General features: G+C 42.7%; 3 protein-coding genes and 1 long non-coding RNA gene across 6 annotated transcripts in view; 3 read left to right on the forward strand and 1 right to left on the reverse strand.

Annotated features, from left to right (window-relative positions):
- Positions 1-49,264: 49,264 nt before the first annotated feature.
- Positions 49,265-54,029, reverse strand: LOC140463800 (uncharacterized). Its single transcript, XR_011954782.1, has 3 exons — positions 53,903-54,029; positions 52,337-52,506; positions 49,265-51,099 (listed from the first exon to the last, which is right to left on the reverse strand). It is a non-coding gene; the product is annotated as an uncharacterized lncRNA (long non-coding RNA).
- A 164-nt stretch (positions 54,030-54,193) lies between these two features.
- LOC140463801 (growth factor receptor-bound protein 2) lies at positions 54,194-191,830 on the forward strand. The gene is made up of 5 exons (XM_072558132.1): positions 54,194-54,397; positions 143,315-143,412; positions 183,014-183,136; positions 185,411-185,579; positions 187,382-191,830. Exons 1-5 carry the CDS (start codon positions 54,320-54,322, stop codon positions 187,565-187,567), a joined length of 654 nt encoding a protein of 217 aa, XP_072414233.1. The 5' UTR covers positions 54,194-54,319; the 3' UTR covers positions 187,568-191,830.
- A 15,008-nt stretch (positions 191,831-206,838) lies between these two features.
- On the forward strand, positions 206,839-232,810 carry slc25a19 (solute carrier family 25 member 19). 2 transcript variants are annotated; one of them, XM_072558134.1, is made up of 6 exons: positions 206,839-206,961; positions 215,192-215,347; positions 216,059-216,229; positions 219,950-220,133; positions 226,053-226,183; positions 231,452-232,810. In XM_072558134.1, the coding sequence occupies exons 1-6, from the start codon at positions 206,842-206,844 to the stop codon at positions 231,668-231,670; spliced, it is 981 nt and encodes a 326-aa protein (XP_072414235.1). In that variant the 5' UTR covers positions 206,839-206,841; the 3' UTR covers positions 231,671-232,810. The 2 variants fall into 2 exon arrangements, with proteins under 2 accessions (XP_072414235.1, XP_072414234.1); XM_072558133.1 differs by lacking the exon at positions 206,839-206,961 and adding an exon at positions 207,508-207,683.
- Positions 232,811-258,515: 25,705 nt separating this feature from the next.
- The window catches only part of LOC140463804 (MIF4G domain-containing protein B-like), a 31,775-nt gene continuing 1,932 nt past the window's right edge, over positions 258,516-288,358 (forward strand). Inside the window, exons 1-6 of one of the 2 annotated variants that reach the window (XM_072558138.1) lie at positions 258,516-258,768; positions 272,293-272,388; positions 278,527-278,651; positions 279,175-279,284; positions 281,616-281,771; positions 285,468-285,560. In XM_072558138.1, coding sequence (XP_072414239.1) covers positions 278,570-278,651; positions 279,175-279,284; positions 281,616-281,771; positions 285,468-285,560 — 441 coding nt within the window. In that variant the 5' untranslated portion in view covers positions 258,516-258,768; positions 272,293-272,388; positions 278,527-278,569. The remainder of the gene's footprint in view (positions 258,769-272,292; positions 272,389-278,526; positions 278,652-279,174; positions 279,285-281,615; positions 281,772-285,467; positions 285,561-288,358) is intronic. The other variant, XM_072558137.1, reaches the window with a different exon arrangement.

Here is a 288,358-nt window from a genome sequence, read left to right on the forward strand (position 1 = left end):
TCTGCTCTTATTAGCAGAGATTGAGGTGATTCCATTATTTTTGGACTGTTATCCAGAACAGGCTGAAATAAAATGGCTGGCTTTCATGGTGATGTTTCTAGGAAGTTGAGGTAGCTTTATAACTGTAGTGTGCTGTTTACAACTTGCATAATATTAACTCTGAGAGACAGACAGCATGGTGAAATCATGTAGGTTTGCCGTGGTTCACCATTTACAAACTATCTTGACAAAACACACAAGGATAAAACGTAATGATTTTCAATGTATTTTTCTTATTGGAGGTTTCAATATTGATCTTCCCTATATCCTTAAGTGCCCAGCAAAGCTTCATAAAATACTGGCAGGCACAAGATAATTACTGACAGTGTTTATAAATAATCTGTGCCTCACCGGCCTGACGACTAAACAACACATTAGCAAAATTGGCCATAATAACTTTCTTCAGGCCATGGATTTGCTTACATATTAAAGTTTGCTGGCTTTTCATTTCTTATTGATTTCTACAAAGTAAATGTATCAACAGCAGAAAAAATTTTGGCACACTGTGATGCTCCAGTGTCAGATATATGGATTTAAGATTTTTTTTTCACTTTCCTGATAATTTTCCCAAATGTAGTCAATAAGTTAGTGAGGCTTGAAGATAATACAGTTGAATGCATAGCTAAAGAGCTGATGCAGGACAGAGGGCTTCAGATACTTGGATAACTGAGTTTGTTCCAGGGCAGGGGGACCTTGTATAAGAAGGGGCACCAATATCCTTGCTGAGAGATTTGCTCATGCCACTCAGGAGGGTTTAACCTAGTCTGATGGCAGGGGTTGGTACCAAAGCAGCAGGTCAGCATGTGGAGTGATAGTGGAGAAGGCAAAGATGAAATCAAATCAGAGGAATAACAGGCAGGTCCAGGTTTGTGATCATGGCGGGATTGACGGTCAGAAGTGAATTTATTTCAGTGCAAGGAGGTGCACAGGTAAGGTAGATGAGTTTAGAGCTTAGATTAGTACATGGAATGTTGTAGCCATTACAGAAACTTGATTGAAATGGCAACTCAACATTCCAAAGTTTAGATGTTTCACACGAGATAGAGAGGGATGTAAAAGGGATGGAGGAGTTGCATTACTGATTAAGAAGCATGTCACAACTGCATTCAGAGAGGAAATCTTGGAGGGCTCATTCAGCGAGGCCATATGGGTAGAATTTAGAAATAAGAAAGGTGTAATCACTACGATGGGGTTTTACTACAGGCCACACAATAGCCAACAGGAGGTAAAGGAACAGACGTGTTGGTAAGTCATGTTGCAGCTATATTGAACTTTAGTCAGGCCACATTTGGAGTGTTACGTGCAGTTCTGGTCACCATACTATAGGCAGGATCTTGAGGCTTTGGAGAAGAGGTTTCCCAGAGATTGTCTGGATTGGACTGTATCAGTTCCTTTCGGTCATGTATCTGGTTCCATTCTTTACCCAGCACTTTCGGTGGGATATGATTTACATCTGTTACTTTCTCCCCTATCATTTCATGAGAGATAGGCATTGCTGGCAAGGACAGTATTTGATGCTCATTCCCAGTTCCCCCTGAAATGATTGCTCTGTCACTTTCAAGGGCAGTTAAGGGTTAACCACATTGCTGTGAGTTGGAGTCACATGTAAACCAGACTAAGTAAGGACTGCACATTGCCTTCCATAAAGGAGATTAGTGAACCAGGTGGATTTTCATAACAATCAACAGCAACTTCACAGTTACCGTTACTGAAACTAGCTTTCAATTCCACTTGATATAAACCGTATCTCCAAAGAATTAACTTAGCTCTATATTACTTGTCCAATGACATTAACTCTATGCTAGAGTTTCCTTGGACTCATACTGGGGTGCAGTACCTTCCTGTATGGGACTTAATTCTTCATGTTTCAGGACTCATGAAGGATACCCATTGCACTTTGTAACATTGTCCAAATTTAATACTAAGGAAAGATATGGAACCATGAACAAAGATGCAAAAAGATTTGAGTGTAAACTTAGCAGAAAATGATGGGGTCTCTTTTTCACTTGAAAAGTGAAGGTTGAAGAGAGACCTAATCAAAGGGTTTAAAATTACTCACTGGATTTCACTGCTCCCAGCAGGTGCATGTTTGATTGGTGGAGCACTTAAAATATATCGGTTGGCGAGCCCATCTCCTGACAGAATCATTGGGTCCTGGCACTGGAGAAACTGTTGGAACTGTGGCTAATCTAACTGGCCAGCTGTTCTCAAGACATGGACTTTCCATTCACCGAAGAGTTGAAGTTTAAAAAGGGAATAAGGTAAAAGGCAGAAAATTACAGACCAATTAGTCTAACCTCAGTTGTGGGTAAGATCCTGGATCCCACTGTGAAGGATGAGATTTCTGAATACTTGGAGGTGCATGGTAAAATAGGGCAAAGTCAGCATGGTTTCATCAATGGGAGGTCATGCCTGACAGATCTGCTAGAATTCTTTGAAGAAGTAACGAGCATGTTAGACCAAGGAGAAACAATGGATATTATCTATGTCGACTTCAAGAAGGTCTTTGACAAGGTGCCACACGGGAGGCTGTTGAGTAAGATGAGAGTCAATGGTGTTAGAGGCATGGTGCTAGCATGGATAGAAGCTTGGCTTTCTGGCAGGAAGTAGAGAATAGGAATAAAGGATCTTTCTCAGAATGGCAGCCATCAACAACCAGGATGAACAGCCAGTTATTTTGGTGCACATTGGCACCAATGATATAAGGAAAAAATGAGATGAGGTCCTGAAAGCAGAATTCAGTGAGCTAGGAGAGACGTCAAAGAGGAGGACCTCAAAGGTAGTCATCTCGGGATTGCTACCAGTGCTATGTGCTAGCCAGGGTAGAAATGAAAGAATAGGCAGGATGAACATGTGGCTTGAGGGATGATATAGGAGGGAGGGATTTGTGGGACATTGGGCCGGTTCTGGGGAAGGTGGGACTATTACAAATAGGATAGTCTACACCTGAACCAGACTGGAACTAATGTCCTTCGGGGAGTTTTTGCTACTGCTGTTGGGAAGGTTTTAATGTGGCAGGGGACTGGGAACTAGAAAAAACTACTAGACAGTGAGGCGGAAACTGGAGACTGTAAGAATCACAAAGTTAGCATTACCAAGGGGAAGAGTAGGCAGTGAGCAGATGAACGCAAAAGAACTGGTGGCCTGAAGTGCATATACTTTAATGCAAGGGGTATAGTGGGTAAGGCTGACGAACTTTGGGCTTGGATTGGTACCTGTGAGTATGATGTTATTGCGATCACAGAGACTTGGTTGAAGGAACTAAATGTTCCAGGATATAGATGCTTCAGACAAGACAGGGAGGGAAGTAAAAGAGAGGGTGGAGTTGCATTGCTGGTCAGGGATGATGTCACGGCTGTGCTAAAGGAGGACACTATGGAGGGCTTGAGCAGTGAGGTGTTATGGGTGGAGCTGAGAAATAAGAAGGATGCAGTTACATTGGTTAGGCTGTATTACAGGCCTCCCAACAGTGAGCATGAGATAAAAGAACAAATAGACAAACAGGTTATGGAAAGATGTGTAGGCAATAGGATGGTGGTGATGGGAGATTTTCCCAACATTGACTGGGATACACTTAGTGTCAGAGGTCTGGATGGGGTAGAATTTTTAAGGAGCATCCAGGAAAGTTTTCTAGAGCAGTATGTCAATAGTCTGTCAAGGGAAAGGGCCATATTGGACCTGGTGTTGGGGAATGAGCCAGACCAGGTGGAAGTTGCAGTGCGGGATTTCTTCGGGAATAATGACCACAATTCCATAAATTTTAGAATACTCATAGATAAAGATGAGAGTGGTCCTATGGGCCTAAACTGGGCCTTGGCCAATTATATCAAAATTAGGCAAGAGCTGGGAAATGTGGATTCGACACAGCTATTTGATATGTGGGAGACTTTCAAAGATAGGTTGAAGATAGTGAGTGATAGGAAAGGCAAGATTCGTGAACTGAGGATGACAGGAGAAATCATGCGACTAGCCAAGAGGAAAAAGGAAGCATACATAAGGTCCAGGCAGCTAAGAACAGAACTTGCCTTGGAGGAATATTGGGAGAGTAGGACCAGTCTTAAATGAGGAATCAAGTGGTCTAAAAGGGGTCATGAAATAACTTTGGCGAGCAGAATTAGAGAGAATCCCAAGGCCTTTTATTCTTCTATAAGAAGCAAGAGGGTAACCAGAGAAAGGATTGGTCCACTAAAGTATAAGGAAGGAAGGTTGTGTGTCGAACCTGAGAAAATGGGTGACATTCTATGTAATTACTTTGTATCAGTGTTCACTGAGGAATGGGAGGTGATGAATGCTGAGATTAGAGATAGAAGTTTGTTTACTCTGGATCACGTTGACCTAAGGAGGGAAGCTGTGTTGAGTAGGCTAAAGGATATTAAAGTGGACAAATCCCCAGGACCAGATGGGATCTATCCCAGGTTGCTGAAGGAGGTGAGAAAGGAAATAGCTGGGGCCCTAATAGATATCTTTGTGGCACACTTAAACACAGGTGAAGGGCTAGAGGACTGGAGAGTTACTAATGTTGTCCCCCTGTACAAGAAGGGTAGTAGGGATATTCCAGATAATTACAGACTAGTGAGCCTGACATCAGTGGTAGGAAAGTTGCTGGAGAAGGTACTGAGGGATAAAATCTATTGATATTTGGAAAAGAATGGGCTTATTAGTGATAGTCAACATGATTTTATGTGGGGGAGAACATGCCTTACCAACTGAATAGAGTTCTTTGAGGAAGTGACCAAGTTGATAGATGAAGGAAGGGCTGTAGATGTCATACACATGGACTTTAGTAAGGCTTTTGACAAGGTTCCCCATAGTAAACTAATGGAGAAAGTGACGTCACATGGTGTGCAGGGTGTTCTAGCTAGGTGGATAAAGAACTGGTTGAGCAACAGGAGACAGAGAGTAGTAGGTGAAGGGAGTTTCTCGAAATGGAGAAACGTGACCAGTGGTGTTCCACAGGGATCATGTTAAAATTGTACAAGATTTTGGTTCAGCCGCAATTAGAATACTGTGTACAGTTCTGATCACCACATTACCAAAAGGATGTGGATGCTTTGGAGAGGGTGCAGAGAAGGTTTATGAGGATGTTGCTTGGTATGGAAGGTGCTGGCTATGAAGAGAGGTTGAGTAGGTTAGAATTGTTTTCATTAGAAAACAGGAGATTGAGGGGAGACCTGATTGAGGTCTACAAAATCATGAAGAGTATAGACAGTGTAAATAGAGATAAGCTTTTTCCCAGGGTGAGGGATTCAATAACAAGAGCATTCAAGGTGAGAGGTGAAAAGTTTAAGGGGGATTTATGCGGCAAGTACTTTACACAGAGGGTGGTAGGTGCCTGCAACATGTTGCCAGCAGAGGTAGTAGAGGCAGGCAGATTCATTTACCATGAGTAGGTGGGGAGCAGAGGGATACAGACACTTAGGAACTGGGCGATAGGTTTAGACAGTGGATTTGGATCGGCTCAGGCTTGGAGGGCCGAAGGGCCTGTCCCTGGGCTGTAAATTTTCTTTGTTCTTTGCTCAAGTCGTGTCCCGCAAGGGTCAGTGTTGGGACCACAACTTTTCACTTTATAGATTAATGATCTAGATGAAGGAGCTGAGGTCATTCTGGTTAAGCTTGCAGATGAAACAAAGATGGTAGAGGGACAAGTAGCGTTGAGGAGGCAGGTAGGCAAAAGAATGATTTAGACAGGTTAGGAGAGTGGGCAAAGAAGTGGCAGATGGAAAACAAAGTGGGAAGGTGTGAGGTCTTCCTACTTTGGAAGGAAGGAAGAATAGAAGCATGGACTGTTTTCTAAATGGGGAGAAAATTCAGAATTCTGAAGTGCAAAGAGACTTGGGAGTTCTTGTCTCGGATTCTCTCAAGGTAAACTTGCAGGTTAAGTCAATAGCTAAGAAGGCAAATGCAATGATGGCATTTATTTTGAGAGGAGTATAAAAGCAGGGATGCACTTCTGAGGCTCTATAAGGCTCTGGTCTGAACAGATTTGGAGTACTGTGCGCATTTTTCGGCCCCATATCTCAGGAAGAATGTACTGGTCCTGGAGCGTGTTCAGAGGAGGTTCACGAGAATAGTCCCAGGAATGAAAAACCTAACATATGAGGAGCGTTTAAGGATTCTGGGTCTAGACTCGATGGAGTTTAAAAGGATGAAGGGATAGCTAATTGAAACTTACAGAATACTGAATGACCTGGACAGAGTGGATGTTGGGAAGATGTTTCCATTGGTAGGAGAGACTTGGACCCAAAGAACGGCCTTAGAGTAAAGGGAAGACATTTTAGAATGGAGATAAGGAAAAACTTCTTCAGCCAGGCAGTGATGAGTCTATGGAATTCACTCCCACAGCAGGCTGTGGAGGGCAGGTCACTGAGTATATTTAAGATGGAGATAGATAGTCTCTTGATTGTCAAGGGGATTAAGGGTTACAGGGAGAAAGCGGGAGAATGGGGTTGAGAAACTTATCAGCCATGATTGAATGGTGGAGCAGACTCAATGGGCTGAATGGCCTCATTTCTCCTCCTATGGTCTTATAGTCTAAGTCTGACTCACAGCTTGGTATTGGAGTAAATTCAAGTCTCTACTCGAGTGTATCAACATTATCAGGTCTTACTGAATGTAACAGGCCATCTCTGGAACTATGCAGGCCTGGCTCCAGTGTCATACAGCACAAATAAAGACCCTTCAGCCCATTGAGTCTTCACCAACATATCTACCACTAAAGGCGTGTTAATCCCAATTTCTTGCACTTGTCCCATATCCTTGAATGTTCTGATATTTCAAATGCTTATCCAAATATTTTTTAAAGATTGTAAGGTTTCTGGCCTTCACTACTGTTCCAGGCAGTGCATTCCCACCACCCTCTAAGTGAAAAAGTTCTTTCTTCAATCTCTTCTGAATCTCCTGCCCTTTACCCTAAAACCTCCTTGTAATTGGCCTCTCAACCAAGGGGAACTGCTGCTGTCTATTCACCCTGTCTATACCCCTCATAATCGTATTCACCTCAATCAAGTCTCCCCTAAGCCCTTTCTGCTCAAAAGAAAACAATCCAAACCTATCTAGCCTCTTCTTGCATTTCAATTTCTCCATCCCAGGCAATATCTGGTGGATATCCTCCACACCCCCTCAAGTGCTATCACATCCTTCCTGTAGTGAGGTGACCAGAAATGCACACAGTCCTCCAGCTGTGGCCTGACCAATGTTCTGTACAACTTCAACATTACCTCCTTGCTCTTATACTCTGTTCCAGAAATGATGAAAGCAGGTGTCACATATGCCTTCTTAACTATCCTACTTGTGCTCTGCTGATTTCAGGGATCCGTGAATAATTACTCCAAGATCGCTCTGTTCCTCTGAGCTACCCAGTTCCTGCCATTCATTAAATACTCCCACATCTGGTTTCTTCTTCCGAAGTGCATCACCTCACATTTATCAGGTTTAAGTACATCTGACACTCCTCTGCCCATTTGACTACCTCATCCATATCTTCCTGTAACCTACAACCATCTTCTTCACTCCGAACCACCTTATCAATCTTGATGTCATCTGAAAACTTGCTTAACATTCTCCCAACAGTTTAATCTGTATAATTTGTGTATATAACAAACAATAAGGGTCCCAGCTTATTATGGCATCAGCTGGACCGGCCTCCAGTCACTCAAATAGTCTTCTACCTGTCCTTGTGCTAAGTCAGTCTCTGATCCATCCCACCAATCCCCCATGTGAGACCTTGTCAGAAGTTTTCTTAAAATCCATGTAAACTACATCAACCTAACTTCCTTCATCCACACACTTAATCACATTTTCAAAAAATTTGAACTAATTTGCTAGGTATGATCTCCCACTGACAAAGCTATGGACTATCCCTAATTAACTCATGCTTTTTTGAGTGGAAAATTCACTCCTCCAGAAATTTCTCCAATAGCTTCTCTATCACTGGTGTGAGACTCACCGGTCTGTAATTTTCTGGTTCATCTCTATTATCTTACTTGAAAAGTGGAACAACATTAGCCAACTTCCAGTCCTCTGCTGCCATGGCCAGAGAGAAATTAAAAATTTGTGTCAGAGCCCTGGTAATTTCCTGCCCTGCCACCCACAAGAGCCTCGGATGCAATTCATCTAAACCACAAAATATACCTATTTTTAAGTCCTAATGCCTCTCCATTTCCTGCAAGTTCCTTTTGGTCAGTCACTGCATCTCTCATGTGGCAACATATTTGCTCCTCTATTTTCCACTGACACTTTTGGGGCCTATATTAGTTTCAGCAGACTTCTGGATATTGTGGGTTACAGAGGTACATAGACACGATGGAGAGCTGGGCTAAGAAGTGGCAAGTGGAGTTAATGCCGAAAAATGTGAGGTAGTTCACTTTGGAAGAAATAACAGGAATGTAGAGTACTGGGATAATGATAAAATTCTTGGCAGTGTAGATGAACAGAGAGATCTCGGTGTCCTGGTGCATAAACCCCTGAAAATTGCCACCCAGGTTGATAGGATTGTTATGAAGGCATTTGGTGTGTTGGCATTTATTGGTCAGTGGATTGAGTTTTGGAGCCACGAGGTCATGCTTCAGCTGTGCAAGACACTGGTAAAGCCGTACATGGAGTATTGGATGCCGTTCTGGTTACTGCATTATCGGAAGGATGTGGAATCTTTGGAAAGGGTTCAGAGGAGACTTACTAGGATGGTGCCTGGTATAGAAGGAAGGTCTTACAAGGAAAGGCTGAGGGAACTGAGGCTGTTTTCATTGGAGAGAAGAAGGTTCAGAGGTGACTTAATCTAGATATTTAAGATAATCAGAGGGTTAGATAGGGTGGACAGGGAGAGCCTTTTTCCTCGGATGGTGAAGGCTAACACGAGGGGACATAGTTTTCAATTGAGGGGTGATAGATTTAGGACAGATATCAGGAACAGTTTCTCCACTCAGAGAGTAGTAGGGGCATGGAACTTGGAGACGTTATGTGCATTTAAATGGGCATTAGACATACATACGGATAATAATGGAACAGGTGTAGGTTAGATGGGCATCAGATTATTTTCACATGTCAGCATAACATTGAGGGCCGAAGGGCCTGTACTGCACTGTATTCGTTGCTCTTGATGTGGTCTCTTCTAGGTAAAAACAATGACTGCAGATTCTGGAAACCAGATTCTGGATTAGTGGTGCTGGAAAAGGACAGCAGTTTAGGCAGCATCCGAGGAACAGTAAAATCGACATTTCGAGCAAAAGCCCTTCATCAGGTTTGCCCAAAACATTGATTTTATTGCTCCTCGGATGCTGCCTGAACCACTAATCCAAAATGTGGTCTCCTCTACATTGGGGAGAAGGATGCCAACTTGTGGAACAGTTCAGAGAACATCTCACACACCCAACAACCCCACTGCTCTGTGGCTGACCACTTGAAAGCCCTGGGCACCCTCCACTGCCAAATCCAAGTTACGCGATGCCTGGAGGAAGAATGCCTCATTTTCCGCCTTGGGACCCGCCAACCACATAGCATCAATGTCAATTTCACCAGCTTCCTCATCTCCCCTTCCCCCAACTTATCACACATCCAAACTTCCAATTCGGCACAGCCCTCTTGAACTCTCCTACCTTCCTTCCCATCTATCCGCTCCACCCTCCGCTCCGATCTGTCACCATTATCCCCCACATTCATCTACCTATTATCTCCCAAGTTACCTTCCCCCCAGCCTCACCTGTCTCCCATTCAACTCAGCCTCCTTGGGCGCCTGCACATTTCTGATGAAGGGCATATGCTTGAAACGTCAACTCCCCTGCTCCTCCAGCACCACCCTTTTTGACTCTGGATTTGCACAAGGCATTCAATTAGCTCTTGTTCATTAGACTATTTAATAAGATAACAGCCCATAATGGTGGGCGGCACAGTGGCTTAGTGGGTGTCACGGTGGCACAGTGGTTAGCACTGCTGCCTCACAGCGCCAGAGACCCGGGTTCAATTCCTGCCTCAGGCGACTGATTGTGTGGAGTTTGCACGTTCTCCACGTGTCTGTGTGGGTTTCCTCCGGGTGCTCCGGTTTCCTCCCACAGTCACAAAGATGTGCAGGTCAGGTGAATTGGCCATGCTAAATTGCCCGTAGTGTTATGTGAGGGATAAATGTAGGGGTATGGGTGGGTTGCGCTTTGGTGGGTCAGTGTGGACTTGTTGGGCCGAAGGGCCTGTTTCCACACTGTAATGTAATCTAATCTAATGTTGAGGTAACATTTTAGCATGGACAGAGGATTGGCTCACGAACAGAAGAGAGTTGGGATAAAAGGTGCATTTTAAGGATGACAACCTATAACTAGTGGAGTGCCAGAAGAACCAGTGCTGGGGCCACAATTATTTACAAAAATATATTAATGACTCATGACAAAAGTTTGCAGATGACTCAAAAATAGGTCAGAAGGCAAATGTTGAGGATTATGCAAAAAGTCTGCAGAGAGATAAATACAGGTTAAACAAATGGGCACAAACTGGGCAGATGGAATATAATGTGGGAAATGTGAGGTTGTACACTTGGCAAGAAGAATGGAAGAACTGAATATTGTTTAAATGGAGAAGAGTGAAGAAAGCTGCAGAACAGAGGGATTTGGAGTCCTTATGTATGAATCACTAAAAAAACCCTCATCTAAATTCAGAGGGTGTTAGGGAAGGCAAATCTCATGTTGAAATTTTTATTTATTTGCAAGAGAACAGAGTATAAAAATAGGGAGGCTTTGCTTCAACCACATAGTCAGACCACATCCAGAATACCGTGAACAGTGTTGGTCATTTTTCCTGAGGAAAGATATGCTTGCATTAGAGACAGTCCAAGAAGGTTCACAGGCTAATCCCTGGTATGGAGTGGTTTTCTTATAATGAGAGATTGAGTAGTGCATTGAAGCTTAGAAAAATGTGAGGAGACCTTACTGAAGCATTCATGATTGTTAGGAGCCTTGAAAGGGTAGATTGAAGAGCTTATAGAGTCATAGAAATGTACAGCCCAGAAACAGATTCTTCAGTCAAACTCATCTATGCTGACCAGATATCCTAGACAAATCTAGTCCCATTTGCCAGCATTTGGCCCATACCCCTCTCACCACTTCCTATTCATATACCCATTCATATGCCTTTTAAATGTTGTAATTGTACCAGCCTCCACCACTTCCTCTTGTAGCTCCTCCCATTTTCTGCATGAAAACATTGCTGTTTAGGTCCCTTTTAAATCTTTCCCCTCTCACCTTAAACCTATGCCCTCTAGTTCTGGAATCCCCCACCCTGGGGAACAGACCTTGTCTATTTACTCTACCTATGCTCCTCATGACTTATAAACCTCCTTAAGGTCACCCCTCAGCCTGCAATGCTCCAGGGAAAACAGCCCCAGCTTATTCAGCCTCTCTCTATAGCTTAAACCCTTCAACCCTCACAACACCCTTGTAAATCTTTTCTGATTATTGTTTCCCTTTGAGAAAAAGTCTAGGACCAGAGGTATAATCTCACAGCAAGGAGTTATCCATTTAAGAGAGAGATGAACAGGATTTTTTTTCTCTCAAAGGGTAGTGAATCTGTTAAATTCTTCATTGCAGAGACCTGTTGAGCCAGGGTCAGTAAGTATATCCAAGACTGAGATAGACAGAATTTAAGTCTGGAAGGGAATCAAGGGTTATGGGGATAAGGTAGGAAAGTGAATCTGAGGATGATCAGATCAGCCATGATCTGAATGAATGGCACAGCAAACTCGATGGCTTGAATGATCTACTTTTTGCTTCTACAAGTTATAGTCTTATGTCCATATACATAGATGTCACACGATGCAGAGAAAAACAAAGGGATTTGCTTATGAATTCATCTATTAGCCCAACATCAATAAAGACATTAATCAACCGATCACGTGAGAACACGTCAACGCCATCAACTTCAGCAGTCAGAGAACTCTTCGTTCCAGATGAGATTCTTTCTGAGCCATGATCCAAGATTGTGACTGACACTTTCCATACCCAATGACAATAACTGACACTTTTAACAAGATCCCTTTGGGTGACTAATCTACAAAACTGCTCGTACAATGGTTGTGACACATTCCATGCCATATTTACCACATTTGGTGTTCGTCTACAGATCTGGTCCATCAACAACCTGCAGTACCCAAACGCACACTTTGAAGACATGCAGGAAGTATGGTATTCAACAATGTAGCTCCTCTCATTGCTATTCCCAAATAAAAACTGAGGGTTACCATACACACAGCAAGAAAGGAATGTAATATATCTCGCTGAGCCAGTTTAAAAATATCTCCAGTATAACTGAAACAATGGAAGTCCAATCTGACACTCCATGAATTTCTGAAGTTAGGGGAATACTTTTATGCACCACGTTTTTTATTTAAAAAAAACAAATCAGCTAATTAACCAATTAAGCAACTAATAATTAACACACTGCCCACTAGGGCAGGCACAAGAACAAAAAAGGTGGGGAAACAAAGGAAGGAACTAAACCAAGATAATGATCGAGACAGAGATAATGCACTTCAGCTTATGCAGCATTTAGAGTTGAGATATAAATATATGTTAAGCTATTCAGACCAGAGATTGCATTGTTCTGGTTATCAGCTAGATAGGTAGTTAAGTCAGTGAAACTCATACATGAAGTGGAGGAGGAACAGCACATTTATATGAGAGTTCAATTCCAGTTCAGGGAGAGCTGGAAGAGGATGAAATTCTTGGCTTCTAACAGTGGCTTGTTATTAGTGAAGAAGATCTATTCATGGTGGTGTTTAGGAAGGAAACTGATAAGTGTTATGACACAAGGTAACTCTCCTGCTTAATTTAAAATCAGCAACACAGAAAAGGTTTATCTCGTGCAGTAATCTGTGAAAATTTGAAAGGCCAATAACTAGTTAAAGCAAAAATTAACAACTCTATTTCTTAAAGTATAACAGAGAATAATTAACTAACAGCTGTTTACAATTCCTTACTCTAACCGATCTGTTACCTTGCTTTCTTTAATACTAGTCCAATAAAACTCCCAATTACTATTTACAAAACAAAACTTCTTATCACAAAACCAGGCAGCTTTTGTTTTCTCTGAATTCCAGTCTTCTTTTCTTCTTCTTAGGGATTTCTGCTTTACAGGTTACTGGTCGATAAAAGTATGTTTTAAGAGAACTATTTTTTCAGGAGTCTTTTTACAGAATGGGGCTTTGCAGTTCTCCTCTCAACTGTTCAATTTTCCCCGGTCTTATACTTCCAAAGCATCAGATTCTGTCATTGGCTATTAATATTATCAATATACTAAATTCAACCTGGATTGGAGTTTGGTATTTTTCAGGTCATAATTTATGATTGGCCTAATTCGAATCTGTTTTGTTGCTTCTAGGCAACCAGCTAATTGAGTTGCTCAACCAAATGTTACATTATATTTCTTTTGAGAACACTTGGTTCTGTCAGGTCGTTCTGCTGCTTTTAACTCTCTTAAAAGGTACAGTACACCCACATCTTCATAACATAAGACAGAATATTGATAGGTGATACTAATCAGAAAGGTTGCTACTGGCATCAGAGCTGTCTCCTCTCAGATTCACCAATGGAATACAAAAAAAAGTCAGAAACCCAACAGTGTCACCATTAGAAGTGGCCAGTGTTGAAGCTGCAATGAAGGGAAGATGGAACCTCTGTGCTGAGGCCCAGCAATCAGAGAGGTGAACCCTCCATTGATATGTTCCAAACGGTGCTGAACATTGTGTTAAAACTCCTCGCGGGGATCTTTATGAAAAAAGGAAAAGTCTTTGATGAACAGCTACTGTGAGGAACTCCGGCAGAGGATTCCTGCAGCTGAGATTATTGGACTCTACCAACCACAACCATCTTCCTTTATGTTGGGTATGACTCTCACCAGCACAGGGTTTCCTTCCGATTCCCATTGACGCCGGTTTTGCTATGGAACTTCGATGTTACACTCAGTCAGATGCTGCATTGAAGTCAAGGGCAATCACTCTCAACTCACCTTCTGAAGTTCAACTCTTGATTTATTCATTCATGAGATGTGGGTTTCACTGGTGTTTATTGCCTATCCATAACTGTCCAGAGCATATTGTGGGTCTGGAATCACATCTCAGCAAGCGTTGATAGGACAATAGATTTCCTTCTCTAAAGAGTAAGCACCATATGGGTTTTTAATACCAATCGCATGTTGCAAGAGGGATACAAAAAATTTAGAGAAAGATAGTGATCGATTAAGTGAGTAGCCAAAACGTGGAGCATAATGTGGGAAAATGTGAAATTGTTCATTTTTGAGGGGACAACAAAAGTACAGGGTAACATTTATTAGAGAAAAACTGCAGAAAGCTGCAATATATAGGGACTTGAGGGAACGTGTGCATGAAACATAAAAAACTAGCACAAAGGTGCAGCAGGTAATCAGAAGGATAATAGAATTTGGCTCTTATTTCAAAGGGTCTGGAGTATAAGAGTACAAAAGTCTTATTGCAGTGTCCAAGATGCTGGTGAGACCACATCTGCAGTACTGTGAGCAGTTTTGTCCCCTTATTTAAGAAAATATATTAATTCATTGGAGGCAGCTCAGAGAAGATGAACCTAGATGATACCTGGTCTGGTGAGATTGATCTCATTGAAACATTTAGGATTCTTTCGGAGCTTGACAGGGTACCCCTCATAGGAGAATAGACAACCAAAGGGCACAGACTCAGAATAAAAGGGTGCCAATGTAAGACTGAGGTGAGAAGAAATTCCTTCTTTCAGTAGGTTAACAGTCTTTGGAACTCTGTGTGGGCAGAGTCCTTGTGTATATTTAAGGCTGAGATAGATACATTTTTGATCAGTTGGGGAATTAAGTTGGAGATGAAAAACACAGAAATTTGGATGTGAGGAATGTTAGATTACCCATGATCCTTATTGAATAGCAGAGCTTTATGAGGCTGAACGGCTTACTCCTGATTCTTATTATCTTATAAAAACAATTGCGTTGTTCTGAATAGTCTACTTTGTTCAAATTCTAACCATCTTCCATGATGGGATTTGAAATCATGGCCCCAGCTGGGTTTCTTGATTACTGGTCCAGTGACATTAACATTACATTACTATCATCACATACCCATGACAGATGACTATCTGTTTCATTTTCTCCTAAGTCCTCGGACACTGACACTAAACCTAGAGACCGTTCTGATCTGTAACATTCAGTAGCACAGCATTTGTACTTCAGGCCAAAGCAGAAAAGACTCCGGAATTTAAAACACACAAAGTCTTACTTACTGAACAATTCACAAATCCGCAGGGCAGACAGAGTAGAGTATTTGACTTTGGTTACAACATTATACAATATTGGCCAATCTGTCTTTGACAGTAAACAAACATTAAAGAGGGTTACTTCAGCCACAAGAACAATAAAATCAACTATACTGACAGTCACTCAATAATTCTATGCTGATTTACCACTTCTTGTTATTGGAGCAGTGTGCCTGTTCTTTGTCATGATATTGGGAGCCTTTTCTAACAGTTGTCATGTTGACTCAATGCTCAGTTAATTTCTTTAGTTATCCCTATGGTTTGTTTACTATAGTTAAAAATCACACAGCATCAGACTGTAGTCCAGCAGTTTTATTTAAAGTGCAAGCTTTCGGAGCATTGCTCCTTCATCAGGTAGCTAGTTGGGCAGGATCATGGGACACAGAATTTACAATAAAAGATCAAGGTGTCATACAATTGGTACGATGTATTGAACAAACCTAGATTGCTGTCAAGTCTTCAATCACTTAGAATGGGGATGCAGGTTTTGATTGATTAATATGTAAATCCCAGAATTTCTTTCAAGTCACAGCCCTGAGATAACTTAAGGTTTTATCAGTATATTAAAAAGAACTAAAATCTCAGCTCAGGCAATGCTTTGAGGGTGTGAGGTTAGAGTCTGTCTGTATTCCAGCCTTGAGTCACGCCTGTTCCATTTCCAAAGTAGGAATTTATAAAATGTCACATTGATTGACTGCCTACAGATTGTTTTTCGAACAAATAGAATGTATCTGCAAATACAATTCTGCAACTGCAATTTCACCCCATACACTTATAAGTGTGCGTGTGTGAGAGAGACGGAAAACGTGTGTGTGTGTGTGTGTGTGTGTATATGTATGTATGTGTGTGGGGGGGGCAGAGGGAGAGTGAGGAGGAAGAGAGAGAGAGAGCATGTGTGTAGGGGAAAGGGAGGAGTGTGTGTGCTTGATACAATGTGTGTGCATGTGTTACAGAGTATATGCCTGTGAGAGGGTTTGTGCGTGTGTATGTGACAGGTTCTGTGCGAGTGTGATTGTGTGTGTGTATGTGTGCGTGTGTGTGTGTATCTATGAGAATGTATAGTGTGGTGGGGTCACCTGTAGTGTGACATGAGCCCAAGATCCCAGCTGCCCAAGATCCCAGCTGATGCCATCCTCATGGGCACCAAACTTGGCTATCAGCTTCTGCTCGGCGACTCTGCGTTTATTGCATAAACTGAAGTCCACCTCAGAGAATAGACACCTGAAGATCTGAGGCCGAATGTCCTTGATTGCCGAAGTGTTCCCCCAGCAGAAGGGAACATGCCTGTCTGGCAATTGTTGCATGATGTCTATTCATCCATTGTCATAGCTTCTGTTTGGTTTTGCCAATGTACTATGTCTCAGAGCATCTTTGCCTGCAGTGTATGAGATAATGTTGGCCAAGTCACGTGAGTACCTGCCACAGACGTGGTGGGTGGTTTCCCCACAAGTAATAGTAGTATCCATATCGATATTCTTATACGTCTTGCAATGGTTGCTATTACAGGGTTGTATGGAGATGTGGTAGATGTTGTCCTAAAGGCTGGGCAGTTTGCTGCAAACAATGGTGTGTTTAAGGTTTGGCAGTTATTTAAAGGTGAGAAGTGGAGGTGTAGGGAAGATCTTGGTGAGGTGCTCATCCTCATCAATAATGTGCTGTAGGCTGTGAAAAACATGGCGTAGTTTCTCCCGGGAAATGCTGGACGACGAAGGATACCCTAACGGTCATATCCTGTGTCTGTCTCCTGAGGAAGTCATTACGGTTTCTCACTATGGCACGTCAGAACTGGTGATTGATGAATGGGAGCATTGTATCCTGCTTTTATGAGGGAATCCTTCAGATGTGGGCGGCACGGTGGCACAGTGTGGGCGGCACGGTGACACAGTGGTTAGCACTGCTGCCTCACAGCGCCAGAGACCCGGGTTTAATTCCCGCCTCAGGCGACTGACTGTGTGGAGTTTGCACATTCTCCCATTGTCTGCATGGGTTTCCTCTGGGTGCTCCGGTTTCCTCCCACAGTCCAAAGATGTGCAGGTCAGGTGAATTGGCCATGCTAAATTGCCCGTAGTGTTAGGTAAGGGGTACATGTAAGGGTATGGGTGGGTTGCGCTTCGGCGGGTCGGTGTGGACTTGTTGGGCCGAAGGGCCTGTTTCCACATTGTAATCTAATCTAATGTCTGTCATGTTCCTCCTCATCCGAACAGATCCTTTGTATGCGTAGAGCTTGTCCGTAAGGGATGGCTATGTTTAAGATGGAAGCTAGGGAAGTGCAGCATTATGAGGTTACCCATGGGCTTGCAGTAGAGTGGGGTACTGAGATGACTATCCTTGACGGAAGTGCATATGTCTAAGAATGAGACTGATTTTAAAGAGTATGCTCAGTCTCATGATGAGATTAAACTTGTTGATATCACTGAGTAATTCTTTCAGTGACTGAGCTGAGACATCATTTTTTTTTAATATCATGAGAAAAACCTTAAGTTATATCAGGGCTGTGACTTAAAAGAGATCTGGGATTCCCACATTAATCAATCAAAACTTGCATCCCCAAACTAAGTGATTAAGGACTTAACAGCAATCTACGTTTGTTCAATTCATCACATCAGTTGTATGACACTTTGACCTTTTACGATAAATTCTGTGTCCTATGATCCTGCCCCACTAACTACCTGACAAAGGAGCAGCGCTCCAGAAGCATGTTCTTTCAATTAGACCTGTTGGATTATAACCCGACGTGTGATTTTTAACTTTGTCCACCCCAGTCCAACACCAATTCCTCCACATCTTGTTTACTATAGACTAGCTGTTTGGTTCTATGTGACCAGACCCTGTGGTACCTTCACAAATGATCATTCACTTCCCTCGGGTGCCTCCATTCCAGTTTGGGAAAAGCAATTTGTATTATTTATTTGATTAGAGTGTTTAGTAGATGTTGAGTTGCGGGATACATCTTAGGGCAAACAAAACATTTGAAATTCAATGCCCAACTAACCATCATAATTAAGAAAGATACCCATCATTGGATTCTCCTCTCAGTTCAAATACAGTCAGTGCAGGGGTTGCAATTCAATCTCAAACAAAGTCTTTGGTGAGGCATAGCATTTTCTTGGTGGGATTCCCATTTCCAATTGGCTGGTATCTTGTCACATGTTCCCATTGGTACAATTGCTGCAACATTAGAAGAGGCAGCTGTGTGAATAGAGTAGCTGATGAGGCCCAGGGAGGATGGGGAACTGCAGATTGATGCCTCTACAGCTATGTGAGGGCCTATGTAGTGTTATAGAGTCACTTATAATGCAGAAGACAAACATTAAGGTGGAATCTGGACAAGAGCAGCATCATCAGGTCATCCATGGGCTTGCAGTCGAGTGAGGTACTGAGGTGTCCGTCCTTGATGGAGTTGTGTATATTTAAGAATGAGTTCAAGTCCATGCTGGTTCTCCTGGGAGTGATCACTCCTATTCCCCTACTCCATTCTCATGCCCCTAAAAGTGTACTTCCTTTAAGTGCCCATTCACTTCCCTTTAAAAATCATTGATTGATTCCACTTTCATCACCCCCACAGGAAGCAAGTTCTTGGTCATTATCAACTGCTGCATTAAAAAAAGTTATTCTTCACATTCTCCCTGCATCTCTTTTACAAAACCTTAAATCTCTGTAAACTAATCCTTCAGTGGATGGGGGAACAGTTTATCCTGGTCTATCACACCTGTCACAAAAGGGCATACAGAGTCAAAACAGGTGGAAGGCTGCCTCACATTCAGCTCCTCACCCTTTCTGTGGCAAGCATCTTGACCCTGAACATGGCCAAGGAACTGGTTCAGTGGTGACTTTTGATTTATGTGCCAGCACTCCCTGACCAAAGGCTAATACCCGACTTGACTAAGACCCAATGATTACCAAGACAAACTTCTGAACTTTGTGTCTGTGAGGCAAGGTAAGACAGAAGAAATATTAGCCTGGTATCTAGGAGGAAAGTGTAAAATGTCATGGCAAGGCAATGTAAGCAGGGATACTAGGACCATCCAGGTAAGTTCAGGGTGAATATGCGCTATGGTAGTGAGCAAAGAGCCTGGATTTGCAGTCTCGTCAGTCCATGGACCAATGTATGTCCTCGATTATTTGATGTCCTTGCAGCGACATTATAATGAAAGTTGTCAGTGCAGCTCAAGGTGCAACACTGAAGTACAGATGCGTCAGTGCTCAAGCCCAGTATCTATGGCTGGTTTCCTGAGATGTCAGTGCCCAGTGCTCAACATTGACATCCTTTGGAGCAAGTAGCAAGCTGTATTCATCAAGAAATCCCTCTGATTTCCATGATGCATTTTCTTGACATCTAGCTTGTTTTTGCAAGTGTGGTAAGGTCGCTGAATGTTAAGAAGGTGAGTTGAGCTATCAACAAGGGATTTAACAAGCAATAATCTTCCTAAATTGGTTTACTGACTGATACAAAACACTCAGACTTAAAAACATTAAAGATAATTTGCTCAGATTAGTCTTGAGTTTAGAATGCTAAAGAGTGAATCTATTTAAGGCTGTTAAAGAATGCTTATAAGCTAAATAGGACCTAGTGGTTCTGATAAGAATAGAACAAGAAATGTAACCTTAAAATTACATAATAGCCATTGATGGTCATGTAAGAAAGCATATCTTCATACAAAGACTAGCGAATCTGGAACTCTTACAACAAACAAGTTTCTGAGACTGAGGACCAACTGAAACTTTCAATACAGAAAGGCTTTTATTGGATAAGGGTATTAAGGAATATGAAATCAAGGTGGGTAAATAGCATTAATACATACATCAGCAATAATCCAACCAAATAGTGGAAGAGATTTAAATGACTGAATACTTCTTTCTGTTTCAATATTCCGTTAAGAATCCTTCTGAGGATCACTGGACCCAAAACGTTAAGTCTGATTTCTCTCCACATATGATGTTAGACCTGCTGAGCTTTTCCAGCAATATCTGTTTTTGTTCTAAGAAAGAAATGTTCTTTGAACAGTTTTTACTTAAGAATATGCGGTATCAGAAGTGCATGCATCCAGCATCTATAATGGTTACTTCAGCAGTGAAGAAAAGATAATATGATTGGGAGTGAGGGAGTGTTACCAACTCTGGTCACCTGTATTCCTGGAAGTTTTTTTCCCCCTCAGACGGTTACATGTCTTCCTTAAAATAGAATATACAGCAGTACAGCTCAGTTCAGGGCCTTCGGTTGTGTTGGCCTTTCATCCTACTCTACATCTGCATCTTGTGAAACAAATCTTTAAGTTAAATTTTAAAAGTCCTTTCAAGATGGAAGCCTCAGCAGACAATAATGGGTTACATTAGGTTGATTCAAAACCTATTAAATTGTGTAATCTCAGCATTAATTAAAACTTTTGAAAAATGTAATGTTTCTTCTAAAGGAGTCAGAATTCAAAGCTTCTGGAAGACTAAGAGACAGAAAAAGCCCTTAACATAATTAGTGTATTTACCCAGTGGAACAATTGCTGATTTGAAGTTAACTCAGCAACCATTTTGCTTTGATTGTCCTGAAGAAGGGTTACACCGAAACATTGACTTCTCCACCTCCTGAGCATATCATCAAGCTGCCCGGCTTGCTGTGTTCTTCCAGCCTCCTGCTTGTCGACCTTGGTTGTAAATAATGATAGGTTATGAAAGATCCAGGAAGAACTTTGAGGGACATTGTTAGAAAGAGGATTCTTTGCCAAAAGGACCATAGGACATTCAGCAATAAACTCAGACATCAAATGCTGTAACCACAAAACTAGTGAGGAACAAAAAAAATCTCTCTCTCCCAAACTTCTGCTGATCTGAGAGTGTACCTGTACAGGTAAACACCAATTACTCAACAACGAAACCATTGTAGTTGCTGAATCTGACTTCAAATTTCAACCATTTCACTTTGGAAAGAGAAACTCCAAGAAGTAATAACCCTGCAATAATCTCTGAGAAAGATCTTACTTTAATCTGTAGAAGCATCTTTTATCATTACATACTTTTAATGTTTGTGTAAGTATTTTTGCACTCTTCTGCAGACAGAGTAAAAGCTGTCATAAACCATAATAATCAAGTGCACTAATCAACTTCCCACTTTCCACAGGCTGCCCACCATCCAAAGCAGACTGTGTTCCTAGTGAGAAAGTCTAGAGCCTTAAACTTGTCTTTAGACATTTAGACTAAAATGCAATGCTGAATTACAGAACACATTTGCTGCACACTGGAAAATAGACAGGCAGGAAGGTTCAGAAAAAGGGGGGGATCTCAAGGTATGCAGAAGATAAAAACATCTGTGCTCACCAAGTGATAACAGGATGCCTAAGGGAATAAAGAACATTTGCCTTAACATCAGTGAATCTGTGTAAACAGGACACCAAGTGATAACATTCCCGGCTGTTCCCTTGTGAAATTAATGAGTGTTTGATTCTGGCCCTAAAACAAAACTCGGTACTATCAAAAACCTTGTAATTGACGGTCCGGTCCTGTCAATTATAATGGATTCTTACCACCCCTTGCAAGTTGGGCTCACAGACAGAAAAAAAATCTTTGCTGTTCCAAGACCCTGACTTGAGAGTTCAAAAGGATACTAGAGAGAGAGAGAGAGACCATTTTAGTGCTGAGGCTGTTGAAGCCAGTAGAAAATTAACACTCAGTGCTTACCTGTCAGGAATTGAATTTAATTACATTTTGGGACTTTATGATGAAATTGAGTAGCCATTACCAGTTATTAAATACAAATCTATAAAAGGTAATATTGATGGTTCTTGCAGACCACTCCATCGACCTCACAGACTGCCCTACTGTCAATTTTAACTAATCAGACCTTATGTCTTATTTGAATTTGAATCACAACCCTGAAAAAAAAGCATGTTTAATTCAAAGACTAATGAATCAGTTTAAATGCAATCTTACAGTAACATTTCAGCCTCAGGTACAGAATGATTCAGTGCTTAAAAAGCAGGAGTCTGCTCCTAGCTTAGGAATTATTCTAGGCCTAACATTGAAGAGATTCTGGCACAATGTGTCAAAAAGCCACTTTATGGTCAAATGTTTGCCCTTCTTGCTAAGAAGCCATTTTGTAAAATAATTCTATCAGACATGAGAGCTGCGCAAAGTTACCTTATGAACTCTCCAATTAGCTCAGACTGGTACCGCTTTATTATAGGAGTTTATCTCGCTAGCAGGCACCTAACTCAGCTGGGTATGTTTTTCCTACCTGATGAATGGCTAAGGGCCTGTAGGAGTGATTAGTCAAGTGTACATAGACCTGTCAATTAAATTTTCTTCCTTACAAATTATTGTCTTTCACTGTTATCTGTCTCGTTAAGAACATGCAATGTTTTTGTAAACTTTTGTACAAAGGAAGCCACTTTGTATCAGTACATCAGAGTAGCCTGCTGGGGCGCGTGAAGAGCTGGTACCCTACTCTCCTAGATTATTAGAACCTAGTTAGTTTAGATAGGTATCAGTGTTGTACCAGTGATGCTATTGGTAAATAAAGGGGATGACTAAAATTAAGCTAATCCGTATGTAAGAAGTTTTTTATTCCAAACTTCCAAAGAGTACGATCTCCGGGACGAACCGAGAGAGGCTTACAGGTCTGAGTCCATAAGGGGTTCCCTTAGCTGTCTCAAAATTTGAACTTTAACACTAGAGCTGGACTCTTAGATTAAATTCTCTACAGTACTGAAACAGGCCCTTCAACCCAGCAAGCTCACACCGCCCCTTCAAAGAGTAACCCACTCAGACCCATTCCCCTACCCCTGACTAATGCACATAACACTATGGGCTATTTAGCATGGCCAATTCACTGACCTGCACATCTTTGAATTGTGCAAGGAAACCGGAGCACCCGGAGGAAACCCATGCAGACATGGGGAGAACATGCAAACTCCACACAGTCACCCGAGGCTAGAATCTAAGCTGGGTCCCTGGTGCTGTGAGGCAGTATGCTAACCACTGAGCCACCGTGGTTGGCCGCCATCTGGAAGAATGGATTGGAAGGTGCATTGCTGCTGCTAAAAATAGTTCTAATGGCCAAAACTGTTCCAAGTCACAAAAGTCTGCCCAATGTGACTCGACTCCAATATGATCCTTGCGTTTCTCACAAAGATCTCAAATTTCTCCTCAATACCTTTCCATTTTCGATTCCTGTAATGTACAATCTAATACCAATATCCTGTTGCATTTATACTTTCATCTATTTCCTTTCTCTTGTTGCTTATCAACATCACTGCTCCTTTGGGTCCAAGACCTCAATAGGTTAGTGGGAATACAGGTTATTGAGAATACAGTAGGTTAGTGGGAATAAGTTCAGTTGCAGCCAAACTCCTGTTCTTATTTTTGAAGATATCATTATCCAGAACATAGTGTCATACAGTCATACAGCACGGAAACAAACATTTTGGTCCAACCAGTCCATGCGGAACATAATTCTAAATTAGTTCCATCTACCTGCTCTTGCCCCAAACTGTTCCTATTCACGGAGCTATCCAAATGTCTTTTAAACATTGTAATTGTACCCACATCCACCACTTCTTCAGGAAGTTCAGTCCATACGGAAACCACTTTCTGTGTAAAAACTTGTTTCTTAACGTCTTTTTTAAATCTCGCTCCTTTCACCTTTATAAACTTCTATCAGATCACCTCTCAATCTCCTATGCTCCAGTGAAAGGAGTCCCAGCCTATCCAGCCTTTCTTTATAATTCGAACCTTCCATACCTGGCAACATCCTGGTAGATCTCATCTGAACTCTCTCCAGCTTGATAACATCCTTCCAATAACAGGGTGACCAGAACTGAACACAGTATTCCAAAACAGGCCTCACCAATGTCCTGTACAGCGTCAACATAATGTCCCAAATCCTATACTCAAAGAACTGAGCAATGAATGCAAGAGTGCCAAATATCTTTTTAACACCGTGTTTATATGTGATACAAACTTTAAAGAATTATGTGCCTACACCCCTAGGTATTCTGTTCTACAGCACTATCCAAGCCCCTACCATTCATTGTATAAATCATACCCTTGTTTTTTACACCAAAATGAATACCCAACTTTTATCCACATTAAACTCCATCTGCCAATTTTCCACCCATTGACCCATTTGATCAAAATCCCTTTGGAATCTCAGGTAACCTTCTTCACCTATGCCACTAATTTTGGTAATCATTATTTGGAGATGCCGGCGTTGGACTGAGGTGTACAAAGTTAAAAATCACACAACACCAGGTTATAGTCTAACAGGTTTACTTGGAAGCACTAGCTTTCGGAGCGCTGCTCCTTCATCAGGTGGTTGTGGCATATAAGATTATAAGACACAGAATTTTTAGCAAAAGTTTACAGTGTGATGTAACTGAAATTATATATTGAAAAAGACCTGGATTGTTTAAGTCTTAAGGTTGTTATGAGACTTAACAAACAATCCAGGTTCTTTTCAATATATAATTTCAGTTACATCACACTGTAAACTTTTGCTATAAATTCTGTGTCTTACATCTTATAACCTTCCCGTGAAGCCTCTTCCAAGGATGTCCGCTTGTAGAAGTTCTCCTCCTCCCTCCACAAGCATCCCCCAGCCCCACCGCCTCCCATTTATCTCTCAGACCCCTTGCATCCCACACCCACTGTACCCCCATCCTCTGATGCTGCCTGGCTGGCTATGCTTTTCCAGCACTACACTTTTTGACAACTTTACTAATTAGTCTACCATGTAGAACATTGTCAAAGGCTTTACTAAAATCCAAATAAACATTATCTACTGTTCTGCCATCATCAATCTTTCGGTAACTTCCTCAAAAAAGTCAATCATGTTTGTGAGACATTATTTTCCTCACACAAAATCATGCTGACTATTCCTAATCAATTTTTGCCCCTCTAAATGTCCATAAATCCTACCTTTTATAATCACTTCCAACAATTTACCCACCACCAAAGTCAGACTCACAGGTTTATAGTTCTTCAGTTTCCTCTTACAACCTTGCTGAAACAAAGATACAACATTGGCCACCCTTCAAGCACCTCACCATAGTTAAAGATGATACAAATATTTTTGCAAGGCTTCTCGTAATTGCCTCCCTTACTTCCTACAATCCCACACTTTCTAAGTCAGGTCCTGGAGATTTATCCACCTTTATATTCTCTAAGACCTCCCAATGTTCCACTTCTGTAATATGAACTGTTTCTAAAACATCTAAGTTTATTTCTCTGCATTCTCTAGACTCCATTTCTTTCTCCACTGTAAAAACTGATGTGAAATATTCAGTTAGTATCTCTCCCTTCTAATGAGATTCAACACAAAGACAATCTCCTTGATCTTTTACAGGCCCTAACCTCTCTCTGGTTACCCGAATATATTGTTCCCTTTCCAATTCACGTTACATCTTTCTGAACAGGTCTTTTCTATCCCAAAAGACATTCCAATTGCCCAAAAACCTGAATCCCGAAACAATACACCAGCTCTTCAGCATTGATTTATCTCGTTTAACTTTTTATTTCTTTCTCGTTTGAGTTTGGCATTGAGAGGAAACCAGAAATTAATCAGATTCTTATTAGATTCTATTTTTTAATCTTCTACCTAACCTCTCAAATACATTCTGTACTGCTTTAACCTGTTCCCTAAAAATGTAATTCCTACCAATGTGTACAATACTTTCCGGCTTCTCAACCTTATCTTTAATAATATATTTGAAACATTTAAAGATGTCCTTAATCCTCGCACCAGGAAAGCAACAAACAATCCTAAGTTTATGCTCACTGCCAGAATCTCCTGTCTATGCCCATTACAGGACAGGCCCCATAAAAATAATTTTATTAAATCTTGTCAAACACTGCTTGACGTAAAAATCGTTCCAAATGTCCAAAGACTGACTGGCCCTTCCATTTTCCTCAAAAACACTATCCTCTTCAACAGTTCCAAAAACTGAATATCTATTTGATAAAGGAATATTCACTGGAGACTTAAAATACCTTCTCACCTTTCCTAACAATCACCCAGCTATCTGACTGATGCTGCTTTTTTATAGATATTTTTATTGAAAAAATAAAACTTTTTAAAAGATTTTTTTACAAAATTACAAAAGTAATGTGGGCAGCACGGTGGCACAGTGGTTAGCACTGCAGCCTCACAGCGCCAGAGACCCGGGTTCAATTCCCACCTCAGGCGACTGACTGTGTGGAGTTTGCACATTCTCCCCGTGTCTGCGTGGGTTTCCTCCAGGTGTTCCAGTTTCCTCCCACAATCCAAAAATGTGCAGGTCAGCTGAATTGGCTATGTTAAATTGCCTGCAGTATTAGGTGAAGGGGTAAATGTGGGGGAGTGGGTCTGGGTGGGTTGCGCTTCGGCGGGGCAGTGTGGACTTGTTGGGCCGAAGGGCCTGTTTCCACACTGTAATCTAATACAAGTATAAACACCAATATAAGTTTAATAAGAAAAAAATTAAATAAATACTGAAACGACAAACAAAAAGTGAAAAACCCAACTAACTACTGATCTATCCTACAAACAACCCAAAATATAAAATAGGATATCAAACATTACTAGCAATAAACAACAAAATAATTAAATAACTAAGTACATGCTCAAATTAGATTTACATCAAGTCATAATAAATATAATATATTTATATGGGATTCCTCCTCCCAGGGGTCCCCGGGCCAGCCAGAACCACTACCACAGACAGACAAAGGCCCTGGACAATATGGCTGAAATATCTGTGTCGATATAGTTCAAAAAGGGCTGCCATGTTTTATAGAATAATTCAGTTTTTTGGTGCACCATATTTGTAAGGAAGTCAAGGGGGATATATTCCATGATTAACCTGTGCCAGTTTGGGAGTCCTGGAGAGCCTTCAGCTGCCCAATTCACTAAAATATTTTTCCTTGCACAAAAGAAGAGAATGGAAAATAGTTTTCTCCCTTGCACGTTCAGGGAGGGAAAATCTGGAAAGCCCAACAGTAGAGACACTGCATCCAGTTTAATCTCCGTACCCAAGATCTCTGACAAGGTATTCGCTACTCTGTCCCAATACCTGTGGATCTTATGGCATGTCCATAGACAATGCGTGCGTGCCAACTTCTATTTTGTATTTAGGACACATTGGGGATGCTCCTACCTTAAATTTTGCGAACTGTTCAGGTGCTATATGAGCCCTGTGGAATATCTTTAATTGAATAGCTTGAGCTCTATTACAAATAGAGACCTTTCTGGCATTTTTCCAAATAACCCCCCACATTTCTGAAGAGATTTCTAACCCCAATTCTTGGTTCCATGTTTTAAATAATCGTTCCATATCTTTCGATACATCCTTATGTAATGAGTGACAAAGAGTACTGACCGAGTGGGGCCCCATCAGTCATAGCACTCTTCTTTCCCCATCTGATTTGTAGGATTGACTATCAGTGTAGTGTCCTTCTGTATATAATCTCGTATTTGGAAATACCTACTTTGATAAGGAGTCGTCTATGATTCCAGCAAAAGAAACCAAGCCAGCCGTGGTGTTACATAACGCCAATCTTAACAACATTAGAGGAAGTATTCTCATGGGATATAGAAGACGAGGTAGAATATTCATTTTAACGAAGGCTACTCTGCCTAACCAGGATATTGGAAGATCTCCCCAGCGTCAAAGGTCGTGCCTTATTTTCTCTAATTGGTGCACAAAATTGGCTTTATACAGCTGACCAAATACTAGGGTGATAAATATCTAAGTATAGAAAACCTTCCAATGACCACCAAAAAGGAGAGCAAAATCCTTCCAGTAAGTTAGATATACTGGTGAGACCACCCAATGGCATGGCCTCCAATTTCATAAAATTAATTTTGTAGCCTGAGAACAAACTAAATAGATTGACCACTTGAATTAAGTGGGGCAAAGATATCAAAGGATCACTTCAGAAAAGGAGGACAACATCTGCATTTTATGTTTACCAGAACCAACCCTCGGGGCCGTTATGCTAGGGTCAGTTCGTATAGCTTCTGTTAGTGGTTCAATTACGAGCATGAATAATAATGGTGAGAGAGGACAAGCCTGACGGCAGCTCCTACCAAAACTGAAGCTATCCGAACATAGACCATTGGTGATCACAGCAGCTTTGGGGTCATAGTATAATACTGAGACCTATTTAGAAAATACCTCTCCGAAACCGAACCTTTCCAGTGTATAAAAAAAGATATGGCCATTCTACCCGATCAATGCCTTCTCCACATCCAAGGAGACAATCAACCCTGGTATTCTTCCCTGTTGATAGGCTTGTATCATGTTTAAGACCCTTCTAATATTATTAATTGATCTGCGGCTCTTTATAAGCCCTGTCTGGTCCTCTTTTATGATGTATGGTAAGAACCTCTCCAATCTTAAAGCTAACATTTTAGAGAGAATTTTGAAATCCATGTTAGCAGATATATTGGTCTATATGATGAGCAATCTTCTAGGGCCTTTCTTTTTTAAGAATGAGAGAGATATTTGCTTCTCTCAACGAAGGTGGGAGGCGGCCCTAACTATATGAATAATTATACATATTTACAAGTGGCCCAACCAGTTCCCCTATAAATTCTTTATAAAACTCAACCTGGAATCCATCTGGTCCAGGTGCTTTGCCACTCTGGAGCTGTCTAGTTGCGTCGAGAATTTCCTGGGTAATCAGGGGGACATTTAATATTGATACCTGCTCTGAGATTGGACTCGGAAAGGCCAAGTTTTTAAAGAAGGACTCCATCTTCTCAGTTCTATCCTCACAGTCCTGCAATTTGTACAGTTCAAAACAGAATTTTCTAAAGGCTGCATTAATCTTTTTATGATCACAAGTCAAGGTACCAGCATTTTCTTTAATGGACATAATAGCTTGAGGAGCCTTTTTCTTCTAGCAAGGTATACTAGGTATCTACCAGGCTTGTTGCCATATTCATATAATCTCTGCTTTGCGAATAATATTCCCCTCTTTGCCGTTTGGGTAAGTGCGGTATTTCAAGGCTGCCCTAAGGGCTGTGATCCTTTGTAGCTTAGTAATAGAGGGCCTGTCATCAAGCGAGCTTCGAGCAGGCCCTGTTGTTCTCCCTTTTGTCTTTTCTGGGTCACAGAATATGAGATGACCAAACCTCGCGCGTAAGGCTTCATGGTCTCCCACATCGTCAACGGGTTACCGGCCTTACCTAGATTAATTTCCAAAAAGGTTTTGAATTCCTGTGAAAAGTGTTTTATAAATTTGTTATCCTTCCATAAGAAAGGATCCATACACCAATGTCGGGGGCCTATCCTAACTTCCCTAGTCTCGACTTCCAAGTAAACTGCGGCATGATCAGAAATAGCTATTTCACAGGAAATAACCTATTTTACAGGACACTATGGAATTCAGAAGGGTCGAGGGGGAAAAGAAATATCAATTCTGGTATGGCACTTATATGGGTTAGAGTAGAAAGTAAAGTCTCTACCCTGAGGGTGAAGGCAGCTCCACACATCTACTAGCCCTAGCTCCTTATTCAGATCTGCCAGTTGTCTAGACCTAAAAGATATACCCATAGTGCTCTTAGGTATCCTATCTGTCTCTGGGTCCATAATGCAATTAAGATCTTCTCCTATAATTGTATGGCAGGCCCCAAAAGCTATCAACTTAGAAAATGCTTCTGTTACAAATTTAAAGGGGTGTGCCTGGGGCAATAAAGATTCAAAATTCCATATTCTTCTCCATATATTAGGGCTTTGATCAGTATGTACTGTCCAGACTCATCTTTTATCTGGCTTAACATTTGAAAAGGAAGATTCTTCTGAGTGAGAATAACTACTTCCCTACTTTTTGAACTGAAAGATGAGAAAAAAGCCTGATCAAATCCACCCTGTTGTACCTTTCGATGCTATTTGTCTAGTAAATGTGTCTCCTGTAAGAGAGCTATATCGACCTTTTCTTTCTTGAGACTTGATAATATCTTTTTCCTTTTGATTGGCGAATTACTCCCCTTGACATTCCAGGTGCACCACCTAAGTTAATGGCTAGCCATGATCATCCAGGCAAGTCCAAGACTCCCCGGGAGGAAGAACCCCACCCAAGATACCTTGAATGAAAACAATAGAAAATTCACAAATTAAAGAATTCTTTAAAATATTTACACCAACACAATTAAAAACTATTCCTAAGTAAAAAAAAACACAAAACATATTTGAAGGGTGACTTTCCCCCTTGCTCCCAGCAGACGTGACTACCTGTCAATAATCCCACCATAACCTCTCCTAACTAGGGCCCTGCCCTTGGCCCAGGTGTTATAGAATGGAGGAGACAAATTCAAGTGTTCTATAAAACCAAAGTTAAAAGTGAGTGGCCCATCCCCCCCCACACCAACACCTAGGTGCATTTAACAAGTGTAATACAAAATATGACGATATAAAACGACAAAGTTACAATCCCCGCAAATATTAGGTGACTGGGTAAAATGACAAAAGAAGAAAACCCCACGCTAAAGACAGATAAAACAGAACAAACACCCCCCCCCACACACACACAAATCAAGTATGTCACATGACCTGTGAAAAAGAAACAAAAAAGAGAGAGTAAAGAACAAGACCCCCCCCCACCCCAGGGAAGAAAAAAAAGAAAAAAAAGAGATAAAGAAGGAAAGAAGGGTAGACAGGGGAAGGCAATATAAAATTGTTATCCATACGGTTTAAGTCCCGCAGTCTATTTAAGAGAGTCCAAGAATTCTTTAGCTTTGTCCGGAGATCCAAAGTTATATATGGATCCTTCGTGGCTGAAGCGCAGCATTGCCAAGTAACGCATAGAGTATGGAATATTTAGGTCTTTTAAACGCTTCTTTGTCTCGTCGAATGCCCTCATCATGCGGACCACGGTTGGAGAAAAATCCTGAAATAACATTATCCTGGAACCCTAATATATCATGGCCTGGGGATCCTTCCCAGAACTCTGGAGGCTTCCAGGAGCATTTGTTTATCTCTATAACATTGGAGCCAGAATAGAACTGGGCTGGGGTGCTGGTCCGACCAGGGCCTGTGTTTAGCAACCCGGTGGGCCCACTCCACCCGTACCTGGCCTGATCCCAACTCCAACGTTAATATTTGAGGGAGCTATTGCTCCAAAAAGACTGCAAGCTGGCCTTCCTCTTCCCGTTCGGGAAGACCCAACAACCGAATTTTTTTTGACCGTCCCGATTGTCGGGGACGTCGATGCGCTCCTCCAAGGTCTTGATTTCGCTGCTCAAGAGCACAGACCTGACCCACAGATGACTCGGCAGCAATCTCAGAGGCCGTGGCCCCTTGCTCCGCCCCTCCAACACGCTGCTCAAGTTTTTTCGATTTTTCGGTTATGCTTCTGCAGCATGACCGAGAACTACTCCCACCTGGTCCTGGACTCTTCAATGAAGGCATTGATCTTATCTTGGAGTTTGTCGATCCCGGAGATCAGGCTCGTCTCTGCAGACATCTCTGCTGCTGTGGGAGGGGGTGGGGGGAGGGGTCCCTGCCTGTTGCGAACTGCAGGAATTTTTGCCCTTAGTCATTTTAAAAATAACAGCAAACTGTCCAAATTTGATGTAAAATGACTAACTATGCTGGGCAAAAGCTACCTAATATGATTTAAAAGGGTGTGGTGAAGACGGGTACCCCACTTTGCCTGAGTTTTAGGCAGAGCACTACAGACTCAGACTTGCTGGGTCATCGCCATCTTGAATCCCCCACTGATGCTGCTTTGATAAATAACTTGTATAAATCTACTGTCCATCTCACTCTGTTCCTCATACATGCCTTAATAACATTAAACTTAAAAGAGCATATTTCAAAAACACCTTATAGATAAAATAAACTACCTTTCATTACCTAAAGAAAATGTTAATGAAAAAATTACAAATATATATATATCAAACATATAAAACTTAGAATCAACCACTTAGCTGATTAACTGAATAAAAAAACTTCTCTTCAATCAATTCCTCAAAGAAAAAAAAATTTCTCCAGAGCAGACCACGCGTAAGAATCTCCGAAATGAAAAAACGAACTTTATTTGTTTTCAAAACAGTTCATGATTGCCTGCCAAGTTGGTTTTTGTTGTTAAAGTTGTGTCCAAAACTCTTCACACCAAAAATAACAAATAAAACTGCTCTTGATCGCAGCCTGGCTTATCAGGATTTTTATCAAAAATCCTGAGACACAAGCCACAAATGCATTACTCTGTTGATATCTGGCTTTTGGTTGTCACAGAATCTTTATATCATAGGAGGAAGCTATTCAGCCTGTCATGCCTATGCAATCTCTGAAGAAGCAATACTTGGTGCCCTCTTGTGACCTTTTCTCTGTAACCCTGCAGATTGTTTCTTTTCAGATAATGATCCAATTCCCTCTTGACTGCCTCAGTTCAACCTACCTGCTCCATGCTATCAGGCCGTACATTTCAGAAGCTCCAAATTCGTATTTCATAACTTCTCCAATCTACCTTCATAATAGAAGTTCCTCATTTCTGGAATTATTTTCATGATTCTTTTCTGTACAATCTTGAATGTTTTCACATCCATTCTGAAATATGATGTTAATAACTGGATTAAATAACTGGTGAATGAATATTTTACGTAAGTTTAACTTAAGTTCCTTGGCTGTCGTATTGGGTGCTCATATCAATAAGACTTCAAATACTGAGTGCTTTATTAACTGCTTTCTTTATGTGTCCTGCCAATTTTAATGACCTAAGCACATACAATCCCATGTCTTCCTGCTTCTGCACATCATTAGAGTTGTACCCTAAATTTTATACTTACTCTGCAAATTCTTCCCACCAAAATGAATAACTTCACACTTTTGTGCATTGAATTTCATGAAATCTGCTGATTAACTTTCCACCAAGGTAGTTGGATCACATGAATTCATGAATAATGTAAAATGATGAATATAACGTAAATTTCATCAGCGTGGTTCTGGACCCAATTTCAGTTCATCTTAAGAAAGTCAATGGCTTGTACGCTTTGCATGTTTTAATTTAACTTTATTTTATTGCAGTTCAATGTATTCCTTGCTTACTGGCAGCACTTCATCAGGGATTCCTGTTTCTGATCACATGTTGTCCCACACCTTTGGTCAGCATCATTTCCAACTATCTCTGATCTTCAAGTTCTGGATAGATTCTTTAGGCACCCATACCCTTCTGTATTTTCCCAATAATCCCAAGCCTTATTTCTTCATTTCTTGCATTGTACAAAAATCATCCTTTGCATCTGCAACTATGAATAGTTTTGCATTAATTGATTTCAGGCAAAACATATCTACAATTCGAAGTGGGTATCATGTGATACATAAGAAGCTGAGAGGATCATGCACAAGAGGAACTTTAATTTCCCTTAAGAGATGCAGATAGCTGAGACATTGGCATCTTCTAATGTGATTTTTGACAAGCTTGTTCACAGTTATCCAGAGTTTACTCTCTTATAAATGTTCAGATCAAATGAGTTCAAACCTTTTTTTGCTAAACTCTCTTGGGGGACAATTGAACCTAAAACTGTACTCCCTCTTTTTAAGAAACAGCAGGAATAAGTTATTCTTCAACACTCCCCCAATACATGTGTGACATTGTTAATACTTCAAAGCAGAGAGAGCAAGAGTTCCCGTGAGAAAAGAAGATTCTCAAGCCAGGATTCTACTCTCTCTTTCTCTCTCCTACTCTCCACAGCAGTGTTTATATAATCAGATTCCTTTTGTCTCATGGTTTGTTGGATGTGGTGCTACTACATGGCACAGTGTGTGAAACATTATTCTCATGGAGTGATGTCAATTCACTCCTTATTTAATGAGGACCTTCAGAAAGGCTTTCTCTGTCCACCTTGAGATTGGGTGCTATACTGACTTAATCTGCACGTTTTTGGAATTGCCTGTAGTGTTAGGTGAAGGGGTGAATGTAGGGGAATGGGTCTGGGTGGGTTGCTCTTCAGAGGGTCGGTGTAGACTTGCTGGGCCGAAGGGCCTGTTTCCACACTGTAAGTAATCTAATCTAGGTGGTGGTGGAAGCAGATACAATAGCAGCATTCAAGAAGCACCTGGACGAATACATGAATGGGAAGGGAATAGAGGGATATGGATCCTGTTAAGTAATGACAGTTTTAGCATGGAAGAGCAAACTGTGTTGGCGCAGGCTTGGAGGTCCAAATGGCCTGTTCCTGTGCTGTACTGTTCTTTGTTCTAACAACAGCTGATGATCATAGAATCATACAGTATAGAAGATGCTCTTCAGCTCATCGAGTCAATACTACTAAAAATACACGCCTACCTATATTAGTCCCACTTTCCCGACCATAGCTTGAGGAGTTGACGCTTCAAATCCCCATCCAACTAATTTGTAAAGATTGTGAGATTAACAGTCTCAACTACCCTCACATGTAGTGCATTCCAGACCCCAGTGCCCTTCTGACACGTAGTACTGGAAGCCATTCAAACAGAGAAGCAAAAAGGAATATAGTTGCAGTAAGGGACAGTATGGTCAAGGGATAGACATTGTTTTCTGCAGCAAATAGTGTAAATCTGGAAAGCTGGTGTCAGGGTTTGAAACATCTGCTCAGGACTTGAGAGGAACGTGCAGTGACAATGGGAGGATCCACAGTCATCATGGTCCATGTAGGTACCAATGATACTGGTAGGACAAAGGAGGTTGAGTTAAGTCAGAAAGAGGAACGAAGCACCAAACTAGGAAGAAGTCAAATGTTATAATCACTGGATATTACACAAATGCTTTGCAAATTGACATAGGGCAAATAGAGAGATGAATGTGAGGTTCAAGAACTGGCAGGGAAGAAGTGGTTTCCAGTTTCTAGAGCTCTAGCACCATTACTGGGGAAAGTGGGATCTGTACCATTGGAATGGTCACCTAAAATTGGTGGGCCCAATTTTCTTGCTAACAATATAACTCGGGAAGTACAGAGGATTTGAAACTGAGTCTTAGGACAAGGAATCAAAGTTAGGAAGATATGATACATCAAAGAGTAGAGACAAGGCAAAAATGACAGGAAATGGTAAACAATAGGGATAGGACCAGATAGAAAGTACAAATCTAAGAGCAAATCAATAGATAAGGCCAGAGCTTACAAAAAGAATATGATTAAAACTAAAGAGCCTTCAAATGTCATTTGCATTCAGACACAAAAAGATAAATTCAGAGCACAATTAGAAACAAATAGATACAATCCGTAGCCATTAAAGAAACATGACTGCAGGTTTACAAGGATTGGTAAAAACTGAAAGAACTGCGGATGCTGTAAATCAGCAACGAAAACAGAAGAAGTTGTTGGAAAAACTGTGTTCTCAGGAAGGGTCACTGGACCCGAAACATTAACTTTGATTTCTCTTCAGATGCTGCCAGACCTGCTAAGCTTTTTCAACAATTTCTGTTTTTGTTCCTGATAGGATTGGTACCTGAATATTGAAGGGTACAGGTCAATTAAGAATCATAGGGCACTAGGAAAAAGTGAAGTAATAGCTCTGTTAGTTAATAATGTTTGCACAATACTTGGATAATAAGGTCAGGAAATCAAGCTGTGTAAACTGTTGGGGTAAGGTTGTCAAATTATAAAGTAAGAAGGGGAAATCATAAATAGATTCTCTAACAGTAAACATACAGTAGTTCAAGGCATAAAAGAAGAAACAGCATGGTGGCTCAGTGGATAGTACTGCTACCTCATAGTGCCAAGAATCTGGGTTCGATGCCACCCTCAGGGTACTGTTTTTGTGAAGTCTGCACATTCTCCCAGTGTCTACGTGGGCTTCCTCTGACTGCTCCAGTTTCCTTCCACAGTCAAAAGATAGGGGGATTGGCCAAGCAAAATTGCCCAGAGTGTCCAGGGTTGTGCAGGCTGAGTGGATTAGCCATGGGAAATGCAGGGTTACAGGTATAGGGAGGTGGTCTAGGTGGGATGCTGTTTGGAGAGTTGGTGTGGACTCTACGGACTGAACAACTAGTTCCACACTGTATGATTCTAAACAATGGGAGTCTGTTAGAAAGGCAATAATCCTGGGAGATTTTAATCTACCTCTTTACTGGAAAAGTCAGAGAGGCAGAATTAAAACCTGGATGAGTTCACAGAATGGTTTGGGATAACTTTGAACAGCACAGTCTGAAGCCAACTGGTATCATGTAGCAAGATAGGAGAAATTAACCATCAAGTACTGAAAGTGCCCCTAGCAGTGTACTATAAATGACTGAATTTAATATTTTAGTTTGAGAGAGAGAGAGAGACCAGAAAGGGATAGCACTGTTTCTGCAACTTAAATAAGGGCAATTTTGAGGGTGTGACAGCAGAGCTGGCTAACTGAAATTGGGAAATTAGAGTAAAATTTAGGTCAAAAGTGATATAATCTCAGAATACACAGAACTGATACATTCTAATGAGTAATGACTCACCATCTGTGGTGATGTAGAAACGTTAAGGAGGGTATAATTCTTATAGAAAAGCATGTCATTGTTCAAAGAAGGTAGATCAGACAAATGGATGAAACATACAAACAAGCAAAGGATGACCAAAAATTAATAAGGAACAATTAGAAATTCAAGTGAAAGCCAGCCAGAAATCATGCAGCAAGAGTTTCTATGAATAGTTTAAAAAGAAAAGAGCTAACAGTGGGTCCTGTATAAAGTGAGTCTGGAAAATCAATAACTGGATTATTAATTCAGGGGAATTTATTAAGTGGGGGAATTAGCTCAAATGATACAGCACTCACTTAGTATACGAGAGATAGTGGGATTGTTGCCCACATTCTCCACTTTGTTTTTTGTTGGGAACAAAATTCAGACACAATTGGTGTGTGTCATCAAGGGAACAGGTTCACATGTCTCCAAAGTCTTTGTTGACATGCTGCTGCACACAACAGCTGAATGGTTGGTATATTCCCCTTGTAGAAAGAAAAAGGCCAAGTGTTACGGCAGCACAGTGTTTAGCACTGCTGCCTCATAGCGCCAGACACCCAGGTTCGGCTTCAGCCTTGGATGGCTGTCTGTGTTGAGTTTGCAGATTCTTGCCAAGTCAGCATGGGTTTTCACTGGCTTCCTCCTGCAGTCCAAAGATGTGCAAGTTAGGTGGATTGATCATCCTAAATTGCCCCATATCGTCCAAGGATGTGCAGGCTAGGTGAATTAACTATGGTAAATGTAGGGTTACGAGGATAGGGTGGGAAATTCTTCAGAGGGTCAGTGCAGACTCAATGGACTGATTGACTTCTTTCTGCACTGCAGGGATTCCAGGACTCTATTCTATTCCATGAAAATAATTAGCTGATCTATGAATTGATCACATATTTTACATCAGTCCTCATCATAGAGAATGTAAGTAACCTCCCAGAGCAAAAATCAATCAGGAAATGAAAGGGAGGGAAGGACCTAAAAAATTATAACCACATAGAAGTGGTACAGAGTAAATAGTTGGAGCTGTTGACTGACAAGTGTCTAGGTCTGATGGGTTTAATCCTAGGGCCTGAAAAGAAATGGATAGTGAGATCGGGGAGATGACGGCCTAGTGGTATCATTGTGAAACTATTAATCCAGAAACTCAGCTAATGTTCTTCAGGGACTTAATGATTTGAATTCCACCATATATGTTTCTTCAACGCAAACTGGCTTTAATGTGATTGAAGACTTTAGACCTGTAGACCACCAACCTTTCTTACCTGCATTGGCTATAACGCGATTCTGGTTCCAGTAGTTTAAATGGCACAGCTATTGAACAATTTTCTTATAACACGAGATCCTTCAACATTGGAAACTATCACGTTATATCAGAACCGACTATATCTGCAATTAAGAATCCAGTGATTACCATGAAACCATTGTCAACTGTCGCAAAAATAAATCTGGTTCACTGATGTTCCACATTAATATCTAGGGGCTAGCGCCAAAATTGGGACAGCTGTCTCACAGACAAGTCAAACAACAGACTGACATAGTCATACTCATGGAATCATACCTTACAGACAATGTACCACTATCATCATTTCTAGATAGGTCCTGCTCCACCGGAGGCACATCGTCAGGAAGGGGTTGCCCTGGGAGTCCTCTAAATTTACTCCAGACCCCATGAAGTCCAATGGCTTCAGGTTAAACATGCGCAAGGAAACCCTCTGCTGGTTTTGTCTCACCGTACAATGAATTTGTACTCCTCCATATTGAACAACATTTGGAAGAAGCACTGAGGGTAGCAAGGGTACAAATTCGGGGGTGATTTCAATGACTACTACCAAGTGTGACTCGGCAGAACTACTACTGATTGAACTGGTCAGTTCCTAAGTGATATAGCTAGTAGACTGGGTCTGTGACAGGTCATCAAGGAACCAACTACAGGGAAAACACGCTTGATGTCATCCTTACTAATCTGCTGGCTGCAGATGCGAGAGTATCGGTAAGAACCTAGATTCGAGTGGTGCTGGAAAAGCACAGCAGGTTCCAGCATCTGCAGTCCTTGTCTTTACCTAGTATCAGTAAGAATGACTACCACATAGTCCTTAGGAAACAAAGTTCCAACCTCACTTTGAGAGCACCATCCGTCATATTGCGTGGCACGAGCATCAAACAAATCTAGTAACTTGAGACAGGGCACCATGAGGCACTGTGGGTAATCAACAGCATCAGAATTGTACTCCAGCATAATCTTCAATATCACAGCCCAGCACATCCCCCACTCAATCACTGTCACCAACCTAGGGGATCAACGCTCATTCAATGGAAAGCAGAGGTAGGCATGCCAGGAACGGCACCATGCATACTTACAAATGAGGTGTCAACTTGGTAAAGCAACCAAACAGCATAAGCAGCAAGTGAGAGACAGGTCAGTGGTGAGCACTACTGCCTCACAGCTCCAGGGACCCAGGTTCGATTCCAGCCTCAGGCAACTGTCTGTGTGGAGTTTGCACATTCTCTCCATGTCGGCGTGGGTTTCCTCCGGATGCTCCAGTTTTCCTTCTATTACCCAAAGATGTGCAGGTTAGGTGAATTGGCCATGCTAAATTGCCCATAGTATTCAGTAGGTTAGGTGCATTAGTCAGAGGCAAATGTAGAGTAATAGGGTAGGAGAATGGGTCTGGGTGGGTTACTCTTTGGATGGTCAGTGTGGACTTGTTGGGCCAAATGGCCTGTTTCCACATTGTAGGGATTCTATGGATCAGATCTAAGCTATGCAGTCCTGCCACACCCAGTCATGAATGGTGGTGAACAATTCAACAACTCACTGGAACAGGAGACTCCACAAATATCTCAATCCCCAACATGGAAGAGCCCAAAACAGTAGTTCAAAAGATAAGACTGAAGCACTTGAAGCATTCTTCAACCAGAAATATAGAGTGGATGATCCACTGCAGCCTCCTCCAGTGGTCCCCAGCATCACAGATACCAGTTTCAGCCAATTTGATTCACTCCATGTGGTATCAAGTAACTGTTGGAAGCACAGGATACTGCAAAGGCTATAGGCCCTGATATCTTCTAACAATAGTACTGAGGACTTGCTCTCCAGAACTTACTGCTCCCTTAGCCAAACTCTTCCAATCCAATTAAAAATCGAGAGTGTGGTGCTGGAAAAACATAGCAGATCAGGCAGCATCCATGGAACAGGAGAATTGATGTTTTGGGCATAAGTGGAAGGAATGGTCCTCACTTTCTCCTTGTTGCTCTGATCTCCAGCATCTCTGGTTCTCACTTTTTCCTAGTTGAGACCATTCCCTCCACGACTCCCTTGTCAGATCCACACAACCCCACCAGCCCACACCCCACTCCTGGTACCTTCCCCACCACTGCAAGAAGTGCAAAACCTGTGCCTACACCTCCCCACTCACCTCCATCCAATGCCCCAAAGGATCCTTCCACATCTGACAGAAATTTACCTGCACTTCCACAAATGTCATCGACTGTATCCATTGCACCCAATGCGATCTCCTCTACATTGGGGAGACAGGATGTCAACTTGCAGATTGTTTCAGAGAACATCTCTGGGGCACTCGCACCAACCCACCCCACTGCCCCATGGCTGAACACTTTAACTCCCCACCCACACCATCAAGGACATGCATGTCCTGGGCGTCTTCCATTGCCAAACCCTAACCACCAGACACCTGGAGGAAGAGTGCCTCATCTTCCACCATGGGATCCTGCAACCACACGGAATTAATGTGGTTTTCACCAGTTTCCTCATGTCCCTTCCCTCCCCTTATCCTAGTCCCAAGACTCCAACTTGGCATCGCCCTCTTGACCTGTCCGTCATCTTTCCCATCCATCTGCTCCACTCTCCTCTCTGACCTATTACCTTTTCCTCTATCTTCATCTATCAATTGCATTCTGAGCTACCTATTCCCCAGTCCCACTCCCCCTCCCATTTATCTCTCAGCCCCCCAGCCCACAAGCCTCATTCCTGAAGAAGGGTGTATGCCCAAAACGTCGGTTCTCCTACTCCTCAGATTCTGCCTGATCTGCTTTGCCTTTCACATACTCCTTCTGACAGAAAGCAATATAGTGCAAGTACTATGACGCTGAGAATAAATAGTGAATAAATAGTGCTATAAATTCTGTGGAGGAACCATAAACCCAAATACTCAGATTTATTAAATGATCTCTAAAAGAAATTACAAAAAGCTTCTCATTTTTTGTAGCTTTTAATTTCATATGAATCTGAACCAATGCAAATTAGACATTTAATAACTGGCCAATGATACTTTGCAAACTTCACTTCAAATAGTCAATACAAAATGATATATCTTAAGCAAACACAAGCACACTCCTTACTCCCCGCAGACTTGTGGCACCATATGCTGTTCTGAAGTTCTACAACTAGGCCTCTGCTACACAGAATTTGCTCACTCTATCAATTCAGTGAATTGTGTTCACTAGCAGCAATATTCTATAAAAGGAGAAGTATGCAGAACTGTCTGTCCAGGCTGGGATGAACCTATATATGACGTGAGTAGTGGCTCTGTTTTGCTGCTCAAAAATAAATGATGTTCTATGCCAGTCAGGCTTTTAATAAACCTCATTAAAATATTCGGTCAGCTCAGATAAAATTCAGCAAGCCCTGCTTTAACCCTATCTTTGGCTTTCTATCCTGCTTAATACATACACAGCTCCTTATAAATGTGTCTTCTCTTTTGTCCCCTGTGCTACAGCTCTCCTTTGCTGTATACAGCAGTAACTTCTTTTTCTGTCCGCACATAATTTCTGTATTTAAAATTCCTTTTTATTGATACTGCTTCCAGGACAAGGGTTGGCAGAGCACATTATCTAAGAAAATTGCATTTGATGCAACTCTTAAGTCCTTTCCAAACATTACTTCAAGAAAACCTCAATGTCACTAACATTTTAAAGAAATTACATTTTATTTGCTTTTGCTCTGCTATCTTTATCTTCGCCAGTGGGTTATGTCAGTTAGTTACAAAATTGCAGTTGGATTTTGGAGAGCTTCAACCACAATCATTGAAGCTGCTTTTATATTGTTTTCTAATTTCTGTAGGTGAAGAAAATCCCACTTCTCTCTCGCAATAAAATACAGTGAACCAATAAATAAGGATTTCAATAGCTCTTTGCAAAGCCCTGCATAAACTGAACTCTGACACAAAGTTACATTGAATATCAATGCCAGTCAGCAAGAAACTAGAAAAGATTTAATCATCTTGTCCAATACTTACTTCTCAACTCGCATTGCTAAAACTACAGATTATCTGGATATTATCACATGGCTTTTTGAGGGATTCCACTGCATGATTTTAGCTGCTGCATCTCCTGCATTACAATAGTGACTATATAATACATCATTGGGTGTAAAATGGTTTATGACTGAGTATTTGCAGTTTCAAGTTAAGAAAGCCTACATTATTATTCTGTATAATTCTAATTTAGTTTGTAATTGGCATAATACTGAAAGCTATGTGTGATCTCTGCAGTTGCTTTAACAAGGTGTTAACAAGATTTTCCATGAAAGACGAGTTTGATTTAATAGCTGAAACTGGATCCTCATTAAGAGAATCAGGTAGGCTTTTTTTAATCTCAGGAGCATATAAAGCGAGCTAAGTTAGGGTGACTTAGTTCCTGACTTATAATAAAATGCCAGAGTTATTTAATTTAGACAGTTCAGGTAAGGAAGAGAAAGAGGAGTTCTATTGCTTTATTCTTCATAACCATCCCTGGGCTCAAGAAATTATTTTTACTTGTTATGGGTGAGGAAACCAGTCATTTCTGAGTACCTGGGAAGTTACTAATGTTTACTAAGATTCAAGATAGTATAGCAACGGATGGTAATGTTAATAAAATGTGAAAAATAACTGAATATATAATTGAATTCAATAATAAGTAGTTCCTCTAAAGATATTAAGGATGGCAGAACAGGAAATGTGTCAGAGTTGGAACATGTGGGTGTTCCTCATTGCAAGTTTGGTCCACAGCAAATAGATATAAAGCCAATGTTTGAAGTTCAAGCAGCTTCAGTTCAGAGTTTATGAACTGAAGGCTGGACTACAGACATTGTGGTGCATCAGAGACAGGGAGAGTTACATGATTCATTGTAACAGTAAACAGTCACATCCCTTAGGATGGTGTCTTCTGATATGGTCAGTGATAGGGATTCTGTGACTGTGAGTAAGGCAGGCAAAGGGACCGAGAGGGAAGCAGTGCATTAACCTCAACCTTTGCAATTATTCAATATGCTTTAAGTTATTTTACTTTGTGGTTAACAATGAAAGCAGAAGTGTGGATGAGTTCATGAAGGCACCATAGTACAGGAGGCCCACTCAAGAGGGAGGAGTAAGAAATAATGTAATTTCAGGAGGGAAGAGTACAGTCAGAGGATGCATATGATTTTCTGCTGCAAAGAGTGACAGTCCAGACAGCTATGTTGCCTGTCTGGTGCAAGGGTTTGGGATATCTGCGCAGGGCTGGAGTGAAAACTGGAGTGGAAGGGGAAGAACCCAATTTTCATATTCCATCTATGTACCAATGGCATAAATTGGACAAAGAACAAGACTATGCATAGGTAGCATGATAATCTCGGTGCCAAATTCAAAAGCAGAACCACAAAGGTCATAAGCTCTTATTATTACTCGAGCAATGTGTAAATTGGTATAGGGTGAATCAGGTTAAAGAGATGAATGTACAGGTCAAAGGCAGTTAGGAGAAGTAGGCACCAATTGATGGGGCACTGGTACCAGTAGTGGAGAAAGTAGGATCTTGCTGTTGGAATAGTTACCATTCGAACTGTGTTTTGCCCACATTCTTGCTAATGCATGACTAAAGAGGCCAAGGAGGAAAACAAGAATGAAAAGTACAATTCTGTAGCCACTGATACGTAGCTACAAGATGGCATGGATTAGGACCTTAATCTTGAAAGAGTATAGAACATTTAGGAAAAGATGGATGGTTGCTCTGTTCGTTAATTATGTATTAGTACAATGGAGAAGAATAACAAACGTAAGTTTGCTCGCTGAGCTGGAAGTTTCATTTTCAGATGTTTCATCACCATACGAAGTAACATCATCTGTGAGCCTCTGGTGAAGCCCTGGTCCCGCTTTCTATTTATGTGTTTAGGTTTCCTTGGGTTGGTGATGTCATTTCCTGTGTTGATGTAATTTCTTGTTCTTTTTCTTAGAGGATGAGGTAGATGGGGTACAAATCGATGTGTTTGCTGATATAGTTCCAGTTGGAATGCCATGCTTCTAGGAATTCTCATGCATGTCTTTGTTTGGCTTGTCCTAGAATGGATGTGTTGTTCCAGTCGAAGTGGTGTCCTTCCTTATCTGTATGTAAGGAAACGAGTGACTGTGGGCCATGCTTTTTTTGTGGCTAGTTGATGTTCATGTATCCTGGTGGCTAGTTTTCTGCCTGTTTGTTCAATATAGTGTTTGTTACAGTTCTTGCAAGGTATTTTGTAAATGATGGTCTTTTTGCTTGTTGTCTGTATAGGTTCATTAGCTGCTGCTTTTGTATGTTGGTGGGTTTGTGGGCTACCATAACACCAAGAGGTCTGAGTAGTCTGGCAGTCATTTCTGTGATGACTTTGATGTGGGGGAGAGTGGTTAGGGTTTCTGGGTGTATTTTGTTTGCGGAGAAATGGGCAGACTGTCTTCATTGGGTACCCATTCTTTTTAAATATAGTGTATAGGTGATTTTCCTCTGCTCTTCATAGTTCCTCTGTGCTGCAGTGTGTGGTGGCTTGTTGAAATAATGCTCTAATGCAGCTGTGTTTATAGATATTGGAATGATTGCTTCTATAGTTCAGTATTTGGTCCATATGAATGGATTTCCTGTAGACGCTGGTTTGAAGTTCCCCATTGACTGTTCACTCTACTGTGACATCTAGGAGTGGCAGTTTATTGTTGTTTTCCTCATCTTTTGTGAATTTTATGCCAGTAAAGGTATTATTGATGGTCTTGAATGTTTCCTTTAATTTGCTTCGTTCAGTGATGACAAAAAATTGTCATCCACATAGCGGACTCAAAGCTTGGGTTGGATGGTTGGCAGAACTGTTTGTTTGAGTCTCTGCATTATTACCTCTGCTAAGAACCCTGACATTGGAGATCCCATGCGTGATCCATTGGTTTGTCTGTAGATTTTGTTATTGAAAGTGAAATAGGTGGTAAGGCATAGGTTCACTAGCTTGACAATGTTGTCCTTGCTGATGAAGTTGGAAGTGTTTTGTGTATGTGTCTTTGATTCTCCTAATAGTGTAGTCAGTGTTTCTTTGGCCAGATTGATGTTGATGGATGTGAACAGGGCTGTTATATCAAAGGAGACCATTATTTTGTTCCTCTTCTATCTTGATGTCTTTGATGGTGTTCAGGAATGCTTGGGTGGAGTGAATGGAGTGGTGTGAGTTTTCTACTAAGTATTTTAGTCATTGGTCTTCCAGATAGTGAGACTATGGGTGTGAGGGGGGGCTCCTGGTTTGTGAATTTTGGGTAATTCATGGCGGTGTTGGATCCGTCTGGTTTCATTTTTGAAAGTCTGCTTTGTTTAATTCTTCAGATTTCTGAAGTTTTTTGAGTAAGGCTGGGATTCGGTTCTCTCATTGTGGGGCAGGGTCTATTGCCACCTGTTGGTAAGTGTCAGTAATGTGTTTGCTTTCTCAATGTAGCCTGTTCAGTTTAAAACGACTGTCAAGTGTCTATGCAGGTAGGATAACAATGTTTTTGTCTTTTTTGAGTTCTTCTAGTGCTTTCCTTTCTTGTATATGAGTCTGTTTCCTTCCTTTTTTCTGTTTAAGTGGTGCAACTGTCTGATTGTTTGCAGGGTTTCTCCTGTGAATTTGTTGTCTTTCAGTGTTGTTCCTAAGAAGAAAAACCTAAATTCAGGAAACCAAGATGTTGAAACAGTTTGTTTCAAAATGAGAATGAAAAAGGCAAGAAATCATTAGTGGGAGTGCGCAAACGGCAATCATAAGATCGGGAGGAGCACAAAGGAAGAAATAATGACAGTTTATCAGAAAGGGATATTAAGAATCTTAGGTTATTTTAATCTCCATGTGAACTGGAAAAGCCAGATGGGTAAAGATAGCCTGGATGCAAAGACGATTGAATGGTTTTGGGCTAGTTTCTTAGAACAGCACATTCTGGAGCTAATAACAGATCAGGTTACAGTGGATCTGGCATTGTGCAATGGGGCATGGGGAGTTAATGATCTGACAGTGAAAGTGCCACTCGGTTGCAGTGATCACAATATTATTGAAAGTTTACCTTCAGAGAGAGGTACTTTTAAACTTTAAATTTAGGATAGAAACAGAGCATGCTAAAATGAATTGGGGGCACGGTGGCTCAGTGGTTAGCACTGCTGCCTCACAGTGCCAGGGACCAGGTTCGATTCCAGCCTTGGGTGACTATCTGTGTGGAGTTTGCACATTCTCCCCATGTCTGCGTGGGTTTCTTCTGGGCACTCCAGTTTTCTCCCACAGTCCAAAGATGTGCAGGTCAGATGAATTAGCCACGGTAAATTACCCATAGTGTTAGGTGCAGTAGTCAGAGGGAAATAGGTTTGGGAGGGTCACTCTTCGGAGGGTCGGTGTGGACGTGTTGGGCCAAAGGACCTGTTTCCACACTGTAGGGAATCTAATTAATCAAAATTAGGTTAACAGAGATGCAATGGCAAGCATTCAAGGGGATAAGTGAGAATGCAGAGAGTAGGTACATGACAACAGGTAAAATAAAATTCCAAGGATTTCACCCATCATCCAGAGGTGACTCAATGTTAAAGGTAGTATCAAGCTAAAAGAAAAAGTATATAATTCTGCAAAGGCAGGTGGTAGGTCAGAAGATTAGACAGAGTATAAAAAATAGCAAAGAATGTCAAAAACATTAATAGAAGACAGGAACCTTTGAGTGAAAGAGAAAACTAGTGAGGAACATCAAAACAGATTGTGAGAGTTTAAATAAATATTTAAGGGAAGGATAAACAAGTTGAGTGTGGCGAACTAGTGGTAGAAAATAAGCAACGGACAGATAAATTATACAGGTATTTTGCATTAGTTTTCAACTACAGAGCAGAAAAGCAACATCATAGATAATGCATTTGTTTTAATTTTGTAAAAGTCCATTGATTTGGGGATGGTCCCATTTGATTGGAAGATGCCAAAAATATATTCTAAAAAGGGGAGAGAAAGCAGGAAACTACATTCCAGTTCATGTAACATCAACCGTACAGAAAATGTCAGAAGCTAATATTAAAGTTGTCATTGCTGGACACTTGGATAAGTTCAACGTATCAGGCAGAATCAACATGGCTTTGTGAAAGGGAAATCATATTTGACCACTCTTTTGGAGTTCTTCCAATGGTATAACAGATGCTATGTGTAAAGGGGAGATTTTCAGAAGGCATTTGTTAAGGTGCCACATTAAAGATGACAACAGAACATAAAACCTCAGTGTAGGGGTAGCATATTGGCATAAAAATTTTAGCTGGCTAACAGGAGTAAGAAAGTAAACATGAATGGGTCTTTTTCAAGTAGGCAAGATGTAACAAATGGTGTGTCATTCTGTGCTGGGAGCTGAATTGTTTACAATTTATATAAATTACTTGACTGAGGAAATTGAAGATATGGTTACCAAAATTGCTGACAGTAGAAAGTGTGATTGGAAAGTCAGTTGAGAAGAGCAAATGAGAAGGCTATAAAAAGATAGAGATAGGTAAAGGACTTTACTGGCAAAGACAGTGGAGTGGACAAAGATGTGGCAAATGGAGTATGATGTGAGAAAATGTGAAATTTTCCATTTTAACAAAATATAAAAAAGCAAATAATATAAATGGTGAGAGATTGCACAGGGAATTGGATACCTTTGTGCATGAATCACAAAAGGTTATGCAGGTAAAGCAAGTAATAAGAAAAGACAATATTATATTATAATTTATTGAATACAGAAAGAGGTTATACTTCAGTTATACAGTGCACTGATGAGATAATGTCTGCAGTACTGTGCACAGTACTGGTCACTTTATTGAAGGAAGGATGTAAATACATTGGAGGTGGTTTAGAGTCATAGAGATGTACAGCACAGACCTTTTAGTCCAACTCATCTATGCCAACCAGATATCCAAACCTAATCAATTCCCACCTGCCAGAAACCCTGCCAACATTCTTGTAAATCTTTTCTGAATGCTTTCAAGTTTTACAACATCACTCCTATAGCAGGGAAACCAGAATTGCATGCAATATTATAAAAGTGCCTAACCAATGCACTGTACAGCTGCAACATAACCTCCCAATTCCTGTACATAGTGCACGACCCAATAAAGAAAAGCATACCAAATGTCTTCTTCACTACCCTAGCTGCCTGCGACCACTTTCAAGGAACTCTGAACCTGTACTCCAAGGTTTCTTTGTTTGGCAAACTCCCCATTAACAAAGGTGGAAGATTGTCAGGAATAGGGGTGAACGTGGTTTTGTGGTTTCAATCATACTAATGGTGGAGCTAACCCGAAGGACTGAATACCATAGTCTGACCCCTAATTCGTTTACATGTTTGTTGGACGCACTGTGGCTATGAAAGTTGATGTACAAATACAACTCAGTCTTTTTGATAATCAGGCTTGAAGAGTTCTGTTAGGCATTTTGTAACATACTTCAAGAGCGATAGTACAATTATTGTCTTAAAGGGCATATTGAGAGCACAGTAGTTATACATAATCCGAGATGTTAATGTTTAACATTTCACTTCAGTACACCATCCACTCTGTAACTAAACTGCTGGCATTCTGTCTAGGGAAATTGTGATTGCAATGTTGGCAATTGTTTACAGGAGGGAATAGCTTGGCAACAATACTAATCACTATTAAAATCTATCGGTTATTCTCCCATTAAAAGAAATAGACCAGACACAGAGGCGACACAGTGCAATTGGTCTTCGTTCTGATACTTGATTCAGTTTGAACTAAACTGATCCCTGGCCAACAGAACTCCATGTCAGACAGGAACCAAAAAAAACAGTTTGGCTGTAACTGGCTTGCTATTGCAAAGACCATTGCATCCTGTTTAGTATCTGCTGTGTCCCATTGCTGACTTTAATATTTATGTCGGCAGGGAAAGTCAAATTGGCAGAAGTAGCCAAGGTGAAGAACTCATCACATGTATTCAGGACCATTTCCTAGATCAATATTTGGGATCTGGTAATGTGAAACGAGGCAGGTTTTATACAAGATCTCAAAGTAAAGGATGCCTATGTGAACAGTGACCATAACACATTAAGATCAAGAGAGAAAATTTGGTCAGAAACAACTGTGTTAGATTAGGTATCGGTAATTACAAAGAAATGAGAGCAGAAGAACTGAAGTGGACTGGTAAAGGAGTTTAGCAGCAAAGAAAGTTGAGCAACAATGGCAAACATTAAAGAAAATAGTTCAAGTTGTTGTGGACAAGATCAAATTCCTCATATATATTAAGAAAATAGTCTGGATCCTAACTTTTTCTTATTATAAGTGTAAGATGTTACATTCCAGACACAATTTGATTGGTCAAACTGCTTGACTTTAAGCAAAACAAACTTTATTTTTATACTACAATTAAAATATAGCCAAAATAAAAATAAAAAGAATTGATATAACTGTAACTCTATTGAAATGCTTAACAAAACACTATCTATCTAACATATAAAAACTACTACGAATTAACTGTTCCAATATAGTAACATGCTGTAAACACACCCTTAGCGAAGGCAAATCCAGTAAAATATACTTAGCTCATCTGCAATTCCAGCAGGAAGAGAACCCCAGCTTTTATTTGTAACAGAGAAGAATAAGGGCTTTCACATCCAACTTCAAGATCCCAGCAACTGCTGAAAGCTATGACTAAAAATCCTGATTCTGTGGGAGCTTGACCCCACCCATTCAGGCTTGTTCTATTGTTCCAACCTTAAAAACAAAACCCAAGGCCTCACAAGCTGTTTACATTATTGGCACGGAGCAGACTGCTCGGTAACCTCAGCTTTAACCATTTTTCATTAAAGAGAAAGGATAAAATACACCCTGTAAAGCCATAGTATTGTTACACCTCCCCACTCTTAAAAAAAACCCTATTAATAAAGTACAATACATATACATTATATTAATCATGCAAACATTCACTACAACGGTCCATTTCAGCCAGTTTGTTTCGGCCACTGAACGCCTCCTTTTTGCAAAGTTGTGATCACGTGTCAGCAATTACAATCTCTCATCCTGCCCTGTAAATAGTTTTCAAATTGAATGGCTGCAATAATAAGCTCCATCTAGACAGTCTGGAAATTTTATCCTTAATTGTTTTACACAAAATTTAAGAGGTCATGTTCAGTCTGTATAATTATCTCAGATATACTACTATCAATGTAAATGTTGAAATGTTGCAATGCAAACACTAAACTCAAGGTCTCCTTCTCAACTGTGGAATATTTCTGTTGATGATTATTTGATTTCCTGGAAAAAATCCAATAGGTCTTTCTATCTTCTCCTCAGCTTCTTGCAAGAATACAATATCAACACCAACATCACTTTTATCGATAGCTGCTTGGAATGGCTTTGCGCAGTAAGGTGGCTATCACTGGGAGAGTGGTCAACACAGCTTTCCAGCCGTCAAATGCCTTCTGACATTCCTCCGTTCACTGAAACTTTCTGCACTTCTTTAACAAATCAGTCAGTGGAGCAACACACTTCTAAAATTCAGTACAAACTTGTAATAAAAACCACTCAATTCCAGGAATCTTAGTACTTGCCTCTTCATTTGTGGTTTGGGAAATTCCTCTATAACCGTTGTTTTCACATTCTTTGGGGCGATTTGTCTATGTCCAACAGCATGGCCCAGGAATATGACTTGAGCGTTTGCGAAATCACTCTTAGACAAATTTATCACCAAGCTCATCTACCAAAATTGATCAAACAATTCTGAAAGATATTCCAAATATTCCTTCCACAGGAGTAAAAATCGTCGCATCTTTGAGGTACACCACACAATTAGGTAATCCTAAAATGACATTATTCGTTAGTCTTTGAAATGTGGTTGGAGCATTTTTAATACCAAATTGCCTGACTTTAAACAGATACAGTCCATTCTGCGTCACGAAAGCCAAAATTTCCTTCACTTTTCAGATAAAAGTACATACCAGTATCCTCTGAGTAAGTCCAGAAATATAAGTTGCATGTCCTATCTTCTCAATACAGTCTTCCAAACATGGAATAGGATATGTATCAGATTTTGTAACTGCACTGACTTGTGATAGTCCACACATAATCATTGGGTACCATCTGGTTTTGAACTATTAGTAAAGGTGTGCTCCATTCTCTGCAACTCACTTCGATTTCTTTGAGTATGCGTTCCATTTTCTTTTTCAACCTGTGCCAATTTTAGAAGATTAAGCCCATAAGAATGTTGCTTCATTGGAACAGCATTTGCCATACCTACATCATTAAATTAGTAATTAGTAATTCAATTAGTAATTACATTAGTTCTTGATCTTCTAGATGCTAGTGTCATCAATTTCGAAAGTGATGCCTAAGGATCGTTAACTGCTTTTGCACTGCATCTTGTGGATGGTCAGATCTCTAGCTGGTCTACATAGAAAAGCTTGCTAGTAGAACAAAGAATAGGGTCAATTTTGTCATTCCAGTAATAACAACTCCTCAAGGGAAACAAAGTAAGGTGATAATGGTCTGCAGAATCTTTCCATTTGCAGGGAGTGAAGAAGCATGCCTGCGGGTCTACAGGTGGAAGTAACGTTTGAACTAGGAGTAGCAGTAGGTAATTCAACTTTTCAAGCTTGCTTTACTATTTAATACCATCATGGCTGATCTCACCGTTACCTTGAGTCCTTTCCTGGACACAAATGAATGTTAACCTCGGGTTCTAAATTGCTAGCTCAATGATATTACTGATTTGCCATCACTTCCCTAAATTGGAGCAATGTAAGGATGTTTTATTGATTTTACTCATTCATGGGCTGTGGGTATTACTGCCAACATTTATTACCCACCCATAATTGCCCAGGGAGCAGTTAAGTGTCACACATTGTGGGTCTGGAATCAGGTGTAGGTGTAAGAACAATTGTTTACATCCCTGAAGGACATTAGTGAACTGGATGATTTTTTCCAACAATCAACAATGAGATCATGGTCATCATTAGGCTCTTAATTTCAGATTTTTATTGAATTCAAATTCCACCATCTTCTATGGCAGGATTTGAACCCCAGTCCGTAGAATATTATCAGGGTCTCTGAAAGTAACACTGTTAAGTAATTTTTGTTAACATGTTAGTAAAGTACTCTTCCTTTATTGTCTTTGATGATTAGAGAGAACAGCTGTGTCTGTAAACATGAATTCTTGTAAGCTGGATGTGATTGAAATGTCATTATTAGATAAGTTTACATAATTTATAATATATACATATTCACAAACAAATTTAAATTTGCACATGCACAAAAATGGCCAGCTTAACTGTCTCACAATTGACTGGTGATCCCCTTCACCACAGGAATGTAATTATCCCTGCACAATGGTAATTGCCAACCGCTGTGCATTCCCTAGGTGTTTCACTACATCACGCAACAAAACAGAATGAAATGTCTAACTTTACCTTTGTCAGCCAGCGTTTCCACTAAAATACCAGTTTCCCATTCAGCCTTCATCAGCATTGTTACTCATTTTCCACGGGTTGGCAAATCCCTTGAAACCATGGGATGGGTTATTGTCAATCCTCTAAGATGTTCCTGAGGTTACCACGGATCCCAACTGATGTCCAAAGCTCTGCAGCAAGCAACATGTGAGAAATATCATAGCTTTTTTATTTTTGTCTAGCTTTTTGAAGTTTTGTTTATTTTGTATAAAAACGTTGGAGATTGGAGAAACATACTGTTTGACAGATAGATAAGATTCAAAGAAAAGTTTGGTGACTTCCTAATTGACCAAGGAAGGTACTACACTGGCAAAGATAGGAAAGAGCAGGCAGAGTAGTTAGTGACAAGTCATTTTATGATGAAGCTTTGGGGCCTCAGAATCAGAGCTAAAGACAGACAGGAAACAAAGGAAAAGAAATTTTAAACTAATATGTGGGACAATCATTAGAAATATTCTTGAGGTTGCAACAAAATATGAAACAAGATGCCAGAGGAAGTGGTAGACGCATGTACACATACAACATATAAAAGACATTTGGACTGGTACATGAATAGGAAGGATATGGGCCAAATGCAGGAAAAGGGGACTAGTTCAGTTTAGGAAACCTGGTCAGCATGGATGAGTTGGGCCAAAGAGTCTGTTTCTGTGCTGTATGACTCTAATAATCTCACATCATTAGTGAGAAACACTCCCGAGAGCTGGTGTGTGCTTGGTTTATGTTATCTGTTCTTGCTTGTCCTTTTCCGTGTAAACTTTAAATGCCTGTGAAGTGGCTTGCTTACTTATTTCTGGAGGCAAGTTTTTTTTTCAATCTGTTTGGTACTTGGTTTGAAGCAGTTTAGATATGGACAAAATTGAAAGGGAAAATGCAGTAGATGTTATACCTTGTCTGACACTTGTATGATGTGAATGTTTGGTGTTATCCAGATCTTGCTGCATTTGGATATGGACTGCTGTTTCAGTATCTCTTTCAAATTAGAGAAGGGAGTTCAGAAGAAATCACTTCTCACAATCAGCAGTACAAATCATGCTAAATGTGGGCTTTCCATTTCAGCTCACAGGAGGCAGCAAGGCCAGGAATCTGAAAAGATTCAGATCTTATTTTTACTTGTAAATGTTTGCAGTGAATATAAAGATTTCAAGAGTGGAAGAGTTAAAAATGTGAGTCCTTCACCGTTCGAAAGAATGAGATCTTTGATCACAATTAGTGTCAATGTTGAGTGGGATCATCAGCAATAGCGTGAAGTTGGATAATAGGTCGTTAATATAGAAAAGCTCTCCATCCAGTCCAAATGCAGATGGTGGCAATGAGCAGGCTCACAGCACCTTCCATTCAAGTGGTCAATGAGTGAGGTTCATTGAAGTTTGCAAACACTATGTACTTTCAGAGGAACTGGCCATTCCAAAGCACAGGTGAAGAGAAGAGTGAAAATTCGTAGAGATATACAAGTTCCTCTTCCAACACAAATCAGAAAACCAATGATACAGCCCTTCATCCAAAATCCAATTCGAGGACGAAACCTACTTTGATTTCAGGTCCTAAGAGAATCACTGAGGTAAAAACAATGACTGCAGATACTGAAAACCAGATTCTGGATTAGTGGTGCTGGAAGAGCACAGCAGTTCAGCAGTTCATCCGAGGAGAAGCTCCATGAACGCTGCCTGAAGTGCTGTGCTCTTCCAGCACCACTAATCCAGAACCTGAAGAGAATCACGCAGAGCCGGGTCTGACGCAATGTCCGGTCCGTGCCTCGCTCTCATGTGGATTGCCGATTGGCCAGTGTATGCGCACGCGCAGTGAGCGGGAGCGGCCAGTCGCAGTGCGCACGCGCAGTGGTTCCGGGCCCAGGCGACAGTCGCACGCTGGCGACGGACAGGCCCAGCCCCAGCCCCAGCGCCAGCGCTAGAGCCAGTTGGAGATTCAGATCAACGCCGCGCTGACATGGAGGCCATCGCCAAGTACGACTTCAAGGCCACGGCCGACGATGAGCTGAGCTTTAAACGAGAGGATATCCTGAAGGTGAGGCTCCGGGGCCGATATGGCGGCGATAAACGCACCAACCCGGAATCTGGAGCGACGAAGTGGAGTAAGAAAGAGAGGAGAGAGCGAAAGAGATACATGGAGGAGGGGGGGGAAGAGAGACGCAGACGGGGGTGGGTGGAAGAGAGAGAGAGAGAGAGAGAAGGGGTAGAAGGAGAGAGGAGAGCGAAAAGAGGGAGGGGGGAGTTGAGGACGGAGAGGAGTGGGGGGGGAGGAAGAGAAAAAGGGGGCGAGGGAAATGGAGGGGAAGAGTGGAAGATTAGTTTAGATTCCTTACAGTGTGGAAACAGTTACAGTGTGGAAACAGGCCCTTCGCCCCAACAAGTCCGCACCGACCCTCGGAAGAATAACCCATCCAGACCCATTTCCCTCTGACTAATCCGCCTAACACTACGGGCAATTTAGCATGATCAATTCACTTGACCTGCACATCTTTGGACTGTGGGAGGAAACCCACGCAGAGACAGGGAGAATGTGCAAAATCCATACTGATAGTCGCCCGAGGCAGGAATAGTACCTGGGAAGTGAGAAGAGTGAATGGGAGGGGAGGGGGAGAGGGAGAGAGAATTGGGGGTGGAGGGGGGAGAGAGAAAGAGGAGGAGAGAGAATTGGGAGCGGAGGGGGGAGAGGGGGTTGGGTGTGGAAGGGGGGGACAGGCGCAGGGAGCTGTGGGGAGTGAAGATGGCAGAGAAATGAGTAGTTGGGGTGGTCAGGAATGGAGAGAGCGCTAAGTTAGGTGGAGAGGGAAGTGGGTGACCTTTAGACACTGTCTCACTTAATGTAAGGGCACCGTCCACTAAACATGAAGTCCGTGCGATCTGTACAGGCAGAAAACTATCGAAAAATAAGATTGTTGAGGAAAACCCTCTGGTTTGGGTAAAATCGAGTTTTATTTAATGTGATAATGAGGTTGCTGGGTCTTTACTGCGATGCCAGAGGAGGTATTCATAGAATTATAAATCTCAGCACTAAGGTTTACTGGCTCTGAATGGCTATGTGAAGTCACCAAGTTTGCTTATTTACCCTTTTTGCTCTTTGCCTATCTCCATTTACATTTTTATATTGTGTGTTTGGTTGCATTCTGGTCGATGATACATCTTACATTTGATTCTTTCACAGGATGGAGTGTCACGAGCTTTGAAAAATTTAGATTTTTCAAAGGGCATATAAATGAGGTTACTACATAAGAGCTCATGATATTAGGGTGGGGGTAACACATTAGTATGGGTAGAGAAGTGTCTCGCTAACAGTAGGGACAAACAGGTCCTTTTTATGTGTATTGTAGCAACGTTCATTGATCGTACATAAGTTGGGGAGGCAAGGTGTATGGAGGACATAGTAGGAGTCCGCAAAGGGATTTAGGAAGATTAAGTGCGTGGGAGTAAGTTGGTCTATGGAATATAGTATGGGAAAATATGCCGTGACACTTTGGGAAGAATAGAAAAGCAAAGTTGTTTAAATGGAGGGATATTCTTGCATGAATGTCTTATGAGGACATTTTGAAAAGATGAGCAGATACTTAGTTCAGAAGGAATTTACATGATTCTGAATTGACTTGGCAGGATAAATCTTGACAGGATGATTCCCTTTAAATTATAGGGAATCCACAACTAGGGGGCAGTTTTATGAATAAGGTGTCTTTTTATCAGAGATAGAGGAATTTCTTCACCTTTGGAATTCTGTTTGCTCATGGATGCCAATGGAGACTTGGGTAATTGAATATATTCATATCTGAGGAAGGTTTACAAGAGAATCCAGGGTTGTGGAGTACAAGCAACAGATTATAGACTGGTGGTACAGGCTTGATGGGCCAAATGGCTTAATCCTGTTTATGATCTACTTCAGGCTGTGTGAAGGCCATGTAATGCATTGGAATATTCAAGTGTTTTAAACCTGAATGGCAGGGCAGGATTTCCAAAGCCACTGACTGGATGTTTGGAAGGCCCATTGTTACATGTGTCCAAGAATCAGGCATTTCTTGTGCAGTTACAGATAACAAAACCTTCATGTGCAAATGCTTTCCCAAAGGATCTTGATTGAATGGGTCAATGGGCAGTTTGGTACAATAAATAAGGGTAGGGTTTATACAGTTAATGTTAGAGCTTAGTGTATAGAAAAGAGGTACCTTGGGGTGCACGTACATACCTTTTTGAAGTTTAAAGAGGGGGGGTTAAAAAGGAGTTTGGCATGCTAGCCTTCATTACTCACGTCTTTGAGTATAGGAGTTGGAAAGCCATGTTGAGGTTGTACAGTTCATTGGTGAGTCATTTTCTGTGTCCAGATCTGGTCACCCACTTATAGGAAGGATATTATTAAGCTGGAGTGGTGTTGCTGAGTATGGGACATTTTTCACTAAAGTGTAAGAAGTTGAGAGGCGAGTTGATAGAAATTTATAAAAATAATGAGAGGTATAGGTGGAGTTAATGGTAGTTGTGTTTTTTCTTGGGATGGGGTATTTCAAGACTGGGGGCACATTTTTAAGGTGAGAGAAGAGAGATTTTAAAAAGACATGAGGGGCAACTTTTTTATAGAATAAATTCCTGAGGAAGTGATGGATGCGGGTACAATTGCAACATTTAAAAGACGCTTGGATAAATACCTAATTAGGAAAGGTTTTGGGGGTCATGGGCCAGGAGCAGGCAGATGGGGCTAGCTTAGTTTGGAATTATGTTTTGAAAGATTTGTTTCCATGATGTTTGACTGTGACTATAACTGTACATGCTGGAAATCAGCAACAAAAATGTAAATTGCTGGAAACTCAACAGGTTTACTTAGATTACTTACAGTGTGGAAACAGGCCTTCGGTGCAATAAGTCCACGCTGAAGCGCAACCCACCCAGACCCATTCCCCTACATTTACCCCTTCACCTAACACTACGGGCAATTTAGCATGGTCAGTTCACCTAACCTGCACCTTTTTGGACTGTGGGAGGAAACCGGAGCACCCGGAGGAAACCCACGCAGGCATGGGGAGAATGTGTAAACTCCACACAGTCAGTCGCCTGAGGTGGGAAATAAACCCGGGTGATTCTGTCAACAACTGTGCAAATAAATCAGAGTTAAAATTCCAGGTTTCGGAGCTAAGCTTTGTCATGGTCTACAGGAGGAATGGAAGTGTGACTCCCTGTACTATCTTCCTCTGGGGAAATGTTCCTGTTTGTTCGCCACCTCTGAATAGCCAACTCCTGCACCTATTTTCAGGTAACTGTGGGGGTCAGTGGGTTTATAAAAGATACTAGTGGCCAGCTTATCCTCCGAAATGGAAAGAGATGTTGAGCAAGGGGAGGAGTCAGAGATGGACCAGGTGAAAATGCGGCCAGGGTGGAAAGTAGATCCAAATTGATCATTTTTTCCAGTTCAGAGTAAGACAGCAATGCAGAATTGATATTGATTTATCAGAGAAAGAGTTGGGGGGAGGTGCCCCAAGTAGAATTGGAACAAGGAATAATCCACATACCCACAAAGAGACAGGCATAACTGTGGCCCATGTGGGTACCCATGGCCATACCTCTGATGTAAAAATAGGGGAAGCAATGGCCTTGTAGTATTATTGCTGTGAGATGTTAAGGGGTGAATTTGCTCTGACCTGTAAGAAATTGGATGTCTGGGGGGTAGGGTGGTATGTTTCTCTATCTTGCTGGTATGATATGAAAGAATTTACATTATCATTTCCTATTATTCAGAGTTAAAGGATTTACATGATCATCTATTCAGAATCAACAAGAACATCACAATTAAAACTCTGACCATATCCTGCAGTTAAAAAAATGATTTACAACAGATCTTGCCATTAAGGAATGATTTACATTGCATTGTTTCCGGCGATGATCAGTTCACTGCATTGTATCTTGGATGGCTTGTGGCTGGGAGTTGTCTTGTGAGCATTACTGACTGTGATGTAAAGATCTTGTTTAAAGGAAGGGCTGTTCCTTTGTTCAGAGAGCCTTGCTTGACACGCTTCACAAGCATCGTGAAGAATGTTAAATGATCTTCTGCCGTTGAATCATGTGTGTAAGAATCTCAAGAAAAAGAACCGAACAGCTGGACTGTTCACCCAAAGACCCGGGTAATGTTCTTGGGATCCACGTTCAAATTCTGCCATGGCAGATGGTGAAATTTGAATTCATTAAATATAGAGTCATAGGGATGTGCAGCTTGGAAACAGACCCTTCGGTCTACCAGATATCCTAACCCATTTGCCAGCACTTGGACCGTATCCCTCTAAACCTTACTATTCATATACTCATCCAGATACCTTTTAAATGTTGTAGTTGTACCAGCCTCCATCTGGAATTAAAAGTCTAATAAATCCATTGTCAATTATCAGGGAAACCCATCTGGCTCACTAATGCCCTTTTAAGGAAGGAAACTGATATCCTCACCTGGTGTGGTTTACATGTGACTCCAAACCCACAGTAATGTGGTTGACAATTAACTGCCCTCTGGGCAATTAGGGATGGGCAATAAATGCTGGCCTAGCCAGCAACTCCCTCATCCTGTGGATCGATGAATTAAAAAAAAACTCAGTCACCGTCAGCTTCTTATATCTTTCAATGAAATTGCCTACCGTTCTTCTAAACTTTCTGTTGACTGGAATCTGCACAGTGATTGCATCTTGCAACAAGACACTGAACCTTGAAAGGATTGACGCAAATGATTGCGAAAATGGCATAAATTTAAGAATTGGACAGCTGAAATATCTGCAGTACACAGATCTGTGTGTGTCAGACTGTATGTTGAGTTGAGGATGCTTGAGTTCTGATAGAGCTTTTCATTCATGCTTTGTCCCCTCTCCATTAATGCACTGTTGTGTACTTCAAGTATTTTGCTTTGTATAATGTAAGATTTGTTACAGACTTCTTTTTATGAGACTGTTATACTTCATTGAGCCTAAAAGACATGACAGAGCTATAGCTCTTTGTCGATGCCATTAGCTGTGGTACACTTCCCCTATTAAGTAGTTAAAGCAAATTAAATTGCTTTCTGGCAGTAAAAAGAGCTGCATGAGGTAAAATGGAGGTGGATATGGAATTCTCATGTGAGCCTTACTTATATTCGTTCTGGCAGTGTTTGTAAATGTTCGATAGTCATTATGGTCGTATGAAATGACAGAGTAAAGCACTTACTGACTGTGGTGTTACAGCTGGGAGCAAATTTACTGAGTGTCTGCTTTTGCAATGTTGTGTTATTTTCTATAATCAGCCTCTGCTGATTTTCAGAAGAAAAGGAGCTTTACTCTCTAAGGGAGGGTTATCCCTCAAAAGAGTTTGATTTCAAAGACTTAAATATGTCCCTGATTCAGGCTGTGATGAAGTCACACCTCTTTCAATCTTACTGGTCTCCAATCTCAATTCTGAAAGGAGTGCATTATTTAAGAGCTTTGGGATGGGAGCAGAGGGGTTAATCAGACTGTTCTTGCACTTCTGGTCCTGGCACGGTTAAACATATGGACTTTGAGTTGTTTTGAGTGAGGTGAAGTTGCAGTAGTCTATCTGCTTTTGTCATCTGTTGCCCTTTCAACTTCAGGTACAGAAATGATCCATAAGAGTGTTCCAGTATTCAGTTAGATTGCTCTGAGTAAGAGGAATGCAGTATAATCTTTACTTTGACTATCTTTGTGTCATTAAGGCAGCATTTCACAAACCTTGTACCTGCTCTGACACTTCAAAATTAATGTGACCCCAGCAGCCAATAAAAATAAGTCAGAAGTTTAGTATCTTTCAGGAATAGTACCATGGAGGTCAATTGTACACTAAACAGCCCTCTAGCCCATCAAGTGTGCTGAAGAAAAGCAGCCAACTAACCATGCTGAGGCCATTTCCCAGCACTTGCCTCATGGTCTGTATGCCTTGGTATAGTAAGTGAACAGCTAAATACTACTAAAATGTTTTGATGGTTTATGCCTCCACCACCCATCATTCTCTGGTTGATCAAAAAAATCCTTGACTCTTACCATTTGCATACAATGTATGTTAACATACGAGAGTCTGTATTTTGAAGCATTTTGTGAAAATGTTATCTTATCTAGCTATTCGGATTAATGATGTGTGTGGACATGTATGTCGTGACATTGTAACACACTCAAAATCTAGCAGTATGGCTGAAGCCACAGAACCTACATCCAAACATGATATGCAGAGTTGTTTGATATCACAATGTAGACAGGGTGTTCAATTTAGCTTCACATAATTACAAGCTGGCAAAGGATGACATTATTTTCATTGTATCTAATGTGATCTCAGGATATTCAGTCTTATACAACCAGGATTCTGTCAGAAATTCTCCAAATTATTTTTGTAAATATTGATGGAGTGAAGCCCAAGGCTTCAAGAAAACATTGAAATGGACTTTGGACCTAATTGAATTTTGTCACATCTGTATCAGTAGGGGAAGATGTCAACCTCCAGGCTGATCAGTGACCATGTGAGTATAACCCTGATATGGCTTTATTTGTCACATAGAAGCTTGGGAGGTTGGTGAAAGTATTAGGACTTATGGAGTCAGAGTCCTGTAGCATGGAGACAGCCAGTTGGCTCAAACTGGTCCTTGCTGACTAAAATGTCCTCCCATTCAAAGTTTGGGAGAAGATTTGTAGCTTGGGTGCTCGTTGTTGTGGTTCTGTTCGCTGAGCTGGGAATTTGTGTTGCAGACGTTTCGTCCCCTGTTTAGGTGACATCCTCAGTGCTTGGGAGCCTCCTGTGAAGTGCTTCTGTGATGTTTCTTCCGGCATTTATAGTGATTTGTACCTGCCGCTTCCGGTTGTCAGTTCCAGCTGTCCGCTGCAGTGGCCGGTATAATGGGTCCAGGTTGATGTGCTTATTGATTGAATCTGCGGACAGCTGGAACTGACAACCGGAAGCAGCAGATACAAATCACTGTAAATGCCGGAGGAAACATCACAGAAGCACTTCACAGGAGGCTCCCAAGCACTGAGGATGTCACCTAGACAGGGGATGAAACGTCTGCAACACAAACTCCCAGCTCGCCGAATAGAACCACAACAATGTCCTCCCATGCTAATCTCATTTCCCTGCACTTGGCCCATATCCTTCTAAACCTTTCCGGTCCATGTATTTGTCCAAATGCTTTTTAAATGTTTGCCTCAACCACTTCTGATGGCAGCTCTTTCCATATGCGTACCACCCTCTGTGTACACAAACAAGTTGCCCCTTTTATCCTTTCCCCTCAAATCTTAAACTGATGCCATCTAATCTCAATTCTTCAACCCTGGGGAAAAAGACTGAATGCATTCACCCTATCTATGCCTGTCATGATCTTATACATTTCTATAAGATCCCTCCTCATTCTCCTATGCTTGAAAGAAAAACGCCGTAGCTTGTCCAAACTCTCCCTAAAACTCAGGCCATTGAGTCCTGGCAACATCCTTGTAAATTTCTTATGCACGCTTACCAATTTAGTAGCATCCTTCCGAAAGCAACGTGACCAAAACTGAACGCAATACTCCAAGTGCAGTTTCACCAATGTTCTGTGTAACTGCAAAATAACTCAATGCCCTGACTGATGAAGGCCAGTATGCCAAAAGCCAGCTTTTCCTGTCTACCTGGTATTTCACTTTCAGAGAACCATGAACAAAACTTCCAAGGTCCCTCTGTTCCACTACACTCCTTAAGGCCCTGCCACTGACAATGAAACTCCTTCCTTGATTTGACTTTCCAAAATGCAAGACCACACACTTATCTATATTAAACTCCATTTGCTGTTTCTCAGTCCACTTCTCCAGCTGATCAAGGTGCAATTTCTGATAACTGTCTGTGATACCTCCTATTTTAGTGTCATCTGCAAACTACTAATCATGCTTTATACCTCCTCATCCAAATCATTGATATAGATAACAAACAGTAATAGGCCCAGCACCAAGCGCTGAGGCATTCCATTGGTCACAGGCCTCCAGTCTGACAAGCATCCTTCCAATATTACTATCTGCTTCCTATCAAACCAGTTGTGTATCCAATTTGCCAGCTCTCCCTGGATTCCATATGCTCTGACCTTCCAGAGCAGTCTACCATGTGGAACCTTATCAAAGACCTTACTGAAATCCATATAGACTACGTTTACCATCTTGCCCTTGTCAACCCTTCTGGTCACTTCATCAAAAAAACTGTAATAAATGTGTGAGGCATGAGAGGATACTGATGGATAGGATATATATCCATTTGGAAGAAAATGGACTTGTCAGTGATAGGCAGCATGATTTTGTGCGGGTCTTACAAACTTAATAGAATTCTTTGAGGAGGTGACAAAGTTGATTGATGAAGGAAGGGATGAAGATGTCATATACGTGGACTTGGCGTTTGATAATGTTCCCCATGGTAGGCTGATGAAGAAGGTGAAGTCGCATGGACTCCAGGGTGTTCTAGCTAGATGGATAGAGAACTGGTTTGGCAACAGGAGACTGAGTAGTCGTGGTGGAAGGGAGCTTCTCACAATGGAGACCTGTTTGTGATATATATAAGTGATCTGGAAGAATGTGTTGGTTGCCTCATTAGCAAGTTTGCAGATGACACCAAGATTGGTGGGGTGGCAGATAATGAAGGAATCCTGATAAAGGGCTTTAGCCCAAAACATCGATTTTCCTGCTCCTCAGATGCTGTCTGACCTGCTGTGCTTTTTCAGAAGCACACTCTTGGCTCTAATCTCCAGCATCTGCAGTACAGTACTCACTTTCACTCCGGGAGCAAAAGGATACAGATCTTTCGGAAATAGGTGACAGGTTTTGTTAAAGGAATTGGATTGGCGCACGCTTGGAGAGCTGAAGGACCTTTTGCTGTGCTGTAATGTTCTTTTTTCATGATCTCCCACACAAAGCCATGCTGACTATTCCTAATCAAACCATCTTTCCAAATACATGGGTGTATTATCTCTCAGAATCTTCTCAAGTAGCGAACCTACCACAGATGTTAGGCTTATTGGCGTATAGTTCCCAGGTTTTTCTTTGTAGCCCATCTTGAATAAGGGTACAACATTCACGACTCTCCAGTCTTCCAGAACCTCACCTGTGGCTAACGATGATGCAAACATATCAGCCAGGGCCGCCTCAATTTCTTTAGTTCTTGCAGTTTTCTTGGATATATTTGGTCAGGATCAGGAGATTTAACACCTTCATACATTCTAATACATCCAGTGCCACCTCTATTGTGATATGGACTATCTCCAAGTCTTCATGTCTTTCTCCATGGTAAAATTTGCAGGAGAAATTTGCATTGAGGACCTTGCCCATTTCCTGCAGTTCCACACGTGTCAAATATGGTCCTTGAGTGGTCCTATTCTCTCTCTAGTTATTCTTTTTCTTCAATTTATTTCAGTAAGTTGCTCTTATGAAAAAGGGAAGTTTGAGAGTTGATCACTCAGTTGAATTTTTCTCATGAATCTGAAACAAATCACTGGAACAACTCGAAATCTGGCAACGTTGGTGGAGAGAAAGCAGAGTACAGTGCTATATATGCTGACGACAGGGTGGTGGGGAAGTGAGCAGGTACACAGAAGCCCAAAGAGCAAGACAAAATTTGGTAGAGAAAGAAAAATAGGCAGACAAAGGGATGGTTGAGCGTAATGCAGGAAAGGAGAAAACCTGTTAACAGGGATCATATGTTGATGAAAATGATTGGCTGTGCTGAAAATAGCCTGTGTCCCCTCAGGGGTGTGGAAGTGGGGAAAAGACATGTAAGGAGGTGTTCAGATTCTAAAACTATTGAACTCCGTATTGAGTCCTAAAGCCTTTTGGGTCTCCAAGTGAGATGTTGTTCTTCCACCTTGCACTGAACCTCACTGGAGCACTGCAGCTGGCTCAAGACAGAAATGTTGACCAGGAAACACATTGGTGTGTTGAACTGAAATGCAACTGGAAGCTGTGTTGAATATCCAGTTTAATTAGTTTCCCAAATATGACTGAATAAGGACCTATATCAAGTTTTGATTATAGGTTCTGTCTTTTTTGGAAACCACTGATTGCAGGGTTCGAAACATTCCTCTTGGCATCAGAGGACCTCCGTATGAAGCAACGTGCAATCAGACTCTGTTCACAATATACAGTGGGTCAGGATTAATAAAATTCAGTTGATATGATCTGCTATAATGCTGCACCTGGCTTTCTGTTCAGGTCATTAGTTGCTGATTATTCCCTGTGAGTCTTTAACTTTACAAATATTGAATGGAAATACCATAGTTCGAGTACTTTAGATGGGTCAGATTTAGTCCAGTGTGTGCAGGATGGTTTCCTGATACAGTATGTAGGCAAGCCAACAAGTGGCAAGGCCACTTTGGATTTGGTATCGCGTAATGGACCTGGCTAGATGTTAGATTTGGAGGTAGGTGAGCACTTTGGTGATAGTAACCACAATTTGGTTATGTTTGTTTTAGCGATGGAAAGAGATAGGTATATACTGCAGGGCAGTTATTGCTGGGGGAATGGCAATTATGATGCGGTTAGGCAAGATTTAGGATGCAGGGGATGGGGAAGGAAACTGCAGGGGGTGGGCATAATTGAAATATGGAGCTTATTCAAAAACAGCCACTACCTGTCAGGCAGGAAGTGGTTGAACAAGGGTGCTGTGGTTTATTAAAGAAGTTGAATCTCTTGTCAAAAGGAAGAAGGCAGCTTACGTTAGGATGAGACATGAGGCTCAGTTAGGGTGCTTGAGAGTTAAGAGTTAACCAGGAAAGACCGAAAGAACTAAGAGGAGCCAGGAGAGGACATGAGAAGTCATTGGCAAGGAGGATCAAGGAAAACCCTAAAGCTTTCTAAAGGTATATCAGGAATAAAAGAATGACGAGAGAAAGATTAGGGCCAATCAAGGATAGTAATGGGAAGTTGTACATGGAGTCTGGGGAAATGAGGGAAGTGCTAAATGAACATTTTTCGTGAGTATTCAGTGTAAAAAGACAATGTTGTTGAAAATACTGAGATACAGGCGACTAGACTAAAGGAGATTGAGGTTCACGAGAAAGTATTAGTTACTAGTTGTGTACTGCAAGGATTTGGGGCCATTGCTGTTTGTCATTTTTATAAATGACCAAGACTAGGGATTAAAAGGAAGGGCTAGTAAATTTGCGATGACAGTGAGGTTGGTGGAGTTGTAGATGATGCTGAAGGGTGTTGTAGGAAATAGACATAAATAAGCTGCAGAGTTGGGCTAAGAGGTGGCAAATGGAGTTTAATGCAGAAAAGTGAGAGGCGATTCACTTTGGCAGGACCAACAGGAATAAAGAGTTCTAGGCTAATGGTAAGATTTTGTAAGTGTGGATGAGCAGACAGATTGTGGTGTCCAGGTACATAGATCCCTGAAAGTTGCCACCCAGATTGATAGGGTTGTTAAGAAGGCATGTTAACTTTTATTGGTAGAGGGATTTACTTTAGCCACGAGGTCATGCTCTAGCTGTACAAAACTATGGTGCGGCCATACTTCGAGTATTGCATACAGTTCTGGTCACCAAATTATAGGAAGGATGTGGAAGCTTTGGAAAGGGTTCAGAGGAGATTTACTAGGATGTTGCCTGGTATGGAGGGAAGATCTTATGAGGAAATGTTGAGGGACTTGAGGCTCTTTTTGTTAGAGAAAAAAAAGTTGAGAGATGACGTAATTGAGACATAAGATAATCAGAGTGTTAGACACGGTGGGCAGTGAGAGCCTTTTTCCTTGGATAGTGATGGCTAGCACAAGGGGTCATAGCTTTAAATTTAAAGGTGATATTTGTAGGACAGATGTCAGAGGTAGTTTCTTTACTCCATAGTATGTGTGTGGAATGCACTGCCTGCCTCACCAACTTTAAGGGCATTTAAATGGTCATTGGATAGACATATGGATGAAAATGTAACAGTGTAGGATAGATAGGGTTCAGATTGGTTCTACAGGTTGGTGCAACATTGAAGGCCGAAGGGCCTGTTCTGCGCTATAACATTCTGTTCTATGAGTCATGCAGAGAATCCAAATAGCAACCTTCTTTATCAAGGCTTGCAGGCCTAACTAGTGGCTGCCAAAGATGGAACACCATCAGTACACAATCCCAGGGAATGTTTTTGTTCTCCACTAAAGGCTGTAACTCTGAATGTTCACTCTGCAATTTTTGATACCAGAGAGTGGGAGACAATATTTTCAAGAATATTCTCCATATGTAGTGCAGAAAAAACAATATCTTTGTCACCTGCAGTGCTCACATCAATTTGAAGAACAAAAGCAGGTGTGTTTCAGACTCCCTCTGCTCTTGTGAATTCCTGATATTTCTGGACAGCTGTATATGTCAAAATTGCCAAGTGACTTTTCACGGAGGGGTTTACTGCAGTGGGATTGAGCTGGCTGTAGCACAATGGTAATTCTAGCCTTTTATACGCTGGCTCATAGTTGATGATTATCCTGTCTCATTTCTTGTTTATGTACATAGCAGAACCATCAGATTGCAGGGAGCTGTTGCTTTTTTGTGTATTTATTTTGGAGGTGGAGTTGTAAAGGGTGGTGATTGGTGACAGTTCAGCAACTGAATTCTTAAGATGTGGGTGTTTTTCATTTTGGCATTTTTATGCTAAGCTAGGGCAGATTACAATCTGAAAATATCTGGCCAAGTAGAACATTTTAAGATCATAAATGAACGATGGAATCGTTTGTGTTGTTGTACTCTGTCTTTCTGTCTCCCCTCTTTTTGCTTATGTTGGCCAGTGGATGAGAGGTTTAGCCCCTCCATGTCTGAATGTGTAGCCTCTGTTCACAAGATCCACAAGCCTGACTACCTGGCCGGCCTATTGTCTCAGCCCGTTCCTGCCCCGCCGAATTCATCTCCACATACCTCAATACTGTCCTATCCCCTGGCCCAATAACTCCCCATATATGTTTGGGACACCACCCACGCTCTCCACCTCCTCCAAGACTTCCTTTTCCCTGGCCCCCAACGCCTCATCTTATCGCCTCTTACCCTATACACTTCCATTTGCCAAAATCAGGGCCTCAAGCTCTCCATTTCTTCCTCGCCTGACGTCCCTGCCAGTACCCTTCACTGGCACGCTTATTCGCTCGGCTGAACTGGTCCTCACCCTTAACAATTTCTCTTTCGAATCCTTCCACTTCCTCCAGATGAAAGGCGTAGCCATGGGCAGCCGCATGGGCCCCAGCTATGCCTGTCTCTTTATCAGCTACGTGGAGCAGTCTATCTTCCGCAGTTACACTGGCACCACTCAACCTTTTCCTCCACTACATTGATGACTGCATCATGCTCCCACGCGGAGGTTGAACAGTTCATCAACTTCACCAATGCATTCCACCCCAACCTTAAATTCACCTGAACCATGTCTGACACTTCTCTCTCCTTCCTGGACCCCTCCATCTCCATCAATGGTGACCAACTCAACACTGACGTTTTCTACAAATCCACCGACTTCCACAGCTAACTGGATTACACCACCTCCCACTGCCTCCTGCAACAATGCTGTCCCTTATTCCCAATTCCTCCACCTCTGCTGCATCTGCTTCCAGGAGGACTAGTTCCACCACACACCACACCAGATGGCCTCCTCCTCTAAAGACTGCACCCTCCTAGGTGATGGTTGATGCCCTCCAGCGCATCTCATCCACTTCCCACGCCTCCACCCTCAAACCCCACCCCTCCAACTGCAACAAGGACAGAACCCTCCAGTCCTCACCAACCTCTGGAAACATCACGTCATCCTCCACCATTTCCACCACCTACAAACAGACCCCGCCACCAGAGATATATTTCCCTCCCCACACCTATCCGCTTTCTGTAAAGATCGTTCCCTCCGCGACTATCTTGTCAGGTCCATGTCTCTCTTCCCCGCCCTCCCCTCCCAGCACCTTTCCCTGCCACCGCAAGAGTTGCCAAACCTGTGCCCACACCTTCCCCCCCTTATCTCTGTCTGAGGCCCCAAAGGAGCCTTCTACTTACATCAAAATTTGACCTACTCTTCCACACGCCACTTACTGTAGCCATCACTCCCAATGCGGTCTCCTCTACGATGGGGAGAGAGGATGCCTGCCTGCAGAGCGCTTCAGAGAACATCTCTGGGACACCTGCACCAATCATCTTGGCTTCCCCGTGGCCCAACACTTCAACTCCCCCGCACAATGTGCTGAGGACATGTAGGTCTTGGGCCTCTTCCAACACCACTCCACTCCATTACCATCCGATGCCTGGAGGAAGAACGTTTCATTTTCTGCTTTGGGACCCTTCAACCCCAGGCCATCAATGTGGACTTTGCCAGTTTCTTCTCTCCCCCTCCAAAACCTTACCCTAGTTCCAGCCTTCCAGCTCATCACCGTCGTGATCTGTCCATCTTCCTTCCCATCTATCTGCACCATTCTCCCCTCCAACCCATCACCTCCATCCCCCCCTATTGTGCTCTCAGCTACTCACCGCCCCCGCCTCACCTTCCTCCCATTGATCTCTCCACACCGAGGCTCCCAGCCTCATTCCTGATGAAAGACTTTTGCCCGAAAACATTGATTTTCCTGCTCCTTGGATGCTGCCTGCCCTGCTGTGCTTTTCCAGCACCACACTCTTGACTCTCTAATCTCCAGCATCTGCAGTACTCACTGCCCATCTCACTGCCTATGTCTAGAAAGGTTGAGGGGGTGTGGGAGGGGCATTGCTTTCCATCCTGATTTTATCCTCCTGCTCCCCCCTCTTCTCTCTCTGTCTCTCTTCCTGCTCCAGTGACTCGGTTCAGTGCAGTGATGCAGTGTTGTGGCTAAATATTACTCATGCAAAAGATGACCTGATTGATTTTTGGAAAGGATGAGTAAATTATGAACACTTTATTGCTAATGCATTCATTCTGTCTTGGCTCTGTGGATTTAGTTCAATTGGTATGGTTTTGATATTGCTGCCATTCACTATTCTCAATCGCAGCTGACTTCTGATTTTTTACTGGGCTGTGTGATGAGGGCTGGAAAAGTGTGAAATCCCATCACTTTGAACTCATCCAAAACTTTGTGTATCGTAACTCATTCCACGTCTCCCATAAACTCTCTGCTTAAAGAACTACACTGACTCTTGACCAGCAAGACTCATCCTTATTTTAAAATCCCCCATGAGTTCTACAGTGAGTGTTTTACATTTCCTGTAAAGGGATTTTGTTAAGAAATCTTGCAAAAGATCAGGAATCTTTGGTAGCTGCTTGAGTTTTGACATTGGAATAATGCTTCATCAGCATGCTCCTTGTCTGTGATCCTTTAATGGCATGTGTGCTTCAGCCATGTTAGGATGTTTGCCAGTGAAGGCCCTGACTGCATGACTTGACAGAGAATTAGGAGAGATTAGAAGACAGTAGTTTCTGCATCCCTTTGGGTTTATTCATTCATGGGATTTCAGCAGCCCTGGCTAGGCCAGTATTTATTGTCCTTGAACAGAGTGGCTCGCTTAGCCATTTCAGAGAGCAGTTCAGTCAACTACACTGTTTGGAGTTATGTAGATTAGACCAGATTAGGATGGCAGTTTTCCTTTCCTAAAGGATATCAGTGAGCCAGATGAGTTCTTATAATAATTGAGTAGTTTCATTGTTATTGTTTGACTTCTAATTCCAGCTTTTTATTGAATTAAAATTCTACCATCTGTGATGGTGGGCGAGAACTCTGATCCCTAAGACATGATCTGGGTCTCTAGATTACTCGCCCAGCGCAATAACACCCGGACATTCCTCCTTCAATTCTTCCATTGAATTGAAATGTTGCAGCCAGTATTTGAAGTGATATGTGGTAACTGCATCAGTGACTGCTTGAAAGATTGTGTCGTCATTTTTGAGGCTTTAGCCCCACCATCCCTCAAACCAGTCAATGGAGCCTTAATAGTACTGTTAGGTCCAATAGTATAATATAATAATATTTTTCTGAATATTCCATCACCAAGTTTCCTTTTCTGCATACTCTTCATTGAATTGTCTTCCAGATCCCACCTAACTGTTCCTTGAACTATTTACACTGGCACTTCAGTATTGTTTCCTTGTGATATTCTGTTGCTTGATTCTATTAGGTGTAAAAGGTCTTCATCCTCACTTCTAACTTGTTTACCTTAATGTGAACCTCTCACCACCATGAGCAATTTGTCTGAATCAATTTTATCAACTCTTATTATCAGGTAAGCGGCCTCTGCCAACGTGGTAAGCTATTAAGTATGCTTAACTTTTCTCCATGGTTAAATTCCTGATAGTTGAGGTCATTGTTTATTTCCCTTAATTTACAGTTTGTTTCTCTTTAATGTTACTGATCGTAGGCAACTAATTTAGAAAGTGCTTTCTCTATATTCCAGATGGAGAGTAGTATCTTAACAACAATACATTTACATTTACCCCAGTGCTATTGCAACCCAATGCTCTATGCGGCCTAAGTAACAGTTTTGCACAGTGCTGTGAGATGTTAAACTGAGACTCCAACTACATTCACAGCTGGGCTTTTACATGTTCTAATAACATTATTTTGATCGAAAGGGAGTTGTCCTTAGTGTCCTGACAAATGTTTATCCCAAAACCAACATCTCTAAGGCAGTTTAATGGTTGCATTGCAGTTTGGGTGCTTGTTATGTACAGATTGGTTGTTTTGTGATTATACTCCTAAAATACTTCATTAGCTGTGAAATGCTTTGGGAAGAACTGAGGTTGTGAATGATGCTACACAAATCCAAGACCTTTCCTCTTTTTCATTAATTGCAAAACCTAGTCTACTAACCTTTCTTTGTTAGTCAAATCACTTAATCAGGTTCCAATAAATGCCCTCTGAGCCACCTTCAACATATTTACATCTTTCCTGAAATAAGGAGACCAAAACTATGCATAGTATTTGAGGTGTGGTGAAATCAATGTTCTGAGCAACTGAAGCATGATATCCTTGCTTGTTGTTCAGTTCCTCTTGTAATATGGGTTAGCATTTCATCAGCTGCCTTCGTTACTTGTACCTATCTGCAAAGTAGGTTTTTGTGACTCGCACATTAGAACGCTTGGATTCCTTTGCACTTTGGAATCCTGCTGTCTTTCTTCATTTAAGTAACTTTTTTTTATTCTTCATGACAAAATGAAGAACTTCGTGATTTCCCATTTATACTCTATTGGTTGGGTTTTTTCCCCATTCACTGAACCCTTAATGCTTTCTTCACAACATACTTTCTTGCCTATCTTGTGGAACTTGCAAATTTATCTACCATATCTTTACTCATTTAAATCATTGATATAAATTTTAAAAAGTTGAAGGCTCAGCACAGACTCCAATGTACTGAAGAGGCCCAATATTTGCATATTCCATTTTCAGCCACCCAGTCGATTTTCTGTCCTTAACTGATGTTACCCTGATATTGTGAGATCCTGTTTCATACAATTTGTACTTTTTTAAATCAAATGCTTCTGGAAATTCAGCAAGATTATGTCTACACCTTTTATTTATAGCTCGTGTTACTCTTTCAAGGAGCAATAATAATTTGGTTAAAACATGATTTGTTGTGACTCTGATTCCCATGTGTTTATTTATGGGCCAATTATGCCTGCCTCAATAGATTCAACAACCTTCCCATGACCAACATCAGTCTAACTGGTCAATATATCCTCTAAGCAGCGCTGCTATGCTGCAGGTCCATGCACTATATGATATAGGAGCAGAGTTGCCCAATGAGTGTGCTGCATCACTCAATTGCAGCACATATTTTTCTGAACCCCATTGTTCTGATATCTCCCAAGAGCCCTTGATTCCTTTACTAATGAAAACCTATCAATTGCTGTCTTAAATGTGCTCAATGACATGGCTTGCACAGCCTTCTGTGGAATTGAATTCCACACATTCACTACCCTTTAGCTGAAGAAATTCCTCCTCATCTCTATTGTAGTTGGTTGTCCTTTCACTCTGAGACTGTGCCCTTGAGTCCTAGTATCTCTCTCTAATGGAACTATCTTCTCTATGTCCACTCCATCCAGGCCTCTCAGTATAAGTTACAATCACATTTCCCCCACCCCCCATTTTTGTAACTCCAAGTACAGACCTAGAGTCCTCAATCACTCCTTGTTTGATAAGCTGTTATGTTCTAACCAACTTAAAATGAATGCTATCACTGCATTTGCCTAACTGCTAACTTAACCTGCATGCTAACCTCAGGAGAATCCTGAACTAGGACTCTTAAGTCCCTTTGTGCTTCAGATTTCTGAAGCCTTTCCTCATTTAGACAATAGTCTGTGCCTACATTCTTCTTTCAAAAGTGCATAACCTCATTTTTTTCCTATGTTGTATTCCATTTGGCCCACTCTTTTGGCCTGTCCAAGGCTGCCTATAGCATCCCTCAATGCTACCTGTGTCTCCACCCATCTTTGTGTCATCTGCAAACTTAGAAATAATGCCCTCAGTTCCTTCATCCCGTTTGTTAATGTATAAAGTGAATAGTTGTGGTCCCAGCACTGACCCTGCGGAACTCCATAGTCACCAGCTGCCATCCTGAAAAAGGCCCCTTTATCCCCACTCTCTACCTTCTACCAGTCAGCCAATTCAGTATTCATGCCAGCACTTTGGCTCAGTCGTTAGCACTGCTGTTTCACAGCCCCAGGGTTCAATTCTACCTTCAGATGACTATTGAGTTTGCACATTCTCCCCATGTCTGTGTGAGTTTCCTCCCACAGTTCAAAAATACGCAGGTTTGGTGAATTGACAATTGCTAAATTGCCCCTTAGTGTCCAGGATGTGCAAACTAGCTGGATTAGCTATGGGAAATTCATGATTACAGTGCTGGGGTAGGTGCTTGGGTCAGGGTTGGATCTCTTCAGAGGGTTTTTATGGATTCGATGGGCTGAGTGGCCTGCTTCCATGCTGTAGGTGTTCTATTATTTTAACACTAGGGGCTCTGATGTTATTTAGCAATCTCCTGTGCAGCACCTTATGGAATCCAATTAGATCACATCCACTGGTTCTCCTTTGCTTCTTACCACCTCAAACAACCTAACAGGCATGACTTCCCCTTAGCAAAGCTATACTGACTAAACTCTATTTTGCTATGTGTTCCAAGTACTTTGCAATCTCATTCTTAATAATAGACTCTTAAAATCTTATCAATGACTGAAGTCAGGCTAACTGGCCTATAGTTTCCTGTCTTCTGCCCCTCTCCCTCCTTCTCTCCCTTAAGTGGATGTTGCATTGTTCATTTCCAGTTCTCTGGGATCCTCCCTGACGCTGGGTGTTTCCTGAAAGATTACTACTAATGCCTCTACAAACTCCTCAGCTATCTCCTTCAGAACTCTGGGGTCAGTCCATCTGTCCGGGTGATTTATCTGCCTTCAGTCCTTTCAGCTTCCCCAGCACACTCCTACAAGTTCTACTGCCTCTTCTTCCCTTCCAGATTGGACAAAAACAACACAATTGGAGGGATTGTCATAACTGGCCTATGGATTCCTGTTCTCTGCCTTAGTCCCTTTAACAGAGGGGGTTATAATTTCTACCTCCAAGTCTCATGAACCTTCTTGGAAATATTTGGAAAATTAACAGCATGTCCACTACCTTAGCTACTACTTTTGAGATCCTTGGATCAAGTACATCATTACTTGGGGACTTGCCAATCTGCAGTTCCATCATCTTACTCAGTAGCTTCCCAACTGATGAGAATTTTGCTCAGTGCCCCTCTCCCTTCCATGTTTTGATATTCAGCCACTATTGAGCATGACATTATCCTCGTTAATTCTCTGGTACCAACTTTGCTTTTTTCCTAATTAAATGTGTGTAGAAACTCTTGTTATATACTTTTTATTTAAGGCTACATTTGCTGTAGGTTTAAATCATCATTTGGTTCATCTGCAAATATAGCCATTTTGTTTACATTAGCCTCATAGGGCGCTCAAATATTTAATAGGTTTTCATGCACGTACTCTGACTTGGAGTTACTAGATCATTTATCCCTGTTGTACTGAACAATGTCTGGTGAGTCCAGGAAAATATCACTTCATAAGTTGATTGTACACTATAACTATGCAAGTATCAGCCTCTGTGATGCCATCCTCATTGGAGACAGAAGATTTCAGAATTAAAGCTGCTGGCCAGATCTTGAGCACATGAACTTGACTGAACTTTCACAATACTTAGGGGGTAATGCCCCCTGTCTTGGATGAGGTGTTAAATAAAGTTGCTGGCTGCAGTGTAGTTGATTTAAAAGATGTCATGGCATAATACTAAGCATAGGGGCTTTCTTCCAGTGCCTTGGCCAGCGTTTATTCTTCAACCAGTATCAATCACATTAACTGATCATTTACTTCATTCTGGGTGTTAAATGTTACAAGATATCTATCATGCTCCCTACACAAGTAACAGCAAATCAAACAGCATTTGTTTGTGGAACTTGCTCCATTAAGGCTGGTATCCTTAACCTTTAAAATACCCTGTCATTCTAACTGTTATCCTTTCGCAGTGAGGGAGTGATCTTTTTCCAGTTTCCGCCATGTAGAGGGAACTACATTCCTCATTTCAATCGCATGCAGTGGAGAGATAACTGAAATGTGCTTATCTACTTCCTGGCTACAGCTTCTATAAGCATCTCCCAAGGCACACTTCTTTTATAAGCTGCAGCCTCCCAATCCCTTCCGCTTTTTTGTGGCCTGCTTAACTTCCCCTTTCCTTCTCTCAAAGTATGCATAACAAGGCACAACAAAGCTAAATGGCAGGTTTCTCCTTCCACTGCACAAACCTCTAACTTTATATTTCAGCATCTCTAGGGAAGTGGGCACAAAGAGAAACTGATCTGGGAGATGGAAAAGTAACTCAGATACTCTTGAGAGGGGTGAAACGGAGAGAGGTATAGACTCCAATGAAAGGTATGAGCAAAAGAAAATTCTTGAGAATAAAATGTTTGAGTATATTTATTCAATTAGGAGGAGAGGTACAGATTCAAGCTGTTGGGAACACAAACAACATCTAGAGGTGAAGCTAGAGAAATCCTGAGGAGGAAGAGGACCGTTGTTAGAATTTGTACTCATGTTGTGAAATACCATATCCTCAGACAGTTGAGAAACTCAGCAGGAAGTTGACTCGAAAGTTAGATCTAGATGAATATTTAGAAACCTGTACATTTTTCTGAACTTCCTGCCATGAGCTTTTTTTTTTGCATTGTCTAATTGCGTGATAACTGATATTCTGAACTCATTTTTGCATCTGATTATCTTATATGCCGTTTTTCTTCCTGTGCCATTATTTAACCAAACATTTTGCATCTGATTTACGATACAAATGTCTTCCAAAAGGAGACAAAACGTGTTAGTGCACTGTGTACAGTCATATTCCCCATTACTAATTACTTTAACACACGATTCATACCTTGGAGTTAGTGCACTTTCTTTACGAAAGAGAGTCCAGTACATGAACAGCAATCTGACTTTAAGTACAAAGAACCTTAAATTACTGCATCTTGGAGAATAAATTATGCTCTAGTTTCAGCTTGTAGCTCAAAGATTGATGCAGCAAGATTTAAACTACAGCTATAAACCTGGATTGTTCTGAAGCAGATATTGTCGCTCTGCTGCAGAATATTTGCAGTCTTCATTTTGAGATAATAGTTTGTTAGTTGTCAATCTGTTAAACTTCACCTGGTGTGGTTCTGGCTTGGTAGTCTCTCCTGCATTTGCTATGGATGAGAGGATGCAGGTTCGTTGTCTTTCATTGGGCCCTGTTAGCTGTCATTTTTGTGTCTCTCTATGTTCCTTCTAATAGAGGTATGGATGTAAAGCATCTTGCAACTCTGCCAGTTCACCATTCAGAAAGTCCAGGTTGTCATCCATCCATTGAATATTGTTGAATCAGATCAGGCATCGGTAAGCAATAGGTCTAGCTGCAGGTCCTTTCAATTGATGGATTTGTACCATTGGATTTCTTGGCAGGACATCTGCACCAGGCTGCCACTGTTCTACACAGTCCTATTCCACTCTGATTTAACTGCTGCTTTCAAACGTGTGGTGAGCTCAACTGCTGGTGCACTGATGTAATCAGATGTCTTGTGGGCCATAATTTTCTTGGCATTGTGTTTAGCATTATGTCGACTCATTGAATGAGATGCATTTAAATGATGTATGGTGTATGGCAAAGCAATCAAAGTGCAGACAGCCTTTGGTGTATTGTATTGAATTGACTTTAAAATTTCCCAAACTAAGTCTTGTAAACTGGCAATTTTAGTTTAAACTCCTGCTTAATCCTAATTCACAGAACATTGAAAACCTATGAGAGCAGCATTTCTCTCCTCAGTCTCAAGCCTTTTCCAGGTGTTAGTGGGGAACAGACGTGGCTGACTCTCAACAATAGGATCTGGTAAAAATGAGGCTCCTTTTACCTTTACCCTGTGTGCTCACCAGTGATATAGGGATACATGTCATTCATGCTTGTCAAACACACTTTGGGTGTGCTTTGTTTTTTTTAAAAGACTGGCTTCCAGAGAATCCCTAAATTCCCTTCTGATCTCTAGTTCTGTCCTCAAATTCAGAAGCTATAATGGTACTCAGACATATTTTGCAACCTCTGAAGCTTTTGTTGTTTATAAGTGACCTTGGTGGGGCTAGTGAAATCAAGATCCTTAAGCAGACCTCACCTTGTTCAAATAATACACTTAGTATGATATGATTATGCTTCTGTGAAGCGTCATGGGATGATTTAACAAAATATACAAATACAGCTTGTTTGCTATGGTGCTAGAAATAATTTTTGCGGAAAATATTTCAACATGATTGCACTGGAGATGAATTGCCATTAAAGCATTGTTTAATTTGATTGTAGTGATCTGATTTGCACTTCTGTAAGTCTGAAATTTTGTATGACTGGATGTTGCTGCATTGAAATTCTGGCTCAGAATAGCACTACCTCTTAGATTAACCTTCCCTTTTAATACTCCTTTCTGCTGGGCAAATGGCAGCAAAGCAAATACTTCATCAGAAATGATCATTGGTGAAACAGTGTGAAATTAAGGTCATTTTTAGTTTGCCTTTGGTAATGAAAGGTTTATTTTGGTGTTATCAGAATGGTGTTTTTGATGTGCAAACACAGTCAATACTGAAGAAAATCCAGTCTATTAACATCTGTGGAAAGTGAAACAAAACGTTTCACCGGACTCAACATTTAACGGTTTCTCTTTCCAGACCTGTTGAGTTTGTGTTTGTCAGATTTTCAACCTTCACTGGATTTTGCTTTTACTCTGTTCTTGATGTTTTAGTTATAATTTAGATAAGTAGAAGCATAACTTCAGTTTCTTGAGACCTGTCGTTAATTAGAACATTCATGAACATTTTTCCTCCTGTTCCAGTTCCCCTTCGTACTGCAGGTTTTCCAACGTGTCAGATGTCCACAATTACCATTAACTGGCCTGTTCTCCTTGTGATGCTGACTGACCTGCTAACTGCTTCCAGCTTGCTTCCAATCGCATTTGCAGTGAAACCTTTTAAATTTGCTGGGATTTTTGCATTGCTTAAAATTATTCGTTAGTTTATTCAATCAGTAATTCTCCAGGCAGTGACTCGACAAGTCTTATGGTATTCTATAATTAATTTGGTAAGCCCAGTGCTGTGTTAACACAGGTTGCAGGAGTAGACATTCAGTCCCTTGAGCCTGTTATGGAATTCTAGATCATGACTGACCAACTCCCTAAATGCCATATTTCTACATTATCCCCATATCATTTGCTGTCATTACTGAATAGCAGTCAAAAATCTCTGTCTTGAACATAATGATTGAACTTTCATGGCTTTCTGGGTAGAGAACTCCAAAGATTCACCACTCTGAAGAAATTCCTCTTTGGCCTGAGACTGTGACCAAGATATTGACCCACAGCTGAAGGAAACAATATGTCTGCAGGTACTCTGCCTATCCTTTTAGGAATTTGCAAGCTCTTGAGATTCCCTCATTCTTCTAGACACTCGAAAACAGGACCAATCACACCACTTCAGAAATGGGTCTGGTGAACCTGTTATTCCTCTGTGGTCAGAATACCCTTCCATTGACAATGGGCAAGGACTCTGTATAATACTCCAGATGCAGTCTCAGCAGTATGCTGTGCACTTAAAGCATTACTTAATTGCAAGAGAAGTTGAGTGTAGGTGCAATATAAAGTAAAATCCCTACAGTGTGGGGACAGGCCCTGCGGCCCAACAAATCCACACCGACCCCACCCAGACCCATTCCTTGTTATCCTTTATTTAACCCTCACTAATGCACTTAACCTACACATCCCTGAGCACTATGAGCAATTTAGCATGGCCCGTTCACCTAATCTGCACATCTTTGGATTGTGGGAGGAAACCAGGACACCCAGAGGAAATTTACGCAGACACGGGACAATTTGCAAACTCCACACAGACAGTCGCCCAAGGCTAGAATCAAACCTGGGTCCCTGGCGCTGTGAGGCAGCAGTGCTAACCACTGAGCCACCATGTCGCCCCATATAGGGTTACAAACCATTTTCATTCCAAACTATTTGATATATTTGCATGTTAGCTTTGTCTGTTATAAACAAGGACACCTAGGTCCCTTTGAACGTAAATACTTTCATTTGTCTCAATTTAAGCTAAGAAATAAGCAAGGGAAGGTAATTTATTGGAATCGTACTCTAGACACCCAAATAGTCAATAGGGGTTAAAGGAACAAATATGCAGGGAGACTGGGGAGACCTCCAGGAGCAATAGGGTGTTCATGGGGGATTTTAATTTTCGTAGCATAGACTGGGACTGCCAGAGTTTAAGGGGTAAGATAGAGTGGAATTTGTTAAGTGCGTTCAGGAAAGTTTCCTCAAGCAGTATATAGATGGTCCTACTTGAGAAGGGGCAAAACTACCTACTGTTGAGAAATAGGGCAGGACAGGTGACAGTGGGGGAGCACTTTGAGACTTGTGACCGCAGTTCTATTAATTTTAAAATAGTTATGGAGAGGGACAAAATTTGTCCACAGGTTCAAGTTCTAAACTGAGGCAAGGCGAATTTTGATGGAATTAGACTGGAGCTTGCGGGAGTTGATTGGTGAATTTATTTGCAGCAAAGCTCCTTCTGGCAATTGGAAGGTCTTTAAAAACGAGATGGCTGGGGTTCAAGCTCTATGTTCGTGTGAGGATGAAAGGCTAAAGAGAATATCTTTGATTGCACAAATCCATGTTATCTGATGACTACTCCTATGTAGAGTGAAATGCTAACATTGGGATGGATTTATGTGAGATGAAATCACCTAGTCATTAATACTGCCAGAGGGGAATGGAGAAATCACAATCTAGTCAAGATCTGGCTTCTTGCAGGCATTATATTTCACTGAAGTAGCTGGCAATGGAATTTATAGCTGACTCAGTCAAAATCACTGAGGCCTGTTTGCTGTTGTCACAAGATGAAGGCTGAGGATCATTTGATCCAGTTATACCCATCCATTCAGCGTGGAAATAGTGCATCATCTAGCTAACTCTTAATTTCAAAGTTTTGATTACTGCTGTAAGCATATCCCACGCCAAGTGTTTGTTATTGATTGTATAACTTCCTGATATCAGCCCTAAACCTGGTGATTTCTGCAATCTTTGTCGTGTTCTCAGTTTGAAATCATTTCCTTTATTTAGCTTCGCCAGATTTAATTCTATATAAGGTCATCCCGGAGTAAGACTGAAAGGCCAACCTACATCTCATCTTCCCATATCTCAGACGGATGACACTGGGTGGCTCTTCGCGCTGCCATTAGCACTTTGGGTTCTGACTAATTTCTTCAGACGATTGTTCGGGGGGCATTCAGACTAGACCACTACACAGATGGTATTTGTTCTCGGAAACCCCTCAAAAAAAAATTAATCGCAAGCAAATTATTCCATTCCTGAACAAAGGCTGCAAGTCTTAATTGTTGAAGGTGTGAATCAGCTGATGTAACCCAGAGTAATGCATGCTGTTAGAGGATCAGTTCTGGGTCCACTGCTTTTTGTCATTTATGTAAAATGTTTTGGATGTGAACATGGGAAGAATAGTTGCTAAGTTTGCAGATGACACGAAAATTGTTGGTTTAGTGGACAATGAAGAGTGCATCAGACGGACTGATGGTCTGAGAGTGACAGAGTTTAATTTAGTTTAATGTGAGTGTTGCATTTTAGTAAGGCAAATTAGGGTGGAATTATATACTTAATTCTGCCCTGATGTCTCTGAAACCAATGAAAGCTACATCACTGAAGTAAACCCCTCGGCCATCAGGTAGCCATGCAGGATCCCTTTCCATGTTCCCAAATGTCCCTTCAACCCAGTCTATGCCGTGAGGCCCGTTTGGCTCATGAACCATCAAGCAGTCATCCAGGCATTCCTCTTCTGTCCACCTGGCAAGTCACTACCCCCAGTTCACATCACAGTGTCGCCGCTCAATGTTGTAGAGCTTAGTGTGTGGTACCTTCCAGTCTTACATGCTATGTATCACTCAGAAAGGTACTCTAATTTAGTTTTTATTGGATAGAACAGGAGTCTGAATAAAGTAATTGCTGGAAATACTCCATATCTGCGGAAAGAGATGAACAGAGGTGTCACTTCAGGTCACTAACATTTATTAGTTGAGAACAGTTTGAGATACAGTAATGTTGAAGTGATTGCAGAGACAGTGGAAAGAGAATGGAGTCATTGGTGGGACAGTATGGAACAATGGTTAGAAGATTAGAGATAGTAAATGGCAGTTGTGCCATTGTATCCCTCTTGTCTGTATCTGTATGCAAGCAATACATTTCACCATTAAGATTTCTCTGACAAGCTCCTACCGCCACCACTATTCACCTTGGTATCTGTCTCTCTGTAAGGTTTATTACTGGCCCCTCAGAATTTTCTCTCTTAAATTTCTCCCCCTCTTCTCCCCTTTGTAAAACAACTCAAATATTTTCTCATTGCAGTGAAAATGCACTCAATAAATCATTTTCATGTGAACTGAGTGTGCAGATCCCCATGTTTCTGTACTTTCTGCTGTATTCTCTTCAGGTTGTTAAGGGCTGGTCGGTAACTGAAGGCTTGGGAACCTCTGAGAGATTTGAGGGTGGGTGATCTGTGACCGTGCCATATGTGCATTTTGTTTGAAAGGTTGTTGTGAATGGTGCAGTTTTTAAAGTTTCTGGGGAGAAAGTTCAACCTTTCACTGAGGAATTAGTGAGTAACTTGTTTCTAGGCAAATTTCCTGTAGGTTAGTAATAACACTCTCTGCTCTTTGACCCATTACAATGCAAATTTTGGAACAGTTACTATGTTACCGTGAGCTGTAACAAAGAAAAACTTGGGCTTTGTTGATTGAGCTGCATTTCTATGTGCTATATGAATATTCTTAAGTTTTGTCCCAGTTGATGTATTCAAGACTTTGCTGTTCCCTAACAGTGAATAGTGACTGTCACAATGATTCAGTTTTCCATGTTTATATCATCTCACCAAACCACAACCCAAGTTCCCAGGATTGTATAAATTGAGAAAGGTGACCCCTTTTATGCCAGCACAAACCCCCTGTGTCCACCATCCAAACGATGTGTGCAGGGATCCCATGAATCTGCTGTAATATACAAATAAAAAACATGAACCTATTAAAGAAACTTGCATTAAAAAGCGATAAACATCCCAAAGTGCTTTTCTGAAGCATAATAAAACAATGCAATTGAGCACATAAGATATTACGTCAGGTGACTGAAAGCTTGGCTAACCAGGTAGGTTTTATGGATTAAAGGAGGAACGTGGGTAAGAGTGTTGTCGGGAGAAAATTCCTGAGCTGAGGGCCCAGTTATGAAAAGCATGGCCACCAGCGTTGGAATGGTTAAAATCTGAATGTTCAAGGCGGTGCAGTTAGCAGAACACATGAGTGCTGGGAGAGATTACTGAGCTTGGGCAGAATGAGGCTGACCAGGGATTTGAAAGTAATATTGACAATGACAAAATTCACAGCATCCTCAACTGGACATAAGAGCAGAAATTAGGCCATTTAACCCATCGAGTCTGCTTTGCCATTCAATCATGGCTGATAAGTCTCTCAACCACATTCTCCCACTTTCTCCTTGATCCCCTTGACAATCAAGAGCCTATCTATTTCCATCCTAAATATACTCAATGACCTGGCCTCCACAGTTTTCTGTGGCAGTGAATTCCATAGATTCACCACTAAAGAAGTTTCTCCTTCTCTCTGTTCTAAAAGATCTTTGCTTTATTCTAAGGCTGTGCCCTTTGGTCCCAGTCTCTCCGACCAATGGAAACATCTTCCCAACATCCTCTCTGTCCAGGGCATTCAGTATTCTTTAAGTTTCAATTATATCCCCCCTCATCCTTCTAAACTCTATCGAATATAGACCCAGAATCTTCAAATGTCCATCATATGTTAAACTTTTCATTCCAGGGACCATTCTTGTGAACCTCCTCTGAACTACTCCAGGGCCAATATATCCTTGCTGAAATATGGGGCCCATTGAAAATAATGAAGTTCCACAAACAGCAATGAAACAAATGACCTTTCTATGACTCTGATTATGGTGTTGATTGAAGGATAAATGTTACCTGCCTATTCAGATTGCATTTGTTTGAATACTGGCATGGAACCTTTTCCATTCACCTGAAAAGGGAGGCAAAACCTTGGTTAGCAGTTAGGCAAATAATGCTGAAGTCCCTCAGTATTGCACTGGAGTGTCAGCCTGGATTGTGTGGATGAGTTACTCTTTGGAGGATCGGTGTGGGTTTGTTGGGTCGAATGGTCTGTTTCCACACTGTAGGGAATCTAATTCTGAAGTAGAGTTTGAACATACAACCTGAATCTGGTGGAAATGCTGACAGTAAGAGAATGCACCTTCAACGATGCAGTGTGGCTTCAGTGCTGGACTGGAAGAAAATATAGCTTTGAATTCTGGAGTTTGACAAGCAAAATGAATGACATTAGAAAGCTGATGCTAACTCTTAAATATTCCATTGTTAGATCTGAATTATTTGGATCGCCATCTTATTGAAGAGAGTCAGTGGCTGAAGTGTCTTGGAGTTTGACCTGAATGCTTTAGCTGATCCAGACATTGCTCTAAACTGTTGTGGCTCTCTGCAAAAGGGAACAGATCTTTTTATTACCCTTCATCTTTCACCAAAGCTGGTTGAGGTATTTGAGCAGTGTGATCTAGTGTAAGATCAATCGGTCATCTAGCATTCGTGTTTTCATTTGAAGTTGCAGCCAAATCTGAGCTATAAATTGAAGTCAAATTGCAAGGCATGTTGTGTGTGTAAATTGAGTGCTCAATGAAGCATCGTTTGGATATGATGAAGGCATTGTGTTGGTGAAAATTTAGTTAAATTAGAACTAGGGGTAATAACAGTCCAGGATGCATGACTGCATTTTTTTGGTTGTTTTTCAGATAGCTTTTTCTATGAGTAGTAAACGAATTGTATCCAGCAGCATTTCAATCAGCCAGTAAATGAATTGATTCATAAACTCTTGTGTGAACACAAGCTACCATGGTCAGTTGTGCTGCTGATGTATTTGCATGATTAGGTAGCACTCTTTGGAGGTGCAAATTTCTGACTCATCCCTTTGTTTTTCTGTTGATATTCAGCCACTATTTGTGGGGAGAGTGTAGAATAATGGAATTAGTTTTTAAATATTTTTATGAAAAGCTGGCTGAGCAGCAGGACCTCTTTTTTTTTTGCGGTGTAGACTTCTATGGGCCTGTGAATTTGTGGACTCTCTTGACTAGGCCAAAATTTGTAATGTGATGTTAGTGCAAAATCAGTGTGTCAACTAAGATGCCACTGGTTTCAAATTGGACATTCTCTGTCATGAAGTGTCTTCCAATTCTGCATCTATCCTCTTCTATAAAACAGGCTGAAGCTTGTTCCTCCCACATTTCCAGGCTGCAGTGGACGCTGTCCAAAATATTTTTCTAAGCCTTTCTGCTTGCTTTATTTTTCAATAAAATGGTGACATTGTGAGTGGATGACTGATCATATAGAATCCTTTGCTAGTGGTCTAAGTACAAAGAAACTGTAACTATAAATACTCATTCTTGATTTCATATTTAACATTAGGGTGATTCACCAGGGGCTTCTATTGGAGCAACATGTGAATAAATAAGTAATCTTAGCATTTATTAAGCTACCGGCCAGAATCGAGCTCTGGCATTTTAGCTATTTTTAAACAGGAAATATTTACTAAGTGCCATACGAGGGTATGCCAAAAATCAACTCCGGCATATTTTACACAGGCAATAAATGCATGTTAGTTGGTCACGTGTCCCTTACTTTGTCCTATAAACCATATCAGGTTAACATGCTAGAGAGGTAAAACAAAATTTGACTGTGTCCTAAACAGTTGAATGCTTGGCTTTTCAGTGGAGGGATATAAGAGGCCACAGACAAAAATGTTGAGTTTGAGAGAGGGACTGGGAGATGTAATGGGGCAGTTTTAGGACTGGAAGATGAAACAGTGATTTGAAGGGGCAGAGAATAAAATGCAAGGTGCATTTTTGATTTGAGGTATCGGGGAATTGGGAACCAGTATATCTCCAGGATGTAAGTGTCACAGTTATGATCAGTTGGTTTGTTTAGAAAATAACTGTTAGCGGCTATATAAGTTAATCTGACTATAACTGGGAAAGAAATTGAAAAACATGACATATATAAGGCACCTGACTATATTGCTGCCTGCTCTGAGACACATACTCAGACATATAAAAACTCTCGCCTGGAAGTTAACCAAGTTCCTTGATGATTCACTGTCAGATTATAGATTGGTCATTGAGATCAACAGTGAAAAACTACAAGTGAGCTATGCCTAAAATGCCTTTATTGGAACATGACTTAATTTTTAAAATGTATGTCATATGGTTCCTGAAGAAGGGCTCATGCTCGAAACGTAGATTCTCCTGCTCCTTGGATGCTGCCTGACCTGCTGTGCTTATCTAGCAGCACATTTTCAGCTCTGATCTCCAGCATCTGCCGTCCTCACTTTCTCCTCATATGGTTACAGTGACCATCTTAGCTTGTTGACCAAGAATAATTGATTTGAAAGACTGGATATCTAGACCGACTCCCACCTTCAATCAAGAAGAAAACACTTCGACAGAGAAAGCGGGTTGGGAGTGCTGCAGGTAGACTCACAATACCATTAGAGAGGAATTTCGGGATTTTGACCCAGTGATACTGAAGTAACTGACACTTCCAAGTCAGGATTGTGATTAGTTTTGAGTGGAGTTTGTAGGTGGTGGTTTTCCTATGTATCTGCTGCCCTTGTGCTTCTAGATAGATGTGGTCATGGATCTGGAAGGAGCTGTTTAATGATCTTTTGTAAATTTCTATAGTGCATCTTGTAGAAAGTACACTTTGGCACATCCACAAGCATCCACTCCTTCCAGTTTAGTGGGCTGCATTGTCCTGAATGGTGTCAAGCTTCTTGAGTGTTGTTGAAGCTGTGCCAATCCAGGCAAGGGGATTGTGCCTTATACATGGACAAGATATTGGGAGTTAGGAGGTGAGTTACTTGCCACAGTGTTCATAGCTTCTGACCTGTTCTTGTAGCCACCGTATGTATATGGCAAATCCAGTTGAGTTTCTGGTTTATAGTAATCTCAGAATGTTGATAGTGGAGGATTTGGTGATGGTAATACCATTGAAGGTCAAGATGCAGTGGTTAAACTGTTCCTTAATGGAGATGGTAATATCCTGGCATTTGTGTGGTGCAAATGTTGCTTGTCACTTGTCAGCCCAAGCCTGAATGTTGTATAATCTTATTGTATTTGAATATAGACTGCTGAACACTGTGCAATCATTGGTGAACATCTCCACTTCTGATGTTATGATGGAGGGAACATCAGTGATGAAGCAACTGAAGAAAATTGGGCCTAGGCCACGACCCTGAGGAATTCCTGCAGAGATGACCTGGAAGTGAGATAACTGACCTACAACAACCTCAACCTTCTATGTGCCAGATATGACACTATCTACTGGAGAGTTTGCCCCGTTTTCCATTGATTCCAGTTTTGCATGGGCTCCTTGATGCCACACTTGGTCGAATGTGACCTTCATGTTTAGTTACAAGAACATAAGGAATGGGCTGTGCCAGTATACTGTACAGACATATTGGGCTTTCTTTTTAGAAATATTACTTTTGTCTTATCAATACTTATTTTGACCACTTTATCCTTAACCCTCAGTCATAATCTGTAATAAATGAATCTTTAACATGTTTAAATAAAAGCTTGACTGCTGGTCTGCTTTAAATTGAGTTCAAATGATTTACAAGGTACAACAATCTAGAGTTAACTGACCACATGGTGTCAGTTGTAGTCATATATCTGAGATGTAATCTATTTTGAAGTTAGCTTTTTTCAAATTCAGAGGAAGTTACAGCTCAGCAAGGGTTGAATGTGAAAAACCTGAATTGGAGAGTTTGAAATGTGGACCAAGAGTTTATTGTTATTGATATGAAAGTGTTGCAAAAAAAAAATGACCGTAGGATGCAGGATTTGTTGTCTTTTGTCTTGACCCTGTTAGCTATCATCTTTGTATCTTTCTGTTCCTGCTAATATAGGTATGGATGTAAAACATCTTGCAACTCTGCTAGTCGCCATTCAGAAAGTCCAGGCTGTCAACCATCCATTGAATGTTGTTGAATCAGATCGGGCAAAAGTAAGCAATGAGTGATAGGTCTAGCTGCAACTCTTTTCAATTGATGGCTTTTTCCTGCCAAGAAATCCAGTGATACATCTGAGGCAACAAAGGTGGAAAATGTTCAGCCTTTGCACTCGGCTGCTGCTGCTCTAACACAGTCCTATTCCACTCTGATTTAATTGGTGCTTTTGCAAACGTGTTGATTACACAAAGTAACAGTCACTACACTTTAAATGAATAAAACAGTCTTCCAAAGCAAGGCATCTAACCTCTCATGCACTTGTATGCAATGTTTATAGCTTTCATTCAAGATCTTTAAGATCCCCTGACATACACTGAATATGGCCTTTTTAAGCTTGAAAAAATTGTTTACATGTTCCGATTGTTGATATCTGTATCACTTTCTCAGTTGCAAAGAAGATATCTTTGCATTTTTTTTGGCTTTGGGAAGGTGGCAATTTTGTGTTGCTTTACCAACATGCTGTACACTTTTGGTTCATTGTCTTGGTTAACCTTGCTCAGTCAAACAGTACCAAACCAAGTTATTGCTTGCCATTTATTTGTAATGCATAAATTGATTGTTACTTTTGCTCCAGGAAATGGTTACACTTCCTAACGTAACCAAATGATTGTGAAATGCTTTGGGATGCGCAATACACAAATTTTTCATTGTACTCTCAGTTCAGAGCTTGTTTGTATTTCAAATGAAAGTTCAGCTTCCACTTGTAGACTTGAAGTCTTTGCTGACACTCCTGTGCAGTGCTGAAGGCGAGTGCAGCATGGTCAGAGATAACAATTGATTGTAGAGAATATGATGTTCCACTGGATGGACATGGGAAGATTAGATGTTTTCTTGTCCACTCCTTGTCAATGTGAATCCTTCAATCAGCGTCACTTCAAATATTATCTAGGAGCTTGTGTGCACGTTTGCTACATTATAACAACTGCCACAATTCAGAAGTATTTCATCAGCTTGAAAACATTTTAGGATGTCATGAAGTTGTGAAAAGTGTTTCAAAAGTACAGTTTTCTGTTTTTCTCAAGCCTGTGTGTAAATTTTAATTTGTGGAGATATATAGGGAGCTGGTTTTGTAGTTAGTTCTCATTAACTGAACTGCAGTTTCAGAGTAGTCATTGATTTTTCTGGAGCAAAGTTAAAGACAAACAGTTCCTGTACCGTGCTGTAAAAACAGTCAGTGATTCAATGAAACGTTGGCTGCATGACCTCACTGGGGTAAAGTGAGCATAGGTTGACCTTCACGTGGCGATAGGATTAGATTAGATTCCTTACAGTGTGGAAACAGGCCCTTCGGCCCAACTAGTCCACACCGACCCTCCGAAGAGTAACCCACCCAGATCCATTTCCCTCTGACAAATGCACCTAACACTATGGGCAATTTACCTGACCAACTCACCTGACCTGCACATCTTTAGAATGTGGGAGGAATCCGGAGCACCCGGAGGAAACCCACACAGACACGGGGAGAATGTGCAAACTCCACACAGACAGTCGTTGGAATCGAACCTGGGACTCTGGTGCTGTGAGGCAGCAGTGCTAACCGTGCCGCCCCCGAGAGTTAAATTCATTGTTTGTGATCATGGCTTTACAATTATATCCACGTTTTAGTCAGCCAAATGGACTTCTGCCAGATCGTAGAATCATAAAGTTCAGAAAAGGCCCTGAAAGTCTGTACTGCCAAAAATATACTACAATTTACACTAATCCCATTTTCCTGCACAAGGCCTGTAGCCTTGTAAAGTAGACTTAGAGTAAAACTCAGAGAAAAGCATACTGGCAGTGTGAAAAGTCCCTTGTAGGCTATCATTTGGCTTTTCTAAAATTGCCATTTAGTGCTGAGATAGTGGGTTTTCTAACATGGGCACATGTGTCAAAGTGACTAGTTTGAGACTTTTGAGCCTTATTCACTAATGCCACCCAGTTCTCCTATCACATGTGTGCAGTAATGTAGTTATTCTGATGCCTTTTAGTCAGTCTGCTTGTTTTCCAGTTGAAAAGATTTATCTGTATGATTGTGTGCATGTGGACATTGCCATCCTTCCATGTTGTGTGGCAGTAATTCTGTCCCAATTGCCATCTTGCCGTATCCTTTGGACTTTGAAATGTGATGACAATATGGACATATTCATACTAATTGTGTCAAATGAGGACAACAGTACAGTTAGGCACAGTGGCTCAGTGGTTAGCACTGCTGCCTCACAGCTCCAGGGACTTAGGTTCGATTCCTGTCTCTGGCAACTGTCTGTGTGGGGTTTGCACATTCTCCCCGTGTCTGCATGGGTTTTCTCCAGAGATTGAGATTTTAAAGTCTGCGGGATATAAATGGAATGAAGGACTGAGGGACCGAAAGACTTGCGTAGTTTTGAGATCATGTGAAAGCATAATTTACACCAATAAGTCTTAAAACAGAAACTGCGTATAGGAGTACCGAAAACTGGAATTCCAACAATGGTAACAACAAGGAGGTTCGAGGAGGATTTGTGTATTCGTTCTGTCTGTCAGCTTCTCCAGTGTAAACAGTAGTTAAATCTGTAATCTTGGCAGAACAACCGCTAACACTATTGACTCTTGCTTCAAATGTTCTTCTGTAATGTTGTCACATAGGTTACACTTGCTGAAATCTTCATACACTTTTCACTTTGTGTTGATCACTTAAGTTTTACCTTACCAAGTTTCTGTGCAGTTTATTATTTAATTTCTTAAGGTGTCCACAAGTATTTCATCGCTGACAGATTATTTTTGAGTTGCATTTTTGATATTGACAAATTTAATAAGCAATTGAGCGACTGACATCGGTAGTGGCAAGTTGTTGGAGGGAATCCTGAGAGACAGGATTTGGAAAGGTTCGGGATAGTCAACATAGCTTTGTGCCTGGAAAAGCATGCCCACAAGCTTGAGATTTTTGAAGAAGTACCAATGAAGATTGAGGGCAGAGTGGTAGATGTGCTCTATACGGGCAAGGCATTCGACAAGGTTCCCCATGAGAGACTAGTTAGCAAAGTTAGATCTAATGGAATACAGGGAGAACTAGCCATTTGGAAACAGAACTGGCTCAAAGGTAGAAGAGGAGGGTGGTGGTGGAGGGTTGTTTTTCAGACTGGAGGCCTGTGACCAGTGGAGTGCCACAAGGATCGGTGCTGGGTCCACTACTTTGTGTTATTTATATCAATGATTTGGTTGTGAGCATAAGAGGTTTGTTTAGTCAGTTTGCAGATGACACCAAAATTGGAAGCGTAGTGGACAGTGAAGAAGGTTACCTCAGATTATGATAGGATATTGATTTAGATGGGCCAATGGGCTGAGAAGTGGCAGATGTCGTTTAATTTAGATAAATGTGAGGTGTTGCATCTTGGGAAACCAAATCTTAGCAGGACTTATACAGTTAATGGTAAGGTCCTCGGGGAGTGTTGCTTCTTAAAAGTGGAGGCGCAGATAGATAGGATAGTGAAGAAAACATTTGGTGTGCTTTCCTTTATTGGTCAGAGTATTGAGTACAGGAATTGGGAGGTCATGTTGCGGCTGTACAGGACATTGGTTAGGCCACTGTTGGAATATTGCGTGCAATTCTGGTCTCCTTCCTATCAGAAAGACGTTGTGAAACTTGAAAGGGTTCAGAAAAGGTTTACAAGGATGTTGCCAGAATTGGAGGATTTGAACAATAGGGAGAGGTTGAATAGGCTAAGGCTGTTTTCCCTGGAGCATCGGAAGCTGAGGGGTGATCTTATGGAGGTTTATAATCATGAGGGACATGGATAGGATAAATAGCCTTTTTCCTGGGTTGGGGGAGTGCAGAACTAGAGGGCGTAGGTTTAGGGTGAGAGGGAAAAGATATAAAAAAGACGTAAGGGTGGACTTTTCACACAGAGGGTGGTATGTATAATGGAATGACTGCCAACGGAAGTGGTGGAGGCTAGTACACTTGCAACATTTAAAAGGCATCTGGTTGGGTATATGAATTGGAAGGGTTTGGATATGGGCCAGGTACTGGCAGGTGGGACGAGGTTAGGTTGGGATATCTGGTCAGCGTGGATGAGTTGGACAGTAGGATCTGTTTCCGTGCTGTACATCTCTATGACTGGAGTCAGCAGATGATGACGGTCTGGTGTTGAGCACTGTAATGGGGAAAAGAAACTTGCATTTGTACAGCCCCGATTAGAATGTTCAATGTACTTCACAGCCAGCAAAGTATGTTTGCTGTAGCTCCTGTTATGTAGGAAGGACGAAGTGCAGCTCTCTTCTGAAAGTGAAGCTTGCTGCTAGTAACATCATTGTCCAGTTAACCACCTTTAATAATGAGTCAGGCAATTCTCATGCCTACAGAAATTATAAAATTAGCAGGCCTCAATGCAGCACTTTCAACAAGTTGCCTTTTGAAAAGCATGTTGTGGAGTTAGTTTATCTGTTGGCTCATCTAGATTGTCTGCTAATTAAATGTAATTGCCTAATTAACTATCATTAATTCTTTACTTGGCTCTGTTAACTGAAGGCTAGTAGCTGGTTTATGTCAGTCAGTCCGGGTGTGTCTGTTTTCACCACGTTGGCAGCCAAAAGTACTGTTTATATTTGCATTCAGGCTTTGGAAAGATGGGCAAACTGCACTGTTTTTCTCATTGTCATGCAGAAAATGTAGCCATTTGGTCTGCAGGCCACTGTACAGTGATTGTGTATTGCTCAATGTGATATTTTGCACAGTATATGTGCTGTAATATCCAGGCATTGAGCCCACAACAACGAATATCAATGTGTTTACATGCTGATGCCATTACTGCTGCAGTAGTACCTAACCTCAAGGGAGACTCGGCACTTCTAAAGCATTTATTTTGTAAAAGGGTTCACAGGGCATATGGTTTAGGAAAAAATATTACACATTAATCTGGATATTGGATACATGAGAAATGTAGTTACTGGAATTGGCAGCTGCAGCACAAAAGACCAAGTATTTTCTGTCCAGGGAACCATTAGACAGGAATTTTGATTTTACTGAGCAGTGTGTAACCCTTCTTTAAGTTGTTTGCTATACAATCAAGTTATTGAATCATACAGCACAGAAGCAGACCTTTGGCTCTACTGATCCATGCCTACCAGGTTTCCTAAACTGAACTTTGCCTGCATTAAGCCCATATCCCTCTAAATCTTATCTATGTACCTGTCCAAATGACTTTTAAATGTTGTAATTGTATTCACGTCTACCTCTTCCTCTGGTAGCTTGGTTCCATATGCGTTCCACTCTCTGCCTGAGAAGGTTGCCCCCATGTCCTTTTTAAATTTCTCTCCTCTCACATTAAACCTATGCCCTCTAGTTTTGGATTCCCCAACTCTCCGGAAAAGTCCGTGGTGATTCATCTTATCTCTGTCCCTCATGACTTTATAAACCACAATAAGATCACCCTTCAGCTTCCTACTCTCCAGCGAAAAAAGTGCCAGCCTATCCAGCCACTCCTTATAACGCAAACCTTCCAGTCTTGTATTAGAGGTAAGCATTCCAAAATGTTGTTCTGGAAATGTAGCTACTGTTAAATTAGCAAAACCAGTGATTCACGTGCAAAGCAAGTAAAACAACCTTTCCTTTAGTTATAGGTCTCTAATTTCCTATCATTAATTCCTTGGTTTTTTTTTGTTACAGCTAATTGATTAGGGAGATGGTCTTGGTTTTGTACCTGATAAAATGACAGCAGGCCCAATGTTGTAGGACTCAGTCAGTAATGCACTAAACATCAAACCAAACTCAGCTGAACTGTCAGTCTGCTGTCTCGGGTATGCATGTCATCAGCTGAGCTGCTCTTGTATCAGTTCTGGAAGTTCACCACAGTGAGTAGTCCCAAAAGGTGATTGTGACTACATTCTTAGAGTCAGAGAGATGTGCAGCACAGAAACAGACCCTTTGGTCCAATCCATCCATGCCCACCAGATATCCTAACCTAATCTAGTCCCATTTGCCAGCACTTGGCCCATATCCCTCTAAACCCTTCCCAGTCATATACCCATCCAGACACTTTTTAAATGTTGTAATTGTACCAGCCTTCTCCATTTTCTGTGCAGCTCATTCCATGCATGCACCACCCTCTGCGTGAAAAAGTTGCCCCTTCGGTCCCTTTTTAAAGTTTTCCTCTCTCTCCCCCTCTAGTTCTGGGTTCTCCCACCCCAGGGAACAGGCCTTACTCTATCCATGCCCCTCACTTTTTTTTATCAACCTCCATAAGGCCACCTCTCAGTCTCTGACGCCCCAGAGAGAACAGCCTCTCCCAGTAGCTCAAATAATTAAACCCCGGCAACATCCTTGTAAATCTTTTCTGAACCCTTTCAAGTTTCACAACATCCTTCTGATTGGAGGAAGACCAAAATTGAACACACTATTCCAAAGGTGGCCTAACCAAGGTCTTGTACAGCCACAACATGACCTCCCAGCTGCTATGCTCGCTGCTTTGACCAATAAAGGAAAGCATATCAAAAGTCGCCTTAACTATCCTATCTACCTGCGATTCCATTTTCAAGGAACTATGAACCTGCACTCCAAGGTCTCTTTGATCAGCAGCACTCTCCAGGACCGTACCATTAATTTGCCTTTGCAAAATGCAGCACCTTACATCTTTTAAAATTAGAATGTACAGAATGGAAGCAGGCCCTTCGGCCCAACAATTCCACACCGATCCTTAGAAGAGTAATCCACCAAGACCCATTCCCTTACCCTATATTAACCCCTCACTGGGAGGAAACTGGAGCACCTAGAGGAAATCCACGCAGACACGGGAAGAATGTGCAAACTCCACGCAGCCAATCATGGAGGCTTGAATGAAATCCGGGTCCTTGACACTGAGGCAACAGTGCTAACCACTGAGCCACCATGCTGTGGCCCACAATTTATCTACATTAAACTCCATCTGCCACTCTGCAATTTATTGGCCCATCTGATCAAGATCCTGTTGTGCTTTGAGGTAACCTCCTTCGCTGTCCTCTACACCTCCAATTTTGGTGTCATCTGCAAACTTACTCGTGTGCATGTTGTCAATGCAGACCTTGCTAAATGCAGTGATATTTTGAAGTTGAGAGCATGAAGCATGCGTTTTTTCCCAAAGCAGTCCTGCCTCTGATTCAAAAAGAAGATATTGTCCCACTGCAGTGATAATCTAATGAATGGTTTATGGAAAACAAAAATGTCATTGGAAGAGAGGGGGTGTGGTATCTATTGTTGATTCAGTTGCCAGCTAATATTTTTGGAAACAAGGAAGTAGAACTAGAGTCGGAGTTCTGCAGCACAGAAACAAACTCTTCAGTCCAATTTGTCCATGCCAACCAGATATCCTAACTTAATCTAGTATCATTTGGCCCATATCCCTATGAACCGTTCCCATTCATATACAGATCCACATGCCTTTTAAATGTTGTCATTGTACCATCCGCCTCCACCACCTCTAGCGGCTTGTTTTATACATGCACTACCCTTTGCGTGAAAAAATTGTGCGTTAGATATCTTTTAAATCTTTCTCTTCCTATCTTAAACCTGTGCCCTCTATTTTAAACTCTCCCACCCCAGGGAAAAGGCCATGTTTATTTACCCTATCAATGCATCTCATGATTTTATAAACCTTGAAGATCACCCCTCAGCCTCCGATGCTTCAGGGAATATAACCCCAGCCTATTCAACCTCTCCCTATAGCTGAAACTCTGTAACCCTGGCAACATCCTGGTAAATCTTTTCTGAACCCTTTCAAGTTTCACAACACCCTTCCAATAGGAGGAAGACTAGAATTGCGCACATTATTCCAAAAGTGGCCTAACTAATGTCCTGAATAGCCACAACATGTCCTCCCAACTCTTATACCAATAACGGAAAGCATACCAAACACATTCACTATCCTATCTACCTGTGACTCTACTTTCATGGAACTTTGAACCTGCACTCCAAGATGTCGTTGTTCAGCAACACTTCCCAGGACCTGAAAACAACAAATGCTGGAGATCACAGCGCGTCAGGCAGCATCCATGGAGAGAGAACCATATAGCATTTGGAGTCGAGATGGCTCCTCTTCATCAGAGCTGAAGTGAAGTATGCAGGGGCAGCATTTATGCTACAGTTCGGTGGGAGAGGGGGTGAGGTATGAGGGTGCTGGTGGAGAAAAGACGTTAGGCGGAATGTGAGAATGGCAGAACAATGTGTCTTCTACCAGACATGAAAGGACAGTAAGTGGTATGGCTGAGGGAAGGACATGACAAGCTAAAAGGAAAGGAAATAACTAGTTCACCATTTAAAGATGTTGAACCCAGTGTTAAGTCCAGAAGGCTGTAAAGAGCCTACTCCCCAGGACTTACCATCTAGTATATAAATCCTGTCCTGATTTGCCTTTGCAAAATGCAGCAACTACTGGAGTAATTAATTCTCTCAGCATTTCAGCATGCTCACTATGATTAAATGAGTGCAGAATCATCTTTCTCAGCATACTTGGGTGTACCATGCAGAATATTGCTAGAGTGTTTCCCTGCTAGTGATAGAGCTGTTAGCTAAATTCGAGGTTAGAGGTAGGGTGTGCATTTTTGTCAATCCGCTTTCATCCTGCATGTACCAGGACTGAAATATTCTTGCTTTATTGTGTGATTTGCACTTTGCTGCTCGATTATTGATGTTTCTTTTTTATTCCCATGTGGCTCTTTTTAAAAAAAAAACTTGGCAATAGAATGCTTTACATGACAGCTATGCAAAAATCCAGTATTGAAGATTCATTGAGTGAACTGTAATGATAATACAGATCCACGTATTCTGTTCCTGAGAACTGCTGCAAATGATATTTCTAAGTGCCGAGCTCATTCAAAAGTAGGTTAAAATAATTTTAAAATTGCAGATAAGTGTGATTTTTACCAGCAGATGTTGATTTTCGTCAATTATTTTTTGGTGTGGATAGGCAAATTGCAATTCGTGCTTTTGCAGATACAGAGCATTTACTGTGATGCAAACAGTGTCTTATCTGATAAAACAGCCTGGGATATTAGATCAGTGCTGCAAAGACATAGGGCCTGGAAAACATTGCTTTCCCTCCTGAGCCTTTTACACCAAACAATGTGATCATGACTGATCTGATTGTGGTATTAATTCCTCTCTCTTGTCTGATTCCCAAGAAGCTTTGACCACCTCACATAGAATGATGTCAGACATGGTCGCAATTATTACTGAATAAATAGTATTTTGGTTCAGCAGAGCCTGAGTATTGTTGGTACAGACCTGTTTTATCAAAGTTCCTCACCTTGCACTCATCAGGAGGTTGTGTAAAAGTACCAGTTCAAGGCAAAAAACAATATTTGGCATGATTTGAAAGTGCTACCAATCATCATGTTCTTTTTTCAGTAAGGCATGGATATGGTAAGGTAGACACTGGTTGGTGGTGAGATTATCTGTGAAATACAACCTGGGTCAATTTTGGGTCAAGAATTGTGTAGCTGAAGTATGAATTGCAGGCATCAGGGAGACGGAAGGTTGCCTGGGAGGTTTTACAATATGAGATTTGACAGGGTTAAAAGGGTAGACTTTGAGAGATTTGTTTCCGTTGGCCAGGGAATCTTAAGCACTAGTAGTCTTATGATAAACAACTGATCACTTCTGACTAAGAGCAGAAGAAATTAATTCACAAAGTTATGGATGCTTCATTGAATACATTCAAGGCTGGGATGGGCAAATGTTTGGTCTTAGAATCAAGCAATTTGGGGAGAGTGTGAGAAAACTGAGTTGAAGTTCAAAATCATTATATTGAATAATGGGCAGGCTTAATAGGCCGAGTGGTCTACTATTTCTTGTGTCTTCGTATTGCCTCAGTATTTTGTTCATGGAAACATTGCTTCCTTTGCATTAAATATGTCGTCCAGGGATGATTGATGTAAACAAAAGATAAGATGAGGCATTTGTTGCATCTAGGAATCTAAAGTAAGCATGTGTAGATAACAATAAAGATTATGTTTATCATTAATGTATATGAGGGAGACAATGATGTTTATTTGTTTTGCCAAAGAATTCTAAACTGTAAATGAGCTAATGATGAACAGTTGAGATTTGCTTGCCCCACCAATGTAGGGATTGTGCAATGTGAAATTAAGACCTTCGAACTAACTGAACTTTGAGCTCCAATGTCACAATACTGTCTATAACTTGTGTTTATTGAGTTTTGAGAAGGTTTGTAGCTTAGGTTGAGGTTCTCGATGTAGGTTTGCTCGTTGGGCTGGAAGGTTTAGTTTCAGGCATTTCGTCACCATACTAGGTAACATCCTCAATGAGCCTCCGGATGAAGCACTGGTGGTATGGCCCGCATTTTTTGTGTTGAGATTTCCTTGGGTTGGTGACATTGTTTCCTTTTCTTTTTCTCAAGTAAATGGGATCCAAGTCAATGTGTTGGTTGATAGCGTTCCGGTTGGAATGCCATGCTTCTAGGAATTCTCGTGCATGTCTCGGTTGACTTGTCTTAGGATGGATGTGTTGTCCCACTCGAAGTGGTGTGCTTCCTCAACTGTATGCAAGGATATCAGTGAGACTGGGTCATATCTTTTTGTGGCTAGTTTTCTACCTGTTTGTTCAATGTAGTGTGTGTTACAGTTCTTGCAAGCTATTTTGTAAATGACGTTAGTTTTGCTTGTCTGTATAGGTCTTTCAAGTTCATTAGCTGCTGTTTTAGTATGTTGGTGGGTTTGTGGGCTACCATAAGTAGTCTGGCAGTCATTTCTGAGATGTCTTTGATGTAGGGGAGAGTTGGTAATGTTTCTGGACATGTTTTGTCTGCTTGTTTGGGTTTGTTGCTGAGAAATTGGCGGACTGTGTTCTTAGGGTACCTTTTCTTTTTGAATGTGCCGTTTAAGAGATTTTCCTCTGCTCTTTGTAGTTCCTCTGCTGCAGTGTGTGGTGGCTAAAATAATGTTCTAATGCAGCTTTGTTTGTGGGTGTTGGGATGATTGCTTCTGTAGTTCAGTACTTGGTCTGTATCTGTTGTTTTCTAGTAGATGCTGGTTTGAAGTTCCCCCATTGGCTGTTTGCTCCACTGCGACATCGAGGAATGGCAATTTGTTGTTTTCCTCCTCTTCATGAATGTTACGTCAGTAATGGTTTATTGATAGTCTTGAAGGTTTCCTCTAATTTGTTTCCTTTAGTGATCACAAAGGTGTCACCAACATATTGAAACCAAAGTTTGGGTTGGATAGTTGGCAGAACTGTTGGTTTGAATCTCTGCATTACTGCCTCTGCTAAGAACTCTGATATCGGAGATCCCACGGTTGTTCTGTTGGTTTGTCTGTAGGTTTTGTTGTTGAAGGTGAAGTGGGTGGTAAGGCATAGGTCCACAAGCTTGACGATATTCCCCTTGCTGATGAAGTTAAAGAAGATCAAGGGACAAATAGGCAGAAAACTAGCCACCAGGATACATGAACATCAACTAGCCACAAAAAACATGGCCCACTATCACTGGTATCTTTATATACAGTTAACACCACTTCGACTGGGACAACACATCCAGTCTAGGACAAGCCAAACTGAGACACGTGTGAGAATTCCCAGAAGCATGGCATTCCAGCTGGAACTCTATCAACAAGGCACATTGACTTGGATCCCATTTACCACCCCCTGAGAAAAAGAATATGAAATGACATCACCCCAGGAAATGACAGCACCACAGGAAATTACAACCTAGCCCAAGGAAACCTAAACACGCAAATGAAAAGCAGGCCATACTACCAATGTTTCATCTGGAGGCTCACTGATATTATCTCGTATGGTGACGAAAAAATCTGAAACTGAACCTTCCAGCTCAGCGAGCAAACCTATATCCAGAAATTGTTTATAACAGCTAACCATTTATAGGAGGTAGTGGTGAAATTATCTATCCTTGGACACCAAGAATTTCTGCTACGGTCATGGACTTGAAACATTTATACAATGAGATATGCAAATTCACAGTTGCTGTTTTATTTGTGGCACTCTGTTCCAAGCCTAGGATAGAAATAGTTCAAGTAATGTGTGTAATTTCAGTCATCGCAACATATGCTCAGCCTTGAAATTCTAAAACCTTATCTACTCTTTTCTCCTTGCAATGTGGTCCAATTAATCGCAGTACATTCTTGGTCACAAATAGATCTGTAGCATGCCTGATTGCTAGTCCTGTAAATAAGGGGGAAATGTCTGGAAAATACAGCCAACTTGGAGCCAGTAGGCTTGACAGAAGCTCGGAAGCTGAGTTGACAAACTATCCATGTCTTAGGGCGGCACGGTGGCACAGTGGTTAGCACTGCTGCCTCACAGCGCCAGACATCCGGGTTCAATTCCCGACTCAGCTGACTGACTGTGTGAAGTTTTTACATTCTCCCTGTGTCTGCGTGGGTTTTCTCCGGGTGCTCCGGTTTCCTCCCACAGTCCAAAGATGTGTAGGTCAGGTGAATTGGCCATGCTAAATTGCCCGTAGTGTTAGGTAAAGGGGTAAATGTAGAGGAATGGGTCACTGTGGACTTGGTGGGCCGAAGGGCCTGTTTCCACACTGTAAGTAATCTAATCTAATCTAATCTTAAATGCAGTATGAAATAACAACTCTCATTCCCCACATTAAACACTTATCTGATATAAACAATTCCTACCACCTCAACACGTAAGGGTGTAATTCTGGGCAGTTAGCTTGACTAACCCTTCCTCTCAGGACTAGGTCCCCCACTTGGCTCAAAACTGGGTCATTCAGGGTAGTGTTCCACACCACTGACAGCAGTGCCTTGTCTTCCTGGGAAAAGTGAGTAATTTTCAGGTTCCAGTCGGAAACACTGTATTCCCCGGAAGTGACAGCCTAGACAAGGCATCTGCATTGCCATACTTCTCTGTTTGTATCTGATTTCATAGGCACTAGCTCTATCAACTTGCTTCTATCTCTGCAGGCACAGTGCCATCATTGGTATTCTTGTATATGGATCAAAAATAGAGGTTAGCAACCTCTGGTCAATTAGCATCACAAAGTGCCTGCCATAAAGGAACATTTCTGTATGCTGAAAACCATGTCCAGTCTACCTCTTGACTTGGACATATTTCTCCAATTTTGATTGTGATCATGATGCATGTCTCCCCTCCATTTGGTAAGGTGTGTTACAGTACAGCTCCAACTCCATAAGGCAAAGTGTCACACAAACACTCACTAGTGTTAACTTCAGATCAAAATGAGTTACAATTCTGACCTTTTTTATGGCTTGCTTCAGCTTCCAATAAGCCTCCTCACAACCCAAGGTCCATTTCCACAGCCGCCCTTTCCCCAGTATCCAGTGCATGAGTTTTAGCAGTTGCCAGATCCAAAATGAATTTGATTTAGTAATTGACAAGTTCCAATAATGATCTCATTTGGAACACTGATGGCCTCCATCATCTTGGGTGCCTTGTGTAGTTCCTCACCAATGGCTACATGGCCCAGCTATTTGATGGAGTACCTAAAAACCTCACATTTCATCCTTTTTACTTGTAGGCAATGCTGTTGCAACCTTTTTAGGGTTTAATTGATGTTTCTCAAATGCTGTTCTTCAGAGGAGCCAATGACCAAACTAGTGTCCAGATTACATTGAACTCCTGGCAACCCACTTTAAGTTTGATAAATGGCCCTCTGGAATAGAGCAGGCACTGACTTGATGCCAAAATGAAGCTGCTTGTATCAGAAGAGTCTCCCCGTGGTCATTGTTGTCAGCGGAGACTGAGACTCCTTTGTGACGTCCATTGTAGGCCCGCAACAAATCCATTTTAGAGAATTTTTCTCTGCCAGTCCACTTGAATAAGTTTCCTGTGAGTAGAACGAGGGGATAGATCCGTATTCAGGGACCTTAAAGTCACTACAAATACTCACTGTGCCACCTGTTTTTAAGATCAGAACGATTAGAGTGACCCACTGGTGGTTACTGGTTCCAGCACTCCCAGATTAACCAATTGTTCCAGTTTCAACTTTAGACCAAATGGTGTCTGGTACCGTTGCACCTTCAAACTCCACAGTGGTTCAGGGATTAGTATTGCTGACTTGCAGCACTGGGGATCTAGGCTCAATTCCAGCCTTGGGGGACTCTGTGGAGTTTGCATGTTCACCCAAGGATGTGCAGGTTAAGTGCATTAGCCGTGATGAATGTGGGTTTGCAGGGATAGGGTAGGGTCTAGGTCTAGGTAGGTTGCTCTTTGGTGGGTCAGTGCAGACTCGATGGGCCAAATGGCCTCTAAACATGCAATAGGGGTTCTATGAATCTACGATTCTGATAAGCCTCCAGCTTCTGCTGAATTTTAACTTTCATTTCCTCCTAGGGTTCCCATGAAGACATCTTTACACTTGTACAGATTTTTTGCAAACTCATATTTGAGTCTGCCAGCCTGTTAACCATGCCCAAATTCAACTTTAAGTTTTGTCACCGAGAGCATCTGAATAATGCAGGCTATTCACCTCTTTGCCACGTTTGTAACCAATTCTGCACACTGCTCCCTTTACAGTATTTTTACCATTATGTAGCCCTTCAGTGGTACCATTTGTTCTTTGTACATCCGTAGTATAATCTTGGCAGACTTCAGTGATTGTGTCCTTATCTTCTCCCTATTGATTTTTTTTGGGAATTAGAGAACGTATCCACTTCCATCCTTACCTCCTTATTTGCGAAGAATGCAGAAATGATCAGCTTCACCCTTTACTGACAGCATGCTTAACCAAAACTCTGAATTTGGCCCTTCTGCTTCTGTAGACTCAGCTGACTCCCTGCCTACTTGCTGGTGACGTAACACTTATGCCTTATTCTCAGGATTATTTCTTTTTGACTCCCCTTCTCTTGTTTGAGCTCTAACCAGCAATTTTGGTCAAGGCGGCCCAGTTTTTTTACTTTCTCAGCTGGGGTTCTCAAGTCTAACACATTGACTTCTTTTGGTCAACCTTGCCACGTCAGCGGCATTCTGCTGCTGGTACTGCACTCTGCTGAATTTTGGCTATTTTATGCACCTGAGCACCGACGCTGCTGTAAAATCCAGGTCTGTCTTTGTTAGTAGGTTCTGTTGAATGGCTTCCCAACTGAGGCCATAAGGCATCCTGGAGGAGCCCTCTGAATCTGCAACGTGCCACTAACCCCTTTGAGATGGATTCTCCTTCCTGATGTACCCGTTTATTTAAAATAAGGCAAGCATGAGGTTTATAAAATCATGAGCATGTATAGGGTAAGTAGACAGTCTTTTCCCTGGGTTGGGGGAGTCCAGAACTAGAGGGCATAGGTTTAGGCTGAGAGGGGAAAGATATAAAAGAGACCTTTGGGGCAAATGTTTCATTGAGGGTGCTACGTGTATGGAGTGAGTTCCCACAGGAAGTGGCGGGGTCTTGTACAATTGCAACATTTAAAAGGCATCTGGATGGGTATATGAATAGGAAGGGTTTAGATATGGGCCAGGTGCTGGCAGGTGGGACTAGATTGGGTTGGGATATCTGGTATGCACGGATGAATTAGACCGAAGGGTCTGTTGCCGTGCTGTACATCTCTATGACTCTATTCCATGATTTTCAGTGGCTTTGGTGCAACATTACTTTCCAATACTTCACATAGTTCTTTATAGGACTTCTCTACTACTTTCTTTGGTTGCTCCAGCTTTCTTAGATTTGCGATAGTCTTCCTCCCAATGGTGCTCAAGAAAACCAGTATCATTCCCATTGCTGGTGGAAATTTTTCTCACCACTTGAGTCTAAGTAGCCTGTAGACTTTTGCAGCTTGAGACCCTCTGTGACCGCTCTGTGCGACAATTTCTGTAAACTCCTGGGTGAGAGCTCCTGTTTTCAGTCATTGATTGCAGCCCGACTGCCCTCACAACAGTCTCTCTTCGCCCACACCGTGAGGAGCACCCTTCTTCTCCAGCATAGATTGCAGACTGAGTGCCCTTGTAACAGCTTCCCTCAGTGTTTTGGTCTGTCTTCCAGAAAGTCTGCCACGCTACTTTCTCCCCACTCTGTTTTCAAAGTCTGGGCAATGATTGATCTTCTCCCTTCCTTAGAAAACGATGGTAACTAGTTAGCCATGATTCACTCTCGTTGCCAGTTATTATGTTCATATAAATTAATAAATTATAAAAAGACCTGGGATCAGCCTGTAGAACTTGATCAAGGAACAATTTGTTGCATGCCTTTTCAGCTGCACAGTCAGATCTAGATGACCCAAAACTCCCCTTCTGAGTCATCTGACCTCTTTTTTTTAAAAGGGGTAACACGCACCCCTCCAACTACATAACATTGCTATTAGCCACCTAGTTTCTCACCCGGAAAGATTGGGTTTACTGTTGGGTTAATCGGCCAATAGGTTGCCTTTAAAATGTTTTTTGTTTTTAATTTGTAATTTTGTTCTGTTTTGTTCTACTTTTCTTGGTTGGCTGCGTATACTTTCCAAAATATTGCTTTGTTTAAATGTTCTATTTCGCAGCAAAATATTGTGTCACTTCCTGGAAAGCAGCAGTGTGAAACATTAGCAATAAAACAATCTCCTGATTACTACTGAACTATCTTCGTTTCTGCTGCAAAGCCACATTTGGCAAGGACTGAGTGTTGCAGAGAGGCTACGTCATTGAAATATTGCTGTTGCACAATTTCTGCTACAAAGTTGTGCTTAGTTTCGTCTAAATAGCAGAAAGATTTGTGCAACATAAAGTTGAACAATCGATACTGCTCGCAAAAGTGTTTGCAATGCTGTGTTTTTCCTTTTAAATGGTTTGTGCCCAATGCAGAGCTGAGGAAATGAAACCTCGCAACTCAAGTTGTTGCCTTTGCAGTTTGCACAGTGCAATATGGCCATAGACATTTCAGCCTTTCACTGCCAGCATAGGAGTCGTCATGGTGGAAGCAGACCAGGAAAACTTCCCTTTCCTCCAATCAATTGTACATTACTGTCATGCTGGCTGCACGAGTTGGTAATTTGGTATATTAGAGTGGAGTATAAATCCTCCTTATCTCAGTTTTTCAAAGAAGTAAGCAACTGGCTGGATGTACATCACAGCATCTCAAACATGAAAGTATTGAGGTTATCTTTGATCATTCATGAAGCTTGTGTTTGCATTTAAATTCCCTGCTTTGTTTTGTTCAGTGAAGTGATAGGTCTCTCTCTCTCTCCCATTCTCTCCCACCCCCCCCATTAGTGTCTTCACTTTTTTTTAGCAGTTCAAAGACCATCCCACAGATCGATTTAGCTGGGAATGAGCCAGTTGGGATGCCAGTTAAGTCCTCGCTGGTAGCTGTCCCTCCCCAACACACTGCAGTGCATTTTTCCCAGTTACTATGTGAGAATTGGTGGGCTTCCACCAAGCTCCATTATCTGGCTTTTGCAGGAATGCATCATTGTGGCTGAATCACTTTGCCTGAATTCTAATAATAATTATGGGAAACAGTTATGAATTTTACTAATTTTTAATGGCAGCATCATCCTTCGATAAGTTAACTTGGAATCCCTGCAAATTATAGTGACATCTGCACAAGGTGTACTCTCCTTGGAGGGAACTGAGAATTGCATGGTAATTATTCTGTCTCTGGTAATTCTTTCCTTCGGGTGATGATTGGCCTTGCCTTGAAGTCTGACTGAGAAATCAGCACAAAAACTAGTTTGTGTTGCGTAGAAATTTGTGTAAGTTCTTGAAATGGCGGAAATTCCAACGGAAGCATTTCTGAAAAGGAGGTGCCCTTCACTGTTCTGAGATCAAGGAGCAGACAATGAAGCAGGCACAGCACTGTCATAAAATGCTGAGGTTGCATCTTCTCTAAAGTAGTGACAAGGTGAACAGTAGGCCTGTCATACACATTCAATTTTTGACCTGCTCATGCCAGGTGCTAATTGATGGTTCCTCTGATTTACTGGTTGAATAATGCTAATTACAAGTGTTCATACTTTGCAAAATACTTCATACTTTGGAAAATTGTTGCACCTTTGAGGCAGGGGGCTGAGTAACAGGAAATGAATTATAAGTGTGGCTACTTGGTTTCCCATATGCAACACCCTTAACACTCATTACGTTCAGTCATACAATATAATTCATCAGATTGGGTGATGCCATCTATAAACGAATAGCTCACACTTATACACATCTGTACCTTCATAGGATGTGTGTGTTACTGGCAAGGCCAGTATTTATTGCCCTCCTTTACTTGTCCTTCCAATTTTACTGATTTGCCTGCTGGAACTATTGTAGTCTGTCCAATTATGAAGGAAGTTCCATGAATTGTCACAGCTAGTAAGGGGATTGAAACAGCATTGTTTATGCCCCACTAGCCAACAGAGTTCGAGGGTCATGTGTTTTGAAAGTGCTGTCAAAGGAACTTAATTGGTTGCTGCAGAGTCCTAGGCCCAGCTGTTATCTTGCCGAATCAGTAACTGCCCCTCCGTCATAAGACAGAAGTGAGGTTTGCTGCTGATAGTGTTCAGCACTACCTCAACAATATCTCAAAATACTGCAGCTGTGTGTCAATACATAGCAAGACTGCGACAGCATCCAGGGTTGGGTCTGATAAGTGGCAAGTAACTCAGCGACAAACCTGAATATTGTTGACCATGCTGGGACTACAATGAATTGCAAATGGTACTAAACAGAATACAGTTATAAGCAAACATCCCAATTTTGACTTTGATGTACAGAAGGCCATTAAAGCAGCCGAAGACACTATCCTGATGACTGTGGATTCCTGTGAAAATGTCCCTTCCTGGGTTCAAAAGGTGTGTAATAAGATTTTTGAACAGGATGATTAGGAAAATGTCTACCTCGATGACCTGGTGTTCTTATGGTGTAGTTGCAGAGTCATTGCCTCTGAGCCGGGAGACCCGGGTTCAAGTCCCACTTGCTCCAGCGGTATGTAATAATATACCTCTCACAATATCAACGCTAATAATTTCCCAGGGAACTGTTATAGAGGCATACAGCACAGAAGTAGACCCATTGGTTGGCGGAGAGGAGTTGGACCAGACATCCCAATGTGACCTAGTCCCGTTTGCATATCCCTATAAACCCTTCCTATTCATATATCCATCCAGATTCCTTTTAAATATTGTAGTTGTACTAGCCTCCATCAGTTCCTCTAGCAGCTTGTTCCCCACACATACAATCTCTGCATGAAAAAGTTACCTAAGTTGGCACGGGTGGCTTATTGGTTAGCACTGCTGCCTCACAGTGCTAGAGACCTGGGTTCGATTCCAGCCTTGGGCGACTGTCTGTGTGGAGTTTTCACATTCTTCCCATGTCTGTGTGGGTTTCCTCCCACAGTCTAAAGGTGTATAGGTTAGGTGAGTTGGCCATGCTAAATTTCTCATAGTGTTAGATATATTAGTTGGGGTAAATATGGGGTAGGGGAATGAGTCTGGGTGGGTTACTCTTCGGCAAATCAATGTGGGCTTGTTGGAATGAAGGGCCTGTTTCCATACTAGAGGGAATCTTTTTTTAAAAAGTCATTTTAACATCTGACCACTTTCACTTTTAAACCTAGGCCATATTGTTTTGGACTCCCCTACCCTAGGAAAAAGATTTTGACTAATCACCTTATCCATGCCCCGCATGTTTTTATAAACCTCTACAAGGTCACCTGTCAGCCTCTGATATTCCAGGAAAAAAGCCCAGCCTACTCAGCCTCTCCCTATAACTCAAGCCCGGCGATATCATCCTTACCATAGAAGGGTGACCAGAATTGCACCCAATATTCTAAAAGTGGTCTCACTGATGTAACATGGCATCCTAACTACTATGCTCAATATTCTGACCAATGAAGGCAAGTGTGCCACAAACTACCTTCACCACCATGTTTACCTGTGACTCCACTGAACTATGCACCTGCACCCCCAAGTCTCTTTGTTTGGCAAAAGTCTCCCAGGCCCTATCATTAACTTTATAAGTCCTGGCCTGGTTTACCTTAACAAAATGCAACACTTTCATTTATCTAAATTAAACTGCATCTGCTGCATCTTGGCCTATTGGCCCATCTTATCAGGTTCCATTGTATTCTGAGATGACTAGCTTCACCTTCCTCTACACTACCTATTTTGGTGTCATTTGCAAATTTACTGTGCCTCCAATATTCACATCCAAATTATTGATATAAATGACAAAAAGCAATGGACCTGGCATTGACCTTTGAGCATAACACTGGTCAGAGGCTCCAATCCGAAAAGCAACCTTCTACCACTACCCTCTGTCTCCTACCTTCATGGGCCAGCTCCCCATGGATTCCATTTGATCTAAACATACTAACCAGTCTATCATGCAAAACCTTGTTGAATGCTTTGCTGAAGTTCACATAGGCAATATCTACCACTCTGTCTTCATCAATCATCTTTGTCACCTGTTAAGTAAACTCAATCACGTTAGTGAGACATGATTTCCCACGCACAAAGCCATGTTGACTATTCCTAATCAGTCCTTGCCTTTCCAAATACATACAAATCCTGTTCCTCAGAATCATGTCCAACATCATACCCACCATGGATATAAGAGTCACCAGCCTATAGTTCCCTGGCTTTTCTTTTATAGCCCTTCTTAAATAATGGCATCATATTAGCAATCCTCCAGTATTCTGGCACCTCGCCCTGGCTGTTGATAATATCTCAGCAAGGGGCCCAGCAATCTCTTTCCTAGCTTCCCACAAAGTTTGGGGTACACCTGATCGGGTCCTGAGGATTTGTCTGCCTTCATGCTTTTTAAGAATCTTCAACACCACCTCTTCTGTAATATGAAGTCTTTTCAAGGAATCACTATTTATTTCTCCAAGTTCCCTACCTTCCACGTTCTCTTCCTCAGTAAATACTGATGCCAAATGTTCACTTAGTATCTTCCCCCATCTCATGTGGTTCTATACATACATGGCCGTAGAGTCAGAGATGTACTGTGTGGAAACAGACCCTTCTGTCCAACTTGTGCATGCTGTTCAGATATCCTAAACCAATTTCGTATCATTTGCCAGCACTTGGCCCATACTCTTCCTATTCATCCAGATGCCTTTTAAATGTTGTAATTGTACCAGTCTCCACCACTTCCTCTGGTGGCTCATTCTATACACACACCACCCTCTGCGTGAAAAAGTTGCCCCTTGGGTCCCTTTTTAGTCTCTTTCCCTCCTCCCCATCACCCTAAATCTATGGTCTATAGTTTTGAACTCCCCCTCCACAGGGAACTGACCTTGTCAGTTTACCCTATACATGCCCTCATGATTTTATAAACCTTTATATTGTCACCCTTCAGTCTCTGACGCTCCAGGGAAAAAGCCCCAGCCTATTCAGCCTCTCCCTTTAGCTCAAACCTTCCAACCCTGGCAACATCCTTGTAAATCTTTTCTGAAAGCCTTTCAAGTTTCACAATATTCTTCCTACAGGAGGAAGACCAGAATTATACACCATATTCCAAAAGTGGCCTGATCAGTGTCTTGTACAGCTGCAACATGACCTCCCAACTCCTAAACTCAACGCTTTGACCAATGAAGGAAAGCATACCAAATGCACCCTGCACTATCCTGTATACTTACCACTCTATTTTGAGGCCACATTGTTCTTTAAGGACCCCTATTCTCTCCCTAGTTACTCTTTGGCCCTTAATGTGCTTATAGAATCTCTTTGGATTCTCCTTAACTTTATTTGCCAAAATTATCTCATGTCCTCCTGATTTTCCTCATAAGTGTACTCCTCCTGCCCTTATACTTGTCTAGGGATTCACTAGATCCCAGCAGTCTATACCTGACTTAAGTCTCATTTTTCTTCACCAGGGCCTCAATTTCTCACATCAACAGCATTCCATACACCTACCATCCTTGCCCTTTGTACTAACTGAAACATGCTGTCTCTGAACTCTCGTTATATCATTTTTAAGGGCCTCATACTTCCCAGCAGGCCTGTTACCTGCGAATAGCCTCCCACAATCAACTTTAGAAAGTTAGAATAGCGCACTATACAGCACAGGAACAGGTTATTTGGTATGGTGTACCAAACATGACACCAACTGAAATTAATCCCTTCAGCCTGCCCTTGGTTCATATTCCTGCATTTTTTGCATATTCATATGATTATCTAAGAGTCCCTTAAATGCCTTTATCATATCTGCCTCAACCACCACCCTTGGCAGTGCATTGTAGACTCCAACCACTCTGTATTTTAAAAAAAAGCCTGGCCCCTCACCTTAAATGCATGCCTCCTACTATTCAACATTTCAATTTTGGGAAAAAGATTCTGACCATCAACCTTATCTATGCATCTCGTAATTTTATAGACTTCTTCAAAGTCTCCCCTCAGGCTGTGCTGCTGCCGAGAAAACAACCTGAATTTTTCTAGCCTTTGCTCCTAACTCATACCCTCTAATCCAGGCAGCATTCTGGTCAACCTCTTCCGCACCCTCACCAAAGCTTCCACGTCCTTCCTGTAACGTGGTAACCAGAATTGAATGCAATACTCTACATGTGGCTTCACCAAGTCTTATAAAACTGTAATATGATGTCCTGATTCTTGTACTCAATTCTTGGACCAATAAAGACGTAACCACTTTCAGGGACTTGAAGCCCAAGAACCTCAGTACATCAATGCTGTTCAGAGTTGTGCCATTAACTGCATACTTTTTTAAACAGTTGATCTCCCAAAGTACAGCACCTCACATTTACCCAGATTAAACTCCAACTGCCATTTCTCAGCCCAAATCTGCAGCTGATCTATATCCCGCTGTGTCCTTTGACAATCTGCCACACAATCCACAACTCTGCCAATCTTTGTGTCATCTGCAAACTTATTAACCCACCCATCTATATTTTCATCCAAGTCTTTTATATAAATCACAAACAGCAGAGATCCCAGTATGGATCCCTGCAGAACACTACTACTCGTGGACCTCTAGCCTGAAAACCACCCTTCCAGTGGAGTGCAGTGCACTGGCTCCTCAGCCAGGAGCTCTTTGCTTATGTACTCTGTTCACCTTTACTATTTTTCCTTTTCTGATTTTACCGTTTATCAATTAATATAGATAGTATTGGTAATGTCAAATTCATCATATCTGCATTTAAAAGCTTCAGCCATGAGCTGCTTCTAAGTGGTAGTTACTTCCAGTGGTCCGAAGGAGCAATCTTTCTCAGCACGTTCCACACGCTGAGACCAATCTGAGCAGTTTGTCCCTGTTTGAGATCTCGACGGTGGTCCAACTCCATCTCAATCTTCAGCCAGTGCATCCAGCTTGGTGTTCCAACATCTGGGCGGGGTTGTTTTATTCATGGGTGGCAGTGTTGCCCCCGCCTTGTGATCTGATGGCCCAGTATTTTTTTTAAAGTGGCATTCTTGGCAGTCTAATGTAGTGTCTTGATGTTTTGGTTCTCGGCGTTGGGAGTGTTCTCATTCCGACTGTGTCTGTCATTCTCTTGATTGACTTTCTTCAAGACCAAAAGCCTTTAAATGGACTTTGAACTTTGATTTATGTTTACTTTTTGTGGGTTATGATTTTATTGTAACTTCTGTCATTAATATAGGTGCCATGGCAGGGTGACTTAGATCACTTTTCATTTGTATTTATATTGTAAAAGTACATATGACAAAAAAAATTCTTTGTCTTCTTTGGGCAAGCCAATTCTGAGTCCATGCAGCTAAGTCACCATGGATCCCATGCAGCTTAATCTGGATGAGCCTACCATGAGAGACCTTGTTGAAAGCCTTACTAAAATCCATGTAAACAACGTCAACTACTCTACTCTCATTACCTCTGTCATCACCTCAAAATTCAATCAAGGTAGTAAGAGATGACCAACCCTGCACAAAGCTATGCTGACTGTCCCTCATTTAGCCATGCTTTTCCAAATATGCATAAATCCTATGCCCTAAGAATTCTCTCCATTAGCTTCCCAACCACCAATGTGAGACTCATCATCTACAGTTTCCTGGAAATAGTTGTAGTTGTCTGTAGTTTCCCTCAATTCCTGTCTAATACCATCAAAATTGGCCTTACTCCAATCAGGTTTTGATTAGTTCTGTCCTTTTGATCAGTTCATCACAGCCAGCGTCTTTTGTGTATGGAATGGGATGTTCCCCCTTCAACAAGCTGATTTGCTTTTACCTTGGACCTGCTTCAAAAGAGAGCCTTGCATTTATGAATGAGTTTTACATCCACTGGACTTCGCAAAGGAACTAACAGCCAGAAAAGTACCCTTTGAAGTGCAGTGTTGAAAAGCACAGCAGCCAATGTTTGAGCATAACAGGCATCCACAAACAGGAGTGTGATGATGACTAATAAACTCTTTTATTGACGCACATTGAGGGTTCTAAGTATTAACCAGGACATCAGGAATAATTACCTTCAAAGTTGATGGGGCTTTAGGCTAATTTGTCCCAGTGCAACCTCTCAGATGTCTCAAAAGAAATTGATATGGTTATGTCAGTATTTGATAAAAATTGTGTTCTATGTAAGGCTGCATCAAACCTAATGCTTGTGAAGCTGGTGAGACAGCATCCAAGGAGCAGGGATATCAACATTTTGGGCCGAAACGCTTCATCAAGGCTGGGGAGGGGAGCTCAGAAGTAAATAGAGGGACTGGAGTGGGGATGGGGGATGGGGGAAGGGGGAATGGTAGGTGGGATGGTTGACAGGTGGATGCAGGTAGGAGGTTATTGTAGTTGGTCAGTGGGAAGGGTGAAGTGGATGGGAGAGTAGGAAGATGGACAGGTTAGGTCAGGGAGGTGAGGCTGAGGGCTGGACAGGTATAAGGCTGAGAGTTAAGGGATTTTGAAGCTTGTGAAGTCCATATCGAGGCCATTGGGTTGTAATCTCCCCAGGTGGAGGGGGAATTAAAATGGATGGCAATCGGAAGATCGGGTTGGTTGGACGTTACTAAATGGGGTGAGAGCGATTAGATGGCTGAATGTGATGGGGAAGATTGGGAGAGAGGTATGTGTGTGCTAGGGATTGCAGGGATGATCTTCTGTTACCAAGTAATAAGAGAACTTGGCTTAGAACTTTCTACGAAGTACTTTGAAACTGATTTTCATGTTGTGTTGATATGAGAACTCTAGATACAAAAAAAGTGTGCTACTTTAGTGCTGTTAAGTTTTTTCTTGGCATCTGGAACTTAATTTAAGTTTTTTGACCCTGGGAATGGATGTCACTAGCACTTTTTTGTCCATCCCTAGTTGCCCTTGAAAAGCTGGTGGGGAGTTACCAGGGGTCACATTGGAAATGGTTTGCAAAGCACAGCTGTAGACCTTCACTTGACATGTGCATAACCGAGGAAGGTCATGTTTCCATTGTTAGTGTGGACTGCATCTCCTGTATTGCACACACTAATTGCACTCTGGTGATTTCATAGTTAAATTGGTTCACAGTTTGATTGGATTATAAGGTAAACAAAGGGGAAACTAGTTACCTTGAAGCATTTATATTCATTCTGATCATAAAGAGAGATGATTCCATGTCTCAAAAGATTTTCAGACTTTTTTTTTGTGTCCAGCCACCAATTTTCAGTTCTTTTTGTCTTTGGCCATTTTCACCTTGGTAATTTACTACTTATGGAAAGATTTTGCATGCTGTCTGCGAAACATCCTTGGTTCCTTTCCTAGTTAGCAGTTTCTCCTCTTAAATATCATTTGCTTTTGCATTTAAATGCACATAACTTCAACCGTAATTAAGCTTGAATTATTTCTTGCTGTGAATCCTTTTGGGGATTTGAGCCAAGGTGTGCTGTAGCTTTAGAGGGTGCTCAGTATTGCATGGCAGCTTCACAGACAAATGGAAGGATCAGTTCAGATATGAATTGAATTTACTTGCCTGTCATGAGCTTAATTGAAGCCTGTTGACGGTCCATTCTTGTGCTATAGTTCGATAGCTGTTAAAACGAGATTTAAAATACATCCAGTAAAATTCTGGCTCAAATTTGCTCACCCTGTATTGCACAAAACAGAAATGTGTTCTGGTAACTGATTTATCATTCAGAAAGATGAACTTTTGAGTCATGAAGCCAAATATATCCATGAGTAAAGTCTATTAATAGGCTGTGTAAGCAGTCACAAGATTTTGCAACATCTTTCCCATCCAAAGCTGTTAAGATAGAGCAAATAAGTACGCAATTCAGAAACCGCTGTGGGCCACACAATTCTAAATGTAAATGTAGACTTAGCTGATCCAGCTATGCTCTTTATAAACAACAGCATCTATTTATGATCTTTTCTATCACAAAATGTGTATAAGTGCTTCATTGAGTTTGCAAAGGTTATGGTTGATAAATGACCAAAAATTGATCAAAGCTATGAGTTTTGATGAGGAATTTTAAAGAAAGGACTAATAGAGAAAAAGCCCTGCTTTTAGCTGCCAGATGTTGAGATACTGGCTCCTGATTGAGCAGTGCAAACTAGTGAGCGCAGGTGTCATGAGTAAACAGGACCTCTTGCTAGTTAATATATGGCAACAGAACAGTTGGACAGGAACTATTTTGTGGAGTTAAAAACACTTCAAAACAGTGCTTTGGAAAATTAATGGGCTTGTAAGTTTGCATCCAATACAAAGATTGGTGGAGTTGTGGGTAGTGTAGAGAATTGCAGATATGGGTGGAGAAATGGTAGATGGGATTTAATCCAAGTAAATATGAGGCCCTGCACTTTGGGAAATCAAATGTTAAGGCAACATATACAGTTAATGGCAGGAGTCTGAACAGCATTGATGTACAGAGGGATCATAGGCTTCAATTCCATAACTCCCTGAAAGTGGTCACGCATGAAGATGGGGTTGTAAAGGCGATCCTTGCCTTTTTGGTTGGGGAATTGAGTACAAGAGTCAGGATGTCACGTTGCAGCTTTGTAAGACTTTGTTAGGCCACATGTAGAGTATTACACTAATTCTGGTCACCACATTAGAGAAAGGGCATGGGGGCTTTGGAGAGGGTGAAGAAGAGGTTTACCAGGAAGCTACCTGGACTAGAGGATATGAACTAAAAGGAGAAGCTAGAAAAATTCTGGTTGTTTGTTCTGGAGCAGCAGAGGTTGAGGGGAGACTTGATAGAAGTTTTATAAAATTATAAAATCCATAGATTGGTTGATGGTCACAATCCTTTTACCCCAGAGTTGAAATGCCTAACACTAGTGACTTCGCTTGATGAAGGATTAGCACTATAGAAGCTTGTGCCTTCAGATAAACATGATGTCATGTGACTTCTGACTTTGTCCACCCTAGTCCAACCCCACCACCTCCACTTCTTAGTTGAGGTACTAAATATAGTATCTCCAAGTTTGCAGATGTCTCAAACCTGGGTGAGAGAGTGAGCTGTCAGGAAGATGCATAGGTGCTTCAGTGTGATTTTGGACAAATTGAAAGAGTGGGCAGTTTAATGGCAGATTTATGTGAGGTTATTCAGTTAGGTAGCAAAAACAGGAAGGTAAGTTATTATCTGAATGGCAATAGTTTAGGTAAAGGGGGGGACGTGGATATCCTTGTACAGTCACAAAGTAAGCATGCAGATGAAAGTCGTGGCAAAGAAGGAAAACATTGTATTGGCAGTAATAACAAGAGGATTTGAGTAGTGGAGCATGGTTTCTACAACTGCAGAGGGCTTCGGTGAGACCACACCTGAAGGATTGTGTACAGTTTTGATCATCTTATTTGAGGAACAATATTCTGGCACCGGGAGGACTGAAACAAAGGTTTACCGGACTGATTCCTAATATGGCAAGACTGTGTGAAGAGGGGATAGATCGGTTTGGGCTCTGTTCACTGAAATTCAGAAGAATGAACTATAGAAACTTATAGAATTCTAATAAGTTAACAGAGTGAATGTAGGAAAATATTCCTGATGATTGGGGAGTTGCAGAACCAGGGTCATATATAAGCATATGGAATAAGCCACTTAAGATCGAGTCGAGAAATTTCTTCATCCAGGAAGTGGTGCGCCAGGGATATTGTCTGCCACAGATTAGCTTCCAAGATGCACCTGGTTTTCCTGTGCTTCATACAGCAACTGTCTTTTTGCGAAAGCTGTTGCAACTGCTGTCCTCCGACTCACGTGAGTTTCTGTCAAAGCTTCCCCCTTGATGGCAGCTGGATTGCATGGACTTATCTTTGAGCTGTGCTATTGATTAGAATTCTCTAGTTTCCTTTGAATTAAAAGAGTGTTTCGAAATAAAATTTTGTAAAATCATGTTCATGACAAGATGCTCGACAATCTTGCATGTTTCACGTAATCCCATCAAGTTTTAGTGTTATCCTTAGCATTTAAGCCATTTAAAATGTATAGTCAAATCGGAGTGAATCAGGAAAGTTGTCTTGACTACAAAAACAGAAATTGCTGGAAAATGTTAGCAGGTCTGGCAGCAACTGTGGAAAGAAAGCAGAGTTAATGTTTTGGGTCCAGTGACCTGAAGATCTGAAGAAGGGTACTGGACCCGAAATGCTAGCTCTGATTTGTCTCCGCAGATGCTGCCAGACTTAGTTTTTCTAGCAATTTGGGTTTTTTCCTGATTTCCAAAATCCATTGTTCTTTTGGTTTTTTGTTTAAGCAGTCTTGACTATATTGATAAGACAGTGAAAATGAGATAAGATGTGAGATAACCTTAGTGAGATATGACAGCTGGTCTATGAAAATTCATCTCATGCACAAGCCAAAACACACCATTTTTGATCACTATATCCTGATAGAACTTGTACAACATGATGAATACGGTAGATTCCACGTTCTAAGCTCTGCAGCTCTGTGATAGTCATAGAGCTTGACAGCGTGGAAACAGACCCTTTGATCCAACTCATCTATGTCAACCAGATATCCTATATTAACCTTGTCCTATTTGCCAGAATTTGGCCCATAAGCCCTGTAAGCCCTTCCTATTCATATACTTATCCAGATGCCTTTTAAATGTTGTAATTGTACCAGCCTCCACCATTTCCTTTGGCAGCTCATTCAGTACATGCACCACCCCATGTGGAAAAAGTTGCCCCTTAGATCCCTTTCAAATCTTTCCCCTCTTACCTTAAATCTATGCCCTCTAGGCCTGGACTCCCATTCCAGGCAAAAGACCTTGTCTACTCACCCTATCCATGCCCCGCACAATTTTATAGACCTTTATAAGGTCATCCCTCAGCCTCTGACGCTCCAGGGAAAATAGCCCCAGTCTATTCAGCCCTACACTATAACTCAAACCCTTCATTCCTGGCAACTTCCTTGTAAATCTTTTCTGAACCCTTCACAAAATCCTTCCTACAACGGAGATTAGAATTGAATGCAGTATTCCAATAGTGCCCTAACCAATGTCGGATACAGCTGCAGCATGACCTCCCAACTCTTATACTCAGTGCACTGACCAATAAAGGCAAGCATACCAAATGCTATTTTCGCTATCCTGTCTACCTGCAACTCCACTTTCAAGGAGCTGTGAACACACTCTGAGGTGTCTTTGTTCAGCAATACTCCCCAGGACCTTACCATTGAGTGTATAAGTCCTGTCCTGATTTGCCTTTCCAAAATGCAGCACTTGACATTTATCTAGATTGAACTTCATCCACCACTCCTCTATCCATTGGCCCATCTGATGAGGGTCCCACTGAATTCTCAGGCAACTATACCTCCAGTTTTGGTGTCATCTGCAAACTTACAAGCCATACCTCCTATGTTCACATCTGAATCGTTTTTATAAATTGAAAAGCAGTGAGCCTAGTACTGATCCTTGTGGCACACTGCTGATTTCAGGCCTTCAGTCTGAAAAGCAACCTTCACCACTACCCTGTGTCTTCTGCCTTCGAGCCAGTCCTTGGCTGAAGTATTTTCATCCATCTGCAGCCAAAATTACTGAGTGCATAATTCATTTTGGTGTACTCTTGGGGTCCAGAGCATCAGAGATAAAAGATTTTTGTATTTTTTATTCACTCCACATGATGTCAAGGAAATGCTGAGCATATTGAATATTATCCATGTTTATAGGCTGACAACATCCCAGCATTGCACTGAATACTTGTGCTTCAGAGCTGTATCTGTATATTGCCAAAGTGTTCAGTATAGCTTTGAAACTGGTATTTCTGCAATTTTCCAGTAGTGTTTGAGTTACATAAGGCAGGCAATGATTTTCTCCAAGAAGACTATGTTCTAAAAATAAAACTTCAACCTGTTTGGCATGTCTTAACACACCATGGCTCAGGAACATGCAGCTGGGATTTAGGGGATGCACGGGTTTACTGAAGATGGAAATTAGGAAGGTGAAAAGAGGGCACGAGATAGCCTTGTCTGAGAAGATTAGGGTGAATCCAAAGAGGAGCTTTAAGTATATTAAAGTAAAAGAATAATTAGAGAGACCATAGGGACCCCCTCAAGGACCAAAATCGGCATGTATGTGTGGAACCACAGGAGATGGGTGAGGTCCTCAATGAACATTTCTCCTCTGTTTACCATGGTGAACTTGGATTATTGTGTTTAGTTTTGGTCACCTTGCTATAGCAAGGATGTTGTTAAACTGGAAAGAGTGCAGAAGAAATTTACAAGTCTGTTGCTAGAACTCAATGATCTAAGTTATACAGAGAGATTGTACAAGCTAGGATGTTTTTTCTTTAGAGCGCAGGAGAATGCGGGCGGGTCCTACCGAAGTGTTTAAGATCATGAGAGGCATGGATAGGGTGAATGTACTTAGTCTTTTTCCCAAGGTTGGGGAATCAAGGACTAGAGGGCATCAGTTTAAGGTTAGAAGGGTAAGAATAAAAGGGAATTTGAGGAGCAATGTTTTTACACTGAGGATGGAATGCATATTGAATGAGCTGCCAGCAGAAGTGGTTGAGGTGGCTACATTAACATTTAAAATGCATTTGGACAAATACATGGATAGAAAGGTTCAGAAGGATATGGGTCCCAGGGAAATGGGGCTATCATGGATGGACATTTTGGTCGGCATGGATCGGTTTGGGCCAAAGGACCTGTCTCCATGCTGGAGAACTCTGACTCTATGACCTGTAGGACAGGTGGGACTTTAACCAGGAACTTTTGACTCAGAATAGGGACCCTATCACTGTGCAACAAGAAGACAAAGTCTAAATGATTTTGCCATAATGTTCAGTTACAGTACTGTGGTTGAATTCTCCACCATTAAAATCCTGGACTGAGTGGTTACCATTGCCATGGAACTTAGACTTGGAAAAGCTATAGAAGTACAAGAACTGGTCAGATACACTATCTGAAAAACACAATTGGGAATGTGATGGAATACTTTCAATTACTTGGGTGAATGCAGCCCCAACACATTTCTCCGGGTGCTCCAGTTTCCTCCCACACTCCAAAGATGTGCAGGTCAGGTGAATTGGCCATGTTAAATTGCCCATGGTATTCGGTGCTTTAATCGGGGGGGGGTGGTGGTGGTGGGATGCTCTTCGGAAGGTCGGTGTGGACTTTGTTGGGCCGAAGGGCCTGTTTCTACGCTGTAGAGAATCTAATCTAATCTAATCAACATAGAATATTATAGTGCAGTACAGGCCCTTTGGTGTTGCGCCACCCTGTGAAACCAATCTGAAGCCCATCTAACCTACACTATTCCATTCACATCCATATGCCTATCCAGTGACTATATAAATGCCTGTAGAGTTGGTGAGTCTACAATTGTTGCAGGCAGTCCATTCCATGTCCCTACTATTCTGAGTAAAGGAACTACCTGTGACATCTGTCCTGTATCAATCACCCCTTCAATTTGAAGCCATGCCCCCTTATGCTAGCCATCACCATCCGAGGAAAAAGGCTCTCACTGTCCACCCTATCTAACCCTCTGATTATCTTATGTTTCAATTAAGTCACCTCTCGACCACCTTCTCTCTCCTCATAAGACCTTCCCTGTATACCAGGCAACATCCTAGTAAATCTCCTCTGAACCCTTTCCAAAGCTTCCACATCCATCCTCCCGAATGATCTGAAGTTCGTCCACCTCCAGCTCCCGTTCCCTAATGCGGTTTTTGAGGAGCTGAACTTGGGTGCACTTCCCACAGAGGCAGTCAGCAGGGCCACTAGTGGTGGTCCTTACCTCCCAAGTTCTCCAGTGTCCTTTAGGGCACCAGAAATGGCTGAATTATCACCTCATTCAGCACCTTAGATGTGCACCTGGGTATTACAGTGCAAAATTGTAACTCCAGTTGACAATCTGAGGTGCACAGCAGCAACTTTCCAATGTTACCTCGACAATACTTTTCAAATCCACAGCCTCTGGTGCCTAAAAGATTGAGGTGGCAGATGTGTGAGAACGCCACCACCTCAAAATTCCTATCTGAGTCACACCACCACACTGTCATAGAGTCATACAGCATGGAAATAGACACTCCAGTCCAACCAGTCTTCTGTCAATAGATCAAAATCCTGGAATTCATGAGCTAACAGCACTATGGGTCCATTATAGCTATGTTGGCCAGGCAATGCAGAATAGAACTGGAGCCTTGTTATATTTAAGTTTTAATTTCCAGAGACTTGGAGTTATACAGCACGGAAACAGACCCTTTGGTCCAACTCATCTGTGTCGACCAAGTTCCCAAACTAAACGAGTCGTACTTGCCTGCATTTGGCCCATTTCCCTCAAAACCTTTCCTATTAATATACCTTTCAAATGTCTTTTAAATGTTGTAACAGTATCTGCATCTACCACTTCCTCTGGCAGTTCATACTACATACGAACCACCCTTTGTGTGAAGATGTTCTCCCTTGGTCTCCTTTAAATCTTTCTCATCTCACCTTAAATCTATACCCCTAATTTTGAACTCCCCCATCCTAGGGAAAAGATTTTTGATACTCACCTTATCTATGATCTCATGATTTTATAAACCTCTAAGGTCACCCCCTCAACCTACGCACAGGCAGAAAAAAAACTAACCTATTCAGCCTCCTCTCTAACTCAAAACCATACAGTCCCAGCAACATCCTGATCAATCTTTTTTTTAACCCTCTCCAGTTTAATAATATCCTTATAGCAGAGCAACCAGAACTGTACACAGTACGTCAAAAGTGGCTTCACCAATGCCATGTACAACCACAATATGACATCCCAATCCCTACATCAATGGTCTGAGCAATGACGGCAAGCATGCTAAATGTCATCTTGACCATCCTGTCTACCTGTGATGTAACTTTCAAAGAACTGTGTACCTGAACTCCTAGGTCTGTGTTCAACAACACGACCCAGGGCCCTACCACAAACTGCACAAATCCTGCCCTTGTTTGTCTCCTCTTTGAATTAAACTCCATTTGCCGGTCCTCAGCCCATTGGCCCAATTGATCAAGAACGCTTTGTAATCTTAGATAACCTTCTGGACCACCAATTTCGGTGTTGTCTACAAACTTACTTGCCATGCCTTCTAAATTTCTAATCCAAATCATTTACAGAGGAACCTCGATTCTCCGAACGCAAGGCCAAGGTGTATTTTGTCGGATAATCGAATGCCAGATAACAACACGGTTTAGCCAAGCATCGGCATCTTGCTGGATAATTGAGGTTCCCTGTATATAAATGAGAAACAACAGTGGACTTAGCACCGATCCCTGCTGGTCACAGGCCTCCTATCCAAAAAAAAAACCCTCCATCACCACCCTTTGTCTCCTACAGTCAAGCCAATTTTCTATTCAATTGTCAAGTTCTCCCTGAATTCTGTGATCTAACTTTACTAATCAGTCTGCCATGTAGAAACTTATCAAAGCCTTCAGTCAAGTCTGTTTAGACTATCTCTATCCCTCTGCAGTCAATCCTTTTGGTTGCGTCCTAAAAATCTCAAATTTGTAACACAGCCATGCTGACTATCCCTAATCAGTCCTTGCCTCTCCAAATAAATGCATGTAGATTCTATCTCTCAAAATCCCCTCCAACAAGTTTAACCACCACATCCTCAGGTTTATAATTCCCAAGCTTCTCTTTACAGGCTTTCTTAAATAAAGGCACAATATTAACCACTCTCCAGTCCTTTGGCTCCTTGCCCATGGCTGTTAGTGATACAAATATCTCTGCTAGGGGCATTGCAGTTTCTTCCCACAAAGTCCTGGGATACATTTGATCAAATCCCAGAGATTTATTCACCCTCGGTTTTTAAGACCTCCAGCACTTCCTCTTCTGTAATGTGAACTGTTTTCAAGACATCAATATTTATTTAGGAGACAGTGAGTTCTGCAGATGCTGGAGATCAGAGTTGAGTGTCTGTTGCTGGAAAAGCATAGCAGGTCAGGCAGCATCCGAGGAGCAGAAAAATCGACATTTCGGGCCGGAGAAGGGCTGCTGTGGTTCCACATATATACGACCTCGTTGATTTTTAAGGGGCTGTTTGCTCCTAATATACTTGTTGAATCCCTTTGGGTAATCCTTTGCCAGACTATCTCATTTTCCCTTTTTGCCCTCATGATTTCCCTCTTAAGAATTCCCCAACACTCCCCTTCCAAGAGGTTCGCTTGATCCCAGTTTTCTATACCTAACATGTGCCTCCTCCTCATTCTTGACCAGAGCTTCAATGTCTTTATTCATTCATTGTTCCCAACTCCTAGAGCATTTTCCTTCCAACAGGAACATATTGCCTCCAATCTCATTATCTCGCTTTTGAAAGCCTCCCATTTGCCAGTTATCCCTTTACCTGCGAACCATCTATTCTAATCAACTTTTTAAAATTTGTCTCATACCATTAAAATAGTTTCAGCCTTGTCCTTATAGTGTTCCTGCATGAGCCTGAGAATTCCCCTTGTCTGAAGGTGGCACCCAAGAGTAATGAAATACTTAATTGCTATAGATTAAAGGTGTACCTACACCTTATTCCCCATAGTGATTCACTACATTTTCGCAAAGACATTTCTGGATGGGCAGTAAATATTGGCTTTGCAAATGAACCAGTGCTTTTATGGCATTGTGTTATGGTCTTTATCTCTAGGCAGAAGGTTCAGTTCAAGTCCCTACTGTGAAGAGTCATAACTTTGCCTCTGACTCACATTTCATGGTTAAATTTTTTTAAAATGCAGGCTGAATTAAAATTACCCATCTTCACAGACTCTGTCAGCAACAGCCTTCAAATACTTGAATTCATTCTTTCAAGTTGCCTGGATTTCTAGATAATGAGGTAATATTTTTGATTTTGGTTTTACTGTGTGGTTAGGTATTTGACTCCCAGAGTCTAGTGTCCTGTCAGTTATTTGAGACTTTCAGAAGCTAAAGAGCAAAAGTGATGCTTTACAATTTTGAAAACCAGATGACTGTGTGACCACAAACTTCGGACTTAGTTTTCTGGCTACATTACTTTAAGCAAGGGCCTGCAAGCCATGAAGCACCAGAAATCTCAGAAGTATACAACCCATGGTCGAGCAAAGCCATTGAATCGTGTGGCTGGAAGGGAAAATAAGCAGTTTGCTTATTCTTGTCATCTGGCATTGATTAGACCTTTGTGGGGCTGGGGTGGTTGAGGGAGGCGGATCAGTTTAGCTCAGTTTGCTGGACAGCTGCTTTGCAAGGCAAAGTGATGCCAATGTTATTGGTTCAATTTCCATACTGGATGAGTTTACCATGAAGGATTCTCCTCCTCAGTCTTACCTGAGGTCTGAGACATGGTGATCCTCAGGTTAAACCTCTGAGATAGCAACTCTGGTGTGGTGTGACCATGCTAACTTTATTCTTACATTTGAATGGGGCATGGGGAACACCTTGGGTCTCTAATGTCCAGTTGTAATTTGGGATGAAGGCAGCAGAAGGTGGTGGATTGACTGAACAACTGTGATCATGATTTGCATTTTACGGACAGGCTAGATTTTACTTAAGTTACTACAGAATATTAGTTAGGTTAGTTGGTCGTTGACTGTTGCTTTGACATGGTGCTGTCGGAAGGCTTGTGATAATTATACTATGTATGCGGGCAACATTCAACAGCCAACTTTTCTTGAATCTTCAGCTACTTTAAGAAGCAATGCAAACAGTTTGATTTCTTCACTATTATTGAATCCTAATGGCTTTGACAATAATTAAAACAATGCAGACAATGCACACCGCACCATCTTAAAGCTTTATATACTCCAATTACTCGGTATAATACTTACTTGATGTGTTCAATTGACTAGTTATAGGTGAGGTCTCTTATGGCTATGCAAATGAATTGGCTAAAATATTAATGAGTAGGAATACCGGCACCACACAGAAGTTGTCAAACATGGCTTCAATAGGCCTGAACACGTTGCGCTGTAGTTTCAGTCCTATGTGGAGGGAGTGTTGCACTATCTGTGACTGTCATTTGGATGACACATTAAACCCATACTCCATTGTCCCCCTCTGATTGAGGAGTAGTGCTGACATTTTTCACTTTCTCATTATGCTGGGGGGGGGGATATAGATGCCGTTTCCTTTAGCTACTGCAGTCCTTGTGATAGTGGTGATTAATTTTGAGATATTTATCCAGCATTTATTGCCTGTCCCTAGCTGCCCTTGAGAAAGTGGCGGTTAGCTGCCTTCTTGAACTGCTGCAGTTCACCTGTGGGTTGACCCAAAATGGAATTCCAGGATTTTGACTCAGTGACACTGAAAGAGCAGTGATATATTTCCAAGTCAGGATGGCGAATGGCTTGGAGAGGAGTGTGCAAGTGGTGGTGTTCCCATATATGATTAGATGAGATTACTTGCAGTGTGGAAACAGGCCCTTCGGCCCAACAAGTCCACACTGACCCGCCGAAAAACAACCCACCCAGACCCATTCTCCTACATTTACTCCTTCGCCTAACACTATGGGCAATTTAGCATAGCCAATTTTTGGACTGAGAGGGGAAACCGGAGCACCCGGAGGAAACCCATGCAACACTGGGAGAATGTGCAAACTCCACACAGTCAGTCGCCTGAGGCAGGAATTGAACCCGGGTCTCTGGCGCTGTGAGGCAGCAGTGTTAACCAATGTGCTACCATGCCGGCCACAGTAGTTAGCACTGCTGACTCAGCACCACAGGCCCAGGTTTGATTTTACCCTTGGGACAACTCTGTAGAGTTTGCACATTCTCCCCATGTCTGCATGGGTTTCTTCCAGGTGCTCTGGTTTCCTCCCACAGTCCAAAGATGTGCAGGTTAGGTGGATTGATCATGCTAAATTACTGTAGTGTCCAGGGATGTGCAAGCTAGATGGGTTAGCCGTGGGGGTGGAATGCTGTTTGGAAGGTTGATGTAGACTTGATGGACCCAGTGGCTTGCTCACATGCTGTAGAGGATTCTGTGATTTATGTAGTGCAAATCAAGTGGGTTGCTTTGTCCTTTATGGTGTCAAGCTTGGTGTTGTTTTAGCTGCATTCATCCAGGCAAGTGGGGTTTTTTTTAGATTAGATTATTAGATTAGATTACTTAGTGTGGAAACAGGCCCTTCGGCCCAACAAGTCCACACCGCCCCGCCGAAGCGTAACCCACCCATACCCCTACATCTACATCTACCCCTTACCTAACACTACGGGCAATTTAGCAATGGCCAATTCACCTGACCTGCTCATCTTTTGGACTGTGGGAGGAAACCGGAGCACCCGGAGGAAACCCGCGCAGACACGGGGAGAACGTGCAAACTCCACACAGTCAGTCGCCTGAGGCGGGAATTGAACCCGGGTCTCTGGCGCTGTGAGGCAGCATTGCTAACCACTGTGCCACCGTGCTGCCCACGATACACCCCGTGCTGGGGTATATTGCATCACACTGATGTATGCATTGTAGATGGTGGCAAGCTTTGCGGAGTCAGGAGGTGAATTACTTGCCGCAATATTCACAGCTTCTGGATGGCTTTTGTTGCCACTGTTTTGATGTGGCAGGTTCAGTTGAGAGTAGGGGATTCATCGATGTTCACACCATTGAATGTCAAGAGGTGCTGGTAATTGATGTAGGTTTGATTGCTGAGCTGGAAGGTTCACTTTTAGATGTTTTGTCACCATATGTCCAGTGAGCCTCTGGACAAAGCACTGCTGGTGTTTCCTGCTTTCTGTTTATATGTTTGGGTTTCCTTGAGTAGTTGATATCATTTCCTATGGTGATGTCATTTCCTGTTCTTTTTCTCAGGGGGTGGTAAATGGGATCCAGGTCAATGTATTTGTTGATAGAGTTCCAGTTGGAATGTCATGCTTCTAGGAATTGTCGTGCATGTCTCTGTTTGGCTTGTCCTAAGATGGATGTGTTGTCCCAGTTGAAGTGGTGACCTTCCTTATCTGTACCTAAGGATGTTGTGAGAGAGTGTCATGTTTTGTGGCTAGTTGATGTTCGTGTATCCTGGTGGCTAGTTTTCTGCCTGTTTGTCCAATGTAGTGTTTGTTACAGTTCTTGCACGGTATTTTGTAAATGACATTAGTTTTGCTTGTCTGTATAGGGTCTTTCAAGTTCATTAGCTGCTGTTTTAAAGTATTGGTGGGTTTGTGGGCTACCATGATGCCATGGGTTCTGAATAGACTGGCTGTCATTTCCAAAATGTCTTTGATGTAGGGGAGTGCTGGTAATGGCCTAGTATTTATGTGAAGCAGATGTTGCTTGCCACTTGTCAGCACAAGCTTGGAGGTTGTCCAAATTTCATTGCATTTGAACATAGACTACTTCAGTGTCTGAGGCATTGCAAATGGTGCTAAACATTGTACAGTCATTGGTGAACATCCCCATTTCTGACCTTATGATGGAGGGAGGGTCATTGAAGCGGCTGAAGATGGTTGGGCCCAGGACACTACCCTGCGGAACTCATGCAGAGATGTCCAGGAGCTGAGATGATTGATCTCCAACAACCACAACCACCTTCCTTTGTACCAGGTATGACTTCAGCCATCGGAGAGTTTGCCCCAATATCTATTGAATCTAGTTTTGCTAGATGGTGCACGCTGCTGTTACAGCATTTGTAATGAAGGGAATGAATGTTGAAGATAGTGGATGGGGTAGCAGTCAAGTGGGTTGCTTTGCCCTGGGTGCTGTTGAGCTATGTGTGTTGAAGCTGCACTTAACCAGGCAAGTGAGGATTCTGGCATTATGTTCTGACTTGTACCTTGTAGATGGTGGACAATCTTTGAGGAAACAGCTGGTGAGTTAAGAATTCCCAGCCTGTAGGACGCTCTTATAGCTATGCATTTATTAGGATGGTCCAGTTTAGTTTCTAGTCAATAGTAACCCTCAAGATTGCTGCAAGGCTGAAGATCTTGAAGTCAGCTAGCTAACATGCCACAGCACATCATGTAAGTCTGATGGCACGTTGTGTCATAATGGGTTCCAGTGGAAGAATTGACTGTGCTACAGCTTGAGGAAGACAGACTTGCATTTATGCATATTTAAAACCTTAGAGTCCCAAAGTGTTTGTCAGTCAAACCACTTGAAGTGGATTCATTGGCTGCTAATATTTCCAAGTTACACCAATGTGTGCACAGCAATGGCAACAATATAATGGCTAAATAATCTGGCTTAGTGATGTTGTCTGTGAGATAAATATTGGCCAGGATTGAACTTGCGACATGAGACAACACCTCCCAAACTCTTTCCCAATTGACTCAACTGAAGACTTGAAAATTGACCCGCAGTGAGAACTGTAGAGGTGTGAGGAAATAGTGAGAGGAGTGTGATGCTTGATGTTGAGATAGAAATGTATTAAATCTTCAGTTAAAAAGCACAACACCAAGTTATAGCCCAACAGATTTATTTGGAAGTACAAGCTTCAGAGTGTTGCTCACTTGTCAGCTAGCTACCTGATGAAGGAGCAGCTCTCCAAAAGCTTACACTTCCAATTAAACCTATTTGACTATAACCTGGTGTATGTTTTTTAACTTTGTTCACTCCAGTCCAACACCAGTACCTCCACATGAAATCATCATGATACTTTAACATCTTTAGTTTGAAGTGGCAGTTGGGTCTCAATTTGTACACACACTCAGGTTCACAGTGCCGTCTGATCCTTCGGTGTACTGCTTTTTATGGGAACATTTGCGTTATTCGGCCTGAGGTTACAAACTGAGCAAGAGTTAAATCCTTAGCTTATCATACAGGAAGTGGATCAGTATGCAGGGGAGTTCTGCTCTGGAATGAATAGCTCACTGATGTGACTGATATCCTGTGCCTCTGACTTCATACAGTCTGATTCATGGTGCATGTACCTGGAGCAATTACAATTATTGTCCTTGTCCTTTGGCAGTAAAAGGTGGTGTTCAGAAAGGATGGGAGTGGAATTCTGAATGCAGTCCAAATATCTTACGTTTGAATGGCTACCTTGGGTGGATCATGTCTTGTAAAATATAAATCTCTCCACCCTATCTCTCTCTCTCTCTCTCTCCCTCTCATCCTTCGCAGGCATGCTTCTGTACTCCACCCTTTCATTTTCCTGACAGCCTCATCCTCCACGCACATGTAAATTTCTTCCCCACCCTTTTGGCCTTTGGAGATTCGTGCTGTTTAATCCTGCCAGATGTTGGCTGCGCACTTCATCACGTTTTCCTTTACTGAAGGAGACACTCCTCAACTTTCCTACAGTGACTGAGAGGCAAACCTGATTTCATTTGTTGCTGCTGGGTGCTCAGCAGTTAATTACAATTGCACAGCAGGGTGTTAATTTACTTAACTGCCTGACAATATGTCACCGGTTTTCAATCGATCTGTTCCAAACATCATTATTTGAATGCAGACCTCAGAAGAAGGGGCTCTACCTCTGGACTATACTGCTGAGCTACAGTCATTGTTAAATTAGTCATCGTTGAGTGAGTGATGTCAGTATTAACTGCATGTTAATATGTGGCAGGTGAGTTCAAGTAATATTCCTAGATCACAGTACTAGCTTTAAACAAATATATTGGTTGTGAATGAATCAGATCCGTTGATTTGTTGACTCAGCCCAAGTATGCTGGCCAGAGGATGTACAGAGGGAAAGACAACCGTTGGCCAACTACCCCTGTTGGATTATTAAATAGGACACTTCAACAGAAATATTTTACAAGACGCTGGTACTAAATTTTTCCCTGGGGCTCACCACACTGTCAACATAATCAAGATCCCCAATGCTCCATGGAAGCAACCCCCTCCCCCAAACAAAAGTTTATTCTGGAATGCTGCAGTGATTAACAGAACGTGTTAAAAATAATGATATGGAGATGCCAGTGTTGGACTGGGGTGCACAACGATAAAAATCACACAACACCGGGTTGTAGTCCCAGCAAGTTTAATTGGAAGCAATAGCTTTTGGAGCACTGCTCTTTCATCAGGTGGTTGCGGAGTATACTCTGAAAACTCGTGCTTCCACTTAAACCTGTTGGACTATAACCTGGTATTGCGTGATTTTTAACTGTCAAAAATACACCTTTTAATTACCCTGAGGGCCAATTAAAGATGTTTCTTCACATTACCTGCAGTAATATTTATATATTTGTACCAGTGTGTTCACATTACAGAATATGCCCCTCACCGTATTTTGGAATTCATTGGCATGGTCCGATAGGCTCGTTTACTTAAGCCTTTTTATCCCCCCTCCACAATCAATTAAAGGTGCAATCCTTAGAACTGTGAAACTGACTCAGGGCTGTTTTGTGCATTGGAAATGCATTGACCAAATGCTAACTGTTTATTCTGCTGGATTTCAATCCATGCATTGTGTTTGGATTTATCTACATAGTTTTCGGGTTTCTGGCTTGGGGCCCCCATTGTGCTCAAACTGCACCCCTTAAGGCAACTCTCAGAACGTGGGTATCATTGGCAAGGCCGACGTATGTTACCAATGACTAATTGCAGTTGAACCACTGTCTTTAAACCGCAATAGTCAGTGTGTGACTATGAGTATGTTGAGGAAGATTCTAATTATTGTTTTCATCACCTTAATCTATGCCCTTGCCTGAGACATGGTGACTCTCCGGTTAAACTGAGCACCGGTCGTATCTCTCTAATAAGAGAATAGCCTTGGGGCCCTGGGACTGTGACAACTTTTGCTTTCTTTTACTTTCATTAAAGAAGATTGAGCCCTTATCAGAATTTTTGGCTTTGTTTTAAATTAAAATCAATTTAATATAGCACCACACATTAGTGTCCAAGAATGGTCCTCTGGAATAACAATGTCTCATTGTTCATGCCCATGGTTTGATTGAATTGCTGGTCTAGACTAACACAGATGATCAAAGGCCTTTGGGCACTTGCTTGTTCTGGTGCATCAAGCTTGGCAGACAGTATACTTTGAAACAATACAATGTACAGTGGTATAAAATTTGCTCTTTTCACCCTTTACCCATAATTACTTCCCATATCATTATCCATGTTTCTGTAATCTATATCTGAAAGTATTGAAGTAACACAGTTCCACTTAGAAATCTTACCATAAGTGACTGTAGTTCACTTTGAATTTTTGTAAATTGTTTTATCGGCCAACTCATAGACAAACCTGTTTTTGTTTTCGCTTGTGTACCTCGGCCATCGCTAGTGATTGGGTAACATACATTAGAGTTCTCCCTATTTATCCAGGTATATGAACTCACTTGTAAACTCTACCTACTTTTTGACTGCAATCCATAACTTTGCATATTTTAGATACTGAATTGGGGATCTTCCTGCCTTCTACTTGAGGCATATATTGCTCTGAGACAAAAGGTATGAGGAGATCTCAATCATTATGTGCCTAGTACATTTCTGAACTTCAGCTGGCGTTCCACCCCGCCTCACATCCTTTGCCAAAAAGAAAGGCAATGGCTTGGTGGTATTATCACAAGACTATTAAACCAGAAGCCCAGGGTTCTGGGGGACCTGGCTTCAAATCCCGCCATAGCAGATGGTGAAATTTGAATTAAGAGTCTAATAATAACCACAAAACCATTGTCGATTGTTGGGAAAAGTCTACCTGTTTCACTAACTCCTTTAGGGAAGGAAACTGCCAGCTTTACTTGATATGGCTTGCAAGTGATTCCAGACACTCAGCAATGGAGCAGCACAGTGGCTCAGCAGTTAGCCCTGCTGCCTCACAGCACCAGGGACCTGGGTTTGATTCCCACCTCAGGTGACTGGAGTTTGCACATTCTCCTTGTGTTTGCGTGGGTTTTCTCCAGTTGCTCCGGTTTCCTCCCACAATCCAAAGATGTGCAGGTCAGGTGAATTGGCCGTGCTAAATTCTGGATTAGTGGTTCTGGAAGAGCACAGCAGTTCAGGCAGCATCCAAGGAGCAGCGAAATCAACGTTTCTGGCAAAAGCCCTTCATCAGGAATCCCCATAGTGTTAGGTGCATTAGTAAATATGGGGTTGGGGAATGGGTTGCTCTTTGGCCAGTCGGTGTGGACTTGTTAGGCCGAAGAGCCTGTTTCCATACTGTAGGGAATCTAATCTAATCTAATCTCAATGTGGTTGATTCTTAACTGCCCTGTAGGCAATTGAGAATGGGCAATAAATGCTGCCCTCGTAAGCCACACTGACATCCTGTGAATGAATTTTTAAAAAACTCAATATTATCAAACTCACAAGGCATTAGTCAGACTGCACCTGGAGTACTGCATACAATTTTGATCCCCTTATTTGAGGAGGGGTATAGGTAGATAGATTGTAAACAGTTCAGAAGAGGTTCACTAAGTCAATTCCGGAGATTAGGGGTTTATCTTGGGAGGAGTGAGCAGTTTAAGTATATACTTTCTTGAGTTTAGAACAACGTGAGGAGATCTAATTAAGGTGTATACTATGCTAAAGAGAGGATGTTTTCTTGTTGGGCAATCTAGAACAAGAGGTCATAGTTTTAGCATAAGGATTAACAGATTTAAATCAGATGGGAAATTACTTGGAATCCATAGAATTCCTCCAGTGTGGAAGCAGGCCATTCAGCTCATCGAGTCCACACTGCCTCTCCAAAGAATATCTTACCCCCACCTAACCCTCCAACCCTGCATTTCCCATGGCTAATTCACCTACCCAGCACATGTTTGAACTGAGAGAGGAAGCCAGAGCACCTGGAGGAAATCCAGGCAGATACAGGGAGAGGATGCAAACTCCACACAGATATTTGTCTGAGGCTAGAATCGAACCTAGGTCCCTGGCACTGAGAGGCAGCAGTGCTAGCCACTGTGCTGCCACTTTTTCTCCTGCTAGCTCGGATGTAATGAGCCATAGTGCTGAATTCCTATCTGGCTTTTGTGGCTCAGTTACAAATACCTTTAATACTTCTCAAAAAAAATTGGTTCTGAATCTGTGAAGTGTGGTAGATACTGAGTCATTGAGTAAATTTGAAGAAATAGAAATTTTTAAATTCGTAAAGAGTTTAATGGTTATGGAGAGTGGGCAGGATAGTGGAGTTGAGGCCATGATGAGGTCAGCTGCGATCATATCAAATGGTGGAGCAGACTCGGTTAATTGCCTACTTCTACTCCTTGTTCATATTCTGAAATTGGGCCGTTGTCAAAGAAAGTTCTGAATTGAGTGGATTTAATTTTTGTCTTCCAATCTTGAGTTTCCAACCCTAGAACAACTTCATGAAGACGACCTGTTTCAACTCCAATCCATGGGTTAGTGACCATATCTATCCTTTCAGGAATCTTTTGAGAATTTCCCTGGGAGTTTTCTATTGTGACTGACTTTTGAATAGAACATTTGCAATTTGTATTTGGTATTGGCTTGGGAAAGAATGCCTTGTTGAATTATCCTTGTTACTAAAAGATTTAGAGAGTCTTGCAAAGGTGCCACTAATGGTACTTTGTCAAAGCTTTGAGGTGGTTGCAAAAGGTTATCCAAGTCTTCAAAAGGCACAGAGACATGTGGATCACTGCAGCAATGCCTTTAGCTTCAAGGTAGTGATTCTGGGTCTTCACTTAGCCAAAGGCTGAGTTGGTGTTGTGAATTTCATTATCTACATCTGCCTTTCTGAAGAAGTTTCCAAGTTATGGAAAACATGGAAGGTATAGGGAATGCTGGATGACTAAAGAAGTTGGGGGCTTGGTTAAGAGAAAGAAGGAAGCCTATGTCAGGCATAGACAGGATAGATTGAGTGAATCCTTAGAGTATAAAGGCAGTAGTCTACTTGAGAGAAATCCAGAAAGGCAGAAAGGGAACATAGCTTTGGAAATAGAGTTAAGGAGAATCCAAAGGGTTTTTATAAATACAGGACAAAAAAGTAACTAGGGAGAGAATAGGGCACCTCAGAACTCAGCAAGGCAGCCTTTGTGTGGAGTCGCAGGAGATGGGGCAGATAATAAATGAGTATTTTGCATCAGTGTTTACTGTGGAAAAGGACACGGAAGATATAGAATGCAGGGAAATAGATGGTGACATCTTGAAACATGTCCATATTACAGCGGAGGAAGTGCTGGATGTCTTGAAACGCATAAAGGTGGATAAATGCCCAGGACCTGATCAGGTGTACCCTAGAACTCTGGGAAGCTAGAGAAGTGATTGCTGGGCCTCTTGCAGAGATATTTTAGATTAGATTCCCCACAGTGTGGAAACAGACCCTTTGGCCCAACCAGTCCACACCGACCCTCCGAAGAGTAACCCACCCCATTTCTCTCTGACTAATGCACCTAACACTATGGGTAATTTAGCATGGCCAGTTGACCTGAACTGCACATCTTTGTGACTGTGGGAGGAAACCGGAGCACCCGGAGGAAACCCACGCAGACACGGGGAGAATGTGCAAACTCCACACAGACAGTCGGCCAAGGCTAGAATCGAACCTGGGACCCTGGTGCTGTGAGGCAGTAGTGCTAACCACTGTGCCACTGATTTGTATCATCGATAGTCACAGGTGAGGTGCCAGAAGACTGGAGGTTGGCTAATGTGGTGCCACTATTTAAGAACAAGCCAGGGAGCTATAGACCAGTGAGCCTGACGTCAGTGGTGGGCAATTTGTTGGAGGGAATCCTGAGGGACAGGATGTACATGTATTTGGAAGGGCAGAGACTGATTAGGGATAGTCAACATGGCTTTGTGTGCGGGCAATCATGTCTCACAAACTTGATTGAGTTTTTTGAAGGAGTAATGAAGAGGATTGATGAGGGCAGAGTGGTAGACGTGATCTATATGGACTTCAGTAAGGCGTTCGACAAAGTTCCCTATGGGAGACCATTTAACTGGTTCACAGGTAGAAGACAGAGGGTGGTGGTGGAGGGTTGTATTTCAGACTGGAGGCCTGTGACCAGTGGAGTGCTACAAGGATCGGTGCTGGGACCACTACTTTTTGTCATTTATTTCAATGATTTAGATGTGAGTATAGTTAGTTTGCTGATGACACCAAAATTGGAGGAGTAGTGGACAGCTAAGAAGGTTACCTCCGATTACAGCGGGACCTTGATCAGATGGGCTGAGAAGTGGCAGAATGAGTTTAATTTAGATAAATGTGAGGTGCTGCATTTTGGGAAAGTATATCTTAGCAGAAATATACACTTAATGGTAAGGTTCTAGGCAGTGTTGAACAAAGAGACCTTGGGGTTCAGGTTCATAGCTTCTTGAAAGTGGAATCGCAGGTAGATAGGATAGTGAAGAAGGCGTTTGGTATGCTTTCCTTTATTGGTCAGAGTATTGAATACAGGAGTTGGGAGGTCATGTTTGTGGCTGTACAGGACATTGGTTAGGCCACTGTTGGAATATTGCATGCAATTCTAGTCTCCTTCCTATCAGAAGGATGTTGTGAAACTTGAAAGGGTTCCGAAAAGATTTACAAGGATGTTGTCAGGGTTGGAGGATTTGAGCTATAGGGAGAGGTTGAATAGTCTGGGGCTGTTTTCCCTGGAGTGTTGGAGGCTGAGGGGTGACCTTATAGGGGTTTACAAAATCATGAGCATGAATAGGATAAATAGACCAAGTCTTTTCCCTGGGGTAGGGGAGTCCAGACTAGAGGGCATAGATTTAGGGTGAGAGGGGAAAGATATAAAAGAGACCTAAGGGGCACCTTTTCCACATAGAGGATGGTACACGTATGGAATGAGCTGCCAGAGGAAGTGGTGGAAGCTAGTACAATTGCAACATTTAAAAGGCATCTGGATAGGTATATGGCCAGGTGGGACGAGATTGGGATGGGCTATCTAGTCGGTATGGAAGAGTTAAACTGTAGGGTCTGTTTCTATGACTCTATGAACCATTTTCCAACATCTCATTGATCTCAGTCGAAAAGGGTAGCACTGGAAAAGCACAGCATGTCAGGCAGCATCTGAGGAGCAGGAGAGTTGATGTTTTGGATGTCAGCCCTTCATCAGGAATGTGGAGGGGTGTGGGGTTGAGAGATAAATAGGGCTTGGGGCTGGGAGAAGGTAGGTGGGAAGGTGATAGGTGAATGCAAGTGGGGAGTAATTGTGATAGGTCGGTGTGGAGGTTGAAGTGGAAAGATGGGAAGGAAGACGGACAGGTGAGGAGGGTGTTGCCGAGTTGGAGGGCTGGATCTGGGATGAAGTGGGGGGGAAGATTTGGAAACTAGAAGTCGATGTTGATGCCATGTGATTGAAGGGTCCCAAGGCAGAAGATGAGGTAATCTTCCTCCAGTTAGTGGGTGGCTTGGGTTTGGCGGTGAAAGCAGCCCAGGACTTGCACGTCCTTCATCCCCGATCCAACCCTCCAACTTAGCACCACTCTCTTGTCCTATCCTACCCGTCCATCTTCCTTCCCACCTATCTGCTCCACCCTCCGCACCGACTTATTGCAATTACCTCCCCATCTGCATCCACTTATTGCCTTCCAACCTACCTTCCCTCTAGCCCATCCCCCTATTTATCTTCCTGCCCACTTCCCCCTTCACCTTCTTGATATGAAGAGCTTATGCCTGAAACGTCAACTCTGTTCTTCGGATGCTGTGTGACTTGCTGTGCTTTTCCAGCGTCAGCTTTTTCGACTCTGACTGTCCAGTATCTGCACTCCTCACTTCCTCCAAAGGATGGTGTTGGAACTAAATCCACCTGGAGTGCTCAGTCAAGTTCTGGAGTCAATCTTTCAAAGGAGAAGTGTGCAAAGACTGATGTTTTAATTGGTCCAACCTCTTCTTCATCGTTTGAAGTTTCTTCATTAGCCAGACAGGACACAAACTCCACCCATTTACCTTTGAGTTTAATTTCTGTATTCTGGAGCTTTGCTTCTGACGAAACAATCTAGCAGAGTCATACCTAGGCAAAGAAGGGAGGACTGGACAGAGCGAGATGCAGAAAGTTCCCTTTTGTGTCGTTGTAGATGACATTTGTATTCTGCCCTTCAGCCCAGCAGTTTGCAACTGGGGTGTTCGAGCTGTGATGTGTGAGAGGTTTCCTCTATTGTTTGACAGTATAATGTAGACTCATCCATTTGAGGAAGGATGTTTCGTGCAGTGTTTCCTCTGCAACATCCCTAGTGATTTTATCGTGTTGAGTTAGACTGACTTGGCTTCAGAATGAAAAGTTCCCTGCTTAAACCTAACCTCCAGAAATATGGCCAGCTCCTTGTCCTTTTAAATTTATTTTTAGACCAACCTCACTTGATATTCTATTTCCTGATGCCATTTTCCTCATTTTTCTTTTATAAATTTACTTGAAGTTAAAGGGAGCAATGTTCTGTTTAGGTAGTTGAGAGAATGCGAGAAAGCTTTTTTTCATTGGTTTCAAGGAGAAATAAAACAAACCAACAAGACTGTTCTTCTGGATGCTCTTAGAACGTGAATTTCAAGTACTGAGAGCATCTGAGTTGCACCAGATCATGAAATTAATTTTGATTTAGCATTTTAGACCAATGTTGCCAACAGAAGTGCACTAGAATGTTAATTAGTCAGGTTTTTTTTGACTAACATGAGTCACCGAGATTTATTTACATTCCAGATTATCCCCATAGTTTAATGTTTGAAGATTGTAACAGTTAAACTCCATTTGATTTGTTCTGGCAAATACATTGTGGGAGAAATAGGCTGACACACTGATATCCAAATACCTGTTCCATTTGTACCTTGTGAATCCCTCATCTTTGCCTGAAAAGGGAGATATGGCCTTGGTTTTGATCTTGTCCATAGAGCACACCTGTAAAACTGCAGCACTTTTAGCATTGCACCAGCTTTTTGGAAGCAGGAGATCTGTAATTGATCTATCAAGGTTCAGACTGGGAATATACAGTGAGGATTTTGACCTAGCAATGTGAAAGAGTGGTGAAGTAGTCCTAAATTAAGATGGCGTGTAGCTTAGAGGAGAACTTTGAGGGGTTTGCTGTTCAATCTGAGATTCCTGGTAAAGATAGATAAACGTTCAACTTTGTGCGTTAATGTTGTCAGATTTAACTCATCAATAGTATTCTCGTCTCTTGTTTTCCGGATGAAACCTGGCTCCAAATACTAAAGACTTGAGCACACAGTTGATGATGGGGGAGTATTATGTTTTCAGTGGTAACATCTTTCAAATGAGGTGCACAATCTGCATGCAGATTGATAGTTTCCCTGATATCCCTGAAGTTGACCTTAAGAAAATGCTCTCGATGTGGAAAATAAAAATAATACCATTACATGTTGTGTGCAGGTATACAGTTGAGCAGTGTTCTATGTTTGCAGTAACTTGCATCACCCTTAACGCAACCTTCATTCGATTTGTACTGGAAATGCACATCATAAATGCATAAGTCATTCCGTGACATGAATGGAACTCGAATTTGTTCAGGTTGTAACTATACTAAATTCTCATCTTCACTGCCCATGTTGCAGAACTGCATGCACCAAAGAATGCCCCACCTTTTCTGGTTTCTGTCCATACATGTTTGAATTACTATGAATCAAATCATTGACTTCCTACAGTCCAGGCTTTGTCTGCAGATGGAAGACTAATCCATCAATCTTAACTGTCTTGTTAATTTTTAAACTAAATTGTTTCATAGAATGTTGCCCAGAGTGTGGAAACATTTCTGGCTTTGTATAATCATCTACCTTGATCATGTATTTCATTGAGACTTAAGATGAGAGTATTAGAAGATTTTGGAATGTTTTAACATCTATTTTCGATTGTGCTTTGCTTTTCATTAACTGAGAACAGACTTCGGTTGTGGTAACTTGAACTTTCTAGCGTTCTAAAATGATCTACTTCCACAAGAGTTGCCATTTCCTCTATTGGAAGATTATTGTGCCTCTCTCCTAGAAGTTGCGGTGTTGAATACACCATTGGCACATCCCATCTGTGTAGTTCAGGTGCGACTGATACTGGAGTCTCTGTAATGAATTACTGGTAAACATAACAATATGACGACTCTAAAGTATATATCTTTAAACTGCACCAGATAAGCAGTTTGCTTGGATTCTTGGGTATCAATGATTAGTTGATTCAGTTTTTGTGATTCACATTTAAGTTTCAAGAAAAAAGGATTTTCTCTGAGTATCTTAAGCTGTTCCTGGAAAGGAATTCTTTGATTAGATTCTCCATGACTGAACTTTTGCTATTCATTTCTCTTCTTGAATTGTCAAAGCGTTGACAATGTATCAAATATTCAGCTATTACAAGGAACCTGACTGCTTGTTTGAAAGGCTGCACTTGCCATTGCTCTGGTAGTATTCAACTCCTTGTTCTAATTGGTTGTAGTTCACGATGGGGTGCTGTCAATTTTTGGCTGTATCTGCTGGTTTTATGTTGTTTCCAGTATATTATTACCACTGATATGACTGCTGAGCAGGTCAGATCCCAAACTAAAGTCTGGGTTGAATTTGTACATTTAAAATAGAATAAACCAAGCTAATTTACATTTCATACAGCTTGAACTGTTTCAAAATCCAGTAAAAATACAATATTGCATTTATTCCAACGGCATCCTTTTACAGTACTCAATGCAGTACACATTTACAGATTCCATTCAATTCTTGGTCTTTGGAATCTGAGCCTCTTGAGTATTTGCACAGCTGAGCTTTCTCAGCTCCAAATAATCTCTTCAGAGCTCTAACCAAACACTTCTGTTCTGGAACATTCAGATTAGAATTTATTAACTTTTCTTGAAATAATTCTTTTCTCTGAGAGAAAATGATTTAGATTAGATTACTTACAGTGTGGAAACAGGCCCTTCAGCCCAACAAGTCCACACCGCCCCGCCGAAGCGTAACCCACCCATACCCCTACATCTACATCGACCCCTTACCTAACACTACGGGCAATTTAGCATGGCCAATTCACCTGACCTGCACATCTTTGGACTGTGGGAGGAAACCGGAGCACCCGGAGGAAACCCACGCAGACACGGGGAGAACGTGCAAACTCCACACAGTCAGTCGCCTGAGACGGGAATTGAACCCGGGTCTCCGGCGCTGTGAGGCAGCAGTGCTAACCACTGTGCCACCGTGCCGCCCACATATTTAGATATGAGTTCAACCACACTTCTGCAAACTGAAACCAGAAGCTTTTAAGCTGTAAATATTTCCCCAAGCAAAACAAAATAAATTCCTAACTGAAGACAAGCCAATGCCGTTTTGTGTATACTCTTCATGCTTGTAAAACTCTCCCAATGCAACAAATTCCCATTGCCACTCAGTGTTACTCTGATACTGGTTTAAAATAAGGACATCAGAAAGCCTGACAAGTTAATAATTCAACATCTTCAAAGACACACACCAAAAGCCACATGCCACCAGTTCAAACTCCAAATTCTAAAGTTAGTTAGATTAAAATGCATAGCTTTTTGCAATTTGTCGGGTGTATTATGCAAAACTCCCAGTGCTGCAATTGAGAAGATTGTCAATTTAGCTGATTTCACTTTGAAAAGCTGTCCTTCACCAAGTTACCACCAGACCTTCTAGCCTCAGGAGCCTTGGAGCCCCATAGAGATGGGTTGACTTTTTATCGATGTAAGTTTGGATTTTCTGTATCCCTTCTCACGTGCTTACACTTGCTGTCTTATTCCCTCATTTATTTGAACTTTCAGAGGCACATGAAGAAAATTAATAACCATTCTGAGCTAATCAGGTCCTTGACAGGTGAATCAGTCGAGACAGTGTTGTGCAAGAAAATAAGAAAGATGTGCATTTATCTAGTACTTGTAACCTCAAGATATTCTAAAATGCTTTATGGCCAAATGAACATTTATTTCACATTTTAGTGATGGAGGAAATGTGTGCATCAAGAACCCTTGAGCAGCAATGTGTTAATGATCAGAGAGTCTGTGGTGTTGATTGAGGGGATAGCTATTAGGTGAGATACTTGTAAGAATATTGATGCTCTGGAATATGTGGAGTTGAGATTGTGATGTGATCAGTCATGATTTTGAATGGCAGAGAAGACTTGAGAGGTTGAATTGCTGCCTACTGCTGCTAGTTCTTGTGATCTAGTAACACTATTACATCAAACTCAGGGAGCAAGTGTAACTCCGGTTTAACATATGTGATTCAGCACCACCAACATTGCAGTTTTCCATCGTACTACACTGAATTGTGGTCAAGTCTCTGTAGACGAGGTTGATCTCCTCATCTCCTTTCTTCGTCTAGCCTTGCTATTCCTTTGTCAGCTGCTAGGGACTATTTTGAACAAGCAATGATATCAGTTTGGCATTGTTACAATCGCCAACCATACTACCACATATGTTGTGACCTGGCAAGTGACCGATTAAATTTTTTCAAAAGGTGGGCAATGAATTCCAAGCCCCTGGCCTATATATAATCACATTTGTGTAGCTGGTCTCAGCTGTTCTAGTCAAAGACAACCCCTCACTCCATCCCCAACCCCAAAGTTGTTGATAGTTGGGTGTCAGCAATGGTAATGTTATTGAATGTCAGAAAATAAAGAAATATGGGAAATAGAAGCAGGGAAGTAGGTCGTCATGCCTGCTGCACTATTCAATATGATCAAAGCTGATCATCCAACTCGATTCCCTTTGATCACTTTAACCCTCGGAATCATATCCAACTCTTTGAAATCACTCCATGTAGTAAATTCTACTCAGGCTTACTACTCAGAATTTTCTTCTCATCTCAGTCCTCAATAGCCTACTTTGTATCCTTTAGACACTGGCATCAGGAACATCCTGCGTTTCTCATCCTGTTAGAATTCCATAGGCTTCTGTGAGATTGCCTTTAATTTTTAAAAATATAATTCGAACTGATCCAGTCTCTCTTCATACTTAAGTTCTTCCATACCAGGCATCTGTGTGGTAAGCTGTTGTTGCACTCCCTCCATTAGGAGAACAATGCATATAATATGCCAGGTGTGATTTTATCAAGGCCCTGCACGATTGCAGCAAGACATCTTTGCTCCTTCATTTGCCTTCATTTGCTATGAAGGCCAGTCACCTGAATCTCCATGCTTGCTTCCAATGAATGGTGTTCAAGGACACCCAGATCTTGTTGCCCCTTTCCTTTTCCCATCTATCTCCATTCAGATAATCTGCCTTCCTGTTTTGGTAGCAAAGTGAATAACCTCACACAACTTTCTAACAGCGCTCACTCCCACCCAGCTTTGTGTTATCTGAAAGCTTGGAGATATGACATTTCATTCTGTCATCTAAAACATGATGAACATATTTTGTATACCTGGGGTACAAGCACTGATTCCTGCAGTACCCCAGAAGTCACTGCCTATCACTTGGAAAAAGACCTGTATTTTCCTGCTCTGTTTCCTGTCTGTGAACCCGTTCTGCATTCATGTCAGTACAATATCTTTTTAATTTTCTATGCTAATCTCTTACGTGGGATCTTATTGAAAGCATACTGAAAATCATTGTAAACCATATCCACTGGAACCCCCATATTAACACTACTAGTTGCATTCTTGAACAGTTCCAGTCGAATTGTTAAAGTCTCTTGTGGGAAATGATCGTTGCATGGCATTTGAAGTGCATTGAAGTTTACTTGACATTTATCAGCCCAATTCTGGATTTTGTCCATGTTTTTTGCAGCATATGGACACTGACTGCTTCAGCATCTGAAGTCATAAATGGTGTTGAACATTTTGCAAGCATCAGCAAGCATAACTAATTTTGCATTATAATACAAAGGGCATTGATAAAGTAACTGAAGATAGATGGACTAAGGGCACTACTGAGGAACTCCCTGCACTGATGCCCTGGGACTGAGATGACTGGCTTCCAACAACTGTGATTATTTTTTCTTTGTTCTAAGTTTGACTCTAACCATTGGATAGTTTTTCCCTGATTACCAGTTAGTTCAGCTTTAATCAGGCTTCTTAATGCCACACTGTCAAGTGCTGCTTTGATGTCAAGGACAGTAATGCACCTGACCTTTGGATGTCAGCTGGTTGTCTGTGTTTGAACCAAGTCAGAAACCAAGTGGTCCTGGTGGAGCCTGAACTGAATGCCAGTGAACAGGTTACTGCTTTGCAAGTGCTGTTTGATAGCACTGTCGATAACTCCTTCCATCATTTGACTTCAAGTAGTCTGATGGAGTGGGAATTGGCTGGTTTGGATTGTCTGCTTTTTGTATGCAAGATGAACCTGGGCAATTTTCTATGTTGGGTAGATACCAGTGTTGTAACTGTACTGGAACAGCCTGGCTAGGGGTAAAACAGGTCTAAAGCAAATTTTCAGTGCTATTTCCAAAATATTATCAGGGCCCTTAGACTTTGCAGCATCCAGATCTCCAGCCATTTCTTGATATGTGAAGTGAATTGAATTGGTCGAAGAATGGCATCTGTGATGTGGGGGACAAATAGATTTTAGACTGTCTTTTTCAAAACGTGTTTCTCCTCTCAGTAATAGGTTGTGCAAGAGGCTGCACAGTTGGTGGGGCATAAGTCTTGTTACTGTGTAAATGGGGCACAGTACTGATGGGAGTAACTCAATTCCATTGTATAATGGTGTAGTACAGATGGGGTCAGTTCTGTCATGTTGTAACATTGGGGCATGGTATTGGTGGGCAGTGTTCCTTCTAATTTATTTTTCTTCTGCACGGAACTCCAGTGTCTATAGGTGACAGCAACTTCTGGAACCAGAAGTCAATGCTGTGATCCATGTCTACACATCAGTTGTATGCACAGAACGTCAGAACCTCTAGGTACGTTGCTGATGAATGCAGGTCTATCACGGCATAACACTCTGGTTTGCCATGTGTCTGATAAACTCTGTGGCTGCTCAGATAGATGTGAATCATTCTTTAGCACTAAATGAACATCTTTTATCCTTCAAACTTGTTTCAAGTTTTTGTCATTCTCTTATACTGTTAATTGTGATGAAAAGGGAATGTCAAACGCTGATGTAGAGTATAACACTGCAGCTTCACAACAGTGCAATGCAGGTTCTGGAAATCGACAGTAATATGAATAACACTGGTAATATTCAGCAGGTCGGACATAATTGTGAAGAGAGAACCGGTAATGTTTCAAGCCGTTGATCTCTTCTGAGAACTTGTGAAACAGCTCAAGATCGTCAGCACCACAGCAGATAAATCAACCTATTTTATATGTGACCTTTACCAAAATCACCAGTCCGATATATCAGTCCTGTTCACCTTGGACATGAGGATGTCAGTGAAAGGGTGGTTAGACTTGCTGATTTATTCAATAAGTTAATTTTCAAAATGGCTTGTGTGGGGGAGATGATTCTTGCTGACCTCATTCAGAATAGGCTGCATGTTGTAAGATTAGGGAAGATTATATTGCAGCCACTGTTATTAAAGCCACAACTGAGTGCCAACCTTCATATCAATAGGCTAAGCTCCTACAGCCTATATGGAATTAAAGCTTCATTGTGCACTGTTAATGTTGATGGCGTGTTTGGTCAAAAACTTGGCAGACGGAATATAGTGTGGAAAAAGTGAGGTTTTGCACTTTGGCTGGAGAAATAGAAGAGCTGAATATTAGTTAAACGGAGAAAGGAAATAAGAAGCTGCAGCACACTGGGTTTCAGGGGCCTAGTGCATGAATCCCAAAGTGTACTTTCCGAGTTCAATGGGTAATAGGGAAAGTAAATGGAATGTTGGGCCTGATTTGAAAGGGAATGGAGTATAAAAATGCTAAAACCATGCCAGGCAGTAGACAGACCACAGGTCTGAATGGTTTTGGTTATAGAATCAGAGATGTACAGCATGGAAACAGACCCTTTGGTCCAACCCGTCCATGCCGACCAGATATCCCAACCCAATCTAGTCCCACCAGCCAGCACCCGGCCCATATCCCTCCAAACCCTTCCTATTCATATACCCATCCAAATGCCTCTTAAATGTTGCAATTGTACCAGCCTCCACCACATCCTCTGGCAGCTCATTCCATACACGTACCACCCTCTGCGTATCTCTTTTATATCTTTCCCCTCAATATGCTGGAAATAACTGGGGGTGCAGAGAGTACAAAGGCTTTTAGTAATTAGGTAGCAGCTGAGAAAAAGAATTCCATGTTTCAGTTGAATTTTGCCTTCATTGAAAGCCTCAAACTTATCCAAGACACCCTTGTCTGCATTTATTCTTCCTGTTTTGATAGTTTATGACTGTTTGAACCTTTGTTGAAACACATCTGTATGACTTCTGTTTTTAGTCCTGGTTCGTTCGTTCTTTCTTTCTTTAACACTTTTCTGAAACCTGATTTCAAATATAGTGAAGCAAGTTGCATGCTATCATACATCTGCTCATTGCCAGTATAACTTGTCTGTGTTATCTCTATAGGTTTTAAATGAGGAGTGTGACCAGAACTGGTACAAGGCTGAGCTGAATGGAAAAGATGGCTTCATCCCCAAGAACTACATTGAAATGAAACCGCACCCGTAAGTGAGATTGTTTGCCGAACCTTCCCCAACGCTAACAACATGTGGGTATTTGTGATCTTGTGATGGCATTTGTTGGCACAGCATGAACTTTGTAAAGTGTCCACCAGATGAAGTTCCAGACTAGACATGGCTTGACTTAATTTGTGTGGGGCAAAGTTCTAAATTATTTACTTGAATGTTGTTTCTATATTTTAAGGAGGTGGTGCTGACAAAGTACTTAAAGCGGCAGTTGTGCAACTGAATAACCTCATTTCTGTGTGTGATTTGCAGTTCAATTTCTTGTTAAGAAGGTTAAGCATTACCTAATCTTGAGGTAGATACAGGGAAACTATCCCTCTGGTGTAACCCAGAACAAGGACACACTGCAAAATTAGAGAGATCTTTTAGGGCTAAAATCAAATGTATGACGGACTCAAGGATCAGACTGGCTGCCTTGGTTTTATTCTTGCAAGAATGTTATCCGTCAATAATTACTCTTGAACTAAGTGGCATCAGGCCATTGCAGAGTACAACCAAGAGTAAAACATATTACTGTGGAGCTGGAATTGCATCAGGCTTTGCTGAGTAAGGATGAAAGATTTCTTTCTCTAAAGGATGTTAGTAAACAAGATCTCCTTATGACAATTGACAGTAATTGGATGACTGCTATGAGACAAGCTTCATTTAATTCCAAATGTTCTTGAATTGTAATTTCTTCTTCTGTCATTCCTCAGAATTCTTCCTATCTCTAGAATGTTAGCATGGGACTCTGAATTATCAATCTAGTGATTTTTAGCCTGTACCTCTGCCTTGCCTATTCTCTTCCTCCCTCTCCTCCAATTCCCCCTACCAGTGGAGGGGCCTCTTTCCTTTACTCCGCACTCAGGCCTGTGTCTGGGGTTTGCTGATTACTGTGATGGTCTCTCTCCAGTAGGCTCTGAAACTTCAAAGACCCAGAATGCCGCACTAGGGCAACTCCACTGGAGAGAGAGCGCTGAACCGAACTCATCGTTTCTCACCTGACCAGCGAGTTGGAATTTATACCCACACAGTAATCCCGGCCGCCACTAATGCCTGGGTAATTCCCTCTCTTGTTGGTGAGACAATGGTCACCAGGTACCTATCTACCCGAGCAGTACCCCAGACAGAAAAAGAGATCAAACTGCCTGTCCTGGCCAGATATCCCCCTTGAGTGGGCGGTTCGAATCACCAGGATCACAGACGGACTCAAATATGAGTTCAAAATTACCAGTGAACTTTATTACAGAAAAAAATTCAACTTGCCCAATCCATACAATATTTCAGTGAAACTTCTACCCTATACTATGATATAAAATATAAGAAAACTGGAGCAGACACAACGTAAATCTTTAATCTTACACAATTTACTTTAAGAATTACAAAATCACCCTCCCCCTTACGCCAGACCAACTACTCCAGAGTAAGAGTGTCCCAGGTCTGAAAAGGATTCTGAAGAGGAACTTGTCCACTCTTTGCCTTGGGTGCTGTTGCGGACTTCCGAAGTCCGAGGTAGCATGCAGGTTGATGTGTTCAGCCCCAAAGGGTTGGGTTAACTGTAACAGTCCTGCCCTGATTTGCTAACTGACAAAAATAAGCTGAAGGAACTTGGTAGTAAGGTATGAGTCCTGTAAACTACAATTATTGAAGACTGCTACAGTTGCTGAAATCTGCTACATTACATCTGAGAGATTAGAATAAACTGACAAAAATAATGCAGTCTTGATTGGAGTGCTCCAACAGTTCTGAATTTTACAACTCAGTGGGTAGTCAGTTGGCAGTTAGTGCCTGTTGGATATCCAATCCCTCTCCTCCTTGACCTTCATCTCCTCCCCCACTCACCCATTGTACTCTATGCTACTTTCTCCCCACCCCCACCCTCCTCTAGCTTATCTCTCCACGCTTCAGGCTAACTGCCTTTATTCCTGATGAAGGGCTCTTGCCCGAAACGTCGATTTCGCTGCTCGTTGGATGCTGCCTGAACTGCTGTGCTCTTCCAGCACCATTAATCCAGTTAGTGCCTGTATCCTGCTCTTTAATGAGAGCCAATTATTCCACTATGCACAGTCATACAAAATTGTTCCTGTTCAAATATTTATCCAGCTTCCTTTTAGGTTACTATCAAGTTTGCTTCTAATACTCTTTCAAGCAGCGCAGTCCAGATTCTGATATCTCCCAGCAAAAGAGGATTTCGTTGTGCTACCTCTGGTTCTTTAATAAACTACTTTAAATCTATGCCCTCTAGTGACTGAACCCACTGTCACTGGAAGCAGCCAGTGATGAAAGTGGACTTGATGTGAGTAATACCAGCTGAGATCAGAAACAGGCCATGTGGGGCAAATTTGGCACAAATCTGTTTCCTCTGATGGGAACAAGGCCATTTGGCTCAGTAATCCTGCTCCATCAAATTACCATAGTGAGTCATTTGTGATCTTAATTCCTTACCTATTTTCCATATCACAGAGAACCCTTGCTTCCCAAGTGAGCACTAATCTCCCTTTTCAGTAGCTCAATTAATAGTTTATCAGTAGTTCAATGTTTTAGAGAGACAGAACCTTGGCCAGGACATGATTCTCCTGGATTTGCTTTTAACCTGGCATAGTTTTAATTCTGAGATGTTGCCTCCACACCACTCTGTTCTTTCCTGTCCCTGCCTGTCATCTCTTTATTATCAAGTAATATTCTGTCCAAAATATATTTGATTAATAAATCAATTGAGTAATAGATGCCTCAAAGTTTTTTTTTACATGGTGTATGTGTAGAACTTTAATCGTTTGTGTTTGGTAAAATGGTAGGAAAGGAAGCGAAGTGTTTGCGATTGTTAGACTGGTTTACTCCATTGATAATGTCATTGTACATTGTTGAATAAATACACAGATATGAAGTGTCTCCTTGGATCAAGTGAGTACAAGAGGTGCTTTCTGCTAAAATTAGTGCATATGATGTCGTTGTAGCCTTCTATTGGACAACTTTCTTCTACCAAAGAGGTAGAATTTTGCATTTATCCCATCAAATTGCATAATTATTTTAATGTCTTGATCAGAAGAACACACAACCTCATCTCTATAACTCAAGTTTATCCTTTCTCTCCTCATTACTCAGTATCTGGCAGCCAAAGCTGAACACAGTACTGCAGATGAGTTCTGACTGACATGACATTTACATTCTCTGATGGAATCCATTATACTTGTGTATGGCTTTGAGATGATTTTGCAATTTTAGTGTGTTTGGACTCTGAAAGCCCCAACAACCCAAGCGTCTCTAAAGTCCAAAGTGTTCAGTGTAGAACTCCAGAGTGTGCACCACTTGGTGGAATGGAAGAATAGGTGATGGATGAGGCTGACTATAAAAAAATGAGGGAATACATTTTGGGAGGGAAAATGTTCAAAGACAGTGTAAAATGGGGGTTTCAATTCTAAAGGGGATACAGGAGCAGAGGGACTAAGTATGTATATATACACACAGATCACTGAAGGTGAGAAAGCAGGTGGAGAGAGCATAAAGTAAACCATACAGTGTCTTCAGCTTTATTACTAGGGGCACTGAGTACAAGAGCAAGGAGGTGATAAAGACAGATTCAAATCTCACACCTTTAATGCATTGTCTGAGCTAAGGTGTCACTTTTATAAAAAAAACCTTGTTATCTCAAGACTGTGACTTGAAAGAAATTCTGGGATTTACATATTAATCTATCAAAAACTGCACCCAGTTCTAAGTGATTAAATACTTAACAGCAATGTAGGTTTGTTCAATACATTGCTTCAGTTGTGTGACACTTTGATCTTTTATTATAAATTGTGTCCTATGATTCTGCTCCACTAGCTACCTGATGAAGGAGCAGCTCTCTGAAAGCCAGCGCTTCCAAATAAACCTGTTGGACTATAACCTGGTATTGTGTTTTTTAACTTTGTTCTAAATTGCCACAACAATGTGCTTCAGCCCAACTACAAGATTGTAATTCTGTCCTTTACTGAGCTAGATATTTTAATTTCCTCCTCCAGTCACCTACACTGATCTCTTTGATTGCACTGGTCCATCAGTCACAAGTTGGGGCCATTCTAATTTGGAGAATCAATTGCTCGTGGAGTTATCAGTGTGACGTTCTAAAGCTTCCACATGGAGGAAGCCATAGTTATTGCCATAGCAGCAGGTTAGTCAGATCACACAGCTCCATTGTAACTCAGCCATTCCTTCATTGAAATTCACTGTGCTTCTAATAATTTGAGTAAAACATTAGGGCCATGTAAATAGGAACCTTTTTACCTAAGTTGAACAGTATCAAGCTTGATTGAGAGGTGCTATGGTCTTAATACTCAATATTTCCCATGGAGATTGGCATTAGGTTAGTCACATACCCTTAAGAGAGCTTAGCACAAAGTTTATTCCGTGTAAAATATAGCGATATTTATGCAGGATAGCGGTATGCTGTGTGCACAGGGGAGGCCTGTTTGCTCTTTATGCATTAATGATATTTTCCCAGAGTGTTCTGTGTTATCCTGCAGTGGTTGTGTTTATGAGAACCTGTTTCCACCATGTGCTCAATCACATGGTACTTATTGAAGTGCTGCATGTATTTCACATTTTCAGCAGAAGGTTCAAGGCTTTCTTTATTTCTTGCAAACACACAATTTAATGTCTATGGAAACTCTGCAGCTGTTACTTTCACAATATTTCAGTTGCAATTAATTCGACAGGTCAGTGAAGCCCTATAATCAGCTAACGTAAACTGACCTTTTAATTATTACTACATTATCTTGTCTATGCATATGAATATAAGGTAGCTGTACCATCTATTAAGGACAGTGCGTAGTGTAACTGATTGGAAGGCAATGGGCTACAGTAGACTTCATCAAAATAGTTTCCATTCACACCTTGAATGCAGACAGTGGAAAACCTGGGCTTGCAGTCCACAGTGTCTGCTACGAAGCACTATACTCAGAAAATTACTGAGTACCTTTCCTATGGAAAGGAGTATCATTCATCTCATCATAGAATCATGCAGTACAAAAGAGGCCCTTTGTGTATCAAGTATTTACTGGCAAAAGCACACCACTACCTACTGTGAAGATACAAGCCTCCCAAACAGTACATTCCAGACATCTACCACCCTCTAGATGGAACAAAAATCCTCAAGTCCCCTCTAAACCTCTTGCATTTCAGTTGAAAATGTTGCACCTTTTTTATTGACCCTTTAGTGAAGGGGAGTAGCTGCTTTCTATTTGCCTTGTCCTTGCCACTCATTAGCTTTTATACTCGTATCAGGTATGCCTCACATCACCACCACCAAAGAGAATAACCTAAGTTTATCCAGCCTCTCTTTGAAGTTAAATGTTCTATCCCAAGCAACATCCTGGTGAATCTCCTCTGCACTCCATTTTTCCTATTGTGCAGTGATCAGAACTGCACGCAGTACTTCAGTTGTGGCTGTACCAAAGTCCCTTTACAGTTCCAACATAACTTCTCTGCTTTTATCTATGGATGCTATGTTTCACATAGAGGTACTGTATGTATTATGTATACAGTTGTGGCGTCATGCTTCATAGATTTAAATTCAGTGTGTCATGGTCAATGCAGCAGGTAGAGTCTCTGGTTGACAACACATGGAATTTAAATAGTTTGCAATGTGCCATGGTGGTACTTAGATTTATCAAATTAGTGGACTGGCACTGCATTAACTAGTCCAGTAACAAATGTGGGCGGCACAGTGGTTAGCACTGCTGCCTCACAGTGCCGGAGACCCGGGTTCAATTCCCACCTCAGGCGACTGACTGTGTGGAGTTTGCACGTTCTCCCCGTGTCTGCGTGGGTTTCCTCCGGGTGCTCCGGTTTCCTCCCACAGTCCAAAGATGTGCAGGTCAGGTGAATTGGCCATGCTAAATTGCCCGTAGTGTTAGGTAAGGGGTAGATGTAGATGTAGATATACATGTAGGGGTATGGGTGGGTTACGCTTCGGCGGGGCGGTGTGGACTTGTTGGGCCGAAGGGCCTGTTTCCACACTGTAAGTAATCTAATCTAATCTAATCTAATCTAAATCACTTTTCCCAGCATACCCATCATCTTGTATATTGATGGCAGAGGTGATGAATGTTGTGTCTCACATTGATGCAATTCAGCATTACTGTTTATAGCTGGTGGAAATAAAATGTCTTACAAAGTCCCTGTCTTGAAAAAAAATTGATTGGGCAGTGAGTGAGTGCATGTTGAGACAGAGCAGTTCTCTGGTGAATGCAAATTTTAAAACTAAGGTGAATTAAAATTTTGAGGGGAGTAGTGCATATTGGGCCATGCAAGAATTTATTTCCTTTTCCAATATCTTCCATTCCATAGGAGTGAGATTGCTGCAATATGGTTTCAGAGTGGAATGACCCAGGTGTCTCGACCTCTAGCATTGATGGTCATTGCCACACATTGTTTTGTTATCCTTGCCTTACAAGTGTGCAAGCATGTTTCTTGTAAGGTTTGCTCAAGCAATTAGGAGCAAACCAAGACAATGTTTCCAACGTTATAAAACCCCTTCTACTACGAGTGAACTTAGCATTAAGGGCAATCTTGATCTTTAAAACCCACTGAATGAGGTGTTGAATTCTTTGTCCATAAGGGTGGAAGCAGTGTGTTATTTTCAAAACTATGGGTTTTGTTAACTTGAAAGAAATTCTAACCCCAGTGATTAGAGAAGAATTGATTTTCTGAGTAACTAGTAAAATGGAAACAAGCTGAAATAACCAGTTTTGGAGTGAGAGAATTAACTAATTCGAGTTTCTATGGCTGATTCTTTAAGAATTCTTTATTGTTTTGCAAGTCACCAAATACCAGAACAGGTGATTATTTCTTGGCTACTGTTTGCATAATTTGAGTTTTTCGCCTGTAACATAGGGTTAGGGTTAGTTCACTGTTGATTCAATTCTAGTTGCTTCTTGAATCCCCATCTGTGTGTAGTCTAAAGATAGAGCCACATTCACTAGAGTGTATCTAAGTCCTGTCTTCTATTGTGAAAGCCTAAGAGTAGTCACATTAAACAGCTTGTTCCCTCTGTCCTCAACAAATTCATGTTTTCAAAACTTGGGGCATAATTTCAAAAGTTAAATATAATCCATGATTGATCAGTACTTGCTGAGCAATCCTGACTGTGCTAAGAGTTACACTAACAACTAATGTATGATTATCAGTTGGGTTCACATTGTGACTCACTGCAAACTAGATGTATTCATACTCTTGGTCTGTCATTTGCAAGTAAAAGGAATGTGTCTCGGTATGAAACCTTTTTGAATTATCAAAAGCATGTGGCATAGTGCAGTACATTGCAGTGTCTTGACCAAACAGTCAGCACCCTTTTCTCATGCAGAATAATAATTTCTCCCTTTGAAATTTGGCATTTTTATGCCTGTCCTCATGAATGTAAGTTGAAAAGCTTTAACTCTGCACCATTCCGTACCCGGATAATCTTCCCTCTCTCCCATTTCATTTATCAACAAGATTTCAGCACAACTCAAGTATTGTACTCGCAAGCAGCAGATTACAACAATTTATTAAACCCTTAATCTTTTTCCAATAGGGTGGGCTATTCCAATATCCATTTGATCAATCTCCTGCATGTCTTGTACACATTACGCAGGGGTGACTTGGTGGCTCAGTGGATAGCATTGGTGCGTCACAGCGCCAGGGACAGAGTTCGATTCCAGCCTCAGCCTGCGTGGAGTTTGCACGTTCTCCGGAATCTGGGTGTTCCGGTTTCCCCCCTCAGTCCAAAGATGTGCAGGTTAGGTGGATTGGCTATGCTAAATTGCCCATCATGTCTAGCGATGTGTAAGCTAGGTGGGTTAAGCATGGGAAATACGTGGTTACAGATATAGGGTAAGGGGTGGGTCTGGGCAGGATGCTCTTTGGAGAGTCGGTGTGGACTCGATGGGCTGAATGGCCTTCTTCCACACTATAGTGGTTATATGTTCAATGATTATAAGATGAGATAAACTTGTGCAAAACTGTGCTCCCAGATCCTATCATGTGCCAATCCCTGTTGATCTATATTAGTCTGACAATGCAATTTTTAAAACTTTTTCATTCTCGTATTCATGTATCACAGCTTTGTTCCATTCTAACCTGTGGCCACCTCTCTCATACAAAATTTTTGAATCACCATGCTGCACTGATTCTGGCCCCACTTTTATATCACCAACCTTCTTTTGGCTTCTAGGTCTCCAAATAGCTAAACCATAATCCTCTGGAATCCCCTTCCTAAACATGTTTAGCTCTGTATTCTATATTTCTTCTCCTTTAACACACACCTTAAAACTTGCCTTTTTGAATAAGGTTTTGGTCATCTTTGTCCTCTAAGGTTTTGTTCTTAAGATTAGGGAAAACCCTAAGGCTTTCTATAGGTATGTCAGGAATAAAAGAATGAATAGGTCCAGTCAAGGATAGTAGTGGGAAGTTGCATGTGGAGGCTGAAGAGTTTGGGGAGACACTGAATGAATACTTTTCGTCAGTATTCACTCAGGAACATTGTTGCCGATGTGAATACTGAGTCACAATTAATTAGAATGGATGGCTTTGAGGTATGTAGGGAAGAGGTGTTGGAAATTCTGGAAAGGGTGAAAATAGATAAGTCCCCTGGGCCTGATGGCATTTATCCTAGGATTCGTTGGGAAGCAAGGGAGGAGATTGCAGAGCCATTGGCCTTGATTTTTATGTCCTCATTATCTACAGGAATAGTGCCAGAAGACTGGAGGATAGCAAATGTGGTTCCCTTGTTCAAGAAGGGGAGTAGGGATAACCCTAGTAACTATAGGCCGGTGAGTCTCACTTCTGTTGTGGGCGAAGTCTTAGAGAGAATTGCAAGGGATAGGACTTATGAACATTTGGATAGGAATAATGTGATCAAGGATAGTCAGCATGGTTTTGTGAAGGGCAGGTTGTGCCTCACAAACCTTATTGAATTCTTTGAGAAGGTGACTAAGGAGGTGGACAAGGGTAAAGCGGTAGATGTGGTGTATATGGATTTTAGTAAGGCGTTTGATAAGGTTCCCCATGGTAGGCTACTGCGAAAAATACAGAGGTATGGCATTGAGGGTGAGTTGGAGGTTTGGATTAGGAATTGGCTGGCTGGAAGAAGACAGAGGGTAGTAGTTGATGGTAAAGGTTCATCTTGGAGTGCCGTTACTAGCGGTGTTCCGCAAGGATCTGGTTTGGGACCTTTGCTGTTTGTCATTTTTATAAATGACCAGGAGGAGGGGCTATAAGGTTGGGTGAGCAAGTTTGCGGATGATACGAAAGTCAGTGGAGTTGTTGACAGTGAGGAAGGATGTGGCAGGTTACAGCGGGATATAGATAAGCTGCAGAGCTGGGCAGAAAGGTGGCAAATGGAGTTCAATGTGGGTAAGTGTGAAGTGATTCACTTTGGTAAGAGTAACAAGAAGATGGGGTACTGGGCTAATGGTCGGATACTTGGTAGTGTGTAAGAGCAGAGGGATCTTGGTGTCCATGTACACAGATCTCTGAAAGTTGCCACCCAGGTAAATAGTGCTGTGAAGAAGGCATATGGCGTACTGGCTTTTATTGGTAGAGGAATTGAGTTCCGGAGTCCTGAGGTCATGTTGCAGTTGTATAAGACTCTGGTGCGGCCGCATCTGGAGTATTGTGTGTAGTATTGATCGCCGTACTATAGGAAGGATGTGGAGGCACTGGAACGGGTGCAGAGGAGGTTTACCAGGATGTTGCCTGGTATGGTAGGAAGATCGTATGAGGAAAGGCTGAGGCACTTGAGGCTGTTTTCATTGGAGAAAAGAAGGTTTAGGGGTGACTTGATAGAGGTGTACAAGATGATGGATTTAGATAGGGTTGACCATGAGAACCTTTTTCCACGTATGGAGTCAGCTATTACGAGGGGGCATAGCTTTAAATTAAGGGGTGGTAGGTATAGGACAGATGTTAGGGGTAGATTCTTTACTAGCGAGTCGTGAGTTCATGGAATGCCCTGCCAGTATCAGTGGTGGACTCTCCCTCTTTTATGGGCATTTAAATGGGCATTGGATAGGCATATGGAGAATGGTGGGCTAGTGTAGGTTAGGTGGGCTTGGATCGGCGCAACATCGAGGGCCAAAGGGCCTGTACTGCACTGTATTGTTCTATGTTTTACGCTCGCCCATGGAGACTTAGAATGTTCTACTGTGCCAAAGAAGGTATAAAAATGAAAACTGGCTACTAGTAACTTTAATGAGAAAGTCAAATTACTTGCAACGTATTTGGATTGAAGAGTTGGGTTACTTGCAACAAACAATAACTGTAGAGTTGGTGTTACTAGCAATGAGGTTTAACAAGAAAGTTGGTTTGTTCGCAGTGGGCTTGACCAGGGTGATTAGTAATGAGGTCAGGTTACTCACAAAGGGCTTTACTACAAATTACAAAGAAGGAGCTTTTACCTAAGTCTGATTGTTCATAGTTTTAACAGAAGCATTTAGTTATTGCTAGTGTGCTTTAGTGAGAAACTTTGGTTACTCATAATGAGCTGTAACAGGAGAGTTAAGGTAAAAGCTGCTTTTTGATGTGCTGGTTTATGCTCCTGATGCTGATCACTCAAGCCCAGAAGTTTTACAAGACATTGCTCCAAAATAGACTTAGTTGTAAGTAATCAAAATAGTTTTAGAACATAGAAAAATACAGCACAGAACAGGCCCTTTGGCCCACGATGTTGTGCTGAGGTTTAATCCTAATGTGAAATATAGCAACTTAACCTACACACCCCTCAACTCACTGCTATCCATGTGCATGTCCAGCAGTCGCTTAAATATCCCTAATGACTCTGCTTCCACCACCACAGCTATTTTGATGTGGTTTGTTTTCTGGAGGCTGAATGAGGCAAGATATACTTTTATTGCCATAGACATTTCTGAATAAGCTGCTAACATATGCAAAGCTCTCAGCTTGCTGTTGGATTTTCTTTGATTTGATAATTTTCTATTTTTAAACTTACAATTTCCTTGTACCTTCTCTGTTTGACTAATGCCACAGTCTTGAGTGCACAATTCCAAATTGAGGGTTATGTGTTAAAATAGCAAATTCCATGGAAATTGAGGTAGTGCGTGAATTGAATAGACAGTACACAAACAGGCCACTTGACCCAAATAGTCGTTGCGGTGTTTATGCTCCACTTGAATCTCCTTCCATCTTAAATCTATCATCAGGTCCCCCCATTCCGTCCTTCCTGTCTAGCTTCTTAAAATAAATTGAAGCTCTCCTCATCACAGTTTTAAAAGGGAGATTCCTGTTTTTTAAACAATATCTCCTAGATTATAAAGTCAGCCCTTTAATCCCAAGAATCAACTTTTGAGTTGCTTCGGATATAATAACATCTTTGAAGTATGAAGACCCAAACACTCTACACAGTACTCCAGATGTGGTCTCACAAAGACCATACACTTCATACATTTATATTCCATTCTCCTTGCTAGAACACCAGCATTTCATTTGTGTTCTTAATCACTTGCATCTGCATACTATCTTTTTGTGGATCATGCCAGGGCACCCAGATCACTCTGTACTACCAAGATTTCAAATTTCTTCTTTCATTTCAATAATCTATTAATTTATTCTTCCTACCAAAGTGGATAAATTTATACTTTCCCATGTTATGCTCCAGCTGGCATTTTGTTTTCCCCATTCACTTAGCCAGTCTGTAATCCTTTGCACATTTCTTATGTCCTATTGAGAGTATACTTTCCACCTTTCTTTGTGTCATCAACAAATTCAGCAACCTTGCATTCATTCCTTTCAGCCAAATCGTTGAAATTGTCTTTAAATAATTGAGGTCCCAATGTTATCTACTATTGGTGGCCTCTAGATTTGATCTTCCTCACACGTAGAACGAAAAAGACTTTGTTTGTTTTGAAGCTGAGAGATGGAGCCCTATGTAGTGTGGTGAGCTTCCCCGCTCTCTCCAAGTAGCAGTGATGACTGTGGAAAGAAGATTACCCAGACTGGATGGTCTGAAAGGACAGCCCTGTACTTCAATACTTAGTGTTTCTGTCTTGGCTGCTTTATTGGCACCAGGAACTAGACCCAAAGGAAGGAGGGGTTAGGCCCTTTGAAACATTTCACTCACTGTTCCCTTAATACTTTTCACCTTCTTAACTGACTTTACATGCTGAATGCTTCTTCATCTTTTTAAATGGCTTTACATAATGAATTTTTTTCCACCTTGTTAATCAACTACCCTTGTCTCCACCACCTTATTGTTTACTGCAACTTCTTAGCTGATCTGAGTCATGCTGGTTGAACCTTTTGTTTCACAAAACTAAAAACATAACTTTCTCTACCTGCTCGTTCCTTATACTTTCTCAATGTCAACCACCTCTTCAAAAAAAAAACTTGCCTCTCATGTCCCTTTTAAATCTTTTTCCTCTCACCTTAAAAATATGCCCTCTATTCTTGAAATCTTTCATCCAAAGGGCAACATTAACCCTTACCTGTACCCCTCCTTTTATTCCATCAGCTCGTATCTTGACCTCCAAAGCTCCAGTGAAAGAAGTCCCAGCCTATCCTTTATAACTCAACCTTCCAGACTAGGGAACACCCTAGTATGGGCGGCACGGTGGCTGTGGTTAGCACTGTTGCCTCATAGCATCAGGGTCCTGGGTTCGATTCCTGCCTGTCTGTGTGGAGTTTGCACATTCTCCTTGTGTCTGCGTGGGCTTCCTCCAGATGCTCCGGTTTCCTACCACAATCCAAAGATGTGCAAGTCAGGTGCATTAGTCAGGGGTATATATAGGGTAGGGGAATGGGTTTGGGTGGGTTTCTCTTCAGAGGGACAGTGAGGGCCTGTTTCCACACTGTAGAGAATCTAATCTCATCCTGGCAAATCTCTTCTGAACTCCCTCCAGCTTCGTATAACTGGATTATTAGAACTGGATGTAGTATTTCAGAAGATTCTGACCAGTGTTGCGTACAACCTCAGTGTGACTTCTCATTTCCTATTCTCAAAGGACTGAGCAATGAAGGCAAGCGTGCCAAAAGCCTTTTTTAATCAGCCTGTCTATATATGATGCGAACTTCAAAGAATTTTGTACCTGCATCCCGAGGTCCCTCTTTTTCTACGCGCTATCCAAGGCCCTATCGTTAATTGTATGAGGCCTACAATTGTATGAGCTTATTGCACCAGCTTTCCCATCTCGCCTTGTAACACCAGCAATTATCAAAGCCTACACTGCCAAACAGTTACCATCTGACGCCTGGAGAAAAAAGCACCTCATATTTCACCTTGGGGCCCCGCAACCACATGGTATGAATGTGGGTTTCGACAGTTTCCTCACTTCCTTTCTGCCCACATTATCCCAATTCCAGGCCTCCAATCGGCACTGCCGACTGACCTATCACCTTCATCCACCTATTGTTTTATCAGCTACCTTCTCCCTAACCCTGCTCTCCTCCCATTTATGAGCGAATAGGGCCCCTTAAAGATCAGTAAGGCCACCTATGTGTGGAATCTCAGGAGATGGGGGAGACACTAAAGGATTATTTTGCATCAATGTTTGCTGTGGGGCAGACTTTGGAAGATACGGACCGTAAGGACATGAATAGCGATATCTTGAAAAATGTCCATATAGAGGAGGTGGTGCTGGATGTCTGAAAATGCATAAAGATGGATAAATCCTCGATGCATAATCAGGTCTATCCTAGAATTCTGTGGGAAGATAGTGAAGCGATTGCTGGGCCCCTTGCTGAGACAGTTGTATCATCGATAGCCACAGACTGCAATTTAAGTGATGCTACTATTTAAGAAAGATGGTAAAGAAAAGCCAGGGAGCTATAGACCAGTGTGCCTGACATCAGTGGTGGGTATGTTGTTGGAGGGAATCCTGAGGGACAGGATTTACATATATTTGAAAAGGTAAGGACTGATATGGGATAGTCAACATGGCTTTGTGCGTAGAAAATCGTGTCTCACAAACCTGACTGAGTTTTTTGAAGAAGAGGAGAATTGATGAGGCCAGAGGGGTGGACATGATCTGTATGGACTTCAATAAGATGTTCAAGGTTCCTCATGGTAGACTGGTTAGCAAGGTTAGGTTATACTGAGTAGAGGGAAAGCTCGCTCTTTGGATACCAAACTGGCTTGACCGTAGAAGACAGCGGGTGTTGGTGGAGGGTTGCGAATTAGACTGGAGGCTTGTGACCAGTGGAGTGCCACAAGGATTAGTGCTGGGTCCACTACTTTTTGTCATTTATATAAATGATGTGGATGTGAGCATAAGAGATCGAGTGAGTAAGTTTGCAGATGACACCAAAATTGAAGGTGTAGTGGGCAACAAAGAAGGTTCCCTCAGAGTGCAACAGGATCTTGATGGGCCAAGGAGTGGCAGGTGCGATTTAATTCAGGTAAGTGTGAGGTGCTGATTTTGGAAAGGCAAATAAGGGCAGGATTTGTACACTTAATGGTATGGTCCTGTGGCATGTTGCTGAACAAAGAGACCTTCGATTACAGGTACATAGGATAGTGAAGAAATGTTTGGTATGCTTGCCTTTATTGGTCAGTGCATTGAGCAATTTGGAGGTCATGTTGCTGCAATACAGGACATTGGTTAGACCACTTTTGGAATGCTGCAGAGTATTGATCTCCCTGCCTGCAGGAAGGATGTTGTGAAACTTGAAAGGGTTCAGCCAAGAGTTACAAGGATTTTGTCAGGGTTGGAGTGTTTGAGCTATAGGGAGAGGCAGAACAGGCTGGGGCTGTTTTCCCTAAAGCGTCAGAGGCTGAGGGGTGACCTTGTAGAGGTTTATAAAATCATGAGGGGCATGGATCCTTTTTCTGCAGATGGGGAAGTCCAAAACTAGAGGGCATATGTTTGAGGTGAGAGGGGAAAATTTAAAAGGACCTAAGGGGCAATGTTTTCACGTGGAGGATGGTGTATGGAATGAGCTGCCAGAGGGAACTGGTGGAGGCTTGTACAATTACAACATTTAAAAGGCATTCAGATGGGTATATGAACAGGAAGGGTTCAGAGGGATGTGGTCCAAATGTTGGCAAATGAGACTAGATTAGTTGAGGATATCTGGTCAGCAAGGACAAGTTGGACCGAAGGGTCCGTTTCCGTGCTGTGTATCTGTATGGCTCTAAGCTGGAAGAGTCTTTTCCACTTGGGAACCTGACAGTCTTCAGGACTTGACATTGAGTTCAATAATTTTAGGACCTGAGCACCTCCTTCCATGTCCTTCACCAACCCCCACACCTCAGGCTTTCTCATCACAAGGGCTGCTTTCGACACAGCCAATCTATTTTCACCGACTGACGGTCCCCGTCAATAGCTTTTCTTTCTCCCCAGCTCATCATTATCTATTATCCTTACCTTTGTCTACCCAACTTTTGTTTCTCTCAGTGGGCTTCATCTCCACCTATCATTTATTCTTTCTCCTCCCCCCCCACCCCCGACACTGTAAGGTTTCAGCTGATAGTGGAAAGCATGAATAGACACTTCCCAGTAAGGATAATCAACTGAGGCAAACTGACTTTAATGAATCAATAGTAGAGCCAGATCAGAGAGACTGGAGCCAAAAATTAGTGGGAAGAACAGTAACTGAACAATAGGCACCCTCCAAAGATGATATTATTCAGTCTCAATGTACTTTCCCTCAAAAGAGAAAAGTAGGTTCAACAAATTCAGAGCTTCCTGGATGGAAAAGAAATGGTGATTAAGGTAAAGAAAAAAATTGCTTATTGCAGATGTCAGGGAGCATTTGAGGAGCAAAGAAGGATTATGAAAATGTTGTAGCAGCTAATATAGAGGAGGATCCTGAGTTTTCTATCTGTACATAAACAACAAAAGGATGTCAAAAGGAATAGAAACCAAAAGGTAAATTTACATGTATTGATCCTTCAACTGCTTTCTGTTCACCCAGTCCATGCCCCTCATAATCTTATGCACTTCCATCAGGTCTCCCTCCAACTTCCTTTGCTCCAAAGAAAACATTCCAAACTTATCCTGACAAATCTTCTCCACAACCGCCATATCCTCCTTTTAATGCCAAGATCAGAACTGCCCATGGTACTCCAGCTGCGACCTAACCAAAGTCCTGTACTGTTCCAACTTAACCTACCCAGTGCTCTTATAATCTGTGCCACAGCTGATAAATACAAATGGCTTGTATGCCTTCTCAACTAACCTGTCCTGCTGCCTTCAGGAATCTGAATAATCATCCCGAGTCCCTTTGAACTCCTGACTACCTTACGATGATGCACTTAAATGCTGGATTGGCCAGTGATGTCCACAGCCAATATTATTGCCCATCCAGTGTTCTCTTTGAGAATGTGGTCATGTGCTACCTTCTAAACCACTTGGTTCTTGAACCGTTTAGCTTAGACAAACCCACATGTCATTTGGGAGGATGTTGACCCAGCAACACTGAAGGGACGATATATTTTCAATTCAGGATAGTGAGTGACTGAGAACGTGAAGATGGTGGTGGTGATCTTTCAATGTGTCTGCTGTCCTTGTCCTTCTAGATGCCAATGGTCGTGGGTTTGGAAGGGGTGTCAAAAGAACCTTACTCCATTTTTGCTGTAAATGGTGCACACACTCCTGCTGAGCAGAGGGGTTGAGTGCGCCAGTCAAGCAGGTTGCTGAATGATATTGAGCTGTTTGTGTGTCAATGGAAATGCTTTCATCCCAGTAAGTGGAGAGTATTCCACCACATTCTTGAGTTGTGTTTTGTAGATGACTGGGGAGTCCGGAAATAGTTTACACATTATAGGTTTCTGACCCTCTGACATGATATTTTAGCCACAGTGTCCATGTAGCGAGTTCAGTGTAATTTCTAGTCAGTTTCAGTATGAGGAATTTAGTAAAGTTATAACCCACGTGTTTGTGATCTCTGCCATCTTTTTTAGAACCCATATAAGGCCATTGGATCCTGAGAATTTGTCAGCTTTAGTCCCTTGAGTTTGTGTCTTCTCATTTTTACTATAGAACCTTCTGTTTCTGGTGTGTAACTTGCATCTTGTACTTTCCAAAAAAGTGTTTATAATTGGTTTTTATATTCCTGGTTTGTTTACTCTCATTCTACTTTTTCCTATCTTTGCTTACTAAGACCATTCCAATTCTCAACTTTCTACTATTCTTGCAACATTGTAATCTGCTTTCAACCTAGTACTATTCTGGCTTCCCTAGTAAGCTTAAAAATAGATCGCTCATAGTGTTTATTTACTGCAATTTATTTTTGTTGATCTCTTTGAATAATTTCTTTCAGTGTTGCCCACTGTTTATTTGCTGCCATACTTTTTAGTCTATTTGCACAGTCTTCAACGCTTCCTTCATACCATTGATTTGAATGGTTCAGTTAAATACTTTTTTTTCACTCAGTGCAATATACCTTCCTTAAAAGCTAATGGAGAATTCCACTTCATTTCTGCTGAATTTTGCTGCCTAATTTACTTGAGCATCATATTTAGTGTGAGAAGAAGGGACTGTGGACTTATAAGACCATAAGATGTAGGAGCAGAATTAGTCCCTTTGGCCCATTGAGTCATCTCCACTATATGATCATGGCAGGTATGTTTTTCAATCCCATTCTCCAGCCTTCTCCCTGTAAACCTTGATCCTCGTACCAATCAAATACCTATCTAGCTCTGTCTTAAGTACACGAGGTGATTTAGCCGTCCACAGCCCTCTGGATCTAAGCATTCCACGGATTCACCACTCTGGCTGAAGAAATTCCTCCTCATCTCACTTCTAAAGGGTCATTCCTTCACACTGAAACTGTGCCCTCAGGTCCTACTCTGTCCTATTAGTGGAAACATCTTTGCGTCCACTCTATTCAGGCCTTTCAATATTCTCTAAGTTTTAGTTAGATGCCCACTCATCCTTCTAAACTCCATTGAGTGCAGGCCTAGAGTCCTTAGCCGCTCCTTGTGTTGCAAACCTTTCAACCCTGCAATCATTCTTGTACATATCCTCTGGACCCCCTCCAATGGCAGCATATCCTTCCTTAGATATGGGGCCCAAAATTGCTCACAGTATTCCAAATGCCTTTTAACTTGGAGTGTTATACATCCTCAACAGGAGATACTTATTTGGAGAGTAGGTCAGAAGATGGAATAATTGTCAACTTGCAGTGAAACCTGTGTTATTACAGCATTGTGAGATTATGATGTATGTTTGAACAGCGGTTGAGTCACAGCCTTCAGTAGCATATGCTGTAATAGTGATTGTTACTGCCTGCTGCTCTGTTTGTGACAGCAATGAACGCTTAATGCTGAGGTGATGTTGGATTACTTCCACCATTCTCATACACAACTGAGGAAACTCCTCTTGCGTCACTGGGCTGCAATCCAACAGGCACTGCTGATCTATCAGGGCTCCCATTTCCTTCATTCTGTTACTTTGAAGCAGGCCTTGCTATTGAGACACTTTTAAACTATCTCGTATACAAGGAGCTGTGACTGTCATTTCTTGTTTCTGGATGCCTTTAATCAGAGAGTTAATTTGAATACCAGACAGGAAGTTAATATTATTTTCTGGATCCAGTGATGTGCAGGTATGTATTGTATTGTATTGAACCTGGTATTATGAACTATTTACTTGATAATTCTTCCAAGTCACAAAAGTTGGTAGTTTGTTTGGCTGATATGATCACTCGCTGCTTTCGTATATAGGAAGAGTTTAATAGAATTACTGTCATTCCCTGGTGAGCCAAACTGTTCTGAGAAGAATATCTTACATTAACTGATCTCGACACTGGGATGAGATTTGAGAAGTGGAGCAATGGGCAGTATCAGGTGAGGCTGTGATACTCTTCAGGTTCATGAATGACAGGACGATTGACCACTTAAACAAAGCCATTTTCTTTGGTAGTACAAGTGTCAGTGTCTTGATGAAGGAACTTCAGAAACAGGCCAGGGCAGATTAAATTTCTGCCCTTTTTGTTCAGAACAGCCTTTGGTTAGGTTGGGCAGTTTCTATCAGGACCAAAAATGGGGGTGTGACAGTTTTAGGATAGATGGGTGCCATCCACTGATACCTGCTGGAAAACATAACTCTGCAAAATAGTTCTTTTGCTTTTCTTGGCAACACAATGAGGCACAGTCAGACCTGCACTTTTCTCATTTCTCAATCAAATTGCTTTGTTTCCTTCAGAAATAAAACTAACAAAAGCTTTGGATTGGTGTCTTTATAAAACAAAAACTAGGCTAATACATGACAATGAGCTAGGGTTACAACAAAATTGACACCCAACTGAAGGATGTGACATGCAAAGTGACCAAAAGTTTGATCAAAGAGTTTGATTTTAAGGGGAAAAGAAAAGATGGGTAGAGGTGCAGCAAGACTTAGTGATGGAATTCTAGAGCAAAGGCCAAGATGGCTGAAGGCACAGACGTTCGTGGTGGGTTTATCAGAGTGGAGAGCATGTAAAAGGCCAAAATTAGATGAGTGCACAAATCTTGGATGATTGGATGTCTTGCAAGGGTTTGGAGATAGACAACAGTGAATCCAAGAGCAGTAGGTGGAAATCAAATAAAAACAGGAATAGACAATAGACAATAGATGCAGGAGTAGGCCATTCAGCCCTTCGAGCCTGCACCGCCATTCAATATGATCATGGCTGATCATTCCCAATCAGTATCCTGTTCCAGCCTTATCTCCATAACCCTTGACTCCACTATCTTTAAGAGCTCTATCCAATTCTTTCTTAAATGAATCCAGAGACTGGGCCTCCACTGCCCTCTGGGGCAGAGCATTCCACACAGCCACCACTCTCTGGGTGAAGTAGTTTCTCCTCATCTCTGTCCTAAATGGTCTACCCCGTATTTTTAAGTTGTGTCCTCTGGTTTGGCACTCCCCCATCAGCGGAAATATGTTTCCTCCTGCCAGAGTGTCCAATCCTTTCATAATCCTATACGTTTCAATCAGGTCCCCTCTCAGTCTTCTAAACTCAAGGGTATACAAGCCCAGTCGCTTCAGTCTTTCCGTGGAAGGCAATCCTGCCATTCCAGGAATTGACCTCGTGAACCTACGCTGCACTCCCTCAATAGCCAGAATGTCTTTCCTCAAATTTGGAGACCAGAACTGTACACAGTACTCCAGGTGTGGTCTCACCAGGGCCCTGTACAGCTGCAGAAACACCTCTTTGCTTCTATACTCAATCCCTCTTGTTATGAAGGCCAGCATGCTATTCGCCTTCTTCACGACCTGCTGTACCTGCATGCTTGCCTTCATTGACTGGTGGACAAGAACACCCAGATCTCTCTGAACAGCCCCTTTACCTAATTTGATACCATTGAGGTGGTAATCTGCCTTCCTGTTCTTGCCACCAAAGTGGTAAAAACTCAAGGTCTGGCAGCATTTTTGAAGAGAGATCAAAGTTAATGTTTCTGGTCCAGTGACCTGAAACATGACTATCTAATCTGACCATACTACTGCTATACTCTTGCCATTCATCACAACATACGACAACATTTGCGAGTTAGCATTTTCAACCCTGGTGTACGTGAGAAACAAGTGGCAATGTTCAACAGCGGAGTAAAATTTGTCAATAGCCCTCTTAATTCATCCGCAGCTCAAACGACTCTGCGCAGACCAATAGGCCCAGTTTTCCTACTAATGCAGAAAACTGCAATTTACTTTGCATTTTGCTCTGATCCTTTGTTTAAAAATAGTTAGAAATAGTTGAGTTGAGCATATTTTGAAAATTGCCTCTGCTCACAGTCAAAGATAGTGTTTTGCAGTAGGTAGTTTTCAAATATTAGGGCTTTTGATCCCTTAGTTTGTTCTATACATTATGTTGTGAACCACTCTAGTAGCATCATAAATGTGATACTCAAAAGCAATCAATTCAGCTGAAAAATGTGCGTGCACCATGGAATTGTTTGTGTGTGTTAATGAAAAATATGGGAACTACTAGGCTAGACTATTTATTGCAATTACTGGATTAGTGGTGCTGGAAGAGCACAGCAGTTCAGGCAGCATCCAACGAGCAGCAAAATCAACGTTTCGGGCAAAAGCCCTTCATCAGGAATAAAGGCAGTGAGCCTGAAGCATGGAGAGATAAGCTAGAGGAGGGTGAAGCATGGAGAGATGAGCTAGAGGAGGGTGCTCACTGCCTGATGAAGGGCTTTTGCCCGAAACGTTGATTTCGCTGCTCGTTGGATGCTGCCTGAACTGCTGTGCTCTTCCAGCACCACTAATCCAGTATTTGGTTTTCAGCATCTGCAGTCATTGTTTTTACCTTATTTATTGCAATGGTCTCTGGCACCCTTTCAATCACTATAAAATGCAGCTAACCACACTTCCCTTGCCTCTATCCTGACTTATACCAATATATGTTAGAAGAACAGAAATTGCTGGAAAAGCTGAACAGGTTTGGCAGCATCTGTGGAGTGAAAACAGTTAACGTTTCAGGCCCAGTGACCCTTCTTCAGAACTAGTTACTGTCAGTTCTGAAGGTGGGTCACAGCAGCCAAAGTGTGCATAAAGGTACCTCCCCAAAATTCACCTTTGTGCTCCTCTTTTTCCTTTAATATCCACTTTTGTGAGGAATCAGAAAATAGTGAACTAAACGGAGCATGCATCCAGTTATAGTTTTCCACATTTGTTGAGGGGGAGTAGAATTTGAACTTTGCTTTGAGATATTTGAAAATGAGGCTGCTGCTTATAATCTAAAACTTGATCATTGGCATGACTAAACAAAAAAATTGCAGAAATATTCACTTTAAAATCCATGCTAATGGGGAAGCATGTTCAGGCAGGCAACTCAGTTCAACTATTTCAGCAGCTTGCCTCTTTACTGTATGCGCAGTTACTTCTCATTGGAAATATGATACATGATCATTGCGCATGCTCAGACCAAATGTCTAGTCCTGTGCATGTACAAGCAGGCTGCATAAATAGCAAACACCTTTTCTCCTGAGCATTCGTGGTGATGAATGGGATGGCATAGTGGCCCAGTGGTTAGAACTGCTGTTTAACAGCACCAGGAACACAGGTTTGATTCCGTCCTTGAGCAACTGTGTGGTGTTTGCACATTCTCCCTGTGTCTACGTGGGTTTCCTCCCATATCCAAATATGTGCAGTTTAGGTAAATTGACCATGCTAAATTGCCCATAGTGTCCAGGGATATTTAGACTAGGTGGATTAGCCATGGGAAGTGCAGAGTTACAGGAATAGGATACGGTACAGGGGGGTGAGTCTGTATGGAATGCTGTTTAGGGTTTGTTGTGGGCTTGTTGAGCCAAATGGTTTGCGTTCACACTGTAGGGAGTTGTATGAATGTCCAATGCAGTAGTAGCACATGTCTAATATCAGAGGTCTATGCATGCGCAACTCTGGAGGGTTGCACCTGCACTAGAAAGGAGTGCCTGGTATCACCAGACTCTGCCTTCAATAACAGATATCAAGGCTTGGAGGAGATTGAAAGCATGGATGCAATCACAATGCTCGGGCAAAGCAATGCTGCTCCCTAAAAAAAAATTATAGCACGCCTTTTGCCTTGTTACGGCACACCAGTTGCAAACCACACTGCTATGGTGAACATATCTCTTTGTCAATTCTGGATTAGTGGTGCTGGAAGAGCACAGCAGTTCAGGCAGCATCCAACGAGCAGCAAAATCGACGTTTCGGGCAAGAGCCCTTCATCAGGAATAAAGGCAGTGAGCCTGAAGCGTGGAGAGATAAGCTAGAGGAGGGTGGGGGTGGGGGGAGAGTAGCATAGAGTACAATGGGTGAGTGGGGGAGGAGATGAAGGTGATAGGTCAGGGAGGGGAGGGTGGAGTGGATAGGTGGAAAAGGAGATAGGCAGGTAGGACAAGTCAAGGGGACAGGGCTGAACTGGAAGTTTGAAACTAGGATGAGGTGGGGGAAGGGGAAATGAGGAAGCTGTTGAAGTCCACATTGATGCCCTGGGGTTGAAGTGTTCCGTGGTGGAAGATGAGGCGTTCTTCCTCCAGGTGTCCGATGGTGAGGGAGCGGCGGTGAAGGAGGCCCAGGGCCTCCATGTCCTCGGCAGAGTGGGAGGGGAAGTTGAAATGTTGGGCCACGGGGCGGTTTGGTTGATTGGTGCAGGTGTCTTGGAGATGTTCCTTAAAGCGCTCTGCTAGGAGGCGCCCAGTCTCCCCAATGTAGAGGAGACCGCATTGGGAGCAACGGATACAATAAATGATATTAGTGGATGTGCAGGTAAAACTTTGATGGATGTGGAAGGCTCCTTTAGGGTCTTGGATAGAGGTGAGGGAAGTGGTGTGGGCACAGGTTTTACAGTTCCTGTGGTGGCAGGGGAAAGTGCCAGAATGGGAGGGTGGGTTGTAGGGGGGGGGGCGTGGACCCGACCAGGTAGTCACAGAGGGAACGGTCTTTGCGGAAGGCGGAAAGGGGTGGGGAGGGAAATATATCCCTGGTGGTGGGGTCTGTTTGGAGGTGGTGGAAATGTCGGCGGATGATTTGGTTTATGCAAAGGTTGGTAGGGTGGAAGGTGAGCACCAGGGGCGTTCTGTCCTTGTTACGGTTGGAGGGGTGGGGTATCTCTTTGTCAAACTTGTTCTTATGTCTGTTAGGGAGGAACTGTGGTGCATAAATTGGGAGCATATATTCTCGGGGAAATGTATGACAGAAATGTGGAGATTGTTTAGGGAGTGCTGGATAGGTTTGTCCTTCCAAGGCAAGGAAGGGATGGGAGGGTAAAGGAACCTCTGATGAGATGTGAAACATTTCGTCACGAGGAAGAAGGAAGCTTACTAAAGGTTGAGGAAGCAATGATCAGACAGGACTCTAGAAGCAAGGAATGGACTGAAGAATGGCCTGAAGAGAGCTAGAAGGGAGCATGAAAAAAGCCTTGCTGAGTAGGAATAAGGAAAACCCTAAGACATTCTATATTTACGTGAGGAACAAGAGTGAGGGTAGGGCCAGTCAGGGATAGTGGAGGGAACTTGTGCTTGGAGTCAGAGGAGGTAGGAAAGGTTCTGAATGAATACTTTGCTTCAGTACTCACTAGTGAGAGGAACCTTGACATTTGTGAGGACAGCATGAAACAGTCAATTGGGTTGATGTTAAGGAGGATATGTTGGAAATTTTGAAAAACATGAGGATGGATGAGTCCCCTGGACCAGACAGACTATACCCAAGGCTACTATGAGGAGGGAGGGAAGAGATTGCTGTGCCTTTGGTGATTATCTTTGAGTCCTCACTGTCCACTGGAGTAGTACCAGATGATGAGGGGTGGCAGATTTTATTCCCTTGTTCAAGAAGGGAAGAAGTATAATCCGGGGATTACAGACCAGCCAGTCTTATGTCGGTGATGGGCAAATTATTGGAAAAGGTTCTGAGAGACAGGATTTATGATTACAAGTACACAATCCTTTATTCGAAACCGGAAGTCTTTTTTTTTGTGAAGTTTAATTTCTCCATAACAAGGTTGTTTGGCATGTAAAATGTTAACCTTACTCCACACCCAACTTGACCCACCTCACTCATGTGACATGACAGCATGGCCCAGCACTGGCAGGCGTCAATTCTGTCTCCGCACTCTTAGTACTCACAGGTGCATCAGCTATTGGTAATTTTTAAATTTCACCATGAAACTGTCATTTATTCCGAAATCCAAAAATTCTGAATTCTGGAAACCAGCTGTCCCCAAGGGTTTTAGATAAAAGATTGTGTACCTGTATTTGGAAAAGCAAAGCTTGATTCAAGATAGTCAACATGGCTTTGTGAGGAGCAGGTCATGTGTCACAAATATTATTGAATTCTTTGAGGATGTGACAAAACACATTGAAGAAGGTAGAGCAATGGATGTAGTGTATATGGATTTAGCAAGGCATTTAATAAAGTTCCCCATGATAGGCTCATTCAGAGAGTAAGGCATGAGACACAGGGAAATTTGGATGACTGGTTACAGAATTGACTGGCCCATAGAAGACAGAGTGGTAGTAGATGTAAAGTAATCAGCCTGAAGTTCTGTGACCAATGGTGTTCCGCAGTGATCTGTTCTGGGACTTCTGCTCTTTGTGATTTTTATAAATGACTTGGATGAGAAAATGGAAGGCTAGGTTAGTAGGTTTACTTGTGACATGGAGGTTGGTGGAGTTGTGGATAGTGTGGGGAGCTGTTGTTGGTTGCAACAGGACATTGACAGGATGCAGAGCTGGGTTGAGAAGTAGCAGCTGGATTTCAACCTGGAAAAGTGTGAAATGATTAGTTTTGAAAGGTTGAACTTGAATGCAGATTGCAGAGTTAAAGGTATGATTCTTGGCAGTGTGGAGGAACAGAGAATTCCTGGGGTCCACATCCATAGATCCCCTCAAAGTTACCACACAAGTTGATAGGGTTGTTAAGAATGCGTATGGTGTGTTGATTTTCATTAGCAGGGTTTAAGATTCTCGAAGAGTCAACACAATCACCTTTCAGTTCCCTAAATTCCAAAGAGCACAAGTCTAACTCTAACCTGCTCAACCTTTCTTCATAAACAACGCCCTCCACTCCAGGAAACAACTTTGTGAATCTATAAGATCATACATTCTGATTTCCTATGACATTTTAAGCATGCTATCATGAATAAATACTGAAAAGAAAGCATGTTCAAGTGATTTGTTGACAGATAAAGTACAATCTGATAATTGAGCAGTACTGCAGAGTTGTGCTGGTAGTGGAGAGTGGCATCACACTGCTGATATACATGGTCATTGCTTGGCAATGACCAGCAGCAGGAACCAACCTATCTATCATATGCTATTCCATTTTCGTCCATATGTTTATCCAATGACCATTCAAATGCCCTTAAATTGGCGAGTCTACTACGGTTCCACGCCCCTGCTACCGAGTAAAGAAACTACCTCTGGCATCTGTCCTGCATCTATCAGTCCTCAATTTAAAGTTTTATGTCCCCTCGTACTAGCCATTTCCAACCGAGGACAAAGGCCCTCCCTGCCCACCCTGTCTAACCCTCTGATTATCATATATGTAATTAAGTCTGCTCTCAACCTTCTTCTGTAATGAAAACAGCCTCAAGTCCCTCAGCCTTTCCTCATGAGACCTTCCCTTCATGCCAAGAAACATCCTAGTTAATCTCCTCTGAACCCTTTCCAAAGTTTCCACATCCTTCCAAATAATGCAGTGACCAGAACTGTACACGTTACTCCAAGTGCGCCCGCACCACAGTTTTATGCAGCTACAGCATGACCTCCTGGCTCAAACTCAATCCCTCTACCAATAAAAGCTAACACACCGTATGCCGCCTTAACAACCTTATCAACTTGGGTGGCAACTTTCAGGGATCTATGTGCATGGACACCCACATCTCTTTGCTCATCTACACTACCAAGAATCTTATCATTAGCCCATACTTTTTATTCCTGTTGCTCCTTCCAAAGTGAATCACTTCACTCATTTCCACATTAAACTCCATTTGCCACCTTTCAGCCCAGCTCTGCAGCTTATCCATGTCCCTCTGTAACCTGCAACATGTTTCAGGCCTATCCAGAACTCCACTGACCTTAGTGTCATCCGCAAATGTACTACCCCATCCTTCTACGCCTTCATCTAGGTCATTTGTAAAAATCAAACAGCAGTGGCCCCAAAACAGATCCTTGTGGTACACCACTAGTAACTGACTTCCAGGATGAACATTTCCCATCAGCCTGCCAACCTCTGATCAAAACCGCTAAATCACCCTCAATCCTATGCCTCCATATTTTGTGCAATACCTACCATGGGGAACCTTACTAAAATCCATATCCACTACATCAACCTCTTTACCCTCCTCCATCTGTTTGGTCAGCAGCTCAATGAACTCAATAAGGCTTGTGAGGTACGACCTACCCTCCTTAAAACCATGTTGACTATCGCTAATCAACTTATTCCTCTCGAGATGGCTATAAATCCTATCTCTTACAACCTTTTCCAACACTTCACCCACAATTAAGGCTCACTGGTCTATAATTACCAGGTTGTCTCTATTCCTCCTCTTGAGCAAGGGGACAACATTGGCTACCCTCCAGTCTTCTGGCTCTCTTTCTGTAGGCAATGAAGCCATAAAGATCAAAGCCAAAGGCTCTGCAATCTCCTCCCTGGCTTCCCAGAGAATTCTAGGATAAATTTCATCTGGCCCAGGGGACTTGTCGATTTTCACACTTTCCAGAATTGGTATACTACCTCCTTGCAAACTTCAATCCCTTCTAGTCTAGTTTGTTGAAAGGGTCCAAGTACTTGACGACAGGAGAAAATATCCACTCTTATTCAATATTTGATATTGGAAGTATTCGCTAAACATTTCAAGACAGTAGAAGGGTATAGGGATGGATGGTAGAATGGGTCCATAAGCGTACTTGTGGAGACTGACATTGTCAAGGGGCATCACATAGATCAGGCGAAAAGAGCAGGGCAAGGATGATTTCTTCTGTTGAAGGGATGTAGTCTACAGAAGTAGTGATTTGGAAAGAGAAGCTAATGCACGAGTTGGATAATGAAGAACAAAGTCAGGTGCTGCTGTGGCAAGCACGTTTGAAATGTGCTACAAATGTGAATAGTTCCTGAACTAAATGTTTAAATCTTGTTTTCTCCTGCCTTTTAATTCTTAATAGGTCTGGGAATTAAACCAATGATGGCAATATTTGATATCATTACTTTGAAAACAACATGAGAATTTTAACTTAAAATTCCTCCAAGGCCCTTGTCAGTAATCTCCCTTGTCCCACAGACCTTAGAAATATCTGCGCTCCTAATTCTGGCCTCTTGAGCATCCTAACTTTTGATTGCTCCAACATTGGCCATGCTTTTAACTGCCTAGGCCCTAATCTCTGAAATTTCCTCAATACACCTCTGGTTTCCTATCTTCCTTTCTTTAAGACAACTAAAAACCTATCTCTTTGACCATGTTTTTGGTCATTTGCCCTAATATTGTCTAATGTGGCTGGGTGCCTTAATCTCCTATGAGAGGACTCTTCGGACACGTTCTGGTGTTAAAGCTGCTACATCAATATAAATTATCAGACTGAATTATAGAGTCATAGTGTTCTAGAGCATGGCCACAGGCCCTTTGGCCCATGCCAACCAAATTGTCCCTCAACACTAACCTTATCTCCCTGCACTTGGCCCATATCCTTCTAAACTTTCCTTATTTATGTTGTTTTAAATGTTGTTAATGTACCTGCCTCAACCACTTCCACTGGCAGTTCATTCCATATGTGTACCACCCTCTGTGCTCCTCAAGTTCCTGTTTATTCTTTCCCCTGTAAGCTTAAACTGATGCCCTCTAGTCCTCGATTCTCCAAACCTGGGAAAAAGGTTGAATGGATTCACCCTATACATGCCTCTCATGATTTTATACACTTCTATAAGATTCCCCCCTCAGTCTCCTCCACTCTAAAGAAAAAAGACCTAGCTTGACCAACCTCTCACTATAACTCAGACCAAGTCCTGACAACATCTTTGTAAGTTTTCTCTGCACTCTTTCCAGTTTAATAACATCCTTCCAAGGTAACCAAAACTGAACACACGACTCCCAATTGCAGCCTTACCAATGTCCTGTACAACTGCAACATAACTTCCCAACTTCTGATTGAAGGTCAGTGTACCAAAAACCACCTTCCCTGCCCTGTCTACCTGTGACTCCACTTTCAGAGAACCATGCACCTGAACTCCAAGATCCCTCTGTTCCATTACACTCCTGAAGGCCCTACCATTCACCATGAAACTCCTACATTGATTTGACTTTCCAAAATGCAAGACCTCACACTTATCTATATCAAACTCCATTTGTCATTTCTTGGCCCACGTCCCCAGCTGATCAAGACCTGCTGCACTTTCTGGTAACTTTCCTCACTGTCCACGATACTGCCTATTCTAGTGTCATCTGCAAATTTACTAATCATACCTTGCACATTCTCATCCAAATCATTGATATATTTAACAAACAACAATGGGCTCAGCGTCGACCCCTGAGGTACATCACTAGTCACAGGCCTCCAGTCTGACAGCACCCTTCCACTATTAACCTCTGCTTTCTACCATCAAACCAATGTTGTATCCAATTTGCCAGCTCCCCCTGGATTCCATGTGATCTAACCTGCCATGTGGAATTTTATCAAAGGGCCTTACTGAAATCCATATGCACTACATCTACTGTCCAGCCCTTGTCAACATTCCTGGTCACTTCATCAATGGGCTCTAACAAATTTGAGAGGCATGTTCTGTCACACACAAAACCATGCTGACTATTGCTAATCAAACCCTGTCTTTCCAATGTGTATATATCTTATCCCTCAGAATCTTCTCAAGTAACGAACCTACCACAGATGCTAGGCTTACGTGGCATATAGTTCCCAGGTTGTTCTTTGCAGCCCTTCTTGAATAAGGGCACATTTGCTACCCTCTAGTCTTCTGGGACCTCATCCGTGGCTAACTATAATGCAAAAATATTAGTCAGGGCCCCTGCAATGCCTTCTCTCGCCTCTTGTCATGTTCTTGGATTTATCTGGATTTATCCACTTTCATACATTCTAATACATCCAACATCACCTCTGTATGAAATAGACTATCCTCAAGATATGATCGCTAACTTCCCCAAGTTCCAAGTCGTCCTGTCTTTCTCCCCGGTAAACACAGACGAGAACTCTTCATTGAGGACCTCGCCCATCTCCTACGGTTCTACGCACGTATGTCCACTTTGATCCTTGAGGGGTCTTATTCCTTTATTATACTTCGCGAACCTTTTTGGATTCACCCTAATCTTCTCAGCCGAGGCTATCTAATGCCCCCATTTTGCCCCCCTCATTTCCTCCTTCAGTAAGCTCCTATATAGCTTATATACTTACAGGGATTCCCTTGATCCCAGCTGCTTGTACCTGAGCCATACCTCCTCTTTCTGGTCAAAGCCTCTTCAATATAGCTTGTCATCCAGGGTTTCCTGTTCCTGCCAACCTTAAATTTCACACTCACAGGAACATATAGACCTTGAACTTTAGTTCTCTCACTTTTAAAGGGCTCCCACTTGTCAGAGGTCCGTTTGCCTGCAAACAAACTACTCCAGTCAATAGTTTGCCTGCAAGCTCCTGTCTTAATTCCATTAAAATTCACCTTGCCCCAATTTAGAACTTGAACCTGTGGACCAGGCTTCATAACTATTTTCAAATGAATAGAACTGTGGTCACTGGTCCCAAAGTGCTCCCCCACTGTCGCCTTCATCACCTGTCCTGCCCTATTTCCCAAGAGTAGGTTGAGAATTGATACAAATAGTTTTAATTCTGCTCTGCCTTGCTGTGTAAGTGATTGAAAAACACAGCGAGTTGATTTCTTCCTACTCTGACACAGCAACAGTGGAGCCAAGCCTGACTCTTTACTGCTGTTGTATCCTGTGTTGGCTCTGTGTTCACTTTCATCAGATTCCTCCTTTGTTCTGTGACAAGCCCTGTGTCCATTGTAACCTCTGTTCGAGCAAGCAGCCACGTTATTGGGGGTAGTGTGCAACATGTGAAAGACGTCAGTACTGTGAGGAGGTGGGGCACAGCTTTATGCCGAGGATGTTGCATGTGCCAAGGGCCAAGATCTCCACTGTGACTGATTGGGAGGCTTTGAAGTATGAGGTGTCAAAGGCAAGCGGCCCATGCTTTTTCACTTCAGACCTGGATTTGTGTCCACCCAAGGTTTCCTGTCTCTTATCCCATCTCTCTTGTCCCCACCTTCCTCCTCCTCCTTTCTATGCTCCTCTCTAGCCACCATATTCTTTACTGTTCCCAACTTATAAGTTCAACATGAAGAATCTGTTCCATCTCATGCTTGTCCACAGTACACAACAGAAATAAACAAAAATGAATTCTGGACTAAATTCATTAAATTAGAAATCTCGCTTCAAATATGAGCGTTGATGCTGAATTACTTTGGAAACGTATACACTGGTGTAATAGTATGTAGTTTTGGGTTATGTTTAACTGAAGAGCACAGGGGTGTTTAACTCTGAAACAGCACAATGCTGATATGAACTATCTGGTTATGCAACGAGGTTAAAAGAAGGCTACATTAAGGAGCACATACATTATCAGGGATATTGCTCATAAACACAGTAGCAAATAGTGGTAAATACAAATAGATACAATTTTAATCAAATATTAAGCAAAGAAAGATTATATTGTAAATATGTTATCAATGCTCATTCGATGCCCCACACACACAGATGCACGCATTCTCTCACACCTACCACTTTGATCCCTAGCTGCTCTAAAGATTTATCTTGACATCATCCAGAAGTACAATGTGAAGAAATAATTTTTGCATTTGCACCTTAATAGTTTTATTAAGGAAACAATTTGTCACATGGACCTCAAAGTTACCCGTTGTTAACCAACGTTAACAGTGCAGTTAATGTTCTATTACCCCAGTAGCTAGAATTAAGCCCTAACCCTTGCCTAGGCTGAGTCTTAGCTCTGTTATTATGAACAAAAGTGATTGGTATTTTTATTATAACTTTCCCATCTTATTAACTCTAATGAAGATTATCCTGTGGTCCGATTCCACAGCCTTCTGGTCCCATTTGCAGTGAGAATCTGCTGGCAATTTCAGCTATGGGGGCAGTACAGCATGTTTATTTTCTGTAGTCTTGTAGTGCATTGGTTAATGTGTTCAATAATTTAGCCATTGCAGTATCATGGGTCATAGTGTGCATAGAATTTGTTCACTTTGGTGATGACAGACACAGATACGCACATACACCTGCCATTACCATACATGCAGGCTTTCCAGTATGGTTCAGTGATCAGAAGGAACTCTTGTCCACATCCTGTTCCCTTGTCCACAGTCCATCCCCTTAAGCTCAGAGTTTTGGGGTCAAATGTTGTACCTATGCTAAGGCCACAGTTCCTTGCACAACTGCATCAAATTCTGAGAAGTGGGGACCTTCCTGTTTCCTCTTACTACTCCATTCCCACTTCTAGAACATTACTTTCCATGTAATCTTTATTTAAATTTCCTAATTCAAGCTACTGTATGATAAAAATCTAAGTAGCAATGACTTTAAATTAACAGCATTAGACTAAATCTTTGGATGCATGTTATAGTGACCACCTTTGTATCCTCTTCCTATCTATGCTGTCAGCCCACTGGACCATAAGAGCAGGGGAGGCCTCTCCAGTGTCTTTGATTAGATATATTGGTCAAGGAATATCATTTAAAAGGGGGACACTTATATTTATCACACTGTTGTTTGCAGCGTCTGTTGTGAAATTTGGTTACCAATATTGCAGCCATGACCATAATTCAAATTGTTTAATTGGCTGGAAGGAATTTTGAGAACATCCTAAAGTAGTGGAAGATGCTATATCAATGCAAAGTTTTCCTTCAGTAGATTTGCATGTTTTAAGCTCTCTCAATTTTAAATTGGATTCCTATATATACAATACTGTCATTGGTTCCAAGTAATCTACAATGGGGAAGTGAAAGTGACAGCTTATTGAACGAGTCAGTTTGGTAAATATAGCCGATTTCACTCATCACAGGAGAATTAATTACAAATTGCAAGATATAGTGCTGTCAACAGCAGGAGAAAACCTTCAACTTTAACTTGTGCAGTGCTTCCTCCTATCAGACTAACATTTAGATTGAGGAGTTGAGCTCTGGTTTGATGTCATTTGCTGCACAGTTGAGGATTTAATTAGTCAAATAGCACTTCTGTGTCGCACCGAACTCTGAGGGTACAGAATATCTCGATTATAAATTCAACAAAAAAACTGGCATTTCTCCTAGTTCTGCCTCCCACAGTGAATTGGTAAGATAGCTATCCCAGAGCAAGGACTTGGCATTTGAGTTGTAATCCTGATCTACCCTTGCCCTCTGGTGGTAGAAGTATTGATTGCAAGGTCCAGACTGAGCAATCAATGAGGCAGTTATTTACTGCAGAAGTCAGATACTGAGGAGGTGACAGCCCTCCCACATATTGTCTCAAACCCACTGACTGGCAGCTGTCACTCTTCATGGGAAAGTGAAGCTGCTAAATGCTCAAGGTACAACAGCTGCTGGTCATACAGTTCCAGAACACACTATGTAAGTTGGTGCATTGTTTTGATAAGTAGCTTTCCAAGACTGTATATCGGGTAATTTCTATGTAGGCTGACAGGCATAGATATTGCATACACTCTATTTGAGAATGTGTACAGGGTATAAGCAGGCAGGGAAAGAGTTAAGTTCTGGGTTTTGTGAAACAAGAGGTTCAGCTGAGCAAGGCTCAATCAGGTAACTTACAGTTAACATTGGAGTACTGGCGGCGAGGGTAATGGGTTAACAAGGTGGAAGAGCAGTCATTATGTAGTCATGATTTGGAGATGCCCGTGTTGGACTAGGGTGTAAAAAGTTAAAAATCACACAACACCAGGTTATAGTCCAACAGGTTTAATTGGAAGCACACTAGCTTTCGGAGCGACGCTCCTTCATCAGGTTGTAGTGGAGGGCTCAATCCTAATACAGAATTTATAGCAAAAATTTACAGTGTAATATAACTGAAATTATACATTGAAAAATTGACTGTCTGTTAAGCCTTTCATCTGTTAGAATACAGTGATAGTTTCACTTCTTTCATGTGTAAATCACAAAACCTTTTTTTAAAAAAGTTGCATTCTCGGGTTAGCTGCTAACAATGATGATAGCGAGACAATATGTTGAAGGTGTAGGCCCCTTGTGTTCTCTGTCTATGCCATGATGTTTAGATTGATTCTGATCTATAAAGTGAGTTTCACATAAATTCATGCAGTTTTTGAGCAAAGTATAATGTAACCCTGAAAGTACAAATTCACCCCACAAAATAGGTGTGCATGTGGGTCTTTGTCTGTCTGTGTGGATTGCGGGTTGTGAGTGTGAGAAAGTGTGTGTGTGTGTCCGTGTGTATAGGAGCGTGCGTGTGTGTGTCCATGTAGGAGTGTGTGTGTGTGTGTGTGTATATAGTGCAATGGTGATCACCTGTAATGTGACATGAACCCAAGGTCCCAGTTGAGGCCCTCCCTATGGGTACCGAACTTAGCTATCAGCCTCTGCTCAGCTACTTTTCTCTGCTGCCTGTCCCGAAGTCCACCTTGGAGGATGGTCACCCGAAGGTCCGAGGCTGAATGTCCTGGACCACTGAAGTGCTCCCCAACTGGAAGGGAACCCTCCTGTCTGTTGATTGTTGTGCAGTGCCCATTCATCCGTTGTCGTATTCTTTGCTCGGTTTCCCCAATGTACCATGCCTCCGGGCATCCTTGCCTGCAACGTATAAGATAGACAATGTTGGCTGAGTCACATGAGTACCTGCCATGTACAAGGTGGGAGATGTCCCCACGCGTAATAGTGGTATCTGTGTCCACACTCTGACACGTCTTGCAGCGTCTACCGTGACAGGGTTGTATGGAGTTGTCCTGAGAGCCGGGCAGCTTGCTACGAACAACGATCTGTTTGAGGTTTGGCGGTTGTTTAAAGGCAAGTAGTGGAGGTGGGGGGAAGGTCTTGGTGAGGTGCTCATCCTCATTGATAATGTGTTGCAGGTCACGAAGAACATGGCGTAATTTTTCAGCTCCTGGGAAGTACTGAACAACGAAGGGTACCCTGTCAGTTGCAGCACATGTCTGTCTCCTGACGAGGTCATTAGAGTTCCTTGCTGTGGCACGTCGGAACTGGTGGTCGATGAGTTGAGCATCGTACCCCGTTCTTGTGAGGGCATCCAGGAGTACTTCCAGGTGTACACAAGAATGGGGTACAATGCTCAACCCATCAACCGCCAGTTCCGACGTGCCACAGCAAGGAACTCTAATGACCTCGTCAGGAGACAGACATGTGCTGCAACTGACAGGGTACCCTTCGTTGTTCAGTACTTCCCAGGAGCTGAAAAATTACGCCATGTTCTTCGTGACCTGCAACACATTATCAATGAGGATGAGCACCTCACCAAGACCTTCCCCCCCACCTCCACTACTTGCCTTTAAACAACCGCCAAACCTCAAACAGATCGTTGTTAGTAGCAAGCTGCCCGGCTCTCAGGACAACTCCATACAACCCTGTCACGGTAGACGCTGCAAGACGTGTCAGAGTGTGGACACAGATACCACCATTACGCGTGGGGACATCTCCCACCTTGTACATGGCAGGTACTCATGTGACTCAGCCAACATTGTCTATCTTATACGTTGCAGGCAAGGATGCCCGGAGGCATGGTACATTGGGGAAACCGAGCAAAGGCTACGACAACGGATGAATGGGCACTGCACAACAATCAACAGACAGGAGGGTTCCCTTCCAGTTGGGGAGCACTTCAGTGGTCCAGGACATTCAGCCTCGGACCTTCGGGTGACCATCCTCCAAGGTGGACTTCGGGACAGGCAGCAGAGAAAAGTAGCTGAGCAGAGGCTGATAGCTAAGGTCGGTACCCATAGGGAGGGTCTCAACTGGGAACTTGGGTTCATGTCACATTACAGGTGACCACCATTGCACTGTACACACACACACACAGATACTCCTACACATGCACCCCCTCACAGACTTAAGACACTCTGCACTCACCACACACGCACATCCATACACTTTCTCACGCTCACAACCCCCAATCCACACAGACAGACAAAGACCCACATGCACACATTTTGTGGGGTGAATTTGTACTTGCAGATTTACACTGTACTTTGCTCAAAAACTGCATGCATTTATGTAAAACTCCGTTATCTCACTTTATAGATTAGAATCAATCTAAACATCATGGCATAGACAGAGAACACAGGAAGCCAACACCTTCAACATATTGTCTAGCTATCACCATTGTTAACAGCTAACCCGAGAATGCAACTTCTTTTTTAAAAAAGTTTTTGTGATTTACACATGAAAGAAGTGAAACTATCACTGTATTCTAACAGATGAAAGGCTTAACAATCAATTTTTCAATGTATAATTTCAGTTATATTACACTGTAAATTTTTGCTATAAATTCTGTTAGAATTGGGCCCTCCACTATCACCTGATGAAGGAGTGTCGCTCCGAAAGCTAGTGTGTTTCCAATTAAACCTGTTGGACTATAACCTGGTGTTGTGTGATTTTTAACTAGCGTCATTATGTAGATCCTTTTAACAATATTGAAAGCATTCAGTATGCAAGGTCAGCTAACAATGGGAAAAGTATCCATTGTATGAATGCAGCTAACAAAATTAAGAACACCACTGTATAGCAGAGAAGGGCACAGTACTATAGCTCTGGCCTAATCAAAATCCTGTACTGTTCCAACATAGCTTCCCTTCTCTTACTGTCTTCACTACAACTGATAAAGGCAAGCATCCACGTGCCACCGACTAGCACTATTAATCAGTCCTGCCACCTTCAGCGATCTTCGGGCTCAAGCAACCTGAGGCCCCTTTTTGTCTGAGCTCTCTAGTGTCTTGCCATTTATCGAGTACTCCCTTGTCTTATCACTTCCTAAGTGCATCATTTCTCAGTCATCAGGGTTAAATTCCATCTGGCCAAATTGTATATATCTTCTTGTAACACAAGACCATTTTGCTCACTGTCAACCCAACTGGCCGATCTTCATGTCAATCATAAACTTGCTTATCATCCCTCCTTGTATACTCCTCAATGTTGTTTATATATCTCACAGTAAGGCACCTAGCACTGATTGCTGAGGTTCACTATATGGCACCGCCATCCAGGCTCAATAACAGCCTTTTACCACAACTGTCTTCTGTCACAAAGCTCATTTTTGATCCAGTTTTCTCCTGTAGTTTCCTTACCACTGTCCTACCTTAGAATGTTGAGTTGCCAGTCCGGCCTCTCCCTTGGCCAAAACTCTGTGAAAGTAATAACTTTGCAATTCCACGTGTCAGTCCTCACCCTTGACTCATCCATCTTGTAATACTCCTAACATTAAAATAGAGGCCATCTGGTCTTGCCTTACTCCCTTTAAGCTCAGCATAGTTGAACTCTCTGTACCCTTTGGTTCCTTTATTAAAGTAATGCTGTATCCCAATAATGTTAATATGGTGTCTCCTCCTCCCACTAAATTAATTTAAATTTTTCCTAGCAACAATAGCAAACTCTCCTGTTTGGACAGAACTCCTCTTCCCCCAGAAATGGCCCCCATGATCCAGGAAAGCCTTCCTGCCACACACTTATCTGCTCTATTCTCCTATTTCTACACTTGGTAGCATGTGGCAACAGGACTAGTCCAGCGAATATAACCTTTCAGGTTCTGCTCTTCAGTATAATTTGTAGCACTCCCAATGCAAGACTTCAGCCTGTATTCTACTAGTAGCTGCGCACCAATGTGTACTATAACCTCTGTCTTGTTACCCTCCCACTTCGAGCAGCCACTCTGTGATATCCCTGACCCTGCACCAAGGTGCAACTCTCAATCCTGGAGTCATGTCTGTAGCAGCAGAAATGCTTGTCTGTTCCCCAGCTCGTGAATCCCCTATCATGATCATCCCTGTTTTATGCTGCTGATTCACCCACCTGTACAGTCACATACAGTGCCAGAAACGTGGCTGTGTCAGCACTCCTAATGAGAAACCAACACCCTCATCAGCTTCCAAAATGGAAAACTGTTTTGTTAGCAGGCCCACAGGAGGTTCCTGCACTATGTCTCTGTCTCTGTTTCTCTTACTGCTCGTGGTCATTCCCTTGTTTCCTTCAGTTCATTTAGCTGCAGTGTGACCATCTCTAAACATGCTATCTACGTAACGCTCCACCTCACGGGTGTGCTAGAGTTTCCAACCACTGCTTGAACTCTAAAATGTGGAGCTCAAGTTTCTGTAGCTGGGAGCATTTCCTGCAGGGATGGTCATCTAGGATACTGGTAGGATTCATGGCCTCCCACATCTCATCTCAACTACCATCATTTGAACTTGAAGTTACTTAATCTTACTTGCTCACTTTTCTAATTACTTAACCTTAAAGATTTTACCTTTACCTTAACTTTAGTTTCCTCTTATTCTTTGACTTTTACTTATCTTTGATACTTCTCAGTTAATGTCCCAGCCCTTAGGCTGTGGACTGATCCTGCCCCCACTGATCTGTGAAGGCAGTTAGGATCTGACAAAAGGAGATGTATGCCCTCTAGTTTTGGACTCTGCTGCCCAAGGGAAAATGGCTATTCACCCTATCCATGACACTCCTGATTTTATAAACTTCTATAAGGTCACCACTCAGCCTTCAACACTCCAGAGAAAATAGCCCCAACCTATTCAGCCTTTCCCTATAGCTCAAACCCTCTAACCCTGGCAACTTCCTTGTAAATCTTTTCTAAACCCTTTCAAGTTTCACAATACCCTTCCTGTAGGCAGGGAGACCAGAATTGCAAGCAGTATTCCAAAAGTGGCCTAACCAATGTCCTGCATTGCTGCACCATGACCCCTCAACTTCTTTACTCAATGCACTGACTAGTAAAGGTAAGCTTACCAAATGCTGCCTTCACTATCCTATCTACCTGTGATTATATTTCCAAGCAATTGTGAACCTGCACACCAAGTTTCATTGTTCAGCAACACTCCACAATCCTGCCCTGATTTACCTTTCCAAAATGCACATTTATCTAAATTAAACTCCATCTGATCAAGGTCCCATTGTATTCGGAGGTAACCTCCTTTGCTGTCCACTACACTTCCCATTTTGCTGGCATCTGCAAACTTACTAATGATACCTCCTAATTTCACATCCGAATCATTCATATAAAAGACAAAAGGCAGCAGACCCGATCCTTGTGTCACAGGCCTCCAGCCTGATTAGCAACCCTTCACTATCCTCTGTTTCCTACCTTTCTGCTAGTTCTGTACCTAAATGGCTAGCTTCAACAGAGACAATTGAATGGAATGACTGGTAATATTAGCTGGTAGATGTGATCACTGAAAGCAGGATGTGCTGAATCCAGTAAGCTTGTAAGCTTTCTTCCCTAGCTCGGTTCATCTGCTAAAATAGTCGTTCATGCATTTCATAACATGACCTGACCATTCTAGTCTTGACTGGGTCAGTACTTACTGCCCATCCCTTATTGCCAATGAAAAGGTGGCATTGAGCCATTGCCTTCAACTAATGCTGTCCACTTGGTATAGGAAGTGCCATAATTATGTTAAGTTCCAAAAGTGTGAACCAGTGGTAGTGAGAGAATGGTGACTATATTTCCAAGTCAGGGTAATGTGTGGCTTATGGAAGATCTTGCAGCTAGTGGTGCTCCCATGTAGCTGCTGCCCTTGTCCTTGTAGATGAATGAGTATTTGGAAGATACTGTTGACTAATGATGAATTGCTGCACCGCATCCTCCCAGGTTTTTGTTGCCCGAAGGTTGGAGCCAATGTTTTCAACAAAGTGGATCCTGAATTCTTCCTCCCCCCACCTCCACCCTAACCCCTTCCTCCCTCCACCTTAGCCCCTCCCCCCCCCCCCCCCCCTCCCCCAGCCCTTGCTCTCTCGATTCCTCTTACGTATTGAAGGTTTTAGTTTGGTCAAATATTTAGCATAATCTCTTAACGCCTCCTATTTTGGTTCATTGTCTGTTTGTAATAATCATCTGAACACAGAAGTTTACCTACATTAAAGCTATAATTTTTAAATGTGAATATTAGTGATAGTTAAAGGTGAGATGTGTGTAGTACTTCCACCTTCCACTTTTTCAATGGACTCAAGTGACTTCCTTTTTTTTTTTGCAGGTGGTTTTTTGGGAAAATCTCCAGAGCAAAGGCAGAGGAGCTTCTCAGCAAACAGAGGCATGATGGGGCTTTCCTCATACGGGAAAGTGAAAGTGCCCCTGGAGACTTCTCTCTCTCGGTTAAGTGAGTATTAGTAGGCAGAGACGATCCGAAAAGAGAAGTTCCCATTTTTTCCTCACTTCTACAGCTTCACCCACACACCTACCTCAGGAGTACTCATCAGGACTTCTTTAAAGAACTTGAACAATAAAAGCAGATGTAGGCCATTCAATCTCTTGGGTTGCTTCGCCATTAAATATGACCCTGTTCGATCATCTACCTTCTTGGCACTTTGTTGATTCCCTCAATGTCTAGAATCCCTACAGTGCAGAAAGAGTCATTCCATCGAGTCTCCTCCAACCATCTGAAGAGCATCCTCCAAAACTCAGCTCCCTACCCTATCCCTGTAAACCCCTGTTTCCCGTGGCTAATCTGCTTAGCCTGTGCATTCCTGGACACTATGGGGCAATTCAGATTGGCCAGTCCAGCTAACCTGTACATCTTTGGACTGTAGCAGGAGACTGGAGCACCAGCAGAAACCTACACAGACACGGGGAGAGCGTATAAACTCCACAGTCACCGAAGTGTGGAATCAACCCCGATTCCTGGCATTGAGGCATCAGTGCTAACCACTGAACCACCATGCCACTTTCCTTAAGCATCTGTAAGATTCTACAGTAGAGGATCCTCAAAGATGCACAAGCATCTCAAAGTGTCTGATCCTTTATTCTAAGGCATTTTCATTAATTCATAGAATGCTGGCATTGCTAGCTGGGACAGCATTTATTACCCATCTTTGAACTGCTGCAGCTCATGTGCTGTGTAGGTACTCCCACAATGCTGTTTGGGAGGTACAGTTTATTCTACTATAACATGTGTTTCATCAGGGTGAATTGGCTATAACGTGATCGACGAATTGTGGATATTATTTTGATAACTTGAACTTTCAACTAGCCAAGTATAGTGATCTTCTACAGCGTGATTTTCTATAGCGAGAAGATGCAAAAGAACATGATTGTCATATTACAACACTACGACCTTAATTGCAGCATTTTAACCCCCACTGTTGCTAATCTTTCAAAGTAATTCTACATATTTCAGTGAGGTAATTCTTTGTCAGTGTTAATTTCTTTAAGGGCTGCCCTCATTCTAACTGCTTACTACTCAAAAGGGTGACAGTGGATTGATCCATTTTCAGTAGGGGTGGGAGTGGCCTCCATATATAGGCTCACCCCTCTCCCCACTGAATGGTGCACTCTTTTAATTTAGATGTCTGAACTTAATAGATGCAACATTTTCAGCTCATCCTGCTTGATGTAAGACAGCTAATAACAGCTTAAGAGAAGTGAAGTCTCCTTGTGCACTGCTCCTGAGTATAATCCTCAAGCTCACAATCCTCCATTCTCAGATGGTTAACAAATCCTTTACCTTCTGGATCCTTCATAAAAGGATATTCCTATTAACAAGCAACTGAAATCTCTGAGGCCCCTGTAACACAGGCACCAATTTAAGCCAATTGGCAAGAACTGTACAATGGATTAAATGACGTGAATCTGTGTTGTAATATTTCATGTTCAGGGACCAAGAGTTTTACTCATTTGATGTATATATAAAGATAACCTGGCATTTCCTTTTGTTTCATTTTAATAAGCTCAAGATATCTCTTCCCAACCAAATAATTCTCCTTGCACATACCACCACCTCCTCTACACCCCTGTCCCCCAAACCCAGTATAAAGGACTGAATCATTGTACAGTGCTCTGTGGCTAAAGTTGAATAAACCCCTTGCAACCATCATTCTTGCAACATCACTTTGATAGCCTGATGGGACTCCAAGCTGACCATACGTATCCAGAGAGCATTTAACCTGTCACCTTTGCAGATTATGGGACTGAACTAGAGCTAACTATTCCTCCCACACTCTACTGGCAGCTACTGGAACTACGTGGTCTCTTAAATTGGAATTGAAAATGTTTGCAGATCTTTTCTTAGAGCTAAAAGCCCTAATAATTCTGGAGATCGATTGACAAAGCATTCAAAATGGAACATCAGTGAAGGACTATCTTGCGCAGCTCAGCTTAAGAGTTGTGGTTGAGCACAATTGGCCAGGGTTGAGCGAACCCAACATCTCCTAAAAGCTGGAATGACTATGGATCAGATGATAAATGTAATTCCCCTCCCGCCATCCCCCATTGTAAAATAACCCAAACCAGTGCATCTGGATGTACAGCTCACAGAAGCCTGTGCCTTTAAATGAAGAAACACATGAGACATGTTTGAGTGCCTGGATGTAGTTTGAATTGTAATATTTCTAGACCTTTTTAAAAACAATAGTTCTCCTTTGTCTGCCCCTTACAGGTTTGGGAATGATGTGCAGCATTTTAAAGTACTACGCGATGGTGCCGGGAAGTACTTCCTGTGGGTAGTGAAGTTTAACTCTCTGAATGAACTTGTGGACTATCACAGATCTACATCTGTGTCACGGAACCAACAGATTTTCCTGCGTGACATTGAGCAGGTTCCACAGGTGAGGAGGAAGCGATTGGAAAGGTGGGCAGAAGAGCAAATGTTAAAGAACAGGTTCTTGATGCAGCTGCCTGGCTCTTGCTGCAGTTTTCAGAGTTTTTGTTTTTGCAGAATGTTTCCAGTTCAGAGGTTGGAATACCCTGCAAATTAGGAATGAGTTGCCGAAGTTCCCACACTTTATCATCAATCCCATTTTGCCCCATCCCAACCCCCTGCAATTTGTCAATCTTGTTTAGCTGCTGATGAAGGTACAGTTTCTCCTGAAACCCAGTTGAGACCAGCTCCTGGGGGGTCACACTTTTCCTAGTGTTGAGCAATTATTCAGTTGAAAGTAGAGAACAAAAAAAATGTTGAAACTGCAGATGCTGGAGCGGTGAAACAAAAACAGAAATTGCTGGAGAAACCCAGGAAGTTGTGGAGGGAAAGCAGAGTCAACATTTCAGGTCCAGTAACTGAAGAAGTGCTGCTGGACCCAAAACATTGATTCTTGCTTTGAAAACAGAAGTTGAAAAGTGGAGGAGGGATTGAGAACACTGAGCTCTGGTGAAGTAATGAGCTGCACAGCTCTCTAAGGCTGCTCACAAACAATGGCCACAGCAATTGTTGCTTCCTAGAAACAAGGCTGGTTCCAGCCATAAAGGATTATTCATCCCTCAAATACTGTACTAGCAGTTCATGGTGTCATACAGAAGAGGCTCTTCAACCCATCAAGTCTGTGTACAAAAGCTACACTAAATCTATGTCAGTGTGAAGTGGGATCTCCCGGTTTTAGTGTCAGCATGTATTGGTCAATGGACGTTGCAGCTGGTGGGGGGGTGGGGTTGGTTGGAGGGGAGCCATGTGTACTCGTATACAAGCTAAAGTTCTTTGTGGTTGAAACCAGGAATTTCCAATGGAGTTTAGGACACCTCCAGTGTCGAGAGAAACTTTGTTGGCGTTACTTCAAAGTTCTCATTCTTGTGTTCAAATCTATATCTCTCACAATATGTTGTTCCACTCGACAACCTTTTGAGGTGTCTGTAGTCTTCCAGTATTGATCTGTTGAGAACTTCTCCATTTTAATCACTCTGCCATTGGTGACCAAGTATTCAAGCTATCTGGACCACAAACTTGGAAGTTTCCCTTCTAAATTTCATTGTCTTTCTCTTTCCCACTCTCTGATGCTTTTGTTGGCTTAAAATTCAATCAGTCACAAAGCAAGTGCTTATGTCTGCTGATGCCTCAGTCTGGCATGCAATCGGCTTTGAGTGAGTTTGATCCAGTTCCAACCACAGTGTGAAAGGGTCCCTACTGGGAAATGGAAAATGTCACACTAGCATAATAGGGAATGTGCTTCAGAATGTGGGGCTAATATATCTCTCCTGGGAGTGTTTGTTAGGGACAGTGTCAAGGGTGCTTGAATTCATATCTGTGCTGTTCATCTCCTGGGAATGAATGATGGAAACAGTATAAAGTGATGCATCTAAGCACTAACCAACTAAAACCACCTCACTTCAACCAATGTAGACTTGATCCATTCAAAAAAATTAAAAGTGCGTAACACCAGGTTATACTCCAACAGGTTTATTTGGAAGTACTGGTTAGGAGTCTTTACAGGAATGTGGTCCCCACACGGGGTCTTAGTTGAACAGGGATTTGCCTCTTGAGTGTTGTTGTGGCTGCAGCCCATAAAAAGCAAAGAACCCTAAATTTCAGGGTTCAGTGGGTTACCACACGGTATTTGGGAGATGGCAATGTAGGCTGAGACATCCTGCCTATCTGTTTAATTGCATCTTTGCTCTTTCTCTCCTCACCCTCGAACAGCAACCCACATACGTGCAGGCACTCTTCGATTTTGACCCTCAGGAGGAAGGTGAACTCGGATTCCGTCGCGGTGACTTCATCCAGGTTCTTGACAACTCTGACCCCAACTGGTGGAAAGGCAGTTGCCACGGGCAGTCGGGAATGTTCCCTCGTAATTATGTTACCCCAGTCAACAGAAACATCTGATGGACAGCAGTGCTGATAGCTGAGAGCAGTCGCAGCTCCTCCGTGAACTCCGCAGTCTGTACGGAACTTCAAACTAGAGCCAAAATCAATTCTGTGGGAGGGGGAACAGAAACTCTGAGTGGTTTCACCCCTCAGTTTCTGCAGCTGCTTCTCCCGCCCACCGAACCCCCTCCCTCTCTCCTCTCTCTCCTTTGTCAGTCACTGCATGGGTTATAAATTCCATTACTCTAATCCTGTTGTAGAATTTCAATGTTTTTTTCTCTATGCAAATATTGAATAATCTTATCAGAGATGTAACACAGACCAGAGGTTCATAACAATCCTCACCTCCGGTCTTTTTAAAAGGAAAAAAGAATAATTCTTGGCCTTGTGCGTTCCAGACACACAATTCCTGCTTTATTTTCTCCTCTTGTTTTTGTACAAATTATGTTAATTTAGCTTGTCCTTTGAAATAAACCTAAAGTTTCCTTCAGCAGCTAGCAGCTTTAGGAGTCATGTATAAATTGTCAAGATGACTTATAATTTTAAGAAATGACTTGAGGGCTTTTATGGGCAGCATGTTCTAGGAGCTTTTACAGGAGGTTGGGCTTCTCATGGTCTTAAAGGTGTGTGGCTGTGCACTTTCTGAATTCTATCATAGTGCCTTTGATTTTTTTTTGTTTAATGTATCAACACAGACTCTGGCTGATAACCTTGAGCTGCAAGCAGTGGCTAGTTTAGAGATTATGCTGAGGAGTCACTGGTCTTCTATCCCAGACGTGGGTGGTGGATTTGAATATGAGATTATATGAGAATCGAGAGTTTTTTTGTGTGTTCTCATTCACTGCAAAGCACCCTCCTGTCCCCTTCACTTTTCACTACAAGTTGGGGCTCTGATTGAGTGATGCAGCATCTCCTGTCGATAAACTGTGTTGCATTTATCAATCATGGATGTGCTAATGTTTCAGACCCTTGGTACCACTGGAAGGGATTCTATAACTGCACATTGAAGGTGGCAGGTCAGCTCACAATGGGGATGATTCCTCAGCTTCCTGTGGTCACATTCGCTCTACTGAGACATTGGGTCAAATATTTATTTCTTCACATCAGTCGCATTCCAAATTGTTTTTACAACATTTGACCTGGCTCATTCCTCCAGCCAGGTTTGTATTAATATAAAACAGCAGTGGTTCTGTTGTGTTACTGAAGAGAGAGCACAGTTTCTTCCCACACACCCTGGACAATAGGAGTTTGATTTTTATTTTGAATGGAACACATTTTATGGCGACATAACTGAGAAATGCTAATTCTTTTGAACTTTTTCAAAGCTGTCCTGCTGCTTTTACTAAACTTGCTTTTCTTGTTTCAATTGAGCATTGTAATAACTAGTCTGTTTATTGGGCAATATTGATTCAAATGAAAGAGAGCATGTGACTGTTCAACTGATCACTGTGATTAGTTGAAACTGAACTAAGATGACAAATTATCACTCTTTAGGACTGGTCAGTTGCCATAATTCCATGGATACAATGTCATTTCTGACCGTTTGCACTTGGTGAGCCCAGCCAGTTTGGCTTGCCAAGACAGCCTTGTGTTTTGAGATGTTGGATGTTCTTAGTTGTGTACGCAACACTTCCTGCTCTCTGTCATATGGTGCTCAAGCATAGTGACACTAGGTTGTATGTCAGAGATCACCCGTTGTCGAATTCTAGCAGGGGAATATCTTGCTCTGGTGAGATGGAGGTGAAGGACAGGCCAAATGGAAACAGTCATCCTTCATAAGGAGACCTGTCTCAGCTGACTGCATCAGTGTTGCTGATGGAATCTTTATATAGAGTTGGGAGGGTTACAAGTATAGTACTTTTAACACAGAAGTGTAAGAAATGTAGATAAGAATAAATTGTGTGTTTAGGATCAATGGATGCCAGAATTTACCAGCCCAGGGATAGAGAAATGTTCAGAGGCCTCTCAGAATACAAGTCAAAGGCTGCTGCTGCCAACAATAAATAATTGGTAAGGTAGAGGTGCAGAGTATTACTATGGCTTTTGACCATATCCAGTCGTTATTGCTAATGGCACAAACAGTGTCCTCACAGAAACACAATGAGGATTAGGATCTGAATGTCTCCAATCAGCAATTGAGAAGGCCAGAAATGAAGACCAATCCTTCAGAATCTTTCACAAATGGTTGAAGAACAGAAGTTCCCAGATCAAAGTGTGCAAGAGAATTTGAATAAAGGCAAAAATTTGGAAGGGTAGTAATCATGCAGATAACAAATTCCTGGATATGCATAGAGACAAGCCCCAATGCAGGATGGATGGGAACTAAAGCCAATTGTTCTGCTACATTATTACTGGGGTTCCTGTGTGGTTAACTATGGACTCTTTCTCACCACCCCATTCTATCTCCCATAGCATGCCTATAAGTAATGTTGTACATTGACAGGAAAATATGTCATGAAATACCATTTGTTTTGTTTATTGCGGTTCAATTTCTATTCAGTGCTGCTGATGTGCCCAGCTAGAAGCACCATGAATGTGCTAAGTACATGGGCAAGGTGACATTGGTTCAGTACTAGTACAATCCAGTCTCTTGTGTGTTCTTATAATTGGTTGGCATATTCCTTATTCCTATAGGGAAGTCATCATTATGAACTACACTGATTTATCGACAGTTTGATAATGACTTGTATCATTCAGGGAATAAGAAATAGACATGGTACAATGTTGTACAGAGTTCTCAAGCATAACGTCTGGAAACACATAACTGGCACTGATTTTATTCGATGAGTCACCTTATCTGTGAGTGGAGACCAGAACTGGGTAATGGAGTGCATGTGTTGAGTTATACTGAATCTGGCTAATATCAAAACAGCTCTATGTTTGATCCACGGGTCGAGTCTGTTATTCTGTCCTTTCACTTCTGGGAGTTGGCTTCAGATTTAGTCTGAATTGGTGCATTGTAAAGGTGTAATGTTACAACAGACTTTGGGTAACATGACTGAATGCAGAAAACTATTTGTAAACTGGCACACATTCATATTGTCACAGGATTATGCCTGCTGTGGAAATGTGATGTACCTGAGCACCGCCTCCATTGTGGCTATCTGAGAGAGACTTGCAAGTGTTTTGTTTCCTAGCTTGCAACTTTTAAACCTGTTCCAACAAACATTCTGCAAAATAATCGATCCCAGAATCAGATATATCCTTTTAATGCAGCCGTTGTAATATACATAGTTCTCTTATATGAATATTTAATTTTTTTGCTGCATATTGGGTGTGTAACAGAACATCCAACACTCTAGTCTAGATAAGCATATTCTGGTACAAATATCCTATTCCTGGCTTGGGGGAGGGAAATTGCCCATCAGTTGATACACTTCAACCTTGTGTAAGGCACTTTGTGTGATTTCAACTTCTCTTCAAATTTCTTTAATGATTTACCAGCAAATAGGCTGTATTCCCCAGTGTTAAACAATGACAGAGCTGACTCACCAGTGCTTATACCCGTGTTATAATATCATACCTGCATGCACCAGTACTGAACCCAGTGTTACATAATGTCAGAACTGCACTATCACAACTGTACCTGGTGTTATACAGTGAAAGATGTGCATACACCGGTACTGTTCCCTAAGATCAGTGATTTTAACCACATTTGTTAAGATGCTCTAATTTTACTGCTAGCTGTTTTCAAAGTTTGTATAGTGGTCAACACTTCATGGCACCATAACCACATAGAAATGCTAGTGAAGAACAATACACACACTTGACAGTTTATGGCAGCGAGTTTGCAAAGTGAATTGTGCACACAGAAGAAGTGTCATATACTTGTACCTGATTCTGCCCACTTGTCTTGAGTTCAGATCAAGTTCAGATGTAGACAGTACTGGGTGCCCAGGACATTTGACTGTTCTGTGGTTTGTTCTGAAATGGTATATTGGTTCCTGGAGTCCATTACTGTTGTTGAAATTTAATTTCCTTAGGTTTATTTTCTGCCTTATGCTGCGAAAATGCAAAGAAATGATGAAGTGAGTGATTTTAGCTTTCCTCTGGACACTGTCACCTGAACTATTGGACTGTGCAAAAGAGTATTCAGCACCTGGACCATTTGATTGTTTACTTTTTGGAATTGGTATATATCATAAGCCTTGCAGACATTTCATGTATATATTAAAAATCAATGTTAAATGGAAAGGCCTGTGTACTTATCCCTTGATTCTCAATGCATTTGGTAGATAGAAATTAACTGTGAATAATAAAATGCTGTGTATTCTTCATGAAGCAATTTGACTTTCTTTCATTGGTGTGTCCTCATTTTGTGACCCCCCCCCCCCCTTCCTTCCCTCCATTAGTAGCACACAAAGACAGCAGTATGTACCATGCTTCAACACACTCTGCAGTAACTCACCAAAGTTACCTAAGCAGCACCTTCCAATGTTGCATTTAGAAGGACATTTAGAATACCACCTTCAGGTTCCCCTCCAAACCACTCACCACCCTACCTTGGAAATAGATCACTGTTCCTGAGTGTTTTTGGATTCAAGTCCTGACAGTCCCTTCCTCACAACATTGTTGGATAATTATACTGGAGTCACTCGAGTGGTTGAAGAAGGCAGCTCTCCACCTCCCTGAGGTAAGTGGGGATGGACTGTAAATACAGGCCAAGCCAATGACACCAAAAATGAATGACATAGGTTGGTGTCTCCATCTGTTTACGCTGTGCCTGCAGTGTGGAAATCATTAATCAAACTCTGCTGAACTCCATATTGATGCATTTCAACCATAGCCTATGAAGTGAATGTTGATTTGAACAATGATATAATTTAAGAGAAAGGTTTGTTTTATTTTCGGTGAATGCTCCACTTCATTGAACTCCATCTGCCATTCCAATCTGGATAAATGGAAGGCATTGCATTTTGGTACAACAGATAAGGGTAGGGCTCATGTAATTAATGGTAGGGCCTTGGGTGGTGTTGTAGAACAGAGGGACCTAGAGGTGCAGCTACATCAGTCTTTGAAGCTTGCATTACATATAGACAGGCTGGTTAAAAAGGTATTTGACACACTTGCCTTCATTTCTCAGTCCTTTGAGTATAGGAGTTGGGAAGTCTTGTTGAGTTTGTACAGGACTTTGATGAGGCCTACTGGAAAACCATGTTTAGTTTTGGTTGCCAAGTTAAAGGAAGGATATTAAACTGGAGGGGGTTGAGAAGAGATTTACAGGAATGTTGTCAGCAATGAAAGGTTTGAGTTATAAAGAAAGACTGGATAGGCTGGGACCTTTTTCACTGTAGGGAAGAGGTTGAGAGGCAACCTTGCAGAAGTTTGTAAGATAATGAGTATAGACCAAGTTAATGGTGGTAGTCTTTTCCCTAGGATGGGGTTTCAAGACTGGCGGGCATATGTTTACGGTGAGAGGAGAAAGATTTAAAACTGATGAAGTTTTTTCCACAGAGGGTAGTTTACATGTGGGATGAACTTCCTAAGGAAGTGGTGGATGTGGGTACAATTATAACCTATAAAAGACATATGGCTAAGTACATGAATAGGAAAGGTTTGGAGCGATATGGGCCGGGCTCAGGGGCTAGTTTAATTTAGGATTATATTTAGAATGGACTAGTTGGTCTGAAGCGTCTGTTTCCATGCTGTACAATTCTGTAAGGATGGAACCTCCAAATCTACCACAATGTGGTCAGCCTACTAATCTGTATTCAATCAGGATACTTCAGTGAATGTGCAAGGTTTTACTCGAAGTATTATTGTCAAGTGTCTGATTATTGTCAATTATTGTATGCTCTCTCTCATATATATATTTTGGATGTTGCACTAATAGTGTGAATCTTAAGTAGTAATTTGTTTTGTGTTTTCATGGTCTGGATGTCACAGGCAAGATCGGCATTTATTTCTCTTCCTTTGTTGCCCTTGTACTGTTGTCTTGATCAGCTGCTGTCCATGTCCATAATGCCATTGTGGAGGGAATTACAGGATTTTGACCCAGCAGTACTGCAGGAATAGTTAGATAGTTCCTGGTTAGAATGATGTGTGACTTTATAATAAATAGTCATTCATGTTAAATAAAGGAACCTGATCAGTGTTTTGGGGTAATTTGATTTGAACAGGTAGACAAGGACTGTGAGATTTGATTTAATCTTTAACTTTTGTAGCAATCCCGAAAGCAGAGAGGCCTGAAAATCGGTCACGTTGTCAAGTGGTCGGAATGTGTCCAAATGTAGTGTGAATAGATGGGCCCAAACATTGATCCTGTGGAACTCCATTTGTCACCACCTTCCATTCTGAAAGCAATCCTGTCTGCTAACTAATTCCCAATCTATATCAGTATATTATGCTCAAACCTATATACTTTAAATTTGCACATTTGCAAGAATTTACTTTACATCCCTTAACAGTCTGACAGAAATAGAAAAACTGATAGGAAGTGTAGAAGTAATGGGGTAGTGATAGAAGATTTGAACTTCCCAATGTCAAATGGCGGTAATCATCATGTTAAAAGTTTTAGGGCAGCGAAATTCTTAAATTGCATCCAGGACAGCTTCTTAAACCAACACTTGGAAAGCCCTACGAGGTAATGAAGGTGAGCAAGTGGTTAAAGTGGGGGAGCATTTTGCAGGCAGCAGTCATAACTCTCTTAGATTGAAAACTGTTAGGAAAAAGATGTGGCTTGGTCTGAAAGTTCTCAACTGGGATGAGATCTATTTTAGTAAGATCAAATATGATTTAGCCACAGTGGACTGGCAGCAGATACTTTCAGGTAAATCTCTCTCCGAGCAGTTGGATGCTTTCAAGAAGGCAATTAGAGTGTAGGGTCAACATGTTTCAATAAGGACCAAGTGTGGGGTTTGATATCTTGTGAACTCTGGATATCAAGGGATAAACAGAATTGGATTTAAGAGAGAGGATTTTGGAAGGTACCAAATGTTATGGACCAGGCCAAACCCCCTCAAACCATTTCAAGAAAGTAGCCCAGACCCCATCTTTGCTAGTTGTTTTAAGCAGGTGCAAGTGGATATTCCAGGAGTGATGCAGCTGGCCCAACCACTTAGTTTTAAACAAAACAGAAGTTATTTGCAAGGTTATGAAATGAAACACAAACAAAAGAGAACAAAGTGTAGAATAACTTGACCTATCTGAAAATCCAACGGATTGTTCCAACTTAATGATTCCAACTTCGTGCAACAATCCACTTGGCAAAGAAGGTAAAATCAAACACCAGGTCTTATAGGAGAGAGAGATGGTGGAGAGATTCAGCATGGAACACCTTCCATGGAACTATTTCTTTGATCAGCAGCCTTAAAAAAAAAACCGACTGCTTGCTCAAACCAATCCAAATGAAACCAGAACTGGGAGAACTGACCGCTCCCCTTTCACAGTTCAAGTGCTTGTTTAAAAACTTAACAGTTTCTTCAAGTAGATACACTCGACATTTCGGAATCTGCATCTTTACAACCTTTGTGAAAAAATGATAAGGACAACATGACCTTGTTAAAGGAGCAGCTTCGTCACGAGGGTTCAAAACGAGAAATCCTAGAGGAGATCAGAATGTGCAAGAAGAAACGTAAAGATTAGGAGAGCTAAAGGGGGATACAAAAAGATACTGGCAGGTAAAATAAAAGAAAAATCCTAAATTGCTTTACAGATACATTATTGGTAAAAGGAGAACAAGGGAAAAGGTAGAGCCTGTTGAGGACAACATGGATAATTTGTGCATGGAGTCAGAGGATATAGATAGGGTTCTAAATGAATTATTTGGGTTGGTGTTGATGAGATGATACTATTGCTTCTGGAGGTTTATTTTGGTCAGTTTTCTTTTGAAGAGAGGTTTTGAGCCATGGATGCTGAGCTGTCTCCTCCCAAGTCAATAAAGTAAGCAACTTTTGAGGCCTTTTATTAAAGTTCGAACAATAGCTGTATGACTGGGTCGAGTCAGGTTCCCACAGAACAAGGTTTTAGTTTAGCTTCATAAAATCCCTACAGTGTGGAAACAGCCCCTCCAGCCCAACAAGTCCACACTGACCCTCCAAAGAGCAACCCACCCCCCTACCCTATTGCTCTACATTTGTCCCTCACCTACATATTCCAGAACACTCTGGGCAATTTAGCATGGTCAATTCACCTAACCTGCATATCTTTGAATTGTGGTAGGAAACTGGAGGAAACCCACACTGACACTGGGAGAATGTGCAAACTCCACTTTTATTAGTTGCTGTGGTTTTTGACTTGGCTGTGGAAGCTGGCTGTCTCTCTGTCTCCCAGAATTCTCTCTGTTATAACTAAAAACTTGGGTTCTCTGCCAGAGTTGCATGTGAGATCATCTTTTTTACTGACATTGTCTCTGCCAAGGGTGTGTTTATGGGATGTTACCATATCAGAACAGTTCTAGATTATTTAACTACTAATCAGTTATACTGTTAAGTTTTCCAATAGAATTAACTTTCTACTAATTCTTTGTTTCTTTCGTATTTTAACTGGGTGTAAGAATGATGTGTGCTCTATTAAAGCCAGGTAGTCTGACCAATCAAATTACATCTGGAACACATCACCTTACAGTTTCCATTAACTGAGATAGAAGTTAGGATCTAGGTCATTTTGTTGTATTTGCAGTGTGTTTGGGTTGGACTTGTCTTTAACAGTTGACAAATGAGCAGGTGACCTGGGGATAGAGGTTAGGATGAAGATCTCTGATATAACTAAAGAAATTAGCATCGTTAGAAGCTTTTGAGTGATCTGGCAGGCTTAAAAGTAGATCTCAGCTGGATAAAGTATATCCTAGGTTGAGTGAGGCATGGGAGGAAACAGCAGGGGTGCTTGTAAAGATGTTCAATGTCTCTCTGGACACAGCAGAGGTGTTAGAGCACTGGAGAACAGCCAATGTGGTACCATCATTCAAGAAGGAGAAGGAGATAAACCAGGAGTCTGCAGCCCAGTTAGTCTAACCTCGGTAGTTGGGAAACTATTGGAAGCAATTCTGGTGCAAAATTAATTCTCATTTGGAAAGCGTCATATCAAGAAAAGTCAGCAGGGTTTTGTTAGTGAGAGAAATCACTTTGGCACATACATTATAGTCTGGAAGCAATCACCCACACTGAAGAGTGGATTGTCACTGTACCAGTGACGGGTTGCACCTGAACCAGAAGGGCACCAATATCCTGGGGGGTAGGTTTGCTAGCACTCTTCGGGCGGGGGGGGGGGGGGGGGGGGGGGGTTTAAACTAATTTGGCAGGGGGATGGGATCCGGACTTATAGTCCAACAAGTAAGCTAGCTGTGTGTCAGGGTGTCCAAGACTAGGGAGGCTGTGGAGAAGGTAGCACTGACAGGGAATACTTGCGGACACAGAGATGGGCTCAAGTGCGTATACTTCAACGCAAGGAGTATCAGAAATAAGGTGGGTGAACTTAAGGTGTGGATCGGTACCTGGGACTACCTGGATGTTGTGGCCATCACGGAAACGTGGATAGATAAGGGACAGGAATGGCTGTTGGAGGTTCCTGGTTACAGATTAGATTAGATTAGATTACTTACAGTGTGGAAACAGGCCCTTCGGCCCAACAAGTCCACACCGCCCCGCCGAAGCGCAACCCACCCATACCCCTACATTTACCCCTTACCTAACACTACGGGCAATTTAGATTGGCCAATTCACCTGACCTGCACCTCTTTGGACTGTGGGAGGAAACCGGAGCACCCGGAGAAAACCCACGCAGACACGGGGAGAATGTGCAAACTCCACACAGACAGTCGCCTGAGATGTTTCAGTAACATTAGGGAGGGTGGTAAAAAAGGAGGGGGGTGGCATTGCTAATTAGAAATGGTATAACGGCTGCAGAAAGGAAGTTTGATGGGGATCTGCCTCTGGAGGTAGTATGGGCTGAAGTCAGAAATAGGAAAGGTGCAGTCACCTTGTTGGGTGTTTACTATAGGCCCCCCAATAGCAGCAGAGATGTGGAGAAACAGATTGGGAAACAGATTTTGGAACGGTGCAGAAGCCACAGGGTCGTAGTCATGGGCGACTTCAACTTCCCAAATATTGATTGGAAGTTCTTTAGATCAAGTAGATTGGATGGGGCGGTGTTTGTGCAGTGTGTCCAGGAAGCTTTTCTAATTCAGTATGTAGATTGTCCAACCGGAGGGGAGGCCATATTGGATTTGGTACTCGGTAATGAACCGGGACAAGTGATGGGCTTGTTAGTGGGTGAACATTTTGGTGATGGTAACCACAATTCTGTGGCTTTCACCTTGGTTATGGAGAGAGATAGGTGCGCACAACAAGGTAGATTTTACAATTGGGGGAAGGGAAATTACGATGCTGTAAGACAGGATTTGAGGAGCATAAGTTGGGAGCATAGGCTGTCAGGGAAGGATGTGGTGGAAATGTGGAACTTTTTCAAGGAGCAGATACGACGTGTCCTTAATATGTATGTACCTATCAGGCAGGAAAGAAATGGTCGTGTGAGGGAGCCTTGGTTGACGAGGGAGGTTGAATGTCTAGTAAAGAGGAAGAAGGAGGCTTATATAAGGTTGAGGAAACAGGGTTCAGACAGAGCAGTGGAGGGATACAGGATAGCCAGAAGGGACCTGAAGAAAGGGATTAGGAGAGCTAAGAGAGGGCATGAAAAATCCTTGGTGGATAGGATCAAGGATAACCCCAAGGCATTTTATGCGTATGTGAGAAACCTGAGAATGAGGAGAACGAGGGTAGGTCCGATCAAGGATAGTAGTGGGAGATTGTGTATTGAGTCGGAAGAAATAGGAGAGGTCTTGAACAAGTAATTCTCTTCAGTATTTACGAATGAGAGGGACCGTATTGTTGAAGAGGAGAGTGAAACGGACTGGTAAGCTAGAAGAGATACTTGTTAGGAAGGAAGATGTGTTGGACATTTTGAACAACTTGAGGATAGACAAGTCCCCCGGGCCTGACGGGATATATCCTAGGATTATGTGGGAAGCAAGAGAGGAAATTGCAGTACCGTTGGCAATGATCTTCTCGTCTTCACTGTCAACGGGGGTGGTACCAGGGGACTGGAGAGTAGTGAATGTTGTGCCCCTGTTCAAAAAAGGGAAAAGGGATAACCCTGGAAATTCCAGGCCAGTTAGTCTTTCTTCTGTGGTAGGCAAAGTAATGGAAAGGGTACTGAGGGATAGGATTTATGAGTATCTGGAAAGACAATGCTTGATTAGGGACAGCCAGCACGGATTTGTGAAGGGTAGGCCTTGCCTTACAAGTCTTATTGAATTCTTCGAGGACGTGACTAAGCATGTGGATGAGGGTAGAGCAGTGGATGTCGTGTACATGGATTTTAGTAAGGCATTTGATAAGGTTCCCCATGTTAGGCTTATGTGGAAAGTCAGGAGGCATGGGATAGAGGGAAATTTGGCCAATTGGATAGAGAACTGGCTAACCGGTCGAAGTCAGAGAGTGGTGGTAGATGGTAAATATTCAGCCTGGAGCCCAGTTACAAGTGGAGTTCTGCAGGGATCAGTTCTGGGTCCTCTGCTGTTTGTAATTTTTATTAATGACTTAGATGAGGGAGTCAAAGGGTGGGTCAGTAAATTCGCAGATGATACAAAGATAGGTGGAGTTGTGGACAGTGAGGAGGGCATTTGTCGTTTGCAAAGGGACTTAGATATGATGCAGAGCTGGGCTGAGGAGTGGCAGATGGAGTTCAACCCTGCCAAGTGTGAGGTTGTCCATTTTGGAAGAGCAAATAAGAATGCAGAATACAGGGTTAATGGTAGGGTTCTTAGTCAGGTGGAGGAACAGCGGGATCTTGGGGTCTATGTACATAGATCTTTGAAAGTTGCCATTCAGGTGGATAGAGTTTGTAAGAAGGCCTATGGTGTATTATCGTTCATTAGCAGAGGGATTGAATTCAAGAGTCGTGAAGTGATGTTGAAGCTGTACAGGACTTTGGTTAGGCCACATTTGGAGTACTGTGTGCAGTTCTGGTCGCCTCACTTTAGGAAAGATGTGGAAGCTTTGGAGAGGGTGCAGAGAAGATTTACCAGGATGTTGCCTGGAATGGAGAATAGGTCGTACGAGGATAGGTTGAGAGTTCTCGGCCTTTTCGCTTTGGAACGGCGAAGGATGAGGGGTGACTTGATAGAGGTTTATAAGATGATCAGAGGAATAGATAGAGTAGACAGTCAGAAACTTTTCCCCCGGGTACAACAGAGTGTTACAAGGGGACATAAATTTAAGGTGAAGGGTGGAAGGTATAGGGGAGATGTCAGGGGTGGGTTATTTACCCAGAGAGTGGTGGGGGCATGGAATGCGCTGCCCGTGGGAGTGGTAGAGTCAGAATCATTGGCAACCTTTAAGCGGCATTTGGATAGGTACATGGATGGGTGCTTAATCTAGGATAGAAGTTCGGCACAACATCGTGGGCCGAAGGGCCTGTTCTGTGCTGTATTGTTCTATGTTCTAGTGTTTCCCCCCCCCCTCCTCTAAGCAAAAAAAAAAGTGGTGGGGTGGGGTGGCAGTGGAGAGAGAAGTACTATTGCAAATTTTTGTTCCTAGCAGTGTAAATAGTAAGGGTTTGGGTCAAGAGGCTTCGGAGAGCAGCGGCCTAGCAAAAAGTGCAGGTAAAGCTCAGGTAAAGTACATTTAACTTTCCCCTTTAGTTTTACAGCAGTTGAGATGGTAGTTCTGGCAGTCGCATGTTCCTCCTGCAAGATGTGGGATCTCCGGAGACTTCCATCGTCCCTGATGAAGACACCTGTGGGAAGTACACTTCTGGGAAACTGTGTTATGGAGCTGAAGCTGAATGCACTCAGGATCATCCAAAATACTAAGCACTTCATAGATAAGAGTTTCAGCGAGGTGGTCACACCTCAGGTGCAGGCAGAGATTAGGTGGGTGACCACCAGAAAAGGCAAAAGCATTAGACAAAGTGCAGGAATCCCTGTGGCCATTTCCCTTGAAAACAATCCATTTTGGATACTGTTCAGGGGTATGACCATGCAGGGGAAATCAGCAGTAGCCAGATCGGTGGCACTATGGCTCTGGGGCACAACAGGAAAGGGTAAAGGTCAACAGGACCTTAATGATAGGAGACTCAATAGTTAGGGTGACAGATTCTTTGGCTGCAAATGGGAATCCAGAATAGTGGGCGGCACGGTGGCACAGCAGTTAGCACTGCTGCCTCAAAGCGCCAGAGACCCGGGTTCAATTCCCGACTCAGGCGACTGTGCAAACTCCACACAGTCATTCTCCCTGTGTCTGCGTGGGTTTCCTCTCACAGTCCAAAGATGTGCAGGTCAGGTGAATTGGCCATGCTAAGTTGCCCGTAGTGTTAGGTAAAAGGGGTAAATGTAGGGGAATGGGTGGGTTGCGCTTCGGCGGGTCGGTGTGGACTTGTTGGGCCGAAGGGCCTGTTTCCGCTCTGTAAGTAATCTAATCTAATCTCTCAGCTGCCAGGGTCCAGGATGTCCCAGACTGGCTGCAGAATGTTCTCAAGGGGGGTGGTAAGCAGCCAGAAGTCATTGAGCACATTGGCACAGGTAGAAATCACTATGGAGTGATTATAGACAGCAAGGGAAAAAAAACGTTGAAAACCTAGACCTCGTTGGTGATAAACTCCAGATTACTTCCAATGCCAAGTGCTCGTGAGGGTATGAGCAGGAGAATCTGGCAGATGAATGTGTGGTTAAAGAATTGGTGCAGGGGCAGGGATTCAGATTTTTGGATCACTGGGATCTCTTCTGGGACAAAGGTGACATGTTCAAGAGGGATGGGTTACATCTGAACTGGAGGGGGATCAATATCTTGGTGGCCAGGTTTGCTAATGCTACATGGGAGGGTTGAAACTAGATTGGCGGGGGGTTGGAATCCTCAACAGCAGGGAGGCAAATGCAAAGCTGGAAGTAGATGCAGTAATCAGAAATAGTAAAGTGATGAGACAGGTCAGGCTGGTACATGACAGTGAGCAAGAAATGCCTGTTGGATTAAATTGCATTTATTTCATTGCAAGAGAGCTGGCAAGTAAGGCCAATGAATGAAGGCTGTGGATACATATGTGGAACTGGACTATTATAGCCATTACAGAAACATGGCTAAGGGAGGGATAGGACTGACGGCTTAATGTACCAGGGTAGGTGGGACAGAGGTAGTGGAAAGAGGGGAGGGGGTGTTGCATTTGTGATTACTGCTGTGATACTCATCTTAATTAGACATGAAATAACTGAGGGATCATCCAGTGAGCCTTTGAGTGGAGCTAAAACTAAGAAGGGGATGGTGACATTATTGGGATTGTACTATAGGCCCCCAAAGAATCCATGGGAATTACAGGAACACATGTAGGGATACTGGGGAGACTTGCAGGAGCAAGAGGGTTGTCATTGTAGGGGATTTTAATTTTCCTAACATAGACTGGGTCTGCCAGAGCATTAAGGGCTGAGATGGGGTGGAATTTGTTAAGTGCATTCAGTAATTTTTCCTCCAGCAGTATATAGAGAGTCCTACTTGGGAAGGGGCAAACCTTGACTTGAACTTGGGAAATAGGGCAGGACATGTGTTGGAGGTGACAGTGGAGGATCACTTTGGGACCAATAACCATAATTTTATAAATTTTAAAATAGTTATGGAGAGGGACCAAACTGGTCCACAGGTTCAAGTTCTAACCTGGGGCAAAGCAAAGTTTGATGGAATTGACAGGAGCTTGTAAGGGTTGATTGGAGTAGTTTGTTTGCAGGTAAAGGGATCTCTGGCAATGGGAGGCCTTTAAAAGTCAGAAAGCTAAAGTTCAATGTCTATATGTTTCTGTGATGGTGAAAGGCAAGGTTGGCAGGAATAGGGAAGCCTGGATGACAAGATATTGAGGCTTTGGCCAGAAAAAAAGGAGGTATGGCTCAGGTATAGACAGCTGGGATCAAGGGAACCCATAGACGTATATAGGAGATACAGGAGTTTACTGAAAGAGGGAAAAAAGGAGGGTGAAAAGGGGAGCACAAGATAGCCTTGGCTGAGAAGATTCGGGTGAATCCAAAGAGGTACTTCATGTATATTAAAGGAAAAGGAATAACTAGAGAATTGAACCCCTCATGGGCCAAAGTGGGACATGTATGTGTAGAACTGCAGGTCCTCAATGAATAATTCTCCTCTGTGTTTACTGTGGAGAAAGACATGAAGACTTTTGAGAACTTGGGGAAATAAATGGTCGTATCTTGGGACAATCCATATCACAGTAGAGGTGGTGTTGGATGTATTAGAATGTACGAAGGTGGAAAAATCTCCTGGTCCTGACCAGATATATGTAAGAATATGCAAGATGCTAGACAAGAAATTGCAGGGACTCTGGCTGATATTTTTGCATCATCGTTAGCCATGTGTGAGGTCCCAAAAGACTGGATGGTAGTGAATGTTGTGCCCTTATCGAATAAGGACAGCAAAGAATAACTCGAGAACTATAGACCAGTAAGCCTAGCATCTGTGGTAGGTAAGTTACTTGAGAACATTCTGACAGATTAGATATACATGTATTTGGAAATACAGGGTTTGATTTGGAATACTGCCTCTCACATTTGTTAGAGTTCTGTGATGAAGTGACCAGGAAGGTTGACTAGGGCAGAGTGTTAGACATAGTCTACATGGATATCAATAAGGCCTTTGATAACATTCCACGTGGTAGGCTGCTGTGGAAGGTTAGATTGGATGGAATCCAGGGGCAGCTGGCAAACTGGATGCACAATTGGCTTGATGGTAGGAAGCAGTGGGTAAGAGTGGAAGGGTACTGTCAGAATGGAGGCCTGTGACTGGTGGAGTGCCTCAAGAGTCTGCGCTGGGCCCATTGCTGTTTGTTACCTATATCAATGATTTGGATGAGAATGTACAAGACATAGTAAGTTTTGAGAGCAATGCTGGAAAAGCACAGCAGGTCAGGCAGCATCTGGGGAGCAGGAGAATTGACGTTTCAGGGATGAGCCCTTCATCAGGAATGAGGCTCATGCCCAAAACGTCGATTGTCCTCCTCTGATGCTGTCTGACCTGCTGTGCTTTTCCAGCACCACACCCTCGATCATGATTAAGTTTGGAGATGACACAAAAATGGGAGTTATCATCGTCAGTGTGGAAGGTTATCAGAAGGTTACCAGACCTTGATCAGTTGGGGACATGGGCCAAGAAATGGCAAATGGAGTTTAATATAGGTAAGTGTGAGGTCTTGCATTTTGGAAACTCAAATCAAGGTAGGAGTTTCATGGTGAATGGTAGGGCATCAAGATGTGTAGTGGAACAGAGGGACCTTGGAGTTCAGGTATACGGTTCTCTGAAAGTGGAGTCACAGGTAGACAGGGCAGCGAAGGCAGCTTTTTGTACCACTGGCAGGGCATTGAGTATAGAAGTTGGGAAGTTATGTCACAGTTGTACAGGATGTTGTACAGTAAGCCAGAGAGCGACAACCTGTCATCTAGAGAGAGAGAGACTACCATTCAAAACACTCTCAATCAAAGGTACCTTTTCCATATGAGACATCTTTGCAGCAAAAGACCAAAGACAACCCAGGGACATTTGCAACTGAAAGAAGACAGATACTGACACTAACAGCTGCTGTTTGATTTTGAAAATTAAGTTGATGCAATTTTAATAGGGGCTTTTATTGGATCAATGTATTGTTATAGAGTTGGAGGTAGATAAGACATTTAAGAGAAAAGAGGCTTAGAGTTGAGTGGTGTTTGATCACTTTTCGAAGTAAAGAATAAAATTGATACTTTTCTTTAAACAGTGGAAGTTGGGGCGTTCTCTGCCATTCCTACTTTAACAGATTACGAGGCAAGGTGAGCTTTTCTGTTTAATTAGCAGAAGGGTTCACCATCGTGTCATAACATAGCCATTGAACATTGAGATGACCCAAATCTGCAGATCCTACCATAAACCCGGCTCTCTGACACCTCACAAAAAGGCTGAATCAAAATGCAAGTTGATGATAGTCGGTCTGAATTTTCCTTCCTGCCTTTCTCCCCCTCTGTCTCTCTCTCTCTCCTCCTTTCCCAATATCTGTTCCAACCATATCTCTCCCTGCTAGGTGGGGTGCCCTGAAGAGTTTTCTACTTCCTTCCTTATCCCAACCTGGGATAAACATTCACATTGCAGAGGAACTGGTTTAAGGTGAATAGAAAAACAACCAGATGTGACATGTTGGGAGAGCTTTTACACAATTTTTCAGCTGAAAGTGTGGACTGCAGATGCTGGAGATCAGAGCTGAGAATGTGTTGCTGGAAAAACGCAGCAGGTCAGGCAGCATCCAAGGAACAGGAGAATCGACGTTTTGGGCATCAGCCCTTCTTCAGGAACTTTTCAGCTCCTGGGAAGTACTGAACAATGAAGGGTACCCTGTCAGTTGCAGCACATGTCTGTCTCCTGAGGAGGTCATTACGGTTCCTTGCTGTGACACGTCGGATCTGGCGGTCGATGAGTTGAGCATCGTACCCCGTTCTTGTGAGGGCATCCTCGAGTACTTCCAGGTGTCCGTCACGTTCCTCCTCATCTGAGCAGATCCTGTGTATGCGTAAAGCTTGTCCATAGGGAATGGCTGTTTTAATGTGTTTTGGGTGGAAGCTGGAGAAGTGTAGCATTGTGAGGTTGTCTGTGGGTTTGCGGTAGAGTGTGGTGCTGAGGTGTCCGTCCTTGATGGAGACCCACGTGTCCAAGAATGAGACAGATAGTTGAGAGTAGTCCATGGTGAGTTTGATGGTGGGATGAAACTAGTTGATACCACTGTGTAGTTTTATCAGTGACTCCTCGCCATGGGTCCAGAGGAAGAAAATGTCATCAATGTACCTGGTGTATAATGTTGGTTGGAGATCCTGCATAGAGAAGAAACCTTGTTCGAACCTGTGCATAAAAATGTTGGCATATTGGGGTGCAAATTTGGTCCCCATGGCTGTTCGGTGTTCACAGATCATTCTTCGTAGCAAACTGCCCGGCTCTCAGGACAACTCCATACAACCCTGTCACGGTGGACGCTGCAAGCCGTGTCAGATTGTGGACATAATAGTGGTATCTATGTGTGGGGACACCTCCCACCTTGCACAAGGCAGGTACTCATGTGACTCAGCCAACGTTATCTGTCTTATACGTTGCAGGCAAGGATGCCCGGAGGCTTGGTACATTGGGGAAGCCGAGCAAAGACTACGACAATGGATGAATGGGCACTGCACAACAATCAACAGACAGGAGGGTTCCCTCCCAGTTGGGATCATACTTCAGTGGTCCAGGACATTCAGCCTTGGACCTTTGGGTGACCATCCTCCAAGGTGGACTTCGGGACAGGCAGCAGAGGAAAGTGGCTGACCAGAGGCTGATAGCTAAGTTCGGTACCCATAGGGAGGGCCTCAACCGGTATCTTGGGTTCATGTCACATTACAGGTGATTACCATTGCACTCCACACACACCTATTCCTACACACACAGACACACACTCTCACATACACACGGACACAGGTACAAAGACACCCCCACACAGACTTAAGACACTCTGCACTCACTACACACACACACCCAAATACACACACTTTCTCACACTCACAACCCCCACCCCAGACACACACACACACACACAAAGACCCACATGCACACATATATTTTGTGTGGTGAATTTGTACTTGCAGAGTTACATTGCACTTTGCTCAAAAACTGCATACATTCGTGTAGAACTCTGAGCTCAAAAACTGCATGAATTTATGTAAAACTCTGGTTCTAATCTAAAAAGTGAGATAACAATCTAAACATCAGGTCATAGACAGAGAACACAGGGGCCTAACGCTTTCAACATATTGTCTAGCTGTCGCTATTGTTAACAGCTAACCAGAGAATGCAACTTAAAAAAAAGGGTTTTGTGATTTATACATGAAAGAAGTGAAACTATCACTGTATTCTAACAGATGAAAGGCTTAACAGACAATCAATTTTTCAATGTATAATTTCAGTTACATTACACTGTACATTTTTGCTATAAATTCTGTGTTAGGTTTGAGCCCTCCACAATCACCTGCTGAAGGAGCGTCTTCTGAAAGCTAGTGTGCTTCCGATTAAACCTGGTGTTGTGTGATTTTTAACTTTGTACATCCCAGTCCAACACCAGCATCTCCAAACCATGACTTCTGGGACCAGGAGGAGAAGGTGATGTTGCAGCGCCCTTCTGAGGGCGGGAGGTGTCAGTGCAACATCGCCCTCAGAAGCCGAGAAGAGTCGTGCAGGAGCGCCCTCTGAGGCTGGGAGGAGTAAGGCAGTACCCCACGGAGGCTGGGAGGAGGAGTGAGGAGGGGGATGGGGAATGAGTCAATGCACACGGACGTAGCTGTGAGAAACAGCTTCAAATACCCTAAATTAAACAGTCAGCCCTGGCAAAACCGAGCCGCTCCGGCAGGATCAGACTGCAATCCGCGGAACGGGACCGTGCTGGTGGGCGAATACCACAAATTGTATTGGCGACATCTGAAGGAAAACGACTGTAACTTGAAAACGATAAGAAACAGTCGCAATACTTCGCAAGTGTAATTGATGTTCATAGTTTTAATCTTATTAAATGGATTGCACTCGAATGATCAGGGATTTCCGGGCAGACTAACTGGATTAATGGTGCTGGAAGAGCACAGCAGTTCAGGCAGCATCCGAGGAGCAGCGAAATCGACGGTTCGGGCAATGATGAAGGGCTTTTCCCCGAACCGTGGATTTCGCTTCTCCGTGGATATCTGCCTGAACTGCTGTGCTCTTCCAGCACCACTTCATCCAGACTCTGGTTTCCAGCATCTGCAGGCATTGCTTTTACCTGGCAGACCAACTGGCCGTCCGTCAGTGAGCTCGGCTCTCAGTGGTGGGCTGCGATGTCAATCAACACAGTCGCCCCCCACCCATTGGTGGATGCGGCCGTCAGTTAAATGGCATCAGTTCCGGTTGAGTCTGAGCGGGAGTGGCCCGTGCCCTTGTGTCACCGTCAGCCCCGTCCCTGAGGCCGGGCGGCGGGCGGCGGGCGGCGGGCGGCGGGCATGGTCGGGTATAACCCCCTCGCTGAGCGAGGGGAAGGCAGTCCTTCTCCTGTGGAGGTGGCAGTGGCAGGCTCCTTGTCCGGACTCCTGACCCGTGTACTCATCAACCCGCTGGATGTCATCAAAATCCGGTTCCAGGTAAAGGTGGAGTTTGGAAATATGTAAACGGGGGTAAATCCTGGCTCAGTATGTCCCGGGGGGGGGGGGGGAACCTAAATATGTGGAGGAGAAATCCACAGGGTGGGAAAATTCCAGATAAGTAGCAGGGGTACTGGATAAATAGTGTCTAAATATAGGGTCAGATGCAGTAGATGTACAAATGGGAGGGGGAAGGCTGTTTTATATCCTCAATACAGTGTGATATATATAATAGAGTTAAAATAACAGTTGGGTGGAGCTCACCTTTTGGTCAATGTACGGATAGAAGTTGGTAAGTACGTGGGTAGGGGAGTACTGGGTAAATATACATGAGGGAGTCAGTAAATACTAGTTAAGTGTGTAAGGTGGGTGGCTGAATGCAAGATAATTATACAAAGGGCTGCTAAAATATGCATGGACAAGTGCTGGGCACCATGGTTCACAATTTACCTTTGGCATTTGAATTCCAGTTTCAAACTTTGTGAGTGATTCCCAATTGGAAAGTTTAATTAAGAGGAAAGAAAGATGACAGCAAGCATCAAGAAGGCATTGAAAAAAACTGAATGGTTGTATAGTTAGTGAGTGCAATATAATTTTTATATTCAGCATACCATTTTGTTTTATGAAAAACATAGCTCATGACTCAGCTGTCCTTGCAAACTGTCTTTCCTGTCTCAACCCTTTGAACATACTGTCACCTCCCAAGTCTCCCAGAACACTGTGTTTAAATCTCTCCAGTCAAATTTCTGCTCTTGCCATACATTTAAAAAGTAATATGATATCTAATGTGACTCTAACAAAAATAGAAATTGCTGTTGGAATTCAGATCTGGCAGCCTCCATGGAGAGAGAAACAGAGTTAATATTTCAAGACCCTTCAGAAACAATTATCCTTGTCCTTCTCAGCATATCAATGGGTTGGAAGTATTCAGAAAATTTACTAAACTAACACCTGAAATGAGTGGATTGCTTTAGAGAAAAAGTTAGACAGATTAGATTTGTATGGTCTGGAGTTTAAAAGAGATTGAGGTGACTTAATTGAAACGTAGAAGATTCTGCACACACTTGGCCAGATAGATAATAAAAAGATGTTTCAAGTTATGAGAGAATCAATATCCAGGTGTCATAGATTAAAAGGTTGCCTATTAAAGACAAAGATGAGGAAATATCTTTTGAATTCCAAAGGCTGTTTACATAATATTTAAGTAATTTTAAGACAGTTAGATTCTTGTTTATTAAGGGGATTTGAGGTTAAAGTCAGGTCAGCCATGATTATATTGAACAGTGTAACAGGATCAAAGGCTTGAGTGGCTTACTCTTGTTCCTTGCTCAGATTTTCAACCTCTGTGCAGCCTTTTATAGACTTAACCCACACTATCACACTATTTTCCTGCTGTGCAACTGGGTGAGATTTGACAAAAGTAGAAACTGCTGGAAAAGTTCAGCGGGTCTGGCAGCATCTGTGGAGAGAATCAAATGACCCTTTTCCAGAACCTGAGTTTGTCTGTAAACTGAAATTTTCTCCCTCTAAGTATCGGAAAACGTGGTCTTCGCTCCATATTCTGTTGTCTAGCTGCTAATCTGTCCTCTCCCTGGCAGTAGCCTGAGAATAAGCCAGTTCTTTTGCAGTCTTGGTGTCAAGTTAGATTCTCTTGTATGTCTTCGACCTCATTAAGCCATGCTTATTAGCACATTGAGTTTGTCCCCATTTCAGTTCATCAGCTGCCAACTCTCCTGTTCTTCTTGGATTACGCTGAGACTCCACAGTTCCAACACATTCCTGGTTGCTCTCAGATTCTCCCTTCCACAATCTTGATATCATCCAAACTATACTTGTTCCTAACTCCCCAGTAAGTCCCATTCACTTATCACCTCTGTTTATTGATCTCCCAATCCAGTGAAGTCTTGATGTTATAATTCTTTTTCTTGTCCTCAAATGACTGTGCATCTCCCTGTCTCTATAAACTTCTCAAGCTCCCAAACCTTCTGTGCTCCTCGAATTGTGGTGTGTTGAGTATCTCTGATTTTAATTGCTGCACCATTGGTGGTAATGCATTCAGCATCCTGGGCCCCAAGAATTAGAATTTCCTCCCTAAATCTCCGATTGTGCCTGCTGCACAGTGTGTTTGAACTCTTTTATATCTAGCAAAAGTATTGTGGGTCGACTCTTACTAATAGTAAAACAATAATATTCATTTATTTGACACAATTAATATTAGAATAACAAATACAATATGAACTAATGATAAACACTATAAATGTTTTAACTTGACTTTGATCATGTGCCACCATGCTAGAGCTTAGCCAGGTTCCAAGTGGTGAAGTGGTTTCAGAGGTGCCTTCTCTTTTGGTGGTTATTCTCAAGTTATTGTTCTCCAGTTACTGCTTGAGTTACTACTCCTGAGGTGTTGCTGCGGTTTTTATACTCCAAAGTCTTTGCGTCCTTTTGGGAGGGTCTTGACTATCTTCCAATGGATTGATCAGGTTCAATCACCCTGATTGATAGGACCCAACCAAGTATGCTGATGGCAGCATGGTCCTTAAATGTTCATTACTGGAGGTGCCTCCATTTCTGGTACGCACCTTGATGTTTCCGATTGTCCTGAGGATGACGTTCATTGTCCCATTCAAACCCAAATTCAGGTGTGTATTGTAGGGTCTGCAGCTACCCGCTTGTTTGCAAACAGTCTGTGGGCAGCTGCAGCATGTTGATTGATGCAATCACTTGAGTTAAGGCTGGTTCATTTCCCAGCATGCTTTCGTACCTGTCCAATTTATCAACTTCATTCAAAATTTATCATTTTGAGCGGCCTGTTTGGCCACACTCCCACCCTCCTTTTTAAGACACTTCTTAATGATCAATTCTTGTCCATAGATCCCTCAAAGTTGCCACCCAAGTTGATAGGGTTGTTAAGGCATATGGTGTATTGGCTTTCATTAGCAGGGGGACTTAGTTTAAGAGCTGTGAGGTTATGCTGCAGTTCTGTAAAGCCTTGGATAGACTACATTTGGAATCTTGTGTCTAGTTCTGGTGGCCTCATTATAGGAAGGATGTGGAAGCTTTAGAGAGGGTGCAGAGGAGATAATTACCAGGATGCTGCCTGGTCTGGAGGACATGTCTAATTAAATAAAGGTTGTGGGACTAGGGCTTTTCTCATTGGAGCGAAGAAGGATGAGAGCTGACTTGTTAGAGGTATACAAGGTGGTGAGAGGCATAGATAGTGGATAACCAGAGACTTTTTTTTTCCCCCAGGGCAGAAATGGCTATCATGAAGGGGCATAATTTTTAAGGTGATTGGAGGAAGATTTAGGGGAGACGTTAGAGGTAGCCTCTTTACACAGAGAGTGGTGGGCGCTTGGAATGCAATGTCAGCGTTAGTAGTAGAGTCAGATATACTAGGGATATTTAAGTGACCCTTGGACAGGCACATGGAAGGTAGTAAAATAAAGGTTATATAGGTTAGTTTGATTTTAGAGTAGGATAAAAGGTTGGTACAACATTGAGGGCTGAAGGGTCTGTTCTGTGTTCTATCAATCTTTTGGCCATTCAAGTTAATATTTCTTTGTGGCTCAATGGCACGCTTGGTTTTGCAATATTTCTGTAAGGTCCTTTTGAATGTTTTGAAATGTTGAAATTCATTGTTGGTAAGTGTTAAATGATACATTTGATAAGAATAAGGCAACATCAATAATAAGAATATTCAAATAGTGTAGAGGAGCAAAAGATCTGGTGCTTAATCATTTATCAGTCACTAAAGTACTAAAACAAGTGAGGCACGTTAATGAGGCCAGTTTCTAAAAGAAAAGCAGGCAAAGCATGTAGGTTCGTTTTCAGAAAGGATGAACTGGGAAGCATAGAGTTGTAAACTACCTTGATTAGACCAGACTTGGTCTATAAGCAGAAATGTTCACAGTACAGCATCGTAAGGATGCAAAAAAAATTCACAAGAATGTGATCAGAAAGAAGGCTGACTAGGTTGGAAAAATTTTCCTCTATTGAGAAAGAAGAGGGGTGAAAGCTGAATATTACTCCCTCATTCAGAAATGGAAAGGGATTAAAACTGGTAACAATAGGCCAGTTATTTTAACATGTCATTGGGAAAATGTTTGCTCAGAACATTTAAAATATGTAATATAAGCAAGCAGAGGCAGCATGGCTTAATGAAAGAGACAATTTTATTAGAATTCATTATCTACCATGTGTTAATTCCTTTAAAGAGGAACCAGTAGATGTAATACCTTTTGGAAATCCAAAGCTGCTTGATAACATATCACACCTTGGGCTATTAATGAGATAACAGCCCCTGGTGTCAGGAGTAGTATATCAGCATGGGATTTTCTAGCTACAGGTGCAAACTTTTAAAGTGTGTATTGATTATCATGTGATTCTAGTCCCATTAGTTTAAATGGGGCACCGCTATTATGTGATTTTCTTATAACACGGGATGACATGAGAACAGAACTTCTGCATTATAGCAGAACTGACTGTAATAGAGGACAAAGAGTTAGGATAAGGAGGCATTTTCAGGATGGCAACATGTATCCAGTGTTGGGAAGGTGAATGTACTGTAGCCAAGTTTAAGGATCACCTGGGAAAAAAAAGTGGGAAGGCAAGTAATGAGAATGGTACAATGAATACAGAAAGATAGTTTGAGAGTATGCAAAAATTTGGCAAATGGAGTGTAATTTGGGAAAAAATATAAGGTTATGCATTTCACCAGGCAGAATAGAGGAACTGGATATTATTTAAATGTAGGAAGACTACAGAGAGCATAGGGATTTAGGAGTCTTGTGTATGAATCACTAAAATCTACTATCAGAGTTCAGCAGGAAGACAAATGAACTGTTTGCCCTCCTTTTAAAAAAAAACAGTATAAAAATAAGGTGGTTTTTGCTAAAACTTTCCCGCACTTGTTAGACCACACCTGGAATACTGTAAACAGCCTAGATTCCCTTATTTTAGGAAAGACATAATGACATTGGAGGCAGTCCAGAGAAAGTTTACAAGGTTGATTCTGGATAAAGAGGGACTGTCTAATGAAGAGACGTTGAGTAGATTAGGCTTGGATTCATTGGAATGTAGAAGGATGAGAGGCAATCCAATTTTTTTTTTAAAAAAAACCAATACAAAATTCTTAGGGGGATTGACAGGGTAGATGTAGAGAAGTTGTTTGCCCTTGTAGGGCATTATCTTCAATAAGGGACCATCTATTAAGGCAGAAATGGGGAGGAATGTCTTTTGAATGGTGAATCTGTGGAATGCTATGCCACAGCAGTAGAGACTGGGTTGTTTATAAAGGCTGAGATTGACAGGTTTTTAACCAGTATGGGAATCGAGGGTTATTGGAAAAGGCAGGAAAGTGAAATTGAAGATGGAGACTGGTCATGATCTCATTGAATTGCACAGAAAACTGGATGGGCTAAATAGCCTACCCCATTCCAATTTACTGTGTTTCCATTAGGCCTATCACGGTTAGAATTACCTTTTAGGAAGGAAGGGAGCGTGCTGAAAAGCAGAAACACATTTTAGGGGGAAATTAGATGAGCACAAAGGAGAAATGGAATTGAAAGACATGTTGATTGAGTGATTATAGTGGAGTGAGGGGTAGACATCTGTGGAACATAAAGATACCGACCATCACGCCTGAATACAGAGTCATTTCAATGCTGAGCAGTGAATAGTGATCATAGGGAAATATTCAATAATAGCAGTTAACTGTACAGTGAGCTGGGCGCATATACTCAGTGCTGTTTAAATATACAGGGGAAATGGATGAATATCTGGTATAATGGGTAAATGTAGTTGGTCCCAGTTAGAGGTGTAGTGGAAATATCAATGTAGAATTGAAATGCATATACCAGACAGGAGTACGTTGTTAACCGAACATGTGTAGAAAATCAATAGGCATTCCATATTTAACTTATACTGAATAACTATGATTCGGAGATGCCGGTGTTGGACTGGGGTGTACAAAGTTAAAAATCACACAACACCAGGTTATAGTCCAACAGGTTTAATTGGAAGCACACTAGCTTTCGGAGTGATGCTCCTTCATCAGGTGATTGTCATTGGACAAATATATTCACAGACAGGAGAAAATTCAGAAGTGCAGAACTACTTTAGGTATGAGATATGTGCATGTATACTGATTATCAGTAATTTGACTTTCATTGTGCATGTATACTGATTATCGGTAATTTGACTTTCATTGTGCATGTATACTGATTATCGGTAATTTGACTTTCATTGTACAATACTGGTTCTGCGTGGGATTTGATGTATGTACAAGTAGTTCTTGAATGACATGTGCTTTGGCAGTGCAATTTGCTCATACCATCGCTGAGGAATTCACGACCAGGAGTTTCAAAAACGCTTAACTCTCTTGGCAATAGGGGAATTCCAGTGGTGATTGTTTTGTTCTGCGCTTTTGCCAAACTCTCCGCGCTGTTCTGTGCATGCGCCGAATCAGCTGCTACCAGAGCAGTTTTCTGAGGGGTACTGTATAGAGAGCAGCTTTCTGAGCATTGAGCAGTTTGCTGTGAAATATCCGTGACTTCTGCATTACCCTCTTCTTGGAAAACATAGAGGGGCATAGTGACAAGAATGTTAGCACGAAGTGTCCTGATGATAAAATTGCAGGTGGTGAATGCAAAAGAAAGGCTATAACACCAGAAGAGAAGCTCGATGTTAAAGTGTTTTGAGCATCAGGAGAGAATGTGATATAGCTCACTTAACAGTCTACCTATGCATCATGATGATCCTCTGTTCCTGCATTAACAATTTTTTAAAAATGTACTGTGCTAAATTTACCTTCTTCATTGATAAGCGAAGTTTATGGAATGAGACTACGGCGTTATAGGAGAACCACCTGTAGTCCATATTATAGGCACCAATACTACTTGTTCATCCTGTATCATATAGTAGTATAATGGGTGTATGTCTGATCTCTGTTATAGATGAGAGATGAGATACATGTGTGATTAGGGCTTTATGGTGTGATCTCCGCAGTATATTATAATTGGTCCAGTTGGCACTTACCCACTGAGTCTACCATTCTTGGACAGATTCTAAATTCAACATTCAATGATAGTGCTCATGTTTGGAGTTTTGGAAATTGGGCTCAAGTGATCTATGCCACTCCCCTGTCTCTGCACCTTTTGTGGGAAAGTGAGGACTGCAGATGCTGGAGATCAGCTGAAAATGTGTTGCTGGAAAAGCGCAGCAGGTCAGGCAGCATCTAAGGAGCAGGAGAATCGACTGAAGGGCATTCCTGAAGAAGGGCTCATGCCCGAAACGTCGATTCTCCTGCTCCTTAGATGCTGCCTGACCTGCTGTGTTTTTCCAGCAACACATTTTCAGCTCTGCACCTTTTGTGTTGGGGAAATAGCAATTTAGAATTGAAAGATGTATTATGCTATGAAATGCGTGTATCATTCAAATCTACATAACCGAGCATGTTAATTTCAGAGCTGTACTCATGTCTACTCCTCTGATTTTTGTTTCCTCAGCTTCAGATCGAGAAGTTGTCACTGTTTGAGCCAGGAGCCAAATATCATGGCATTCTCCAGGCAACTAACACAATATTCAGAGAGGAGGGTCTTCAGGCATTCTGGAAAGGTCACATCCCAGCCCAGCTTCTCTCTATCTCCTATGGAGCCGTCCAGGTGTGATGCAAGATTATGTCTCTCTCTCTCTCAAAATTGTTCTCCGAGCACCTTTTAATGTATTACTTTCAAACTTTTGTCTGTGAATATTTCTGCTTTTTGAGCTGAAAGATGATGGTAGAATACAGGAGAACAGAGTGGGGCTGTGGAAGTGAAGTGAATGTGTTTGTGGATTAGTCCTGCAGTGCTGGGAGTGCACATTCCACCATGGTAGCTTTAGAGCATTAGATCCTTAAAAAGAATGCTTCTAGGATTTATTTTAAATCGTGTGGTTCGGTGATAGGACTCTCATCTTTGAGTTAGCAGAAGACAGTATCAACCTCACTTGAGATTCTGATGCTAATCTCCAAACAGTGCAACACTAAGACATGGCAATGTTTTTTAGAAGTAATGTTAAACGAAGAGCCTATCTGGTGCACTTGAAAGACCTACAGCACAATTTGAAGATGAATTGGTCTCTCTAATGTCCTAGCCAATATCTTTTCTTCAATCCACTATAACAGTTTATCTGGTTATGATTTATATGGCTGTTTTTATTAGGACTGGCTGTGTGTAAATTAGCTTTTCTTCCCTGCATTTCCAGTCAAACATTTAGTTCAAAAATATGAAATTGGTTGTAAGACATTTGATTTGATTGCAAGTTCTTTCCATTTTGATTATCATCTTGTTGCTAGATTTACTCCAGCACGTTTTTTTTCCTTCATCTTGCAGTTTGTGAGTTTCGAATTTCTAACCAAGTTGGTTCACAATGCCATGCTTTATGACTCGAGGATTCCCATCGCACACTTTGTATGTGGGGGCTTGGCAGCATGTTCGGCTACGGTCACTGTGCAGCCACTTGACACTCTCCGCACCAGATTTGTGGCACAGGGAGAGCCAAAGGTGAGAAACTAGGCATTTAAGGGGACAGGTGAGTGGTAATAGCAATGTGAGGGTATTAGAATGGTAGAGAATGATGTGGGTAAAAGGTATAGTGATGGAACAGTGGTGTCTATCATCTTGAATCGTAGAATGGTTAGATCATAGAATGACAACCTCATGACCAAGCTGTCTGTGACCAATTCATTTAGTCCCACTTCCCCATGTTTTCCTCATGCCTCTGCCATTTTTTTTACTCTTCAAAAATTACCCAATTCCATTTTGAAAGTTATGGTTGAATCTACTTCCACAACATAGTTAGGTGGCACCATTCCAGATTCTGATTAAGAATCAAAGGCTGTCTATGAATATGAACAGATAAAGAGCCAAAACAACCTGAAACTGAAAAAGAAAACATCAGAGTTTACAATCTGGAATTGTTGAATTCTGGAAGTCTTGATGGCTGTAAAGTGTCTCACTGAAAGATGAGCTGCTGCTCCTCAAGCTTGTGTTGAACCTTACTGGAATAGGTTGAAGGCAGACGACTCCATATTTTGTCTTTTCTGTTTTGTTTCCAGAAACCAGTGCATTTTTTCCAGGAATACCTTTTGACTCTTTGCTCCTTTTCTTCTCCTGTTAGTATTCCCACTAGTCCTGAAGGACTATCTCTTCAGATATTCATTCTGTCTTCTACTGTATCTCAGACCTTCCTTTGTTTGTGGCCCTCCACTCTTTTTGTTCAAAACCTATTACACCTTTAATTTTTCTCAGTACTGATAAACATTCATTGATCTGATTGTTAACTCTTTCTCTTTCCATAGGTGCTGCCAAGGCTGCTGAGTTTTTCTAGTATTTTCTGTTTTTATTTTGAATTTCCAGCATCCACTGTATTGTTTCTCATTCTGTCACATGCACCCTGTCTTCTCGTTTGTTTATCTCTCTTTCATCAGCTAGGAGGCTTGGGTTCCCTCTTTTAGCCATTTACTTTGTATCTCAGATGTCTCCTCATTTAAAGATTGCCTGTTATTATGATCTAGTTTCATTGGCCACTTTGATATCTCTTTACCAGGGCCAGATTTGGTCTCAATCCACTGAAAAATGATCCTTCCTGAATTAGTTCATTTTACTCTGGATTACTGTCTTTTTCCATAGCCAACCAAAATTTTTGATGCTATGATCACTGTTCCCTGACTGATTTTTATCCACTTGGTCCATCTCGTTCACCAGATTCAGATCCTGCAGTGACTCTTCAAACATCCTGAGCACCTCATCAAATTTCAGAGAATCTTCCCTATAAACAATTACTAATCTAGTCTTTAGTCCCACCACCCGTTATAAAGGTTCCGTAATATTCTCTAATTTTGCATAGTTGTACCACTATGGTGTCTGCGCCCCAAACAAATAGATTGTGCCCTTGACTCCTCTAGAGAAACTGTCTTTTCGTTGTATTACTTTCCTTAAGCAATGCTGCCAGCCCTACTTACCACTGCTTTTTTAAAACCCCTGAAATATTTAATACCCCATCCTGCACTTGGAACCAAGTCTCCTTTATCACCTCAGCATTGTGGTTCTTCCTGGTAATTTCCAACTGCAGCTCACCAACCAGCTTTAACAAATATGATACATTCACATACAGTGCACATTAAACAATTTAGACCTTTTATTGCTTTCCCTATTACTCTAACTACAGATAACGTCTTACTATTTCTTACTGTAATGCTATCCATCAGTCCCAATCCCTAGTTTTTTTTTCTCTCTTTCAGTTGTTCCTTCTTTGTTCCCAATCTTTATTATATTAACACTTTTTCAGGATAGGCAGGAAACTCAAGACAGCTGGTTATCAGGCTGACTAGAATTTTTAATGTCGGGGCCAGGGTGTTGCAGACTGCCTTTATAGATTAGATTCGATTCATTACAGTATGGGAACATGCGCTATGGCCCAACAAGTCCACACTGACCCGCTGAACAGTAACCCACCCAGACCCATTCCCCAACCCTGTATTTACCCCTGACTAATGCATCTAACACTATGGGAAATTGAGCATGGCCAGTTCACCTGACCTGCACATCTTTGGACTGAGATGAAACCAGAGCACCCGGAGGAAACCCACGCAGACACAGAGAATGTGCAACCTCCACACAGACAGGAATCAAACCCAGGTCCCTGCCGCTCTGGGGCAGCAATGCTAACCACTGAGCTCTAAGCCACCCCCTTTTTTTTTTTAAATCCGTCATTATTTGCCCTACTGTCTCAGGCCTGGGGGCTTGAGTTATTAGATTACATAGGCTTTTTTGCTTAAAGTGGAGAAAATCTGTGTCTGTTTCTAATCACTCTCAGCTGAGACAATTGAACATTTTGAGTGGGGACATCAATGAGATCTAGATCCAAAGTGTGTCATATTTGAAAGTCCTTCTACATTGTCGTCTTATTTAGATGAGGTAATAAAGTGAGTCTAAAATTTGAGCAACTGAGTGTTAGAAAGAGGAGGCTGGGCTGTTTTTAAATATTTATACCCTACTAATTTTAAAGGTATCCTTGTATAATAAGAATTTATTTGGATTCTTTGAATCAGAGTTTCAGGTGACACTGTTTATGTAGGAGGTGGTGGTCCTCGTACGCAGAGATTGAGTCCCGATGACATTGGGTTGTTGAGAGAATTATCTAATACCCTGATCACCCTCCAGTTGTGATATCCACTCACACTTGTTGCCTTGTCTAATGCTTGTAGTTTACTTTTCTAAAGACTTTTTTTTGGAATATAAACAGAAAATATTGAAGGTTTGGGCGCTGCTGTGTTGAAAAGGGTTGTTGTTCTTCAATTCACAAAGTTAGAATGTATTGTTCATATATTGGTTTCGCAAGATCCAAGAGCTTATGGAGCAGCTGGATTTGACACTTTGTTGGGATGAGCTTGCACCAGCTGCCTGTGGGTTGAAAGCTGCTGAGCAGCAGCCTTTGGATTGTTCAAGTTGCAGTTTATCACAGACCTGAGAAAAGACTATTGAATACATGCCTCCAAACGTTTCTATTTCTCACTCTCCACATAGGAAAAGAGAATCTAACTTGAATGAAGACCAAGCTCCAACTGACAAATGACTGAATTGAGAATGTTCTTTCAACAACTTGTTACCATCACCACAACTCAAAAGCACTGAGAAAGTCACCTTGTTTCCCCTTTGGGGGATCAACTGAATTTGTTAGATTTGCCCATGTTTTCCACCCATGTAATTTCTGCAGCACTGTCTTATTTGAGTAAACGAATGTGTTTGGGTCAAAAGATGATAGTGTTACCACTTGTTAAAGGACAAGTTTTTATTTTTTAAAAGAATTCATTGGTACATGATTGGAGTATTTTGACCTAAATAATGCTCATAGTCATTTGGTTATTTATACATTTGAAATGGCCCGTAGAATAGAAAGGTTTGATTTCTAGCACACATCAGGGACAAACGTTTGAGTTAGTTATTTGAAGTAATTATCTAGATTTATGTTTTCTATTCTGTTTGTAGTCTTGTGTTCCTCTGTAATATGGTACATGTATGGGAGGGAAAGTAAGGTACATGAGTGAACAGAATTGTTTCACTCCTGCCTAGGTTGTGAAGCAGCTCAATGATAGCTAGGTTTATGCATGAGGGGTTGATGTGATGGATTGAATCTTTCTCTTGCGTTTAAAATGACATATATGCTGCTTTTAGAATGCTGATTGACTCTTGACTATGGTGTGATTAATATCTATTTTGCAGATTTATAGAAGTCTGTGGCATGCAATAGTCACCATGTACAGAAAGGAAGGACCCCTGTCATTCTATCGAGGACTCACGCCCACTCTTGTAGCTGTCTTCCCCTATGCTGGGTTCCAGTTTGCCTTTTACAACATTTTTCAGCATATCTCTGAGTGGGCTGTGCCATCGCGTGAAGCCTGGATGGGTGAGTGACCAGTGGCAGGAAGTGTGAAGATATTGGCTACTGCACTAACCAAACAGGAGAGCAGTATTTCTGTGGAGGTAGAAATGTGATTTGGTAGTGAGGCATTAGCCTTCATTTGTTGAGAGGAGGAGTAAGCAAAGAAGAAACTTAGTTTCTGACAGGCTGACACTTTGCAGAGCTGCCATGGACACTCAGTTCTGAAGAAGTCATGTTGAACTCAACATTAATTCTGTTTTTGTCTCCACAGATGCTGCCAGATCTGCTGAGTTTCTCCACCAAATTCTGTTTTCATTTCAGATCTCCAGCATCTGTAGTATTTTGCCTTTATTATGTACAAAGCCACACTTTCTTCCCTCTTGGCTGGCCTAGTGTCACGGATGAAACTGGAAGCAGCATTATGCTTCGTGTTTGATCGAGCAGCTGCCTGTCATCAGCATGCAGTACCTCCGTCCACACTGCCCAATTCCTCCTTGATGCAGTTGACCACATTGTTCTTGAGCACCATTTGAGCTCATCTCCCCTGTGCTTCTCTTGTTCACGTTCTTTCTTCCTCACTTACAGCATGCAAATTATTCAAGGCAGTTACTGCTTCGATATTGAATCATGCTGTCCATCTCTGCTCTGTTCATCTGGTCGACCATTTGTCTTTTACGATCTCTTACATACTCCTAGGAGTATTACCCTGATTTCTAATCCAGCCCAACACTTTTTTTTCATGCAATAGCTTCTCCTTAGCTAGTTTGCATTACCTTTAGAATGCGCTATGATCCTATTATCTGTCTACCCTCTCTTTTTGCCTATGTACTACTATTTGAAAATTAAATCTACAGACACTGACTGCTTGGCTGACATCCTGTGACAATTGCATGCAAGGTTTCTACAATGTGACATTGTTGAGTTCGGCTCCTGCTTGTTCTTTTTTTTTCTGTTTGATGTTCCTACTGCCTATTCCATCTTGCTTTGTTAGACCAAATGTCCTGTTTGATCCTGGTGTAAATTCAGAACACATGTCTACCATCCAGCAAGATCATTTTGGTCCATCTGTACAACTGCCTGCCCACACCTGACCATACTTTTTTTTTGTTAAATGTTTTTGGGATGTGGGCTTCACTGGTAAGACAAACTGGTGAACAATGTAAGCTTGTTTCCACTAGTTGAAGGTTCCTTAACAAAAAGATACAGATTGGGAATCACCATTAGAAGAACAAGTGGCTAATTAAACACTTAAAAACTAACAGCACTAGGGCATAATAAACCACAGACTACAATGGAGTCATGATGGTTGCTCATTACAGTCTGAGAGATAATTGGAGATGGGTAAAATAGCCACATCCCATGAATGATTTAATACAAAGCTTTTTATTGTTAAGATACAAGATTTTATTACATGGAAAAACCTTATTGTAAGGGATGATTTGAGGCAGAAACTAGAATATACTTTTAAAAGGATTTGGTGAAAGGGCAGGAGTTTAGGATTAATTTGGGTAACTTCAATTGAAACGTACATGCATAATGAGATACATATATCTCCATCTCCCTATTTTGTTTTTGAAATTTTGGCAGGCCCGGACACTCTGTGAGAGCACTAGAGGCTCAAGATATTTAACAGTCAATCAAAACAGAGATTTGTGTAAAAAGCATGCTGGTTTCTCAGTTGCTGACACAGCAATTGCAGTGTGTAGAGGTCACTGTCTCATTGTGGTTATTTGTGCTGAAACCAGCGCCTGGCACTTGCCTCTTTTAAAGGTAATAGCATCATACCTACCGACAGGAGGGCACATTGCTCCTGTTCAAAATAAAGCTCCACTTGAGGATGAGTAGACTAATGAGTTCTCCTAAATCTGAGAAATTGCAGGGAAGCCTATTCCAGCAGCTTTGCCCAGATTGCCATATTAATGTTTATGGTGTATTGGTTGGTGTGTTTTTTTAGTTTTGAAAGATGGCAACAAAGCATTACTATATACTTTTTCACAGTCTTTGCTTTTGTAATTTACAAATGTCATTGTTGTTCTGGTTGTGCGTGACAGTCAATTTGCAGATAGCAACCACTCCCAAATGGTAATCAGATAAACGACCAGATTTTAGTTTATTCATTAACAGGATGTGCATGTCATTGACCAGGCCAGCATTTATTCCCCATACTTAATTGTCCAGAAGGTAGTTAAGAGTCAACCACATTGATTCCAGAGCCACAACAATCATATGTAGGCCTGACAAAGCAAGGATGGCAGATATCTTTCCCTAAAGGACATTGTGTTCAGAGAAGAATGATCCCTGGTATAGGGGGATTGCCTTAAGAGCAAAAGCCAAAATGCTCGAGACTCTCCTCATTGGAGTTTAGAAGAAAGACTGGTGATATCTTTGAAACATAAGGTTCTTTTAAGGAACTTGACTGTGTTAATGCTGAATGGATGTTGTCTAGGATCCCAGAGGGCATAGTCTCAGAAAAAAGGTGGTGCCAATTTAGAATTGAGATAAGGGAGGGATTTCTTCTCAGACCTGTGAAGGTGAAGACTTTGTGTATATTTAAGGCTGAGATTCTTGATCAGTTGGGAAACCAAGGGCTAAGAGGAAAGGTCAGGAAAGTGGACATGGGCATGTCCTGTGAGCCCTCATTCTGTTGAATGGCAGAGTAGGATTGAGGAGCCAAATGACCGCCTCCTGTACCAGTTTTCTTATGATCTTACAGCCAGATGGGATTTTGCTAACAATCAACAATGGTTTCATGGTCATCGAGTCAGAATCAGATTATGTACAGCACGGAAACAGACCCTTCGGTCCAACTCATCTATGCAGGTCAGACGTAATCTAATCCCATTTGCCAGTACTTGGCCCATAACTCTCTCAACCCTTCCTATTCATATACCCATCCAGATGCCTTTTGAATGCTGTAATTGTACCAGCCTCCACCATTTCCTCTGGCAGCACATTCCACACATGCACCACCCTCTGCATGAACAAGGTGCCCCTTGGTTCCCTTTTAAATCTACTCCCCACCCCCACCCCCCCTCCCCCCAACCCCAGGGAAAAGACTTTATCCTATCCATGCCCCTCATGATTTTGTAAACCTCTATAAGGTCACCCCTCAGTCTCTGACGCTCCAGGGAAAACAGCCCCAGCGTATTCAACCTCTCCCTATAGCTCAAATCCTCCAACCCTGGCAACATGCTTACAAATCTTTTTTGAACCCTTTCAAGTTTCACAACATCCTTCCGATAGGACGGAGACCAGAACTGCATGCAATATTCCAACAGTGGCCTAACCAATGTCCTGTACAGCCGCAATATGACTTCCCAACTCCTGTACTCAGTACTCTGACCAATAGAAGAAAGCATACCTAACGCTGCCTTCACGGCCCTATCTACCTAGAACTATTCTTTCAAGGAACTATGAACCTGCATTCCAAGGTTTCTTTGTTCAGCAACACTCCCCACGACCATACCATTAAGTCCTGTTCTGATTTCCTTTTCCAAATGCAGCGCCTTGCATTTATCTAAATTAAATTTCATTTGCCACTCCTCATCCCATTTGCCCATCTGATCAAGATCCCATTGTATTTAGAGGTAATCTTCTTCGCTGTCCACTACACCTCCAATTTTGGTGTCATTGCAAGCTTACTAACTGTATCTCCTATGTTCAGATCCAAATCCTTTATGCAAATGACAAAAAGTATTTGACCCAACGGTAATCCTTGTGCCACGTCACTGGTCACAGGCCTCCAGTCTAAAAAGCAGCCCTCCATCACAAACCTCTGTCTTCTACCTCCAAGCCAATTCTGTATCCAAATGGCTAGTTCTCCCTGCATTCAGTGAGATCTAACCTTGCTAGCCAGTGTCCTGTGAGAAACCTTGTCCAATGTCTTACTGAAGTCCATACAGTTCACATGTATTCTGGATAGGAGCAAGAGTAACAGGCTAGTCGTTATGGAGACTTTAACTTTCCAAATATTGACTGGAAATACTATAGTTTGAGTACTTTTAGATAAGTCAGTTTTTGTCCACAGAGTGGTTTCATGACACAGTATATAGACAAGTAAACAAGGGGCGAGGCCACATTGGATTTGGTACTGGGTAATGAACCTGGCCAGGTTTTAGATTTGGAGTTAGGTGAGCACTGGTAATAATGACCACAATTCGGTTATGTTTACTTTTGCAATAGAAAGAGAAAAGTATACAAGGCAGGGCAAGAGTCTTTGCTGAGGGAAAGGCAACTATGACGTGATTAAGGATGCATAGGATGGGGAAGGAAATTGCAGGGGATGGGCACAATTAAAATGTGGAGCTTAGCAAGGACACACAGTTGCTGTTCCTTGAATAAGTATGTACCTGTCAAGCAGGGAGGAAGTAGTCAATTGAGGGAGTTGTGGTTTACTTAAGAAGTTGAATCTTTTGTCAAGTGGAAGAAGAAGGTTAATGTTAGGATGAGATGTGAAGGCTCGTTAAGGCATTTGAGTTACCAATTAGCCAGGAAAGAATTATAGAGAGAGCTAAGAAGAGGCAGGAGGGGACATGAGAAGTTGTGGAAGGAATCAAGGAAAACCCAAAAGCTTTCTATAGGTATATCAAGGAAGAAAAGAATGACTGGAGAAAGATTAGGGCCAATCAAGGATAGTACTGGGAGGTTGTGCGTGAAGTCCAAGGAGATGGGGGAAGCGCTAAATGAATTTTTTTTTTTTTGTCTTCTACTAGCCTGAATACTGACAATATTGTCAAGGAGAATACTGAGATACAGGTGACTAGACTAGACGGGATTGAGGTTCATGAGGTGGTATTAGCAATTCTGGAAAGTGTTAAAATAGCTAAGTCTCCTTGGCTGAATGGGATTTATCCCAGGATTCTCTGGGAAGCCAGAGAAGAGAGTGCAGAGTTCTTGGCCTTATGTTATCACTGTCTACAGGAATAGTGCCAGAACATTGGAGGATAGCAAATGTTGCCCCCTTGTTTAAAAAGGGGAGTAGAGACAACCCTGGTAACTATAGACCAGTGAGCCTTTCTTCAATTGTGGGTGAAGTGTTGGAAAATATAAGAGATGTGGCCCAAGTGTTATATCTATCTGTCTCTTGAATACCTTCAGCATTTTGGCATCAACTTCTTTGTATGGTAATGAATTCCACAGGTGAAGAAATGTCTCCTCATCACCATCCTAAATGGTCTATCCCGAATCCTGATGAAGAGCCTATGCTCGAAAACGCTCAATACTGCCTGACTTGCTGTGCTTTTTAATCTACCCTGTCTAGTCCTGTTAGAAGTTTATATCTCTGATATTCTTTTCCTTCATTCACCTGAGTGAAAAAAATCCTAAGCTAGCATGGTGGCTCAGTGGTTAGCACTGCTGCCTCACCATGCCAGGGACCTGAGTTCGATTCCAGCCTTGGGCAACTGTCTGTGTGGCGTTTGCACATTCTCCCTGTGTGGGTTTCCTCTGGGGGCTCCGGTTTCCTCCCACAATTCAAAGATGTGCAGGTTAAGGTGAATTGGCCATGCTATTTTGCCCGTAATGTTCAGGGATATGTAGGTTAGGTGCATTAGTCAATGGTAAATATAGGGTAGGAGTCATGGGTCTGGGTGGGTTACTCTTCGGCGGGTCAAAGTGGACTTGTTGGGGCAAAGAGCCTGTTTCCACACTAGAGATTCTTAAACTCTAAATTTCTTATCATTAGTTTTTTGATGCCAGGTTTTTATTGAATTCAAATTTCACTGCCCACCATGATCATCTATGTTGGTTAAGAAATGCATATTGCCCAGAACCCAAGGAGCCTCACACTTTGCATCCAAATGCAATAGCAGTTACCATCACGTCTTGGATATTGCACTGGTACTGCAGTGGGAATGTCAGCCTGGATTTTAGGCTAAGCTTTCAGACTGAAGGAGAGTGCTTAATTGTGCCACATGTTCTTAACCGTCTCTCTTTTTTTGCCAGTTAATGTAGAGAATCTAATGTGTGGCAGCTGTGCAGGGGTCATTAGTAAGACACTCACATACCCCTTTGACCTTCTCAAGAAGAGACTGCAGGTGGAAGGATTTGAGCAGGCACGCATGGCCTTTGGACAGGTGAGGACTTCACACACTTGTGCACCCCCTTGCTGCTTTGGCTGTATTATGTGCTGTGTGAAAATCTTTTTTGATTAGAGGTTCCTGGATCTAATGAGCTGAATAGTTAAACACCAGTTCTTTCCATTTTAATTGTGGAAGAGTCTGTCCCTGGTCTTGTGGGTTTTTGACTCATCGTACACAGGAATTGTTTTTGAATCAGTAGCCATCATAACACCGGGCAGGCACTGTCACATTGGCCCAATCTCCGTGATTTGCCATGGTGTTGTATATCTACTCGTGTCCAAAGTAGTTCGGGGATATCCTTGTAACTAACTGTAGTGTGTAATTGTTATATACACGTTGTTGCCATTGAGCATATGACAAACGCTATCTGTGAAATTGTTATTGTCTCAATTCTATTGATCACTCAATAGTTTGTCAGTTGCAGTGTTTCTGTTACTGCAGTAATAATACCAACAATATTCAAATTGTGCCATGGCAGATTGAGATTTTAATTTTGGTTTTAGGGGGAAAAAAAAATCTGATTTTATTTTGGTACAAGTGTCCACGAAGCTATCAGGTTAATTCAAAAGCTGTAAGGATTTAGGGGTCCCCTTTAGGGAAGGAAATCTGTTATCCTTCTCCAGCCTGAACTGTTTGACTCCAATCTTCCTGCCAATTTCATTTGTCTCTGTCTCTGAAGTGGTCAAACAAACAATTCCGTTGTTTCAAGTTCAAACTGTAGGTCAACAGAAGGGTTTGCATTTTCCCGCTTCACCTGAATGATTGAATAATAGCTGGAAACCATTAAAATGTGTCCTGAAGAAATCAGAATACAGCAGTAAAAGTTCGCTTAGTCTTGTAATGTGGGATCCCTGTTCCCTATCATCTGAGGTCATAGTTATACAGAATGGAAACAGACCCTTCGGTCCAACTCGTCCAAGCTGACCAGATATCCTTAAATAATTTTGACTTGCAGGTGCTGGTGTTGGACTGGTGTGGACAAAGTTAAAAATCACACAACACCAGGTTATAGTCCAACAGGTTTATTTGGAAGCACTGGATTTCAGTGTGCAGCTCCTTCATCAGGTAGTTGTGGAGGTTAAGATCATGCTCACCAGAATTTATAGCCAAAGGAGTCTTGTGTTTCCAAATAAACCTGTTGGACTATAACCTGGTATTTGTGATTTTTTAACTTAAAATAATCTAGTCCCATTTGCCAGCATTTGGCCCGTATCCCTCTAAACCCGTCCCTATTTATACATCCATCCAGATGCCTTTTAAATGGTATAATTGTAACAGCCTCCACAACTTCCTCTGGCAGTTCATTCCGCACACATACGACCCTCTACGTGAAAAAGCTCTCCCTTAGGTACCTTTTTAAATCTTTGCACACTCACCTTTAAACCTATACCCTCTAGGTTTAGACTCTCTTCCCCGGGCAAAAGACCTTCTATTTACCCTATCCATGCCCCGCATGATTTTATAAACTGCTCACTCTCAGCCTTTGAAACTGCAGGGAAAATAGCCCCAACCTATTCAACCTGAATAGATCTGCCTGAAAGCTCTCATTCCTCTGTCTCTTCCCACTTCATAATTTTGTTGCTGGCTTAAATAACAATTTACATTTATATAGTGCCTTTAATGCATTAAAACTCGTTGGAAAGTCATTGAACAAGGTTTAATACAAGGGCACCCAATGCACTAGAATAGATGCCCAGGTACTAGTCAGAAGCAGTTTTAAAGGAGAGTTGAATAGAAAGAGATGGCAAGGCTTGGGGAGAGAATTTTGCAGTTTTCTGCTCCAAGCGGAATGAAGAGCTGCTAATCATGGACTGCAGAGAGTGAGGTTTACACAACAAGCCATATGGAGGAAAGTTGAAAGCTGAAGGTTGTGGAGGATTTCAAGACTAGGGAGTATTTTAAAATTGAGGAAATGCGTGACAGGGAACCAGTGCAGTTTAGAGAGCACTGGTGAGATGTGCGACTAGAACTTTAAGAATTAGGAAATGTGCAGCATTTTTGTTAAATTTTGAGACCAAAAATTACAATTCATGAAATCTCTCAAAGATTGAGTATTCTAAACAAAATAGTTTTAATTAAATCATACAGTTTTTCCCTCAGGTGATCAACCTGAAATGACTCTGTCATTTTAAAATCAAACTTTATTGAGATCCTGCATGTTTCAACAGGACTCTTCCCATTGATGTGTATCCTGTTCCTGAGTGCACCCTTTCCTCTAGTTTAAATACAGGATACAATCTACTCAATGCTCTTTTGGATACTGATTGGTTAGTTAGATGTATGATTGGTGGTTAGTCAGCAAATTGCCAACTTGATTTGCATTGGCTGAAGAATGAGAACTTTTCCTAGACTTGCTGTGATAGCATGATTAGCTTTTAATCAGTTTGCTGCAATTAACCTCTCTTTCAATTCAAATGGTTCTAATCCATTCAGCTCCGATCACCACCAGCCCATTTTCGCAGAATGAGCACAGCTGTAAGCCAGTCTCTTAACCCTTTCCTTATGAGAGTTTTGAATGAGTTGAAGTTTTCAGGGAGTGGAAAATGGGAGGACAGTTATAAGTACAGTGAATTCTTGTGGTAATAAAACCATAGGTAAGATCTCAAAACTAGTTAAACCAGGACGTGGGTATTGTGGGGAGGTTTAGGGATGTAGAGTCATAGAGAGATGACACAGAAACAGACTCTTTGGTCCAACTTGTCCATGCAGACCACAGCCTTAATAAATCTAGACCCATTTCCCTTTTAAGTCCTTTCTATTCTTACACCCTTTCAGATTTTTTTAAATGTTGTAATTGTACCAGCTTCCACTTCTCCCAGCAGCTCATCCATACATGCGTGGAAAAAGTTACCCCTTAGATTTCTTTTAGATCTTACTCCTGTCACCTTAAACGAATGCCCTCTATTTTTGACTCTCCCACCCCAGGGAAAAAACCTTGGTTATTCAACTAGGAAAAAGTGAGGATTGCAGGTGCTGGAGATCAGAGTCGAGAGTGTGGTGCTGGAAAAGCACAGCTGGTCAGGCAGCATCTGAGGAGCTGGAAAATTGATGTTTTGGACATAAGCTTTTCATCAGAAATGAGGCCTTCACAACATCCTTCCTGTCGGCAGGGAGACCAGAATTGCACGCAGTACTCCAAAAAGTGGCCTAACCAATGTCCTGTACAGCTGCAACACAACCTCCTAACTCCTATATTCCATGCACTAACCAATAAAGGCAAGCGTACCAAATGCCACCTTCGCTGTTCTGCTACCTGTGATTCCGCTTTCAAGGAATTATGAACTTGTACTCTGAGGTCTCTTTGTTTAGCAACACTCCTCATGATCTTAACATTAAATGTATAAGTCCTGCCCTGATTTGCTTTTCCAAAACACAGCACTTTGAATTTATCTAAATTAAACTCCATCTGCCACTCCTTCGTCCATTGGAAAACTTTTCTTAATTAGATCAGACATAAGGCTGTAAACAGTGTCAGACAGTAGCCAGTGTGAAGTGGCTTGGGGATAGAGTTTGAAGAAGGGGTCAAAAACCTCAATGGTATAAAGTCATAGAGATGTACAGCACAGAAACTGACCCTTCGGTCCAGATCGTCTGTGCTGACCAGATATCCCAACCTCATCTAGTCCCATTTGCCAGCATTTGACCCATTTCCCTGTAAACCCATCCAATTCATATATCCTATTAAATGCTACAATTGTACCAGCCTCCTCCACTTCCTCTGGTAGCTCATTCCACACACGCACCACCCTTTGTGTGAAAAAGCTGCTCCCTTAGGTCCCTTTTAAATCTTTTCCCCTCACCTTTTAAAGGAGGGAATTGTTTTGTTTATCCAGTATTTGGCATGATGAAGCAATGCAAACAAGAGCGATGTGTCATCAACATGCATTGCAATCTGATCTGCTGTTTGGAGTACGTTGCTGAAGTGCAGTATTTGAGATTGGGGGGGAATAACCAATCCCTCTAGAGGCAGAAAGACGTGATGTCATTTTCAGGACATTTCCTGCTGGAAATTAAGAACAGAACCAGATAGGACCCACTCACCTGGAGCCAGTGGAGTCACAGGGGATGAAGATGGTGTGATGAACAGGATCACGTATATAATGTCTTGCTCTTTCACTACCTCTAGGAGAAAGTGAGGATTGCAGATGCTGGAGATCAGAGCTGAAAAATGTGTTCCTGGAAAAGCGCAGCAGGTCAGGCAGCATCCAAGGAGCAGGAGAATCGACGTTTCGGGCATAAGCCCTTTCTCAGGAATCTTATCGACGTTTCGGGCATAAGCCCTTTTTCAGGCTTCCTGAAGAAGGGCTTATACCCGAAATGTCAATTTCTCCTGCTCCTCAAATGCCACCTGAACTGCTGCGCTTTTCCAGCTCTTTCACTACCTCTGCCTTGTTCCCCCATGCTGTTCTGTTAGGATGTGGAGGTGCCAGTGTTGGACTAGGATGGACAAGGTCAGAAGTCACATGTCACCAGGTTATAGTCCAGTGGGTTTATTTGAAATCTCAAGCTTTCAAAGCGCTGCCCCTTCACTTCACCTGACGAAGGGACAACACTCTGAAAGCTTGTGGTTAAAAATAAACCCGTTGGACTATAACCTGGTGTCATGACTTCTGATTATGTCAGGGAGTCATACCTCTGGAAAGCTTTGGAAGATCTAATTGTAATTGATTTACACATGTCTGAAAATATGGAATGACAATCAGGTGGCCAATGTGGCTGGTGTTCATAGTGGCAAAATTCCACTCTCTCAATACTATTGGGGGCACATCAATAAATGATCGGAAGGAAACATATGCTCCATGACACACACAACAGGATGCCAGGTTTAAATGTACCTGTATCAATATTGCTAATGCTGCTTATGCCATATATCAGGATTCCACCCCCCCCACCCCTGGACCTGGGCATTTTGGGTGATTAAAAAGAGAAAGCAGAAATCTTACTGTGATGCCATTTGCTGGAAAGTGGAGCTGTGTGGGTAACAAATGAAAGCAAGATCAGTTGTGGAGTTTCCCTCAATCATACTGCCTGCAGCAATTTGCTGTCTAAATGCATGCATGGAGGTTGGTTTAACTAATGAACTGCGTCTGGAGGGCTGAAAATTAAACTTTTCAGATAGTGAGACACAACTGGGAAAAAGCTTGTAGTTAGTCAGCTGGGGAATAGGACAGAGGGCAGTGCCAGGATGGATGGCCGGTTTGGTGATTTGAGGGTGAGGATGAAGGTGCAGACATTAATCTCTTTGCGGTTTCTGTGTTCCAGGTACAGACCTACAATGGTTTCCTGGACTGTGCCTATCAAGTGGCTCGAACTGAGGGCCTGAGAGGATTGTTCAAGGGCCTGTCCCCTAGTATGCTGAAAGCAGCCGTCTCCACTGGATTCACCTTCTTCTGGTACGAACTCTTCTGCAATATCTTTAGAAACCATAAAGAGCATTTGGAATATCAGCGACACTTCAGACACACAACTCCCTCACAATGAGAACCAACTGATCTACTTTTGACTGACTGCCCCAACTTCGCAGTGGTTTATATTTTTATTGTGGGTTCTTGCAATTCATTGGGAACGATGATGTTCCTTTAGAATCCCTTCCACTCCATCCAGTTGCACAGAGAATCGTTGCACTTATTGGATCTGTGTCACGAAGGTATGAGTGCAGCTGACTGAACAACCTATTGATAGCTGTTTATGAAGTATAAAACACCAGGAGAATTCAACAGCATTTATCTGTTACTTTAAATGGAGAGAATAAAGTTGCTACTGTTCTCATTTAACTCCTGAACACAGCCAGCAATGGAATGGGAACTAGGGTGCAATTACAGCCCTATTTAAAAATTAATTTAATATTTATTTTTCTAAAGCAATGCATATATTTGGTAACCTGTGTATCCATTTGGCTTCATTTTTATGTAAAAATGCTAAAGTATAAATATATATGGACATAAACATGTGGAGTTTGAGAATTTTGCACTGATGATGTTCAGATTGCCAACTCCTGTCAACTATTTATTTTCTTGGTCAGTTTTACACAGCTGTGGAGTTTCCACATTCAATGCATAGGAAGGATGCCCAAATCACTCCCTTGGATCACATGTCCCAGGTGCTAGTTCTGATTCTTAGTTGATATGGAGTCAGCAGAGCAGGTAATAGAGGCTTCACCCCTTTCTCAGCAGTGGGGATGGGGAACTTGGTCACTCCTGACCACTTCTTACTCCAGAAGTGAATGATAGCCGTGAATGGAATCAGGTACAAGTCGTGATGCTCTCTTTGGTCAAATAGCCTTGTAATGCCTCCCACCTGCGTATGAATGTAACTGGTAATGCATATAACATACAAAAGGTTGTCAGTAATTCATGAGAATGTGCCAGAAAAGCCCAATGTTAGTGTCTCTACCTCTGGGCCAGGAGTCCGACCTGGTCTGAATGCATATCATAACCTGTCTGAACAGATTGGCTTTATATAAAAAAAACAAAGTAAGTCACTTGATGATAGGAGCAAAGTGAAAAGGAAAGAGAATTGAGTTAAATGTTAAAGCATTTAAACTTTGAATCATTCTAAAACTGTAATGCATTTAAGGAGTTGCCTCTTCTCTATGGTTTATCCATTTTGCAATAAATATTTCTGACCATTCAAATTGTCCATGTTTTGTTTCTTGAAATTGACTGTCCATATTCTCTCAATATAATCAAGTGGAATTTTTACAGCAATTCTCATAGCTATGTCTTATTTACATGACCACTTTGTGTATAGAAGTGATTCCAATACAAGATGACTGAAGAGTTCCTCTGATTTGAGGGATAAATGTTGACCAGGATAGTGTGAGCTTAAAGACTTCACCTGTTATACTTGAGTAAGCCTTCAAACGTGCTCCAAAATTTGTAATAATCAGATCAACATCTTTACCCTATTACATCTGCACCACTCAACCAACCAGCTAATCCTATTTCTGAGCCCTTGGATTAATTATATCTTTGTATGACTTGGCATTGCAAGTGCACATCTAAATACTTTAAAGTTAATGAGGGTTTTTGCCTCTACCAGCCTTTATTGGCAGAGAGTTCCAGATTCCCAACACCCTCTGAGTGAAAATGCTTTTCCCTCACAACTCCTCTAAACCTCCCTTTAAATCTGTGCTCCCGGTCATCAATCCCTTCCTGTCTATGCCCATCATAATTTTTTACCTCTCAATCATGTCCCATTCAAGTTTCCTTTGCTCTGGGGAAAAATAACCTCAGTCTCACTTGAGCCTTGGCAACGTCCAGTTAAATGTCCTCTGCACCCTTTCTAGAGCTATCACACCTCATCTATAATGTGCGTTACGGAACTGCACATGATATTCTCCCTGTGGCCGAACCAATATTTTGTATAGCATAACTTCCTTGCTTTTGAATACTCAGCTAGTAAAGGTAAAGCATACCATAGGCTTTCCTAACCACTTCATCCACCTGTTAAAGGACTGATGTATTTGTATACCAAGGTCTGTTTGATCCACAGCACTTTCCATGGTCTGACCATTCAACATGTTTTCCTTGCTTTGTTTGCCCTGACACGAACATCTCTCTGATTAGTTGAACATGATTTTGCCTTCACAAAGACATTGGGAAATTCTGCTATAACCTTCCTACTGCATTCTAGCACCTACCCAATAACAAATGTTAGGCTAGGTGGCCAAAAACTTTCTGCTTCACTCCTTTCTCAAATAAAGGAGTTGTATTTGCTACTTAACAATCTGCTGAGGCCCTTTTAGAACCTAAGGAATTTTGGAAGATGATGCCACTTCTTGTTAAACTATCAGGCTTGGGGCTATCAGTGTTGGGAACTTAATCATACAGCACGGAAATAGACCCTTCAGTCCAAATTGTCCATACCAACCAAGTTTCTCACTTACCTGCATTTGGTCCATATCCCTCTAAACATTTCCTATTCATGTGGTTTACCAAATTTTTTTTAAATGTTGTAACCATATCTGCATCTACCATTTCCTCTGGCAGTTCATTCCACAAAAACAAACAACTCTGTGTGAAGAGTTTGCCCCTTGAGTCCCTCTTAAATCTTTCTCCTCTCACCTTTTAAAAAATATGCTCCCTAGTTTTGAACACCCCCACTCTAGGGAAAAGGCCTTTAGCTATTCACCTTTATCTCGGCCCCTCATGACTTTAAACTGAAGTTTAGGAGATTGATAAAAAAACAGTCCAGGCATATCCAGGCTCTTCTTATAATTGAAACCCTCCAGTCCCAACAACATCCTCGTAAATGTTTTCTGAACACTCTCCAATTTAATAATATCATTTCTATAGCTAGGTGACCAGAACTATACATCCCAAAAGTGGCTTCACCAATGTCACGTACAACTGCAGCATGAAATCCCAACTGTTATAACTGTGGTCTGACCAATGAAGATGTGTGCTTAAATCCTATCTACCGGAGATGCAATTTTTAAAGAACTACCTCAACCTCTAGGTCTCTCTGTTCAACAACACTCTCCAAGGGCATACCATTAATTCTCTTAAGTCCAGCCCTTTCTCTTAGCAAAATGCAATACTTTGCATTTATTTAAACTAAACTCTGTCTGCCACTTCTCCGCCCCATTGGCCCAATTGATCAGGATCCTTTTGTAACCTTAGATAACCTTCTTCACTATTGACTATACCACCAGTCTTGGTGTCACCCACAAACCTACCAACCATGGTTCATAAATTCTCATCCAAATTGTTTATATAAGTGACAAATAATGGTGGACCCAGCACTGACTCCTATAGACCACCGCTGGTCACAGGCCTCCAGTCCAAAAAGAAATAACTCTTCACCGCCACTCTGTTTCCTATCATCAAGCTAAATTTTTATCCAATTGGCAAGCTCTTCCTGAATCCCATATGATCTAACTTTATTAACCAGTCTACCATGTGGAGCCTTGTCAAGGCTTTACTAAAATCCACGTTAACAATTACCACCACTCTGACCTCGTTGATCTTCTTGGATGCGTCCTCAAAAATACCCAGTGTGTCAGACACTATTTCCTCTGCACAAGTCCATGGTGACTCTCCTTAGCCAGTCCTTGTCTCTCCAAATGCTTGTAAATCCTATCTTTCAGAATCCCCTCCAACAACTTACCCACCACTGATGTCAGTCTCACCAGTGGGTCCATAGTTCCCTGGCTTCTCCTTAGAACCCTTCTTAAAAACACAACATTAGTCACCTTGCTAGTTCTCTGGCACCTTACCCATGGCTGTAGAGGATACATACATCTCTGCTAGGTGCTCCACAATGTTCTGGGATACACTTGATTTAGTCCAGGAAATTTATCCATTTATGTTTTTTTTAAGACCTTCACCATCTCTTCTGTAATGTGAATTGTTTTCAGATATCCATATTTATTTCCCTGTGTTCCCTAGCCTCCATTTCTTCAGTATGGTGGCTCAATGGTTAGCACTACTACCTCACAGCACCATGGACCTGGATTTTATTCCACTCCCCCAGCCACTGTCTGTGTGGAGTTTCCCCCCACATTCTCCCTGTGTATTTGTAGGATTTCCTCTGGATACTCTAGTTTTCTCCTCCATCCCAAAGATGTGTAAATTAGGTGGATTGGCCATAATATCCAGGGATGTGCAGGCTAGATGAATTAGCCATGGAAAATCCAGCCTTACAGGAATAGTGTAGGGGAGTGGGTTGGAGTGTGTCTGGTTGGGATGAGCTTCAGCGAGTCTTGGGCCGAATAGTCTGTTTCCGTGCTGCAGGGATTCTGTGATTCTCCACAGTGAAAACTGATGTGGAATATTTATTTAGTATCCCTCCCATCTCCTCTGGTTCTTTATTGTGGTCTTTAAGTGGCCCTCTTCTTTCCCTTGTTGCTCTTTTGTTCCTACTGTGCTTGTAGAATCTCTTTGAATTATCCTTAATCTTATCTGCCAAGGCTATCTCATATCCCCTTTTTACCATCCTGATTTCCCTCTTAAGAATGTTCTTACACCCCTTAAACAGCTCAAGAGATTCACCTGATCCAGGTTGCCTATACCGAACATGCCTCCATCTTATTCTTGACCAGAGCCTCAATATCTTTAATTATCCATTTCTCTCTACATTACCAACCTTACCCTTTGAGGTTCAGTATTTTCCCAGCACCTTTTTCCTGCTGATGGTGATTGTTTTAAGTGCCTCCCTCCTGTTTACCTCTTGATTTTCAATTACCTTTGGGAATTTTTCTATTCTTTTACCATGAAGGCAGGATAGGTGTTCAAAGCTGATTTGTTTTTCATTATCAGTTCCCCAGATTCAGAATCTAGAGGATCAATACTAGCTTTCTATTTCAAATGTTTGGAAAAATTCTTACTGGCTGTTTTCACATAAGTAGCTAGCGTTCTCTCCTATTCTCTTTTTTGTCTCTATTATCTTTTTAGTTCTTCTTCGCTGTTTCTTAAACTCTGACCAATCTTTTGACATTCCACTAAGTTTTGCTGATTTATACTGTGGTTCTTTGAATTTCGTGCTATCTTTTGTCACGATTCACTGCAGTACCACACTGAGATCAGTGTTTCCAGAATTGTCATGAGAGAAGTATGCCCAATTCCCCAATTTACCTGGTCTCAGATTGACAGAAATTACACACTAGGTTTGTGTGTAATGAAAATTACTATTTATTACAAGTGAAGTAGTTATAGAATCATGCAGCTTAGAAACAGACCCTTTGGTCCAATCAGTCCACACCAAACAGAATCCCAAACTAAACTACTCCCACCTGCATGTTCCTGGCCTGTATCCCTTTAAACCTGTATAAATCCAAATGTTTTTCAAATGTCATTGTACCTGCATCCACCACTTTCTCAGGAAGTTGATTCCATGCGTGTAAAATGTTTGCCTCTCATTTCCAAATCTCTCTCTCTCCTCACCTGAAAAAAGTGCCCCCTAGTCTTGAAATTCTCCATTTTAGGGAAAAGACAAGAACCACAAACTCTATCTATACCTCTCATTATTTTCTAAACTTTTATCTGGTCACTTCTCAACCTCCTACGCTCCAGTGAAAAAAGTCCCAGCCTATTCAGCCTTTCTCTATAATTGAAACCTTCCATATCCGGCAACATCTTGGTAAATCTCTTCTGAACACTCTCCAGCTTGATAATATTCTTTCTATAATGGGCAACCAGAACTGGAGACAGTTCCAGAAGAGGCCTCACCAATTCCTGTACAGCCTCAACATAACGTCTCAACTCCTAGACTCAAAGGACTGAACATTGAAAGCAAAGCGGCCAAACGCCTTTTTAACCATCTTATCTATATGTAACTGGGAGAAAGTGAGGACTCAGATGCTGGAGATCAGAGTCAAAGAGTGTGGTGCTGGAAAAGCACAGCCAGTCAGGAAGCATCCGAAGAGCAGGAGAATCGACGTTATGAGCATAAGCCCTTCATCAGGAAGGCCTGAATTACGTACCTCCGTCCCTAGGGACCTCTCTTCTAAAACGCTACTCAAGGCCCTACCATTAATTGTATATGGTTTACCCTTGTTTGTTGTATTAAAATGCAATACCTTCTATATTCTCATCCAAATCGTTTGTATAAACGAACAAACAAAAGATGACACCGAACCGATCCCTGTGGAACACCGCTGGTCATAGGCCTCCACTCCGAAAAGCAACTCTCCACCATTACTTTCTGGCTCCTGCCATTAAGCCTATTATGTATCCAATTGGCAAGCTCACCCTGAATCCCATGTGACTTAACTTCACTAATTAGTTTACCATGCAGAACCTTGTCAATGGTTTCACTAAACTCCAAATAAACAACGTGTACTGCTCTGCCATCATCAACCATTTTGGTAACCTACTCAAAAAACTCAAATCAAATTGGTGAGACATGATTTTCCTCATACAAAACCATGCTAACTAACCCTAATCAATTTTTGCCTCTCGAAATGTCCATAAATCCTATCTTTTATAATCGCCCTCCCCCCAACAATTTACCACAACCAAAGTCAGACTCACAGGTTTTTAGTTCCCTGGTTTCTCCTTACAACGTTCTTAAACAAAGGTATAAAATTAGCTATCCTTTAATCATCAGGCTCCTCACCCGTAGCAATAGATGATGCAAATATTTCTGCAAGGGGTCTTGTAATTTCCTGCCTTACTTTCCACAATGTTCTGGGATAGATTATATCAGGTTCAGGAGATTTATCCACCTTTATATTCTCTAAGATTTCCCAAACTTCCTCTTCTGTACAGTAAACTGTTTATATTGATTAAGAGATTCAATTGAGCCAAGTTGTCTATCTAAAATAAGACTATTTTATTCTTGATGAGAACCTCAATGTCTTGATTCATCCATTGTTCCTGACTCTTACCGGCCTTACCCTTTACTCTAACAGGAACAAAATGCCTCTGAACTCTCATCATCACACTCTTGAACGCCTCCCACTTCTCAGATGTCTTTTTACCTGTGAACTGCCTACTCCAATCAGCTTTTGAAAGATCTTGTCTCATACCATTAAAATTTGTCTTACTCCAATTAAAATCTAACTTTTATGGAAGGATTATCCTTTTCTGTAACCGTTTTTAAACTAATAGAATTATGACCATGAGACCTCCATTTTTATTTTAGTCTTATTGCCCAAACAAAGTTTAGTTTTGCTCCTTCTCTAGTAGGACCATCCACATATTGATAAAGAAACTTTTCTTGAACGCATTTGACAAATTCTTCACCATCCAAACTGTTAACATGATGGTAAGCCCAGTCAATGTTTGGAAAATTAAAATTCCCCATTATTACAGGCTTAGTTAGTTAGCTGACATATTTCTGAAGTCTCCCCACATATTTAATGTTGAACCTTTATAGAGGGTGCAGAGGAGATTTACCAGGATGCTACCTGGACTGGAGGGCATGTCTTATAAAAAAAAGGTTGAGGATGCTAAGGGTTTTTACAAAGAAGGGGGAGAGGTAACTTGATAGAGGTGTTACAAGATGATGAAAGGCATAAGTAGAGTGAATAGTCAGAGACGTTTTCCCCAGGACAGAAATCGCCAGGGGTCATAATTTTAAGATGATGGGAGGAAGGTTTAGGGGAAGGTGTCAGAGGTAAGTTCTTTACACAAAGAGTGATGGGTGCATGGAGTACACTGCCAGCAGTGATAGTAGAGTCAGATACATTAGGGACATTTAAGCGACTCTTGGATAGGCACATGGATGAGAGTAAAATGAGGGGTATGTAGGTTAGTTTGATCTTAGAGTCAGATAAAAGGTTAGCACAACATCGAGGGCAGAAGGGCCTGTACTGTGCTATACTGTTCAATGTTCTCTATTTGTTTCTCAACGTCTCTTTTACTATTGGGCACCCATACAGTACAACCCCATCAAAGTGATCTTTCCTTTCTAATTTGTAAGTTCTACTCAAATTTTTACTGGACGATTTTTCAGAAATATCTTCCCTAGTTACAGCAGTAACGTATTCCTTAACCAAAAATGCCAACCTTTTCTTGCCTCCTTCTCTATCCTTTCTATAGCATTTAAATCCTGAAACTTTGAACTGCCAGTCTTGTCTATCTCTCAGCCAAATTTCTGTAATAGTTATGATGTCCCAATCCAATGTTATTAAACATGCCCTGAGTTCATCAGCCTTACCTGTAAGACCCATTGCATTGAAATAAATGCAATTTAGTTGTTCAGAGTTACTACATACTTACAACCCTTCTTAAACAAATGTACAACATTTAGCTGTCCTCCAGTAAACAGGCATCCTACCTGTAGTTATAAACGATATAAATATTTATGCAAAGGGTCTTGTAAATTCCTTCCTTACTTTCCACAACATTCTGGGATACATTAGATCAGATTCTGGAGATTTATCCATCTTTATTATCCACCTCAGAGTTACTACATACTCTGATTCTCTCTTGTCTTTCTTTTCTAATTGATGTACTCTCCTCATGTTCAGAACCTTCCCCATCAATCTTTCCACTTACACTGCTACTTAGAATTCCTGCACTTGCCTTCTCTATCAGTGTAAAAGTCTCCTTTAATAGAATGAGCAAATCTCCCTGCCAAGATATTGGTCCCTTTCCAGTTTAGGTTAGATCCAGCTTTTTGAACAGATCTTTTCTATCCCAAAAGACATTCCAATTGTCCAAAAACCTGAATCCCGAAACAATACACCAGCTCTTCAGCCTTTGATTTATCTCCTTTAACTTTTTGATCCTTCCCTTGTTTGAGTTTGGCATTGGGACTAAATCAGAAATAAAGTTTTATTTTTTAATCTTCTACTCAACCTCTTAAATTCATTCTGTACTGCTTTACTCTTTTCCTGAATATGTCACTCATACCAATGTGTACAATAATTTCTGGCTTCTCAATCCCACCTTTAATGTGAAGCGTTTAGAGACGTCCTTAATGCTAGAACCAAGAAAGCAACAAACCATCTTAAATTTTCCTCTGCCACGGAATCTCTTGTCTGTGCCCCTGACATAAATTAATCGAGCTACATGGAAACAATAATGAACCAATCAGCATATCTTTGCTAATTAAAATTCTAATTCCTCAAAAACTCCCCTTAAACACATACATTCAGGAAAAACCATATGGGTGGAGGGGGAAAACTGGGAAAGCAGTTTGCTGGTGCTTGTTCACAGGATCAGCTGAGATTGTCCTTGTGCAGATCAGAACAATGCTCCTCAATCTTCCTTCTTTAGAGTTATTCACTGGTTTACAGGAAGCGGAGAGTGACTGATTCAGACTTATAAAAGTTTTCTGAGTTCTTAATTAAGTCACAACTTACAATAAATGCTGAAGGAATGGTTTTCTTCAGGCTGACAGGGCTTTTACTGCAGAGTACAGAGTGTGTTTCTGAGCTGGTGGTGGTCTGAAGGCTTCTCTCAATCATGTTCATAGCCCTAAGCTGTTCAGCAAACTGAGAACCAATCACATAATTATTGACATGCAGAAGGCCTTTGTCATTGGTCTGTGTACTAGTGACCAGTTATCAATGAGCTGCTTCTTTCTGACTGAATCTCTCTTTGCTCACGCCCTTAGCTCCAGCTTGCCTGCACCTTCTTCTGTTATTGCTGTGTAAACAACACTGACAATGAGTGTTCAGTTACTTGCTTTTGAAACATGCAATAGTCCTTCAGTAATCTTTGGTTTAAAACAATTATTTTCCCATTTTAGTCCACAGTTAAAAATACAGAAAATAAAAAGACACTATCTTTATACATTATTCAGTCAAGATGATGCTTCATTCTAACAGCCCTTTTTGCTCACTGCAATAAATCTTTGTTAACAATTATCAAATATATCTAAAAAAAGTCTCTCACTTCACCTCTACAGTCCTATTTTCCTGTTTCCCACTTCACCTTAGCCTGCTCTGCCTTCATAGTTGCAATTACCTTTATTTGGGTTTAAAACATTAGTGATGGGTCCACATTTCTCCTTCTCAAATTGAACATGCAATTATATCATGCTGAGATCACTGTCACCTGGAGGCTCATTTATATTTAATCTCACTCCATTGCACAGTACCAGATTTAAGATGACTGCTACTTGTAGACCTTATAATGAACTACTCATAGAAATTGTTCTGAATATACTCTATGTATTCTGTCCATGTGGGTGGCTGTCATGTAAATTTAGGAGTAGCAGTGATTTCTTCCACAGTTGAATAACTTTGTGACAGGCACAGCCAAGGCCAATCAGGTAAACTATTGGAGGGCCTCTGTCCTTTGTGGTACCAAGCGTCAGAACTGGTTAATTCTGACATAGAGTTTTTTTTAATTCATGGGCACCATTGTCCTTGAACTGAGTGGTTTTGGGAGCCATACGCTTGCCTTCATTAGTCAGGGCGTAGAAAATAGGGGAGAGGAATTCTTGTTCCAACGTTTTAAAACATTTGATAGGCCACAGATGGAATAGTGTGCGCTGTTCTGGTTACCATACTATTGAAGTGATGTGATTACAGGGGAGAGCTGCAGAGGAGAGTCACCAGGATATTGTCTGGGATGAGAAGTCCCACTCACGGGGAGAGATGGATATGCTGGGTTTGTTTTCCTTGGAGCAGAGGAGGCTGAGGGGCTATCTGATTGAGGAATGCTAAATTATGGGAGGCTTAGACAGATAGAATGTGAGAATCACTTCTCCCTGGCAGATGTGTCTAAGTCCAGAAGGCATAAGTTTAAGGTGAGAAACAAATAGTACAGAGAAGATGTGGAAAGGATTTTTCTTTACACAGAGATGGCAGAAATATGGAACGTGCTGTCGAAGAGGGTGATGGAGGCAGGTAATTTCACAAGCATCTGCATGAATACTTAAAATGCCAGGACCAATGCTTATGGACCAAGAAGAGATAAATGGGATCAATATAGTTTGGTGTTTGTTGGTTGGCATAGACATGGCGGACCGAAAGGCTTTATTCTGTATCGTTTTGCTCTATATCAGACACAGTTAAGAGTCAACCACATTGCTGAGGGTCTAGAATCACATATCGGCCAGATAAGGGAAGGATGACAGTTTTCCTTCCCGAAAGGACATGAGTGAATCAACTGGATATTTACAATTGACAGTGGTTTCATGGTCACCATTAGACTAGTTTTTTTTATTCCAGACTTTTATTGGGTTCAAATTTCACCATCTGCCCCCTGGTAGGATTCAAAGCTATGTCCTCAGAGCATGAACCCTGTGCTCTGGATTGTTGGTCCAGAGACATTTACCTATTCCACCGCTTTCCTGGAAAAGTTAGAAAACTGGGGAAAAGAATGCAACAGGCAAGAGAGATGGGAGGTAAGCTGTGGAGGATAGGCCCATGGATACATCAGAGGAGTGACAAGGAGCATGAACTGAATAGCTGTAAATGCTACTGGCCATGGTTCATTGGAAGCACTCTTAGCATTCATGGAATATTGCACTGTCCATGGCCCCACTTGCTTTCTGTGATCTTTTGTAAAAGATCCCGTGGCAGTGTTTAGAAAGTTAAACAAGTTGTCCCAAGAGTCCTAGCCAAACATTATCACTCGGTCAACAACATTTAACAACAGGTTATCTGGTTGGTATCACTATCATTTGTGAGAGCTTGCAATACATTTCTGATATCACAACCTTTTTTGACTAGGGTTTCAAAGGCTCTTTGGCTGCTCTGTTTGGTATAGAGAATGGTGCCAATACACTCCTGCTGCTCTGACCTGATTCCTGAACCTGTAACCGTTGGTTCTTCAGATATGACACTGCTGGCTTGGCCAGCATTTATTGCCCATCCATAATTGTCCTACGAAGGTGGTGAAGAGCTGACTTCTTGAACCGTGTGCAGTGTGTGGGATGTTGGGACATCCACAATTTGGCCCTTGGCAACTGAGTAGTGATTGGAATACTTAAAGATAACCGTGAACATTCTGGCACATTAATTAAGACCATTAATTTCTGCAGGCGCTCCCCTAGTACTTATCCAATATATTTTAATTAACAAGTTTAGAGAAAACAGGCAGTGAAAAAACACAACTATCTACAGCAAACAGTTGAAACAATGCCAAGATCACAGAGCAGCTCCCAGCAGGATCACAGACAGTGTCTTTGACTCAGCAACAGTCAAAATAATAGTGTTTCTTCAACAAGACTCAATTGATTTCCAATTTCTTAAAAGCTGAAGAGGAAACCTGAGACTGTGAGGTGTAGAGACAAGAGCAGCGGACCTACCTTGGGTACCTCGCTGCAATATAATTGCCTTTCTATTTCTCCAAAGTACATCCTTTCATCTTTCATAACATTATATTTCATCCAACACCTTATTATGCATTTGCAATCTTTTTACACATTTTTGAGGTTACATTCATACCTTTTATCATCAGCAAGGTGATAAGTTACACTCAGTCATCTCACTGATTGAAAATAGCTGAGGTCCAAGTATTGTGTGTCTTACGAAATGTCAATATATTACGTATGCATTTCACCACATGCAAACATTACTGGTTTATGGCCAGTTGAATGAGTCAGGTTCCCACTATAGGAACATGTCTTTCACTGTTTAGAGATTCTTATTACACATGAGAGGAAGCAGGATTTCCAAAATGAAAAACCAGAAAACCAAGCACATGGTATATATTGGTCACCCCATATTGTAAACCTCAAAAAGGAGGTTCAGTATGACCATGACATCCATTTCCCAAATTATTTGTGTCCTTGTCTGGAGTGAGGAATGATTGTGTATAGATTAGCTTTATATACCAAATATATATTATATTTTAAAATATATATTGTGGATTGTCATAGATCACAGGATCAAATTGGCTGTTATTGTTCTGATGACTTTTTTATAATGAAGCTTTCAGTGCTGAATAAATCAAATCTTCTTCTATTTCACTTGGGGATTGGAATGTAGGAAAGTGTTGCTACAATTTACAATTAGCTAGGAGTTTAATGGGACCATACTTGGAAGATATGCACAGTTTTGGGTTCCTTATTCAAGGGAATATTGCAATGAATGTTGATGAGATTGATTCCTGGATGACATACCTGTCCTACGAGGAGGGGTTGAGTAGATTGGGGCTCTATTCTCTAGAGTCTGTAGAATTAGAGGTGATCTCACTGAAACATATCAATCACAAAAGGGTTTGACAGGGTGTGTGTTGAAATATTACCTTTTCCAAAAGTTGCTAACATATTATGGGAGGTGATGATCCTGTCATTTTGTCACTGGTCTAGCAATCCAGAAACTCGAAGAATGCTCTCGGTTCAAATCCTAGCACAGCAGATTGTGGAATTTGAATTTTGAAGTAAATCTGGAATTAAATATCTGATGATGATGATGAAACCATTGTCAATTGCTTTAAATCCCATCTGGTTCACTATTGTGCTTAAGGGATGGAAATCTGCCATCCTCACCTCGTCTAGGCTACATGTGACTCCAGACCCACAGCAATGTCGTTGGCTCTTAACTTCCCTCTGAATTGGAAAGACACTCAGTTGAATCAAACAACCTGAAAATTTAAGAAAGAGCATGAAGCTGAACAACTGCCTGGCATTGATCTAGGTACTGGAAACAACAAAGGCAAAAACAGTCCTGTCAACCCTACAAAGTCCTCCTTGCTAACATCTGGAGGGATAGTACCAAAATTGGGAATACAAGCCTGATATAGTCATACTCGCAGAATCATATTTGACAGACAACATCCAAGACAGCATCATCATCAACCCTGCATATGTCCTGTCCCACCAGCAGGACAGACCCAGCAGAGGTGGTGGAGCAATGGAATACGGTTGGGAGGGGTTGTCCTGGGAGACCTCAACATTAACTCTGGACTTCAAGAAATTTTATGGCTTCAGGTTAAACATGAGCAAAGAATCCTCACACTCAGTACCATGTATTGTCTTCCCTCAGCCGATGAATCATTACTCCTGCATTTTGAAGAACACTTGGAGGAAGCACCAATAACACTCAAGAAACTTGACAACATCCAGGATATAGCAGCAGGCTTGATAGGCACCACATCTCCAAACATCCATTCTCACCACCACTGACATTCAGTAGCAGCAGTGTATATCATCTACAAGATGCACTGCAGAAATTCAACAAGGCTCTTTAGACTGTACCTTCCAAACCCATGACCAAGTTGAAAGACAAAGACAGTAGGTGCATGAGAACCCACAACCTGCAGGTTCCCCTCCAAACCACTCACCATCTTGATATGGAAACATATTGCCATTCATTCACCGTCGCTGTGTCAAAAATCTCTCCCTAAGAGCATTGTGGGTCTACCTACACATGGACTGTAGCGGTTCAAGAAGGCAGCTTACTACCACTTTCTCAAGGGGCAACTAGGGACAGGCAACATCCCATGAATGAATAAAGAAGAAAAAAAAACATTTTTTGAGAACTTGGTTTCTGAAGTGTGAGGAAAAGTGGATTTTTATTAATTCTGTGAAAATCTGATCTTTCTTTAAGGTCATAAAATCATTTTAAACAGCTCTCACTAATGAAAGAGGTGCAGGTTAGGTGGATTGGCAGTGCTAAGTTGTCCATAGCATCCAGGAATGTGCAGGCTAGGTGGATTGGCCATAGGAAATACAGGGTTACAGGGATAGAGTATGGGGGTGGGGTGGGGGGATGCTCTTGGGAGGTTTGGTATGGACTCAATGGACTGAATGGCCTTCTTCCACAATGCAGGGATTTTATGATTCTAATTATGTGTCTTTAACTTAATGACCAACAATCCACCTCAGGCAATAATTATGAAGTTGTTTCTTAACTTGGGTTTCATAACCAACAGCGAGAGACAGAGAGAGAGTGTGTCCAGACAGTACGTTCATTGGGAGAAGAGGCCAATGATTGCAGAGATGTTGTTAAAAAGCTGCAGTCGGGGCTGGGAGAAAACTGAGAAAAGAAATCTCCAGAGGCAGAAGGTTGTGGAGGTGTCGGAGTAGAAGCGAACATCTGACAAGGCTATTGAATACATGAGTTGAGGGAACCCAAGTGAGCTCAGTTAGCAGAATGTTTTCAGAATTCTGGGGAGAGATATAACCTGAAAAAAACTAGCATCTAGTGAAGGTGCTGCAATTTGCTGAAAGTAAACTGAGTTGAGCCATACAAACTGAGCATGAAGCTTTCGAGTGGAGGTAAGGGTGACTCTTCACTGAGTGTCACAGAATCATAGAATCTCTACAATGTGGAAGCAGGCTATTTGGCCCATCAAATCCACACTGACCCTCTGAAGAGCATCCCACCCTGTCCCAGACCTATCTCTGTAAGCTGCATTTCCCATGGCTTATTCACCTAGCCTCAAAATCCCTGGACATTATGGGCAATTTAGTATGGCCAATCCACCCTAACCTGCACATCTTTAGACTGTGGGAGGAAACTGGAGCACCCAGAGGAAATCCATGCAGACACACAGAGAATGTGCAAACTCTGCACAGTCAATTGCCCAAGGCTGGAATCGAACTCTATCCTTCACACTGAGGCAGCAGTATCTGTAAGGGTATTGCTGGGATAAAAATAATGAATCTTTCTTTCTTATGTTTGTAATGAGATTGTTTCAAAAGTTCTTGATTAATGCAATATTGTTTGCATGTTATCCCTTTTTTAAATAATTTTTGTGTTAATTTGTTTACAGTACACTGGCAGCCTCTTGTAAATACATTCTGTTATTGACTATCACATTAAACACCAATAAAACTTATTATCTATCAAGCTAGGCCTCAGCCTGGGAGCTGACTTATCCAGTACTCCTACCAACTGGGGTCATAACCTGTAAACGTCAGCTCACTTGGTAGCAGTTGTGTCTCTGATTTTGAAGGTTCTAGATTCAGGCTTGGAGGAGGATGTTCACATTCTGAAATTATTAAACTTAATGTTGAGTACTGAAGGCTATCTAGGAATCAAGGTTGAAGATGAGATGCTGAGCCTCGCTGGAGCACTGCAGCAAGCCTGAGACAGAGGTGTGGCCAGGGAACACAGTGGTGTGTTGAAATGGCAAACAACTGAAAGCTCAGGATCTTTTCTTGTGGATGGAACATAGGTATTCTGCAAAGTGGTCGCCCTGTCCATGTTTCATCTCCCCAGTCTTTGAGGAGACACATTGTGAGCAGTGAATACAGCAGACCAATCACTGCTTTTGGAAGGTATGTCTGGGGTATCGGACAGTGAGGATGGAGGAGGCAAGCAGGTAGGTGTTATACCTTCTGCGATTGCATAGGAAGGTGCTGAATGCTGACAAGGAATGCTGTTGTATATCACTTGTTGCAGCCTGAAAAGCAAAATATGTTCCAGTCATAATTTTGTTTTCTATTCACCTATATGTAATCCATTTTAGTACAGTACTCCCAATGAGCTGTACATTTGTGCAACAATCCCTGATGTGGCACTTTGAATGTCTTCTGAAAATTCAAATAGACCATATCAACCTAGATCTCCCTTATCTGTTCTTTCAGTTATGTCCTTAAAGCCATAACAGATTTGTCAAAAACAACTTCAATCTCATAAAAGCAAAGTACTGCAGAAGATGGAGATTTGAAATAAAAACAAAAAATGCTGAAAATAATTTAGCAGGTATGGCAGCATCTGTGGAGAGAGAGAACCTGAGCTAATGTTCCAAATTGAATATTAGATTAGATTAGATTACTTACAGTGTGGAAACAGGCCCTTCGGCCCAACAAGTCCACACCGTCCCGCCGAAGCGTAACCCACCCATACCCCTACATCTACATTTACCCCTTACCTAACACTGTGGGCAATTCAGCATGGCCAATTCACCTGGCCTGCACATCTTTGGACTGTGGGAGGAAACCGGAGCACCCGGAGGAAACCCATGCAGACACGGGGAGAACGTGCAAACTCCACACAGTCAGTCACCTGAGAAGAATCATATTACATTAGATATCTGGCCCATAGGTTCCTATTTTCTCTCCAACCATACTTGATGCTTAATGGGGACAGTGTTGAAACTTACAAAATTCTTACATCTCAGGGTAAATACAGGAAGGATGTTTCCCAGGAGCCAGGAATCTAGACACACGGGGCACTGTCTCAAAATGAAAGGGGCTGACCATTTGGGACCGGGATAGAGTAGAATTTCTTCACTCAGAGTGTGTGGAATCTTTGGAATTCTCTCCCCCAGGAGTCTGTGGAAGCTCAGTCATATTTGATTGATTTATTATCACAGGTTACTGTGAAAAGCTTTGTTTAAGAGCAGTAACAGGCCAATCATTATAAACAAGGACATACAGAACATAGGGTGAGAAACAACAAGATAGCGGAGTATAGGTTACATCATACGGTGTGTGATAGGTAAGATCAACATTAGCAAGATCAGCATTATTTGAAGATATGTTTAAGACAGGTATCAATAAAGTAAAATTAAATCAGCACATTAAAAGTGTGGAAATAATGAGAATATGGCCTTGAAGCAGATGATCAGCTGTGATCTAGAATGATGGAGTGGGCTCGAGAGGCTGAATAGCTCACTCCTGTTCCTATATTCCTATAATGTTTCATAGAACACAGAACAGTACATCACAGTACAGGTCCTTCAGCCCTCGATGCTGTGCCGAACTTTTATCCTACTCTAAGATCAAACTAACCCACATACCCTTCATTTTACTATCATCCATGTGCCTACCCAAAAGTCACTTAAATGTCCCAAATGTACCTGACGCTACTACCATTGCTGGCAGTGTATTCCACACACCCACCACTCTCGGTATAAAAGAACCTACCTCTGACATCTCCCCTAATCCTTCCTCCAATCACTTTAAAATTATGTCCCCTCATGATAGCCATTTCCCACCCTGGGAAAAAGTCTCTGGCTATCCACTCTATCTACACCTCTCATCATCTTGTATACCTCTAACAAATCACCTCTCATCCTTCTTCACTCCAATGAGTAAAGCCCTAGTTCCCTCAACCTTCATGAGACATGCCCTCTAGCCCAGACAGCATCCTGGTAAATCTCCTCTGCACCCTCTCTAAAGCTTCCATGTCTTTCCTATAACGAGGTGACCAGAACTAAACACAATATTCCAAGTGTGGTCTAACCAGGGCTCTATAGAGCTGCATCATAACTTTATGGCTCTTAAACACAATCCCTCTGTTAATCAAAGCCAACACACCAAATGCCTTAACAAATTGGCAACTTTGAGGGATCTATGGACATTGACCCCAAGATCCCTCTGTTCCGCCACACTGCCAAGCTTCCTGTTTTTAACACTGAACTCTGCATTCAAATGAGACCTTCCAAAATGAATCACTTCACACTTTTCCAGGTTGAACTCCATCTGCCACTTCTCAGCCCAGCTCTGCATCTTGTCTATATCCTGTTGCAACCAACAACAGCCTTTACACTAGACACAACTCCACTAGCCTTCGCGTCATCGGCAAACTTACTAACCCACCCTCCCACTTCAGCATCCAAGTCATTTATAAACATCACAAAGAACACAGGTCCCAGAACAGATCACTGTGGAACACCACTGGTCACCGAGCTTAGGCTGAATACTTTCCATCTACCACCACCCTGTCTTCTATGGACCAGCCAATTCTGTATCCAGACAGCCAGATTTCCCTGTATCCCATGCCTCCTTACTTTCTGAATGAGCCTACCATGGGAAACCTTATCAAACGCCTTGCTAAAATCTATATACACCACATTCACTGCCGTATCTTCATCAATGTGTTTTGTCACATCCTCAAAGAATTCAATAGGCTTGTGAGGCATGACCTGCCTGTCATAAAGCTATGCTGACTATCTCTAATCAAACTATGGTTTTTCAAGTAATCATAAATCTTGACTCTCGGAATCCTCTCCAATAATTTGCCCACCACTGACCCAAGGCTGACTGGTCTGTAATTCCCAGGATTATCCCTTTTCACATTCTTGAACAAGGGAATGACATCTGCCACCCTCCAATTATCTGGAGGGCTCAAAGATCATTGCCAAAGGCGCAGCAATCTCTTCCCTCACGTCCCATAGTAACCTTGGCCCAGATCCTCCATCCTTATGGTTTTCAAACTTTCCAGCACACCTTCCTTCTCAACATCATCCTGTTTGAGCGTATCAGTCTGTTTCATGCTGTCCTCACAAACGTCAAGGTCCCTCTCACTAATGAATATTGAAGTAAAGTTTTCATTAAGGACCTCCCCCACCTCCTCCAACTCCAGGTACAAGTTCCTTCCACTGTCCCTGATCGGTCCTATCCTCACTCTGGTCATCCTCTTGTTCCTCACGCAAGTGTAGAACACTTTAGGGTTTTCCTTAATCCTACCAGCCAAGGCTTTTTCACGGTCCCTTCTATCTCTCCTAAGTCCATTCTTCAGTTCCTTCCTGGCTACCTTGTAACCCTCTAGAATCCTGTCTGATCCTTGCTTCCTCAACCTTAAGTAAGCTTCCTTCTTTCTCTTGACTAGATGTTCCACATCTCTTTTCATCCAAGGTACCTTCACCCTACCATCTCTTCCTTGCCTCAGTGGGACAAACCTTTCCAGCAAGTGTTCCCTAAACAACCTCCACATTTCTGTTGTGCATTTCCCTGAGAATATCTGTTCCCAATTTATGCTCCACAGATCCTGCCTAACTGGTACAGGTAGAAATCCTGAAATTACTACTTTGCTTATCCTGCCTTTTAGCTTCCAACCTAACTCCCTATACTCACTTTTCACTCATCCCTTTTCCTAGCTATGTCATTGGTACCAATGTGTACCAAGACTTCCCCTTAAGAATCCTGTAGACTCAATCCAAGACATCCCTGACCCTGTCCCCATGTATCTGGGAGTTTTGTTTGTGACTATAGACTACAGAAGTCTGTTCCACTAACCATTGAATCTCCTATTCTCCCCTTTCCCTTCTGAGCCACAGAACCAGGCTCAGTGGAAGAGACCTGGCTGCTGTGGCTTTCCCTGGTAGGTAACCTCGACCCCCAACAGTATTCAAAGGGGTACATTTATTATTGAGGAGAATGGCCACAAGGGATCCCTGCACCGTCTGCCTATTCCCTTTCCCTCTCCTGATGGTCACCCAGCTACCTTTGTCCTGTAACTTAGGTGTGACTGCCTCCCTGTAACTCCTCTCTATCACCCCCTCAGCCTCCTGAATGATTACAGAGGAGGAAGTGCTGGATGTCTTGAAAAGCGTAAAAGTGGATAAATCCCCAGGACCTGATCAGGTGTCCCCTAGAAGTCTGTGGAAAGCTAGATAAATGATTGCTGGGCCTCTTGCTGAGATATTTGTATCATCAATAGTCACAGGTGAGGTGCCGGAAGACTGGAGGTTGGCAAACATGGTGTCACTGTTTAAGAAAGGTGGGAAAGACAAGCCAGGGAACTATAGACCAGTGAGCCTGACCTCAGTGGTGGGTAAGTTGTTGGAGGGAATCCTGAGGGACAGGACATACATGTATTTGGAAAAGCAAGGACTGATTGGGGATAGTCAACATGGCTTTGTGCATGGGAAATCATAGAACATAGAAAAATACAGCGCAGTACAGGCCCTTTGGCCCTCGATGTTGCACCGATCCAAGCCCACCTAACCTACACTAGCCCACTATCCTCCATATGCCTATCCAATGCCCGTTTAAATGCCCATAAAGAGGGAGAGTCCACCACTGCTACTGGCAGGGCATTCCATGAACTCACGACTCGCTGAGTAAAAAATCTACTCCTAACATCTGTCCTATACCTACCACCCCTTAATTTAAAGCTATGCCCCCTCGTAATAGCTGACTCCATACGTGGAAAAAGGTTCTCATGATCAACCCTATCTAAATCCCTAATCGTCTTGTACACCTCTATCAAGTCACCCCTAAACCTTCTTTTCTCCAATGAAAACAACCCCAAGTGCCTCAGCCTTTCCTCATACGATCTTCCTACCATACCAGGCAACATCCTGGTAAACCTCCTCTGCACCCATTCCAGTGCCTCCACATCCTTCCTATAGTATGGCGACCAAAACTGCACACAATACTCCAGATGCGGCCGCACCAGAGTCTTATACAACTGCAACATGACCTCAGGACTCCGGAACTCAATTCCTCTACCAATAAAAGCCAGTACGCCATATGCCTTCTTCACAGCACTATTTACCTGGGTGGCAACTTTCAGAGATCTGTGTACATGGACACCAAGATCCCTCTGCTCATCCACACTACCAAGTATCCGACCATTAGCCCAGTACCCCATCTTCTTGTTACTCTTACCAAAGTGAATCACTTCACACTTTGCTATATTGAACTCCATTTGCCACCTTTCTGCCCAGCTCTGCAGCTTATCTATATCCCGCTGTAACCTGCCACATCCTTCCTCACTGTCAACAACTCCACCGACTTTCGTATCATCCACAAACTTGCTCACCCAACCTTCTAGCCCCTCCTCCAGGTCATTTATAAAAATGACAAACAGCAACGGTCCCAAAACAGATCCTTGCGGAACACCGCTAGTAACTGCACTCCAAGATGAACCTTTACCATCAACTACTACCCTCTGTCTTCTTCCAGCCAGCCAATTCCTAATCCAAAGCTCCAACTCACCCTCAATGCCATACCTCCGTATTTTTTGCAGTAGCCTATCATGGGCAACCTTATCAAACGCCCTACTAAAATCCATATACACCACATCTACCGCTTTACCCTTGTCTAACTCCTTAGTCACCTTCTCAAAGAATTCAATAAGGTTTGTGAGGCACAACCTGCCCTTCACAAAACCATGCTGACTATCCTTGATCACATTATTCCTATCCAGATGTTCATAAATCCTATCCCTTACAATTCTCTCTAAGACTTTGCCCACAACAGAAGTGAGACTCACCGGCCTATAGTTACTAGGGTTATCCCTACTCCCCTTCTTGAACAAGGGAACCACATTCGCTATTTTCCAGTTTTCTGGCACTATTCCTGTAGACAACGAGGACATAAAAATCAAGGCTAATGGCTCTGCAATCTCCTCTCTTGCTTCCCAGAGAATCCTCGGATAAATGCCATCAGGCCCAGGGGACTTATCTATTTTCACCCTTTCCAGAATTTCCAACACCTCTTCCCTACATACCTCAAAGCCATCCATTCTAATTAATTGTGACTCAATATTCACATCGGCAACAATGTCCTGTTCCTGAGTGAATACTGACAAAAAGTATTCATTCAGTGTCTCTCCAATCTCTTCAGCCTCCACACGCAACTTCCCACTACTATCCTTGACTGGACCTATTCCTACCCTAGTCATTCTTTTATTCCTGACATACCTATAGAAAGCCTTTAGGTTTTCCCTAATCCTACCAACCAAGGACTTTTCATGTCCCCTCCTTGCTGCTCTTAGCTCTCTCTTTAGATCCTTCCTGCCTACCTTATAACTCTCAATCGCCCCAATTGAACCTTCACGCCTCGTCTTTACATAGGCCGCCCTCTTCCCTTTAACAAGGGATTCCAATTCCTTATTAAACCACGGCTCCCTCACACGACCCTTTCCTCCCTGCCTGACAGGTACATATTTATCAAGGACACTCAATAGTTGCTCCTTGAACAAGCTCCATATATAGATTGCACCCTTCCCTTGAAGCCTACTTTTCCAAGCCACGCATCCTAAGTCGTGCCTCTCCGTATCATAATTTCCCTGCCCCCAGCTATAACTCTTGCCCTGCAGTGCACACTTATCCCTCTCCATCACTAGAATAAAAGTCACCGAATTGTGGTCACTGTCCCCAAAGTGCTCACCTACCTCTAGTTCTAATACCTGGCCTGGTTCATTACCCAGAACCAAATCTAGTATGGCCTCACCTCTTGTTGGCCTATCTACATATTGTGTCAGGAAACCCTCCTGCACACATTGGACAAACACCGACCCATCTAACGAACTCAAGCTATAGCTTTTCCAGTCAATATCTGGAAAGTTAATGCCCCCATAACAACCACCCTATTACTTTCACTCTTCTCCTGAATCATCCTCGCAATCCTTTCTTCTACATCGCTAGGACTATTAGGAGGCCTGTAGAAAACTCCTAACAGGGTGACCTCAACTTTCCTATTCCTAACCTCAGCCCAAACTACCTCAGATGGCGAGTCTTCATCCATCATCCTTTCCACCGCTGTAATACTATCTTTGACAAGCAATGCCACACCTCCCCCTCTTTTACCCCCACCTCTGACCCTACTAAAACATTTAAACCCTGGAACTTGCAACAGCCAATCCTGTCCCTGTTTTACCCATGTCTCCGTAATAGCCACAACATCGAAATCCCAGGTACCAACCCATGCTGCAAACTCACCTACCTTATTTCGTATACTTCTCGCATTGAAGTATACACACTTCAAGCCACCTTCCTGTTTACAGGCACCTCCTTTGAGATTGATGCCATGTTCCTAACCTCCCTACACTCCAGGTCCTGCACCCTAAAAGCTACAGTCTAGGTTCCCTTGCCCCTGCAAAGTTAGTTTAAACCCCCTCCAAGAGCACTAGCAAACCTCCCCCCAAGGATACTGGTGCCCCTCAGGTTCAGGTGTAGACCATCCTGTTTATAGAGGTCCCACCTTCCCCAGAAAGAACCCCAGTTGTCCAGAAACCGGAATCCCTCCCTCCTGCACCATCCCTGTAGCCACGCATTTAACTGTTCTCTCTCCCTATTCCTCGACTCTCTATCACGTGGCACGGTTAACAAACCAGAGACAACACCTCTGTTTGTTCTAACTCTGAGCTTCCAACCTTGCTCCCTGAAAGCCTGCCTAACATCCTCAGCCCTCCTCCTACCTATGTCGTTGGTGCCAATGTGGACCATGACTTCGGGCTGCTCCCCCTCCCCCTTAAGGACCCGGAAAACACGATCAGAGGCAACACGTACCCTTGCACCTGGGAGCAACATACCAAAGGTAGGTCTCTCTCGCCCTCACAAAACCGCCTATCTGTGCCCCTCACTATCGAGTCCCCAATAACTATTGCTCTGCTCTTCTCCACCCTTCCCTTCTGAGCAACAGGGACAGGCTCCGTGCCAGAGGCCTGAACCCCATTGCTTACCCCTGGTAAGTCATCCCCCCCACAAGTATCCAAAACGATATACTTGTTCTTGAGGGGAATGGCTGCAGAGGGTCCCTGCACTGGCTGCTTCCTCCCAGTCCCCTTCACTGTCACCCATCTGTCTGCAATCTTTGGAGTTATTACTTCCCTAAAGCTCCGATCTATGACCCCCTCTGCCTCCCGAATGATCCTAAGTTCATCCAACTCCAGCTCCAGTTCCCTAACACGGTCTTGGAGGAGCTGGAGATGGGTGCACTTCCTGCAAGTGTAATCAGCAGTGACCACCAGGCATCCCTCACCTCAAACATGTTGCAAGAGGAACATTGCACTGCCTTCACTGCCATCCCTCTAAAAGTAACCTTTTCAAAAAAACTAGGTCTAAAGAATAGAACAAGCAAAATGCAGCACTTACCTACTTACCACAACGGGTCTTATTATTAGGTTAGAGGAGGAGGGCGGGTGGGAGGCCGCGGGTTCCACTGTAGTGCCTCGGGTTCCTCTCCTGCGCGCTTTTATAGGGGGAAAAAACCAGGTAAGCTTGCGCTACACCAGCTTCCGGGTCCGCGCCGCGCTTTTTTAAAAATAACTTTCAAATTTAAACCGTTAAACAAACGTCACTGAGCCTTCAAGCAGCCACTGCCAAACAGCCCTTACCTGCTCCGCTGAGAGAGTGAGCTCACAAACTTGATTGAGTTTTTTGAAGAAGTAACAAAGAAGATTGATGAGGGCAGAGTGGTTGATGTGATCTATATGGACTTCAGTAAGGCGTTCGACAAGGTTCCCCATGGGAGACTGATTAACTCTCACAGATTACAGGGAGAACTAGCCATTTGGATACAGAACTGGCTCAAAGGTAGAAGACAGAGGGTGGTGGTGGAGGGTTGTTTTTCAGACTGAGGCCTGTGACCAGTGGAGTGCCACAAGGATCTGTGCTGGGTCCTCTACTTTTTGTCATTTACATAAATGATTTGGATGCGAGCATAGGAGGTACAGTTAGTAAGTTTACAGATGACACCAAATTTGGAGGTGTAGTGGACAGCAAAGAAGGCTACCTCAGATTACAACAGGATCTGGACCAGATGGGCCAATGGGCTGAGAAGTGGCAGATGGAGTTTAATTCAGATAAATGAGAGGTGCTGCATTTTGGGAAAGCAAGTCTTAGCAGGACTTATACACTTAATGGTAAGGTCCTAGGGAGTGTTGCTGAACAAAGAGATCTTGGAGTGCAGGTTCATAGCTCCTTGAAAGTGGAGTCTCAGGTGGATAGGATAGTGAAGAAGGCGTTTGGTATGCTTTCCTTTATTGGTCAGAGTATTGAATACAGGAGTTGAGAGGTCATGTTGCGGCTGTACAGGACATTGGTTAGGCCACTGTTGAAATATTGCACACAGTTCAGGTCTCCTTCCTATCGGAAAGATGTTATGAAACTTGAAAGGGTTCAGAAAAGATTTACAAGGATGTTGCCAGGGATGGAGGATTTGAGCTATAGGGAGAGGCTGAACAGGCTGGGGCTGTTTTCCCTGGAGCATCGGAGGCTAAGGGGTGACCTTTAGAGGTTTGCAAAATTATGAGGGGCATGGAGAGGATAAATAGACAAAGTCTTTTCCCTGGGGTCAGGGAGTCCAGAACTAGAGGGTTTAGGGTGAGAGGGGAAAGATATAAAAGAGACCTAAGGGACAACTTTTTCACACAGAGGATGTTACGTGTATGGAATGAGCTGCCAGAGGATGTGGTGGAGGCTGGTACAATTGCAACATTTAAGAGGCATTTGGATGGGTACATGAATAGGAAGGGTTTGGAGGGATATGGGCCGGGTGCTGGCAGGTGGGACTAGATTACGAAGTTAAAAAGCACACAACTCCAGGTTATAGTTCAGCAGGTTTAATTGGAAGCACACTAGCTTTCGGAACGACGCGTCGCTCTGAAAGCTAGTGTGCTTCCAATTAAACCTGTTGAACTATAACCTGGAGTTGTGTGCTTTTTAACTTTGTACACCCCAGTCCAACACCGGCATCTCCAAATCGGGACTAGATTGGGTTGGGATATCTGGTCAGTATGGATAGGTTGGACCGAAGGGTCTGTTTCCATGTTGTACATCTCTATGACTCTATCTGAAGTTCATCCAGTTTTATTTCTGGAGAGTTCAGGACTATCCTCGGCTGAACTGGAAATACTAACACTGTTTGATTAAAAATACTTCAGAAAACATGAAATGTAGTCAGCAGAGTGCTCCCCACACTCCCAGAAAACATCGCTCAGTGCAGAGGAAGGTCATTCAGTCTGTTCTACCCATGATGGCTCTTTGAAAGTCACAATTAGTGACTAGTCTGAATCAGTCACATACTCCTGCTGTTTCCCCATAGTTCAGCAGATGTTTCTGTTTCAGTTATTTTGAAAGTTCCTGTTGAATCCACCCTTTCAGGCAGCGTGACTACAACAGAAGCTCTAGATCAGAAACAGTCCCTTCAGCCCTTAACTTCTGTGCTGATATTTTTGCTGAATCCCAGCTTCTACCCACCCATTTTCATTTCGGTTAAATCAGTCTTTCTATTCCATTCCTCCTCAAACAAGCCAACCAACAAGTAAACTCATCCAAATGGTTATGAACTTCCCTATAAGTGGAATTGTTTTCCCTGCGTTAAACCACTTTATGCGTGTTATAGACTTCACTCATGTCTGCAGTTAGTTTTCTGTTTTACTGGAGGATTCTGTGAAATTGTTAAGTTCACACCCCTGCCCCTGTTATTGGAAGGGTCCATCTGGACTGGGGGTCACCAGCAATGTGCAGAGACAAGGTTATTGAAGGCTTTGGGCGCAGTTTGAGTAAGACAGAGAAAAACAGAAATAGAGACAGAGACAGAACCAGCTGTGGAGGGTGGGGGGAAAGAGTCCAGGAGGAAGAGAACAGAGACAAACAAACAGACAGAGAGAGAAAGGGAGTCTGGGGAATGTGAGGAAATGACGAGTAGGAAGCAACTGGAGGCTGGCACCAGGAGGAGCTCAGCGCTGGCTCTGACTCCGGGACGGGGCCGCGCCGCTGATCGTGCTGCGGGACAGTTCCTGGCCATGCTCCCGGCCCTTCGGCGCTTCCTACAGAGGAGCTGATCACAGTGTCACCGGGAGCCGGAGACCCCGCCAGGTCAGTGCAGTACTCACCCCCAACCCCCCGCTACCGGGACCGGGCCAGCAGCCACAGGCAATTCGGGCAGGGAAGGCATCACATCCCGATCCCGATCCTGTCTGCGGCAAGTTCCTCATTCACTCACTCCATTAATACTCTCCCTCACTCCAATCACCCTCACTCAACACTCACCCTCACTCAATTAACACTCACTCCATTAACTCCCCCTCACTCCATTAACACTCCCCCTCACTCCAATCACTCTTACTCCCATCACCCTCACCCTCACTCCAATCACCCTCACTCCATTAACACTCACTCCAATAACACTCCCCCTCACTCCATTAACACTCACCCTCACTCCAATCATCCTCACTCCATTAACACTCACCCACACTCCAATCACCCTCACTCCATTAACACTCACTCCAATAACACTCCCCCTCACTCCATTAACACTCACTCCAATAACACTCCCCCTCACTCCATTAACACTCACCCACACTCCAATCACCCTCACTCCAATAACACTCCCCCTCACTCCATTAACACTCCCCCTCACTCCATTAACACTCACCCACACTCCAATCACCCTCACTCCATTAACACTCACCCACACTCCAATCACCCTCACTCCATTAACACTCACCCACACTCCAATCACCCTCACTCCATTAACACTCACTCCAATAACACTCCCCCTCACTCCATTAACACTCACCCTCACTCTCATCACCCTCACTCCATTAACACTCACCCACACTCCAATCACCCTCACTCCATTAACACTCACCCTCACTCCCATCACCCTCACTCCATTAACACTCACCCACACTCCAATCACCCTCACTCCATTAACACTCACCCTCACTCCCATCACCCTCACTCCATTAACACTCACCCCAATTACACTCACTGCAATCACCCTCACTCCATTAACAGTTACTCCAATCACACTCCCTCTATTAACACTCCCCCTCCCTCCAATCACCCTCCCTCCAATCACCCTCCCTCCAATCACCCTCCCTCCATTAACACTCACCCTCACTCCAATCACACTCACTCCAATCACACTCACTCTCACTTCCATCACCCTCACTCCCATCTCCCTTACTCCAAACACACTCACTCCATTAACACACCCTCACTTCATTAACACTCACTCCAATCACCCTCACTCCATTAACCCTCACTCCATTAACACTCACCCTCACTCCATTAACACTCACCCTCACTCCCATCACCCTCACCCCAATCACCCTCACTCCATTAACACACACTCTCACTCCATTAACACACACCCTCACTCCAATCACCCTCACTCCATTAACCCTCACCCTCACTCCATTAATCTTCACCCTCTCACTCCATTAACACTCACCCTCACTCCCATCACACTCTCTCCAATCATCCTCACTCCATTAACACTCATTCCATTAACACACCCTCGCACCAATTACACTCACTCCATTAACACTCACCCTCACTCCATTAACACACACCTTCACTCCCATCACCCTCACTCCCATCACCCTCACTCCCATCACCCTCACTCCATTAACAATCACCCTCATTCCCATCACCCTCACTCCATTAACACTCACCCTCACTCCCATCACCCTCACTCCCATCACCCTCCATTAACATTCGCCCTCACTCCAATCACCCTCACTCCATTAACACTGACTGTATTAACACTCACCCTCACTCCAATCACACTCAGTCCATTAACACACCCTCACTCCAATCACACTCAGTCCATTAACACACCCTCACTCCAATCACACTTACTCCATTAACACTCACCCTCACTTCCATCACCCTCACTCCATTAACACACCCACACTCCATTAACACTCACCCTCACTCCAATCACCTTCACGTCTTTAACACTGACTCCATTAACTCTCACCCTCATTCCATTAACACTCACTCCATTAACACTCACCCTCACTCCAATCACCCTCACTCCATTCTCACCCTCACTCCAGTCACCCTCACTCCATTAACACTCACCCTCACTCCCATCACCATCACTCCCATCACCCTCACTCATTATCACGCACCCTCACTCCCATCGCTCTCACTCCCATCTCCCTCACTACATTAACACTCGCCCTCACTCCAATAACAGTCCATTAACACACCGTCACTCCAATCACACTCACTCCATTAACACTCACCCTCACTTCATTAACTCTCGCTCCCAACACCATCAATCCCATCGCCCTCACTCCATTAACACTCACCCTCACTCCATTAATTGTCACTCCAATCATCCTCACTCCATTAATACTCACCCTCACTCTATTAACACTCACCCTTACTGCAATCACACTCCATTAACACTCCACCTCACTCCATTAACACCCCCCTCACTCCAATCACCCTCACTCCCCCTCACTCCACTCACCCTCACTCCATTAACATTCCCCTCACTCCATTAACACACACCCTCACTCCCCTCACCCTCACTCCATTTACACTCACCCTCACTCCCATCACCCTCACTCCCATCACCCTCGCACCATTAACACTCACACCATTAACACTCACCCTCACTTGAATCACCCTCACTTCTTTAACACTCGCTCCATTAACACTCACCCTCACTCCAATCACACTCCATTAACACACCCTCACTCCAATCACCCTCACTCCCCCTCACTCCACTAACATTCCCCTCACTCCATTAACACACACTCTCACTCCCCTCACCCTCACTCCATTTACGCTCACCCTCACTCCAATCACCCTCACTCCATTAACACTCACCCTCACTCTAATCACACTCACCCTCGCTCTTATCTCACACACTCGATTAACACTCACCCTCACTCGATTAACACTCACCCTCACTCGATTAACACTCACCCTCACTCCAATCACACACCATTAACACACCCTCACTCCAATCACACTCACTCCATTAACACTCACCCTCACTCCAATCACCCTCCCTCCATTTACACTTACCCTCACTCTAATCACACTCCAATAACATTCACCCTTACTCCAAACACACTCACCCTCACTCCGATCACACTCACTCCATTAACACGCACCCTCACTCTAATCACACGCACCCTCACTCTAATCACACGCACCCTCACTCCAATTACACGCACCCTCACTCTAATCACACACACCTTCACTCTAATCACACTCACCTTCACTCCATTAACATTCACCCTCACTCTGGTCACACTCACCCTGATCACACTCACCTTCATTCTGATCACACTCACCCTCACTGTAATCACACTCACCCTCACTCCAATCACACTCACCCTCACTCTAATCACACTCACCTTCACTCTAAACACACTCACCTTCACTCCATTAACACGCACCCTCACTCTAATCACACGCACCCTCACTCCAATCACACTCACCCTCACTCCAATCACACTCACCTTCACTCTAATCACACTCACCTTCACTCCATTAACATTCACACTCACTCTGATCACACTCACCCTCACTGTAATCACACTCACCCTCACGCCAATCACACTCACTCGATTAACATTCACCCTCACTCTGATCACACTCACCCTCACACTAATCACACTCACCCTCACTCCAATCACACTCACTCTCACTTCAATCACACTCACCCTCACTCCACTCACACTCACTCCATTAACATTCACCCTCACTAATATCACACTCCCCCTCACTCCAATCATACTCACCCTCACTCCAATCATACCCTCACTCCAATCACACTCACCCTCACTCCAATCACACTCACCTTCACTCTAATCACACTCACCTTCACTCTAATCACATTCACCTTCACTCCATTAACACGCACCCTCACTCTAACCACACGCACCCTCACTCTAACCACACGCACCCTCACTCTAATCACACGCACCCTCACTCCAATCACACGCACCCTCACTCCAATCACACTCACCTTCACTCCATTAACATTCACCCTCACTCTAATCACCCTCACTTCAATCACACTCACCCTCACTCCAATCACAATCACACTCACCCTCACTCCAATCACAGTCCATTAATACGCCCTCACTCCAATCACACTCACTCCAATCATACTCACCCTCACTCCAATCACACTCACCCTCACTCCAATCACACTCCATTAACACACCCTCACTCCAATCACCCTCACTCCATTAACACTCACCCTCACTCCAATCACCCTCACTCCATTAACACTCACCCTCACTCCAATCACACTCACCCTCACTCTTTTCACACCCACCCTCACTCCAATCACACTCACTCCATTAACATTCACCCTCACTCCAATCACCCTCACTCCAATCACCCTCACTCCAATCACCCTCACCCCAATCACCCTCACTAATCACACTCACCCTCACTCCATTAATATTCACCCTCACTCCATTAACACTCTCCCTCCAATCACCCTCACTCCATTAACACTCCCCCTCATTCCATTAACACTCCCCTCACTCTATACACATTCCCCCTCACTCCACTAACACTCCTCCTCACTCCAAACACCCTCAGTCCATTAACACTCACCCTCACTCCCATTACCCTCACTCCCATCACACTCACTCCATTAACACACACCCTCACTCCCTTCACCCTCACGCCCTTCACCCTCACTCCCATCACCCTCAGTCTATTAACACTCGCTCCATTAAAAGTCACCCTCACTCCAATCACACTCACCCTCACTCCAATCACACTCACCCTCACTCCAATCACACTCACCCTCACTCCAATCACAATCACCCTCACTCCAATCACACTCCCCCTCATTCCATTAACACTCCCCTCACTCCATTAACACTCCCCTCACTCCATTAACACTCCCCTCACTCCATTAACACTTCCCCTCACTCCCCTCATTTCAATCACACTCACTCCATTAACACTCACCCTCACTCCAATCACCCTCACTCCATTAACACTCGCTCCATTAACACTCACCCTCACTCCAATCACACTCACCCTCATTCTAATCACACTCACCCTCACTCCATTAACATTCACCCTCACTCTAATCACACACACCCTCACTCCAATCACCCTCACTCCAATCACACTCACCCTCACTCCAATCACACTCACCCTCACTCCATTAACATTCACCCTCACTCTAATCACACACACCCTCACTCCAATCACCTCACTCCATTAATGCTCACCCTCACTCCAATCACACTCACTCCATTAACACTCACCCTCACTCCAATCACACTCACCCTCACTCCAACCACACTCCATTAACACTCACCCTCACTCCAATCACCCTCACTCCATTAACACTCCCCCTCACTCCAATCACACTCCATTAACACACCCTCACTCCAATCACACTCACTCCATTAACACTCACTCTCACTCCAATCACCCTCACTCTATTCACACCCACCCTCACTCCATTAACATTCACCCTCACCCCAATCACCCTCACTCCAATTACACTCACCCTCACTCATCACACTCACCCTCCATTAACATTCACCCTCACTCCATTAACACTCTCCCTCCAATCACCCTCACACCATTAACACTCCCCCTCATTCCATTAACACTCCCCTCACTCCATTCACACTCCCCTCACTCCATTCACACTCACCCTCACTCCAATCACACTCCATTAACACACCCTCACTCCAATTGCCCTCACTCCAATCACACTCACCCTCACTCCAATCACACTCACCCTCACTCCAATCACACTCACCCTCACTCCATTAACATTCACCCTCACTCCATTAACATTCACCCTCACTCCATTAACACTCACTTCATTAACACACCCCCTCACTCCATTAACACTCCCCCTCACTCCAATCACACTCCATTAGCACACCCTCACTCCAATCACCTTCAGTCTAATCACACGCACCCTCACTCTAATCACATGCACCCTCACTCTAATCACACGCACCCTCACTCTAATCACACGCACCCTCACTCTAATCACACGCACCCTCACTCCAATCACACGCACCCTCACTCCAATCACACTCACCTTCACTCCATTAACATTCACCCTCACTCTAATCACCCTCACTTCAATCACACTCACCCTCACTCCAATCACAATCACACTCACCCTCACTCCAATCACAGTCCATTAATACGCCCTCACTCCAATCACACTCACTCCAATCATACTCACCCTCACTCCAATCACACGCACCCTCACTCCAATCACACTCACCTTCACTCCAACCACACTCACCCTCACTCCAACCACACTCACCCTCACTAATCACACTCACCCTCACTCCATTAACATTCACCCTCACTCCATTAACACTCTCCCTCCCTCCAATCACCCTCACTCCATTAACACTCCCCCTCATTCCATTAACACTCCCCTCAGTCCATTAACACTCCCCTCACGCCATTCACATTCCCCCTCACTCCACTAACACTCCTTCTCACTCCAAACACCCTCAGTCCATTAACACTCACCCTCACTCCCATTACCCTCACTCCCATCACACTCACTCCATTAACACACACCCTCACTCCCTTCACCCTCACTCCCATCACCCTCGCTACATTAACACTCGCTCCATTAACACTCACCCTCACTCTAATCGCCCTCACTTCTTTAACACTCGCTCCAATCACACTCACCCTCACTCCAATCACACTCACCCTCACTCCAATCACACTCACCCTCACTCCAATCACACTCACCCTCACTCTTCTCACACCCACCCTCACTCCAATCACACTCACTCCATTAACATTCACCCTCACTCCAATCACCCTCACTCCAATCACCCTCACTCCAATCACCCTCACCCCAATCACCCTCACTAATCACACTCACCCTCACTCCATTAATATTCACCCTCACTCCATTAACACTCTCCCTCCAATCACCCTCACTCCATTAACACTCCCCCTCATTCCATTAACACTCCCCTCACTCTATACACATTCCCCCTCACTCCACTAACACTCCTCCTCACTCCAAACACCCTCAGTCCATTAACACTCACCCTCACTCCCATTACCCTCACTCCCATCACACTCACTCCATTAACACACACCCTCACTCCCTTCACCCTCACGCCCTTCACCCTCACTCCCATCACCCTCAGTCTATTAACACTCGCTCCATTAAAAGTCACCCTCACTCCAATCACACTCACCCTCACTCCAATCACACTCACCCTCACTCCAATCACACTCACCCTCACTCCAATCACACTCCCCTCACTCCATTAACACTCCCCTCACTCCATTAACACTTCCCCTCACTCCCCTCATTCCAATCACACTCACTCCATTAACACTCACCCTCACTCCAATCACCCTCACTCCATTAACACTCGCTCCATTAACACTCACCCTCACTCCAATCACACTCACCCTCATTCTAATCACACTCACCCTCACTCCATTAACACTCACCCTCACTCTAATCACACACACCCTCACTCCAATCACCCTCACTCCAATCACACTCACCCTCACTCCAATCACACTCACCCTCACTCCATTAACATTCACCCTCACTCTAATCACACACACCCTCACTCCAATCACCTCACTCCATTAATGCTCACCCTCACTCCAATCACACTCACTCCATTAACACTCACCCTCACTCCAATCACACTCACCCTCACTCCAACCACACTCCATTAACACTCACCCTCACTCCAATCACCCTCACTCCATTAACACTCCCCCTCACTCCAATCACACTCCATTAACACACCCTCACTCCAATCACACTCACTCCATTAACACTCACTCTCACTCCAATCACCCTCACTCTATTCACACCCACCCTCACTCCATTAACATTCACCCTCACCCCAATCACCCTCACTCCAATTACACTCACCCTCACTCATCACACTCACCCTCCATTAACATTCACCCTCACTCCATTAACACTCTCCCTCCAATCACCCTCACACCATTAACACTCCCCCTCATTCCATTAACACTCCCCTCACTCCATTCACACTCCCCTCACTCCATTCACACTCACCCTCACTCCAATCACACTCCATTAACACACCCTCACTCCAATCACACTCACCCTCACTCCAATCACACTCACCCTCACTCCAATCACACTCACCCTCACTCCAATCACACTCACCCTCACTCCATTAACATTCACCCTCACTCCATTAACATTCACCCTCACTCCATTAACACTCACTTCATTAACACACCCCCTCACTCCATTAACACTCCCCCTCACTCCAATCACACTCCATTAGCACACCCTCACTCCAATCACCTTCAGTCTAATCACACGCACCCTCACTCTAATCACATGCACCCTCACTCTAAGCACACGCACCCTCACTCTAATCACACGCACCCTCACTCTAATCACACGCACCCTCACTCCAATCACACGCACCCTCACTCCAATCACACTCACCTTCACTCCATTAACATTCACCCTCACTCTAATCACCCTCACTTCAATCACACTCACCCTCACTCCAATCACAATCACACTCACCCTCACTCCAATCACAGTCCATTAATACGCCCTCACTCCAATCACACTCACTCCAATCATACTCACCCTCACTCCAATCACACTCACCCTCACTCCAATCACAATCACACTCACCCTCACTCCAATCACAGTCCATTAATACGCCCTCACTCCAATCACACTCACTCCAATCATACTCACCCTCACTCCAATCACACTCACCCTCACTCCAATCACACTCCATTAACACACCCTCACTCCAATCACCCTCACTCCATTAACACTCACCCTCACTCCAATCACCCTCACTCCATTAACACTCACCCTCACTCCAATCACACTCACCCTCACTCTTTTCACACCCACCCTCACTCCAATCACACTCACTCCATTAACATTCACCCTCACTCCAATCACCCTCACTCCAATCACCCTCACTCCAATCACCCTCACCCCAATCACCCTCACTAATCACACTCACCCTCACTCCATTAATATTCACCCTCACTCCATTAACACTCTCCCTCCAATCACCCTCACTCCATTAACACTCCCCCTCATTCCATTAACACTCCCCTCACTCTATACACATTCCCCCTCACTCCACTAACACTCCTCCTCACTCCAAACACCCTCAGTCCATTAACACTCACCCTCACTCCCATTACCCTCACTCCCATCACACTCACTCCATTAACACACACCCTCACTCCCTTCACCCTCACGCCCTTCACCCTCACTCCCATCACCCTCAGTCTATTAACACTCGCTCCATTAAAAGTCACCCTCACTCCAATCACACTCACCCTCACTCCAATCACACTCACCCTCACTCCAATCACATTCACCCTCACTCCAATCACACTCACCCTCACTCCAATCACACTCACCCTCACTCCAATCACAATCACCCTCACTCCAATCACACTCCCCCTCATTCCATTAACACTCCCCTCACTCCATTAACACTCCCCTCACTCCATTAACAATCCCCTCACTCCATTAACACTTCCCCTCACTCCCCTCATTCCAATCACACTCACTCCATTAACACTCACCCTCACTCCAATCACCCTCACTCCATTAACACTCGCTCCATTAACACTCACCCTCACTCCAATCACACTCACCCTCATTCTAATCACACTCACCCTCACTCCATTAACATTCACCCTCACTCTAATCACACACACCCTCACTCCAATCACCTCACTCCATTAATGCTCACCCTCACTCCAATCACACTCACTCCATTAACACTCACCCTCACTCCAATCACCCTCACTCCATTAACACTCGCTCCATTAACACACACCCTCACTCCAATCACCCTCACTCCAATCACACTCACCCTCACTCCAATCACACTCACCCTCACTCCATTAACATTCACCCTCACTCTAATCACACACACCCTCACTCCAATCACCTCACTCCATTAATGCTCACCCTCACTCCAATCACACTCACTCCATTAACACTCACCCTCACTCCAATCACACTCACCCTCACTCCAACCACACTCCATTAACACTCACCCTCACTCCAATCACCCTCACTCCATTAACACTCCCCCTCACTCCAATCACACTCCATTAACACACCCTCACTCCAATCACACTCACCCTCACTCCAATCACACTCACCCTCACTCCAATCACACTCACCCTCACTCCAATCACACTCACCCTCACTCCATTAACATTCACCCTCACTCCATTAACACTCACTTCATTAACACACCCCCTCACTCCATTAACACTCCCCCTCACTCCAATCACACTCCATTAGCACACCCTCACTCCAATCACCTTCAGTCTAATCACACGCACCCTCACTCTAATCACATGCACCCTCACTCTAATCACACGCACCCTCACTCTAATCACACGCACCCTCACTCTAATCACACGCACCCTCACTCCAATCACACGCACCCTCACTCCAATCACACTCACCTTCACTCCATTAACATTCACCCTCACTCTAATCACCCTCACTTCAATCACACTCACCCTCACTCCAATCACAATCACACTCACCCTCACTCCAATCACAGTCCATTAATACGCCCTCACTCCAATCACACTCACTCCAATCATACTCACCCTCACTCCAATCACACTCACCCTCACTCCAATCACAATCACACTCACCCTCACTCCAATCACAGTCCATTAATACGCCCTCACTCCAATCACACTCACTCCAATCATACTCACCCTCACTCCAATCACACTCACCCTCACTCCAATCACACTCCATTAACACACCCTCACTCCAATCACCCTCACTCCATTAACACTCACCCTCACTCCAATCACCCTCACTCCATTAACACTCACCCTCACTCCAATCACACTCACCCTCACTCTTTTCACACCCACCCTCACTCCAATCACACTCACTCCATTAACATTCACCCTCACTCCAATCACCCTCACTCCAATCACCCTCACCCCAATCACCCTCACTAATCACACTCACCCTCACTCCATTAATATTCACCCTCACTCCATTAACACTCTCCCTCCAATCACCCTCACTCCATTAACACTCCCCCTCATTCCATTAACACTCCCCTCACTCTATACACATTCCCCCTCACTCCACTAACACTCCTCCTCACTCCAAACACCCTCAGTCCATTAACACTCACCCTCACTCCCATTACCCTCACTCCCATCACACTCACTCCATTAACACACACCCTCACTCCCTTCACCCTCACGCCCTTCACCCTCACTCCCATCACCCTCAGTCTATTAACACTCGCTCCATTAAAAGTCACCCTCACTCCAATCACACTCACCCTCACTCCAATCACACTCACCCTCACTCCAATCACATTCACCCTCACTCCAATCACACTCACCCTCACTCCAATCACACTCACCCTCACTCCAATCACAATCACCCTCACTCCAATCACACTCCCCCTCATTCCATTAACACTCCCCTCACTCCATTAACACTCCCCTCACTCCATTAACAATCCCCTCACTCCATTAACACTTCCCCTCACTCCCCTCATTCCAATCACACTCACTCCATTAACACTCACCCTCACTCCAATCACCCTCACTCCATTAACACTCGCTCCATTAACACTCACCCTCACTCCAATCACACTCACCCTCATTCTAATCACACTCACCCTCACTCCATTAACATTCACCCTCACTCTAATCACACACACCCTCACTCCAATCACCCTCACTCCAATCACACTCACCCTCACTCCAATCACACTCACCCTCACTCCATTAACATTCACCCTCACTCTAATCACACACACCCTCACTCCAATCACCTCACTCCATTAATGCTCACCCTCACTCCAATCACACTCACTCCATTAACACTCACCCTCACTCCAATCACACTCACCCTCACTCCAACCACACTCCATTAACACTCACCCTCACTCCAATCACCCTCACTCCATTAACACTCCCCCTCACTCCAATCACACTCCATTAACACACCCTCACTCCAATCACACTCACTCCATTAACACTCACTCTCACTCCAATCACCCTCACTCTATTCACACCCACCCTCACTCCATTAACATTCACCCTCACCCCAATCACCCTCACTCCAATTACACTCACCCTCACTCATCACACTCACCCTCCATTAACATTCACCCTCACTCCATTAACACTCTCCCTCCAATCACCCTCACACCATTAACACTCCCCCTCACTCCATTAACGCTCACCCTCACTCCATTAACGCTCACCCTCACTCCAATCACACTCACCTTCACTCCATTCACACTCACCCTTATTCCATTAACACTCCCCTTACACCATTAACACTCCCCTCATTCCAGTAACACTCCCCCTCACTCAATCACCCTCACTCCATTAACATTCACTCCAATCACACTCACTCCATTAACACTCCCCCTCCCTCCAATCACCCTCCCTCCAATCACCCTCCCTCCAATCACCCTCCCTCCAATCACCCTCCCTCCAATCACACTCGCTCCATTAACACTCGCTCCATTAACACTCGCTCCATTAACACTCACCCTCACTCCAATCACACTCACCCTCACTGTAATCACACTCACCCTCACTCCATTAACATTCACCCTCACTCTAATCACACACACCCACACTCCAATCACCCTCACTCCAATCACACTCACCCTCACTCCATTCACACTCACCTTCACTCCAATCACACTCACTCCATTCACACTCACCCTCACTCCAATCACCCTCACTCCATTCACACTCACCCTCACTCCAATCACCCTCACTCCATTAACATTCACTCCAATCACACTCACTCCGTTAACACTCCCCCTCCCTCCAATCACCCTCACTCCAATCACCCTCACTCCATTAACACTCCCCCTCACTCCATTAACACTCCCCTCACTCCATTAACGCTCCCCCTCACTCCAATCACCCTCACTCCATTAACATTCACTCCAATCACACTCACTCCATTAACACTTCCCCTCACTCCAATCACACTCACTCCATTAACATTCACTCCAATCACACTCACTCCATTAACACTCCCCCTCCCTCCAATTACCCTCACTCCAATCACCCTCACTCCATTAACACTCCCCCTCACTCCAATCACACTCACTCCATTAACACTCACCCTCACTCCAATCATCCTCACTCTAATCACACTCACCCTCACTCCAATCACCCTCACTCCAATCACACTCGCCCTCACTCCAGTCACCCTCACTCTAATCACACTCGCCCTCCCCAATCACACTCACCCTCGCTCTCATAACACTCACTTTCCCCAATCACACTCATACTCACCCTCACTCCAATCACACTTACTCTCATTCCAATCACACCCATCCTCTCACTGCTCCTTATACTCACCCCAAACACACTACTCCTCACACTGAACTCAAACATACTTGAAACACATTCCTTCTCACTCACGTCACACACACTAACTCCATACACATTGTCCCTCACACTCATTTAATACACACTACTCTCAGTCCTATTACGCTCCTCCTCACACTGGACCCAAACACATGCACCCTCACACTTGTCCTCATATTCACTCCAAACACTTTTCTCCTTCAATTCCAGCCTCGGATGTATGTATGAAGTTCGCACATTCTCCCTGTGTCTGCTTGGGTTTCCTCCGGGTGCTCTGGTTTCTTCCCACAATCCAAAGTTATGCAGGTTAGTTGAATTGACCATGCTGAATTGACCATGCTAAATTGCCCATAGTGTTCAGGGATATGTAGGTTAGGGGCATTTGTCAGGGGTAAACATAGGATAATAGGGTAGAGGAAGGTTTCTGGGTGGGTTACTCTTTGGAGGGTCAGTGTGGACTTGTTGGGCTGAAGGGCCTGTCCCCACGTTGTGGGGATTCTGTGATTCAGTCATACATTCCAAACATATTCCTCCTCACACTCTCTCCATACAAACACCCCCCACACTCATTTAAAACACACACACTGTCCAAACACTCACCCCAAAAACACCCCTCACACTGAACCCAAACATACTCAGCCACACACTCCTCCTCATACTCACTCCAAACACCTTCCTCCTCCTCACACTCCAAGCAGACTCACTCCAAATACACTCACTATAAACACATTGTTAATGGACTTGCTACAAACTCACTTTCCTTATTCACCTCAAGCACCTCACTCACTATAAACCCAGTACAAACACTCTCACTGTTCCTCTCGCTTCATACACAATTTGAAATGCTGAAATATACAGGGCTGTAGACCAAAAACTGGGAAGTGTAATTAGACTGGATTATGTTGACCAGTACAGACAGAACAGGCCAAATGACAATCTACTATGCAGTAAATGTGCTACGTTTATGTTTAACTCTCACGTTTCACACACTGATTCCTGCAGAATAACACACGGGTTCTCGCACATTCTAGGACAAATTCTCACAAAACTTTATCCCTCACAGGCAGTTTACATCCTCATGTAACCTCACTCACTCTCTTATTCACACACAAACACTCCTAAACTCACTTTCTCACTTCAACTCACTCATGCTCACACCAGGGTTGTGTCCAGATTCTCAGATATTGGGGGACACTAGCGAGGGCCGTATTGGTGTATGAACTGTTGTGGAGAAAATATAGAGAATCACCAGGAGACGCAGACAGTTATTTAAGAAGTAGGCCTTTTATTTGCAAACAAAAAACCGTGACACTGAGAAAGCAGATTCTCGAATGTCCACGAACCTCAGGGTCCGTGGATTTTTATACTTTTGTTATCATGTTACTGTTAGCTTATCAGCATGTCCAACTATATTAATCAATGTACCTCACTCTAGCTACACAATAAACCAGCGATGTTAGTTCCCATTATCTCTTTAGTTGTACATTCTACTTAATGTTATTCTAATATCATGATTAGATATTTATTACTAACTCTGCTACAGTGATCTTCCATTCCAGACTAACCTGTCAAGGTAGATATTTAGCTATTCCATCTATTACGTTAGTCCCCTGTCTCAAGCCGACTCTACTAACTATTAATTAGATATTTTAATGTCATGTCCCAAATATTTATGGTCCCAATCCTGTCATAATTACATTTAACAGAGAAACTGGTTTTATTACTTGTGTTATGTCATCTCGCCATAGTGACCTTTCATCCTTAACCTTACTCTGCTAATTGGTGTAAGAATGTTCCACTATGGTTATCCCATCCTGCCTTCCACAGACCACAGATTGCCAGTGGTCTTCATGCTTTAACCCTTCCCATGCTTTCATGTTCTTTATTTTCCATAGAACCACCTTTTCTGAAAGTGTAGCACTGGAAAAGCACAGCAGGTCAGGCAGCATCCGAGGAGAAGGAGAATTGACGTTTCGGGCATAAGCCCTTCCAGATGAACGGATAATGCCCGAAACATCGATTCTCCTGCTCCTCGGATGCTGTCTGACCTGCTGTGCTTTTCCAGCACCACACTCTCGATTCTGATCTCTAGCATCTGCGGTCCTTACTTCCTCCCACCTTTTCTGAAAGTACTGTATATTTAAGAATCATAGAAGCCCTACAGTGTGGAAGCAGGCCATTCTGCTTATCGATTCCACACTGGCCATGTGAAGAGCATCCCACCATTCAATTGGAGGAGCATCACTGTTCCCAATCCACAGACCTATTAGTTTGAGAACATAATGCTGCACTGTGTAGCACTTCTTCAGTCCTGACCCTCTGACAATGCAGTACTCCCTCAGTACTGACCGTCCGACAGTAGGGCACTCCATTAATGCTCTCCCACTGACAGTGCAGCACTCTGTCAGTGCTAACCCTCCGACGATGCAGCACTCCCTCAGAACTGACCCTCTGATAGTGCAGAAGTCACTCCCTCAGTACTGACCCTCTGGCAGTGCGGCTCTCCCTCAGTACTGACCTTCTGACAGTGTGGCACTCCCTCAGCACTGACCCTCCGACAATGCGACACTCCCTCAGCACTGACCCTCCGAGAATGCGGCACTCCCTCAGCACTGACCCTCCGACAATGCGGCACTCCCTCAGTACTGACCCTCTGACAGAGCGGCACTCCCTCAGTACTGACCCACTGACAGTGCAGCACTCCCTCAGCACTGACCCTCCGACAATGCGGCACTCCCTCAGTACTGACCCTCTGACAGTGTGGCACTCCCTCAGCACTGACCCTCCGACAATGCGGCACTCCCTCAGTACTGACCCACTGACAGTGCAGCACTCCCTCAGCACTGACCCTCCGACAATGCGGCACTCCCTCAACACTGACCCTCTGACAGTGTGGCACTCCCTCAGCACTGACCCTCCGATAGAGCGGCACTCCCTCAGTACTGACCCTCTGACAGTGTGGCACTCCCTCAGCACTGACCCTCCGACAATGCGACACTCCCTCAGCACTGACCCTCCGAGAATGCGACACTCCCTCAGCACTGACCCTCCCGACAATGCGACACTCCCTCAGCACTGACCCTCCCGACAATGCGACACTCCCTCAGCACTGACCCTCCGACAGAGCGGCACTCCCTCAGCACTGACCCTCCGAGAATGCGACACTCCCTCAACACTGACCCTCCCGACAGAGCGGCACTCCCTCAGTACTGACCATCCCGACAATGCGACACTCCCTCAGCACTGACCCTCCCGACAATGCGACACTCCCTCAGCACTGACCCTCCGACAGAGCGGCACTCCCTCAGTACTGACCCACTGACAGTGCAGCACTCCCTCAGCACTGATCTCTAACAGTGCGGCACTCCAGGATGACTTCACTCAATCAGATCCTCTGCTCAAGTCTCCAGAGAGGGTCTTGAACCCATGACCTTGTGACTGGGAACTGGGAGTAAAAGCTGCTGAGCTCCAGGTGAATCTTGGTGGGTGTGGGATCCAACTTGATTTGCTGTAATTGTCTCGGCTGCACTGACCGGAGGGTCTAGCTGGTTTGGATCTTGGATTGGTCAAAGTAATGGGAAGGATGCCAAAATCTGAGGAGGCCACATCCCAGGAGCAGCCAGCAGCAAACATCTGGAAATAAGAGTCTAATGATGATCATGGCACTTTGTGATTCCATTTGTGCTTGTTAATCTGAATGACATATTGCCTATGTTTACTCTTTGTCCAGCTCCATTGAATGGGAACAGAAGAATTAAACTGTCAGACCACAGTTGACAAAGAATGTCTAGCTTTTTGATCCTCCTGGTATTAGTTCACTGGGCAGCCCAGTGCTGAGCTGGCACATTACAGAGTCATGCTGTGGGATGTGGCTGTGATTTCGAAACGAGTCCTGTCACAGAATGTCCCATAGTTCAATAGAATACTAAGGGGACGGGCCATCACAGAGTGGGCACATTCACGGGATTGCTACACACAAGCTGGATTGGGTAACACTGGGGATAGGAGCGACAGGGAGTTGGATAAGATCACTCTAAAAGGATTATTGCACTGTCACAGGGTCAGAATTGAAGGAGCGCCGCACTATCAGAGGGTCAATACTGAGGGAGTGCTGCACTATCGGAGGGTCAGTATTGAGAGAGTCCGATACTGTCGGAGGGTCAGTACTGAGGGAGTGCTGCACTGTCGGAGGGTCAGTACTGAGGGAGTGCTGCACTGTCGGAGGGTCAGTACTGAGGGAGTGCTGCACTGTCGGAGGGTCAGTACTGAGGGAGTGCTGCACTGTCGGAGGGTCAGTACTGAGGGAGTGCTGCACTGTCGGAGGGTCAGTACTGAGGGAGTGCTGCACTGTCGGAGGGTCAGTACTGAGGGAGTGCTGCACTGTCGGAGGGTCAGTGCTGAGGGAGCGCTGCACTGTTGGAAGGTCAGTTCTGAGGTGGTGCTGCATTATCAATACTGAGGGAGTGCTGCATTGTTGGAGGGTCAGGACTGAGGGAAGTTCTTTTTTAATATTCATTTATAGGATGTGGACATTGCTGATCCCTTTTTGCTCAGAGGGCAGTTAAGAGTCAATCACCCTGTTGTGTGTCCGGAGTTTCATGTAGGCCAGACCATGTAGGAATGGCAGTTTCCTTCCCTAAAGGACATTAGTGAATTGGGTGGATTTTTCAAACAGTCGACAGTGGTTTCATGATCATTAGACTCTTCATTCCAGACTTTTATTGAATTTAAATTCCACCAGCTGCCATGGTGGATTGGAACCATGTCCCCATGTCCCCTGGGTCTCTGGATGTAATAGTCTAGCAATAACCCACTGGGCCTCCCCTCCTATCAGAGGGACAGTACTGAGGCAGAGGGCTGGGATATGGACAAGTTGGTCAGTGTGCCCATGAACCTGCTAAATTGATCTGTTAATGCCTTTAAAGAAGGAAATGTATCATCTTCATGGACTTGAGTGCAGGCATGCCTCCAGCCCCAGACCAAGATGCACGATCAGCTCCTCCTCAGGAGAGCTCAGCAGTGGGTGAGAAATTCTGGCCAGGCCTGAGAGACCCCCATTGCTTAAACTAATTGAGAAAATATTCAAACAAAGACGAGTTTTGTATCCTAAATATCCAGCAGACACTTCAGCTTCTGAGAGAACACAGACTGGTTTAACTTTTCATCCCCAGGCTGTCTCTTCGGGCTGTGGTTTTTATGCCTCCTTTTGTGTACTGCATTATCTCTGGGGATTATGATCTGCTCCACCTGGAGACCTCCTACTCCCTGTCCTGCTGCTCCCCCTTGTGTTGCTTTATTATCAGACCAGGATCAGACTTTGTAAAGCTTCTTACCAGTGGCTCCGCAGTGTGTTTCCTATGAGTTAATCTGGGAAGAGTGGTAGTTTCACTGAGCTGTTAGAAGGTTTCTGGTATCAATGGAAGATGGAATTGACAAGAGTGGTCCTCCAAGAGTGCCTTCAGTGGTTGGCTATGGGCCTTCATTTGGGACCAGTGCCCACTCTGATTCAACCAAGAGATGGTGCAACACTCAGCCACAGAGCCAGCTTTCAAGGGCACAGGTCACTGGCACAGCTCTGCTCAGTATACTGAATCCACTCACTCATCAAACATGGCCCAGAAGAGGTGCGTCATACTGAAGGCTTTTTTTCTAAAGTAGCACAGCACAGAGAGAGCTTTACTCTATATCCAACCCCATGTTGACCCTGTCCTGGGAGTGTTTGATGGGGACAGGGTTGAGGGAGCTTTATTTTCTGTTTAAAAAGAGTAGATGGAGTTCACTGATTTTCAGGGTTGAGCATCTGTCCCATGCTTTCAGCCACCCCTACACACCAAGCCTTGTCATTACACAGGCTGCTGCCACATACTGCACATTGTCAGCTACTAAAACTCCCTATTATCAGCTATTTATTCTCCTTGGCTGGTCTTTATCCATTCCTCTGTCCAACTGATTTTCTCTCTCTTTGGGCTGTATCTCCCCTTTTGTTTACTCCACACCCCCCCCCACTCCCCCCTTGCCCCATCCTATCTTCTGTATAAAAACCATCCTTTTCTGAGCTGCCATTAGTGCTGAGAAAGGGTCACTGGATTCGAAACATTACCTTTGATTTCTCTCCATAGATGCTGCCAGACCTGCTGAGATTTACCAGCAATTTTTGTTTTTGTTTCAGATTGCCCACATCCACAGTTCTTTTGGTTTTTATGTACAGTGTAGAAGGAGCTTTACGCTGTATCTAACCCCATGCTGCCCTGTCCCAAAAGTGTTTGATGGGAACAATGATTTTGGATTGTGTGCTATTCCCAGTGTTAATGACCATCATGATGTCGAGCTCAGGCAATCGGAGTAGTGGGTGTGAATGTTTGTTTCTGTGTCTCCTGACGTCCTGTGAGACTTACTGTTTGTTTGTTTGTTTGTCACTGACCAGCCTCTTGTCTCTCTGTCCAGTTTGTCTCTCAAGTGTCTGCTCACATGACCTGAGGGAACAACCATGGAGAGTGTAGCAAAAGATGATTACAAGATCCAATCATTTGATGCGGATACACAGCAGCTGCTGAAAACTGCGCTGAAGGGTACGTGTGTGAGATGAGAGGGATGCTTGTGAATCCGGTAGTCACCCTCCTGTCTCTCCCAGAAGCTGGTGTGGGCAGGTTGCCAGGCTGTTTGCTGTCTTCCAGTAACCTCAGACACTTGGCCAGTCAGTACGCAGGATCCAAGATTGTGAAGGGCCTGTGTCCAAGGAAGAAGGCACCAGCATTTTCCAGTAACTCACACCTCAGTGTGAGCGCACTTTATTTCCATTGCCACCTCCCTTGCTCCCAGCCTCTAAATGGGGAAGAGTGCTGCCAGTGGGAGAATGGGGGAGGATGGCATAGTGTCTTGGTTCTGTCCTAGATTACATTGAAACTGAAGTAAATAAGAATTAGCTGAGCTGCACCAGGGGTTTCTCACTGGGATGAGCCCAGTTCAGGGTGAACAGACTTTGCTGTCCTTGTGTGTCTCCAAGTGTCTGAATGAAGAGTGTTTTTGTAGGAGGATGTGGGTGGAGGAGATGCAGAAAGAGGACTAAATGTTTCTGCTATTGTTGTTTGACAGAGCCTGCCTCGGTTGACCTGGAGAAAGTGGCCTCAGTGATAGTTGAACAGTCTATGAAGGATCTGGTGTTCAGTAAAGAGGCTGGCAGGATCTGCTACACCATAGTGCAGGTATGGTAGAGAGCTGTGGGGAGAGACTTTCCTCACCTCACACCTGCTGCAAGGTACTTCCAAAGACCCTAACCCCAAATTGACTCAGGACACACTGGAAGAAATATCCCAAAGTGGGCCATTCGGCACATCTATTCCATGTTGACTTTTGGCCAGCATACCATTAGCTCAAATCATCTCTACATAGCCCATTCCCACATCCATTCATCATTCTCTGCCTCACAGTTGAATTCAAAAGTTCCACGGCCTCTTTTTCTTTGAACTGGTATCATGCCAGTATTTTATCCCTTAGTTAACCATCTCTAAAACAAGCTATTATAGAGTTACAAGTCATACAGCATGGAAATAGACCCTTCAGGAGAAATTGAGGACTGCAGATGCTGGAGATCAGAGTTGAGAATGCTGAAAAAGCAAAGCAGGTCAGGCAGCTTCCGAGGAGAATTGATGTATCGGGCAAGAACCCTTCATCAGACCCTTCAGTCCAGCTTGTTGGCACTGACCGGATATCCTAAACTGATCTGGTCCCATTTACCAGCATTTGGCCATATCCCTCTTAACCCTTCCTATTCATCTACCCATCCAGATGCCTTTTAAATGTTGTAATTGTACCAGCCTCCACCACTTCCTCTGGCAGCTCATTCCACACACGTACCACCCTCTAAGTGAAAAAGTTTCCCCTTAGGTCCCTATTTAAATCTTTCCCTTCTCACCTTAAACCTATCCCCTTGGCTATTCACCTTATCCGTGGCCCTCATGATTTTATAAATGTCTATAAGGTAACCCCTCAGCTGTTCCTGCTGTGAAAACATTGCCTGATTTGTTCCCTACATTATGACAATTCCCACTCTTCATTGATTGTAAAATATTCCTAAAGTCCTGAAGCACTGAGAGTTCCAGCTCTCAGTCACACACTCCATCATTCTCTTCATCTACCTAGTGTAGTTTACACCATAATTATTAACACTCAGTGTCAGTTCAACCGGCACCCACTCTCTCGCTGGATGAGTGCAGCTGAAACAACCCCCAAGACCACCCCATGCACAAGCATTCACCTCCTCCACCACTGACACTCAGTAGCAGCAGTGTGTACCATCTAAAAGATGCACTGCAGAAATTCACCAAGACTGCTAGACAACACCTTCCAAACCCATGATCACCACCAGCAAGATATCCCCCACAAGCCATTCACCATCCTGATGTAGAAATATATCACTGTTCCTTTGCTGTCTGTCGGTCAAATCCTGGAATTCCCTCCTTAACGACATTGTGGGTTTACCTACAGCACATGGACTGCAGCGGTTCAAGAAGAAAGCTCACCACCACCTTCTCAAGGGCAACTAAGGGCGAGTAATAAATATTGGCCCAGCCAGGAATGCCCACATTCCACAAGTGAATACACAAATATCTGTCACACGCTTGTAGTCTGTCTCTCTCTCTGCCCTTCTCTCCATCTGTGAGGGTATTACTGCTGTTCTCTGGTCCCTTGTTCCAGACACTTCATTTCTTCTATCCACCCTCCTATCCTTTCAGAATATGAAATATTTCCACCATATCATCTTGTATTTTGCGTTGCTCTATTTTAGTATCAGATCTCACTCAGTGACACTATGATCAGTTGTGATTTAATTCATTCAGGTTTCCTTCCACATGCTTCCTCAGCCTTTTCTAAATCCTACTGCAGTTTGCTCAATTCTTTAAGCTATCCACATTACCTGCTGGTTTTAAGGTTCTGATAATAGGTAGAGGAGATCTGGGAGTTGAATTTGGTTCAGAGATGGAGAGTTGGCCACATGGTCTCATCAACCCTTGGCTCGGCCACCAGGAATTTTGAATCTTATTTTTGTCCAGTTCCTGGAGCTTGATGTGATACCAGCTGAAGGTGAATAGAAGTGAAATGTGCAGTGTCTGGGCAACATGCTGTCAGTTTCCTGTGATATTGTGCCACCTTCCCCCCACCCCACCCCAACTCACCCATTCTTGCACACGCACACAGACACACAATCACATGGAGGCAGATACAGATGTACACTCAGTGAGACAAAGACACACTCATAGACACACTCAGGGGAGGTAAACATACAGTCATCGAGACAGAGACACATACACATACAGGGAGACAGGCAGACATTCACAGACACTTGCATGCACATATGCAATCACACAGACACATGCACACACTGATGTTCGCATACACACACACACACACACACACACTCTCTCAGCTCCAATCAGGCTCTAGGAGAGGCCAGGGCCAGGGCAGAGCGAAGTTCCGTGATCCAACTAGGAGCCCAGTCTTGGGCCCTGGTTCTGAATGGTCTTTCTTGTTTCTAGGCTGAGAACAAACAGAGTGGGAACAGCAACTTCCGACGTTACATCTTAATCCGACTGCAGCAGGAATTCCTGGTAAAGGAACAACTCCGGGAGCGTTCAGTGAATGACTGGGTCTGCCTGGTTACCTTCATCTGCAACATTTTTGACTATCTGAAGGTGAGTAGCCCACTGGGCAGTTGGGCTGGGACTAGGGAACCTCCGAGCAGCAATGGGGACACTCTCTGCAAACCTGCAGCTCCAGATTCAAGCTCTCAGTAACATAGTGTGTCTGTCACCACATCCCCTGCCCTCAGGATAATCACTGCCACTAACCACCTGCTCAGGATAATCTCTGTCAATCCCCCCCACTCCCCCACCCTCAGGATAATCTCTGTCAATCCCCCCCACTCCCCCACCCTCAGGTTAATCTCTGTCAGTGCTCCCAACCCCCAGTCCTAGAGTAATCTCTGTTATTCTGCCCCACTCTCAGGGTAATCTATTATTCCCCCACCCTCAGGATAACCTCTTTCACACCCTGACCCTCAGAGTAATCCCTATCATAGAACATAGAACAGTACAGCACAGAACAGGCCCTTCAGCCCACGATGTTGTGCCGACCATTGATCCTCATGTAAGGTAAACCTAATCTACGAACCCTCAAATTTCTGTGACCATATGCATGTCCAGCAGTCTCTTAAATGTCCCCAATCACCTCACTTCCACAACTGCTGCTGGCAACGCATTCCATGCTCTCGCAACTCTCTGCGTAAAGAACCCACCTCTGACATCCCCTATATATTTTCTGCCAAACAGTTTAAAACTATGACCCCTCGTGTTAACAATTTCTGCCCTGGGAAATACTCTCTGGCTATCGACTCTATCTATGCCTTTCATTACCTTGTATACCTCAATTAGGTCCCCTCTCCTCCTCCTTTCCTCCAATGAAAAAGGTCTGAGCTCAGTCAACCTGTCTTCGTAGGATAAGCCCTCCATTCCAGGCAGCATCCTGGTAAACCTCCTCTGAACCCTCTCCAAACCATCCACATCTTTCCTATAATAGGGTGACCAGAACTGGACACAGTATTCCAAGTGCGATCTAACCAAAGTTTTATAGAGCTGCACCAAGATCTCACGGCTCTTAAACTCAATCCCCCTGTTAATGAAAGCCAAAACACCATATGCTTTCTTAACAACCCTGTCCACCTGGGTGGCAATTTTAAGGGATCTATGTACCTGCACACCAAGATCCCGCTGTTTCTCCACACTGCCTGGAATCCTGTCTTTAATCCTGTACTCAACTTTCAATTTCGGCCTTCCAAAATGCAGCACCTCGCATTTATCCAGGTTGAACTCCATCTGCCACCTCTCAGCCCATCTCTGCATCCTGTCAATGTCATGCTGCAGCCTACAACAGGCCTCTATACTGTCAATGACACCTCCAACCTTTGTGTCGTCTGCAAACTTGCTGATCCATCCTTCAATCTCCTCATCCAAGTCATTAATAAAAATTACAAAGAGTAGACACCCAAGAACAGAGCCCTGTGGAACACCACTCACCACTGACTTCCAGGCAGAATACTCTCCTTCCACTACCACTCACTGTCTTCTGTCAACCAGCCAATTCTGTATCCGGACAGCTAAATTTCCCTGTATCCCATTCCTCCTGACCTTCTGAACGAGCCTACCATGGGGAACTTTATCAAATGCCTTGCTGAAGTCCATATACACCACATCCACTGCTTGACCCTCATCAACTTGTCTAGTAACATCCTCAAATAACTCAATAAGATTTGTGAGGCATGACTTGCCCCTCACAAAGCCGTGTTGACTGCATTTAATCAAGCCATGCTCTTCCAGATGGTCATAAATCCTATCCCTCAGAATCCTTTCGAACACCTTGCAGACGACAGATGTGAGACTGACTGGTCTGTAATTGCCGGGGATTTCCCTATTTCCTTTCTTGAAGAGAGGAATTACATTTGCCTCTCTCCAATCCTCAGGTACGACTCCGGAGGAGAGCGAGGATGCAAAGATCTTCGCAAGTGGTGAAGCAATCACATTTCTCACTTCCCAAAGCAGCCGAGGACAAATCTGGTCTGGCCCTGGCGACTTGTCAATCTTAATGTTTGTCAAAATTTTCAGCACATCAGCTTCCTCAATCTCTATCCGTTCAAGCACACTTACCTGCTCCTCAATGGTTTCATTCACTACAAGGTTCTTTTCTTTAGTAAAGACAGAAGCAAAAAACTCACTTAGGGATTCCCCTACCTCCTCAGACTCTATCCACAAGTTCCCTATGCTATCCCTGATCGGCCCTACTCTTTCTTTGATCATTCTCTTATTCCTCACGTAAGTGTAAAATGCCTTTGGATTCTCCCTAATCCTTCCTGCCAAGCCTTTCTCGTGCCCCCTCCTGGCTCTCCTCAGACCATTTTTGAGCTCCTTCCTCACCTGCCTGTAATCCTCTAGAGCTGAGCAAGACCCTTGCTTCCCCCACCTTACGTAAGCTGCCTTTTTTCTTTTGACGAGAAGCTCCTCCGCTCTCGTCATCCAAGGTTCCTTTATCTTACCCCTTCTTGCCTGTCTCAGAGGAACACATTTGTGCATCACTCGCAACAACTGTCCCTTAAACAGTCTCCACATGTCTTTAGTGCCCTTTCCATGGAACAATTGCTCCCAGTCCATGCTTTCCAACTCACGTCTGATAGCATCATAGTTTCCTTTTCCCCAATTAAATATTCTCCCATTGTGCCTCCTTCTCCATAGCTTTGTAGAATGTGAATCTTGATTAGTGGTGCTGGAAGAGCACAGCAGTTCAGGCAGCATCCGAGGAGCATGCTCTTCCAGCACCACTCAGTACGTTGACAGGCCGACGAGGGGAGAGGCCATTTTGGATTTGGTGCTCGGCAATGAGCCAGTGCAAGTGTTAGATCTTGCGGTAGGAGAACATTTTGGTGATAGTGACCACGACTGCCTCACATTCTACATAGGTAAAAACAATGACTGCAGATGCTGGAAACCAGACTCTGGATTAGTGGTGCTGGAAGAGCACAGCAGTTCAGGCAGCATCAGAGGAGCATGCACTTCCAGCACCACTAATCCAGAGTCTGGTTTCCAGCATCTGCAGTCATTGTTTTTACCTATGTAGAATGTGAGGCAGTCGTGGTCACTATCACCAAAATGCTCTCCTACCACAAGATCTGACACCTGCCCCGGCTCATTGCCGAGCACCAAATCCAAAATGGCCTCTCCCCTCGTCGGCCTGTCAACATACTGAGTTAGGAAACCCTCCTGAACACACCTTACAAAAACAGCTCCTTCCAAACCATCTGCTCGAAGGAGAATCCAATCAATATTGGGAAAGTTAAAGTCATCTCCCCAGTCTCCAGGTAATCTCTGTCACCCTCTGACCCCCCCACCCCAGGGTAAGCTCTGTCACTCCCCACCCTCAGTAAATGTTCCTGCTTAATGTCAGGCTGCTGCTGTTATTGACGGAGCTGACATGTTGCTGGATGAATTTTAATGTGTTTCTCAGACTGAAGGTGAGCTGGAGTTGATCGTATTGACCAGCTTTTGAAATCCAGTGATGCTCCCATAACCAAGTTTTCTCTTTGACATAACCTGGTCCGGCCCCTGGGTGCTGGGCTCTGACAGTGCAGGAATGTTGGGAATTCAGAGTCTGAAGTAGAGGTAAGGGCACAGCTTGGATCCTCAGCCTGAATTCATCGTCTGACCATTGTCCTGGTGTTTGCTGGTCTCTTATTTTGAATGTTGTTCTTCTGTGAAGCACTATGATGAGTGATGCTATATAAATGCAGAGTGGAGGGCAGATATCCTGTGCGCCTGGGTTCTCACTCCTGTTGTGTGTTTCAGGTGAATAACATGCCCATGATGGCCCTGGTTAACCCTGTGTATGATTGTCTGATGCGTCTCGCCCAGTCTGACTCACTGCAGAATGAAGACGAGGTGAGGAGGGGAAGCAGGACCATGGTGAAATTACTTGGGAGCCCCTCTCTGCCTTCACGATCCCCGTCTCTGCCTCTGCACAGTCTGATGATCAGAATTCATTTTCCTATTTCCAGATTTTTGTCAAGTTTACTCTCTCTTTCACTCTCTGTCTCACCCTCCCTCCGAGATCCATCTCTCCTGTCGTCATGCATTCTGTCGTCTTTTGCTTCTTCAATTCTGTGCCACCTCAAATCCCTCTTGTGGTCCTTATGCATTGCTGGACCTTCCTGCTTTATTGGTGTCATCCCAGATCTTGACTCCATTGTTGGATAAGGCCCCAGCTCCTTTCTGCTATTCTTGTGTTATTCTTCCAGCGGCCACTGAAGCACTCTGCGCTGCCTCCTCTTGGGCAGTGCCCTCAGTTTCTGATCCCACTGTAGTCTCCCTCACTGCTCACTGTTCCAGTTCTGTGCTGATCTTGTCCTCCTGGCAAACTCCCCGCTCCCTCCCTAAGCTTACTGTTTTGCACTCTCCCCCTGTGTCAGCTCTATCTAACCATCTGGAAGGTCTGTTTGCTTGTGAACGAGGCTGTCGCCATCCATGGAATTATGGTGGATGATTAGGTCAATATCCTGGCTTTAACGTTTCCCAAACCGAGGGGTGATATCACCTGCCCTTGAGTGAAACTTTCCTGTGACTACTTCCAACATTTACCCCATCAAGACCTTTGCAATTGACCATGTTTCACACGACATGCTTTTCTCATTCGAACATCTCAGTTCTGATCTTCTCTTGGCCTTTATGGAAGAGTTTCCACATTTCACTTATGAAAGTTCTGTCTCTAATTTTTAGACTCTGTCCCTAGCCATAGACCTCCCCCAACCAGAAAGAAGAATTTATTTCTATTCGCCTTTAATTATTCTGATTAATACTTTGAAAACTTGGGTCAAATTGTCTGTTAACTTTCAGTCATCCTCTCATTACAGTCTCTAGTAATTTCCTGACTGTAGATGAAAAGTAAGCTATTCATGATTTTCTGTTTCCCCTCTCTCCTTTGTTAAACCATAGGTGGCTGACATGCACAATTTTCCAATCGAAAGGAACTGTCCTGACTTGGGAGAATTTGGGAAGATTGCAAGCTTCCGAGCATTTGTCACTGTTTTACTTAATTCCTTTTTCTTCATTGCTATTTCTCTAATGACCCTATCCCCTGGATTCAGCACTAGATTTGCTGGGATTTTTAATACCTGACCTCTTCCCTTACTGTAATCATTTGGCATCTCCATCGATTCCCTGTTTTCCAATACTGTCAGTCAGGTTTCAATGGGACATGTGGGCAGCACGGTGGCACAGTGGTTAGCCCTGCTGTCTCTCAGCGCCAGAGACCCGGGTTCAATTCCTGCCTCAGGCAACTCCCTGTGTCTGCGTGGGTTTCCTCCAGGTGCTCTGGTTTCCTCCCACAGTCCAAAAATAGGTGAATTGCCCATGCTACGTTGCCCATAGTGTTAGGTGAAGGGGTAAATGTAGAGGAATGGGTCTGGGTGGGTTGCTCTTCGGAGGGTCAGTGTGGGCTTGTTGGGCAGAAGGGCCTGTTTCCACACTGGAAGTAATCTAATCTAATCCTGATCAGGCTCTTATTCTGAAGAGCCTGAATCAGTTGCTTCCATTGATTTTGATGTCCCTTTAAATTTCTTCTTTGTAGCTGTAACTCTCTCCTTTGTCACACTTTGCTGTTGATTGCATCTTTCCCATGCTCCAGGATTTGTTATGGTTTGAATTTATGTTTGCTTTTTTTTTGGTTTATGTTGTCTCTTATCTCTAAGAATCCTTGGCTGATCAAAGTTTGTGAGAAGATTTGTGGCTTGGGTGCTCATTGTTGGGGTTCTGTTCACCGAGCTGGGAATTTGTGTTGCAGACATTTCGTCCCCTGTCTAGGTGACATCCTCAGTGCTTGGGAGCCTCCTGTGAAGCGCTTCTGTGATCTTTCCTCCGGCATTTGTAGTGGTTTGAATCTGCCACTTCCGGTTGTCAGTTCCAGCTGTCCGCTGCAGTGGCCGGAATATTAGGACCAGGTCGATGTGCTTATTGATTGAATCAGTGGAATTCCCTGGCTGTTCACTCATCCACTGATTCAATCAACAAGCACATCAACCTGGACCCAATATACCGGCCACTGCAGCGGACAGCTGGAACTGACAACCGGAAGCGGCAGATTCAAACCACTGCAAATGCCGGAGGAAAGATCACAGAAGCGCTTCACAGGAGGCTCCCAAGCACTGAGGATGTCACCTCGACAGGGGACGAAACGTCTGCAACACAAATTCCTAGCTCGGCAAACAGAACCACAACATCCTTGGCTGATTTTGTTTTTTGTTTTGGCAAGTAGAACTCTTGCCCCTTAAGAGCATAAACTGCTGTCCATATCACATCAGACTCTTCTTGAGTACCCCAACCCACTGCCAACAATCATCTGTCTCATTACATCCTTGCCTTACTGGAAATCTTAGTGACTGTTTTGCATTTCTTGCTCTCAGATACAATGGTGAGCTCGAATGATCACCGATCAGATAAATATTCCTGCACCATTGGGCTAATGTAGAAACGTCACCTCGTTGGTTCTAGTGCATATTACTGTTCATTATCTTTTTAAAATGTACTAACCTCTTTGTCCCAATCTGGTTTAAAGTTAAAACCATCCACTCTGCCTCTTCTAGGTACTTGTTTAATCTTAGTATTTATACAATCTATCACTTCACAGTTGATACACAAAGTGTTCAAACATAGTTCCCAGTACAACTTTAAATCCTATTCTGTTT

Source organism: Chiloscyllium punctatum, chromosome 39, assembly GCF_047496795.1.
Source record: "Chiloscyllium punctatum isolate Juve2018m chromosome 39, sChiPun1.3, whole genome shotgun sequence".
Classification (NCBI taxonomy): Eukaryota; Metazoa; Chordata; class Chondrichthyes; order Orectolobiformes; family Hemiscylliidae; genus Chiloscyllium; species Chiloscyllium punctatum.

Coding starts and splice junctions, on each gene's coding strand:
- LOC140463801 (XM_072558132.1), top strand. CDS start 54,320: ATGGAGGCCATCGCCAAGTACGACTTCAAGGCCACGGCCGACGATGAG. Junction 54,398..143,314: donor AACGAGAGGATATCCTGAAG/GTGAGGCTCCGG, acceptor TTATCTCTATAG/GTTTTAAATGAGGAGTGTGA. Junction 143,413..183,013: donor ATTGAAATGAAACCGCACCC/GTAAGTGAGATT, acceptor TTTTTTTTGCAG/GTGGTTTTTTGGGAAAATCT.
- slc25a19 (XM_072558133.1), top strand. CDS start 207,546: ATGGTCGGGTATAACCCCCTCGCTGAGCGAGGGGAAGGCAGTCCTTCT. Junction 207,684..215,191: donor TCATCAAAATCCGGTTCCAG/GTAAAGGTGGAG, acceptor TTGTTTCCTCAG/CTTCAGATCGAGAAGTTGTC. Junction 216,230..219,949: donor TGGCACAGGGAGAGCCAAAG/GTGAGAAACTAG, acceptor TCTATTTTGCAG/ATTTATAGAAGTCTGTGGCA.